The 285,229-nt window shown below is 37.5% G+C and overlaps 4 protein-coding genes and 2 long non-coding RNA genes across 21 annotated transcripts in view; 2 read left to right on the forward strand and 4 right to left on the reverse strand.

The window, feature by feature from the left end:
• Positions 1-1,226: 1,226 nt before the first annotated feature.
• Positions 1,227-60,654, reverse strand: EPB41L5 (erythrocyte membrane protein band 4.1 like 5). Of its 4 annotated transcripts, none has more exons than XM_026708118.2 (26): positions 60,317-60,439; positions 55,730-55,914; positions 51,080-51,184; positions 43,086-43,128; positions 41,844-41,922; positions 38,770-38,814; positions 37,793-37,845; positions 34,975-35,095; positions 34,152-34,239; positions 32,998-33,086; positions 31,965-32,034; positions 30,077-30,246; positions 29,243-29,349; positions 27,950-27,977; positions 27,387-27,429; positions 26,366-26,472; positions 14,458-14,612; positions 12,660-12,754; positions 9,061-9,189; positions 7,809-7,870; positions 6,476-6,589; positions 5,615-5,708; positions 4,532-4,609; positions 4,310-4,348; positions 3,244-3,374; positions 1,227-2,214 (listed from the first exon to the last, which is right to left on the reverse strand). In XM_026708118.2, exons 2-26 carry the CDS (start codon positions 55,907-55,909, stop codon positions 2,160-2,162), a joined length of 2,280 nt encoding a protein of 759 aa, XP_026563903.1. In that variant the 5' UTR covers positions 55,910-55,914; positions 60,317-60,439; the 3' UTR covers positions 1,227-2,159. The 4 variants fall into 4 exon arrangements, with proteins under 4 accessions (XP_026563903.1, XP_087776584.1, XP_087776585.1 ...); XM_087920458.1 differs by lacking the exon at positions 60,317-60,439 and adding an exon at positions 59,290-59,368; XM_087920459.1 differs by lacking the exons at positions 1,227-2,214; positions 3,244-3,374; positions 4,310-4,348; ... (5 more) ...; positions 12,660-12,754; positions 14,458-14,612 and adding an exon at positions 19,053-20,038 and having other exon boundaries at positions 60,317-60,654.
• Positions 60,655-63,430: 2,776 nt separating this feature from the next.
• PTPN4 (protein tyrosine phosphatase non-receptor type 4) lies at positions 63,431-166,479 on the reverse strand. Of its 6 annotated transcripts, none has more exons than XM_026707998.2 (27): positions 165,578-166,479; positions 129,447-129,601; positions 123,877-123,984; positions 118,854-118,896; positions 118,666-118,744; positions 115,956-116,000; positions 114,560-114,612; positions 108,980-109,100; positions 108,352-108,439; positions 106,388-106,476; positions 103,187-103,250; positions 102,205-102,377; positions 101,118-101,186; positions 97,729-97,863; positions 95,868-96,026; positions 92,822-92,987; positions 91,891-91,974; positions 91,745-91,801; positions 85,910-86,066; positions 82,160-82,326; positions 80,104-80,194; positions 79,963-80,024; positions 79,546-79,692; positions 77,614-77,742; positions 75,466-75,614; positions 73,956-74,091; positions 63,431-71,338 (listed from the first exon to the last, which is right to left on the reverse strand). In XM_026707998.2, exons 2-27 carry the CDS (start codon positions 129,582-129,584, stop codon positions 71,252-71,254), a joined length of 2,796 nt encoding a protein of 931 aa, XP_026563783.1. In that variant the 5' UTR covers positions 129,585-129,601; positions 165,578-166,479; the 3' UTR covers positions 63,431-71,251. The 6 variants fall into 6 exon arrangements, with proteins under 6 accessions (XP_026563783.1, XP_026563782.1, XP_087776582.1 ...); XM_026707997.2 differs by having other exon boundaries at positions 114,548-114,612; positions 165,578-166,334; XM_087920456.1 differs by lacking the exon at positions 97,729-97,863 and having other exon boundaries at positions 165,578-166,334.
• Positions 166,480-166,529: 50 nt separating this feature from the next.
• Positions 166,530-167,197, forward strand: LOC148128019 (uncharacterized). The gene is made up of 2 exons (XR_015740815.1): positions 166,530-166,650; positions 167,036-167,197. It is a non-coding gene; the product is annotated as an uncharacterized LOC148128019 (long non-coding RNA).
• A 37,785-nt stretch (positions 167,198-204,982) lies between these two features.
• On the forward strand, positions 204,983-210,321 carry LOC148128020 (uncharacterized). The gene is made up of 4 exons (XR_015740817.1): positions 204,983-205,181; positions 206,035-206,156; positions 206,665-206,732; positions 209,341-210,321. It is a non-coding gene; the product is annotated as an uncharacterized LOC148128020 (long non-coding RNA).
• A 2,290-nt stretch (positions 210,322-212,611) lies between these two features.
• On the reverse strand, positions 212,612-216,248 carry TMEM177 (transmembrane protein 177). Of its 2 annotated transcripts, none has more exons than XM_026708095.2 (2): positions 216,036-216,248; positions 212,612-213,817 (listed from the first exon to the last, which is right to left on the reverse strand). In XM_026708095.2, the coding sequence occupies exon 2, from the start codon at positions 213,775-213,777 to the stop codon at positions 212,833-212,835; it is 945 nt and encodes a 314-aa protein (XP_026563880.1). In that variant the 5' UTR covers positions 213,778-213,817; positions 216,036-216,248; the 3' UTR covers positions 212,612-212,832. The 2 variants fall into 2 exon arrangements, with proteins under 2 accessions (XP_026563880.1, XP_026563882.1); XM_026708097.2 differs by having other exon boundaries at positions 215,134-216,063.
• Positions 216,249-241,953: 25,705 nt separating this feature from the next.
• MRAS (muscle RAS oncogene homolog) overlaps positions 241,954-285,229 on the reverse strand; it is a 62,778-nt gene continuing 19,502 nt past the window's right edge. For 3 of the 7 annotated variants that reach the window (XM_087920469.1, XM_087920473.1, XM_087920472.1), the window contains exons 2-6: positions 261,926-262,137; positions 250,594-250,747; positions 250,251-250,350; positions 247,822-247,901; positions 241,954-243,029 (exon numbers count right to left, since the gene is read on the reverse strand). In XM_087920469.1, coding sequence (XP_087776595.1) covers positions 242,933-243,029; positions 247,822-247,901; positions 250,251-250,350; positions 250,594-250,747; positions 261,926-262,137 — 643 coding nt within the window. In that variant the 3' untranslated portion in view covers positions 241,954-242,932. Of the gene's footprint in view, positions 243,030-247,821; positions 247,902-250,250; positions 250,351-250,593; positions 250,748-261,925; positions 262,138-263,348; positions 263,416-281,857; positions 282,003-285,229 lie in introns of those variants that run through there. The other 4 variants (XM_087920470.1, XM_087920471.1, XM_026708004.2 and 1 more) reach the window with 4 other exon arrangements.

The following is a 285,229-nucleotide window of genomic DNA, read 5'->3' on the forward strand; positions in this document are numbered from 1 at the left end:
CGACCTCTCCTCATTCTTACATCGAGAATTAAGATAGTGTCACCCTAAATATTTTCATCCTTTGTAAAAATGCAGGTAAGGTTCATAAAAACATTGGCTCAGGGAAACGTCTGAAAAATCAATAACCAATTAAATGTTACCTCAGCTATTTCAAAGTCATTCCTCCTGAGGTCTGGTTATTGATGCTATTTGCCTCAGTGCCCCTCCCTCTCCCCCCACCCACCCCCGTTCCCATTATACTATTTTATGAAGCAATTGCTTAAAACAAGTATCGCAGATCAAAGGAAAGTAGCTCGTGTTATTTCACAAGCAGCAACAATAGGGACATTTGCATTTTTAACATCACTTCCACTATGAAAGAAGCTTTTGACGGGGCCGGTTTGCTTTTCCCTTCAGTGTTCATCCAGAAATTCATGGCACTCAGGTTTACTTGCTTTCTTGCCTAAATGCTTATAGGTCTTCCATCAGAAACAGATGGAGAAGTAATAAATCGTGTTTTTAAATGACTTAAGACTTTAGATTAGTATTTCAATCATGCACAGCAAGCAGAGCCGTTTCGGAAGAATCAGAATTAAGGCGTTGTACAATTTCCTTGCTTATTTTAAAAAGGGACAGAAGATGCAGGATGAGTTGGATCCCCCTGACCCACAGGAATAAATCTTAACTGCACAAGCCCAAGGGTATTTTTTGTTTTCAAAAATTCTAAGCATAAATTAAACTTGGGGTTTGCTTAGTTCCCCCCCCGCCCGAGTCTGTAACAGAATATAGGTTTAGTTCAAACTAGTTCAATCAGCAGTTTAATGCACAAAGGAAGGAATCCAATATATAAATAGTTACTCATCTAATATAGGAAAGTTGGCATAACCTTGGTATAGTTTTAATTTTCCAGTCATGAACGAAATACATATTCCAACTACAAGATTACTAAGTAGACTTGAAGAAAGGTACAGAATGGAGCACACAAAAAGGACAGTAAATTCTCACTGTATGCATTTGAAGCGATCTTAAAAGTCTCAGATTATTTCTGCACAAACCTTAGAACTTTCTAAAAAGTAGCTAGTGGAAAGCCCAAAGCAGACTAGCACTTCAACCTAATCTAGCAGAAACTGGGTTCACTGATACAGGAGAGTATCTATAGCTCATGGCTGAACTTGGTTGTTTTCTTGCAGACTTTTTTTTACCAAACTAGATAGCATCATCAGTGCTAAAGAGAGTGGACTTTATAGTTTGTGTTTTTATACATGTTAGTGTCTTATCCTATCTAAAGACAATCAAACAACCAAAAAAGAAACAAAAAGACCAAAACAGTTCATCACCAGCAATCAATACGAAGATGAGCAGAGATTAACACTAGACCAAGAATCAAGAAGTAAAGAAAACCCCAATCAAGGAACTACCAACTCAGACAAATAAGCTAATAGTAAACAACCGAATCAAGAAACCACAAAGACCTTTCCAACTAATACTGACAGGCCAAGAGAACAAGTATGTTTTCTGCAAGAAAGCAACTAAGCTCAGAAAGCACCAAGGACCCCATACCAGATGCACTGTCTACCTAGCAATATTTTAGCGTCTTAATGGAACAAATCGTGAAAGTCATCCATGCACACATGTAGTAGCTTTGACATGTTTATGAGAGTATCTGCCAGCAGAATAAATTGCAATCAAGGTGCTGCATTTTCACTTCCACAGATGATTAGCGAAAGTGTGGAGTCTAGAAACGAGATTAAAATCAAGAACATTTGCTGGGTAACAATACAAAAGGAGATAAAAATGGCCACAAAAAAAGGACTGTAAAAATGTCACTGCTATTTTCTTTTACAGTCACCGCCAGCCTTCCCGTAACTGTGTTTAAGCCAGGGGGAAAAAAAGCTTATCCCTGCGAGCATTTTCATTTGCACCTATAAACCAGGAAGGAATTCTCTAGCAAAAGCATTTTAATGGATGAAAACCCTGAGGATTTCATGTCATCTCAGGATTTGTTCCCATCTATTTTGCAAGAGATACTCAGGTTTCCCAGCAGCTCTGTGTCCTAAAATCATACTCTTAGTTCCAGTTGAAGGATTTACTGTAAAGCAACCATTCTTTGTTAACCATGGCATAAGCATGGCTTAGTGTCAGGTAAGTCTTTTACACTAGGAAATTAGATTTGTTGAAGCTCAGAGTTCAGTGGTGAGTAAACATTTCTGTCGAGTAGTATCTTCAGTAACAGGACTGTGAAGAAAAAGAAATATACATAAACTTGGGTGGATGATAAACAGAAAGCCTATCCTGGAATCATACCTGGCTGATGTTAACTTAAAGGTCAAGTGAAAAGCAAACAATTCCACGCATGTTGGGATGTCACGTAGCATTCCCAAAGTAGAGATATATTCCCTGTCTGGAAAAGTTTTAAGCAGGATCTCCCTGAGGGGTGCTAATCTCAGCCTACAACCAAAGGAAATATCCACAACCCCCTCCTTCTCCAGGTGTTTTTTTTTTTTGGGGGGGGGGGATGTAATTAGTTTTGTGGCAGGAGGGGAAACAATCAAGAAAGCTACATTCCAGCATAGATGGGTTGGAAAAGAGAGCAACAGTTCTCCTCCAACCTCTTGATCAGAAGGCGACTAAGGCAAGAGGCAAGGGCTGGGGGTGTGGTCTTGGAGTAAGGATTGGGTATCTCCAACCTTTTATCCTTCAGGCCCTGCAGCTGCACAAGGTCATCGAATATCCACATTATCTTTCAGAAACACTGTAATTTAAAGTATCTGATACACAGAGCAAATATAGTTTAAAAAGTATTTATGAACAGAGAAATGTTTGTATCATATACCCAATGACACCCCACTTTTAAAAGCATCTTAATGAACTTACTCACTGTAAATGGAACGTCAGATATAATGTTCTTACTTTCTTACGTTGCTAAAGTTGAGTCACAAAGAGGACCAGAAAATTACTAGTGAAACTTGGTAGACCTAACAGACTGCTTGGGAATTGCAACATATTACAGTGTTCACAACACCTAACAGAAGAATTGGATTAGTAAGAATCCAGCAAGTATTGTCATGTAAGACATGCACTATACATTATATACAATAATCTGAAACTTGTACAATTCCTTCAGCATACCATTGTTCCTCAAAGTGGTGTGCTGTTAATGTTGTAGACTTAACTTCCCATGATGACTAGCTGGCTAGAACATGTGGAAGATAACAGACAGGGAAAGGGAGGACTGTTTTACTTTCATGAAAAGCAAGTCCTTACCTGGGTGTGATTTCAGAGGGGTACAATGGAGGTGATAAGTCAGTAGCCAATAGGGCTTCAGTGTTTATTTTAGTTGTCTTAAGAGATAAAGTAACATCATTTCCCAGAGGCCCATTAGAAGTCAGTCCACTCTATAAAGGAAACCAAAGGAAAGTCAGAAAAGTGATTGAGGTACGGTTGTTTTGATACATGTCAGCAAAGGTACATGTCTATCAAATGCAAATGCCATATCAGATAAGGATTAATATGTGAAATAAATGCTCAATTAATCCCTTGTCCTAGAATGTTTTCTTTCAGGCTATCTTTTCTCCTTCATAGCTTTTCCTTCCAATTTGTGAGATACAATGGTTGGGATAATGACCAATTTGGATTGGGATAATGGTCAAGATAAAATTTATAAAAACCATTAACTAGCAGGACTTATCAGAAGGAGGTTTTCTGGGGGTAAAATATGCACCCCAGCATCAAATGTTTTAGCATCATCGTCAGTTTTGAGCGATGGTTAGGGGAGAAGCAAAATGAGTTCTTGAACCTCAAAAAAAAAAAAAAAAACTTACCACACCCATTGACAACCTCCCAAATCTCCCTCCTCCCAAATTGGGGTGACACCTGGTTATGTTTTTGGGATGCAGCCTTGGAAGTGCAGTGCAAAGCCTGATATAGCCCTTGAATTGGTCACCTTCAATCACTCTTCAAGGGAGAAGGTAGCCTGGAGACAGATCAGAATATACAGATCCTCCAAATACAGTAGTTCCGAATTAGTAAGGGGAATAATTTTCAATCATAGCCACAAGGAAGGAACCTGACTGAAGAATGGACTGGGAAGTCCTGCCTTTATTCAGAAGAATTAAGGGCCACTTCCAGGTGGCCAATGGTTTCTTTTGATAAAGCTGGAAATGTTTATCATCCATCATGCAATAGAAATGGCAGACTTTTAGACACTATCTTAATCAATACTGATTTGTACCACTTCTTAACAACAGTTGAATGACTTACTAATAATAAGACACGGACGTACAAAAGAATGCAAAAATTAATTGTTTATAAGGATTATTCAATAACTTACTGGCACTAACCACCTGGGCATAATTATTGGTGAAGGCACCTAAAAGTAAAAGAAACATAAAAAAACTCATAATATTGTAACATAGCCAAGTGTCATATCAACTAAACTAATCATGAAACACCAGCTCAAAGAAGCTTTACTGAAAATAAAAAAGAGTAGAGGCAATTATATTTTTCAAATTACACAATGAAACAACATCTACGTTTTAATTATTACTCTTACCTGAGGTGTGGCTTCTGTAAAGTCAATTAAATTCTTTGTCTGTGATGTCAACAAAATCTCCATGCTCTCGGAGGAACTCTGCAAAATGGAATAGTTAAGTTACGCTCAATTAGAGAAAAGTTCCAGAGTGTTTTGTAAAGATTCATTCACTTTTGAAAAAGCTACAAGGTTATGACCGATCTTATGAGTGCTGCCCAACATCACCGTTTCCCTTTGTCAAACACATTTTAGGCTCTAACATACATGGATTTAAATTTCAGCAACAATGTGAATTGAAGCAATGCACTCAGTAACTTATTTATTAGATTTATAACCCACTTTTAATCTGTACTGTTTAAGGCTATAAATGAGTGGCTTCCTCTTTCTATTGGCCCTATGACAACCACCCTGTGAGGTGGGTTGGGCTGAGAAAAGAATGACTTGACTCTGGGCTTAAGGGAGGGTTAGAACTCATGGTGCCTTACTCTCCACTCCTTTATTGCTACACCGAACTGGCTCTTGAGTCTTGTAAGATAGCATACACAAACCAGTGGACTTAAATTAGATGTAAAAAAATTTCTATATCCCCCCACAATTTTATAAAATATCTAGCACTTCAATCTTTGAAAAATGCCTTTAAAAACAGGATTTGCTTGCAATATAAATTCATATGAATGGCTTCCTCCTTTTGTGCTTCCCACGATTCAAAGCTGATGTAAATTTCCACAATTTTAATTAATATTTTAATATATCATCAGATTTTTATATTTCCAATTCCAACCATTCTTCCCCCCAATTCAAAGGTTCTATACATAACACCAAATTATGGTTTAATGAATAGCATTTCTATTTGGGGATAATCTATATATTGGAAAGAGTAGACTGGTGACATGGAGGACTTTTCTTCACTTCCTTACCCTTTTTCCTTCTCTTGATAGTGAAAATCCTTGCATGAAAAAGATCTCATTTGCCAAGATCTTATTTTCCATTTTCATGCAAAATTACAGAAATTGCACAACTCATTTTAACACAAGCAATTTGCCTGGGACTTCTCATCTTGCGCTTCTAAAGACCCACACTGCTCGCCACAAAGAAGCAACATACCTTTACAAGAACATCCTCTTCTCTAGGAACCAGATCAGTAGGATTTGCACAATCTTTGGACTCAGGGGCACTAATATTCCCGTTGAATTCATTCCTGGAAGGTGTAAAGATGTCATGATACAGAGCATGTGTGAGGGAACTGCTGTCACTTGCAATTCCTGCAAATCAGTGCCATATGAACTGTTGACCACAGGAGCTGCTGCCCAAATAATTTGCCTTCCTGCTAAGTCCTGAGGCACAGTATGATAGTGGGGGAACTTGCTTAGTTTAGGGCTCAACTGGCGTACTCTTGCCAGAATCTGTGGTCCTGCTGTTCTCCATGCTTTCAGTGATGAAGTAGAAGGAATAAAAAATATCCAACTCTCTATCACAGAGTGACAGGAAAGTGCTTCTGCCACAAAGAAGTCTAACAGTTTAACTACCAGTCTACAACATCAAAAATAAAGAGCAGATTCATATAAATTGATTAACCAATAAATGTTTTTTTAAATTATTCTGGAATTACATCATTTCATTCCTGTATTAGAGCATATCTTGATGCTTCTCCTGCTAACTATGAAAATTCACTTAATCATTTCAGTAATTGGAAAACTAAGGTTCAGGAAGGGGTCTTTCTTTTGCCAATTCAACAAGAAGCAATATTCAGTAGAGGGGCACATATCCTCTATTCAACATTGATGGCTGTTTGTTTTTCCCACAGAAAAGCAGAACCCTAACATGACTGAACATTACCAGAATTAACTGAGTGAGCCTGTCAAGTGGTCCATAAAATGATCTTTGATTATTTTGTCCCAGATTTTCATGCATTCCCATTTTCCAGTGGGAATAACCCTCACCCCACACACCCACAAGAAGACTTACAGAATGAAGGCATTGGTGACTGGGATCACTTTTAGTCCCTCCAGTGGATCCTGGCAGACAGGGCTGAGGGTTCTCAGGGGGCTGTTTTTCTCATTTCCTGATGGAAAAACGCTTCTAAACAATGCAGAGCCAAAAATGAAACAATTGAGTTCTTTTCCATTGTTGCCAAGAACATTCTTTCAGCATTAAAAAAAAAAAAAGCAGCTTGGATCTCTCTTAATGCAAACCGTTTCCTGGAAATATTTTGTCATTGTGGATATCGGTATTGAGGCAAGAAAAAGGGACATGAATAACCTAGAAAAACTGCAACTGGATAAGCACATTTACCTCATGTTTTGTGTTTCTGCCAGACTATCAATACAAGGAGAAGGTGTGTGATGCGATACATCTCTATAAGCAGTGCTTCGGAGTACAGAATTATGACTGGAGAGATTTAGATTTACATTGTTTAGTGCTCTCTCTCTCTCTCATAAACACACATCAACTTTAACCACACCTTTATTAAAATGAAAAAGGATGCAGGGATTTATTTGGGTAGTCCTTGGCTTATAAGGGCAATTGGGACTAGAATTTGTAATGCTTGGCAAAGTAATCCCGGCTGTTGCAGTTGTAACAACAGGACCACATAGCTTGTTAAGCAAGAAGTAGCGGAAGCCCCAAGCAGGTTTCTGGGTGACAGCTAGGGTGGGTACTATGGACAGATACTAGGGAACGTAGGCCAGAGGGGTGAGTGCCCAAGCAGGTGCTAGAAGCATAGGTAAATGCAGTGGTGGGGGCAGCAGATTGCTGATTATAAATGTGGAGTGGCCTGAACTTCAAGGACTAGTCATAGGTCCATTGTTTCAGCACCACTGTAACTTTGAACAGTCACTGAATGAATGGATGTAACCCAAGGACTACCAGTATGTCATATCTCTACGTTCTGACACTCCCCCCCCTCCCCAACAATTTTTGACAGAAAGATACCCAAGACAGGGGTGCAAGGCACAGGAGTTTATCATCAATGCTACCTTCTTAAGCAACAGAATAATCTGTCCCAATGAATTTATTCTCTGGGCTAGATAAGGATATTCAATTTTCTAGAATTTCAGTCGAATAAGACACAGGGCCTCCTTTTTAAGGACTAAGCAGAAACAAGACTAAACCACAGTAATGCAAGTTGGGTTAATAATATTCCCCCCAAAATGTTATTCTGTAGGCATTTAAAAACCACTAACATCAGTTTTACAATAACTTTGTTACAAGTGGCTTCATCCATTATTAAGTGGGTACAGGAACCTGCTCACACCACAGAGCAGAAATCTTCAGCACATGTCAAGCTCCATATTGATACCTTCCAGCTGTATCTTGAATATTGGTGTTCTTGTTGCCAGATATGCTTCCCTCCCTCACCACCTAAAAGAAACACAATTACAACTCAGAAAAATTAATTTTATTGCTGATATAATCTAAAACCGTTTTTTCCCTGAAAGGTCAAAGGGCAATGCAGCCTAACATTACACAAGTGCTTTTCTCTGCCACTTCTTATGTGTTCCTAAAAATGCATTATACCACTGCGGGATATGACATGCAACCAAGTTTTCTGCTCCCATTGTGCCTGGTTGGAGAATGTTCTGGATGATAGAAGATTGATTATGATGCCTCCACTTAACAAAGTTAGGTGGTAGATGTTGGGATAAGAAACAGCAACCCTCTTCCTTTACAGATATTCTCAACGTAGCACTAAGTGAATCCAGAGAAATTGGCTGAGCCCAGCCATTTCTTGCTTTTTTCACTATGGAATGGGACAACTCACTGGGACTAGCTTGCCTCAGCCAACTCGCTGCAGGACAACTCGCAGTGGGATAACTCAAGGTGAGATATTATTAAAGAAACGTTGAAAAGAATGGTGGAATAGAATCATTAAAGAAATGATTTTGTCAAGGAGGGACAAAATGAAATGTGAATGACAAAAATTGAGATAATGTCAAAGAAATAGTGGCAGATAACAGTAGAGTTATCTCTCTTTGATGTCGAATCATCCTGCATCAAATTGGCTGCATCGAGTTATTCTGGGCAAGTTGTCTGACACTGAGTTTCCCAGGGTGGGTTAGCTGGGTGAGCTGGCTGTGGCAAGTTATCTTAAGACACTTTTCAGTAAGCTTTGGAATGTTTCGAAGACCAGGCTGAATATACTAGTGGCAATTTCTCTCTAGCACAGGCTCCTTCCTTAGATTTGGATGATAAGAAGCCTTTTTCTATTTTCTGTTTCTGAGGATTCAGCATAAAAATGGCTATGACTTCACCCAAGCGTTCTCTTCAGCAGGATTCTCAGATTTGCCTAAGCCTCCAGCAGTGTAACACATCCCACTCCCATCTACTGAGAAAACACTTATTCATGTAGAACAGATGGAGGGAGTGGGCTTCTATCAACACATCTGTAGGTGACAGAAGATTATGAACAGGTTCTGCACAGATGCTTACATTATCTTAAGTAAATTAGAGACTAAGGATAAACAAAGTATCAATATTGATTCAAAGTATTACAGAAAATTAAAGTTAGTTTTTTATATTAAAAAAGATAACTACAGAAGCAAAATTCTTACTTTGTGCCCCGCCTCCACCTGGGCCTTCAAAATATTACTTTTAATATCCGGAGGCAAGCGCATAGAAGTGTTCACAGGGCTCTCAATTACATTGTTCAGGCATTTATCTGTCAATTTCACAACTTCCTCCTAGAAATAAACAAAACTACACTTATAAACAGCATTCCTCATTAGGCGAACAGTCAGCAAGAACACCACATACAAGGAATGAATACAGCTTCCACAGCCAGCACATAATATATATGCTTTGGAGCAGGACTCTGCCTTATTATGTGTTTCCATTTGAAATATAGGATTAATCAGCACTAAAACTATTCCAGAACAGAAACTATACTAAGGAGATAAGACCAAGCCATTGTGTGCATTAGTAGACTAAGTTATTTATATATGGCTCTTTTCCTCAGTAACTAAATAATTTTGGTATCTAATCTTATAGGTAATATTCCAGTTTTAATGAAGATAAAAGCTTCCTATAAAATAAGGAACATTTTTCTTTCTATTCTTATCTAGCAGAAAAATGCTGAAAACCTGGAAAGCAAATAATATTTCTTCACTGTTGAATTGTACAGTACATATATAAACCGTGGACAATTGCTATGGCTCAGAAACTTACACACACATGGAACATCCTCAAAAGGCTTACAAAACAGAGCTAATTTATAAGTGCACTTACCTGCTATGCAGTTCTACAAAGAAAATACTTGGATTTTCTGAATTTTTGCGTATATTTCAAAGCCTATGTAATCAGAACCTCATTTTACTTATTTACTCAATTTGTGTAGCCTTTCACTAAGGCCTTAGTGAAAAAGACAGCCTGAGTGAATAAACATCTGAATTGAGTGTTTATTTATGTTTATAAAGTCATTCAACCTGTGATGTGCCATTGTGAACAACCCTTAATATTTAGTAATTGGTTGAACTGCCTTAGCTGCAAATAACCTCAACTAAATCTGTTCTGTAAATTACTAATCACTGCCTTACCTCGGGAATGATGGTCAATTATTGCATGGCCGTAATACCTGAAGTGATTCATGGCCTCACCTCAGGAATTATGGCCCATTATTGCACGGTCAACAATTTCTACTTAGTAACATTTGAGGATTTTATAGCATTGATTGCTCATTAGGAACCTTTTACAGTATTTCTATGGGGTTTAGTCTGGACTTTGAGTTGGCTAATCCACACCATTAAATGTATTCGGCATCCATTCTCTTACAGATTTTTGGTATGCTTGGGAGCACATTCTTGGTGTATGGCCAGTTTAAGTTTCAGTTTCAACACAAAATAGCTTGATATTTTCCTGAAAAATTCCAATTCAAAGCATAATTTATTTCCTTTCTAATGTAGTAAAATGTTTCCCAAATATGACATTACCATTTCCACGTCCAAGCACTGGTATAACATTCTTTATTGTAAAATGTGTGTTTGGGTCCTACCAGGCACAGTAACATCTATATCAGATCAGAAGTTCCACTGTCCATAGAATGTTCCCCCTGGAATGCAGAAGGTCACCCAGGTGTGTTTTTGACAAACTTAGGAGGAGCATCAGTTTTCTTCTTCTTAATGAGTAATGGCTTCCATCTTGCTACTTTCTCAGGGACAGATTTTTATCTAGTACCTTAGTTACATTGAGAGAGATTTGCAGACTGTTCTAATTTTTTTTTTTTGTGATTTCCTGAATTATTTTTACAACATTTTGATGGATGAAGTACTCCTTGGATGTTTCACTATGATAAACCTTATCACTGCAAGATTAGAATTTTGCTTGTGGACTATTAGAGTTTCTTAGCTTTAGAAATTGTTTTTTTGTAACTTTTTCTAATTGATATTAATGATTTTTAATGGAGGTCTCCATAATTTTATTTGGAAAGGGGGATGACATGCCATAAAACCGTGTGGTAAGAATAACACTGTGATGACGAGAGCCAGCATTTGTGAAATTTATGTTGAACAGGGTTGGTCTACATCAGCTCTAATTATTTAATGAAATGTTTATAGAACTGGCCCTAGTTATCACTTTGATTGAACAGACTGAACTAGGGAGAGGCAACTATTTTTTTTTTTCATATTGGCTAATAGATATATTATATATATATATCTAATAGATTTATATCATATTGGCCTTCTAATAGATAACTCAAATGAAGCACTAAATCCGAAGAACCCACATGAACGTCTGATAATACCCAGTCAAAACAACATGCAAAATTTTTGAAAATTCAAAAGAGGCAAATACTGATTTACAGAACTTTGCGTCAGGCGGGATCAATTAAATCAACTTTCAACATATTGATGTATACCACAGAAAGATATTTCCCAAGCTTTTCATTCAGCATTCACATGTAAAATATATTTTTTTCTATATTATATGGCTAAAATTAATTTCTATATAAATTTCCTTTGCCCCCCCCCAAAAAAATAACAGAATTAAGATTTTCCATTATTCTCTATCTGTACCCTCCTCAACAACACTGATTTAAGGTTTTCACTCCAAATCAGGTTTCATCACTACTTAAGCAAAATTGGGTAGAAAGGAGAAAAGTAAAAGTTACTTATTTTTTCTGTTTAGTTTTCAAAATTTATCCTCCTGTTTTTTAATCAAACGAATGAATATGTGGATTCCTGATTCAGTGCTTGGAACACATATTTAATGTCTTATGAGACCTTTTCCTTCAGATATTGCCATAATTTAATAGAGCTAACTCAGCAAGGTAAACTATCTCATCTCACAATAAATATTTACTTGTCTCAAATGACAGGAAGCAGTATTTTTCTTAGGGTAATTATTTTTTCTAAGGAGAAAAGCACCTGTCAGGTCAGATTGCCCTCCTGAAAACTGCCTAGTGTTTATTTTAGCCAAGGGCATTAATCCTACTTTAGCTGACTGTGTCACAGTGCTTAAGCACAGGTCCAAGGATGACTTGAAATGCATCCAGAGAAAGTGTATCATGCAGTTGCCTGGCCTCACCCTCAGAATTTTCATTATTATACGTAAAAACAGGATGATTGAGGAGATAAGCTCAGATTCTTTAACTTAATTATTGTATATAGAACATTGTGTTTTAGGAATACATTGATAAGTAGAATTTTAATCTTTTTTGTTGAAAGCTTTTAGAAATGAACTAAGCTTCTGACATGAAAGAAAAACTGTTGCGGTGGTCCCGAAATACTTTTTGGATGTGCTTCTCCAACATTCTGCCATGTCAATATAGCTTAAGCTTGTTCTTTCAAACACATTTTTCCACCTACTGCTCATTACAGAATGTCCTTTAGAAGAGATGCAGGTATAGATACAGAGTATTACTCTTCCTAAACACATAGAAAATATACTGAAGTTAAGCATTTATCATTCCCTGCATTCCAGAAGCAAAAGAGATTGGAATGCCTATCTAATTAAAAACTAATTGCTCCCTTCTGTGCCAGCATGCCCTTCATGAGCTTGGCACTGTCAATCTGGCAGACTTTCAAATTACCAAACATGGTCGCTAAGATGCAAAACATAGCAGTTTTTATCTTGCATGAACAAAAACATTATGGGAAACAGCAGTTATAGCAAAAACCCTGACCCCATGTTTCTGGGAAGAGAAAGTATGCAATACCTGCTTGCTGACATTTATGTTTATACTGGACTGGGAAACCAATACGGGAGTGAACTCAGTTTCCAGGTGCTTCAGTTTCAGGGGTGGTTCATCAACTAGAGGAAGAGAGGAAGAAAGAAACTGGATATACAGAACCCAAGATTGATATAAAGCTCTATAAATTTTTGGCATTTCATCCCTTGACATAACTGTTATTTACTCTTAGACTTTCTATACCAGGGGTGTCCAACCTTGGCAACTTTAAGACTTGTGGACTTCAACTCCCAGAATTCCTCAGCCAGCAAAGCTGGCTGAGGAATTCTGGGAGTTGAAGTCCACAAGTCTTAAAGTTGCCAAGGTTGGACACCCCTGCTCTATACAGTCACAGTTAAGAGGTACTTTGTAGCTACATCATCTGAAAATCTTTGCAAAATTTAATAATTTTACATATCTAGTAGGTTGGAAGAGATAATTCCAAGGAAAGCTTGAGGGTTTTGGAATTTTTCAGTCATTACAGGGACAACATATTGCTACTTACAAGAAGAAGAATAACTCATGACAAAATAAGTTTTAGGCAAATAAGTTGCTTGGCTAATCCCTGCACTTCCCTGAACATAGGACTGTGCAAGTTGGTAACTGCAGAGCACTTATCCCAAAGGTGCTTTTTTTCAAAAGGCAACTGGACTTTCTTGTTTTTCTTTTTTTTCCTTTGAAGACATTTCACTTCTCATCCAAGAAGCTTTTTCAGCTCTGACTGGATGGTAGGGAATGGAAGCTTTATACTCCTTTCAGACAGCTGGACATTTGCATTCTTTTAGCAGGTTGTTAAGGTCACCTGGAGGTTTATCTGTGTTATCAGAGTCATCTGAATGGTGCACACTGGTGTGAAGCCTTCTTGGAATTCTTGAAAGGACTGTGTTGTAAATTGAAGATAGATGATGTTGTAACTTTCCCCCTCTGTTGAGAGAGGGCTGTTCAGTTTTGACATAGATGACCTCTTAACCCCTCTTTCAAACCAGATGGTCCTCTGTCCAAAACGTGGACTTTGTTGTCTTCAAAGGAGTGGCCTTGGTCTTTTAAATGCAGATGGACTGCTGAATCTAGTCTGATGTGTTTGTTCTCCCATGTTGTGCCGTGCATTGTTATGAAGTGGTTGTTTCATTTCCCCAATGTACAGATCTGCAGATGGTTCACTGCATTGCACTGCATATACCAGTGCTCTGTTTTTGTCTGGGTGTTTTATCCTTGGGGTGGACAAGCTTCTGCCTTAGTGTATTTCAGATAAATCTCCAGGTGACCTTAATGACCTGCTAAAAGAATGCAAATGACCAGCTATCTGCAAGGAGTATAAATCCTTCCATTCCCCATCATCCAGTCAGAGCTGAAGAAGCTTCCTGAATGAGAAGCGAAACGCCTTCAAAAAAAACCTAGAAAGTCCAACTGCTTCTTGAAAAAAGCACCTCTGGGACAACCATGACCTGGATGACTGAGAATCTCCATAGCTATGCAAAGCACTTATGGAATTTACTACTAAATGCTGCTAAAACAAAATAATCCCATGCATGGGGTGGGGGGGGGGGAGAGGAGAGAATAAGAAATTGTAGCAATTGCTATTTGAACTAAGAAATTATTAGGGAAAGGAGAGAGATTGCTTGCCACTGCATTTTTTTGAATATATGGAATCAATAATGGTCAATAGAAACCATTAGATGTTAAAAATGCTTATTTCATAGTATAAGAACACATCAGAGACACAGTTGTAAGCCACTCAGCCTACCAATAAAGTGATCTAAGTGTCTCACTACTGACGGTGCCTTACCAACAAGATTTATATTCTCAGAGGGGGGTTCCTTTGTACCATCTCCCCCTTCCAACGTTTCACCTAATCCCTCGGCAGGAGGAAAACCAGCAGCACTGTCACTACAAGTGTCCAACATGTCTTTGCTATCAAGCAAATCAGCAGTCAGAGGCATGCTGCATAGTTAGGAAAAGGAAATAAAGACTTTTAGAAATTCAAATAGGTCTGTACATTATACACCTTTAAATTGATGTTACTCATACAAATGTTTTTTTTAAATGATGACTCTATATAAATATTAGCATTTAAACAATGTTTCCTTCCCCCCCCCCCAATTAAGTAACCGTACAGCGGAAGGCATTCATATTTTTAACTATTTCTAATTGTATTTAATTTGCTTATAACTAATACATAAGTAAGTAACATACAAAAAAAATTCAAATTTGAGATGGCTCAAATTTGAACAGTTGTTCCAAAGCTACTCTACCTAATCCTTCCAGGAGGGTCCCAGTGTTGTTCATTTGGAAAAGTTCTGAGCAAAAATAGTCCATTTTTAGCTGAAGGCAACATTTTGAGCTCAAACATTTACAGGATGGATGTTCAGAATTATCTCAAAACATTTCCACTAAAGGCAAGCTTGAAACATTCTGAATTCAAAACATATTGCATACCTCTATTATAGATAAATGTGGGGATTTAAATGAATATGAAGACAAAACAAAATCAGAAGTATTTTCATAAATCCATTGCTACCTTGTACAACAGCAAGGACAATTTTGTGTACAATTGCTCACACAACACTGAGTGCCCCAACAGATAGTTGCTTCTGCAATAAAACGTGAACGACAGACACACATTTTTGTGTATTGGATATATTTGTAGCCCAAACACAAGCAATGGGAATTTAATTGTTTTTCATACTTCACATATGTAATCAGAACAGAAAGCAAAATAAGATAAATCATGTCACCACCAGAGGTTAAAATCTCATTAGACCAGTGTTTTTCAACCCTGATAACTCTAAGATGTTTGGACTTCAATCCCAGAATTCTCCAACCAGCATATTCCAAAGGTTGAAAATCACTGAACTATGCTATCATTTTTGTTGTTGTAGTAAAATTTGCTTGATCTAGTTCTAATAACATGCAGCAGTCATTATCTTGCGTTGCTGAGCAATCCAAGAAGGGCAAGAAACCTGTAAGGTGCTTCCATCTTATATGAGGCTGCCTCTCTTTTTATAATAGAATAGAATAAAGTTATGTTTTAGTTTGCAGGTGAAGGGCTATAGAAATCCTTCTAAAATCACAATGGCTTCATTGCTCCAGTGTTTTTTCAAACACAATAAAGGGTTACTACAGATTGGGATCACATCCCGGTTAAACAAAAAGTACCCAGGATTAGTGTCAGGGTCAATTAATTTCACCCAGTATTGCCATACAATTTTAGGAGATAGGATTAATATAAATTTAACTTTCTCTTTTGCCTGCTTGCATACAAGAACTCCCACAGAACTGGATGGCTGTTGCTGCTTCACCTCGTTGGATTTTTTTGTCCAGTCAGCACATATGTAGACAGGGGGGCTGAAATGGGTAGAAAGACAGTGAGGAAAATGAAGCCTTCTAGCTGGTCCTTGATGGTACCAGCCCTGATAAGGTCATTATGATTTTTAAATTATTTTTTTCAACCTTTATCAATCCCCTCTATCCAGATGATTTGCAGCCAGTTGATAAGGAGTCCACTGGAGAGCTACAAAAGTATATGGCACTTTTGATCTCTTCTAAAGCCTCAAATAGAAATATGGTGTTTGTGGAGGATTAAAAAGATCTTCTCTTATCAATCTTCAGGATTTTGAACAGGTGCCAATAATTCTAAAATCAGAGAAATAGTATTGTATTTATCCAAATCTCTTCGTAGTGTAGAAGCAGAACACAAGGCCACTAATTACTAACAAAAAATAACTTGAGCTGGCCTGATAGAAAAAAATCCCAGATAGCTGTGGTTTGTATAAGATGTTTAATTCCTTTGGGTGATTAATACAAATGATACCATTTCACTCCTTTTACCACTCAAGAATTTTAACCATGGTCTAAGGTGAGACCATGAACTGGAAAAACAAAGTTTCAGATTCTGATGAGTGTTAATTGTAATGGTAGCTACTCTGTACTCAATTGCAATATTCAGCTTAGACAATAATTAAGATACATGTTATTTGTGTAAAATGCCTTGTGCCTAGTTGAATTAGCACCTTGTATGGTTCAGCATGCTTATATTAGACAGTAATATTAGAGCCAAAATGAGCAAACTTTTTGTGCTGCCCAGATTAATGAAGCTGGAAATTAAGCAAAGAAAGTGTAAGGAAGAAGCTGCAAGAAATACATACATACATACATACATACATACATACATATTTTCTTAAGTTTTCATGGGTACTTACATGTATGGTATTCAGATTTGTTCGGGTATTTTCCCACGTCATTATAGTTGTGCGAACACAATACAGAAACCTGATGATGGCAGATGAGATTCTGCCAAAACATTGCTACAACTTTAAAAGCACAACTATAATGACGTGGGAAAATACCCGAACAAAGCTGAATACTGTATATATATATAGCAGTAATCTGGTCTGATTTTGGCTTTTAGCAGCAAAGTAGCTAGGTTCATACTAAGCCATAACAGAGTTTGGTTAAAATATGGCATAGCTTACATATTTAGTTTTTCCACCACCACCATCCACACATACCTTTACTGCTTTCTTGCCATCTCATCTGGATACTTGAAAAGATCTGTGTGAGAAAAAAAGTGGCTCCCACAACCTTGAAACATTTTGTTTGCCGACTAACGATGATTAGAAAATGTTTTTTAGCATTTTCTTCAAGGCTCTCAATTGGGAAAAATGAAAAATGATCCTTATGTCTATGTTAATTTTTTAAAGGATATTTACAGCACTTAGCCATATACGCCAAATTACTGAATGTCACATATAGTTCAGCAGTTTTTAAAACTATGCTTTTGTTTAAGCACCTCTCTCACCCACAGAAGCTACTGTTATATATATCAGTCGATCAGGATTTTGATATTAGCCTGGACTGGGAGCCATTTGTCCCAAGAAACGCCTTCCTCAGAACTGCAGTTAGGAAGATTTGTTAAGATTATTCAAGCAACAAATACAAGAATTCCAGCAAATTCTTTCAAATGAGAAGTTATATAGCAGAAAATTAGGGAAGGAAGGTTCTAGGGTTGTTGTTTTTGCTCCTTTGATATAAAGAAGGGTAGGACTGTAGCTATTGATTATTTTGGAAATGGTTATTTATGTAAGAACCAGCTCTCACCTGATCAGTTCTTGCAACTTATCAGGCACAGCCAACCCTATTACAGTAAATGGAGTAGGATCTGATTTGGCAAAGCCTTGCTAAGTTAGTGTAAAGAGGGGTGTCAAAACTCAGTGTCATCACAGTGTCATCACGTGACGTATCGTGACGTTTTCCCCCTTCGCTAAACCAGGCATGGCCAGCATGTGATGCATCCGGCCTGCAGACCGCAATTTTGACAACCCTTGTTGCAAAGGAATGTAGATATGGTTTTAGGAAATGTAGGAGAGCTGTTAAGGGTTAGGGGGAAAGCAAAAAGCTAGAGCTGCTAAAGGGGACTTGCAGAAAAGATCACAGAGTTTTGAGTTAGAGAGGAAGGGGAACGAAACTCAAAATAATTCCACTTTGATTTCTTTTAAGATGGGCAGAGGGGAATGTGAACAGGCTGTCAAAAAAAAAACACACCTTGTTAATTTTAGTACATAATATCATATGTATTCCTGGAATCCTGACCATCCTTGTTTCTTAAAGGGGTCTTCTTTGAGGAGCTGTCATCAATCTAGAAGGCTTATCCAAGTTTCTCTGTTTTACCTTGGATAAGCTTTCTAGACTGATGTCAGCTCCTCAAAGAAAACCCTTTTAAAAAGCAAGGATGGTAGGGATTCTTTTCTCTGTTTTACCTTAACAAAATAAAGTTGGGGTTATTTTGAAATTCTTCTCACATTTCCTTCCATCTCCCTCTGCGTAATTTCTCCCCCCCGCAAGCCCCCCATCTCCTTTAATAGATCTATTATAACTTTTTTCAAGGCTACTTCATTTACAATTACCTCCAGCAAAGCAAGAGACATGTCACTCTGCTTCCTCCACCCCCATGCAAAGTGTAGTCTGTCATTGTGGTTTCCATCCTATTGTCAATACTCTCTCATTCAAAGGTGTGACTAGAGCAAATAAGGCCTTTGATCATGTGAAATTTCTCTGGGAGCCAGAAACAGTTCCAGAAAACCTCCATTTTTTGGTCTGAGATCTCTTGATGAAGCGCCTTTCTCAGTGACAAGGTGACAAGGATCTAATCTCTCCAGGCAACAGGCAGACATCTTTTCAATCTCTGGAACATCTCCAGGGTACATGAGATTGCAATGAAAGCACTTTAATACAGCAAAATGAGGCCACTTCTGCAAAACAGTGTGTAGTACCCCACATATACAGTATTTTGGACAGAAGTCTTCAAATTTCCAACTATCAAGGGAACTGCAGTTAAATAATTTGGTGGTGAATATAAAAAGAAAACAATGCATTTCACTCTGATCAGAATGGAAGCACCTTTTTTAATGATGCAATTTTACTTCACAAAACAATGAAAAAAATGAAAGAGTAGCATTGCCTAAGTATAAGCAAGCACTGGTTTTGTAGTTGATATTGTCTTATCAGGTATGCTTGAGCATAAAAGAATTGATCCCACAGGGATAGCATGACAGCATTACACCAATAGGAATATAGTAGAGGCAACTTTGTAGTTATTTGGATAAACCTTTTGCCATTTAATAGATTTCTGCATTAAAACAAAGAATCTCAGAACAGAAAGCAACCTTCAAACGCCTTGTTTTGCATTCCTTCACATTTCTTTGAAAGTACTTTAATATAAAAAGCATAATTTTATAACGTTATTAATAGGCACATTATCAAAAGTGCAGGAGAACCAAACAGAACATTTTTTAACCTGCTCTATTATATCTGCAGTAGACCTCTTTGCTCTCTTCCAAAACCCAGAAAACAATTATATGAAAAGAATCAATAAATCATTGTTGGTATCTTTCCACCTGGCGAGCAAAATATTGGTTTCTATAGATTGAACAAGCAGCTTTGTCATAAACAAGGAATCCATTTCATCTTTACCCACCTCCTCCCCATTAAGAAAAGCATGCACAGATCCTTTCCGCCCCCCAATGTAAAACCACCAGTGGGAAAACATCTCCTTTTTAAAAGAAACATCTATGCTGTTCATTCATGTTCGGATATATTGGCATATGGGATTATCTCTTAAAGATCAAGCCCTTCAAAGCATTCATGATTCCAGAGGACAGTCAAGATTTCCTTAAGATCAAAAGTCCTACAGGTCAGCCACAGTAGTCTGGAAACCAGAACCATAAGCCTGTCTGTACATTCCTGCATTCTTCACATTGTGTTCACGGACAAAGTCATTGCAGTGTCTATCCACTGTGTGGGCCGAGGGCGTGGACCACATGTTCCATGCATTTCCACCACGTTGAGAGCAGTCACGAGCATCACGGGGCCTAGATTGGTTTGGGAATGGGATGGGGCACAGTTAGTATCTAGGTATAAATAAAGGGAGAGAATGGAAAGTGGAAGATGCAGTTGAGGAAGTCAGGCTAGCAAGCGCAAACTTCTTGAAGAGCAAGCACAGGTTTAGGAAATGGACTTACAATTTAAACCCTTCATGCTGCTATCAGGATGCACTGGCTTTGAAGTAATCTATACGAGAATTAACTTTGAATACTTCTCTATTTTCATCTAGCGCTTTCTCTAACCAACAAATAAAGTAATAAATTAATATATAACATCTCCCATGGATTATCACATTCTACACTTAAAGCCTATGAAGTCAGTGTCTACAATATTTCCTTTGTGTATAAACACAGCAATATATCTGTGAACTAAATCAGGGATAGGCAGAAAATACTCCTCAGCTGTCAATAAACTATATTCTCAGCATTGAACAAACTGGTTAGAGCTTCTAGAAGTTCACCTTCAGCTTCAATGCTCATGAACAAAAGCGAGTGCATTATACATACATAGCAGCAATGAAGCATTTAAATCATATGATAAAATGTTCAGGATTTACAGACTAGTATTAACACAATAACTATGTACGATTTTAAAAAATCATTTTGAACCTAAAGCAAGGACACAAAATGAAGCAGTTCAACGTAAAGATTGTGGTTATATTTGGTGAAGGATTAGAAAAAGTACTTCATGCACAACATGCTACTTAGAATGCACCGGTATAGATTTTGCTTGTCGAACATGGCTCCTTTTATTTTACTGTGCTTAAAGTCCATTTCAGGAACATGCAAAATTAAATTTCCAGAGCTGAATCAACCAGAAAAACAAGATGGTATGTATACTTTACCTATGGTATTTCTCGCTCCAAGGTAATACAATAAGCTTTGTTGCCTGGTAGAAGTAACTTTAATGTACTTTAAAGCACACAGCTATTGAAGATGTGCCAGTTTTTACTGATTAATAGATTTGGAGGGTATTATTAGCTACACTAATGACATTCAGATAAAAAAGAAGCAGAGCTGGGAGCTTTTCTTCAGCTTCCAATTTACTCTTCCCTTTTGTAACCTGATATTTGCATGAGAAACTTAATTGGAGTAACTCTGCCAAGCTATATTAAGCAGTCTGTATGTTTAGAATGAGGACTTCTCTAGAAACAAGGTGATTATCCAGTGCTTGGGTCCTTAAGGAACCTTTAGTATTATCACATGACCAAATGAAATTTGCAGTTTTATTATATGTATGTATGTATAATATTATGTTTTTATTTGAAGTCATGCAATTTTCTAAATTAGAAAATCGCATTTTAAAGCTAAACATATTAACTCATGTATTGATCTGAGATTTTATGAGTCCTAATCACTAACATTTTATAACAGGAACTGAATGAATGTTTAAATTTGAGGTGCCTATTATGGTACACAACTAAGAGAGATCTATCATCCACCAGACTCTTTGAAATTACTGATTTTTTCAATTACAATTTAATTAGCAAATGAGGGTATACATTTTTAAATCAAAAAGGAAGTTCAAACTTCACGTGTACTCTTGAAAATAGATGGTTGTGCATCCTGTAGAACAGGATCTCCAACCCCGGGCCATGGACTGGCACCAGGAAACAGCCCGTCAGGAACCAGGCATGCAAATGAGCAAAGCCCCATCTGTGCATGTGTAGGACCCAGAACATGCAAAACCAGTTGTCCCCACCCCCTGGTCTGTGGAAGAAACTCCCTCCATGGAACCAGTCCCTGGTACCCAAAACATTGGGGGCCATTGCTGTAGAATGTATGATCCAGTTGATATGTATATCTGCTTGTGGGGGTTTAACCGTCTGATTTGTTTTAGATATGTGCAGTGTGAGTTCCTATCACCAAGACTGCAAAACACAGGAAAGCTGAAGTAAGATCACAACATTGTTGTGATTTCATTTAGTGTTTCCTTTGCATAATAACCTAGTTGCTGGTCCCAATAGTGGTTGCTAAACAAGGGCTACCTGTACATTTTGGTATTTAATCCCTACCTATGTTTTGAGAAAATTATGTTATTATTTTTATTTTCATTTACTTAGTCTGATAAAAGGATGTTTTGACACTAAAAATACAAAATATGTTAACTCTTACTATTCTAGTAATGTTGGGAAAGGTACATAACACTCCCCAAATCCCAGTGTTCTAAAATGTTCACAAATGTTGACCATTGGTTAAGGGTATTCAAGGATAAGTAGAAAAAATAATTAGGGTTGTAAAGAAATGATATACTTTTTTATATTTAAGCCTCATACAGTCTGCTAAGCCACAGATGATTTGTTTGTTTCATTATAATATATAAAGTTAAACTTTTATAAAAACATCTGTAGACTAAGTTTATGGCTAATTATTTTGTGTAAACCAGGCAAAATTTGTAATTCCTAAATTACAACTGTTGGGTTTGTATTAGATTATTCACAGTTATATAGTGGTCACCTACAATTTTAGTTCTGTTATGGATTGGGGAAATATTTCAAATAATTTTTCTATGGTGAAAGAAAGAGGTTCAAATGTAAGTACGCTAGATATGCCAGCATGCCACTGATGCTGTTTTTCATAAAAATGAGGGATTTAATTAAAGCCAAGTATTAGTAAGGTTAAATTCAGAACATCAAAGTTATACCACAAGGGTGGTATACAAACTAGAATATGGCAATAAAAGTAATGTAGATTAAAAAGCATGCAGAATGTTAAGGCATCTAGTAGTCTTCTTTAGAAACAATTTTAATCAAGATCACACTTGTTTTATTTATGTTAAGGATTTGGTTCTTTATCATATTAATTCATATTTCACCGAGAGAACGTTTATTTTATGATAAGTTGATGTTCATGACTGTTAATAAAACATCAACCGTGTTTTGAAATGATACAATTGCTGATCACCTGTTCAAGGTTTTCTTAAAGGTTTGAGGGTTAAGAGATATTCAAAATAGTCTATGTATCAATTTTCCTTAGGCTCCAGATAAATATCATTCTGGATTTCTTTCAGAATAAATGGCATAGGCAGAAGAACAGGTAACTCTTTTGCTAACCTATCTTGTCTGTTCCTATATAGATCCAATGGTTTTTTTTAATCATCAAAAAAGCACTATATACCACATTTAAATGTGGAATTTGGAAGACAAAGACTTGGATAGGTTTCAGCTGTTTCTTGGGAAAACAAACTAACCTCAAAAAGTTGGTAGCATGAAATATAGGTCAATGTTACAGCTTATGTACTTTGCTAAGAATAGGAAAAATGTTCATGGGAACTATCTGAATGGTAATGCAATACACATTCTTGATAGGTCTGCAGCATTTTAGTTCAAATACTGGTGGTGTGGAGCATAATTTCAAGATTCTAGCAATATAAAGAACCATTCCTTTAGTAAATTGATATTTATCCAATTAAAATGGTTTAAATTATTATAGTCTTTGGAGTACTGGGTTTGGAAAATGTTCTCTAAAGAAGACTGTTCATAAAGGAACGGCAGGAAGAAACCGAAAGCCCAATCATGGTCACGGCCCAATTAAAAGAGACAGGAAAGAAGCCGATGTAAGAAAGCCCTTGTAAACAGCATCAAGACATTCAGGTCATTCTCCACTAAGCAGGCATCCATTCCACGTCAACACATTCTGCTTAACCTCATTCCAAACTTTGCAGCTCAGCACACCCAACTGACTCTACAGCTCCAAACATATCTTTACTGCTTTCCCTTCCTCCACTGAACACAACAACTCAGCCTGTTAGAAGGATCACATCTACAATATAGATTTATTAAAATGTAGGCCTACTAATCCGTTCCCTCTGTTAATAAAAAGAATGGCATGCTTTCCTATCAGCTTTGGTGGCAAAATCAACTATCTGTCGGCGGGAGAAATAGAATCGGGAGAGCTTTATAGCTCCCGCTGCCTTAAGAAAGTTCAAAACATTCTCAAAGATCCATCTCATCCTGGGAACCCTTTTTTTTTGAACTATTACCATCCGGCAGACAGTACAGGATAATAAAAACAAGGACAAATAGGCTGAAAAATAGCTTCTATCCCAGGGCAGTAACCCCATTGAATTCTACTGTATAGTGCAATATTAATGCAATATCAGGGGTTTTCAATTCAATGTACAGAATGTGAAGGATGTGTGTTTGTGTTTATTTTCACAGTCATAATGTACACTGAAGATGGTATTTAATTTTGTTGTATGAGGTGCAATGACAATAAAGTAAACTAAAAACTAAACTAATCGCCAGTCTGTTCAGCACACCAGTTTGGGGGAGGGGCCGCTTTTCTATCAAGGTCATAAAAGATTGCTTTGCACTTTATACACTGGCCTCCTACAGCAGCAATACCTTTTGAACACAGATCTCATCTATACTTTAGAAGAAAACTCAAGGCTCAACAAGGTTAGGAAAACACAGGCAACGCTTTAGGTGCTGTGTATAGACCTGCTATACCTTAGGTTGTAAAGCTCATTTGCAAACTTGCAAAGCTCATTTTCTTGCAACTTGCAAAGCTCATTTTCAAAACCTAGGCTTTCTATGGGGTGGGTAAGTAATCATCTGCAAGCAATATGCATACCACATACTGGTAACTGGTAATCCTCGACTTACAACAGTCCATTTAGTGACCCTTCAAAGTTATGACGACACTGAAAAAAGGGACTTAAGTCCTTTGCAGCACCCCCCCCCTCCAATGGTCACATGATCACAACTCAAGATGCTTGGCAAGTGGTTCATATTTATGATGGTTGCAGTGTCTTGGGGTCATGTGGTCAGCTTTGGCAAACTTCTGACAAACAAAGCCAATGGGAAAGCCAGATTCATTCAACTACTATGTTACTAACTTAACAACGGCAATGATTCACTTAACAACTGTGGTAAGAAAAGTCATAAAATGGGTTTAACTTAAGAAATGCTTCACTTAGCAACATAAATTTTCGGCTCAACTGTGGTTGTAACTCGAGGACTACCTGTATACCCTTTTCCAGCTATTCAGAGTGGGAAATCACACTCAATTGTGATTTGTTGACATGTTTAAGGAAAGAAACACTTAATAAGTATATTCATATTGTAGTCATATAGAGAATGTATATGGGATGTATGTATGTGTATGCATGTACTTTTGTGTGTATATAGATGTGCATATATACACACATGAATACATGTATGTGGGGAAGAGAGAGACGGAAGCAAAACAAACTTTACTGAAAATCCCAATTTGTAGCACATATCTAAGTATGCAGGTTTTCTAAATCACACTCTTACTTTTCTCAGAAATGACATGAGCTTGAGACTGCACGAAATTGTAAAAGCACAGCTAGAATTGTTTGGAGCTGGAGTCTTAAAAAGACAGGCAAGGATCAATAACCATGAGCACAGCAATTATATTGAGCTTATACAAGACAGGTTACCATACCAGTAAGACAAATGAGAATAAAAATAAATAAATACCACCACCTTACACCACCACCATGAGAAGGAAGAAACTGATTGATCAAGATCTTAGAGAAAAACCTTCAATTTCAGACACTGGATAAATCAAGGGCAAAAAGAAGAGAGAAAGCATCTTATTGATTTCAGCTTTGGATTGCAGCTGCAAAAAAACAGCTTCAGATATAAAATTAAGGTCCTGACCTTGTTGAATTCAACAGATAGAATCGATGGATTTGCATTAGACAATTTTCTGTGCTTTAGTATTTGGTATCACGTGTTATTTAAATTTGTATTTTCAACATACCTCCAAGTGGTTTAAAACAAGACTAAGTCAAATTGTAATCATAAATAAAACGGAACCTCTTAAGATAACTTCAAGTCAAGGTATCTGCAATGCTACAATATGCTTTTGAAGTCAAAAGGAAGTTTGTTTTCTTGAACGTAATGGATAGCTCAGGACTGAACCAAGAAATATCAATTTAAGCCAAACTCAGGCTCTTATTTGTAGTTGTTACTGCATGCAAACTCTTCTTCATGCAGAATTTGGAACCTGCATGGGGAACCTATGCTACTGATCAGTTAGCTAGTTTTATAGTATTTTACAATGAAAAGAAGATAGGATGACATTCTACAAACATTACTTGATCACTCACTGCTGTGAATATTCCCCGGATGATACTGTGCAAATGCTTTTATTCAATCTTCTCTGCAGCAAGAACATTTGTCATGAGTGCTGGCCCGCTGCCAAACTTAAAACTCAATTTTTATTTTTTGATGACACAGTATAAACAGTGTCCAAAATCAATCATGCAAAAGATATCTGAAGTGACCAGCAATAACCATTCTTTCCCAATGTAGAACAAGATGAGAGATCAGAGTAACATACCATTTCTTATCCTGTTGGCTTGTTCCAGAATTCCGGGAAAGATTTTCTATTTCAACTAAGACTGGCCCAGAAGGAACTGGTGCTACAGAGGGAAATGCGCTCCGGTTCTGGAAAAACAAAAGAGAAAAATGTTTTAGTTAGCAGGCTTTACAACAAATCCTTGATTTAATGGACCATTCAGGATGAGGGAGATGTCTATCTTTTCTGAAATGTACACATTCTTGCTAAGGGTGTAATCTGCATCACTTTCATAATAATATCAAAAAGAACATTCTCATGAATAAAATGAATTTAGCAAGGTTTTTCCTGTTAAATCTTCTGCTACAGGTTTTTTTTTTGTTTCTTTTTTTGATGCCATAGATGTGTGTCCTAATTTGGGAGTGTGATCTCCGTATAGTTTGCCCATAGAATCCAGTAAATGGGCTTTAATAAATTGAAGTTTCACCTGCTTTAAAAAGTACACTCTTTATACAGACTGAAGGAATGAAGTGAAATTTCCAAGAATGAATATTGAATCCCAGAGCATTCAATACTCGAGGGACACAACATTTGCCCTACTTCAGTAAAATTTAAAGATATTAGCAGTAGCAATAGCACTTTAGACTTATATAGTGCTTTACAATTCTCTCTAAGCAGCTTACAGATATTACTTATATCGCCCCCAACAATGTCTGGGTCCTCATTTTACCAACCTCAGAAGGATGGAAGGCTGTGTCAACTTTGAGCCGGTCAGAATCGAACTCCTGGCAGTGGAATGGAGAGTTAGCCTGCAATACTGCATTCTAACCACTGCGCCACCATGGCTCTTAGCAGTAGTTTTCCCTTTATCATTTAGAGAAAAAGCTCTCTTTCTGGTCCAAGAAAATGGGTGAAGAAAAAGCTATTTCAGTCTACAAGTGTTTGTTTTAACTTAAACTTCTAAAGGCATGTTATCAAATATTTCCACATGACAGTAGCATTCAAAAACCATTTCTTAATTTTGGGGCTTAATAAGTTAAGTTCAATTCTCAGACAGACTTACTTGCTGTGGTCCATTGTTTTGAGCGAAAACATTGCCTGAATGGCTGAAAGAAAAAAAAACAGTTTAATTTCCCAAAGACTGAACTGTTATATGAAGACGTATTTGCTCTCATATTCAAGAAGATGGAGGTTAAGTTTAGCAGTTTTCAAGGAGATGGTGCAAATACTTCAACTGAATTTCTGCACTGAATAAATGATTGAATGGCTCCTTTCAACCCATTCCAAGGCACTTTAAGGAGCATTTTGTGAGAAAACATAACACAGGCAGTTCTACTTCTAATTTCTTCCCTCTGTAAATCCCAACATGTTCATTTTTAATACATGAACATTCAAAATCCCATGAGTTTAAAATGCTTAGTTTGCTTTTTCCATTAAAATTCTGACAAAGTTTTCTAAGATCTTTTGAGATGGCAGATTTAAAAAAGTCCATCAGCATTAGGAATATTAAAAAAATAATAATAGAGGCTGAGATTTTCCATTATATATGAAGGATTCCCATAGGAAAAATTCATAGGATAAAATTAACTATAGGAGAAGCCTAACATGTATAATTGATTATCTTACCTAATTCCTTCAGATGCATGAGGATTAGCTATAATAAAATATAAAACAAAAATGTTATTGAGTTTGTACAATTGATCAAATAGAACATTTTTTTTAAAAAATAAACTTTTTCAAAATATTATGAGTGAAAAATATTTTAAAAGCAAATGCTGGGGAAAACTGATAATACAGTTTGCTGGATAGCAGCAGAGGTGGTATTCAACAGGTTCTGACCAGTTCTGGAGAACCAGTAGCAGAAATTTTGAATAGTTTGGAGAACTGGTGGTAGCCTTCCCCCAGGGGTGGGGAGGGAAGAGAGATTTTACAGGATCCTTCCCCTGCCACGCCACCAAGCCACACCCACCAAGCCATGCCACGCCCACCAAGCTACACCCACAGAACTGGTAGTAAATTTTTTTGAATCCCACCACTGGATAGCACTACAGGTAGTTGTGAACTTACGATTGGTCACTTAACTGTTCACTGTCAGAATGGCCTTGGAACACGTGCTTTATTGTTCTAAAGCACTTTTGATCATTGTAAAAACTGGTATGGTGGGTAGCCAGATGGCCCTCTCCCTGCCCCACCATGCCTGGGAAGCCCAAACTCCCTCCCTCTCTCCTTCCTTCCTTCCTTTCTTTGTTTGTTTCTTTCCATCCATCTTATCATAGGGTTACCCTACGTGGCTTATATTATTATCAAGATAAACTATATCAATAACATACTGCAAAAATGTAATACTCTTGGCTCAAAATGTTGCTATTCTCTAATATTTTAGCCAGATTTGAGGCTTGTTCCTCCAGGGCATGGGAGGATTTCCCCTCCCTGCATAGACATAAGCTGAAATCCTTTACTGTACAGGACCTCTCAAGTCTTCCATCTGCTTGCAACCTGCACAGTCACTTAACAACCCTAATTGGGAGAAATGGGATTGCAGTTCTTGAGAGAACCATGGCGTCTTGCTTAATGATCATGTCCCTCAACAACTAAGATGCCGAGCCCAATTTTGGTTGTAAGTGGAGGACTACCTATGTGTAATCTATTATTTTACCCAGATATTACCAATAACTAAGGAAGTACTATTTGAAATAAATACTGAGGAAAATATATCTTCACAGTCATTAGTATGATTCAAAAATGATGATAACAGTTCAGTAATCCAAAGAAGGATATGTCTTGTTTCTTCCATGTCAACCACCGAGCAAACTGTTTCAAAACTGTCATGGAGATCAGAAGTTGAAAGAAAATGTAATTATTTCTACCGAGGTAACTTGAGCAAAGAAAGATGTGCCTTAAAAATAAAAGTCTGGTTACCTCTCATTTGTAGTGTCCTCCTTGAATATCGTTTACTAGGTCTTCTCTCAAAAGATGCTGATCTTCTGGCTTTATTAGTCTTTGTAGTCTGATACTCTGTTTTCCCACTACATGAAGGATACAATGAACAAGAAGATAAAAGATTTATATAGCTAAGTTGCTCCAACAGACAACACATAACTGTTTTGCATGAATATTTAAGCCAGCCATGAATAGTTACAAGGTTCCATAAGTATATGAAATAGTAGAACTTTAAAAATTATCTAGGAGAAGTATTTTGGACTTGTCACCAAGCATACAACTCCCATCCTATGCATTAAAGTAGAAACAATTTTTTTCAAGTCTATATGCCAGCTGGAAAAAAAAATTGCCACCATGCCAGTGAGGTCAAAAATAATGTACATTTTGTAGCAAAATTAAAAACAATTGCATATAGCTGGGCCTTGCATAGAATCACAGTGTTTCAAGGGATTGGTTAAATAATCTTAATTAGTTTAAATGTAATTTAACTAATTAATTCCTAGTAAAGTCAGGAAAACACCTTATAGCATCCCTCAGAAATGTTTATACAGGTTTTGCATCTCTTGGAAATGTTTATACAGGTTTTGCTTGAAAACATCTAGAAAAAGCAAAACCACTGCCTCCCAAGTTCATTGCTTTTGCTGTTAATCCATTTCTGTAGTTCACATTTTTAAATGATACGTTCATTTAAAGAAGTTGAAGTTGGTTGGGATTAGACCTCCTACTTTCAAGGTTCAATTCCAGAAAGGCAATGGGGCACATTTATTTGCTTTCTATTATTTGAGAAACAAGCAAAAGGGAGATATGGTTAACCTGTATCTGAATCGGGACCCCAGCCGAATGAAGCTTGATCGACTGGAGCCTTTTTGAACAGGTCCACGGAGGCGGAAGAAAGCATGATGCTCAACAGCACACTTCCACAAATGTTTGCAGGCCTTTGGATGCTCCAGCCTAAAGACAAAAGTATGTTCCTGCTCTTTACCCTTAAAGAAAGATAAACATCAGAGAAACGTTGTAGAACAGAAGGCACATAAACATTGGCTTCACTGCTTAGGACAAATATAATACCATTCACTGAAATAAAAGATGGTTTGTTCCAAACACATATCCTGAGTAATTAAAGTGATGTTTACCACCATTATAAAAGACTGAAGTGAATATTTACTGATTTAAGAACAACACTGCCTTTGATATTTTATAAGACTGACAGTGCAACGGTTTCGTTTTGCTGTTTTGACACAAATAAACTGACAAGATAATGGATTCCCTTTTTGTTGTGCAGCAGGACCAAAAAATAATTGCAACTGTTACACTGTTGCTTAAAATGAATAATCACCCATATCATTTTAAAAATTCCATGCTTCCACAGAATGTAATAAAGTGCTTTTGTATTTTACCGACAGATTTAAACAACCTAATTAATACATGCTGATTTAAACACTGGTGTATCAGTGTTTTAATAGCTTTGTTACCCATGGGCAATTATTGACTTTCATTACTATATCAGAACATTGTTTTGTACACATCTGCAACAATTGGTATTTGCCCACTCACTGGCATTTTATAATATAGATAACAATATAATATATAGATATGATATAGATTATATAGTTATAATATAATGATCCCTCATACACTTTTATTATAGGGAGCATGTTCTCTGGTGTACATACAGTTACACATATTTTATAAAGGGGTAATGCAAAGCAATTTTAAATACTTCCAAATCTATCACCATCACCTGTTCATGAGCTGTCCCTAGTTAAGCTTAGCAATAAGATTCTAGTTCTGCCCACAATGCAGAAGACAATTGTAATAAAATAAGAAAGGAAAAGAAAAAAGAATCATTTCTGGACTCTTCTGAAGAAAAAGCCAGAGAGTGCCTGCATCAATACATTTGTTTTTAACATCCTGCTTTTTCTCTTGAGAGCTCACAGTAGCACCCATGGGATTCCACCAGCAATGAGATAGTCTGGGTTGAGACCAACTGACTGGTCAAATGTAATACAGCAAACACTACTTGAGTGAGAACTTTTTTTCTGCTTATCCCCAATCCAGGTCCAAAAACTTAACCACTACGCTATACAGGCTTTCTGCCAGCGCTTACGGCTTAATGGAATACATAAATACAGACACATTATTAAGTCCTTTATGAAATAAGCTTCCTAAGCACTGTGCAGGATCACTTAAACAATAAAATACAATAGACTTGCACATTAGAAATAGATTAACATGCTGATCTAATTCATATAAAGTAAAGCAAATATGAAATTAAAACATCAACAGGCATAACAATTAAATACCGTGCTAGAGGAAACAAAATAAATCATAAATTACTTTTAAAATCTGAAAGGTTTAAAATAAGTAGAGGTGTATGTATGACACACATGCCCCCTTGAAAATATCCAAGAACAAGGGGGCAACACCAAAAATATCTTTCTTATCATCCAATCCTTAGAATGAGGCAATATTTAAAAAAGGTTCCCATAGATTAGTCTTAGATACAGAAAAATATGAGAACTTTCAACTCTCCATTCAGAAGAGAGAGCTAACCTATGGTGTTGACTTAACTGATTCAGTGACCACAAGGTACATACATCTGGCATAACATTAATACAATGAAAATAAGTTTAAAATAAGTTTAATTTCAGAGACATTACTTTCCATAGAAGATCAGGGGAGGAAGATTTTTTTCTTTTACCTGTTCATCATCTTCAACCACCACTAGTGTTAATTTATTCTTTTTGAAGTCCAATCTAGTAATCTTTGGCCTGCAATAGGGAAAATAGTGTATCTATTTTTACTACAATTTATTCATAGAGTAAAAAGAAAATAAATTGGGAAGTATTTGTAATAGAAAGAACATTTCCTTGAGATAATGTAAGAGTTAAAAAAAATCTTACACTTAAAATTAAAAGATGCTTTAAATCTAAATACCAGTGTTAACCAATGTTAAAGGTTAACTATTAGATGTATTTATTCATTTTATTCATTCACTTGAATAGTTGTAAACCATTTCATGCAAATAATGCCACAATTACCATATATATCCCAGTTTTCCATGAAGATAAACCCAAATAATATCTATCCTAATGTGCCCTAGTTTTCCCCCCCAACATTTATATCAATTCTGCACAATCCAAATGAGGTGCAGTTATGTCAAATAAATTATTTAAACGCACACATCAATACTTATTTCTCAAATCTGCTATTTGATATATTCCTTTGTAAAAGTCATCCTGATTATGCCATACAGGATACCAATATAAAATGTTTTAGTTGCTATAAACTTCACCAAAAGCCTTACTCAGAGTTAAGACTATATAAACTCTAAAGTAATGTATGCAAGTTGATTCCATCAAATTGATTTCAACTTAGATATGGATATTATGCACTTTAAGGCTGAAAAAATGCCCCCTTTATCCTGTAGTTTTTACTACTAACTGTCCCCCATATCGTTCTCCCCTCTATGCTTATTAACTCTTATTTCTGTTGATTTACAGATCAGAGCATTCTGTGGTTGATAGGCCTATTTACTGTTCATATATTTAGGCTAAGTGTAGTATTTTAGTAAGGATTGTGTTGTCTCCCACTGACTTCCCCCATGATAGATATATCTTGAAGTCACTTTCCAAGGTTTCCCCAAAGGTTTCATGATCCTGGCACTGTGACTTTGGGACTGCTCAAGTTTTCCTTGGCAGTCTAGCCATAGATATATAGGTTATCCAACTTACCAAAAGAACAATCCAATCTTGGTATCTCCTTCAAAAACAAGGACACCTGTTGGTGTTAATCCAAGGCTATAATCGTTGCCATCTCTTGCCTAATAATAATTAAAATTAGGTTGAAATATTCCTTCAGGTATGATTTTAACAGATTATCTTAATATAATAATTCTTCTATTTATTGCTGTGATTTTGCAGCAAAATGAGTCACACACACTGTATCTAAATTAAAACATGACCTAGTGAGTGAACAATCTGTTCCACTAAATTCCCTGCTTCCCAACAGAACATTTAGGGATGATCTGTACTTTTCATAATATTTTATCTTTGCATTTTAAATTATTTATTACAATGGTATTACCACTGAAATCTTTCCGTAACTATGTTGGAGAGAATGGAATGGGGAAGAAAACAATGTAAATAGCAATAGCACTTAGACTTCTATAACACTTCACAGTTCTTTATAGCCCTCTCTTAAGCGATTTACTGAGTCAGCACATTTCCCTCAACAATATGGGTCCTCATTTTACTGACCTTGGAAGAATGGAGGGCTGAGTCAAGCTTGAGCTAGTCAGAATTGAACTCCTGGCAGTCGGCAGAATTAGTCTGCAATACTGCATTCTAAGCACCATGCCACCATGGCGCCATATTACTTATGTGGAGAGATTCTAGCTAGCTTTGTGATTTGCCCTTCCTTTAAAATGGTTACCAGTTAGATATTATTTCTTAAAAGAAAACCCCTATGGATTCCATCATATTTTCCATCAAACCTTTACAACATTAAGTGTTGGTTTATACTAATACATTCATTATGTGTGCTTTCAGAGTCAGAAACAAATAAACAGCTTTTAGGCACAGATGATTGTATTAAATGTACTGTTATAACCAACAGTACAATAGTACATTCTATTGGGATACATTAGAAAGAGCCTTAACTGGTAGTTACATGGCTTTTTTCCTTTGTGCAACATCCCACCAAATCTATTCTGGAGAGCCTCCTAACATTCAGAGATTTGTGATGTCTTGTGAGACAGATAATCTGATATAGCAATAATATCATGATGGAACAAACCCCCCACCCCAATTTTCTTACACCTGAATTGTGTTTTTTCAATATTAACAATACAACCCATTTCTCAAAAGATTTGTTACCACAATTTTACCTTTACTATATGCATGTCTACTCCATACATTTCGAGCCATTTTGCTTTGTTCAAATAGTTTGTTTCTGCCTGAGCTGGTGACTGACCCCTGAAATAATATATGTTAACATAAAAATTACAGCAAAACTATAAAATCCTTACAGAGAAAACTGACGACACATAATTTCAAAAGTGCCCAGGAGGACAAACTAAAGAATACCTTCTAATTCAAATGTTAATCATATTCCAGGGCTGTAGATGCTTAGAAATGTAAGGACTGGGAAAGTATTACATTGCATAATTAATCTGTGGAAACCTGTCCAGTTGTTCTGATAAATTCAAGTATGTTAAATTTGTGGACTGGTATTTAAAAAATACCAGATGGTTTTAAGATTGTTGGTATTTGCTCCATAGAGAAATGTAAATGGCATAAGATCGAAAAACAGCTTCTTCTTTATCTGGCTTTTAAGTACAGACCCTAACTACTCTGTATTTTGGGGCCATTCAGATTCTTGATTCCTATCAGGGGAAACTCTGGTGAAAACTGAAAAGAAATTAAAGATAAAGCTAGTAAACATACTACTGTGACATAAATATTATCACAAAAAGACATTATATTCTATGTAATTGTCTAAATGATATGTGAAATAATTATTAACTCATTAAGGTCTGTCTTGTAGGGATCAATTACAGATCTGCAAATTTTGACGAAATCCCAGTTTAACCTAAATATTAAAATAAATCTCAATAGCAGGCCACAATGGATAGAAAATAATACATACAAGTACAAAGATTATGCAGGAGGGCCAATTTGTGGATATTTGTAGTCCAGGACTTAAGTTACCTGTATTCCTTCCACTTCTCAAAAATGGCCAGTTCCATCTCCTCAGTTTGGTTGGGCACAAATCTGAATTCTGACACTATCTCCGGGATGTGCTCAATGGGATCATAATCCCCAAGTTCAGCTGCAAAATAGCATGGTATCTCAGTCAGTCACTCAATAAAAATAGTCTCCCTCTCTGTTAGATTGGTTGGAACTGTTAATATCCAAAATGCTCAGTTAATGGAATCTTCCACTCTCTAGAGGGTTACAACTGTTAACTTGCTGTGTTTGGGCTATCATGAAATGAGAGAACATTAAGTGTTGATAAACATGTTTATCTCCTACACTGGTCTCTTCCAATGTCATGCAAATGGAATTTTGCTTGTCCAATAGGGATGCTCCATATTCTTATTTTTCCTGTACTGTCCCACACACATGCTCTAAATCTGCTGAAGAGAAGAAAATCTGTTTAATTAGAAATGCCTCTTTCTCTTGAGGAGAGCCAGTGCAGCCACTGTCTCAAAGGAGTATCACCAGTTTTTTGTGTCTTGCTATTGTTATTTGTGTAAAGGTACCTTGTAATAAGGGATACACTTCTATAAACCTAATTTACAGAATTAGGCTGGAATATGGGATACATTTCTCCCCAATTAAGGCAATTTTATTTAAATTCTAATAGATATTTTCAAAAATGAAAAGTTTTACATTGGTATGTGTGAAACAGAATATACATCTATGTAATTAATTTTTTCAATGTTTTCTGGTGTAAGTTGGCATCCTAAAGACCATCCTTGCACATTAGCAGTGATTCAGAAACTCTGGAACCACCACTTCTTCATAACTTTTCTGAAATACCGAGGATGATCTTGGCTACGTAAACATAATTTTTATTGCCTTCCCCTTCTTGCACGTGGGCTCATTCTCCTCTCAGCTTAATGTACATGCCATGCAGTTAAATATGGCTTGGTTACATGTAATTCTAATAAAAAGAGCTCTGCAGTTTGCATAAAGAACAAAAAAAATAAAATAACATATAGGGAGGTTTATTCAAACTAATAGCAAATAACGGAAACAACAGCACTTATGTAACTTAAAAAGGAATGTAGTACATTTTAATATCATATATGATGAATTATGCAAGCAAAAAAATCAACTTTTGCATTTATAAGCAGCTTAACTTATTTATAACTTAATTGATTTATAAGGTTTTGTGCAGGTAAAAATCTTTGCCCTTTGCAGTTTTGATTTTATACATGGGGAAAAAAATTACACACATACAAGCAATTCCTGAACTCTCTTTAATCCTAGACAAAAATTCAATTATAAATCAGTTATCTACACTGAGAACTATCTAAATCCAAAAAGCACTTTACTAGCACTAAAGCCTCCAAAACTGCTGTCCTATAAACATTCCACTGACTTTTGTAGAAATTATTTCTGCATAAATTTTAAAGACTTAAAACAGGAACAAGATTAGGTGAATTATATATATAAATATTAAGTAAATATTATGTGAATGATAAAGATGAGGCAAAATGATTTAAGGACACCATATGACAAAAATCACACATAAAATTGTACACATTTCTTAAAATTCAAGAAGCTAATTAAAGCTAAATCAAGAAAATGACTTTTATATTTATGAGAAACAATAAAAAATAAATAAAATTCTGGCAGTTTCAAAAGAGGGCTTGGGGAACATGGCAAAAACCTTGCCATACTCAGTACAGGACTCCAACTGTCAGCCAGGTTTGTAGTTGGCTTTGTTAGAGCAATCAAAGTTGCATTTTGTGATTCACTTGAGTTTTTCAGAACAAAATTCAAATAACAAAAATAAATAACCAGACACTGGGTTCATATTACCATATGCGGTGGACTTGCACAAAGGCAAAAAAAAAAAAATCAACATTAAATATAAAGAAGAAGACACAGAACATTTTTATCTTGGGATTTGTTTTACCAATGGTTAGATAATAAATATAGAAATTAGAAGTTGGAAGAGTATTATTATATACAAGTAAAGACTATTATTACTATTATTATATATTATTATATATATGTAAAATCACCCAGACAATACACTATTAAATACCTATGTATGTTAAAGAAAAATATGTGTGTGTGTGTGTGTGTGTGTGTGTGTGTGTGTGTATGTATTCTTAAGTTTGCATGTATATATGTATGTATGTATGTATGTATATATATATATATATATATATATATATATATATATTCTTAAGTTTTCGCTGGTATTTATATGCATGGTATTCAGCTTTGTATTTTCCCACGTCATTATAGTTGTGCTTTTAAAGTTGTAGCAACGTTTTGGCACAATCTCATCTGCCATCATCAGGCTTCAGATGAACACAATACAGAAGCCTGATGATGGCAGATGAGATTCTGCCGAAACATTGCTACAACTTTAAAAGCACAACTATAATGATATGGGAAAACACCCGAACAAAGCTGAATACCATACATACATACATACATACATACATACATACATACATACCTGAAGAAAGCTTTCTATTCCTGTATAATTCCCCACCTAAGATAAAGATCACAGCTCTGCGAGCCTCAGAATTCCATTCATACTTAATCATGATGGGTTGCAAAACAGTTGTCCAAAGCTGGGATCTTGGTGGTTAACATTAGTTGACATTGCCTTATCATCTTTATAATCCTGCAGTTGGACTGAACATGAAATAGATCCTTCACATATAAAAGTGACCAAGTATGTAGATGCGGTTTGCTACTGGCAAAAGAAACCTGTTTGGCTTGAAGAAGTCCTTGGTCTTAAACAGCACACCCACATAAAGTTCTCCAGTCAACTTACCCTGTAATATGTAAGCTGCTAATTGCACCGCTGTTTCAAAGGGACATTCCAACCTATAACAAGAAAAAAAAATGTATCAGGCAAATTGTTCTAATATTCTCTTTCTTTTGGGCATTTATCAGTAACCTTAATCCCAAAGGATGGGGCTGTAGACTGTGTAGAAATATAATTAGATTTTAAAGGAAGGGAGAAGGGAGGAAGGGAATAATTAGTTCCAATAAATTGGCTAAGCAAGTTTACATATGGTGATCAGAAACCAAACTAAAACAAACTTAGTACAATGAGAAGAAAGGATGGTAGGTTGTGTAAATTCAGAAAAGCATTCAAAAAGTCATGATTAAATGCAATACCATATCTTTCTTTGTGGTCTGTCTTGATAGCAAGGTAATGTACTATAACGGAGGTTTTTGCATGACTCAGGAAAGTAGAAAGTACTGTCTTCCAAAGCATGCATTCAATGGCTATTCTTGCTTGAATATTCAAATTGTAATGTACGACCAATGTAGATGGCCAAGACAACACAGACTGTCTACCCAGGTCTAGCGGGCTACAGATATACAAGAGCTCAAGGGAAATGATCAAGGAGCTGAACTACCTGATAACAATGTGTCACTGCAGAATAGCATTTGGTTCACAAAGGAAAATTCTTCCTAAGGCCTTGACTGTAAACAGAAGCTCTTTGGGTTCCACAAAAGACAGCAGTCCCAGCTAAGAGTCTACTACTAACATCTACAAATTTTAACAATGGACAGCTGGGATAGTGAGTTAGCTTTAGAAATAAAACCTGGAATAAAAGGATGTCCCTGACTCCCAGAGATCTGGGTGCCTCCTACTACTCTGATGACAGTCAGGAAGCTATTAAAGTTGTGACTAAACAATTTACATATAGATCAGGTATGTACACTGCAGTAAGTCCAACTCAAGATTCAGCAAGCTGTGTGAACTAAATAGTCAGTATAATTATGAATCGTACTTACTTGCCACTCAGAATGTCCTGCTTTAGCTGAAGAACAAATAAATATCTGTTTTAAAAGGGAAAAGCAAGAAAAATATTACTGAGAAAGCAAGGATTGTTTGAATATAAATATTTAAGGCTTTGAACAGTTTAGGACTTTAATGCTTCTTAAAAATGTTTTAGGAATAAATGTTCTTAAGAGGTACCGAAAAGGATTAATTTATATATTCTAAGAATGAAACTGTATAATGCAATGGAGCAGTACTAATATTCCAAAAAGAACAACATTATTTAGCTTTATCACAACCAACACAGAATCTATTAGAATTAATGCATATCAACTGAACATCATTGTTTTGATTATATTCACCCCAGCTAGAAATGCAACATGATACAACACTGGAAAAATTCTATGCCAAACTGCAAATATATGTCAAAAGCAATATTGGGGGAATAAATGAATCTGAAATTGCAAAAAATCCAAGTGGCATTCAGAACAAGATATTGTAATAACCAGAGAAAACAAGAGGATGAAAGTTTTCATCAGTAAGGAAGGTCTGGAATGATGGAACACAACTTCCAATGAAGCAAGAATGGAAAAAGAAAGATATATTTATCCCAAATAGTAATAACTAAAAGGAAATAATAACAAAAAGAACAAGATATTTTTAAGAAGACTTCTTCTAGTGAAGAAAAGGCTGGATTTGGAATGTACCACTAAGCTGAGTGAGAATGGAAAGAATGTTGTATCTGAAATTCGTGTGAGTAGATTTTAAGGTAACAGCAGAACCAGAAACAAGCGGTTACAATGGTAAGTGCAGGGGAAATTGTGATGACTTTAACCTGCTTCCATAGAGATGCATAGAGATTGGAAAAGAAGATGCTAGAAAATGTGAAACTTCTATCAATTCTTCCTGCGAACAAAATTTTATTTAAGACCTTACATAATGATAAAACTATGCATGAAGAGTAAAACATCATACAAACAGGAAGACTTCACAAAGGCAAAGGATTATCAATCAGATAGCAAACATAAAACAGATAATAGAGAGAGCGAGGACTTTTTAAAAGGAATTTTATTTTTATCTCTGCTTTACTGACTATAGCAAGGCTTTTGATTGCATAGATAGTGGCCGAATATATTGGGCTAATGGGTGAACCAGAACAACTAATTATTCCTCAAAAGAACAAGAAGCTACTGTCAGAACTGAGCGTGAAGACGCAGAGTGGTTCAGAATAGGGAAGGGAATGAGACAAGGATGCATATTGTCCCTCCATCTGTTGAAATTACACAGGGAACATATTATGTCAATGGCAAAGTTGGAAGAGATGGCAACTGGAATCAAAACTGAAGGTTGAAGCTCTAACAATCTGTGATATGCAGACAATACCACATTGTTAGTTAAAACAAAATAAAATAAGCTGACACAAAGACAAAATGGAGAGCTCATTATGAAAATAAAAATGGAAGCTGAAAAGTCTGGGTTAATGCCAATCAGTATGTTCAACACACTTGCTGTTTATGGCAAAGTAATAGCAGTACATTAGATAGCCCATGACCCAATGGGTCACTGTATCAGGGATATCTCCTTACTTAAGCAGCGAAAATTATAATGGGTGGACAAAAGAGCGGGGGTGGGGGCAGTGTGCAATATCTGACTTCCTTATTGACTTTCCTGGTGGGAAGCTGTTAGGGACCTTGGAAATAATAGTCATGTGATTGTGGCAACATGGTAACACTGAAGCAGCCACAAAACTGCCAAAATTTAATCCTATGATGGTAACGGGTCCAAAATTTTAGACACATTCTTTAATTTAGTCCATTTGAAGGATGTTGATTCAAAAAACTTTCCCTAAGATTTCACCCAAATGACGTTATAAAGAATCACAGGAGTTTTAGTAGTATATACATAAGTTACACGTTCTTAATTTCAAGAGACAGACAGTATGCTGTAGATAGGTATGAAGATAATGATCTTATCTGATCATGATAGATTATTGTCATATCTCTATGACAATACAGATTAGAATAGTTAATGCAAGAGTTTACCAGCGTTGAAGTATGGTTGTGACAAGTGATCACTGAAAAAGAGTGACAGAAAGAAGACAGATGCAGCGTATGGATCTGGAGATGATTACTAGCAACTGCAAGAAGAGACAATCAATTATTTCTGGATGAAAAAGACTGGCAGATTGCTTGAGGTCAGCAAGCAGAAATTAACATCTTGGGAGAAGCACACACACACACACACACACAAACGGAACTAGTTTAGCAAGGTTGAGATATTTAAAAAAGCGGGGTGGAAGAATGAAGGTTGATAAAGGAGGTCACCACCATGACCTTGAAAAAGCTAGGAATTGTTGCCACGGTCAGGTCAAGACAGCCAAAATTTATCCATAATGATACCAGGTGTCATGACCAAGTTGATCTAACTAGTTTTCTGCAAATTCTCTGGATACTAGATAGACTATAAATATTTTAAAACGAATCAGGAAAATAAACAAACTAATGCTACACATATAACATTTATAAAGATCAGATAAAGCAGGAAGGATTCTCAGTGAAATCACAGAAACAAGGAACAGACTAATTCTGTTTTATCACAGAATAAAATTCTGACTGAGGAATACTCATTTTCTAATTTCAGTTTCCTATTTTCCTGGGATGTAATACTGAAATGGGAGAATAGGAAGAAGTGATTATTTTTAATTCCCCTCCCCCTACTTTTTCATCATTCAAAGCAATCCTAAAGCAGAGTTCTTGGAAAAGTTCCAAAATCTTTTATAAAATACTCATTCGGTAGAACTTCATTTCATACATTTTTCTCAATAGAATGGGAATGCTATGAGGACTGGATACAAAACTGAATACATTTCACTGATATTTAATGTATGTATTTGTTCCTACCTTTTCACTGTATTCTAGTCCCTGGTCTGGGGGCATAATATGAGTATCCAACTTTTATTTAACTATTCAAAAACTAGGAGCCTTGCAACATTCATATTCAGATTAGAATGTTATATATTGAGCTACAAATACAGATTATCAAAGTTTTTCTATATGATTTATAATTTTCCTCCTTGCATACAACATACCTTGTGAGCTCTTCACGTAAGTTGTTTGGTTCAGAAGAGTAAAATTTTACACGAAGATGAAGACAGTACGGTGGACCAACTACAGAAAGGAATATATATTGCTGATAGCAAGTACAATATTTTGCAAAGTTATTCACAGAGGCACACACACCAGTTACAAATTGTTCTCAAAATGAAATTAATTTAAAAAATCTAAATTTAAAATATACCAGCAATAAAGGGTTAAAAAAAGCCAAAGATAATTTTATATTAGGTATTAGAAGCCATCTAATGCATTATATTAACTTGATTTGGCTTGCCAAGAACAGACAAATCTAGGTTAATCCCAGTATTACCAAGCTCTGTTCTATGAAGTGAGAAATCCATAGATTTTGGCTGTGGGAGCCTGTATCAGCACACATTCTACAGATTTAAAGCTGAAACAAGAAGCATTTTTGGAGTGTAGAAGCATTGCAAAGCTATCTAGATAAGTTTATCTGGTATTTGCAAAGCACAAATGAAAGAGGCATACTGTTACGGTACTTTCCTAGGAAAAAAATTTTTTGCTCCCTATCTAGGTCTTCTAATCCTGGAACCTCTCTGAACTTTTAATTTACACTCTTCCAAAACTTTTATTACTTCTCAGTTTTGCATCTCACATACACCTGGGTTTATTGAAAGCTTTGATCGAATGTTCTTTTGGTAGCAAAAAATGCAACCATTTTGCAGTAGATTGTATACATTTTGCCATTTACATTTTACCCATATTACTACTTAATTTTTGTTATGATAACTTCTGTTCTGTTTGTTCCATTTGTCATTATCTTTCAATAAGATAAATTCTAGACCAGGTAGTCTCCGATGGTACTAATGCATCATTACAAATGTTCATTCAGAGTACTTGTTATACTATAATTTCAAGCTTTCTGGCCTATTCTCGATTTTACTACCAAGAGTATAATTTGAAAGAGTGAGAAATATAAACAATACACCAAAGATACAAAGTTTCCTAGAAAATATCACCCTCAATCTGTCTTTCAGTGAAAATTGAAAGGAGATTTTTTAAAATAATTATATGCAGTTTGACAACAATCCAATTTTCCATGCAGTGTAATTAATCAAATAAGTTGAGTCAAAAGGAAATATAATGCCTGATTTTCTGTTCTGTTATTTCATTTCGTCAAAACATATCCTAGTGGAACAGTATCCCGAAATATGTACCCAACCCTTCAATGAAAAATATATAAAAACTCAACCACTTACTTTTCACTTGCTTTTTTATACTCTTTGTGTTGTCCAACCAATGCTGAAAAAAGAAGAAGAATCGGATGAAAACGAAAAAAGATCGATGTAAGGAAAAATTATAAAAGGCATAAAAATGGGAAGATGCTAACTTATAAAGAAAATTATCACAGGGAGACACAAGCAAAATCATTTTTATTAGAATGGTTACCTTTAGACATTGCTGAGACTAATAAATGCTGTCAACATATCTGAAGGGTATCAGTGGGACACACTTATCTGGTTAATAGCGTACTAGTTGATATGTGAGACAGGAGAGGTTTCAGCTTTCATAATAGTGAAAATTGACAGTACCCTGATTGCCACTGTCTGATTTGTCTGACTTAAAGTGACACATACAGTTCTCTGATACATATAGGCTCATTCTCATCTCTAAAACTATGCATACAAGTCACATAATGATAGCTTGTACGTAGACTGGTTATAGTTTCTTCTACAATACATAGGCTATTACATCAATTACTAAGCATATACTGAACATAGGAGGTTCCTGTAATGTAAATTATCCAAATGAACTGCTTCCAGTAGGGATGTGAAGAGCATTTTGAATTCGAAGCGTTCTTATCAAGTTCAGAATAACCAATCTATTCAAAGTGGGAAACTTCAAGTGTTTTGAACCTGTTTCAGGGTAAAAATGATTGAAGCAACCAGTTCTGTTTAGGAAACATTTACACCTGAAATAAGGCATTTCAGATTTGACAAGCTGAATCAGAAACGTTCTGTATACCATTGGTTTTGAGAGTGCATCTGCTCAAATGCAGATTGAAAAATGTCTTCCAAATCTCATTTAGGTTTCTCACCCTAGCCTACCTCACAGGAGTGCTGTGAATATAAACTGAGATAAAAATGTGTGTGTGTGTGTGTGTGTGTATGTATGTATGTATGTATGTATGTATGGTATTCAGCTTTGTTCGGGTATTTTCCCACGACATTGTAGTTGTAGTCAGGATGAGGAAAAAATCATTCTGGCACAGCAGTAGGCTAGCACCAAATTTAAAACTGAAACGGCTGTGAAAGCCTGACTCACAGACAAACACAATACACAAGCCTGATGATGGCAGATGACATTCTGCCGAAATGTCGCTACAACTTTAAAAGCACAACTATAATGACGTGGGAAAATACCCGAACAAAGCTGAATACCATACATATAAATACCCGTGAAAACTTAAGAAAACAAATATATGTACATACATATACAGGGAAAGAGAGAGGGGGATAGAGAGAGAGTGATAGTCTAATGACCATTCAATAGCAATTGGTCAAAGCATTGTCATGGTGCTGAACAGAACAGTATTTAAGCTTAGTTCTTCAAGTTACAGCCATTGCAATGCAATGACACCTCCCCCTTGCCCGGTCGATTTTCAGTTCTGAGGCACTTGATAGACCACTCACATTTATGAACACAGCATGTGCTTCAGCGCACTTCCCCCCCAACTACCTCCCCCACTATACCTTTTAGCCACCCTGCACTGTGCTGCCCATTGCCTTGCCTCTGCTGCCCCTAACTAACCTTTGCCACCTTCACACTCTTGCTGTTGACAAGACAAGACACCCAGCCTGGCTCTTCCTGAGGCAGTTGCTGCTCCGTGAGACCGTGGTGTCATGTGTGGCCTTCTCAAGGTCTAATACAAGGCCTTCTGAAATCTCCCGAGGGAGCCACCTGCAGCCAGTCGCTGGCTTGCAAAAGGCCAGGCCGAGTATTCCTTGTCAACAATGGGAGTTAGAAGATGGTAAAATAGTTCTCAGGGGTGGTGAAATCCAGTGTAGCTTTTGTGCCCCCCTGCCATCAGCAGCATCCACATCCAGCCCAGCACATTTGCATACCCTTCCACTCCTGTTTTGCAGGTGTTTCTTGTTGTTTCCCATAGTTCCAAATCTCCATTTCTAAGAATTGAAAAACGAAGCCAAAAGAACCCCTCCCTTCTCGTGCATCTTCTTTATACTTTTTAAGTTCCATTTTCAATTCATCCAGAAGTCATGCCATTGTATAAATTTTTAAACAACCACCCGATTAATTTTAGTCATTCAAATGCAATAACCAAGAATCCAAAGATCGCCAAGTAATCCAAATACACGCAAGCTGTTTCTTTTTGCTCTTTTTTTTTCACTTTCTCTTCCTGCGGTTCTACTGTTTAGTTACAAAGTTTCAGTTAAAATGTATCTTTTAGAAGTCTTGTTGAAGTTTTACTGTAGATTCTTTTTAATTCCAGGCAGTCTCCTCCCTCTTTCCAGATCCTGCCCTTTTATTCTTTTTCTCTCCCTTCCTGTTTATGAAAAAAATGTTTAGTGTCCAGAAATCTTTATTATCCCTTAGAATTTTGTTTTATTTTCAGCTTAATTGCCTGTTGATGTCAAAGCAGATTTTTCCGATTTCTTATTTAACCCTCTTAGTTGTCAATATAGGGAAAGGGAGAGAAGAAAAAAAAAAACCCAAACCTTTCCCTTTTCACTTTCCTTTGCTGCTTCCGACTCTTCTTTGGGAGCGACGTTATTTTTTTGTAAGTTTAAATTCCAGGGTACCTTAGTTATTGCTTTTGCAATTTAACCCGGTTAGCCAAAACTTTCACTTCTTATCTTCCTCCTGCACATTCTTTTCCGGTCGAGTTCTTCTTTGAGGTGGCCATTTCTGACCACCGCTGCAACTGCCTTTGGGAAAGGAAGTAATGGCCAGCTGAGGAGGAGAGATGCGGCTCTCCTCAACCCTGCTGGCAGTCTCCCCCCTCTTCACCACCTCTACGGGGTGGCTTAGCCCCGAAACCAGTCGGCTCGGGGTGCTCCAGAGGCAAGCCCAGGCCGAAACTGCGCATGATCGTGGATTTCTGTCTGTCGTCGAAGGAACTCCCATACTCTTCCACTCCTGTGGTCCAACTGTGCTTGTGCCTTGCCACAGCAGCCAATTACCTGCCCACCACTCAACCTGCAAGCTATGCAGGACTTCCTGCTGGCTCCCTCACTGACTTACTTTGTTGGAAGCCAGCAGAAAATCACAAGGATTTCCTCATTTAACATTTCGCCATCTTCATTTAATGACAGCAGTAGGACCACCATCTCTAAGGGATACAGTCACATGACATTGTACTTTACAACCGCATTGCTTAGTGATGGAAATTCTGGTCCCAATTACTGCTGTCAGACTGTACTGCCTTGAGTTAATAGGAGGAAAGGTGGAATACAAGGTAAGAAAACTAGGCAATCAGAAAAAGTTCTTTTACTTTTCCCGATATTAATTTAAACTTCTGTGAGTGAGTGGGAAGCAATCAGACATGCTGCCTCCTCCCTCTTTCAGCCTGGTGGCCTAAATAGCACATCGTTTTTGTTAGCCTTCAGGCCTGACTATACGTTGCCATTCAAATAATGGCAACGAGAAAACAGTGCAGAGTGAAAGTGCTTGCAATTCATTTTAATGATTATCATTGTAAATTATTTTTTCTAACAACAGCGAAAGATGAAGGCAAAGAAAACCAAGACGTGCAGTTCCAGTTTTCAAAACCATGATTTTAATGTATGCAACTAATGCAAGAAACAGATCAAATTCCACATACACAGGAATCTTAGTGACTGAATCATATGGGGAATTAAAGCAACCTGTTCTAGAATTGTTGGAATCTAACTGTTGTCCACCGAATCAGACAGTCAGATTTGTTCTCGCTGTACACTGGTTGCCTCAGCAACGAGCAACAATCACAGGTAATCAGTTACCCTTCATTTATAGTCTCTCCAGCTTTAAACCCTAGCAATCTGTTTCCAATTAATTTTTGATTCACGTGTCCTTTTATGAACTGAGCAAGGGATCATATTTACAATGTTTTTTTTCCTTTCCATTACATCCCTAAGCAAATACTTCGCCATTTCTGAAAAAGATTGAGTGATGTCATAGGAAAAAATGTTAGGGATTAGTGTATTTTATACTTATACAATCCCATGGTACCTTAAACTCTAATCAAACATTCATTCTTGCCAAAGAAATCAGTACCACATCAACAGCTGTATTAACGAACTGAGAAATTTACACACAGAATTATACCAGAATTAAACAATGGTTTAAAGCTGGAGAGCACTTTAAGTAGTTAAAAGAGACTGGCTTTATTATCCATGAAGGCAGCTGGTTCTTGGTGCAGAAGGAAGTGGATTATGTAATTTTCCTAGACACCCAGGCAATAAATCAGCAATAGGAAATTACATCATGGACATTTTGGGGGATAGTGATCCATCAGCAGCTGGTGTCCTCCAATTTAAACTTGCTTTGCTGAGAACAATTCAGCAGACCTGAGCACTGCAGGTGCTATGAAAGCACAAGCTAGGATGAACGAGAGAGGCAGGATATTCCCACACTTCAGGGGAGAGAATATGTTTGCTTCAGCTCTAGCCTATTTTCTTTCACCTCCTCCACATTCCAAAAGGGGGCCATTAACAGATCCGAGACAGGCACCAACAACACTTAGTTCAACTCAGCTCCTAACACCACCACTACCACCAAGAATTCAGCTTGAGTGGCACACACAGGAGGGGGAGGTAATGGGACACACACTGCAAAGGGTGAGACACATAAGCCTGTTGGACCAGCACACTTTTCTCGCCAAGGTTAGCAGCCAAGCCAGCTCATGATAATGCACGAAATACGCCACTTTCCCTATTCCAATTTATTTAACATAAATTAGACTCTGGCAAATTTAATTCAGCAGAACCGAGCAAAAGAACATCAACACAAATTGATATATATAAATTAAAATAAAACAACTTCAAATTGTTGAAGGCATACAGCAATTTGGGCCCAAATAGCCCACTGTTCTGTTAACTGACACCCACTCTGATAATCCCTGAACATTGACTAAGAATTCAAATTCATATATGCAACAATTATCAAAGTAATTTTCTTCCAGTATGACAATGCTGGAAACATTAAAGGAAACATTATTTGATGGTTTTCCAAGTCCAAAAATGTTGTTCTATGATTCTTGCATTTATATCTGTAGCCAATCCCAAGAGTATGACATATTTACTTCCATCAAGAACTATCTTTCCTAAAAACACAACCTGGGGGGGCGGGTGTGTGTGTGCAAAAATAAATAAAAATCAGCCGCATTCTGGAAAGAGGATGCAATATTTCAAATTCAAAAATTAAAATGACAATAAACACAATTACACAGAATAAAGGCCAAGGAATAATTTACTGTAACCCTGACATTTAATACCATTATAATACTCTTCTGTTAACACAGAATTTCCTGTAGATAAGAAAGCAGGTTGGCCAAAGAGGGAAAGCTTGTTTTTCCACAAGTCCACAACACTGCTTTAGCTAGAGAAAATAAAATTCTCCCATAGCCAGACTCAGAAAGACCATGCCAATGGTAGAGTGATAGTATGATCACTATTTCCTCTATAAGCATGGGCAGTAATGTTTTAATTCTTATTTTTTTAAAAAAACAGGTAGGCAATCAACAGTCTGTCAGTAGCCACTGGCTTCCATTAAGTCACTATTAGCAAAGTGGCCAATTTTTCAGAATAATTTTTAGCAACGTTCTTAATAAAACGTAAGTCAAAGTGCATGTATTCATCTCACCCCTAAAATTTGTCGATTGTTCAGATTGACCAACTTTTGACACCACAACACACAAACTTTGTGGTCCCTAATAGCCAAATTAACTGTTTAAAAATGCATCTCTATGACAGTGGATCGCAAAATGTGGTCGATCTGAAAAAAATAATTAATTCATTTTCAGAATTTTTTTTTTTAAAGGATTTTGACCTCTAACACTTGCACAGTTTTATTTATTTACTTGGCATCCTAGCTCTCTTGTACTAGGAAAGTATACAATGGCAAGATTCAATAAATCCTTAAAGTGCTATATTAAACAATGGGACAAACAAACATTTTTTAAAAAAACACAAGAACTCATATATATATTGGAAACTAGTAAAAATCATTACAGGAGACAAAATAGAACTCTGGTGGATTGCCCTAATCCAGAAGTAGTGATCACCTTGTGACTGAAAAACTATTTAAAATGCCATCATCAAGGTCACAAGGTTAGTGCTGTGATGACAATAATGGAATGAATTGGGTGATTTTTTTTTAGTAATAGGAGGGATTAAGAGGCAAAACTGGTGCCTTAAATCCACTCTTGCCATAAATCAGTGGCAAAGACATTGAACAAGATGCATTTTCTTACATTGATTGAAGGTCCCCTGGTAATATTGTAGTTTCAGACCCAAATCAGCAAGGTTCAGAAACATTCAACAACTGCAGGGAAGTTCAACAGAACTAACAGGAATGCATACCCCTATCTAACATCAATCATCCATACTGTATGACTAATCAGGGATGCTTCTGAACCAAAACCAGCTGTAAAACAAGCTTCAATTCAATTCAAATAAACTGTATTATTCAATTAATTAGAGAGGAGGAATCTGTTTTCCCACCTGGATTTTAGCCTCTCTGGGGCTGAGGTACATTCGATATCTATTCTATGACATTGATTGATTGAAACACTTTCCTTCTGGTGCTTCCTTCATTTCTGATCACTACATTTAATCACAGAAACAAGAAATATTCCATGCTGAACTTTCAGTAGATCAAGAGCAATGAAATGTGATTAGCAATATTTGGGGGCACACAGCTTTCCTACTCCCAAGTTAGGAAGTTCAGCAAAACTGAACCAATATATTCATCGAACCATGAATAATATAGAAGCAGATCAGAACCAAATTCAACTACATCTTTTCGTCTACTACAAAAATAACAAATCCAAGAGCTATTCAAATGGAACCAGAATTCATCACTAGAAATCCAAATATGCCCCAATTGTAACTTTCAAAGTCTTTTCAATCACTGGAATCTTAGGACAGACAGATGGATGCATGGATAGAGGGATAGGGATAGAGAAAAACCTTAAAATATTCAGGGGAATTCTGACATCACTCTGACTGTAAACCTATCCAATTGTTAAGCTTATTTTAATATTACTGTATTATTCATTTTACTTTTATAGTGTACTTTTCCTTAAATTTGAGTGTTTACAGAGAAGAAAGCAGGGCTACAAACCAAGTTCATATTTCCTAACTTAGCTAATAAAGAAGAGAAATGTTAGATATTGGGATGAACAGTAAAGAGCACAAAATTTTTAACATAGGCATCGCTCACAGAACAAAGTAAGCATTTTTTCTCCCTTGGATACTATATATCCCATGATGATTTGCATAAAACAAACTTCAGATTAAAACAAGCTTTCCAACATTTTTTCAAAGGATAGATAAAAATTACCTACCAACACATAAGAATCATAAATGTCTTCAGACTACAAATAAGGGGAAATGACTGAACACAAATTGATTTGTTACCTTAGATAAGTATGATACCCAGTACTGACAATAATCTGAGGATATATGGGCAAACTTTATAAGAAAATAAGCCATAAGCAGCAAGTTTTTTAATGTGGGCTGGCAGAAGCACATGAAAGAACAGCAAATGAAAGATGTCAGCCCTTTAGGAGAACCACATTACCTATGATGGCAAAAAATAAAAAGGTATCTGAAAGTGTATGCTTTTTAATAAAATTTGTTAGTGAGAAAAATATTACCAGACTCTTCCAAAAGATGTTAAATGAATATTTACCAAATTTGAGTACTCTACATATATGTTGAACAATTCCAGCTGGTATGAGTAAGAGCAGCCTCTGAAGTAACAGTACTGATATATTGTTTTATCATGAAAATATGTTTATAACACACTATATAATACATAAATCTCAAATTCCACTTAATCTGGTTTAATTTGCTAGAACAGGGGTGTCAAACTCACATCGTTGTGGTGGCGTCACGTGATGTATTGGGACCTTTTCCTTCTCCACTAAGCCGGGAGGGGCGGGGCCAACACATGACACATCCAGTCCACAGGTCGCGAGTTTGACACCCCTGTACTAGAAGATCACATCGAAAAATACTATGATACTCACAGCCACTTGTGCTGAATCCATGAATCGTAGACCAAAGTAATCATTTTCAATAAGGTCCAGATGGTACATTATCTGCTCAAACAGATGTTGTCCTTTGGCTTTTTTCTGAAATTGCAAGAGGAATCGAGTTAGGAAGATATAGCTTAAGAATAACTCTACTTCTGAGGCCAGAAGCTGCCAATAAGTATTCCAGGTCTCTTGACATTTCAGGTACAAACTCTGGCTGTAAAACTATTCCAGAGACCAAACAAAGAATAGCAGTGAACATATTGACCCCGATAATTGAACTGATAATGATTCATTGAGGTGTTTATTCCACCTTTCCTGCAGGAGTACAAGATGGCATGTGTAACACGTCTTCTTCCAGTTTTTCCCTGGCATCAATAATCCTGCGAGGTGCATTGGGCTGAGAAAGCACGATCCAGTGTGGGCAAGAAACTGTCATGGCAGGAATTCCAAAAACGTTCTTTATTGCAGAGTAACAGAATCTTGAAAAACCCCTCAGGGTTTCACTCTGCCCCATTTGGGGTTATTCTGATTTTCTTCCCCCATATGTTCCTCTTTCTCAAGACTGACCAATCTTTTCTGAAAAGTTCCCCTTAAGGGTTCACTCATTCCTTCTCAGCTCCTAAATCCAAGCCTATATTTACAGCCAGTGAGTTTTTGTATGGCTTTTTCAACTGTGAGGAAAGTTAAATATTCAAATATAAGAGGTAAAAGCAGGGACAAGAAGATGTGCATATTTGTAAGCTTTCCTATCCCAAAGGAGGAGACAAAAATGTTCACCTTCCAAAATTATAAATTAGAACAAGTCTAATGGAAAACGACAAAAATAATCTGAAAAATTGAGGACCTCTCTTATGAGAACAGGCTGAACAATGGGGTGAAATTTAGTCTTTGGTAAAGAAGACTGAGGAGACACATATATCAACATTCAGGTATCTAAAAGTATTCCAGAATACCTGAAAAGGAAGATGATCAGGAACAAGTTTCCATTCCATATAAAAGTAGGACCAAAACAACAGATACAAGTTGCACTTATCTAGATTTCCTTTAGGTATATGGATAAACTTTCCGATGATAAGATCTTTCTAACAGAAGGAAAAATTTATGGAGATCATGCGTTCTCTGTCTCCAGGATTAAAAAAAATAATGTAACTGATTTTCCTATAAATATTAAAGGTTTGATAAAATATTGTTCCTTCCAACTCCACTATTTCATAATTTTATAAATAACTACCTGGTTTTTTTGGCTTCCAATTATAATAGTCATTTTTTTAACTAAATAAACCAGAAACTTTTAGTAGTTCTGGAACTCAAACTTCTGATTGTATTATGATAGTAGATCCTATTATTTTATCTCCAATTATCTATGCAGTTCCCAAAAGAACTTTGAATTGGTTACCGAAGCCAAAACTATTAAGAAATTCAGACTTATTGTTAATAGAAATTTTCCAGAAACATTTCAAAAGTCTTTAGGATAATATATCATTTGGTAATCCAAGATATGTTTTCTAGGGGGAGGGGGGCAGATTCTTTCTTGTCATGAAATTGTGCATTTTATTCCTAACCATAACAAGAACTTCAGTGCCAAACATGTACTCAAGAACCTTCATTCCAATTCAGAATGCATATACGCTAGGTAAAACAATTAGGAATTAAAAAATTGTCTAAAAGTGATTATCCAAACTATTTTTATGTTAGGTTCCAATAATAATTACACTATCTACTATTTAGGTAGTAATCAAATATTTCCTTACAGAAAGATCAACAATCACATCTCAAATGTAGCTCACATTTTACAATATACAATTAAGTGAAAGTGTTTACTATATATAGTTATTCCTAAAGCATTTGTTACTAATCATTTCTATTCCAGGAATCCTGCATCCCTAAAGTATCTGGTATTAAAAAGAATTCAGCTTCTTTTCTTATTATATTAGAAAATCCAGAACAAGCCTTTTTGTCCATATGATGATTTTTTTTACTTATTAAATGCAAAATTCAATTTCAAAAGTTGCAAAAAACTAAAACGTTTCCATTGTTTCAATTTATGAATGGTATGCATTTTGAATAATTTTAAAAAATAAATACCACTTATGTACTTTTTATAAAATCTAACAAGTGACTGGGAAGTATAATTACTATCATTCTCTTAAAGGAAGAAATATGCCATATAGTAAATCTTAATGCCATCTCAGCTAATCATAAATATGCGAACTATTATTCAATACAAAACAAGTGGACAATGTCCAAGGGTTTGGGGATAGTAATTCAATCTCATGACATTCCTGATTGTGAATAGGAGAAACGCTGCTAAAAGAAAAATCCAACCATTTTTAGCCTACTGAAAAGAAATGACAACAACAACTAACTTTTGAAATTTCTTATGTGCCTAGTTCTACACAGAGAAAATCAGAACAAACCTCTTTTATGGAAAATCATGAATGCCCCTAAGCAGTTACCATAAATTGTCAACCTAAATTCCTGCTTGATTTTCTCCCATACCCAACATTCATAAAAGGTTAAAGTGTTCAAAAAGCACACAATACTGAAGCTTGAAATAATATCTACTAACAGAATTTTGAGGCAACTCATACTGAGAAAAAGCTGCTTGTTTTTAAAAATAAAAAAAGTAAGGAGTAATTCATAAGTCTGCATTTGTTGCAAGACTGAATAAAGCCATTTCATTGTAAAAGCCATTTTTTTTCAATCAATCTTGCTGATCCCATAAGATATTCTTTTTTTCCCCTTCCTATCAAGCAATACCTCTTCTGTAAATGAAAAAGATATAGGCTTTTGCAGAGATTCATGTGATGTGCCAATTAGGATCTTCCCAGAATCTGGAGGGTTCTTCAGATTATGATCTTTATGCAGTTACCCCACATAAAGACTACTGCAGTGCATTCTATATATATGGCTGCCCCTGAAGAACACTCAGAAGCTAGAGCTGATCCAAAACGCAACAGCACGAATCGTTATGAGTTTACCTGATTTGCCTATGTAACACTACTACATAAGCTGCTTTGACTAAAATTCAAAGTAAATCCTTCATGGTTTAGGTCCTAAATACCTATGGGACCAGTTGTTTCTGCCCATCCTGTAAGATCTAGAAGGCTCAGCTTGCTCCATCAATAGAGCAGTGAAATCTGTAGGTCCTTAGAGATTAATCTTCTTTGAGATCACTCCTGCCTTCTGGACCAGAATTCCTCCTGAAATCTGCATGGCCCCAAACCCTTTTATGTTTACATAAGGCCCTTAAACTTGGCTTTTTCAGCAAATCTTCAGCACAATGGTTTGTGATCCCACCGACAGATGTATGTTTTAATATGTTGTGCTGTTTTCCCAATGTAATGTTAGTAACATTACTATTATTTGTTATGAATGGTTTTCCTGTTACTTGTTTTAACTCTTAAATATGCACATTTTGTATGTTGTCGGGTTACTGTTGTGATTGAGGCAATACATTGATGAAATATTTTTTTCAATTAAATGCAGCATATTCCATGAAATACTAAAAAGCAAGAATACTTTAATTTCTAAAAAGTTGTATCTTAATAACTAGATGGTAACAGAACTCTTAAAATAGAAAGACATTGTCTCAATCTACTGACTTTTGACCTAATTAGTTACGTAATTTATATGTTCAACTTCATTTAATTTTTTGGAAGGCTGAGACAATCTTAAGCTGGTGAGAATTGAACTGCCAAACTACTACCAGGTGGCAGTCAGCAGAATTAACCTGCAACACTGTAATCTAACCACTGAGCTACCACGGTATGTTAACATGGTTTATCTCTCCTGGCTTTTAGTATTTGATCTACAGTAAAGAATAAAGTAAATGTAATTATTTACAAATACAGTGAGTGGAATAACAACCCATCCATTTATAGATTAATATACAGTATTTAGGTTTCAAAATTTTATCCTTTTCCAATTATGAGTATTGCTCAAAAAGAAGTAAAGGACAAAACTTTATATTCTTTTCATCTTTAACTGAACTATAAATCAGCCAGAAACAGCGACCAGAGCATCTGACTAAAAAAGGTCAGCTCTAGTTAATTGGGCTAAACAACATAGGAATGCTAGAGTGTTGGCTAGACAGAAAAGTTGAAAAAAAAAACTATCCTAAAATCATACAAATTGTTGCCAAGAGAAGTTCACAGATTCATTCATGAAGACTCTAAGAGTCATATTTAACTCATACAAGTCTTTTTCTTTTACAAAGTATTCCTGAGCTTCTGGGAAAAAAAACACAGAAAACCAAAGCCTTGTCAAAGCAGCTTTCTTTAACTGCTCTTTAATCTGAAACACACTGGGAGAAAAATATTCTCACACAACCCAAATCGGCTTTGAAGAGTTCCCCAACTCTCTCTAGAAAATTTGGATAGCATGCAAGGGGCTACAGAAAAAAAAAAGTCCATTACCTCAGTAGTTTTTGTTCCTAATACTTCTAAAATCCTTGTTGGAAGATGTATGACCAACATCTTTAAATAACCTTTTAACATATCACCACTCATTAATAATTTTTGCATTCTTGACCAAATCACACGAACACAATGTATTCCATTCAACTGAGAGATAAAGGAGGACACATTTTCTTAAATGTTTGCCAAGATTCTTGATAAAATAAATTAAAATGTATCATACCGGTAAGTCCACACTGACATCCGTTCCATCCAGCAAAGAGACCCTGCAGGTAATTATAGATTTCTCATCTCCAGCTGCAGGGATGTGAGTTGCAGCTCGTTGAGCTTCTCTTAGCCGCTCTTTCTCAGCATGTTTATGCATAGACTTACGTCCAAGTGTTCGGCGAAAGAAACTTATCATTGTTCCTAAATAAGACCAGAAAAAGAAGATGTGAATGTTTCAAGAGAAATCAAGACTGCACTGTTTCTCGCTAAAGCAGATACATGTTTACATTTCACAAAGTTTCTAAATGTGCCTGTGCTATGGGAATTTTTTTGCAAAACAGATATACATATAATAATGTTACACCCCTGTTATCAGTACCAGGAGCTATCAGAAGGACTAACTGTAGAAACCAAGCAGAACCGACATATCACAATTCAGGAAGTAGCTTCCAGATGCTAATATCCTTCTCAATCTGGAAGTGTTCCAGACAGTTTGCTGATATTAAACATATAAAATAATAAATAATACAGTTTCCTTAAAACATTAGCCTAACATAGGCACCAAAGCTACACAGCTAACACCTGAAGGTAAAAACCATGAAAGTGGAGACCATTCTTGCCTAGGAAACAAACTGTTCCAAAGGAGAGAGCTCCCATAGAGAATGCCTATTGTTAGGTCTTTGTCTGCCACACCTCCCTACAAGCCTTGCCTAATCGAATGGGATGGGCAAAATCTATCTGGGGAAGGAAGGCTAGAACCCTGTCCTTGAGACATATAGGACTGTAAAGCATCTTGAATTGGAAATACACCAGTAATCAGTGAAGCACTGATAGCAACAATGCAACATGGTAGAGCAGGGGTGTCCAACCTTGGCAACTTTAAGACTTGTGGCCTTCAACTCCCAGAATTCCTCAGCCAGCTTTGCTAACTTTGCTAAATTCTGGGAGTTGAAGTCCACAAGTCTTAAAGTTGCCAAGGTTGGACACCCCTGTGGTAGAGCAATGGCCAAGTAAGCACATATACTGAGACATCCTGGATCAGGTGAAGTTTCTGGCTGGTCTACAGGGGCAGACCCATCTGTAACGACTTCTAGTTATCTAAGCAAGAGATGATAAGAGCACACATGACCATCTTCGGAGCGCCCTGTTCCAGGGTAAGGCTGCAACTAAAATACTAGCCATAGCTTTTACCCGTTCTTCAAGCAGGAACTGCAAGTCCGTGGGGACTACCCACTTAGGAGATAGCTCTTCCTGGAAAAAGTGCAATCTCCTTGAGAATTGAAAATGGTCAGTTGGCTTTTAAATGAACACCCACTCCATTTTGTTGGGATTGAGTCCGAGTCTCTTTTTTTCCCTATGATCAGAATTTCAATTGCATCTTCAAATGAGCCATAGGTGGAAATGTACAACTATCACCCCAAAATGATGAGTGACTTCTCCCGAAACTTTTATGTAGGTATTAAAAAAGATAGGGGAAAAGCATAAAGGCTTGGGACACCCTTTTCTCCCTTAGCCACAACTGGGTCAATAAAACAATATTCAAAAATCCCAACTTCTGTAGACAGACACAACATGGTGTGGACAGCTTTGAAAACCACTGGAATATCTAGGACAGGATTGGTTGTGCTCTCCATTCAAGTCACAGGGTCACCCATGAGAGGAACTAATGTCTCTCCTGTCCCTGGGCCTTCTATCTTCCATGCCTGAAGATGCCCATGAATTCAGATAATCCATACTGCCTCCTCCAACCCCCCAGGTTTCTGTAAGTACAAATCAATCACTTTTTCAGCAACTTCTCAACCACCTAAATAGTTCATGATCGCAGTGTTTATGTTCATATCTAAAGTAGAAACACTATAGTTATTCTTGTAATCTCCATTCCTTGGACAGGCAAGCATGGCATGACATGACAGTGTCTCCCAAAAAGACACAGCTGCACTATATAGAATAAAAACAATATCTTATTTGTATGCTGATGGTGCAATTATTGAACTATACTACTTCAATAATTATTTAAAAGTACTCTGGGGTTCATACATTATTAGATCCAGGTACCAGGAGACAAAAGAAGCCTTTCAACTAACTTTCCTATGATAAGAAGAGATTATCATAAATCCTGGTATTATGCAAAATTATGATTTTGACTACAGATAGAGACTTTTTTAAGCTAGAGTAGGAGAAGCCAGCCTACTCACACAAAATACACACTAGGAGCATTCCTGGAGTTTCTACCCTGTATGACTAATAGATGAACCCAAATGATGGCAGAAGTTTTATCTTCCACCAGTACTAGAGAGAATAAACTGGCATAAATACCTTCTACTTTGTTTGCCTGGACTTGCCTTCACATGTTGTCCTTGTAAAAGCCTGACATTCTTCAAAGGTCAAGTTAGCACAACTAGGAGATTTAAATTTTAATCTTCAACTATACTTTTTATAATTAAAACCTTAAACATGTAAATATAATCCAATTGTTTCTGCTCTCATTAAGAATGGTTAATTCAAAGCTGGTTTGTTTTTTAACTTTAAAAAATTGAGTATGAAATTTAAATGTGTTGCACTTTTTGGATATATATATATCTAAAGCTGCTTTGGCAGGTTGGTTTAGCTATATAATATTGGTTCCTTTAACTATGATTCTGTGAGATACAGAATAAATCTGTACAAATCTTTTATTCCAATTTTTTTTTAACATGATATGGAATTGAACCTGGTTGTATACAACCCAGCTACCATTGGTAGTTCCACACAAGATAACAGATATAAGTATCAGATCTGTTTTCTAAAAGGATATTTCTTAATGCCAATATAGCACAGCTGCATAAATTATTATTGGGCTGGGAACCTGGAAAGGAGGTGTTGTGAATTTTGTCTCTTTGTTTAATTAAATTCAGATAATAAAAGTCTTTATTGATTAGCCCATAGGCCATATCAAAGTGCAAAGTTCCAGCAACAATTTTTAAATAGTATTTTACCAAATTTCATTTTGAATTGCTTTTATTAATTGCAGTTGGTATGCCTTCTCCAAATAATCATTTACAGATCTATGAAAGGACTAATTTCATAGTCTGAGAACTAAGTAGGAACAAGTAGAAATATTGGCTATGGTAAAGGGAAAATACTCATAGGAAAAAGGGTGGGTAGTTTCACGATGAGAATATATTGCACACACTCTCACACACATTAAGAAATAAGGCAGAGAGGGGTGTGTAGCAGGTGTATATGCATATGGCAGCATTCATTTGTTTGGTAAAGAATATAAAAATGCTCATTAAGTACATAGACAGTAGACAAAACCAAAAAAGAGTATTTGTCCATTCTGCCTTAAATTGCCACAGGAATATGGAATTTATAGTGATTTTTCTAACCACATAAACATCTTGTTCTAATATGGTACCTCTATCACAGCAATTCCTATCAATGCAGTAGCTCAAATTCTCTGCTAGCATGCAAGAACTGATGTACATAGCACATTGCTGCATATACATGTATAATCTCATAGAGCACTCATGATAGGATTACAAACATATTTAGAAAAATAAAACAGGAGAAACATTATATACAGAATGCACCTACCCCATTCCACCAAGATAAAACTGGGAATTGCATTAAAATCCAATTTTAGAACAGGTTAACAAGATAATATCTGGGCCAAAGACTTACAATATCCTCATCATAATTTAATAAGTAGATCAAGTTTGTCCGTACATATGGAGGATCAAGGCCTCCCAGCAAAATCTGGGAAAACGAAGGTTTAGCTAACCTTCTCTACCGTTAAAAGAAGCGATTAAAAAAATAAATAAAACAAAACACAGATGCCATGGAAATATGGAAACAGGTGGGGAGGGACCAATGATTCAAGTACTTCCCCTTTTCCATATTGGCCGGATTTCGGAAGAAATGGGAAATTTACAAGGACTGTCTGAGGAGAGACTATTTCAGAAACACCATAAAATTGAGTCTGACTGCAGGGCAGCGGGAGACGACTTCTTACTCTCGTGGGTGAAAAGATCAAGGCCGTTCGAGGCAGAAAGCCACGGCCTTAATCCTCTATTTTAAAAATCACTTTTTGTGTGTGGTTATTCCTGCCCCGACGCACTTTGGACTCACTCCGCTCCCACCTCAAGCGCGCTTTTGTCACAGGGAGCGCGACACCTTTTGGGGCCGCCCGACAGGAGCAACCGGATAGCTCCGGGGAGTAGGGTGGGGAGTAAAAGGTTTACACGGCCATCTGAACAAGGCGTGACGCGCGTGTCTCTCTGTATGTGTGTGTGTGTGGGAGGGGGGGAGCGGTGGCGAAGGGAGGTGGCCACCCCGGAGGCATCCAAAAAAGGCTGAAGAGGCTCCGACTCCCCTCCACTCGCCCGCGTCCAGCGATCGACAGGATCTACCCAACCTCGCTGGCCACGGAGAAGAAGGAAGAGAGACGAAACTTAGATCTCTGGCGAGTTTCGAAACCCTCCCCAAGGGCGACAAAGGGAAAAGGACGGAGGAAGCAAAGGAAAGAAGCAACAGCCTGCTCGCGGTTCTTCGCTGAAACTTCACCTTGCTTTTACAACTACCACCACCACCACCACCACCACCTACCTCCTCCCCAACTTACCGGCCCAGCAGCCTTCGCTTCCAAAGGGCGCTCCTCCGCGACCCGGCCGCCGGCGCTAAAAAGCAGCTCTGGCGGGATCGGATCCCGGTGGCGACGAGGGGCGGAGGCAAATGGCCGCCGAGTGAGACTAGGGAGCCGCCTCTCTCCTCCTCCTCCTTTTCCCTCACCCGCTAGGGCCTCCCCTGCGAGAGCTGGTCGCGCGTTTCGAGGCGAAACAGGTCGCCAAAAGGAAACGCGCGCGTGTTTTTCTGCGTGCGTGTGTTTTGGCGAGATGTGTGGGAAGGAAGGTGCCCGGGTTTTCGGAGGTTCCCACGCCACGTTTCAAACTCGTTTCGGATAAAAAAAAGGTTGCTACCCCTTTAAAAGCAACACTTGCGATTCCTTAAAACCCTATACGAATCGTTTTAGTAGTTTACCGACTGGGTCTTTAAAGGCTTTTCAAGTCAACCCTGTTTTTGAACGTTATTCTCAAAACACCGCTTTCAGTTTATGAAAAAATACGACGGCTTCTATATCCGGGCTACCCAAATCCGGACCATCATATGCGGACTCTAAAACCGCTTAGAGAGGACTGTAAAGCAGCGTGAAGCGGTATATAAGTCTTAAGTGCTATTGCTACCATGATAGGAGCCAAGTGTTAAAAAGAGTTTTCTGTCCTTGAACTGGCAATTCGCGGTCCTGCGGATATTATTTTTTTTTTAAATAAATAAAGCCAAAATATGGCAAACGTTATCATAGGCAATCTTTAAAAACCATCTAATCCTAGAGTAGTTATTAGGAAAGTATAACCAAACAGGCATGCGTTCAGCTATTTACCAAACAGATGTTTCAACAAGTGTTCCAAGAGATCGAAATCCTATTTCGGGAGAGGAGTAACATGCTGTTACGATCTCTACTGGTATAGGAAGCCTTTCATATATTTTGGATTAATTCCACTGGTGGGATTCAAATTTTTTTACTACCGGTTCTGTGGGCAAGGCCTGGTGGGTGTGGCATGGCCAGGTGGGCATGGCAGGGAAAGGATACTGCAAAATCTCCATTTCTACCTCACTCCAGAGGAAGGCTACTGCAAAATCTCATTCCCTCCCCGCCACCCCAACCTGCTTTCCAGCTCCTTCTCTTGTGCAAGGCAACAAAAGAAGACCCAGCCGATGAGATGAACTGGGACTCGGGAGGCAGAAAATTTCTGCTACCGGTTTTCCAAACTACTCAAAATTTCCACTACAGATTCTCCAGAACTGGTCAGAACCTGCTGAATACCATCTCTGATTAATTCATCCTAAAATCCTCAGGTTCAGCTGGTATTTAAATCTGGAGAATCACAAACTCTGATCCCGCTCCCCATTCTAAACTTTGGTTAGCCATCAAAAATCTGCTAAGCAAATTTGGACCAAAATTTTTGCAAATAATGGGTCTTTTCATTTTACATCAGACCAAATGTAACCAGGTGGGAGTCTAGAGTTGCAATTCATCAATGATGGTGAATTGGACTATTATGATGTCCTCCAACTTTATGGTGAATACAAATCCTGATAAAAAATACAGTCAGTTGTAGTGGTGTTTTGAACTTTGAAGCCGTATCCTTATCGACTTGCAGTCAGTTGAACTTTGAAGCCATATCCTTATCGACTTGTAGAAAATAAATGAACTTGTGGTTTATGGTTTTGGTGATTAGATGGGATAAATTTTAGAAAGAAAAGGAATGTAACTTTAGGGAGAGAGGTTAAAATGTATTTGTACCTTTAGTGCTGTGAATATTGGAAGTCACTTATCCCCCCACCATTTTTCCTCAACCTTTCTTTTGTTGCTTTTTCTTTGGTTTTGTTTTCTCTTCCACCTTTTCTGGTGACAGGATCCATTATCAACAACTTATTCTATGCAATGTTAAAATAACCTACCGCATAGAATAAAACAGCAAGTAATCAACATATTGAACCAACTTGGCATTGTTTTCATTTTGAGATTTTAGGGGTTGCTCTTCTATATCACTTGTATATTGACAATATCATTAGAAAAGTTAGGGATTGAAACTGGTCTTTCTCACAGCAAAAGAAACAATGTATGTCTGTTTTGAACAAAAAAATATTTCAAATGCAAGGTTAGAGGGCTTCAGGAAACTTGTCTCCACCTGCTGCTTCACAGATTCAAATAAGTATCTGCTTATGTAACAAATATGTAAATATACATCACACATGCACACACACACAGATCACTATTGGAAAATGGGAATTTGAATGGGTGTGACACTAAGATTTATATTATCCAAGTTATTACGGTTAGACAATAGCCCTATCCAAAAGATAAGGCAGTAAATATTGTGAATAGTCTTATATAAATGTCAGCAATTATGGAACTTTCCTTCTTCCCAAGTAGGACTTAGGGCTTTTTCCTTTGAGAAAGTATGAAACTTTGGGGGTTGTTCAGAATTTGGAATTCCTAAGAAAATGATCTCAATCTTATACTTTATTTTTCTGTTGACAGACAAAACAGTTGCCTGGCCTTTGATATGTCAATGTACTACTACTGTATTTTGGCAGGTAAAGTTATATGTAGTTCTGTATTTAATCAATTTATTAGCTGCTTCAAATTGTTGAAACTACTCAAAGCAATGCTACATAAGGGATTAAAAACAGAAATGCAGTAATAAGCAGTGGAAGTTAGAAGTGTAGTATAATTGGGCTAATTTCACCATTTGTTTCTAAATATGTATTAATTACACTGTTTATATTTTCTGGTTTCTTAGCTGGCTCAAGCATCATCTATTGGTCTAAAATGGGATGAAAACAAATAAATACACCTGAAAACATAAGTTAAACACCTATTACAAGACTCTCTTCATTATTTTCATCTCAAAGTCTAATTGGCTTCTGAATAAGTTGTTGGGAAATATAATCCAAAAAACAATGGGTGGGTCCAGAATAAAACATCTCATTTGTAATTGTTAATATAAGTAGGATTAAACAGTTTCAGTGCTGGTTGGGGGCAAGTATATGCAAACTTACAGAGTATGAATTCCTATTTGTAAGTAATAAATACCTAGGATTTCCAAAAAAGTATACAAATGCTAGGGAGTAATATAGCATAATTAAGGCAGTTTTTCATAATAAAAAATCCTTTTTTTTTTACTAAAGCACATCTTTATTTTGCAATTAAACAATTAAGATTCACAAGTAAACTATATATTTTTCAAGTTTGTACCTAGACAACTATTTGTCAATCGAAATTAAATATATCCACAAAATATGTATAACAGCATATGTTTCACATAATTGAAGGAATTTGCTCTTAAGACTAAAACAAGGTTTGTTAAATGTTAAATATTTATTTTCTTCTGGGAGCTGCTGGTATTGTATATCATTAGTGTACCTTATTAATGATGAAGACTTTCCTTATACCCCAATGCAGGCAAAATATATAAGGCCTTTTTAACACATACAGTAGCTGCAGTGATGAATGAATTCTTTCCACATTGTCCAGTGTTAAACAAATCCAAGTGCATGTTAAACAGAGCACATTTCCTGCTATTTAATATACAGGCTCTTAGTTGAATAATCTTGGTTTCTAAAAAATGAAAACACGCAAGTTCAAAGACAATCTCTGAGGACAAACTTGCACAATGAACAAAAGATGGACAGTTATCTTGGCTTTATATATAAATGAGATGGTCAAAACCCATTCACTGAGCAGTGTAAATCCAGGTAGACTGGACAACGCAAAATCACAAAAAACATGCAAATTCATTCCAGCAAAAAATAAATATGGCCACCCATAGAACAGTGGATATGATCCAGACACTAGATTTTATATTCTTTATTATTTACATACAGAATAGCACCTGTGCCAGAAAAAAAGGAAATAAAGAAATCCTACATTTAAATACAAAATTGTTTTAGAATTTGCTAGGAGAATCGCATCATTAGTTAGTATCCATATTAACATTACACTTTAAACCAGCCTCTAATGTGTGGAAATAATCATACTGATTAGTTTATTAAACAATAGAATACAATATAACTTAGTGCTAATTGTTTTAGAACCTCCAATTCTATCATAGAATTTACCTACATAAATTGCAACTTTCCCCTCTTAAAATTATTTTTGTTCACTACCTACTCTTTATAAAGTTATGCAAACAACTCTTGGTGATTTATAGATTTTAAAACAAATGTAAAAATGCTAAACAGGAATCGAAGCATTCTGTGGGCATGCAAATCCTTCCCACATTTATATTAAAGTTTCAATAATTTTTATTTCCGTAATTAAGCTGCATTTGAGGTTTTCCTCCAAGGTCTCCCCAAGTCTGAAAATGTCTAAACTAGACATCGAATTGTACACTACTGGATCCAAGGCCATTGTAAATTTTTCATTTATGGCAAATATCAGATACTGAGAAAATTAAATATAAAAAGAACTGATAACTATTTGTGGGAATATTTTAATCTCACTGCTGATTATTACAATTTTGAAACTAAATTTGAAAAAAGGTGTTGCGATTCAGAACTGCATTGTTTTATCATGAAATACACTGTCTTATCACTATAATGGATACAAAAGCATTAACATTAAGCATTCATCTGGAAGATGGCAGGATTAAGAATTTGGAATTAATCAATTTTAACATGGATGGAAGGAAACTGGAAAGGTAAGCTTTAAAGCATTCACATTAGGAATCACCCCAATAAACTCTCATTAAGTTAAACATCTCTCTAATCATATAATTTGTTTTATCTAAAAAGTTTTTCAGTAGTAAAGCATTACATAAAGTGCTACTATTTTGAACTTTTAAGAAATTTAGATAAAAATGAAATACACTTAAAATGATGTTAAGTAAATAATAAGTAAGCAAATATTGTCAAACTCTTACTTTCCAAAGTATCCACTAGTGTTTCCCAGGAGAATAATTTCCAAATAATTAGTATAGTGGTCTTCAAAGTTTTGTGTAGGAATTATCATGCAATAGTAACATTTTACTTAAGGCAATATTTTACCATATATCCAGTGAAATTATTTGCTTAAATATTCTAATGACCCAGATTGCAGCTGATATGAAGGAATATTTAAAATTAGGGAATCAAACCTTTAAAGCTCCAGACAGGCAATAATCCAAACCAAGATGATTTTTTTCCCTATTGGTTAGCATGCCACTCAGAAGATTGAGAAAGAAATATTTTAGCTTTGGTTTGCATTTCTAGCTTAGCCATTATAGCTAAATTAAATTAAAACAAATATATTAGTTTGTCCCTTCTAGCAATTCCTGTGTTTTAAATGTCTCTCCATTTTTAAAATAAGTTATTTAAATGTTACAGTGAACTAGATGATTTAGGTCTGTACCCAGTGTTCCTTATTTTGCAGCATGTGACAATGGCACTAACTGAAAAAGTTAATTTTCCATGTTTATGAAAACATGGCAGCTACATATTAAAATTAACCAGTCCACACACAATCACTACAAACAGATTTGTAACAAATGCGGAGCATATCAGAAAAACGAAATTATCATCTCCCCAAAATATAAAACACAGACGTCTTAGCTAATAGACTGAGTAAAAAAACCTGCACTTTTACACCTCTTTCTGAATTTAAATTCCATTCTGAATAGTAGGAACCAATGGCATGTGTTGTGGCACAGATCTGTAATAACAGTAAACAGAAATTGTTAGGTAGCCTTTCCCAATCTGGGAATCCGTTGGCTGTATGGATTTTAGCTTCCAAAATTTCATATTAATTTGGAAGATATCCAGATCGGGGAAGGCCATTGCAGGAATCCCCTTCTGTAATCCAGAAACCTCTCACAAATACAAGAGTATCTTTAGATCCAAGTCACTGTATCTGCAGTTAAGGCATCTCTCTCAAAAGGTATTTCTCAACTCATTTGCTTGGAAGCAAATCCAACTTGCAAAATGTTTTATGTTCAGTTGGATATACTATAAATCACTACCATGGCTATTTTAATTCATCTGAGGATCTGCTTCTATGCCCACAATATTCAGGTATAAGCAAATGGTGAATGGCTACATACAGAGGGGGAAATATTTTTGCTGGAACTTTTCTTCAGTGAAAAGCCTTATTGTAAAATTCATAGGGATTCTGGAAGAAGAAAAATAAATCTTCTGGTCCTCTACTCTTTTATAACAGCTAGAAATTTATTAATAACTAGGGCAAGATGAGTTCTTTCCTGCCACTTTATACACTATCATATGGGTGAAATGCACATGCAGACAATATTCTGGTCAATATGCTTTACATCACGTGGAGATGTATGGATACATCTAGAAACATGTAGAAATCAAAATAATTTGAGATTGTTGTCAACTATACATTAATTTAAGATTACTACTACCAGATGTCTCCATTCCTTGTAGACAGCTTAGTCACAGTGAAGAGGGACACTTGAATGGAACATATATGGCTTAATATAATGTCTGGGGCAGACATGCTATAAGACTCTCGGGGACCTGGGAATCATCCATTGCCAACTGAAGGCCTGCATAGTTGTAATCTTTGTCCATCAAGCAGAACCCTTCTAAAAATATAAGGGAATTCTGCCTCCACGAGATGTAAAAATTTCTGATATCCCACTTTCTCTCTACTACTTATCCTCCCTACACAGCTGCAACTGAAGCAAATCATTGCACCTCCCATATATGTTACCTTGTAATCTGTACTTTGCTTCCAACAAAGTGCCATCTATACTAGTTCTATCAAAAAACCCTCACTCCAGCTCTCTTCACTTGCATTTTGGGCCTTCTGATTAAAGGAGAGCAGCATTTCTAAATCATTAATTGCAGGATACTACTATTACAACACTTGAAGATATTAGAATTAATGTGTATTTTACAAGTAGAAAAGATTTGTGAAATCTTTATATAAAGCTGTTGATGAAAGCTGCAGCATGATTTTAGGGGGAGGGGAATTAAAATAGTAAAATATTTTGGCCTGCAGAGTACATGGTGGACTTTATTGTTTCTATAATAGCAGATAATGCTGTAATTTAACATAGTCCAATTTTTATCCTAAAGTTACTTGTCCAAATGTTTCCATCAACTATACCAAGAACAATTTTCTTCATGTACTACTACTACTACTACTACTACTAATAAAAATATAGGGGCATGGTTATTTTAATGCATCTGGAGAGATCTGCTTCTATGCCCACAATATTCAGCAATAAGCAAATGGTGAATGGCTGTTACTAGGGATATTCCACTTCATACTATTGCATATTCCACTCAGATTTGGAGAGATTTCTCTAATTGGTGCAATTGTATTCCTCAGAAAATGGCTATGGATATTTTATATTTAACTTGGTATAACCCCCATCACCCCGAAACCACACAACTTAAATAGCAAAATAAAACAAAAACCTTTTTAACAAGTCTTAGAGTCCTAGATTTCTGCATGAAACAAATCTTCAAAAGTACCTTAAATAGTTATAATTTTCAACATTTAAAAAAAAAATACATTGGCACAAAACTATTACCCTATTGCTCTTATTTACAATGAAAGCAATTTGAATTAGAAAACAGGAAATGTTACAATTTTTCTCCCCAGTTTTTTTAGCAAATAGTAAGAAAATATTTCTCCATAAAATCCGACATCCATAACACTTATCATTTTATATGATATTATGCCTGAAACACATTTTCATGTTTTATACAGAATGAAACACATACAAAAATATTTTTCTTTTCAGCTTGATGCAGATCCTCATAACCCAATGCAAAGCAATTAGCAGTATTAATTTTTAGGTCATATAAAATATTAGTAAAATATTAATATCATACTGGGCAGATGTACTTTGAATATTCATTTCAAAGACATAAAGATACTTTTATTATTCCATTTATCTAATTTAGACATTTAAATTTCTTTAGTTTGTGACCCTACCAAGGAAATATAATTTCAAAATGTATTTGTTGGCATGGATTAGTAAGTCTTAAATCAGCTTGGAGGTAAGACATCAAGATGGTTAAAATTTCTGTCTCTATGTTGCATAAACATACCAAATACCAAAACTTTGCTCCAACAATACTGTATCTTGCTGTAGCAATGTTTCTTGTAGATTTAAATTATCTTGGCAACCAACAAATCTGAGTGTATGTACAATATTAATAATACACATTGCTGAGCCATCCGATTTTTCCCTTCAACAATCTTACAAAGAGACAATTTATATATTTAATGATCTTACTATTGCACATATATTTTACTATTTGCAATAGTAAAATCATTAAGTGGCTTAATTAATGGTATAATAGGTATAATAATTTAATATATTTTAACTTGTTCCAAATGCAAACCAATCTTGCAAATAACCAGCATGATGGTATAGCAATTAAAAATAGTATCTAAGTCAACACCCACTTTCCAGTTACAAAGCTTCTTTTTAAGCAAACATGACTAGATGTACGTTTATTATTTGCATTTACCAAAAACTAGCAGTAGTAAGAACGACAACTGCAGACATTCCATTAAAAGGTTTCCAGTGCTTACACCAATGTGTAAGACAAGTTTAGATGACTGCAGACTTCGATGCCTGTTCCCACATTGCACTTTATTGTATGAAACTCCTCTTCAATCTCTTATTTCTACAGATAATAACAGTCCATCAAAAGCCTGTGGATCTTTCCGTTATTTCATCTACAATAATCTTGATTCCATCACTCCCTTCACTTTCACTGCTGTCAGAAATAGAAGTGCATTTCGCATTTGCTTCAGTTTGTGAAGATACAACTACATTTCTACAGATTGGAAAAAGCTCTTTTAAGAATGTGGTAGTTTTACAAGATTCAATCTTGCTTGAACCACAAGATGGGTAAAAAAAGAACAGCTGATCAATTCCTTGATGGTAGTACTGTGGTGTGCATGTGCATGTATGTGTGTAGGCAATAAAGAACTATTAAAGAAATATGCTAGATTTGGTTTGTGAAGAAACAGTACTGCTTAGCTTACAAACCTATTTAAAACAAATGTAAAATATTTTGTGAACTCCTTCATTTCACATCATGGCATAGGGTTATATAATAACATTTAAACTAACTGGGAATTTCCTCAATGCATCATAGTTGGATCGAGGCATCATGTACCTACAGTACAGAAGTTTCTCCTATCCATGGAAGACTCTTAATCTAAGGTGAGGGATTCCTCTGTGGAAGCAGTTATGAGAAATAGATACCTCTATTTCCAGCCCTCTACAAGTTCTAAGAAAGTACAACTGACAGCAGGAAAAGGGGATTTGGAGAAAGTGCCTCCTGATCTATTGACATATCTGTAAGTTTCTCCCACTACAATATAAGAGTGTGTGTGTGTGTGCATATCTATACATATACACATACATGCTCATTCACTCTCTTTCTATACGTGCACACATACACACAAATGCATTTTATAAACTTCATATTCTCATTCCATATTCTGCATATCTCACTTTAAAAAAAAAACCTGGCAGCAAATCAAAATATTTAACTACAGACAGATTTAAGTTCATAAAGAATTAAATTGTCAATGTAAATAGGGAAGGATTATTCATTGCCTAGTGGGTTTTAACTGCCTAGAAACATTTCTGAATGTAACAAAAAACAAACCTATATGCAATCTGTTCAGCTACTGATAATTCCAATGATATATGCCAATTCCTGAATAAATTATCACAGAAAGACCTAAAGAGCTTATCGGAAAGCTCTAGGGGACAATGATAAAACTTCAATGAAACATTTTTCTTTAAAAAAAAATATAAACATCACTTAAGAAACAACAAACATGAACTTAGAGAAAAATAACTACGATAGGGAAATCTCACCGTAGATCTTCACATTTCAAGCAGAAGATCAATACAATTAAAATGTTATATCCTAGTCAAGTTACTACTTTTCAATGCGAGGGTAAAACAGAAGAACAAATTCTAAATCAATACATTGACTTTCAATTATAAATTGCTAGCAGTTTACCAGTTGAAAGGAATGTGTCAGAATTTCCATTTCAATTCATAGCAGTAAACAAAGGTTATATACTTAATAGGCTAGAGTGCTTTTGCTACCCACAGTAAATGTACCCATAGGTACTTATAGAGACAAAAGGAACAGCATTTAGGAACAATATTTTTGTGACCCCTTACTGTACCATATTCTAAGCACCAAGGATCATATTTCAAAATGAATCTAATTATGATAGCTTCCCCTTGAGGGCCACAAGTCCCTTGCCATTAAGACATACACTGTAAGTCTCAAGGCACTTAAGGGGTTAAGACAAAATACACACATTCATTCCCATGGGTAACGCCATCAATGTTTCAGAACAAACTGGTGCTATAATCTGCTGAGAAACAGAAACAGAACGTAGTAGTACAAAGAAGGTTCATATACCAACTAAACAAAATGTTGGTTCAGCGGGCCACTATGCAGCTATTATTGGGTTAGACCATACTGCAGCCTTCCATTAGTAATCAGGTTAGGTTCTAGAAGGGCACAAGGAAAAATGTGCTGTTTCAGTAGGCAGTGTTAATAATAAAAGAATATTGCTAATATTTCACCAAAATAAAAGGTAGCAAATAACATGACAACTTTTGCATTGGAAGAAATAGCTTTGCATGTATTGTTGTAAAGAATGAAAAGCTTCTTTTTTTTTCCTTTTTCTTTTTTGTAGCATTTCGAACAAAAGGGCTATATGGCACTGCAACCAAGTCTGGAAAATTATCCAGAACTCATGGAGTTCATTAATTCTGTGGCTTGTTTGAAGCAAAGCATGAATGGAGTCTTTCAACACAGAAAAATCATAGTGTTTTAGAGACTGATTTTCAGTTTTAACTTAAAGTGCAATAGTGCTGAAGTCCTTTTCAGTTCTTCATTATTTTCAGACATCATTTATTTCAAGAAACATTATAGCACAAGTACAGTTTGCGTCTTATGTAGAATCTTCTCTGAAATCTTCTTTTGCTTCCTATTTGTTCAGTGATGTCTTTAAAGGTCTAACAAGTTCTTCTTTGTATACTTTCAAAATAGCCTCACAAACAAATCTGTATTGACTCTGGGGAGGAAAAAAAGTGCAATTATTTATATGGCAAAATGAAACATTTTAAAGATTAACAATAAACTTTCAAAATACCAATTGTTCAAAATATTTAAGTATCTAAAACTCTTAACACTAATGAGAAATGTAGTATTCAGAATCTAAATCCCATTTTCCTTTTAAGAAGCAAATCTGAACTCTTCCACCTTTGAATGATATTCTTTGTATATTTTATGCTTAATACCTTATTAATTACTCTTTCTGATTAATAGAATTAAGAACTCTAGTTTCTTTAATATATAAAAACTCTACTTATCCTGCTATTTGCTATACAAACTACTTTCCAAATTAAAAAAATAGGCTAATTACAAACAAAATTCAGGGTGTTTGTACTATATTTTTTGATATTTGCAAGAATATAATTTTCCTCTGTGCACAAAAATCAACTTTAATTATGCCAGCATAAAGCATTAGCTCATCATGATTTCATTAGCTAAGTGTTGCTTGATTAACTAGACTAGTTTTTCTTTAACATTAATATAAAAAGCCACTTCCTGTTCCCTTTGCCATCTATCCTGAAGGTCATTACATTGCAACATTCTATAGCTTTAATGAATAGCACTTTATTCTAAGACCTAACTTTTCAGATTTTAATTTGCATATATTAATTACTGATACACTAATGGTATGTCTAAAGTCATTTCATTATCAGTTAGGCAGCAAATAACTTCATTAAACAAACAAATTAAACAAACAAGCAAATCAAGTAAAATATGTGATTGTGACAGGGTGCTATTTTTAATAGCACAGGGGAATCTAGAAATCTGATTCAAATACTGTACTGATTTTAAAATAAGAACAATGAAAAATAAGATAATGCCATCTTGTGGATATTGTGTGAAAATGTGCACATTTGCAAAGGAAAAGTAAACTTAATTCTGATTCTAATTTTATTAGTACCATATAACTGAAACAACAGTGTACTAACTTATTCATATGTATTTACTTATAAGATATAAATGGTATAGTACTGATTTTGTATTTGTTATGTGTGTCTTTTTCTCTTAAAACTACTAGTTAGTCAATAGTATCTAGTAAACTCTTTAAATTAAAGCCTATACTTCTATGATGACATGATATCCTTAGCCAAATACTATAACCATAAAGGAACACACACCATAAGAAAACTGTGAGTAATAAAAACAGCCAAATAGGATTAACATATTTTTTCAATTGTGTGCAGAAAATTAGGTTGTACATTAGCCAACATTTTTGCTTTTAGGAAATTATAGGTGAGCTGCAATATGAGATACATGGTTTTTTTAAGATTAAATTCACCAGAGTATAAGAATCTGGCAGGCCTTCAAATGTGAAATCTTGCTTAATATGCAAAACAGAGTTGCATGTCCATGGTATGAATCCATACAAACAAAAGTAATAGCCCATATTTGCAGCTGGACTTCATATGTCTTTTTAAAATCTGTTCAACTGTTAAAACTGTGATGGCACATGTGAAGGAGCACACAGAGCCCTCTCTCTGGCCACGCAAGCCGTTGCCCCACCTCAACTCTGCTGCACCTGTGCTTGCGTGCCTCCTGCCAGCCAGCTGGTCTTTGGGTCTCTGCTGTGCATGCATGGGGACGGGGCACACACGGGAGTCACAGGCATGCACGTGTGTGGGGGCTTGCATGTGCATATGCAGGGGGTGTGGGGAGGTCGCAGGTTGCATTTTGGGGATGCATACGCATGCGCTTTGAGCACTTTGGCCGAAAAGGTTAGCCATCACTGTGTTGGAAGAATGTGGTATGAAGCAAAGAAGCTGCAGCAAGAGAAAGAACTGGCAAAAATTCAAATGGATCATCTTGGGTAAAGAAATTTTTTGTTCACTTACATCTGTTGTCTTAAGACAGTATCTTTTTACCATATGGGATTGCATAATTAGGAAAAGGCTTTGGACTATTTAATACAAGTCTGATTGTGCAACTGGTTTTAACATGATTTAAAATCATTATTTCAGATGGTCTTTTCTGGAAGAGTTAACTCTGTATATAAAACTCAACTGTCCTGCAATGCAGTATAAAACAACTATCCATAACTTATAACAGTTGGTATTATGAAGATTTGCACAATCAGCTGGATGTTTAGACTGCATTGAACACTTTTATCTACCTATCAAGACTTTCTCAAGGACCTGGGAAAGGCAGATATTGTTTGATGGTATTAAGGATATTGTCACAGCTATAGGCTGTTCCAGGTAAAGCTGCCCTGTGCAATTTTCAATGACAATGGTGTTCAGATGGTGCTCCAGTTGTTTTTGAATTGCATCCAAAGCACCTATTACTACTATCTTTGCTTTCTTTTGCCATCATCTTTTTGAAAATCTTTGTATTTTGTGATTTTCTCCCCCAGCTATTTTAATAACTATTGTGATTCACTTAAGAAAAACATTGCAAAATCAGGTGCGATCATGTGATCCTTCACTTAAAAACTTCAATGCTCAACAATAAATTTTCTAGTCACTGTTATGGTCAAAAGATGAGGACTACCTGTAGACTGGACTATAGCATTCCCTTCCAACAAAAAATATGGTTCCTGGTATGTTATCGGTAATAGTTTATTCTGTTTAGCAACTTACAGGTGTTTGGATCATCATTGCCCTTTGATCTCTCATTGTTCTTACAATATCCAAGGGATAAACAGGTTGATTACATTCAATAAGACACATTGCTGTTTCCATCGTAATAAGAACTCCAGTTCGTCCAATCCCTGCACTGCAAAGGAGAGAAAGGTTATTATTTTCAAATCTCATACTTTTAAAATGTTTAAAATAGTTTTATAATATATATAAAGGATCTATATACATACATACATACATACGGTCATAATTGCAAAGAAAAACAAGAAAGCCAAGATGCCTTTTGAAAAAGCATCTTTGGGGCATAAATTACCACTAAAAATAATTTGTCACACATTATAGTAGATTACTTTGGGAAATTTGTAACTCTGAAAACTAAACACTTTTAAAAAGTACAATTGTGTTGAGGGTTCCATTGTTTTAATAATGACTTAATTTCATAGCAGCTAAAATAATCAACCATAGTAACATTCCTATACATGGCTCCTTGTGCACACACACACACACCCCTTGGCTTTTCCATTAGATCAAACCTCTTCCAGTCTTTCCCATTGCCTGGCATTCTTATTTGACCACCCTGATGTGAATTTTTTTTTTTATTCTGAGGATGGGCTTTTTGTTTTGCTCCAAAGAAACCAAACCCTCTTCAGCGTCTTTCTTCCCAATCAGAGGTGGGGGAGGGGAGATAGAGGGACACGGAGCTTGGGCTCCTGTTTGGTTTGCCTCATTTGTTTGAGTCTTCCTTTAGTGGGAGGTATTTTTTAAGGTGAGGGAAAGCAATTGCTTGCAGACTAACAATAGGATGTGTGTGGGGGTGGGTGGGTTTGTTGCTGCTTTTTTTATTCAGGAAAAATCTAACAAAGGGTGGAAAGAGGTCCAAGGAGAAACAAGGATGAGCAGAATGGCACATCTTACTTGGGCTCACTTTGGTTGGAACCTTTCCATTCAATTCCTGGAAAGTTTTACTTCTGCAGATGTAGCGGAGATGCATTTTGGCACGTCCTCACTCTGGAGCTGCTTGCCATCCTATAAGGCAGGCAGGCTGCAGGGCCGCTAAAAAGGCAGAGACGGGAGATAGGCAGATAAAGGGAATTGGAGACAGTCCCCTGCCTTACTGAGGTTCAGGGCTGGGAGGAACAATACCTAGTATGACTTGGATTGGGATGGGTGCTTGTTTAATGATTCAGGATTCTTGGTTAACAGTAGCAACAGGGAGTAGCACATTGCCATCCATATCACATGATATCTCACTTTATGATCACATTGCTTAGTGACAGAAAGTCTGGTCTCAATTGTGGTCAAAGACTGAGGACTACTGTATCTAGTGCAACACAGGATACTCAAAAGTAACCAAGGAACGTATTATTGACTAATTACCTTATTTAATTGCTTATCTCAATGTCATCCTAACTTTTGTGTGTCTCACATCATTAGTCAGAACATTGCACAATGAACTAACATTATCAGCACTGGAAAAGAGGCCACAGGAATTTCCATAATGACAGAATACCTGCAATGAACAATAACAGGTTCTTCTTTCCCAGCCCTTCTTTCCCGGACAAGACATACAAAATCTAAGAAATCACTGGAATCATCAGGAACTCCATGATCAGGCCATGCTACGTACTGGATCTGAGTGAGTGGACGATCCTCATTTTTCTATTGAGACACAATATTTTCTCTAAAATAAATAAGCATTCAATATTCTCCTAAAACATACTTAACTTTTGAAGTAAATTCTGCACCAGTGCTTTAAGTTATTAGTGTCATGTGGCATATAATGACATGACATGAAATGAAACGCAAAATCATGGAAAGGATAAGGCAGAGATTATAACAATTGTAAATTATAGAATTGTAAAACCAACGATATTGTTGAGCTGATTTTAGATAAGAATTTATAAAGCTCCCTTCAGAGATAAAACTGAAAAATTAGGCCTTGGTATTCATAGGGATTCCATACCAACATTCACACATGAATAACAAAATCACAGTTAAAAACTTATTCAGTCTATGGGAACAGAGATAATCAAGTTCTGGAGCACTTCAGTGTTTCTAGAGTTATCAACATCTTGAAAATATAGTAACTAGTATATGATTTGGAAAGTAATCAGCTGAAGGTCCATTGGCTGGATCAAGGAGGCAATGCTAGATAGGAAGTAAGCCATTTTCAGGTCTGGATGGGCAACCAGGATTGCCAAAGGTACCCTCAAAGGCTCTGAAGGCAAAATATCTCTGTGCTCAAACAGAAAGGTATGCATGCACCTTTTTACAGATTACTCTGCTGAGCGGCATTTCCTCTGTCCACAGGTCGAAAGCCTTTTCCATTTGTTTCAGATGGGAAGTGGACCAACAGAACAGGGCCTTATGGATAATGGCTTTCCTCTTTTTTTATGAAACAGAGAACAGAGTCAGTGATTTTGTAATGCTCCAAAGCAGATGCTGTGCTCTTACATCTACATCTACTTTTCAGCAGAGCACTTCCAAAAAAACCTATCATTCAATTATTGCAGGAAGTACAAGACCATATGAAGTATGTTGCACCTTAAAACTTTCATATATGAAAACTGAAAAAACTGTAATAAATGAAAAAAAAATCAAATTTTGAAAGCCCCCCTCAGATTACAGGTAGTCCTCAACTTATAACCACAATTAGGACCCAAATTTCAGTTGCTAAGTGACACAGTTAACAGAGTCATCACTTAACTAAAACTGACTTTACATCCATTTTTACTGTGGTTGTAAAGTGAATCACCTTAATCACTAAGCAATTCACTCTGGTTGTTAAAGCAAATCTGGGTTCACCAATTTATTTTTGATTGTCTAGAGCCAGCTGGGAAGGTTGCAAATTATGAACACATGAGCACAAGATGTGGCAAACCATTGTAAATGTGAGCTGTTTGCCAAATATTTAAATTTCCATTTTTTTCAGGGCTATCATAACTCTGAACTGTGATTAAATGAACAGTCATAAGTCAAAGACTACCTTTCTCTATGAGGTCCTGGTTATAGTTTCTTTAGCTTATGTCTAAATCTAACTCTTGTACTGCTAATATGAATATGCTTTTCTTGTTACTGCTACCATACTATTAGTAGATGTGTTTAAACATCATTTCTTATTCTTTAAAAATTAGTTTTGGAATAAATAGCAAAATAATTAAAATCTAATAATAATAATGATAATATTGACAATACAATAATAATAATGTACTATTATTCCTTTGTTTGAAATAAAATATTAGCAATAATATGCAAATGTTTTAGAATTCTCTCCATTGTGACAGGGAAAAAAAAGTTAAAATGATATGGAGGAAATGAAGTTATAAGGCGAGTTGACTTCCAAGAGTAACATTGACTAACAATGGAGAAGTAAACAATACCCCAATCAAGGAATCACCAACTCAGACAAACAAACTGTCAGTAAACAACAGGCTAATAAGGAACCATCGAGACCATCCCACCAACACTGACAGTGCAAACCACTACAACAACTCAATTCCTCTCTTAGTTTGATAATGAAATGTCTACAAGAAAACAATCAAATTCAGAGAATACCAAGGACCCCACAGTTCAACCAGGACCTACAAATATTCTTTTCCTCAGTTGCGTTCAATTAATGGATTTCACAAAATTGGATCAATTAAACTGAATGTCTCACCTCCAAGTTAAATAATGTCATCTCTCTGAAGACATAGGCAGGATTTCCTTCTTCTGAATGACAGGTGACTTGGAAATTCCCATATAAAGAGCTTCCGCCAGGCTCTGGCCAGTATTGATGACATTTTACCTAAAGTCAACAGATGATTATTATTGCTATTATGGTTCATCACATAATCAGCTACGTTCAGACTGGATTTGGTATTTTTATCCACCTATCGAATCCTTCCCAGAGACCTGGGATAGGTAGTTTATTGGTGTTAAAAATACCAGGATGTAAGCAGTTCCAAGTAAAGCTGCTTTTTGCAATGGACTAATGTAATGGTTGCAATGGACATGGTGGTGATTTTGTTGTTATTGTTATTACTACTACTACTACATACAAGTAGTCCTCAATATAGAACATAACTGAATTTATGTTGATGATGCAGGTCACTTTTAGAAACTAGTAGTATAAAGTAAAAATAAAAAAATATATAGTAATGCAATTTTATATTCCTCAGATGATCAATCCTAGTGATAGCCATGTTAGATTTGGTTTAACTAGATAAGATTCTTTCATATTTTATAAGTACATTTAATATAGGAACACATGCTTTTCAACCTGTTGGAAACTGATTGACATTATTATTAAGTATCCTCATAATACTGATTATTTCTTTTTCTTAGCATTGCTTGCAAGTATAGGGTGGTTGTTGTTTTTTTGAGAGAGGGAATCAACTAAGTATTGATCTATTGATTGCAATAAGATTTCACCAATCGGCTTGTCACCCAAGCCTGAGCATCTCATGGGCTGAGTGGGACTGGTCCAAAGTCACTCAGACTGCTTTCATGCCTAAGGTGCGGCTAGAACTCACAATCTCCTGGTTTCCAGTCTGTTGCCTTCACCACTACACTAAACTGGTGCTCCATTACAATATAAATGAATTTGATATCACTAATTTGTTCACTCTGCAACATGTTGCTCAAAGCAATTACTAATAAATGGAAGACTCAGCATAAAATATTATGAAATGCAGGATGTATAATCATTCATATTCTTGAAAAGGTTCAAAAAAATAGACAACTAGTACTGGTCTTGGCCCCCTCCAAGATCTACTAAAAATACAATAGCATTTATTGTCTTTGTCCAAGAACTAACTCAATACACTACGAGTAGGTTAAAGAAAAAAAAGGCATTATCTTGTCACTTGTAAAAATGATCTTTGATAGGCCAGAACAAAATCTTCTCTGAACATACAAGTTGCAGTAATATATTAGAATTCTCACAGATAGAAATCCTTATTTTTTGTTTGATTCCAGAGGAACAACCAGAATATTCAATCAAGACATAAAGCTGTAACTAATGCAATGTCTTAAGATTCCTTTTTGAACTAAACGGCTTGGCTAAATCTTTTAGCCATGTCCATATATTTTAAACCTGAACATTCAGAAAAGAAGCTTCAAACTAACTCATAACTTGTTATTTTAAACTTATTCTTAAACCAAGAATTAGTTTTCCATTTTTAAGACTTATTTCATTTATACTTAATTACTTTATTTATAATTTATTTTGACAACCTTCCTGGAAATGTATGGCATGAGTCCTCTTTTTCTAGTAATGAATGTTTCTTAAGAGTGAATAGTACATAGTTCTAAACAGTATATTACAGCAATTTGTCTTAACATGGGATCATGGAAAGATAACATTTCATTTTTCCCCCATTTTAATGTAAAGCTATGGCATATCATCATAGCACTATTATAAAATGTGATCTGTGTTGCACAATTTTACCTAATTCAATTTGAGAAAATTATTAAAAATGACCGACACCAATATTTAATCAAGTAATAGTTCAATCTCAAATATTGACAGTTTAGAAAGAAAACATTTTCAAATAAAAGCCAGCCTTTTGGCATCTAGTAGTTGTAAAAGTTACAATTGAGGACTTACTCTGCCCCTTTCCACTTGAGTGGTTAACATAACAACCATCGAAGAGTTTTGTTCCCAGATCATCTGCCAAAAATCTGGGCAAGTGTTGGGCAAAGGACCTTGACAGGCAATGTATTTATTGATTATACTAGAAGAAGGAATTTCCATCTAAAAATAAAGACATTTGCAAAAACCATTTAGAAATGTCAAAATTTTACATGCTCTTAATTAGATCAAACTTCATTTCAAGAGAAGGCTAGAAAATATATTAAAATATGTACAAGAGTTTCTGCATCTATAGTGAATGTAGGAGCTTTGACCACTGTGTAACTTATTGAAGTAAATTAAATAACTATTTCTATAGTTTTACATTTGAAACGTTGAGCTACTTTACCTTGGAAACAAAAAATAAAAGAAAAAATATAAATGCCAACTCACATTTATATAATTTGCATTGATGTAATCTTCGTTACTGTTTAAAATGACCCGTGTAGCATCATCTGAAATAAAGATAAACATTTAATTTTCCAAATAACAACTACAGGCAATTTGTTTACTTACACATAAAATAGTACTTACAAGGCGAAATGTCTCTGTATCTATTTTTGGAAATATTTTGAGGTAATTTGGCACATAACATTGTCATCCCAGGCTTCTTCCTATAAAGTTGCTAAATAGCAACAGATGATTAGATAACAAAAACAGAATTTCAGTAATGAGACAGCATGTACAAGTAACATAACAATTCACAATGATATGTTCCTGCCTACCTATATATTATAAAGTAGATTTATTTATTTGTGTTTATTTATTTTGCATTTAAATTGCATTGTAAGTTAAAGGTAAAAGTCCCCTCGCACATAAGTGCTAGTTGTTTCCGGCTCTAGGAGGCGGTGCTCATCTCCATTACAAAGCCGAAGAGCCAGCGCTGTCCGAAGACTTCTCTGTGGTGATGTGGCCGGCATGACTAAACACCGAAGGTGCATGGAACGCTGTTACCTTCTCGCCAAAGTGGTCCCTATTTTTCTACTTGCATTTATACATGCTTTCCAACTGCTAGGTTGGCAGAAGCTGGGACAAGTAATGGGAGTTCACTCCGTTACGCAGTGCTAGGGATTCAAACCGCTGAACTGCCGACCTTTCTGATCGACAAGCTCAGCATCTTAGCCACTGAGCCACTGTGTCCCTGCACTGTAAGTTAAAGACACTTAATTGTATGAAATAAAAACACCAATGGTACAGATTTTTAAAAATACAAAAACAAAAAATGCCATTGGTCCCTGAACACTTTAGAACAGTGGTGGTGAACCTTTTCGGCACCGAATGCTGAAATGGGAGCATGCGTGCGCACCGGAAAATGGAAGAGCAGCTTCCTGGTGCACACATGTGCGGCGGCCACATGGTATTCTGGTTTGCACATGCAAAGACAAGCTGGCTGGCCCGTGCATGCGCGCCAGGGAGCTGCTCTTCTGGTTTCTGGTGCTCCCACATACGTGAAAACCACCTGGCCAGTGTGCATGTGCACGCTGGAACCAAGAAAAGCAACAGGTGATGGCTGGCATGCCTGGAGAGAAGGATCTGCGTGCCACTTCCAGCACATGTGCCATAGGTTCGCCATCAAGGCTATAGGAATACCTATTTTAAGTTGTTTGTAGATGCCAATTAGGGATGAGGCCAACCTAATTTCAGCCAGGAGATCTTTCCAAAGGCCAGCACTCTCACTGAGAACTCACCTCCTGACCTCTATCTCTTTCACTTCCTAAAAGTGGGGACCCACTAGCTACTTTTTTTGAAATTATCATATAGCTTGGGTTGATTCTAGTTGGGAAAGGTGGTCCTAAACGTAACCTGATGTTAAAGGCTTTTAAGGTTTTACAAATTAAAACTAACATTTTAAGTTTCACTCAGAAGTTTACTGATCCACAGAACAGCCTTGTGTTAGTGAATTCATGGACTGCTATGTTCTGGACTATTTGCGGCTTCTGAATGGTTTTTAAAGACAGCTCCAAGTACAATATGTTACAATAGTCCAGATGGATGGCGATACCAGCATGAAACACTGTAAGGTCCTCTCACACAAGATAGGCCACTATTGTAGCATTTCTCTCTGTTCCCTCCCATTCATCTGAACAGATGTGGCCTTTTTGCAATGTCAGATATTAAGAACAAATGAACAAAACTGAAAGTGCAGTCCTGCAAAAATAAACTATCCACCTCTGCCTTAAAGCATACAGTTTAGATTAGACCAAGGTAATATCTAATCTACATTTGCAGATCTATATTTCCATATATTTTGCAATGGATACAGATATTTATATAGCTTTGTAGTAACTCCGTACTCAATAATATTATTATTTTTTTTTCAATTGGGAATGTATAAAATATTAGCTAGGGAATGTTCAGAGAAAGCTACATTTATTAAAAAGTTTGTCTTCAATGTGGGGACTTAGATTAATTGGATAATTATGCTATCCTAAAAATTTAAAAAAATCTAAGAAAATAATTTCAATGAAGCAATGCAAATTGTTTGCCAGGTATTCCTTAACCTAAATTGAACCTGTGGCTTTTTAAAAATCCAAAATTCTCAGGTAGAAAGTGCACAAACAAACATAAACTCTAGAAATACATTACTTACATCAAACTGAGCCAAGACTGTTCCAGTGATAAGCCCTTCTGCTTGCTGAAACATTGATTCTCTCAGAGCATTGTCATCCTGGTGAATTCCATCAAGTGGGGACTTGTCAGGTATGTACTGGAAATCTGGCTCACTTTCTAGCTTTTCTTCTACTACTTCGTAAACAGCTATAATAAACCAAAAGTAGCAGAATTACTAAGACAAGGAGTCAAATTGTATTGTTTGGAAACAAATATATTTAGGTACTGCTTTTATTGAAAACATGACATTACAGCATGGTATAAAAGATCTAAGTATTGTGAATAAAATTAGGCCTGAGGACACCGATTAATTTTTGTTAGGATTTAAGCGGTCCCTTTTTGCAGACAACTATTAGCATATATCGGTACAGGAACTTAGAAACATGAGCTTCAAAATAACCAACTGCCTTTGGATTTTTCCAACTGATAGCCAGCTGGCAGAATACTGCTGAACTTTTTGTCTAAACTGGTCAGATAAGAACTGGTGCTTGAGCTCTTTTTCCACCTTTCTTCCCCATTTCCCTTTCTTTGGACATTCCATTTTAGACTGGAAACTGGGAGACAGTGACTGATAAGCACTAAGCTAGAAAGCAGGAGTCTGTGAGTTCAAGTTCCATCTTAGCCATGGAAGCCAGCTGGGTGACTTTGGGCCAGTCACTGTCTCTCAGCCCAACTCATCTCACAGGGTTGCTGTTGTGGGGAAACTAGAGGAAGGTGTGTTGGATATTGTTCCCCGCTTTATTTATAAAAATGATAAAGGTGGGATGTCAACAAACACATTTGTATATTGTTCTTGAAATATTTACTATTCCTGGAACTTGAAAAATGCTCCAAATAGGGTCAGCATCTACATCTCAGATCCTGACCTTTCTACAGGTGGGCCTTGATTTTGATCTGTAATCAAGTATCCTGATACTAAGGAACACAGGACCTTTCTCCGGCCTTCCTCACATCAAGAGATTCCATATTAGGGTTTTACTCATGAGTCACCACTAACTATCAGGGAGCCTTCAGTTACTTCTTCAAACTTCCCTGCAAAGCAATAATAAAGCTTACAAGATATAAACTTTTGACTGACAAAATGATTTACATTATTTAGCCAGATGCCATTACTCTAGATCTATATTTATATATAGACTCAGTCTTTATCCTCAGCTAAAAAAATACTGGAACAAATGAGACATCACTCAGATTATCGGGACCTATGGGACTCCAGAGTCTTTGAGAGGCTCCTTGCAGCCTTTCCAACTATGAAATCCAAATGACTCGGGCTTGCTCAGACTAACTTGTGAAATTCAGAGTAAATCATCCCAGAAGGAATTATGGTCTAGGTCCAGTAGAACTTCAAATATTTCAGGTAATTATTTTCTCTATATCCTTATAGTCTTGAAATCTCTTCAGAGGATTCCTTTAAACCTTTATAGTAGATCTAGGAATCACACAGTAGAGAAGCATCACCTACCCAAGATTTGAGCAGGCAAAAAGAAAGATGTCATTTTACTAGATTTCATGGTATTATCATTTAATAATTATGCTCCATATGTTTCCTGTCTGAAACAGCATGCATTTGACACTTATGTGCCAGACAGTATTTGTGGAAAACAAGCATATTTTATTAGTACTGGTTAGAACAAAAACAAAACTGGAAAAAAAATGTGGAGGAGGAAATTATGGTTTTTGCTTTTTAATTTGAAATTCTTTCATTTAAACTAATGCTGCTTTTAGCAGTTTGACAAGTTAAAATAGAATACATAATCAAGTTTCTTTGTAATGGCCACAATACAGAAAATTGAATTCAAAACACATACACAAATAATGAATTAAAATTATACTCTCTTGCTTGTTGACCAAGTGCAGCAATTTCAACCTGCTTAGCTCGTTTTATTTCTGGTTATATTTTTCTACTAAATATTCCTATATTGTCACTGAGCAATAAACCAGAATTAAGTATTTCATACTCAGCCAACAAGATGCCACAATGGGTTACACAGAAGCTCATTAAGAAAATGTTATATTCATCTGGCTTAGAGAAAAAGTTAAAAATGAGATACTTAAATGTAAAATGCACTGGTTCAGACTATAAGTCACATTAGGTTCAATGAGGCTTGCTTCCAAAGAAATGAATATAAGATAGCATTCTTAATTTTGGAACACTAACTGCCCAGAGCTAAAGCAGCTATAAAAAGTAAAGGAAGATTTCTTTTTAAAAAGTGGAAATTTTGCCAAAACGATGAAAGCACAAAGGTCTGTAACTTTCATTAAGATGAGCAACCATTTATTGGTATAAATAATAGAAGAAACAATTATGAAATGATCAGAAGCAGGAAATAGACAAGATAGGCATTTCTGTAAGGATAATAAAATTTGAATAAAATAGAAATAACTATTAGAAAAAAATCTATGGTTTGATGCATTCAAAATATTTATCATTTCTAGTAATCTATTTCAATTAATATCACCAGAAGAGAATTAAAAAACGTTGCAAAATGCTCCAGGAAAGTAAAATTTCTTCTTTAGGAAAAAGTAACTTATGAAAAGATACATCAGACATATGCATAAAATTATTAATGAATAAGCAGGAAAAGTTCTCTCTACAGACATAAAATTGATAGCTTTAGATTTGGGCTGAGGAAGAAGAAAACTTATTCATGTATCAATTCAAGGAATACAAAGCAGCAAACCATGATGATAACTATGGATGCCCATGGTTCTTTAAACAAATTAACAGTAAATACCTAAAAGAAAATCTTGTTTATAAATAAGCGATATGGGATGATGAAATAAATGTGTGTAACTTCAGAGAGGGTGAAGTTACTAAATTTGTTTACACTTCTTGTGACAAAGGTTCAAAATCATTTCTTTATATATTTTCTCCTTATTCTCTTTTTCTTTCCTTTATCTTGAACTTCAGTTTCTCTGTACTCTAAATTTAGTTCATATATGATTTTACTATTATAAACAAAATTATTTTAAAAATATATGCACTATGTAGAACTATTACAATTCTGAGTAGTGTTTTTAAACTAAACAATTATTCCAAAGTAATAAGGCATAAAATAAGGAGTCCATGTGGATTTTATTCCCCTTGTTATTGCCGACTATAGGGGATGGTGCTCATCCCTGTTTCAAGGCCATTGAGCCAGTGGTCTCCAAAGACATTTCCGTGGTCATGTGGTTACCATGACATCATGGACACTGTTACCTTCTCAATGAAGTGGTACCTATTTATCTACATTTGAACACGAAATGGTATCTATATATCTACTTGCATTTGTATGCTTTCAAACTGCTAGGTTGGCAAAAGCTGGGCCAAGGACAGACGCTCACCCTGTCACATGGCACTCAGGTCTTGAATCTAGCTGCTGGTTTTTCACCCAACAAGTCTAAGCCACCCTAATAAAGCATAAAGACGAAAGTAAATTATTTCTTATATTGTGTATGCTGAATTAATTTGTCATATCTAGAATGTTCAACAATCTCAACATTTGAACTAGAAGATTAGGACAATTATATAATGTTCACAGAATTATTTAACCATTGTGTACCCTATTAGAGGTCAAACACTGACTTGGCTTTTTTTTCTTAATACAGAAAACACGTTGATAATTTAAATTACATTAAAACTATGGATATATAAGGACAACAGCAGTATAAATCTCACAAATATTCTAATAAAAGCATAGTATAACAGGAAAAAACAAGCATGTTTTATACAGGTAAAATTACTCACCATTGGGTCGAACTAGGAGCACAAGTTCCCCTGAGTGCCGCTCACAGCTAGCTTTAATAAACATAACAACTTGATCGTGGGTGTGTTCTGATATATCCCTGCCATTAATCAATACAACCTGGTCTCCTTCATTCAAACGAGGGACACAAACATCTGCCTGCAACATGAAACAAAGTTTTATTCTAGCAGATATGAGAGGTGCCTTTTCTTTTTAAATTAACAGCTGAAAAACACAAAATGGAGATACTGAAAAATGAGATATAATGCAAAATTGCAGTCCAGTGTACAAATGTGCATACTTGGTTCAATACACTTTCCCCACTGGAGTAGTTTTAGGAAACATTTTGGAAGCTTTCACTTTTTTTAAATCAATTGCAGATTTGTAGCAGCATGTGAAAAGCCAGCATCATATAATATTTTACATGAAATGGACTTGTTTTCACTAACCATTACTTATCAAAAACAGATTGAACTATACTTATGCAATAACAGAAGCTTTTAATATTTCCCTCAAGGCTGTGTTTGGAGAGGAAAAGCAAAAGAGTACACTCAGTATCATATTATGTTATGTACTTCAGAGTTACACATCTAAATACAACTGTTAAATAATCCAGTTTATGTCATATCAAAATAACAGACACAAAAATATTGCTTACTTGTTCATTATTACTTTTTATATTTATATGTTGCCTTTTCAGAAAAAAAAGTTTCTGACATTTCTTGAGATTATCCTAATAAGTTCTAAAATATTTTGTTCTGTTTAAGAATAAAATTGGATACTAAAATAAGGAAAGCTAGGTAGATAAGATGGATAAATAGATAGGTCCAAGCTACCCGATGAACTGTCTTGTCCTATTAGGACAATCCCATCCTACTCATGCCAGCAGAGAGGACCTACTTTGAGTCCTATTGATCAAAGAACTCCAACTATTGGGATCCAGAAGAGCCTTCTCTGCCGTAGAGCCTGCACTTTGGAACATCCTATCCTGTAAAGTAACATCTGCTCTCACCCTCCTATCCTTCCACAAGAGCCTGAAAACCTGGCCCTGCTGGTTGACCTAGGGGCCCAAAGGAGGAGAACAACACTGGAGGTGGTAGCTACTAGATCAGTCAAACTCGATTTCATTGAGGGTTTGATCAGTCAAACTCAATTTCACATCTGGGTTGAGTTTGACCTCGGAGGGCTGGGGGTGGGGGTGGTCGTGGGTGTGTGTGTCTATGGTGGGTGTAACATGGGACTCTTGTCAGAAGCACCTGTGGTGGTCAAGCTCTAAGGTAGGACTTCCCGGTGACCCCCCCCCTTACTCTCATTATAATCCTTCCTTCCTCCCTCCCTACTTTTTCCTTACCTCTTCATTCTCCTTTCTTCTTCCTTCCCCTCTTTCCTTATTTCTCCTTCCTTGCTCTCTTCCCATCTTTCTTTGGCCTTCCTATTTTCCTTTCTCCTTTTCTGTCTCTTCTTGCATGCTCAAATGCAAAAGGAGAAATATTTCTCCTTTTGTTTTTAGTTTACTTTGATAGCCCTCTGCCAGCGAAAACGGAGCTGGCCTCCCCGCATGTGGCCCCCAGTGCCCCATTTTCGGCCTGGATGGCCTCCTGCAGCCCTCTGCCAGTGAAAACAAAGCCCAAGGGGCCGCATATGCCCCCCAAACTCCATTTTCACTGGCAGAGGGCTGCAAGAGGCCATCTAGGCCAAAAATGGGGCACGCGGGGGGCGGGTGTATGCACACCCTCTCAAGCTCCATTTTCACTAGCAGATTGTCCTTTGCTGTTTCCAGGCCGGCCTCACAGTCCAGATCTAAGCACCCTGCAGGTCAGATCCAGTCCGTGGGCCTTGAATTTGATACCCCTGTACTAGATTGATAGCAAACCCCACTTACCCCCTTACCCCTGTTTCCCTACCCACCCATCTTTTGGGTTATCATATTGATGTATTCTAGTTGTATTGCTTTTTCATTATTTATTTTATGGTTCTATTATTTTATTTCTGTTCTGTTTACACTTTCATTTTCTTTCTTTTTTTTATAGTAAACCACTTACAGTAGCCCCACGACAAGATAGGTAATAAATACATTTAACAATAAAACAATAAAAAAGATAAAATTGTACAATAACTTTTCAGAGTTCCCTAATGTAATCGTTTTAACATATTATTCACATATCACAAACAGAAATTTTGATATTCACTAGCAAAGCACAGAATAATCTATTTAATACAATTAGGATTTTAACTGAACTACAATAAAAATAATCCTTTAACAATCCTTACCCCTGATCTTTAAGGCAAATGTTAAAGTTAGCAGCCCCTAACTATCCTGGCTTCCACCAATTTGTGTAATGTCATTTTAAAAGAATCTAAATAATTGGGATCGTTACATCTAAAAACATGAAAAGTGCTTATTTTTTTATCAGTTTAAAGTTTCCTGCATTTAGTTTTGTTGGAAGACCCCCAAATATTGTATTTGAGGGAGAAAACATTTTCTCTACATTTTCCATACCATTTTTAATGTTGCATCCTTAGACAATGTTCACTTTACCCACTGTGTTTCCAACACTTTAAGCATTACACAGAATCTTATAGAGCTGGGATATTGGAGCAAGGTGAATATGAACTTAAATTTCTACAAATGTGGTCCTTGACTTACAAACGCAATTGGGATTGGATTTCTGGTAGTTAAAGTTATTATGGTAGTAAATCAAAGCAACATGAGCAGACCAGAGTTTATATTTTTTTACTGCTATCATTATGTGACTCATCACGATCTGTGGTCATTAAGCAAACACCATATTAGTAAATGAGAACTCTTCTAAAAGGGTATTTTTTTGCCAGAAACTGGAAAAACCTTTGCAAATCACAACGATGTGATCATGGGATGCTACAACCTGATCCTAACACTGTGCTGATGCCAAATGCTCGAAATACGCTCTTGTGAATGTGGGAAGGGTGTGTGTGGAATAATAGCTTATGACATCCAGAAATGCTTTTTAGCCATAAAGCACCTGTTCTGGTACTATTGTAATTTCAAGCAGTTATTAAACAATTGATTATAAGTCAAGGGACCATCATGACTTATATTGCAAATTGATGAAGTATACAGAAGGGGAAAATTATAAACCAAATACAGGTAGTCCTCAACTTATGACAACTGAGCCCCAAATTTTTGTTAAGTGAAAAATTTGTTAAATGAGTTTTGCCTCATTTTACAACTTTTTTGCCACACTTATTAAGTGAATAGCTGAAGTTGTTAAATTAGTAACATGGTTGTTAAGTGAATCTGGTTTTCCCATTGTCTTTGTTTGTCAGAAGGTCGCAAAAGATGACATGACCCCAGGACACTGCAGCCATCATAAATATGAACCAGTTGTCAAGCATCCGAAAGTAAATCACGTGACCACGGGGATGCTGCAATGGTCGCAGGTGTGAAAAATGGTCATAAGTCACTTTTTTCAGTGCCACTGTAACTTCAACCGGTCACTAAACAAACTGTTGTTATAAGTTGAGGACCACCTATACCCTATTTACTTTTATGAGCAACTTTTACTTTTACATTCCATTTTACGTCTCTTTTTTATATGCATAATCCTCAAGAAACAATACAGCAAAGTATTAAGCATTAAGCTTAACACAGAAAACTTATTTAATGTGCTTTGGAGGTGTTAATGCTATACTCGATTCTAGAGGTACAATTTAAGTAATCTTATGTTCAATAACATTATCATTTCAGAAACCATAATTAATAGTGATATAATTAATATAAGATTTTTAATCTTTAAAGGTTTGTTTCCTAACTCATCATAGTAGAATTAGAATTATTAGAATTAGAAGAACTTTATTGTCATTGTACAAGTACAATGAAACTGTGGATGCACCCCAGCAACTGTTCGCAATACAATAAAACCAAAGCACTTAAAAATGAAGATAAGAAAGATAGAGTACCCACGTCTCCATTTGGAATTTGAGAATACAATATCTACAAATATACACAAAATATACATCCAACACTGACTGTAATGCTTAGCCGAGTATAATACACAAGAGATGGATTGTACTGTAATATGTAATTATACATCTGAATAGGTACTGAGATTTCACAACTTTTCACATCTTAATGAGGTAGTGACTTCATGTTTATTTGCGGTTCGGGTGGCCCAAGGAAAGAAACTATTTGTTAGTCTAGCGGTGTGGGATTTTATTGACCTAAAATGCTGTCCAGACAGCAGCAGGTCAAAAAGATAACTGCCAGGGGTCTTCTATAATGGCCTTGATTCTGTTTTGGCAGCGGGACCTGGCTAAGTCTTCCAGGGAGGGCAGAAGGCAACCAATGATCTTTTGAGCTGTGTTTATCACCCTCTGTACAGTTTTCTTGTCCTCAACTGTGGAGCCTGTATACCACACACCCAGACAATATGTCAGAGTGTTCTCCACAGAGGCTTTATAGAAAGCCAGCAACAGCTTCTTATCCAGATTGTTCTTCCTGAGAATCCGCAGGAAGTCCAGCCGCTGCTGAGCCTTCTTCACTATGGCCTTGGTGTTAGGGGACCAGAAGATATCAGCTGAAATATGGATGCCAAGGAATCTGATCGTAGGGACAGTTTCCACTTGTTCTCCATTGATGATGAGTGGGTCGTGGTCCTGTCCATGTTTCCTGAAGTCCATAATCAGTTCTTTGGTTTTATGGACATTCAGTGACAGATTATTCTGTGAACACCAGATAGACAGGTTCTCTACTTCTGCCCTATATGCCGTCTCATCCTCTCCAGAGATGAGACCAATCATGGTCGTGTCGTTCACAAAATTTATGATGGTGTTTGTTGCATGGCTTGGTGAGCAGTCAAAGGTGTACAAGGCATATAGCAGGGGGCTCAAAATACAACCCTGGGGGGAACCAGTACTGAGCGTAATAGTGGAAGAAAGGTGGGGGCCAAGTCTAACAGACTGTGGTCTGTTTGTCAAAAAGTTCTTAATCCAGGAGCACGTGGGGGTGGGGACCTGCAGATTATACAGTTTGGCTACTAGTGTATCTGGGATGATAGTGTTAAACGCAGAGCTGTAGTCCAGAGAGCATCTTCACATAGCTCTGATTGTTCTCCAGATGACTCAGCAGTCTATGAAGTGTGATGGCCACAGCATCCTCTGTAGATCGGTTTGTTCTATAAGCAAACTGATGTTGATCAAAGGAGTAGTAATAATCTTTGGTTAATATATAAAGTAGTCCTTGTTTCATAACTGCCCTGGTAAGTGACTGTTCAAAATCATGATGGTTCTGAAAAAGTAACTCTATGACTGGTCCATACACTTACTACTCTCAGTATCTCTGCAGTCACAAGATCTGAGATTCTGGTACTTCAAAACCAGTGGACTGTCACAGCATCCCATGGTCACCTGACTGCCATTTTAATACTTTACAGCTAGCTTCTGATAAGCAGTCAATAGAGACACCAGCAGTAAAATCACAAGTCACGGTCTCACTTAACAATTGTGGGTAATTTGCTTAACAACAATGGCAGCAGTGAGATCATAAGTCTCAATCAGTTAAGCAAGTACCATATTTATTACATAAATACCACTGTATCTAAATTATATAATGTATTACTTCCATCTTATAATACAATAAAATACTTAAAAAAAAATCCTAAGAACTAAGAAGTTTTAAAAAATCTCCTTTGATTAGGTATATAAAGTAAATTCTTACATCCCAAGTTTCCATTTCCAATGTGAAAATGATGCATCAGAATTTGCTGTTATGAAAACAGTTTTAAAGAAATAAAAAATTAAATAAAAGTACTACATGTTAAGCATATATATCATTGCAAACTTTCTCTAATCAGACTTACAGGTGTTCCTGGGGCCACCCTAGACACTATGACAGGCATCTTCTGGTCATATCCACCCTTTGAGAGAAATATAAATAATGAAACAAATGTAAATAAAGAAACTCAAAGTATTAAAGTAGCCAAAGATATAATAAAATTTTTAATACCTTTACATTGAAACCAAATCTGCCATTTTCATCAGGTCTTATTCTGATCAGAACAAGATTGTCATGAGGAATCCCACCATTTGGCTGCAAATGAAAACAAAGTAATTTGGGTAATGAAATGCCTGTAAGAAAACAAGCAAGCTCAGAGAGCACCAAGAACCCCTCAAACGAAGTATTGTTTACTCTAATGTCAACTTCAATTAAAGAGCCACAGCTGAATTTAAAAAAGATGTATAATTTCTTATTACTAAACTAATTTTTAATAATTGGAGCTCAATTGTTTTTCCTGGAGTTATGATCATGTAAGCAGAAAATTATACAGGGAAGATAGATAGAATATGTAAACATATTCTAACATACTAGGCTACACTGGAAAACAATCCAGAAAACATAGGTTGAGCCCTTCTGCTTCTCAGAGTCTTTCAGCTTTCTGAAATAGACTTTAGATATGTAGAGAGGAAGGAGAATCTTTTCCTGATAGACAGACATGGCTGAATGCTCAAAAACAGGGATTCAGTATTTGGAGTTTTAGATAAGTACCTACAGATTGCAGTTCACCATGATATACCATTGCTACGGAAGAACTGTGTGCAAAATAAACAGAAACATAAACCTTTTTTTCCTTCTAGGCAAATCTCTTTAGTTTTTGGTAAGGTTTTTGCCATTGCCTCTTTCCTAGCTCTGAGAGATAGTGGCTGGCCCAAGGTCATCCAGTTAGCTTTGTGCCTAAGGCAGGACTAAAACTCTTCTGGTTTCTAGCCTGATGCCTTAACCACTACATCAAACTGTCTCTCCAATATGTAGCTAATACAAATTAACATACAAGTAGCATTTAACAGATTTATAAACTACAATAATTGAAATCAATGTACATAAGCCCTATAGTTATTAATATATTCAAATCAAACAAGCGTGGAAAAAAAAATCTTACAGTAGATTTTTCGGGAGACGAGGAAGAATCATCATCATAGGTTTCATTTATATGGTTATCCAATTCTATCTGTGAATGTGAATAATGAATTTGGTTCCAACTATTCTTTTTAGACTGTTTAGGTGGCAGTGCAGGTGGTTGGCCATCTATGGGGGTCTCTTGACACCTACATGAGAAAATAAAAACATGAGAAATAATAACATGAGAAAATAAAAAAGACATTGTGAAAGTTTATTTACATGTTAAAAAGAATGCATTTCTAAGACAGCTTCAGAATATGGGTGTGAGAATTCTACTACCTCAGCAATTGACATAAATAACTAATAGAACAGAAGATGGTACCTAAATGTAACATGATTAGAAGCTGGTCGGGGAAAAAAGGTTTCCTATTTGCTTCTGCCCACTACAGCCTGCTATATCTTTGAGAAGAATTTCTTAGAAAAAGGCCACAGACCCAAGAAGGACTTATGTAGGCCATAAGGCACAGATGTCAAAGTCGCAGCATCACTTTGCCATCATGTGACATATTGCAACATTTTTTTTCCTTCATGGAACTGGGGTGGGCGTGGCTTGCCTGTGATGTATCCGGCCCACGGGCCACCAGTTTGACACCCCTGCCATAAGGCATTGCAGTGGGAAGAAATCAGGTAGATAGCTTATACAAAAGCTGTAATTTCTGCATATAATTTATCGAAATCTAGACCAGTCTTTCAATGAAAACATTAATTTTTGCATATTGTTTATATTCATGATTCCAATTGCAAATTAGGAAAAAATGGAACTTGCAATCAAATATTATTTTGTGCTCATATTGTTTCATACTGTTTTATTTCCCTTCACCTCAGTACCCAAATCTGGTCAGTTTTCCAATCTTACTTAATATGTATATTTTTTCTTAAATGATAAATTTGTCCCTGTGTGTTTTTCTTTGTTTATGTGCACGTATATATGTCTATACTTCTGAGCTTCCCAGAACATAGTAATACAATTCTCTTGCAAAGGATTACTTTTGTTAAGTGTCAACAGACATATTCATAGAGGTGGAGTTCATTATTACATATAGGATAGCTTCATAATACACTTACTTATAGGAAGTCCCCCCCTTAAAAAACAGTATTTTCACTAATACTCCTAAATTAAAAATGTAAAATTAAAAACAGGGTCAACAGAAATAGTTCTCTTTTTAAACAGAATTGTTCTATATATATTAGACAAGAAATTTTGTTCCAGAAAGTTAATTCTGCTACTTTCTATTAAGCCACATATATACTTTATATTCTACTTCAGGGTTTCCAATGATATTTTAAGTAAAAACCCAGTTTATCATGTGCTTGCATGACAAAGAATGGTTGATTTCATTTCATTAAGAAAAATATCTGGGTTTCCCCTTTGGCATTTTCCAAAGGGGTGGGGGCATGTATGCAGTTTGTGGCAATCTAAGATTAAATGACAGATCAGTGTTTCCAGATATGCTCAGGAGGAATGGGGAAGGAAAACCACAAACGTTTACACCATAAACCAGGAATGATAGCTTATCCAACCACACCTACATCCAACGTTACTGAAATCCAAATGCACAGTAGAAATCTTTATGCAGTGTCTTGTAAAAAACAATTGGCCTGATAATATACTATTATTTTGCAATTTAACAAATCTGTACAATATTTCATCTGTAGTTTACATGTTGCTAGAAATTCTTTTATCTAAAGTCTTAATGACAATTCATTTATTCACACTGCAAAACTGACAATTTCAATACAATTCCCACAACAGCATATTCAAGTACAAATAACCAAGGTTGTCACTGACTTGTTTTGAGACTCATTTAAATTAGCAGGCTTGTGAATTCACTTTCATATAGAAATGCAAAGTACAAATGATTTAACATATTGCTACTGATTTACAAACCAGCATGCAATTTTTCTTCCCAATTTTCATTGTAATCTGATTAAATCCTGAGAATACATTTCCTTTACAGTACCCAGGATATTATCGTGTTTAAATTCTTTTTCAAATTGATACGGTAAACAACATTTACAACGTATACACAAAACTGGACTAATATACTATGGTTCCAAATGTAATACATTGTAATATATTACCATAATAAAGTGTGAGTATTAAAAATAAACTAAAAATAAACTTCCTAATTTTATTTTTGCCCAGTTAGCTATTAATTTCCTTTGAATGTTTAAAACAATGGATGTTTAAGTGGAATATTTTGAGTGAAAGTACCTTTCTGTATTGTTTCTTTCAACAATGTGCATAATCAAATAAACAAATGAAAACTTCCTATTCAGCTAAGTGCTATGTCACACAAATCTATACCTGATACTGTACCTTCCAATGTTACTATATCTCTTAAGCACAAGTAATTATTAGTACAATATATATATATATGGATTCTAATAATTTTTCCAGCAACTACTTTAAAAGAAATTCAATATGTGGTATTCTAACAAACTAATATTGAGTCATGATCCATTTTATCCAAACAAAAAATGAGAAATAATTTCTAATTGTTTAATGCATATTTCATATTCATATGGCTATTTGAGTGTGAGATTTTCCACTGTTTAAAAATATTTACAGAACTATATAGTAGATAAGTATTATATCCTACTGAACGTGTGTGTGTGTGTGTGTGAGAGAGAGAGAGAGAGAGATGGTTATTATATTGCTTATATGAGACCTTATAGATTTATGAGATTTTCTATTAGTATGCTATATATTTATATTCTATATGAAATTAGATCCCTTATGTTACTTTTGTTCTTACTTACAAAGTATAATTAAATATAAAAATGAGATCTGCCAACCTTACAGCTATATGGAGGAAATATGGAAGTGCCTACTATCCCTGTCCTATTGTTTCTTTTATTTTTCTTATATGTATCCATTTCATGTATTCATAACTATGTTTATACTTATACCTATTATCTTGTAAGCGATTGACAAATCAAATAAATCAAATAAAAAAAAATATGGAAAGACTATGTCATAGCAGTACAAAATGTATTTGCAGGATTACAAAAATCAAACTTACGGTGATGATTCTAGAATTATACTATTGGCCTGTGTAGAAGAAGGCGACCGATGATTTGCAAATACCTCACTGGGTGAAGTATGGACTACATGGTCTACTAAATGTCCAACTGAAGATGGCCGTAAACGGTTTCCCTCTTGAGTAAATGTGGAGTTGCGACTGAGCATGGAAAGAATAGTTATTCATTAACCTATTAGTAAAGATTTGTAAGTTCTGTGCTTTTAAATAGTTTTACCACATTTTTAAAAGAATAATCAAATCATTTTCTATAAATAATACTGCTTGCACTCCTAAATGCATGCTCTCCCACTGGTGTGAAAAGCAGTCAATTAGTAGTAGTAAATCAAAATTTGTAAGAAATATATTAGAAATCAGTAAGACATTTGTCACCACAGTACTGAAGGCTATCTGTAACACTGACTGACATCTATGTAAATGATATATGTGTGGCATACATCAATAGATAAGGAACCAACATGAATCCTAAACAGTGTCCTAATATTACAGCCTTTACTCCTATACAAATACTATTTTCCTCCTGAAGGATTTTTGCAAGATCTTTATTTAAATAAAATAAAATGAAAAAAAACCTGGTCTCCTTCCTTTTCATGTAGTTTGTTAGAAAAAGAGGAAACTGAAAAATAGCCACACAAAGAGGACCTCCCTGATTGTGGTTTAGCTTGTACAGGAAGTAAAATTCATTACCTTTATAGACAGATAATAGTATTTGTGCAGAGTTCTGAGTTCAGAAATACAGTCTTCTGCACTGTTTGATTCTGTGAGACTATTTATGTAGCTAAATTATTGGAAGTTCCATTTGAACAGAAAGAGAAACCTGGATAGATATGTTAAACTCTAGTTCAATTATATAAATGCCCTGGATAAACTATAGGCTTATATAACTGAAAAAATGTGAAAGCATCTACTTCCTGATTTAAATCAAACATAGTTTGCCATCATATTTAAATCCTAGTTAGCTTAATCTATTGTTTATTTCGACACATCTCACTTTCCTGTTTCAAATTTTCTGCTCCTCAAAGCAGGTTAGATGGGATAAGCCTATGTAACCTAAAGTAAGCCCAGATTAGCCACATTGTGCTAAATTATGCTATAATTTTTAAGGAAAGCCACAATGTAACCAAGAAATGAAACGGACAAACTATGGGTTATTCAAGACAAAAAACAGTAGTTTTAAACTGATTTCATCAAAATAAGTAATATGACTTGAATGATGCAAAATACAATCAAATGTTATGTCTAGAAGCACTCTCTTAAATACAGTGAAATCTAGATACAAGAGATATTATACAACTATAGAAAATTTGTTCAAAAATGGTTTAGATATAGTTAAAATTAGGTCTATTACACATAATATTAAAGGCAATTTTATCCTCATCCTTAATGATGCTTTATATTTACTTCCTGCCCAAATAAAATCTGTCAACTATATGTGAAAAATATTCTTAAATTATTTATAAATAAATCAAGATTCTTTTTTTTTCAACCATGATATACTGTAAAATCTCAAAGGGACAAAGATCAGGTATATCTGATTTAATTATAATTCTGAATATTATTCTATTAAATTTAACATACTGTTTACATCTCACAGTAAAGGGTACTGAATAATATTATTATCAGTGGGAAGTTTTCTTTTCACAGAATGAAAGTGGGAAATGCAAGCACTTTTTAAAAAATGTAATATATTGAGCTATTAGCTAAATCCTGCCTCAGTTACATGTGTGTGCTTCACTGTGACATTATTTTAGCACACCAGGGAAGAATGTTACAACGATTTACTTTTATTAATCAAAGGAGAAACAGGTAACCTGTTGCAAAGGGATTATTCAATTTTACTTACTGATTAGGGGTTCCAGGTGGAGAGCGGGATGGTAAACTTTGAGTTTCTAACCTGTCATCAGACAATGAATTTCTGCTGACAACCTCCCAGTCCATCCCACTTATCAATTTGCGAGCCAAAGGTTTACTTGGGGATCTAAAACAAATTTATACAAAATTATGTAGAATGATGTATCTGAAACTATTGGAAATTGAAATAAAACAATAAAACTAGCCTTCCTCTTTATAAGTACTGATATGCAGTGCATGTTATTTAACCATTTCTTCCAAAGATAGACAGATTCTCATGGGACTATTCACAAGAGGAAAAAAAAGCCAAATGCAATGAGACCTAAAGACAGAACAAATTTATTGCTAAGGGCTGAGAACCATCATGAGTGCCACATATTGGGGGGGGGGGGGCGGGATGGTGGTGGAGGGGAGGAAAGCTGTTTGTGAAAAAAACAGCTTCTTTCTTTTCTTTCTTAACTCTAAATTAGTCTTTCATTGCAATTACTTGCATAATTTACAGCTACATTCAAACCAAACCACTTGCAAAGGAGAAGTCGAACCAACTTTACTAATATTATTAATAGCATGGACACAAAAATCCAGACTTTTAGAAGAATTCTATTTCAAAGTTACAAGCAGTGCTGAAATTTGTGGGTTTCAAATGCAGTGAACACATGCAACATAAAAAACAAAGACATGTGACACATTTGTGCCTTAAAAAATTCCAACTCTGAATAAAATTTAAGAATTTTTACTGACTTAGTTGAACTATAGCTGAATATGACAATTAATTTTTAAAAATCTAGCCATAATGTAGCTGTGAAAGATACAAGTGATTACACATTTTTCAACTCATAGAAATTGATTTAAATGTGTGATACACAGATTTATCTAACAATCATTATAACATCAAGTATATTTATTTACGCGAATGTTCATTCTTAGTATCCATATGTTACTAGCTCAAATGTTATTGTTTTCTAAAAAAATGTTGTTTCAAAAGTTTTTTAAAAAACAATAAAACTACCATACTGCTATGCGTTAAACCATTCTAAACTGCTTTTAAGGACAACAGGGATAAGCACTGTTTTCTACAAAACTGGATCTGTTCATCCAAATTATAAAGAAAAAAAAAATAAGGCAGCCTGGATAAAAATGTTACTAACTTTTTACAAATTAAATGATCATGTATTTTCTTTCTTGGAATGATGCAACTCTTCAAAAAACTCACCTTAATGATCAAACAGAAAATTGCTTCTGTAACTTGATAAGCCAGGCAAAAAACACTGAACTGTCAAACTACATTTAGAGCATTATTAAATGTTTGAAACTCACAGTCCCACCCACTCATGTCTGTTACCAAAACTTCCTGTTCTTTGTGGAAATTTCAAAGAAACATTTGCCACATTACAACAGTATGTCTCTACTACCACAGCTTTATATAGTTTCCTCTTCTAATATCGATGTCCTTAATGTCCATTTAATAACTAATCAAAGACAACAGCAACATGACTGACAAGACAACGATGATAATGCTCACTTTGTAAAGGTTAAGGTTTGGACGCAAAGAAAGGCTCCACTCTTCTTTAGTGTAATCAAGACAACATTACTGAGCCCTTAATAATTTTTGTGATCTTCCATAAAATAGATACAGTAATCTACTCTTCTGGCTTTTAGATCTTCTTTTCATAAAGTTTGTCTTTGGCATCTGCAACACATCTTTTCCTTTGGAAAATCCATTTAAAAATCAATTTCTTTCTTTTTATTCTACAATAGCCTTTTCTGACTTTCTAGGATAAGTATATAGGGTAATCCTTGACTTACAACCATTCATTTAGTGACTGTTTGAAATTATGACAATATTGAAAAAAGTGACTTCTAGCCAGTCCTTGTACTCATGACTGCTGCGGTCACATGATAAAACTTTGGGTGCTTTGCAACTAGCTTGTATGGTTGCAATATCTTGAGATCACAGGATTGTCATTTGCATCATTTCTAGATAGTTTCCAACAAAGTCAATAGGAGAAGCTGGATTTGCTTAACGACCACAGAGTTCTTGCAATGACTACCGTGCTTTACTTAACAACAGCGGCAAAAAGTTGTAAAATTGAATGTGCCTCACTTAATGACCACCTTATTTAGCAACAGAAGTTCTGGTCCCAATTGTGGCTCTTTCTAGGGATTATGATTACCAAATAGCTTTTAGAAGCCTTGAGCTGGTTCTGGTTCTTTCTCTCTTCATCTGCTCTGCATGGTCTAGGAACACTCCTCTCTGACCCTGGGAATCCACTTGCCATTTGATTCTTCCTTCATGTTGAGAGAGTCAAAGCTTTTCACTCAGTTCCTTCAAAGTGATTTTCTCCTTCTATCTCTCTGTTGCTTTCCCCCCTTTGCTCACTTTCTTCTATGGTAATCTTCATTAACTTGACTAGAATTTTATTTTTTATTGCCTTTCACCTGAAATTGCTTTTCTGTTTTTCCTACTGGTAACCGTGGAGGGATATTTAACAAAATAGTTAATAGTGTACAACTGTTAGTGTCCAGAGACTGCAAGTTTGAGAAACTGAGGCCCATAATAAGCAAGTCCGTATCAGTCCATTCCATTTTTCTTGTGATTGAAGAGATGGGATTTTTGACCTTTTAAATTCAGATTTCAGTTATTGTTTCTATTGGTAGAAATTATTCAGAAATTATATTGCTAATTTTTGGCAATGAGTTATTTTTAAAGATTTTTTAAAAATACAGCCTTTCTTTATTTTTATAAATAACTCAAGGCAACGAACAGACTCAGTATACTTCCCCACTCCTTATACAGCAACAACCCTGTGAGATCGGTTGAGCTGAAAGAGAGTGATTGGCTTAAGGTCACCCAACCTGCTTTTTATGCCTAAGGTGGGACTAGAACTCACTGTCGCCTGGTTTCCAGATTGTTACCTGAACACTAAACCAATCGGATCTAGATAAACAATGAAAAAATGCTCCACAATATCACTTTTGAACTATATTTTTGGACAAGTCTGTGGCCCAACGAGAATAGTACCAGGAGATGGAGATATTCTAGAGGGAGTTAACTGAGCAAACAAAGAAAATAGGTTCACTATGTGTAAAGGATAAATGGAATTCTGATTTTTTTTCAGATCAGGAATTCCATTGGATCTTACTCAACAATGCTGAAAGCCATTGGAGTCTTGGCTGGCATCAGTTGGCATGTCTCAATGGGAAGTATGGCAACAAACCCAGTCCTGCTCCTTCTTTCATGGGTCTAAATTTTTACGTGTCAAGAGAACTTCTATCCAGGGTTATCATACCCAATCAATTTTAAGAGTATGGAGAAATCTAAGTAAGAGGCTATATGAATATGTTTATCATACTGCATGCAAATCACTGTAAATTGCTTACCTGGCAAACACCCTGTCCTTGTTTGCCCTTTCTTTGCCATATTGTACAGACTGGACCTCTGTTCTCCCACTGAAAGGAAAGTGTAATATTGAGATTGTAAAGAAAAATGTAAGAAGTACTTTACTTATCTAAAAAAAGAAAATAAAAGAATTCCAAAATGAAGAGTAAAATTTATAATTGTATTGCCAGCAATAAACAAAGAGACCATCTTCCTGTAACCCTACAAATATTTTTAATGTATAATTCATATCTGTATGATTACTTTAACTGTATTGCATTTAGGGATATCTGTCTGTCCTGAATTTATCTAAGTTTTTAAAAGTGTCGGAGAACATCATCGCTACAAATATGACTTCTGCTCAGGTATTTCTAACTGGGAGATTCTGAGACCTGAACACTGCCTTAATTATATGCTATAATGATAATTATAGCAAGTCTTAGTACTACCTATTTCCTTCCTTGGTGTGACCACACAAAGTAATCAATAAATTTTCCACCTCATTTTAAACTGCAGCCAAACTGAGAGGGGGAAAAAGTCACCAATGTTTGTAGGCTAACATAGTTCAGACTAAACTAGTCCTTTGTCAGGAGTGTGATATCTATGTAGCAACCTCAGCTTTAAAAAAAATTCATTAGACAGAAATATGCTTGGATGCAGTGTGGGTGACTAATCTGTGCATTCAGGACTGAATGCTCCTGAAGTATCCTTTTTGTAACCTAGTAGTCATGTGTATGGTAAAACCTGCTGAAAGAGCAGTTTCCTTTTATATTATAGAAATATGAATACTGCAGGGTAACCTAAAGTATACAAATTGGTTTAAAAAGCAAAAATAAAAATAAAGAAAACTTCTAAATCTTCTTCTTGCACCCAAACTCATCTATGGATATAATATATGCTCCCAAAAATGTTGTGATACTTGGCAACTAAAAGATATTGCACTTCTTTGGGCTACCGAATTAAGAACATATGCTATTTCAACAGCATATTTTTTATTTTATTATATTTATATATTTTATGGTAAGTTTTCAACTGTAACATTTATTTCATTTTTCTTATATCATCACATGAAATATAGACGCAACTTACCAGTACCGAAACTTTGACCCTAAAGTAAAATAATGTGCAAAAAAGTTCTTCTGAGGTGGCAGTGGTCTGTCCAACCGGAAAAAAGTATGATGTTCTACACAAGCTTTCCATAAATTCTTACATGCCCGGTAATTCACCATATTGAATCCCAATAAAGTTTCTCTAGATTCATGCTAGAAAGAAAGGATTAACATTTGTTAGTCAGTTCCAAAGGACTCTTATTTAAGTACTACAATGTATGTAAGATGGACATATCACACGTATTACATAAATAATATTGCTTCACAACCCCTTCCCCCAATACATATACCTTTTAATTGGTAAAGTTTGGTACAGGATTCGTTAGAGTGAACCAACATGACGGTTTTGGACTTATGAGCACCAAAAAAGGTAAATAAAATCCACATTTTTTTCCATCCCTGTCAATCTGTATAATTTCTCTGCCATGGGTGATATATTAGCTGCCAGCAGTTAATGCTCAGAAGCAATTATCAGCTTCCTATCAGCCTAAGCCAGAGCTTCTGCTTTCCTAAGAGCTAGGAACCAGCTAGCAATAACAGAAACATTGTTAGATTAAAAGTGACAACATTAAATAGACAGGGACCAAAGGTGCTGGAAGATGAAAGGCCAATCTGTCCAGAGGAAAGCTTTGTGACTATAGTCACAGATTGATGATAGCAGATAGTAGCATTTTTTAAATCTTCCTCCCCCCAAAAGGAGGTTATCAACAATTTCAGAGAGCTTCTTATCATCAGGCTGCTATAAATTAGACATGTTTGGCCATTTTTAAACTTCCCCTGACTCTGCACAAAGAATAATTTCAGCCAGATTTACTATATTAATAATAATCTTGCCTACCATTGACAATTACAAAATTAATATACTTTCATATTTTAATCAGGTATGAAGCTCTGCAAAGAACATTTTCAAAATAAAATGTAATCTAGTAGAAAATATATTAATTAGAAGTATCAATACTCACCAATTCTTTTCTAAGTTGAATGAAAAACTGCTTGCACTTAAAAGAAATTTTTATGATTTTCAACCTAAATGAAATAAAAATTACAATAAGCTAATAATTTCTTTAGATGTATTAATTGGACAAGGATGATAACTGAATTCAACATTCACAAAACAAATATACATCATTTCATTTACCTAAATCTTTTCCAACCTAAATTTTATTACTGTAGCACTATACCTCAAAGAAGACTATTAACTACCAGCAAAACTGCCTTTTCTTGTATTTATTTATTTATTCAATTTATATGTGCTGACCATCTCTTGATTATATTTATCAAGTATAAATTATTTCTACATACAAAAGCTATGAATGCAGAAAATAGTTCAGATATGTATATTGAATTTATATTTGTGCTGTTAGTACTTTCACTCATTCATTCACTGTCATATTGATTACATAAATTTTGTAAGAAGGAGAGTTTAGACATTATTCTCTGTAATTTGGTTTAATTTGGTTTAAGCCAAGATTGGCAGGCCTGCTCTGCCTCCCACAACCTTCTCTGCCCCTCCTGTGGTTATTGAAAGAAAGTGAATTTTCTTGCATTGTACTAAGAATGTTATTGGTCATCAAAGAATGGAAAATGCCGGAGGGAAGATGGTATATTTGCTCTACTGTAGCTCATTAGTATCATTGGAAAATACCATACTGTTGCATGAAAAACAGGGGGACAAAAATCATTTAAACTCAACTTAATCATGAGCAAGGAAATATTTTTTTAAAGTTACATAATCTCGAATACGGTACTATAGGTCTTTATTGGCTCAATAACTGGAGTAGATAATGAAGTGAACAAATGGAGCAGATATGAGGATGGTATAGTTATCCTAGCCCTGCTTGAACTCTTAATACCATCAATCATGGTATCTTTCCAAACCAGCTGACAGAGTTGGGAATGGGAGGCACTGTTCATCAGTGGTTTTCCTTCCTCCAAGGTCAATTCTAATTGGTGTTGGAGGGGGGATGGTGAAGGGAGAAGTCCAGTTTTAGGCCCTTGTCTGTTAAGTGCAGCAGGGCTCAACTCTCTCCCTGTTTCTATTTAACATTTACATGAAACTGCTGGGTGAGGTCATTTGTCAGCACAGAGTTAAGTATCGTTATATCTCTGCCTTGGGCCACCCAAGTGATGCTATCAAGATGCCTTCCCAATGCCTGGAGGCTGTACTGGCTTGGATGGGAAAGAATTAGTTTCAGCTCAACCCTAATGATTCCAACTGGCTGTGGGTTTTAGGATCCCTCATGTATGATGATCAGGCATCTTTAACTTTGATTGAGGCACTGAGGTAACATTCCCCCAGTCAGAGATAGTGTGCAGTCTGGGAGTTCTCCAGAAATCTTGGCTCCTGCTGAAAGAGAAAAAACAGATCTTGTGCCGCCATCTGCACCCTATCAGCTTTCCCAGGAAAACTGGACAGAAAATATGGGCAGATGAACCAGTTCTACCTTATTGTAAGATTACATTAATAGAATCTTGCAAGTCTGAAAGTAAAAATCTGTTCTTTTCCTTTACAGCATGAGAAGCTAGGGAGAGTGACTTCTGAGCCTCGTTCCAAGCCCATTATACAGCTACTGACTATACCCTGTTTCTGGGCAGCTTCTGACTATATCTGTTTCTGGGCAGCTTTTCTTCCTCCTGTCTCTCAAAGTTTTTCCTCATATACCATTACTGGTCCTTTTCTAGATCAAAGGACACTGCTCACAACCACTCATACCTTAGTTATTGCAATGAGTTTATCCTTAAAGAACATTTTGAAACTGCAATTGGACAGGAAGGCATTGAATGATTAAAGAGTTGATTAAAGAGGTGTCCAACATGTTTTATCCCCTCAAAATTTAACTTATAAACTCTGCAGCATATAGTATAAAAATATACTATATATTACCATTCTGAGGCATTTTTTTTACAATTCTTAGTACACAAAAAGATGACCAACTTAGATCTTATGTATACTTGAAAATATGTGGACAAAGGGTTTAAAATTTACATTAAATTATAATCTAAAAGAACATTTTATAAGATGATGTATTGCTGGTATTTAACACCAGATAAGTTATATAAGATGTATAAAGGCACGTCAAGTGAATGTTAGAAGTGTAAAAGTAAAAAGGGACCTTTTTATAATCTATGGTGGACATGTAATAAAGTAAAAAAGGAGTATGATTCATATTTTAATACGAAAATAATTTTGAAAATGAAGATAAAGAAACCAGAAATTTTCCTTTTGGGCCTAAATGGAAAAAGACCTGGAGAAAAAAAATGGAACTTTATTACTATATATGTTGATAGCAGCAAGACTATTGTATGCACAAAAATGAAAGGACACTTTGTTTCCTACCATGGACAAATGGTTGCAGAAGCTGATGGAGTTGGCTGAAATGGCAAAATTGACTATTTTGATTAAAGAAAAGAATATAAATACTATTGTTTCCACATGAAGACCCCTTCTGAACTTTGTGCTTGAAGTAGAAAAGAATGAAACTTTGATTTTGGGTTTTACCGATTAGACTGACAGATCCTTATAGAAATGGCTGGTTTATATTATCATGAAAAAACAAAAAGTTGTGATTTAATGTTAACACCCTATTTTACAGCAACAGAGAGAGTTGGAAGTTAATGCTTCTTTCTTTCCTTTTTTCTAATCCGTCCTCATTTTTTTTCTAATCTTCCTCCCTTCTCCCAATTATTTTCCTATTTTCTTTCATATTTTGTATCTTATTTTATCTTATAACTCAATAAAAATGTTAATGAGAAGATCTTATGTATACTTAAAAATGAAAGCTATCTCTCAAAGGTCCCAGGCCTGACCTGAGAAAGGACCACAGCAACATAACCAATATATGGTCCTTGTTTAACAACTAATTATCCAGTGACTGTTTAAATGCCAACTACACCAATCAGTCTTAGTTATGATCAGTCCTCACAGTTACAACCACTTCAATACCCTGCAGTCATGTTATTGCAACCTGTAACTTTTCCTGCTGGCTTCTGACAAATGAAGTCAAGAGGGAAACTGTCAGGGTGTTGCAAGTTGAGGTCACATGAAGTCTTTGCTTAACTTACTTATGACCATGTCCCCCAATGATTTCCAGTCCTATTTAGTGTCATTCAGTGAGGAATAGCTGTACATAGGAAATAATAATGCTTTTAAAACATATCCTTACCATGTAAAGGTGTTAATTCGTACCCTGTTCTTATAAATGAATATGCCTCCTGACATTACTCCAATCATAATTTCATTATTACTTTGATCCTATAAAAAGAACAGGAAAATTATGAATACTTATTAATATCTTGTGTGAGATATTACAACTTTTATTCATTTGTAAAGAAGCAATAAATCTTCCTTGATAAGTTTCTAATGTCATCAAGGAAAACATTTTTTTCTCTTAATATCACATTCTGGCTTTTCTGCTTTCCCCATACTCTCACTATCAGTCAATGTCCTAAGGTTCTCCTGTATTTTTCCCCAATAAAGAACTATTCTATATATATTTAAACACAATTGATCTTAAGGAACTACCTCATGGAAGAAAATTAGAATCATCACAAACTTTGAAATAATATAGTAACCTGCTATGTTATGAAAATACCTGTGTAAGAGGCCCTAGCGTTGCCAATGACATGCTGCTGGGCTGGGGTTGCTGAGAGTGGCTCGGGGTGGCTGTGGCTTTGCACTCTACTGCAGCACCCTCACAACTCACAGGCCTCCCAGTGCCTCCACCCTCAAAAACACTCTGGACTTGGGACTCTCCCCATTTAATGACCATGAGTTTGTTCAATGACTGCAATTGGGAATGCTGGGATTGCGTCATTGAGCAAGAAAGTCAGGTGATATCTTGTTTAACAACCATTTCACTCAGTGACCAAGATTCTGTTCCCAATTGTGGTCATAAGTCGAGAACTACTGGTAATATTATAACTGAACATTCTGATTAAGCATGGCCATTTTTAAATATCCTGAAACAGATATCATCACAACATTATGCTATGTATAATAGGGAATGGTTGCTAGCTTTCTTCCAAAACTTGTTCTTTTTCTGGGCTTAAGAAAAAAATCAATATTTAACTGATTAACCAGAAAATATATTAAATTAATTCTTATAAGTAAGTTTATTACATGATGCAATCATCCATTTCTGATTAAAAATCATGTGAAACACTGAACAAGCATACTCTGAACTATAAGATCACATGCATTTCCTGATTCTCTAAGCTCTTTATTACTATAGGTAAGAACTGCCTCTATGAAAGAGGGCAAAGTTTATGATACCATGATCTTAAAGGCAGTCATTTATTGTTTGTGATAAGACTTCAGAAGCTGATACTCGCTTCTTATATTACATGACATTGTATTTATACACTTAAGTGGAATTGGGGGGGAGAGGTGGCAATGGGAAAGGGGAGGAGAACAAATAGTGTCTTGGTGAAAAATTGTTAATTGCTATAGTTGGGATTGTGAAGTGGGGGGTTACTTTGCATAAACATCTATTCAAGCAAAGGCTCAGCATATGCCTGATTTCGTCTCTTTTATTGGGCTAAAATGTATATGTTAGCAATGGATTGTATGCTTAGCTGAGCACTACTATTAAGAAAATTAATATGATTCTTCCATCTTCTCATCAAGTGCAGAGAAGAGGAACAGAGAAAACAACTCAAAACTCAGCACTCAATAGCTACTTCCAGCTACCTACTTGCTACTACAAACTTTCCTTTTTTAATTTTAATGAGTTATGAATTTAAATTGTTATAAGGTGCCTTACTGAAAATTAAAAATTGTAATCAATACAATTTTTAAGCACAGAACGTGAAAACAACACCTTTGATTGCAATTTAGAAGCATATTACATATTTACTCATATGTAAAGGTGGACAAAATTGCAGCCTTTTAAAATACTAACTACTTTACGAGCCAGGTTTGTGGTTAAGAATTTTTATTCAAAGTTTTTAAGTGCACGGGGTATGTAAAACAAAACATAGGTGGATTAAATTTTGAATATATGACTTTATACGCTTTAATTCATGCTCATTTACCCTGAATACTTAAATGTATTTAAAATTGATAATTCGTACAAAACAAGTTTACAGATGCTATCCATTAAAACAGTAGCAATTAATTCAAACCTACCCTTGCATAGTGCCGTTCAACTCCATAGAGTTCTAAGGTTCGGGCAGTACTGAGATAACTGAACTCTGCTTCAGCTGGAGACAAACCTCTATATGGAGGCAAAAATAAGCAAGCTTTAAATTCTTTTACAATGCTTGTAAAATCCAAGCCCTTGCCTAAAAACAAAAGTTTCTGCATGAAATATGGAATTGCACAAAGGGAAAACAAGGTTAATATTACATATACTTTTTTATTTAATAAATTATTTTTTGATTAAGTAGTTTCATATTGGAAGCTCTGTAGATGCCAGAAGAATGCACTTTCAGTATTATACAGAAACTGTTGATTGCAAAAGTATATTTTTGCATACCTTATTTAATAGACACTATTAGCAGGAACTCAACATAGCTATAGTATTAAAAATGGATAAGGGTGTGCTCTTTCACAAGATCTCCTTTTTATGGGTCTGCAATTATATGTTTGCTTTAAATGCTTTAGTTCTTCATAAGAAGTGAATAGCACACCATGGAAAAAGCTAGCTTATAATTCAGACAGCTACTGTTGATCTGCACACACCTAATAATTTTGAGGGCATAGAATCAGTCGTGTCATTTTTAAAATTATAACTTTATATTTTTGTCATGCTTACATATGTTGCTGATGTAGTTTGGATATTTCTTTTTCAAAGTCTTGAGGCTGGCCAGGGATGAAAGAGTAATCTGAGAGGTAGCCTGGGAAGTTATCTGTAAGGTTGTAGTCTCCCAGTTCAGCTGAAAGTTAAAATAAGCTATTTATATAACAGCAACCCTGTTTCAACAACTTGCAGAACCAACAGAAGATATGGAAATAAAAACAGTTTATCTCTTTAGATCTTTCCACAAATGAATCAACTTGAATGTAATCCTATAAAGACAAATATACATGAATCATCTCTTGAATATTAGTGCCAGAAAGACCAACCATCTGGTGCAAGTTTGCTTGAAAACAAGTCCTATGAATTCCATATGAATAACCCTCAAAATATTTTTCATTGAATCACAGATATAATTCAATTGAATCATTTGATATACTAGTACCAATATAATATTAAATATCGGATGATAGTACAGGTAATTCTTGACTTAAAACAATTTGTTTAGTGACTGAAGTTACATCATCACTGAAAAGGTGACTTATGACCGTTTTTTACACTTGCAACATGCCCATGGCCTGTGATCAAAGTTCAGATGCTTGATTCACATTTATGACACTCATAAGTATCTCATGTGAGGGGGTCACATGATCACCTTTTCCCACCTTCTGACAAGCAAAAACAAGCAGATTTACTTAATGACCTTGTTACCATCTTAAGAACTGAAGTGATTCACTGAACAACTGTGGCATGGAAGGTTGTAAAATGGGACAAAATCCACTTAACAACTATCTTGCTTAGCAAATGAAATTTTGGGCTGAATTATGGTCGTAAATCAAGAACTATCTGTATTTCTATCAGCAACACTGAACAGTATTAAATATTTTTGGGAAAATGTTTATTTATTTATTTATGTGCATTGTCTACCACAGTAGTATAGACAAAATTGCATAGGCAGGTGCCCCGGAACCTTTTCTTTGAACAACACCCAATTTCAAAGAGATAAACTATAGTTCAATTTATAAAGCTACGTGCCTCCCTGGGAGTGGCAGTTACTGCAAATAAAACTTCAAAGAAATGCTGAGCTGCATACAATGTTCCTAGACGTATTTTTAAATAACTTCTTTCAGACTGTTATAAAAAATAATGTATGTTTCTGTTGTACTAGTGCAATGATGGTAAACCTTTTGGGCTTGGCATGTCAAAAATTCAAAATAAATGCTCATCTTGTCTATGCTAACATATAAACACTCCTTCCGCAAACAAATGAGAAACAATTCTCTATATTCCACCCTCCATCTAAGCCACCCTGAACAGTATTCTCGATGTGTTAGAGCTGAGCTGGGCCTTAAATAAAGGCCCAGACTTTGATGTCAGTCCTAAAGTCACTGCTGCCACTCAAAAAGGCTGCTTCATACGATTCCTCCAGACGCAACTGAGGATCTGCCACTTACCTTCAAGCAATGTTCTCTTTCTGTTTGCAGACTCCTGTGGCCTACCCAGGGCTGCTCTGAGTTGCACAAGACCTTTCCTCTTGATGCAGCTTCAGAGAAAGCTCTTCCACAGCTTCTGCAGCCTCCAAAAACTGTGTGAAAGCACACCCTGTTCTAGTGCAAATTCCAGAGGCTATGCGAGAACACATGCCATTCTCTGCTGCCACCAAAACTCACACAAGTATGGGGCATGCTTTACAGATTAATTGTTGTCAGGTGTTGAAAGCTGGCGTGTCATCTAAAATGTCATGTTGTATCACCTTTAGCATACATGTCAGTTCACCATCACTGAACTAGTGCAAACTTTTTTTTCCAGAAAACCCTGTGCTCGCTAGAAATATATTGGTCCAATAACATTCTAATATTCCAGATTTTTAAACTGTGTTTTCTTCTATGTTGAAAGTTTTTATGTAAGTCTAAATAAGTGAATATAGACGGTTAGATAAGATTAGACTCATACCACAAACCTCAAAAAAATCATATGTGCCACTATCTAAAGTTGAAGTATGCATTGTTCACCTTTAAACTTTTTTTTAATATTAAACAGAACACGGTATCCAAAAGCCCTATGACAGAAATAAGAAACTTGTGACATATATCGGCGGCTGTCAATGGATCTGTACTACATTTGTGTGTGGCAAAAGTATGTGAACCTTTGCTTTTTGTAAATGGAGTGTCCTCCTTGGGCAGCAATAACTGCAACTAAATGTTATCTAATAACTCTTGATCAGTCCTGCACATTGGCTTGGAGGAATTTTAGCCCATTTTTCCTTATAGAACAGCTTCAACTCAGGGATGCTGGAAAGCTTCCACACAGAAGCTATCCTCCTTCCACAACTTTTCTATAGGATCAAGATCAGGGCCTTGCCTTGGCCGTTCCAAAACATTAACTTAATTTTAATTAATCATCCTTGGCTGTACTACTTTGTATTTTAGGTCATTGTATTGCTGCATGACCTACTTTCTCTTGAGCTTCAGTTCATGGATGTCCAGTTCATAGGTCCATCAATGATGGAAAGTCATCCTAGTCCACAGGAAACAAGCAAGTCCAAGCCAAATTTCACAGAGGGGATAAGGTTCTTATACTAAAATCTAGTATTTGCCTTTTCAATCAAGCAAAAGAGTTCGATTTTGGCCTTATCCATCCATTGAACATTTTTCCAATAGCCTTATGGTATTTCACAAACTGTAAACAGGCAGCAATGTTATTTTTGGAGAGTAGTGATTTTCTCCTTGCAATATTGTCATGCACACCATTACTGTTCAATGTTCTTTTAATGGTGGTCTTATGAACACTATCATTTGCCAATGCAAGGCAGGTCTTTAAGATATTGCCCTAGGGGTTTTTGAGACCTCCCAGAGTATTACATGCCTTTCTCTTGGTGTGATCTTGACAAGTTGACCACTCCTGGGGAAGGTAACAAAGGTGTTGAATTGCTACTATTTGTGATAGTGGATTGGTGGAGTCCAAATCTTTGGACGTAGTTTTATAATATTTTCTAGCCAGCTGAACATCAACAACTGTTTTTCAGAAGTCCACAGAAATCGTTTTTGTTCGAGCCATGATATACTTTCACATACTTGTGAAGATGAGATTTTAATAGTGAATATTCAGAATTGTATCCTTTAAAGAATGCAGGACTTTCCACGTTCATATCTGATAATCATTACAATGACTGATATATATATATGACTCTAATTTCCCCTTTAAATTAACTGATAATTCTAAAAATTCACTAACTTTTGCCACACGCAAATAGTAGCTTTGGATCATTTTCCTCAAAGAATAAATGAGCAAGTATAATATTTATAGTTCATTTATTTAACTGGATTCTCTTTATCTAATTTTAAGACTTGCACAAACAGATCATGTTTCAGGCCATTTTTATGCAGAAATATTAAGGGCTCAAAAGAGTTTACAAACTTTAAAGCAACACTTTATGTACACATTATTTCCCAGGTGAAGTAGATAGAAATCAGACTGACTATATTATTGGCAGAAGGAGGTAGAAGAGCTCAATTATTAACAACAAAGACATGGGCAGGACCAACTGTAGAGCAGATTAGATATTGCTCATATGCAATTACCCAATTAAGGTAAAGTGGAAGAAAAAAGCCAAGCAGTTTCCATAATGTGACTTTGAGCCCATACCCACCATTTTTAAGGAGAACACTAGGAGTCACTTTGAAGCTTTGAACCTCATTGATAAGGGTTTAGAGGCACTAAGGAATAAACTTAAAGAATTTGTTAAGAATGAATGTGTAAACAGATTGCCAAAGATCAAGAAACAGAATAAAGCAAATTGTATGTCAGACCAAAGAGTGAAAATTGCAGAAAGAAAAGAGATAAAGCATCGCTGTCCCCCGTCCCCCCAAATAATCATCGGAACAAACAATGAAGAATTTCAAATAGCTATTAGAAGAGACAAAACTGTAAATGAAAATGGAAATGGACATGCAAAAATGCGTAAGTCTTCCAAAAAGTCCCCAAAATGAGAAATAAGTTCCAACTTCAAAACGGTACACTAAAGGACGCCAATAGACAGTTCTTTAACAAGAAGAACAATGTTTAGTCGATGATGGCAAAGAATCAGGAGACTTCGTAGGACTTTTTCTAACTAAAAATTTTATTACAAGTTACAAGCTTTTGTGAACTACAGCTCAATTCACCCGAGGAACAGATAGTAATTGTTCCAAAGAAGATCAAAAAAGATGGAAAGAATAAACTGCAACTATGCACAATAGAAATTTCAACATCGCAGATGCCACAGAAAATACTCCTACTTACAAGAACATCTAGTACTAGAAGATGAAGTTAGATCAGCACTCTAGCCAGAACCAGTCAGAAGGTTACATTGATGGAATATCTACAAAAATACATGAAACAACAGAAGAAAACTAAATAATGGTTCTAACTAACCTGTGATCGCAGATCTGGAAAAACCCAGTATCTAACAAACTGGAAGATATCAATCTATATACCAATAGCAAAGAAAAGGATTTAGCAGAACCTGCAAACCACAGTATACTATCCTTAGTTTCACGTGCTAACAAAATAATGCTTAGGATCGTCCAATGCAGATTAGAGTCCTGGTATATTCCAGGAAAAGGAATAGGCCAGATGTTCAAGCTGGATTTAGAAAAGGCTGAGGAACATGAGAAATTATTTTTGATGCACACAGGACATTTGAGAAAGCCAAAGAATACCAAAATACATCCGTGTGCACTTAATTGATTTTTAAAAAGTCCTTTAATCGTATTCGTCATGTCATGCTGTGGAAAAAAATTAGAAAATTGAGAATTCTAGACCACCTCCTGGAGGAAACATAAATAACCTGTCATGCTAAAAAAGAAAGGAGTAAGATTAAATGTAAATATAAATTAATGCAAACTGTAATTTTCTCTGTGGCACTCTATGTAATTGAAAATTTTACTTTGAAGAAGCAGGATAGAAAAGGACTAATGCTTTTGAACTTTGATATTGAAAAAGACTCTTGAGAATATTGTGGATAGTCAAGAAAATGAACAAATGGTTCACCAAAGAAATCAACCAGAATACATTCAAGGCACAATGTTACTAATAATATTATGACAGCAACCATATTCTTACCTTTTGGGGAATAAATCAAACAGAGATTTTTTTAAAAAATTGTAAGATTGCAATACAAGCCATTTCAAGAAATACACTTAATAAAATGAAATATATTTTTAAAATAAAATCTGTGTTAGATAAACATTGAAAACTAGCATAATTAGGGAACCTAAATATAACATTTAAAAAAATCTTAAAGCATATTTAAACTAAAGAACCTGCTACTATTAAAATATGGTGATGGCCCCCACTTTAGCTAGTTTCAAAAGCCAAATGGACAAATGAAGGGTTGTACTAGTATGCTTACTAGTCTGGTACTGATTAGCACTTTGAGTACAAGCAGCATGTCTAAAATGTCACCTGCTAGGAAGCAATATTGGAGAAAAGTTATCACTTTTTTATTACATAGATCTGTAAGTATTATGAATTTGTAGGAAAGGGGCACAGTGTAACATAGAAATGTCAGACAAGACCAGTATTTTCTCAATTTTAAACACTTACATATGTACTTACACTGAACAGCATAGGAAGCCAAGAGTACAGCAGTATTATAAGGACAGGGCAATCTGTAAAAAGTAAAAAACAAAACCTAAAAATCTCAACCATGAACTACAATATTTAAATCCAAACTATTTTAACAATTTATTTAAATTAGGTGAACCTGCTGAACTGTGTGGATATATTTCCTTACAAAAATTTTGTACATGAGCTGAATCATGATATACTTTCCTATTTAAAAAAATAAAAATATGCCTATCAATTGATATTTAAATGATAAAAAGTATACGTTTAACTATTTTGGATATGAATAAACTGGTATGTGCAGGTTCTCCTCACTTAATAACCACAATGGGGACTGGCAGCCCTTTTGTTAAGCCGTGAAACCACTCTGTGAAATATCACATGACCACATAGAATTTACAAAATCAGTTCCAGTGTGGTTGTTAAGTGAATCACCTGTGGTCATTAAGCGAGTCGTCATGGATTTTACTGCTGGTTTCTCCATTGACTTTGCTTGTGGTGAAGCTCACAAATGGCAATTATGTAACTGCGGGAAACTGTGATGGTTGTAAATCAGGCTACGTTGATGCACTGATTGCAAAGTGGCCGAATGGTAATCATGTGGGGACACTGCAATGTGACATAAGTTCAAGGACCAGCCATAAGGTTACTTTTTCAGTGCTGTTGTAACTTTAAATGGGCACTAAACAGGGTAGTCATTAATGGAGGACTATCAGTATAGACATATCAAAATGCTAAGGCAGGATTCTAAATAATATTGGTTTGCTATGTTTAAGCTGAATACTGATGCAGCCTTTCACTGATTCTGTGTTTCTCTTATTACAACCATAAACAAAGGAAATTTGCTTATTAATATCAATAGCCTGACACCCAGAAAAGCTAGGATTTATAAATTAAAAACCATGGTTTTTATATCCTAGACTGATAAAGACTGGCAAGATCTCCAAGTCTATTAACATATGAAATCAGAGTTTGTGTTTTGTAGTTGGCAACTCAGGGAGAGGCAAATATAAATGAGCAGTTTCTCAGAATCCTAACATGTCATTCAAAACAAACATGGTCACTATATGTTTTAATAGAACATACTGTCTACCTGGAAGGAATAGAAATTCTACATCCTCTTGAGAATTGGAAGTGCAAGAACATTAACAGACAGGTAAGAAAATTTTAGCATTTAAACAATATTTAGTATAATTCTGAATTCATTATAAGATGTGATGTCCCATCAGTACATATCCACTTAAGATATTCTAGCACACATTTCAAATTTTTCACATAATGCATGCAATCACTTGATTATAGTATTATGTCATGCTGTTTAATGAATGCTGCCCATCCCTGCCCTGAATCACAAGACACTCAAGTTTGTAAAACAAACAAATCTTACCTGCCAGTAAGAATATCTTGTTTAATTTGCAAAAAATACTGGTACCTTAAAGAAAAAGTAAACAAGAACAACAGGTTGACAAACTTAGTATTATTTTTTTATCTAACAAAATTAAAGTATCATTTGACTATGGCATCTGCATTTTATGAAATGCCCTTATTTTGTCTAGTAATAATCTCACATTATTTCAATCCTGAGCCACAAATATTCTCCTTCATTGATATTAGAAAGTTATGAATGGATTAAGACTCCAGATAATTGAGATAAGTCTTTGAAATTAAATATAAGTAATTTTTTCCACTGAATTTTTTTTAAAAGACACAGTAAGATAAAGACTTTAAAAATTGGACAGTAGAGAGACTAGAGGGAACTTAAGATTTCAATTAAAGGAGATGTACACTCATATTCAATTTAAAGTCACAGAATGAGTAACAAAATTAACATTGGACATATTGAAGTATATTTTTCAGTAATGGATCCAGAGGTTAATTTTAATAGTGTCTGCCTCTAAAGACAGACTGTGTTTAAAATATATTATGGATGAGGAACAAGTTCTACCTGACAAAACTGAGTTAAGAATGACATGATAAAAGATGTTACATTGGTCATTCAAAAGAAACCGGATGATGTCTTGACCTGGATGATTTTCTTATGATGGATTTACAAAAAAAAGCTCCTTAAAGTTTTGAAGAATTTTGTGAGAAAGACAAAGAAAAATTGAAAGACAAAATCAGGTTCTAAGTTCCTTATTTAAAGGAACCGAATATCAAGATTTTTAGATGTAAAAGGAAGGAATATCAACTTGACTTATTTTATCAAGGTTAAGGTAGATACCGCATGTTATCTCTGGTAGGTCTTAGTGGACTTTTGCTGATATCAGAACTGAAATATGAGCTTTATGTATTTGTTTACAGACTAGAGATGGGATATGGGAAAAAGAGATCATTTGCTGTATTTAAGAGAAAGTGATGTTACTAAAATTCTTCATACTTGTAATGAAAGTGTGAAGTCACATCTTTATGTATTTCCTTTCTTTATTATATTCTTTCTTTTCAATTTCTATTTTCCCCTATTTTTCTTTCTTCTTTCTTTCCTGCACTTTCCAGTTTTCTTTTGTTTTATTCATTGAGTTTGTATTATTTACTGTTACATTTATATACCTTAATAAAATTACTATTAAAGGGACATTGCATTTGAAACAGTATAACTTCTATATGCATTTGTTATTTTATACTACGTGTTTGTCAGAAAAATGGTGGTATCCTGGAAGGCTTTCAGGTATTAAGGGACAATAAAAGCAGATTAAATAAATGCAGTGCTGCAGTTATGCAAATCCTCAATGAAATTAAATTCAGTTGTCTGTTTTTTTCCTTATAATATACATTGTAAACAATTTCTGTGCTGGAACTCAACTAGGATTAAAGATACTTTGCAAAAACTAATTGCAGCAATAAATGCTTTCAAAAACTTTTCTTTAAAAAATGTTCTTATAGATATCTATCCACATTAAACATACAACTGATTTTTTTTAAGTTACCAAATGTGTATGAATTTAGAAAGCATGAATCTGTCCATCTTGTTTACATCAATACATTTAAAACATCATATAATTTGAATATATGTTCATGAATAATTTGAATAAATGTTTATGAATAAGCTGTTCAGGATATTTACTATATACTTATATATTTACACAAGGAATTATGTACTTTTCTACCTTCTAGTACTCAAGAAGATTCAGCATCTCATTGGACTCCCACAGTCCTCTCTTTATATCAGTGGGAAAACACAGCACAGTGTACTTCAATATACTCCCCACTCAGCACAAATGGGGTAGCCTGATTTTTGCCAAGAAAGAAGGAACTGTAAATACTCAGGAATCAAGTCATGTAGAATTTAAAGGTAAAAGCTAGCACTTGTTCTAATGCAGCAGCTGTAGCCTCAGTGGCACATTGATAAATGTCCTATTTCTACTCAGCAGACAGGTGGTTATATTTCTGAGCAATAATGTAAGGCAGGGCCCACATGGAATGCATTGCTTTAGTCCAACTAAGAGTGAAGAATGCTTGGCTGACTGTTGAAAATGCCTCCTTGTCTCAAAGACCTGCAACTGGGCCAATCAGTGAAACCTTGGAAAGGCCCTTGTGTCCATAGTTCAACCTTCTGTTCCAGCAGAAACCTGAATTCAAAGAAACCTCAACTCACAGACCAGTTTCTTTAGGGCCAGTGGAACCCTATCTAAAGTAAATAGTGGAACTGAAGTCAAGCCAGATCTGACAAACAGGACTGACAGTTTCTAGAAGCTGAGTCTGAACTTTGATAGCACCCAGGTTTAACTTGAGATGAATACATATTATTCATTTTCATCATTACACCAATTATAAGTCCCTCTGAACTGACACACAACCTACCCAAGGGTTTCATGTAGGTACTAAAAAGCATGGGGGAAAAGAATTATGGATTTCACATTGAACCAAATTGGAACAACTATGGATGCAAAGGGGGAGGGAAAAATAGAACTGACCACTCAAGAATGACTGCAAAAGATCCAGAAAACTGGATTCTTCTAGGACACTCTGAAGCTGAAGCTCCACTATCTTACATAATGCCTTCTATAAAATCAAATATATGTAAAGTTAACACCAACAGCATTATGTTTTACATAATAAAACAAAGAGGTAACTGATTTAAAATAAAAAAAGACAGATACCTTGTATATTCTTCTTGAAGCTTACTAGGATCGCTTACAAAAAATTTGACTCTGAAGTTCAAATTGTGGGGTGATCCTCCTAAAATGAACCAAAACATCTGATTAGAATTTGATGTTTTAGCTTACTTGGGGTTTTATCTAAATTTACTGATGATTTTTATTCAAAGTAGATAAAATATTTTGCTTACTTTTCAACTGTTTCCTAATTGGCTTGTTTGGATCCAGCCACCTCTGAGTGAGAAAAAAGATTTGGCTTATTATATTTTTTCCAAAACAAAATACATTTTTGCCACATTTCAATATAAGGAAATATTAAAGACACAGTTTTTGTTTGCAATGATACTGAAATGAGCACAGAGTTCATAAAATGCATGGCATATTCATCCTGGACAGCCAGCTGCAGGTAAACTCTTGCACCTGTTCTGGAAACCCTGAACCAGGACTCACAGATTATATTATATGTAGTCAGTGTGGCTAACAATGCAGGATAAAGATACCTTGTTTAAAGCTTACTATCCTTTGCGGGATGGTATGCCAAAAATGTAAATGTCCCCTAATCTATCATCAAAACATTTTAAACCCAAAATTAGTCTATAAAACAACAGTTGAAATCAATGTCAGGCAAGGGGACATGGAAAAATCCAGAGAACAAGATTATTTCAGTTTCTGTTTAAGTATATCATTTTTAATAAAGAATCCCATTTAACCCCAAAGGAAATTATTTTCCTTATTAGTTTTAATTTCCAGATTAGTGAAATATATTTTAATTTTTTTATTTATTGCATTCATCTGGAAACACCTGTAATGAACATGTCATGTTGGCTTTCCTCTCCACCCCGCAATTTGACAAGAAACCAATTTGAGACAAATTGAATTTAGATGTGCACCCTGGTGATTAGAAAGAACAAAAGGCCACATGCATCCTGTTTAAAATAGTTCTATTTTCTTTAGGAAATTACGCTTGTCTAATTTTGCTTCTCAGTACTATGAGCCAGTGGGTGTGTTACTAATTTATGTATGCAATATTTTGTGAATGCTTTTCTAGTCAAATGATTTCTAGAACTCATTCACTGCAGACTCAATCATCAAAGATGGATTAGACATTCATGGAATGTACAATCACTATGATTTGATTTTTATAAAAATCAACAAAAAAAAACTGCCATCCTTTGCCAAGTAACTTTATGGTATAACACACACACACACACACACACACACACACACACAAATGTACTAATTTACCATATGATTCTTGGAAGAATTTGAAAAAATTACAAATATTACATTAACAAAAATGAGCAAACATGATGGAGAAAGTTACAGGAGGAAAGTTATTTAAATTAAAATAAATTGTGATGAAAATACAGCAGTGTATATCAATATATAAGAAGAATATTAAGAATACCAAGAATAATTAGTGGAGAAATTTTTATTTTAAAATCAAGCTGGTTAATTAACTTTGTTAAAGCTGTTTGGTAATACAGCAAATCCTTGATTTAATGAATTTCAGTTTAGCAAACTTTGGAGGAAACAGACATCATCTGTCTTTATACTTTTGTGCACTCATAAACTCTCATTTTACATACAACAGGCATGTATGCAATTCCATTCATTTATAATAGATGATCAGCTAAATTGAATATATTTTCCTAAGTCTAGTCTTTATTTAAAAAATCAAATAACTAAGTCTAGTTATTTAAAAAAACTCTGTTAGATTTTGGTGTTGTTGTTATGCACATACCTTTGGGGGATGGGATTTTTTTTTGTTACAAATTACTCTGTTTCCTTCCTAACAATAAATTAAATCAAGTTAGAAAACTGTCAAGACAGAGACAAGAGCAAAATTTAATTATATATGTGTGAAAAGGGAAAGGAAGGGCCCACTTTGAGAGTAGCATGTTATAATTAACCTTGATACTTTTCTTACATATCCTATCTAATGAATTTGCCATGTTATTCATGTTATTAATGTGATTTCTCTCATAAGATCATTAACTACTTTGCAAGAGATTAAAATATTTACAATATTCTTATCCAAGTGTTTTCATTATTATAAAAAGCTGGAGTATGAGCATGCCTCTGGAAGTGCCCATAATGATCTCCATATAACAGCAATGTATGAACCATCTGTAAGAATTATCTTAGGCTACAAAACTAGCCAACCAAGTTAATTAATGATATATTTATTTTAATAAACTCAAAAAGAATAAATATTCCTGATGATCTACAGTAATTAACAGCAAACTATAGTTCTGATTTCAGAATAAATGATGGTGTCCTGTTCTCAGGACACTAGGACATATAGTTTGAGAAGTGCTATGGGTGCCATGAAAAAAAATAGTGAGACATTAAGGTCTGAGAAGGTTTAGGGATATCTGGTACAATATAAGATACAAATGGTAATTTGTGAAAATATTTAAGATTATAAAAATAATTACCTTGAATCTCTTCATTTTTTGCTTTTTCTGATTACATTCTTTCTGTTTATGTGAGGACTTTGTGTATGATTTTATCATGATTTAGAAAACTCTTTTCATGGTTATTTGCATTTTGGACTAATTTCTATTATCTCAAATATTCATCTACTTTTAATAGCAGGATATTAGTCTATTATTGTGAATTTGTTTATGGATTTACTTATAGGTTCTGATTAGACCTTTATTAATAGATATCTGTTCACTGCCTTATTTCTTATTCTGTTCTTGGATGAAATTAAAAGCAATGATACATGATTTTAGTGCAGAAAAAAGTCTGAATGAACTAAAGATTGCACATTGTTTTCCTGTTGCAGTCTGCCATATGTACACACAAAGGGATTTTATGTTTAATAAATGTATTACACAGACCTAAGGAGCAAAAATAAAAGTAAAAGGAAGAATTTATGTAATCTGTGTTAAACTCTCAAATTAGAATATAAAACCTTTGTATATTGAATTGTACAGGTGAAACTTGAAAAATTAGAATATCGTGAAAAAGTTCATTTATTTCAGTAATGCAACTTAAAAGGTGAAACTAATATATGAGATAGACTCATTACATGCAAAGCAAGATAGTTCAAGCTGTGATGTGGCATAATTGTGATGATTATGGCTTACAGCTCATGAAAACCCCAAATCCACAATCTCAGAAAATTGGAATATTGTGAAAAGGTTCAATATTCTAGGCTCAAAGTGCCCCACTCTAAACAGCTAATTAAGCCATAACACCCACAAAGGGTTCCTGAGCCTTTAAATGGTCTCTCAGTCTGGTTCAGTAGGAATCACAATCATGAGAAAGACTGCTGACCTGACAGATGTGCAGAAAACCATCATTGACACCCTCCATAAGGAGGGAAAGCCTCAAAAGGTAATTGCAAAAGAAGTTGGATGTTCCCAAAGTACTGTATCAAAGCACATTAATAGTAAGTTATGTGGAAGGGAAAAGTGTGGAAGAAAAAGGTGCACAAGCAGCAGGGATGACCACAGCCTGGAGAGGATTGTCAGGAAAAGGCCATTCAAAAGTGTTGGGGACTTTCACAAGGAGTGGACTGAGGCTGGAGTCAGTGCATCAAGAGCCACCACACAGATGGATCCTGGACATGGGCTTCAAATGTCATATTCCTCTTGTCAAGCCGCTCCTGAACAACAAACAACGTCAGAAGCGTCTTACCTGGGCTAAAGAAAAACAACTGGTCTCTTGCTCAGTGATCCAAAGTCCTCTTTTCTGATGAGAGCAACTTTTGCATCTCATTTGGAAACCAAGGACCCAGAGTCTGGAGGAAGAATGGAGAGGCACACACTGCAAGATGCTTGAAGTCCAGTGTGAAGTTTCCACAGTCTGTGTTGATTTGGGGAGCCATGTCATCTGCTGCTGTTGGTCCACTGTCCTTCACTAAGTCCAGGGTCAACACAGCCATCTACCAGGAGGTTTTGGAGCACTTCATGCTTCCTTCCGCAGATGAGCTTTATGGGGATGCTGATTTCATTTTCCAGCAGGACTTGGCACCTGCCCACACTGCCAAAAGCACCAAAACCTGGTTCAATAACCGTGGGATTACTGAGCTTGATTGGCCAGCAAACTCGCCTGACCTGAACCCCATAGAGAATCTATGGGGCATTGCCAAGAGAAAGATGAGAGACATGAGATCGAACAATGCAGAAGAGCTGAAGGCCACTATTGAAGCATCCTGGTTTTCCATAATACCTCAGAAGTGCCACAGGCTGATAGCTTCCATGCCATGCTACATTGAGGCAGTAATTGCTGCAAAAGGGGCCCAAACCAAGTACTGAGTACATATGCATGCTTATACTTTTCAGAGATCTGATATTGGTCTATGTACAATCCTTGTTTTATTGATTGCATGTAATATTCTAATTTTATGAGATTGTGGATTTGGGGTTTTCATGAGCTGTAAGCCATCATCATCTCAATTATGACAAATCACAGCTTGAACTATCTTGCTTTGCATGTAATGAGTCTATCTCATATATTAGTTTCACCTTTTAAGCTGCATTACTGAAATAAATGAACTTTTGCACGATATTCTAATTTTTTGAATTTCACCTGTATATTCAACCTTGATTTTTCTCTGTCATTGAAATATCTATTGTTCTACCTTGGTCTATCCTGGAGTGTTACCAAATGTCAGAGACAAACTGGTTAGATAGATTAAACATGTGAAAAAAATATGAAGAGATATGTGGTCCATTGTCTCTAAAGAACTGTTGAACGATCAATGTTTGGATCCTACAAATTTTGATAATTAGTAACCAGCCTCCAATACTTTTCTAAAGTCCCTAGAATAAACAGTAGCAGAAAACACTAGGCATTCTTTGATAGAGCTAATTGAGATTTCTTTCTAATATCAATTCACATCTGTCTTAAGATCTGAAATATTTCTGATAACTGTGTAGCCTACGCCAAGAACTAGACAAGATAAGAATTTTCTTTATTTTCATTTGCCTCTCAGTGGCACCTGTTACCATTTAATTGGGCCAAAGAACTCAGGAATTTACAGAGAGAATAAACTGAAGATATTTATATTATACCAGAAAACAAATGTCCAAATTTATTTTATTTTAAGGTGGAAAAGAAGTGAAACATGACCAATAAATTGCTCATAATAATTTTTCTACAGAAAGTATACGTGCACACACACACAGTGTTATGATCAATAAAACAAAATCTCAAATGCCAAGAGAAGAGAAAAGGGGAAAATATAGTATAGCTTACAGGGTTATCAGTAGAATCATCAGCCACTTGTAAACCAAAATAGTCTCTCTCAGTCAGATCAAGATGTTTGAAAACTACATCCAACAGAACTTGTCCCTGATCATGTTTCTGTAGAAAGAAAAATAACAAAAATAGTTTACAGATAAAACTAAAGTTTCAACCAAAACTTAACATTCTGCCAGTAATAATTTGCATTAGCCCCAAATAATATAGAAATTCAGGAAGAGATATTTTCAAACATTTAGCAAACCAAACATATACCCAAACAGAATACACATTCTTTCAACTCTTTTGCTTGTAAATATTTTGCAATGGAATTTCCACAAAAAATCAAGAAAAATTCTTTTGTATATATTTTCATTTATGTATTAAAAAACTAAAGGGGACAAAGATACAAAGGGCATCCTTTAAAAAAAGATTAAATTCTTGTCATCCCAGTGACAAGAGGATTTTTATTGCATTTTTCATTGATTCTTCATATTTTCCTAGTCTATTGAAACAATTGTTAAACATTTAATAAGAAATTAATACTGGTTGAACTAAACGTCAAATGTTTTAAAAATTGCTTCTCTTGTAAAGTACAATTGAATATAATTGCACATGTCAAAATGATTATATGTCAATGTCCATTTCAGAGTTAAATGACCTCCACTTCTACTAAATTTCATTGTAGACTTAGAACTTGTAGAACATTTTCAACAGTCTGCCCTGCCCATGAGAATATAAACTTGTCTCTTCCTCTTATATCTGACAGGTATGCTGTTTAACCACACCTTTATTTCCTTTGTTCCTTTTCGACTCTGTACTTGTACCTTATTTCATTACATCTTTAACACTTTGACCTGCTGGCCAATTTATGCATAATTTCCTTTCTGTGCATATTAAAATTAAATATCCACCAACTCAGTGGCTCTTGAACTTTTTTGATCCACTTATCCCATTTCTCAGTCTCAAATGATATTATTACAAAAAAGCAGACTCTTGTTTTATAAAGCATCTCAGGAGCAGCAATTCCAAACTGGATCATCGACTCACAAACAAGCTATTACAAAGTGCTCCATTACTCCCAAATATGCCTAAATTACCCCTACCGGGAGTAATTACCCCCAGTTTAAGAACACTGCACTAAATGATAAGGCTTTTCACATGAAAGTACAAGTACACACAGTTTTCTATTCCCACATTTTTAGTTTTGTGCAATATTTCTACATGACTCGGGGAGAAAATAGATTTCCCTTTATGAACTTCAGTCATAGAACCTGCTTATGATCAGCAGCAAAGTACTTAACAAATGAGAGAAATAGGTAAACATTCCTGCTTGTTATAACTGGCTTATTTATAACATTTAAATTTAATTGCAAAACACACTGGGAATATATTGGAAAATAATACTAACAAAATTAGAATGTCAGATTTTGATTTAAAAAAAACCAACAGTTTTGCACTATGTTAATGTTGAATCTTGTTATAATATTTTATTTTATAGTAAATTCAAGTTCATTAGTTTACCACTGAAGAACATACGATTGTGAGTAAATATTATGTTGTGTTATAATCTGCTTTTTGGGGAAACAAAGATATACCTATTTTAATTGTACAAAAATATTAAAATATTAAAATATTAATATTAAAATATGTATATTTTTATTTTAACTTCATTTTATTTGGGAGGAATATTGAGACATGTAATTCAGCAACGTTCCATTTTCAAATATAGCAGGAGAATTCTGTCAACTTTTGGAGAAAATGGCTATATGACTGATGTGCTGCAAAGGTTATAAAAAAGATCATGGGGAAATCACTTTAGGTTGCAAGGACAGTTCTCCATATGAATTCACACACCCTGCCAATTTCAACCCACAAAAATGCAAAACTCGTAGACAGGAATGGGAGGAACAGAAGGACCTAGGTAATATTAGCATCACTTCCACCCAAACAGGAAGGCCCTTGTTGTTTTAATCCAACAAATGCCACAGACAACTCACATCTTCATACTGTATATTCCATAAATACTTCCCAGAGTCTCAAAGGCCACACCTTCTCTTTGCGTGCCTCTAAGAAGATGAGCCATGTGTCAGTGTATATGTGCAAGTTCTCAGAACACAGGTGTAATATTCCTTCTGTGCATATTATCAAAAAAGGAAAAAAAACAGCATAATATAACCAAGTAAGTAAAAGAGGGAAAAGACAGAAAACAAGGAAGAAGACATATTGACTACTAATAGCCCAAGAGATATCTTTTTTAAAAAACAACCTAGAATTAGATCATGGTCAGTATTTTAAACAAGATCAATAAGAATTTGCAAATTGGCAACCTGCAAAGATTCCACTGAAAAAGGTAATCAACATTCACTAATGAAAAATCAGAAAAACGAATTATGAAACATTACCCTGAAGGAGGGAGAGAGGGAGAGAGAGCGGGAGAGGGAGAGGGAGAGAAAGAGAGGGAGAGGGAGAGGGAGAGAGAGAGAGATCCAGCTTTTCTATACCTTTGTCAATTTAAAGATGCAACTCTAACGAAAAGCTCTTTTGGTGATTTCCCCTTCGCCCATTAAATATATGCATGTAGCACACTTATATATGAATGTGCATAAAATCATAGGTATGGTGTGTGTGTGTGTATGTCCAGAAATCATATTCTCTCCCCCCCACCAAAAAAAGGTAGAGCCAAGAGTAAAAAAATATATAGGTAGTTAGTTTTTTTGTGTCCTAGCACATATTCTGCCAACTGCAGGGTACACTTTATTTTTCCAGATCAACCTAATACCGATTCATTGGTTGCAATTGGAATTGACCAACTGGCTTATCACTTGAGTTTGATTTTGTGGGCTGAAAGACAGTGAATTCTCAAAGTCACCCAACCGGCTTTCATGCTTTCCTGAGAGAACAGAAGACTCCTGGTTTCTAGCTTGGTTCCTCAACCACTAGACCAAATTGACTCTCTTGGAAAATAAGATATCATATTATTTTGTTTTTGATAAAATAAGTATTCTACTTATAAAAATGTCCCCACCATATATTAATCGTCCTCTTGCATACAAGTAAAGCAGTGTTAGATACATACATCTTCCTTTCATCAAAAGCAAGAAAAAAGAAACTTTGTTGAAATAGACTAAGAGAAGATTATGTTAAAATATAAGAAAGGCCAAATGAAACTGAATGGAAATGTGAAAAAGAGAAGAGATAACTAGTTTGGACAGGCAAGAAAAAGGATAGAAATCCTACTTGTGTGTTTCAGAAAGGATTAAAATGCATGAGCAGCAGAGATAAGCTCCACACCTCCCACGTTGCTTGGGAAGCTGATCTTCAAGGTCATCCTCAGCAGGGACATCTTCAGCCATCTGTACCTCCTGCTCATTCATGTTTTCAACAGCTTTTTCTATTCTCAGTGAATGTCCATCACATATTATATGTGAAGGAAAAAATACATAAATAAGATAAATACTGTATGCCTTCTTACAAGTCTGCTCTCTTCCTTGAACTCAGTTTTCTTACTTCTAATTCTCATTTTGAAATTACCACAGTACCAACAAATTAATATATATTAATACAAATCAATTCAAATAGATTTTTTATTTATATATGACAGAAAGAACAAAAGAAGCCCTTGGTTCCCCAATAATTAATCATATATTATCCATGGAACAAAAAACAATCCATTATCCAGGGGTGGGATTCTACCAGTTCGCACCTATTCGGTAGGACCGGTTGTTAACATTCTAAGCAGTTCGGAGAACCGGTTGTTAGAAGAAATTACTGGCCTAATCCTGTAAGGAAGGCAGGAAGGAAACATTCTGGTGTTGCTTACAGAAACTGCCTCTCTGTTAACCCTTATTACAGTCTTGGCAGGACCAAACTTCCTGTCTCAGGAACGTCTCTGGAGTTTTTTCCCCCTCCTTTGCTGGTACTTTGTTTGTGTGGAGTGACCATTCAAAGTTACAGTGACACTGAAAAAAGTGACTTATGACCATTTTTCACACTTTCGACTGTTGCAGCATCCCCACAGTCATGAGAGGCCAGGCGAGGAGATGCATGACTTGATGTGAGTGATATTGAGTTGGCCATGCCCAGCCAATAATATGACCACCAAGCCATGTCCACCCAGTCACATGATCACCAAGCCATGCCCACCAACTAAGCCACGCCCACAGAACCGGTTGTTAAAAAATTTGAATCCCACTCCTGCCATTATCACTGTTATATGCCTGAGAAAAAGAAATAGCTGTTTGCCTATGTCACTTTTGCTAATCTATTGTTGAACAGATTATAGATTTTATGAATTAGAAACTTCAGTACTGGTTTTTCTTGCATTATTAATCCATTTCATGAAACTACTGTTAAAAGACTAAAATCAAACTATGTTGGTTTTCATTTTGGTTCTTAAACCATCATTCTTTTTCTTCCTAAACAGGATCAGGACAGAAACATCTGATGTTAATTTACAAAAATATTCCAGAAAATCCCAATAAAAGAGGCAAGGACAAAGGCAAAACAACTGTTATACCATATTACTGTTTTTGCCATTTTTAGCGGTAGATTATCAGAACAGGAATATGTACCACCAATCTTATATGCTAGCAAGAAGGCCCAAAAAAAGTTTTTATTAGTCAAAGCAGTTTCCAAATCATGGAAATGTAGTATTTCACTGTATTCTGTACTGCTGATACCACTGTGTTATGTTTCTGGTACAACAGCAATAACAATAGCGCTTAGACTTATATACCGCATCAGTGCTTTATAGTCCTCTCTAAGTGGTTTATAGAGTCAGCATATTCCCCTCAACAATCTGGGTACTCATTTTACCGACCTCGGAAGGATGGAAGGCTGAGTCAACCCTGACCTGGTTAGAATCGAACTCTTGGCAGTAGAATGCAGAGTTAGCCTGTAATACTGCATTCTAACCATTGGGCCACTATCTCTCTTAGCAATAGTGTCAGTACTGAACTCCTGGCAGTGAGCAGAGACAGCATGCAAAACTCCATTGTAACAACAGTGCTACTGCACCACCATGGTTTAATACTTTAAGAGGAATCTTTATATTGTTAAAACTTAACAAATGCAAAATACATTAAACAAAAATGATGGGAAGACTAGAAACAAAGCCTCGAAAGGAGAAGAGGCTAAAGAAAATAGGCAAGTTTAGCCCTAAAAATGTCAAAATGGGTGAGGAATTTAAGAACATGTTTCAGGTTCTTAAAAGAAAGTCATGTTTTTAGGAAAACACAGTGGCTACATTCTATCATCCTAGTGAGTAGAACACAAAATAATGGCATTAAATACAGGGAGGCAAATTTTCTTGACTGTCAGGAAAAATTCCAAATGGTAAAGACATTTGGAGTGAAAGTAATTACTGTGAAAGCTCTCCTTTACTGGATATATTTAAACAGAGATTTGATAGCAAGTAGTCAAGGATGCTTTGATTTGGTTTCTTGTACCAAAGCTGAGGTCGAATTTGATGACATAAATGCCCCTCCCAATTCTATTATTCTATTTTGTATTAAATGTTATAAAATTGTTAAAAATGAAATTAATATTGTATTATAGAAATGCTTCTTAAACACTGAACTTACGTTAAGCCTGAATGCTTGTACAGTATTATCTAGAAGAAGAATATTGCAGACCACCTCTGTATGCTGTCTATCTCGTGCCAGCTCAGATGCTCGTACATTGTAGGTTCTGCCAGCAGGCAATCGGAAACGTCCAGTCATTACTGTCCACACAGCGTCTTTAAAAGGAAAAAATAAAGACTTATTATTTCTAACCTTCTCAGATCAGAAGCACAAGCATGATTAAGCAAGCAGAAATACACCTTTTTTTAGTGTTCAAAGCTTTAGATCTACTGCAAATAAGCTGGAAACAATGGTTCAGATTAGCTATCCATGCCTCTATAATTCTGGGTGTTGTGCAACATATAAATTTAATAATTATTAATATGTATAAGATCAATTCTTTCATCTTAAGTTGAAATTTTGTGGCAAATGGTACTATTTGCTTTGTAGTAAACAGCAACAAAATCCTAGAAGTTGCACTGATTTTAAATGCAAACTCTTTTGAAACAAAATGGCACATGAAGTACAACGTTGATTAGTGTTTATGGACAAATCAGTGGAATTCTTTTTAACTTATTTATCCATGAAAATAATATCATAAAATATAAGTTATAATTAAATAAGATATTTATATATTAAATGTATTCACTACAAAAATTAATAAATGCCAAAATTCCAAATGTTAAAAACAAAGTAAAGATTTCAAAAAGAAGTTTATAATACTCAGGCAGCAATGTAAGATTTATCACAGAAGAAAAAAGTGCCTCATATTTTACTTATATCATAAATTTGTCACTTCACACATTATGATCTTCATAAACCTCAGAATTATCACTCTTCTACAGTATAGGATTTAATAGTTAACATATTTTAACCTGTCATAAATATAGTCCAACCATGTCTAAAATTCTCTTTTAGAGAATTTATACAGAGCTTGGTTTATGGTAATAAATCCCTTTATTATACCACATTAACTTACTGGCATGAAAAAATTATAACTTTATCTGCAAAAAGAATGTCTATTATTACAAATGTAATAATTCTTTTAAATAATTATAATTATTAAATAATTATTTAATTATGTTTCTATACAAACCACAAGTCCCCAAAATTTATATTTCAGATATAAAACTACAAAAATATTTACATAATTGAAGTTGGGTTTTAGTTTTCACTAATTCCAATTTAAGGCTGAACAACAGACTACTCCTTAATATTGCTATTTAAATATGCATTTCAGATTACCGAAGTTATATTGTTCACTCTGTAGCATCCATTCTTATATTATAATGAAAGCTGAAATTTGTTTGTGATGTGTCATTCAGGTTTGTAGGTGAAAGAAAAATTGTCTGTCATGCCCTTGGAGTCTGATTCTGAGGGGGAGATTGAGCAAATAACAGGGAGTGGGAGTGTGGCTCTGGTAGAAACGGGGGTCCAGCTGGGCATTCAGAGGAAGACCCAGGGCCATCCCCTCTTCATCCTAGGGCATGCAGGGAGGAATGGAGAAGGGAGCAACATGGCTTATGAGAGAGAAGGCCCTGATCCCTTTCATTAGTTGAAGCTGGGAGAACAGGATATAAGTGGGGCATTTGCACACGGCTCCTGGCTGGAAGCAAAGCATGCATTATCTTGATCGAGCCTTATCTGGATTTTGGCGTCCTCCCAACTGTGGATGCTGTGTTATCCTTTGAAAGTGTGCAATTTATCATCCTGGCCTGCTGTGCTAATTACTTCAGTGTGGTTGGTGTTGGTTTTTTTATTTCTAATTATCTTTACTTTGGGTTTGGACTGCATTTCTGCCCTTCGTAGACTGTTTTTTGAAGAGTTTGTTATCTAAGGACTTCCAGTCGGCAGCCTTAAACACTCAAAGAGCCACAAAGACCCTAACCAGAAGCTCCCTGTTCAATTCTGGAGCCAACTGGAAGTCCTGTTTGTCCACCATAGAATTTCCTCCTAGCGCAGCATTCTTTTTTTTTTCTCTCTGCTGACCAGAAGTCTAGTTCCCCCATCATAGTTTCCTCCTAGCATGGCATCCTTTTTCTCTGCCGACCAGAAGTCTGGTTTCCCCACTATAGTGTTTCCTCCTAGTGTGGCATCCTTTTTCCTCTACCTGTCCTAACCGAAAGCACTATCAATTGTGGAGCCAACTGGTGACAGGGAGCCGCATCAGAGGGATGAAAGAGCCACATGAGGCTCCAGAGCCATGGGTTGCTGACCCCTGACCTAAGGATATCAAAACATACAAGCTTCCTTAAAGCTATCAACTCCATATTCTTTTATTAATGTAATACGTGTCAAATGTTAACACAGTTACAAAATAAGTTTTGGTGTTTTGAATTCTGCTGTAAATTACCTACATTTTGCTGTATTTCTGAAGATAAGTGAAGCTTAAGATTTAAGGGTAACATTCAATATTGCACAAATGTAGTTCTGTTTACATAGGAATATTTTCCCTTCATTTTCTCTCCTGTATAGCTTCTTTATATGCTCGATATTCAGCTATTGGGGGCCCCTCAACACTCTAGTTTGGAGAACAAGGTGGAGGTGTATCAACTTGTTCTTATTCCATGAATAAATGCCTTCTCAGCATCTGCAAAATATTAAGCTAATACATTTATCCTAATTCTTGCAAGAGTTGATAGGGAATACACATCTGAATACCTAAAAATTACCATTCTAATATAGCTTAAGACAAGTTTCAATTCCTTTGTTTTTTCAAACTGAATTCCAGCTTTGTTTCAGCTGCAGACACAGGTTTTCTGACAATTAGAAAGAAAGAACAGATGTATAGTAGGAAGGTTGTAAGCCACTGCTATGCTTTCCAGGGATGTTAGGGAAAAAAAGTATACTATATTAAAATCTGTCTTTGTTGGAATTATGCCTATGAATATTAGAATTATGCCTATGAATATTAGAATGGCTGTCTAGAAAAAAAAGTTAGTGCCAGAAATTCTAAGAGTGCTGTTTAATGATTGTTCAGCCTGCTAAGTGGAAAAATGTGATAAATACTGAAATTATAATTAAGATTACATTCCGTAAATGCAGAACATAATCCTTAAATAGCTGTTTCAAATGTTATTTTCTACTATATTTTAGATTTTGAGAAGTTTAAGAATTAATCTGTGATTGTGCATTATATCTCCTCTCTTATTTTGCATTATGCATTTAGTTATCTATTGAATTGTGTTTCTCCATGTACCAGTGGAGTGGACAATGCTGGGGAGATTGGGTTCTTTCCCCATATAGATCCATATATATTATCCTAAGCCAAGAACAAAGTACATAATGACTTGGCAGAAGGAATTAACAAGAGTGTGAAACCAGTTGTATCTAGTGACTTTATAGCATTTAGTCAACATGTTTTGGGGATGCTCGAAAGGCTTACAGCATAGCTGACAAGGGAAAAATGACTGTAAAGGTCTGGTAACATGAAAAGGATGTAACCACTAGAAGGTAAATATTAAGACACAGATATCACCGATTTGAAGAATTTTCTAGAAAAGAGAACACTGATATTTACAGGAATCTAAGATCTGCAGCACTAGCATAACAAGACAGAGAGCTAACGCAATTTGTTTGCCATCAATCCTCAAAAATATTATATATACTGCTGATACTCTGAATTGTGCTGTGAGCAACTTACAGAATATAACTGTTCCTTATCTAGTTGCTCACACTATACATAGTAAAAGTATGCATGCCAAATAGAGGTTCACTAGTTGCACCACATCCCTTTTTTGCCTTCAAATTTCCTCTAGTTTATTAATTCAAGAAGTTCCATTTTTCTAAGCCTTTTCAAGAAACTATAGGATTTCTTTTTACTTGCAATGGTCAAATATTACAAATTTATTTTACTTTTCATTTTAATGCAAGTAAACCTCAAAATATAGTAAATATTTTTTGGTATACATAGAAAATGAAATTTCAGTTTTGATTGAAATACAAAGAAGAATGTGTTTTGATTTTATATGGCTGTCAAATGATTTATTATCTGAACTAAGGATGGGTTTGTTTTTTAAGAATAGAATGGGTAAAAAGAAATGAAGCCAATATTTTGAGAAACATGTAGGAAAAAGCAATACAGAAGAAAAACAGCACAGCCAAAAAGACTGTTGTATAATCCTTGGATGCACCAAGCCATCAATTTTAATATTCATGAAGATTTTGAAAATTCATAATCACAAGCATTATGTACAAAATGTAAAAATTATATTCTTGTGCAATGTTAATTTGCTGCTTTCCTATTGAAATTAAATAGAATACTGTAAGATGATACTATAGAAGTACTTAGCATTCACAAAAAAAGGAAGAGTTATTTTGCGAAATGTAATAAAAAGAATTATATGATAAAAGCCACAAGCTGATAGTTTCATCAAATAACTATTTTGAAAACTGAAATATTTCTCAATTGTTACAAAAAGAACCTTGCTAAGGATAACTCTATTATGTTTATAATTCTTCCTATGTTTTTGTTTCTGAAATGTGCTACCAACATTCAAAGATTAATTAAAATAAATTATACAGTTTTTAAAAACCAAGCTAAGATATAAATATATTTCATAACAGAAGTTGAATGCAAGTTATAGGCAGATTACTGTGAACCAGGGGATATGTGATATTTATTTAAAATGGATATATAAAATGATGTGTTCTTCTTTCACGTGACCTCAGTATTAAGTACGACATAACGACAAAACACAAAGTACCTGATATTAACTGTGGTCACTATTAATAAGTTTAAAGGACTATAATTTTCTGAGTAGTTTCAAAATTCACCTATAAGATGGGAACGTGACTTTTTATTTTATTGAAAAATCAGCATATTTTAATCAAGATACATACAGCATTTAACTAGCTCTATTGTGTGGCAAACTATTGAAGTAATCTGGAAAGCTTTAAGATTTTTTTTCTTGAGGAAAGGAACAAGTACTGCTGATCAGAGTTACCATGCATGCTATCAAGAGTCAGGCACTATTATTAAACTTCATGTCTCCACAGCTATTTATATTTCTGTTTTGAATATGCCTTAGGAAATATTAATTTGTATTAATAGTAACTTGTAAATCTCATCAAGCAGAGAATTCTGAAAGTTAATGGAGACTCAAAAGCATAAATATGGGATTTAACACTTTTTTAATGGACTTTCCAATTTCTCTCTTGCTCCACTTAAGGCTAAAATAAATTTTGTATAGAATTTTCCATAATCAGAAACAAGTATTTCTGTGATAAGCTGATGAAACACTCACCCCTCTCTTAGAAGAGTGAAACATTTTAGGTAATATTTAAAAATATCTTTCTTGCGTCTTTAGTTATCTACCACCTTGAAATAATAAGTGTCATTTACCCTACTGCTACCTGAAACTGCAACATAAAATTAGAATAATCTATCGAATGCTTATAGACTTCTACACTTCCTTGAATGATAGCTTTCCTTCCACCTCTGCAGTCCTGAAGAAAAGGATAACTTAGCATTTCAATAATCAGGTACAACAGTAGAAAATGAGAAAACATAAAAGTGATAATTAAATTTAAATTAAATTATCAGTGATAATTAAAATTAAACCTTCTATCATTCAAGCTCTATTGTGCAATTCAGTTGCACCTTCAGATATGTTCAACTAAAAGCTACTGTGGAAAGTTGGCCCTCACCCCTCTCTTAGAAGAGTGAAACATTTTAGGTAATATTTTAAAAAGGCAGAATATTATATGTCCCTGGATGAGAAATTGAGAAACATGCTCTTGGAGATAGAAACTCAGAGCCTCAACTCCCTGACCCCCCCCTCCCCCCAAGCAGGGACTGAGCTGGGGCAACTTGAGAAATGTATATTTGGTAATCCATTACTGCCTGAAGCAAGGTCTGGCTATGAACAAAGGCAGAGCAAAGCCATTCAGCCACAATAGGAATTGTCCAACAAGCTCCTTCACTGCATCACCCAGCAAGCTTCAACCCAGTCTGGGACTCAGTTAGCTGTGACCCCTACAACAACCAATAGAATACCTATTCTTAGAATAAATATGTCTCTCTCAACTCCATGTGATCAGCTGAACCAGAACCATGTGCTTGATGGTTCTCCATTAAGCCTCCATGTTTCCAGTGTCTTTCTTCCCACTTTGAACTGAACCAGATGGATATTTCTCCACTGAGTATGCAGGGCAAGAAGTCTAGGAGTGTATGGTTTAAAAAAAAATAGTTGAGACCTTCTAACTTGATGAGATTTTTTTTCCATGGGAAGTTGGAAGGTCTGAACTACTGTATGTTTTTTTTTTTTACAGACATCTTGCCCTGCATGCACAGCGGAGAATGGAGCTGGAAAGCAGGTTAGTGAAGGAATGTGGCTGCCTTGGAGAGGATGGGTGTGTGTGAGGGACCTCTGTGTAACGTATGTGTTTATGTGTGTGAGATGGGGGAGGGAGAGAGAGACAGGTATCCTGCGATCCCAAATAAAGAAAGATCAGTTGGTAGAAAAATGGGGGTGGGTGGGATTTTCCAGCAACTTTTTTTGGATTTTCCCAGGGTCTCTGCTGCTTCTGCTTTTGGCTGCAGACAAGGAAAGCAACAGAAGTCTTTCTTTCTCTCCCCCAAACTCCGCCATAAATGAGTCTTGGTGAGACTCGTCGTGTCACTGCAGCCTCTTGGAGCAGGATGTCTTGAAGGGTCCCAAAGACTCATTTCTGGCAGAGTTTGGGGGAAAGAAAGACAGACTTCTGCTGCTTTTCTTATGTACAGCCAAAAGCAGAAGAAGCAGCCCGGTGGCCAGGCGAGGTGCATGGGGCAAATTCCCTCATCCACCCTTTAACCCCTCCCCTCACTACCTCGAATTGTCCACAATGCAAGCGACGTGAGAAACCGGTGTGCATGCACTTAAACAGGGCCAAATTTGGGGGTCAGGGCTTAATTTTAAAGCATGCGCACAAAACAGTGCTTGGTCTTTTAGGGGTGGGTCATGTTTTATGAGAAACACGGTATATATAGCAACATGGCAGAATCTCATCTGCCATCATCAGGCTTCCGTATTGTGTCCATCTGAACACAAGACACAAGATGAACACAATTTAGGAATGCCCTTCAGGTAGCCTAGGCTAGAATACCCCGATAGCCAATAGAAGCTCCCCGGAGGCAGAGTCCCCAGCCGCTTCAGGCGTGGCGTGACTGCCCATGTCCCCTCGCCTTTAGGCAGTCTCTTTTGGGCAATGGAAGCTCCCCAAGTGGAGTCAACAGCCACTTTGATCGGCCGGTAGAAGCAGCCTTGGGGTGAGCACGCACACACACTCCCCTCGCTGCGAGGCCGCTTCAATCAGCAGACGAAAGCTCCCTTGAAGGCAGAGTCCCCAGCTGCTTCAGGGCGAGGTAGGGCTGCCCGCGTCCCCTTGCCTTTAGGCAGTCTCTTTTGGACGATGGAAGCTCCCCAAATGCAGTCACCAGCCACTTCAATCAGCTGGTAGAAGGGGCCTCGGGGCGAGCGCACACACACACTCCCCTCGCCGCAAGGCCACTTCTACCGGCCGATCGAAGTGGCTGGTGACTGCATTTGGGGAGCTTCCATCGCCTGAAAGAGACTGCCTAAAGGCGAGGGGACACGGCAGCCACGCCACGCCCTGAAGCAGCTGGGGATTCTGCCTTCGGGAAGCTTTCGTCGGCTGATAGAAGCGGCCTCACAGCAAGGTACGTGCGTATGGGCTGCTCTAGGTGGGGGAGGAAATTAAGTCACCCCCGAAAAGACAGCCTAGCCATTTTTTCAGGGGTCAACAAAAAATAAGGCCCGGCCTTATTCTGTGAGAAACATGGTAGGTGTGTGTGTGTGTGTGTGTGTGTGTGTATGTATGTATGGTATTCAGCTTTGTTCGGGTATTTTCCCACGTCATTATAGTTGTGCTTTTAAAGTAGTAGCAACGTTTCAGCAGAATCTCACCTGCTATCATCAGGCTTCTGTACTGAGTTCGTCTGGACGAACTCAATACAGAAGCACTCAATACAGACAAAGCACAACTATAATGACATGGGAAAATACCCGAACAAAGCTGAATACAATACATGTAAGTACCCGCGAAAACTTAAGAAAATGATATATATGTATATGTATATGTATATGTATATGTATATGTATGTATGTATGTATGTATGTATGTATGTATGTATATATATATATATATATATATATATATATATATATATATATATATATATATATATATATATCTCAAGGCAACATTATTCACTACACAATATTTTGAGGACAACAGACTTGTTTCTTTGTTTAATATCCCTAATTAGATCTTTGATAATAGATGTATCAACAAACGAACAAACAATTCTTAACGGACTCAAAACTTAATAGTTGAAAAGAAACTTGGTGTAGTTGATAAGAAGCTAGGCAAAGAAATGGGAAACCATGAGTTCTAGTCCCCATTAGACAACCAGATAAATGATTACGCCATTAGCTTCTCTCAGTCCAAACCATTGCACTGCACTGTAATTGTAGGGAAAATAGGGAGCAGGAACATTACATCTGAGTTACACCTGACCATGTATGTAATTAATGCTCATAGCCTAGGTCAGTGGTGGCTAACCTTTTTGGGCTTCTGTGCCAAAAATTGTGTGCGCGCTTGCACGCTCACACTCACGTGCCAGCACTCAGAAGGCAATGCGTGCTCCCCCCACACCCCATATGCATGCGCATGTAATCCCCACCCACCCACCCATGCCACCCCCTTACCTGCACTGCACCTCACAGCTGATTTTCAGCTGGTTTGAGGCCTTTTTTGGCCTCCCAAAGGCTTGAAGAAGGCTTCTGCAGGCTTTGCAAGCCAAAAACTAACCCCGTTTTGTCACTTCCAGTATTTTTGGAAAAACAGGAAGTGACAAAACAGGGCTAGTTTTCGGCCTGCAAAGCCTGCAGAAGCCTTCCTGCCCGGTGGCGGAGCTCTCACCAAGGCAGAGAGCGCCTCCCCACCGGGCCCTCCGCTCATCCCACCAGGGCCGCGCCAGAACCGGGTGGCTGGGCAGAGCCGGGAAAGCAAGCCACAGGTACGCGCCTGCCTGCCAAGCGAAAGAGCCAGGCCGACCCAAGCTTGGCTTCCTTCCCAAGTCCCCCCAGCCTGACCCCGAAGGGGCCACCGAGAGAGGCCTCCCGAGGCAGTGATAGTGCCCACCCATCCATGGACAGGGAGTCAAGGCAACGGCCCGTGCTGCGTCCTCCTCTGAGCTGAGTCCCGCCGAGTGAGCACCCATGCCCGTGCCGCTGCAGCATTTGGAGCTGCCGGCACATTTGGAGATGCGTGGGGACGGGGATGGGATGGGCGAGGGGTGGAAAGGATGGGTGGCTTCGGGCTCTCTCTGCCAGACCCGCCGGCCAGGAAAGCAGCGCTGCTGTCGCCTCACCTCCCTGTCTGCAGACGGGTGGGTACTATCCCTGCTTCGGGCAGCCTCTCCCAATGGCCACTTCGGGTTCGGGCTGGAGGCACTTAGGAAGCCAAACTCGGGTCGGCCTGGCTCTTTCACTTGGCAGGTGGGCGCGCACCTGTGGCTCGCTTTCCCGGCTCTGCCCAGCCCACCGGGCCCTCCGGCGTGGCCCTGGTGGGATGAGCGGAGGGCCTGGCAGGGAGGCGCTTGCTGCCTTGGAGAGAGCTCTGCCGCCAGGCAGGAGGGCCTGCCTGTCAGCTGTGCTGGGCGTCCCAGGTGAAGCTCTTCGCACTCTGCCCGGAGCCAGGCAGGGATGGCAGCTGGGTTCTTCTCCCGGGGTGGGCTGATCCTGCGCTGTGGGCCCGGAAGATTTGCCTCCCCACGTGGGGTTGGGCTGCCCTCTCGGGCAGGGGAGACTTTGTCGTAGTAGGGCGTTGTTTTTAAAAGAATGGGCTTTGCCTTCGAACGATGCCCGGGAAGGCGGCAACAGGAGCGCTGAAGCTGAGTGTCTCTGCTGGGCTCCAGTTGCATGGAGGAGCCCTGGCTGGCTGCACATGACTGCACCAAACACCACGTGGCTGCACCAAATGCCACAGCATTGCTCTAAATGGCGCGGCAGCTCAGGGAGAAGAGAAAGCAACAGTGGCAGAAGGTCTCCCGATACAAAGTGCCCCACCAACACCGAGGTCAATGCAGGCAGCACCATATCCAGGTATGCAACAAAAGTACTTCCTAATGGCAAGCCTCCCCCCCGCCACCCCCCCATTTCGCATTTTTAATATAGGCCTTAATTTGGGGGGAGGGGCTTAATTTCATTTTATGCCTATAAAACATGCTGGGACTTCCTATTGGGGGAGGCCATATTGTTGGAGAAACACGATATTCAGGAATAATAAAGACAGAGAGGTAAACCATCCATTTGCTCAAACACCAGTGTTTGCACCACGGGATGGTCTTGCAATGAGTTGCTCAAGCATTTCTAATTTCCATTCTACTAACTGGACTCCATACCCTCTCTACTGATACTAGCACCATATACTACAAAGATTTTTTTATTGTACCTATATACTGACTTTCTTCATACCAGAGAAAAGACAATAGTTTGTTTTCTCTTATCCCACCAGAATCATCAGATAGTTTAACTTGTTACCTTTGCTATTTCTGTATCATGTAAATATTAACTCTCCATGCCACTAACTAGAACTACAACAGGGAAATATATGGCTTTTTCTTTCAAAGAAATATCTTAAGCCTCATTTATTCTTGATGTCTAAATGAATGTTGAAACCTGTCTTTTTGATTTATTTGTAGAATTGAGTAAGTTAAATGCTTCAATTCAAAATCATGAATAACCAAGAATTGTGCTAATAAAGAAGTTGCCAGCTTCTTTATTAAAGGAGAAAGTTTAAAGGAACACTGAAATTATGAAAGCAAGATAATTCTTTCTCAAAATAAAATTGCTCTGGAAGAAAACAATCTGGCATTATCTTAACATACATTATCGTCAAATGTTTAGACAAACTACCGTAAATCTTAAGTTTGACTGCTACATTCCGGAGAATATGATTCAGTTCAGCTGGCCAAGCATCCTAAGCAAAACAGATGTTGAAAATTGAGTTGATAACGTTTCAAACATTGTTGGCCTCTTTTATTGAGATCCAAAATGATAAAACACTGCACTACAATTAAAAAAAGGGAGAGAGAAATGAGTTTATTCTGGATCAAAAGGAAAATCAATTCTGAAAAAAATTACTGGTGTTTTCTACAATGTATCCAGTGGTGGGATTCAAATTTTTTTTACTACGGGTTCTGTGGGCGTGGCTTGGCGCGCATGGCATGGCTTGGTGGATGCGGCAGGGGAAGGATACTGTAAAATCTCAATTCACTCCCCACCCCATTAACTTGCTTTCCAGCTCCATTCTCTTGTGCAGGGTAACAAAAGACCCAGCCGATGGGACTTGGGAGGCAGAGAATAGATGGGGCCAGGGCCAGTCAGAGGTAGTATTTGCCAGTTCTCCGAACTAATCAAAACTTCTGCTACCAGTTCTCCAGAACTGATCAGAATCTGCTGAATACCACCTCTGAATGTATCTGTATGAAATACCTTTTCACATATGCAATTCTAAAATCAACATTAAAAACTGACCATCATCAGAGCATGACTTAAGACACATCCTTTCAAATAAATAGCCACAATTTGAAAAGCTTTGAAAATTTATACTGTATCAAAAATTCTTTTAATATACTAATTATAAAGTCAACAATCTCATTTATATAATATTGCCTTATTATACAATAACAAACAATACTGCATTGAATGGCTGTTTTAATTTTGTGCTGTTCTTCAAATATTTGTTCTTTATAAAATGACTATTTACTTCCAATAAAATTACTTAATGTTTTTCATTATGCTGTACTATTGCCTAACTTCCTTATCATTTGTTGTAGTTTGGTAATAACATAGCTTATTTTATAAGAAATGGTAAAGTAGTCAATAGGAAAACCATTATTAAATCAAAACTCTACAGTGGATCATAAAATAACCCTCCCTCCAATATATTAGGATCCCAGTCAAAAAAGGTTAAAAGAACCCTCGAAATCAATCAGAAATATCTATTTCAAATAAATTTTGCTATTTGAGATAATACAGTTTTGCCATTTTGGTATTAGTTCAGATGAAGTAGCATTATAGTGATAAGGAACATGCCATATGGTGGGGATTAAGGAGTTTTAGTTTTGTTAGAATGGTTTAATACAAGTCTATGATGATTTTCATTTGATAGTCACTATTATTATAATGATTTCTTTAGATAATTTGGTGACTGAGACAAAAGCATTAACATAGTATTTTATAACCACTGTACATAATCAATTATTTGCATTACATCATATGGCTTACTTTTCATGCAATTAATTTAGCCCATATTCAATGTTTCAAATTAAAGACTACACTTTAGAGGTCTTGGTTTACAGAAAGCAGAGTATACTGAAGAATATAGTGCATTAGCAAGCTTTAAAGACTATCCTTAAAACAGATGTGCATATTCACACACAAAACATAAAAACCAACCATCCCTAGGACACATTCAAAAGTGTTAAATTAACCGTACTTCATTTTAAAACACATAACTCACTTCCTACAGGGCAGCATATACAAATATTGGTGCATAATGTACCAAACAGCAAATAAAAATGCAGCTGCCTCTAAGAGGATTAAGAGCATTAAAAATGAATTAATTCACACCAAGACAAAGAATGCAATGAGATCTCAAATCAGCAACTCATAAGATTCAGAGCAGCATTCACATGAACATAAATAATGTAAATATAATAGAAACATGCATTGATTAAAAAATACTGGCCAGAAAAAGTATAAATCTCTTACATAATATTAACTGTTCATAAAACAACATTTTCATTGGAAGTTTGAAAAGATTAATGAGAGCATATGTAGGAACATTCACAGCTACAAATTTGAAGCTCGTTTGGTGCCATTAAAGAGAAATCTGTTGATAAAATGAGATGCACACTATATACAATTTATGTAGTTTAATTGCACAGTCAAAATTAAGATTTATTTTCCTGTTATTAGGAACACACATTTATTATTTATTATGAACACATAGAGCCATTTTGGCCTAGGGGTTAAAGGACTAGGTTAGAAAGCAGATTGTGAGTTCATGTCATGCCTTAGCCATGATATTATTTTCAATAATATAAATTTGAGTCAGAACATTAGTTTTAAAATCTATTCATTTTGAAAAAAGTATGAGTTCTTTCGTTTCAGAATTTTGTTTATTAGCAATATCTAATCATTAAGCTAATTAACATTTCTCTGTAGAAGAAATCATACAATATTCCTTTTAACTGAGACCTCTTCAAAAAAAATGTTACTCCGAACAGTCTTGTTTATAAACAAACACTTACACTTATATGTTACCTAAAACATTTTTTAGATTAACTAATGTTATTAATGGTTATTTAAGGCAGCCAGTTTACAAATTTGGGCTATTCATCTTAATTTGCTTCAAATATAGCAGCCAATATGCCACCTCCATGAAGCTTTATTCTGATCAAGTCCATTCTCCACCTGCCATCTAATTTCAACAGCAAAATATTTGGGAAATTTGTCAAGAATCAATGAAGAATAAGTATATATTCCTTATTTACATTTTGTTTCTTGTCTGATACTCCATGGGACTCCCAAATGGGCAGCATCTAGATATTATGGATTACTGTACCATCTGAAGATTTCTTGGACTAATTAAATCAACAAGTGTTTAATTTCTAGTCTTATAAACTTAGAATCCCATATGTTGTGTTTTATTATAGAAAAGTCACTAGTCTAAACAATGTAAGTGGATAGCACCCAAAACATCTGATGGCCAGCTCTTCCACTGGTTAATTGTTCTCACTGTTAGGAAGTTTCTCCTCAATCCCAAGTTGCTTCTCTTAATTAGTTTCCATCCATTGTTTCTTGTCCTGTCCTCTAGTGCTTTGGAAAATAGATTGACCCCCCTCCTCTCTATTGCAGCCTCTCAAATACTGGAATACTATCATCATGTCCCCGCTTGTCCTTCTTTTCTTCTAAATTAGTCAAACCGAAACCCAAATCCTGCAAGCATTCTTCATGTTTTAGTCTCCAGTCCTTTAATCATGCTCTTCTCTGCACTTTTTCTAAAGTCCCCACATCTTTTGAAGCTTCATCATTTCTGACTGGATGGAGGTGGTGGTGGGAATGGATAAAGCTGAAGAAGCTTCTTGGATGAGAAGTGAAATGTCTTCAAAGAAAAACCAGAAAGTCCAATTGCCTCTTGAAAAAGCACCTTTGGGACAAGCATGACCTGAGACTGAGAATCTCCATAGACATTTGAAAGGTTATTTCCCAACTTCATTAGTAGATTTCTAGAAAAGTACTATAATTACACATTTCAAATTCTTTCTCTGGTCCCATTCCAAAAGATCTCAAGGCTAGGCAAACAGTTATAGAAAAATTGCCTTTTCCACCATGTTGTCAGTTCTATTGCTTGCCTACGCTCATCACCATCACGCTCATCAACCTTTTCTGAATATTTAAAAGCCCACCTCACTATTCACACTTCCCATCTTATATGCTTTAAGAGGCCATAAGAGAAAAGGGTCATTGGTCCTACCTGATATGCCTCTTCTCAGGGAGTCAAAGGGAGAATCCAGGCTCAAGCCTCGTAGCTCTACAGACCAAGTTGAAAAACTGAGGACACCACCCCCTTGTAACAGTCCCCAGTTCTGAATGAAGTCAAAGCAAATTCCGCTATCCATCATCCTCTGAAAGATAGTCCTCCTGATGAAAATCCCTCTTCTGACTCTGACCAGACAGATTTTAGGGTGGGATTGGATTCTCCCTTCGACTCCCTGAGAAGAGGCGTATCAGGTAGGACCAACGCCCCTTCTCCACGGAGCCAAAAGGAGAATCCAGCTGGGACAAACCAAAGCTGGCTGTTGGCTGTCCTACGGGTGGGAATTGGTCTGGTCTGAGGTCCCCACCTCTACATGTACACCCTGTAGGACTTGCCTGCCAAAGGCTGCCTCGGCCAAGACAAAAGAGTCAATCCAATAATGTCTGATGAATGGGGTCACAGATGACTACATTGCAGCTCAACAAATGTCTAGAACTGATGTCTGTGTTGCCCAGGCCAAAGTAGTTGCATGGTGGTAGAGTGCATGGTGATTCTCCTGGGCACAGGAAGAGCCTGCAACTCATAGGCTTTTGCAATACAGGCTCTGAGCCAGTGACCCAAGGTAGAAAGTATCACCCTGCAGCCCAAAGTTGATGGCTGAAAGGAGATTAACAAGGACTCCGTCTTCCTGAAAGCTTGATGTAAATGCGGAGGATCCTCCTGACGTCCATGGTATGCCATTTCCTCTCCAGAGCATGTTTAGGCTCTGGGCAAAAGTCAGGCAAAATCAACTCCTGTGAACAATGGAATAAGGAGTTCACCTTGGGCAGAAAGGTGGGGTCCAACTGCAGAACCACTCTGTCCACATGAAAAACACAAAGGTCCTTTCAAACAGATAAGGCCCCCAAGTCTGAGATACGCCTGACCAATGTAATGGCCACCAGGAATGACACTTTGCATGTGAGTATACGCAGGGTGGTTTCATGCAAAGGTTCAAATGGAGAAGTCAGCGCCTACAAGACCTTCGGTAAGTCCCAGGTGGGGTAACTGAACCACCAGCGGCTTCAAGTTTATGGCTCCTTGAAGGAAGGCTCTCACCCTGTGGTGTTGGACAAGAGTGTTTGAGTCCTTGAATGAAAGCACTGAGGCCAAAGCGGCCACCTGTCTCTTTAAGGTATTGGGGGAAAGACCTCTGTCCAAACAGTCTTGCAGAAACTCCAATACATCTGCCACCAACAACGAAGTGGGCTCCAATTGGTGGCTGCCACACCAACCACAGAAAATCTTCCACGTGGCATCATATATTCTGGTTGTGGAAGGTCAGATTTAAGTGTCTCGGAACTGTCACCATACTCTGGTGACTGGGAATGGGGGGTCTGAATCTAATATCCAGGTGATTAAACCCCCCCAAATAGGACAATGCTAGAGAAGACTGCAGGAATTGTCCCAAAGGGATTGGAAACAGCCGCCTATGCAAACGGCAGTCTGAAGCACCACACGGCTGCCGTGGCTATCAGAATCAAAGGCAAACAGCTTTGGAGACAGACCAAATGAAGGGACTAACTCCAACCCCAGCCCTGCCCACACAGGGCATTCTCAGGGGCATTCTCCATCCTCAATCCAACCAATGAACAAAAAAAAAATCAGTCCACCAGCAAAATCAAAGCCAATTTTAAAATAAAAAAAATAAAAGGCACGAAAGGAAAAAAGGCGCAAAAAAGCAAAAACAAAAAGAACGGCTAAACCAGCAAAGCTGGATAGCTGTCAAACCTTTCCCTTAATGCCAATAAAAAGCTTAGAATCCCGGGAGTAGAAATATTCTTCAACAATTCAGAGCCCCGCAAGGGTGGTCTGAACGAATTGAGACAGAGAACTAGGGACCACTACTAGGATGGGGGTGGTGGTGTTTGCCCTCAGTTTTTCAACTCATAGAGCTATGAGGCTTGAGACAACCCAGCCTGGATTCCCCCTTCAGCTCAGTGGAGAAATATTAGTTTCAATTTCAATTTATTATGATCAAAGATCAGTCAACATTACAATTTCACACAATATCTGAAAGAAATGGGTAGGTTATCCTATGTAATCTGTATGTCCAGTAACAATTACAATTTGACCCAGAAAACAACTATTTGTTATGGAAAAAAACCCTAAACTTAGACCATTTTTCACTGTGATACCAAAAAAATAAAGTCTCTCTTAAATTAAAGTCAAGTCTAAGTAACTACACAATCAGTGAGAGAGGTGCAGCGCAGATAGGGGGCAATGTGAGGGGCACATGGGTGGCTGGCACGATGCAAGAGCAGAAGGGCTGGAGGAGTGTGCACGGTTGGGGGAACTTACCCAACCACTTGCTGGGACAACCCATGTAATTGCTGCTAAGTACATACTCCAATCTACTTCAAAAGTTTCTGTGTTAATTCAAATTTGATAAGGCAGATAATAAAATCCTATTTAAACTAACACTATGGCATGCATCACAAATGTACAGATTGTTTTATATGTATTGATTTATTCAATCACACTCTGCTGAATTATGAGTGTGGTTATAAGAGCTGTTACGTTCCATTTATCATTGCTTTTAAAATAACCACCACCACCACCACCACCAAGATAATAGCCATTTATTTTTTCTGTAACATCTTTACGCAATAATCTGGCTTTCCTGAATGTCTATCTGTATCTATTGAGGAAAGCAGTATACTGAATAACTAAAACTTGAATTTGGTAGATCAGAGATGTCACGATTACAAAGAGGTTGTAGAGTTGCCTTGTTTTTAATGTATCATAATCTCAAAAATATCACATACACAGTTGGGAGTCACATACACAGTTGGGAGATGCTTCTGAACAATTCTTCCTTTTTATTATCTTTTAGATGATATGATTCCTTTGATGAAATGAGTTAAATCTGGAATGCACGTGTTAGTGGTTTCCAGATTGACAACTGAAACACATCTATGTGAGCTGTCAGTGTGCCTAATCCAAAACTTCAACTCTATAGAACTCAGCAACCAAGTTGGATTCTAGAACAACTCATTGAAAACCCATTGCATTTTGTTTCCAGCTGAAATACAAAAGGCTGTTCACAAGATAGATGGGCTGGATTCCATGCTACTTCTCACAATGCCTCTTTCTAGATGACTACCCTTTGTTTGTGGAGATCGCCTCAGAAAGGTTTCCCGACACTTGCCACAAGTTCATCAATGGGAATTCCAGTTCTTTGTGTTGCATGAGTTAAAGATCTTTTAATACAAAAGCTGTTAAAAATAAGCTTTTTAAATGAGGCTTTTAATTATTTTAATTTTATGTCCAATTATTAACTACAAGATCTTAGTGTCTAATGCTAATATGAGAAGCTGATTATAATTAACCAGTTAAATGACTTATATATCTCATACAGTTAGCATTAATATAAATCTACTTAGAAAATATTCCCCTAATAATTAGTTGTTACCATTTTAAGTTTGAGCTTAACAAGATACAGGAAAACTCACAATGCTTGTATTTCTGGAAGAAGGAGATTTTAGTTGTACAAACATGGCTCCGCTAGGTAGATGAGACTAAAAAATAAACTCCACAGGAAGATTGCAGCTACTTTAACCGAGACTGGTTATAATATCAGAATCTTGAAAATCTGGTTGTGTTGTATTTGGTACTCCTTATACCTGCATAATCTGCTTCTGAAAGTTATTCAGACATTCTAGGTTTAGAAAATGTCTTACCCTTTATTGCCTTGGCAACAGAGCTTGCAGAAATGCTTTACTAAACTACATATTAAGATAAAGTAGGATTACATACATTATTAAGCCACAATGTAGGTTGTTTATTTTTGTTTAGTACAGTGTATAAACCCAACTTTATTCATTATGCTTTATGCTTCAACACTATGAACAAACCACTTCACTGGGTTTTTTTCATTAATCTATATTTTAAGCAAGTGTGATTTAATAAAATGTTTTAATCCAGCTATGATTCACCACTGTGCTCAAACTGAGACAATGAAGAAAACCATCATTTCCTACATAAATATCTCAAGATCTTCAAGTGGACATTTTTATTAATGATCAAAAATAGAAGATCAGACAATCCTGGCAATGACATTGTTTCAGACACAGTTGAAGCATCTGGTTCTATTGTATTTATTTTCAAAGCATATGGTAGTAATATTCAAGCTGTTTTATTGCAGTGATTAAAAACAAGCAATGAAAAAAATAATCAAATTTAGAGAAACTTTTCTATTAGCAAATATTGATAAAAGAATTTCAGAGCAGAGCACATTTTAGGTAATTTGTAAAACCCAAATCTGTATTGAGCAAAGTGACTTATCAAATAGGTGAAAGAATCACAATTATGGAAAAGCATCCTTCTTGTGGAAACTGGTACACAAAGAAAAAAAAACCTCCCAGTCTAACCATCTTCTGGAGACTGTTAATGTTGATTAGCTAGGCTATGAGCTTGTTTTGTTTATAATCTGGAACAAACAGGATTACCTAACGTATCTGTGCAATTGTTTTGAAGGTGGAGAATGAATGAAAATTTTATCTTGGAACTTCTCCAATGCTAATTAAAAAGTCAGGTATTTAGATCACCCAGAACTATATTCTAGCTGAGGGGTAAGAAATCTGGTATTCTGATTATAATTCTCATATTCAGTGACATATAATAGAAATTGTTCCAGAAATAAATCAGCAAGACTAGATTGTTACCTGTTTCCTAGTCTATTGTCCTTGCCTGTTTCTTTTTAAATTTTACTCTAGAATCTTATTTAATTTTATTTATATTTCAGATTTCTTAACCAACCATCTCCCTTGGAGAGGCACTCTGGGCAATGTAATAGCTATCTTCTTGAAAATAAGCAGTTGCCTTACAAAGGGCCAGGCTAGGCGCACCTTGTCAGGAGGAAAAAGACAGCTATGATCAGCTGGGGGCAGTGAAATTCAGGGAAGTCAAAAGGGAGAGATGGGAGGGGAGAGATGGGGTGGGAGATAGGCCTGTGGCGGGAGTTTGAAGTGAACACAACAAGACAGGAGAAGCATTGTGCAGCTTCTTTCTAAATCTCTGCACTTTGACTTCCCCTGTAGTGAGAGCTACCTTAGGTTGCCCGATTAATTTCTGGAGTTCTCAAAGACTTCTCTCAGTCTCCTGTGTTCTGCTGTCAGACTGGGATTATCTGGCCTGGGCAAATTGGTGGGTGTTTGAAATCTTCCCTGCTTGTAGATTGTTTTTAGAAGGTGATGTCCGATTGTCTGCAGATCTTTTAAAATCTTTTCCAGATTTAGAGGTATGCACCGTAATATGTTGCCTTCTTTCTGAAGGTCCCAGAGAGTTCTTTTGATCTAGACATTGTGATACTACACATTATACACTTCAGCAAGAAAAAGCAAATCAAACTAAATTCCTAAGGTTTAAGTAAGACAAATTCCTTCCAGATCTTCTCTAATAATGTTCTAATCAGATTGTACCAAATCAGGTGAACCTGATTTTAATTTTAGGTATTTGAGACAGTGATAAATGGAGGGGTACTGATTTCTCACAAAAGAATATAATGATAAGAAGGAATAACCTTGAGGAACAGGAGTAGGAACTGCAACCATGACAACAGGTAAAAGAACTTCCTAGTTCACACAAAATAAAGGGATGAAAGTGGGGAAGCACATACAGACTGGCAAGATTTGGTTACTTTAATCTTATAATAAAAGTAATATTAGTATACATGATTTTTATAACCCTATATATGTTCAGGTGACTGTATTGGTATTAAATATGAACGCAATTGTCAAATCCAGTCTATGATACAGAATTACTGGCATTCAAAGTATAAGATAAGGTTACTTATCTGTACAACTGAATTCAAATTTGAATTATATTCATTCTACAATTACATATTTCTAACAGAGCTGCATATTACATAGTGAACTACAACTATTGAGCAATATAGAAATAATTATTTGGTTTATTGCATTTAGAAATGCTATATGATCACCCTTTAAATAAGTAATTCAAAGTTCCTTACCCATTTACAAAAAAAAAATGAAACAAGAAGAATCCCATAATAAAACAAAACTAAAGAAAGAAAAAACTGAGCCATCATACAACAATTTTATACAACTAACTCATGTATATGAGGATATCATCCCAATCCTAATATCTGAGGATAAAGCCAGATCTTAAACGGCCTCCCAGAAGGCCAAGCATATTAGAACCCTCTGAATTTCAGAGGGTTCCATAAGTTTGGCACTGCTCATTCTTGCAGAATGATACTGTTTAATAGAGGAGAGCAGATAGGTTGAATGGGCAGAACCCTCAAAGACAGGAAATTCTTTAGGTAACGTGGTCATGTGCCATGTAGGGCTTTAAAGGTGACAAACGCCACCTTGAAGACGGACTGGAAGCCAATGTCACTTAGGCATCTTACACAGGGGAATTCTGAAGCACCTAAAATTGGACATGCTGGACCAGTTAAAGCTTCCAAATGTTATTCAATGTAAGCCCCATGTAAAGCACATTGCAGTAATCTAGTAAGAATATGAGTAAGAAATGAGAGACAGAAAGCAGAGCTTTCTATTCCAGGAATGAGTGCAACCGGTGCATAAGATGAATCTGTGCAAAGGCTCCTCTGGCCATAGCGGCTGTGTCCAACTATGTCCATAGGTGTGCAACTCCACGTCCTAAAGTTGCAACTCCTTCACCCGGGCTCATTTTTCATCTTTACATTCATACATGAATAAAAATAACACAGATTATATTGTCACCTTTATTTCTATAAAACAGATATGTGTCTGATAACAGGTTGGTTGAGTTCTCTATATGGGTGGCTATATTAAGTGACTCACACAAATATTTTAGCGCAATACAAGAAAAGCTGACATACCTGAAGGGCTAGGTATATGCGTGAATAATAAGAGATAAAACTACCTTTTACAGAACAGACTTAATCCATGTATATGAGCATTTTTAAACGATCAAGTAACCATTACCAATGCCACAGAAAGCTTTAAAGTAATTCTGAATTGAATTTGAATCCAATAAAATATATGGAGTGAAAAATTTCTAACCAAATCTATAAATATTTATCAAGGTACACATTCCATAGCCAACTTTTAAAGTACAAACAGCTTTTTACAACAAATTTCCTATGTCCCACCAAATTTCCTATGTCACAAGTGCCACCACCTGTGTACAGCAGACAGAAAGATCAGCTGCACTAGCAAAATGTCACTTAGTCTAAAACAGTTGCATTATTAGTACTACCGGTATTAATATTTAATATCATAGCAATTTATCCTGGTATTTATTTTAATTGGCATTATACAGAATCAACATAGTCAATGAATAAAACTAATTACAGTGTTATTATATAGTGTAGGTAGTAGTAAGTATGAATTGGGAAAATCAATGATATAGACAGATAGGTGTGTATGTATACAAACCCACATAATATTTGAAAATAAGGCAGCATTTTATTTTATATTAAATGCAAATACATAAATATTATAAAATGCTATATGTATTTACAAGTATTGTTCTCCCATTATAAGCTTTCTCTCAATTAATTAAGCAATTTTATTCAAGCCAATTAAAAAGTGTAACTAGGATTAAATTGTCAATTTGTGATGACAACAAGCTGCTATCATTCTTCTTCTTCATTCATATATCATAATGAGTAGAAAGCTTCTAGTAAAAAAAGAAACAGTGTAACTAAAATCATATTTAATTCAAAACAGCCAAAAATGTAACAATGGCACAAAGATTAGTAGTATTTATATTGCATTGCCCCTCTTGGCAAGTAAGAAAAAGTTGTTCCAAAGGTTAATTACAAATATTTACATTCCATAAATATGTACTCAGAAGAATGTCTTATTTAGTGTTGTTTATTTGAAGGTAAACTTTAAGCCATGCAATTAAAATGATTAGCAGAATTGTACCTTAAGTATATGGTATTTGAGGTTAGTACAGGGGTTTTCAAACTTGACAGCTTTAAGACTTGTGGACTTCAACTCCCAGAATTCCTCCTCCAGTCATGTTAGCTCAGGAATTCTGGGAGTTGAAGTCCACAGTCTTAAACTTGCCAAGTTTGAAGACCCTTGGTCTAGTAGAATATACTTCTGTGAGAAACTCTTTAGAATCTACTGATTATTTACTGAGGAACTGAACTAAATCATTAAATTTTGGATTTATTACTACAAATAAATTTCATGGTGACAGAAAAGTTCACAGAAAGCCAAGGTCCTAGAAAATGCAATGCTTTCTCACCTAATTAAGAATTGATTTAGCTTCCTAATGATACCTTCCTAATGATACTAGTATGTAGCTGGTAATAATTTTATAAAAGAGAAGTGTGTGAACATTATAAAACTGACTTACGTTATAAAATGTGCTTTATTCTTTTATTTTAAAGACAAAGGAGATTAAAAGAAGAATGAATAACATGCTGAAAAGCTTTTGAAGAGCTAAATGCAGGTAAAATCCCTTTCCAGGAACATGGGATTATGCCAAGAATCCGTAAAACTTGCAAAAGTTGAATACTGTAGTCACATCTATATGTTTCAGGAAAAACAAAATAAGGATCTTCTGGTACAAACACACATTATTAAGTTATAAAAGATATTAAGAGCTACTGATAACACTTGCATTGATTTTATTAAAACAATGATATCCAGTTTCCTTTATTATACAATGTCTGAACATCTTCCCCCCATTTAATTATGCAGTGTGCAAGGAGACATGCCACCATGTATTTACATGACAGGATTTATGTTCTGATATCTATGGGTAGTAGGTTGAGCCAACAGTTTCAGACTGGAGTTGGCAGTTATGTAAATACTCAGTAACTTCTTCAATAACTTCTTATTTCAAGCCACCAAGTACAGCACAATGTTAATTTGTGAGAAAGGAAGAAAAGGCTGCAATGGGTTTAAGAAACACATCTCACACTAGCAAAATCTAATAAATTGTTTCGTTTCACTTCTTTCATGAATGCAATAAAGTTTCTTAACTATCTACACTATGTCTATGACTATTATGTTAAGCACTAGCACAGAAACACATTTCACTGTGTAAAGCCAGAAGATACATGATTTACTGCTTAGTTGAGCCAAGGAGAAGCCCACTCCTTCCAAAGAAAAAAGAAAAAAAGAGTTCTTTACCATATCTAGCTTTCCCATTTTTTAATACACTGAATTATAAATCTAACAATCCTTTGCAAAAACTAATTATGGGTTTCAGTAATTTTGTAAGCCAACTTTCCTTATTTAAAATGGGAAGGATATCAGATGAAGGATGTCTATCTTCTAATTAAAAGAAAGAAATTAATCAGAAGTCTTGCGAAATCAGTGCTTTAGGGGACATATTTTAAAAATCTATTATTTTTTACTTTTTGTATACACCTCTCCACTCTCATATTATGTTACGTGAATTTGCCTTTGCTCCCTAATTGTATCCTTTTCTCACCAATCTTTATTCTAGCTTTCCATTCTTTTAAATTCTATCTTCCCCATTTCAATTAATTAATTTACTATCCAAGTCTCACCATAAACATAACTGAGCTATATGTCAGTGGTGGGATTCAAGTTGTTTTACTACCGGTTCTGTGGGCGTGGCTTGGTGGGCGTGGCAGGAGAAGGATACTGTAAAATCTCCAGTCAGAGGTGGTATTTGCTGGTTCTCTGAACTACTCAAAATTTCCGCTACCGGTTCTCCAAAACTGGTCAGAACCTGCTGAATACCACCTCTGCTAATATGCAGCCTACTAAATTATTGAACTGATAGCCAACAAATTTTTCTGGGCCTATTGCCTAGGCCAAAAATACTACACTTAGTTGTTTAAAATTTCAGTTCTGTTGGTGCAATCACACCTTCAAAAGTAATAGTGTCTCAAAGCACAGTATCTAGACACTTTTTAAAAATCTCAAAATTTAAAGAGCACAGTTCCAAAATTCCTGTACCTCTTCTGTGAATCTAAGGAGATTTTAGCCCCTCAAAGAGATTATGGGTAGTCTTTGACTTACAACCGTTTGTTTAGTGACCACTCAAATTACAATGGCACTAAAGAAAGTAACTTATGACCAGTCCAGTGTAGGCAATCTCCATAACTGAACATAACAATCAAACCAACTGCAGCTTTAAGAAATACTATACAATTTTCGATACCTAAAAACTGAATTGTAAACAGATTATATGAAGGGTAAACATTTGCAAAACTTAAATATTGGTTTCTGTCACTTTAAACAATTGATAATTTTCACCCAAGAATTTGCTACTGTTTCCCTGAAAATAAGACCTACTCCCAAAATAACCCCTAGCATGTTTTCTATTCATGCACCCACAAAATAAGTCCTACTTAAGCATCTGTACAGCTGGCCAGCTGCCCATTCCGTCAGGTTGCTCACGGTGCCACCAACACGACATAAGGTGAGGTGAGGTGAGGTGGAGCTACCCCACACCAGCTTACCTCATAGTCCCCGTAGCCAGGCTATCCATGCCCTGACAATTGCCTCACGCACCAGCAGCCATGGGCAGGAGTCTAGCCACTTCTTCCAGCACTGGAGAGACACCGGAGCAAGAGGCCAAGCGATGCACTGGTGCCACAGTTGAGGCGAGGGGATGGAGCTGCTTCATACACCCCACATCAGCTTATCTCAGGGCCCTTGCAGCCAGGCAATCCATGTCCCAACAAGTGCTTTGCCTCACAGCTGCAGCACCAGCACATTGCTCAGCCTCCTGCTCCAGTGCCGTGCCGGAAGAAGTGGGGGGCAATTTCATCCCCTGCCTCATGGCAGTGGCACTCAAAATAAAGCATCCCTTGAAAATAAGCCATAGTGCTTATTTCAGAGCCCAAAAGAAAATAAACCGGGTCTTATTTTTGGGAAAACATGATACTATGCAATTTGCACCAGTTAATTTAAACCAAAAAGTTTGGAAACATGCCAAGATTTCTTCCCATTAAAACCACTCAAATATTTTTGTGCCAAAACCTCTCTGTCTTTACTCATACATTTATCATCGTGCTGCATGGTTATTCTAGTTGTGCATCCTGTCTCCAACTTCTAAACCTGCAATAGTTGGTACTTTTATTATGGGTTTAAACAGACCATCGATATCTTGTCCAAAACAAAAAGGATCTGTCTAACTTCAGAAACAAAGTTAGTTGTATTACATTGTGTTGAAGCTAAATGGCTTCTTCAGTCCTAAAATGAGCTTTTAACTTGGGCAAAATTACTGTGCACAATATAACAAATGTTAATTCTTATGCTTTGATGCATTCTGACCCTTTCATCTGCCAGATATCCATGAGCATGTAAAAATACCAGCAAAATGGATACAATTCTTTCACTGTACACACAAGCAAAGACAAGAAAGCAAACATGGTTCAGTAACATAGTGCTTAATAATAAATATATGAGAATATTTACATTTGGGTTATAAAATTTTATACCATGCTCTGCAACCCTTTTTCCACTGGTTTAACATCTTGCTAGGGAAATTGGTAATTCATGTATAAATGGAAAGGCACTCACGAAAGATTTAAAATCATCAGCAAGCATATTAGTAAAACTTTCACAAGAAACAAAGCTATTACATTGCACATACTTGTACCTGCAGAATATGCCACCATTCATCAACACTTGTCCATTCTTTACTCGATGCATCTTATTACTATATGTTATATTCCATGAAAGAAACAGCCTTAGTAAACTATTAGGTATTTGGGGTGATACTATCAGAAAGAATGGTCAAAAATGCTTTAGTTCTTTTTTTGTTTTTGGTAGGCAGGAGAGTTATGGATGAAAATGGCAACAGGTAGACTTTGGAAGTCATTACTGCATTCCCACATTTAACCCTCCCCTTCCCAAACTGTTTGAAATCATTTTTTTTTTCTTTTGGGACATTTCTGACTTTTAGAGGGGTGGGATTGTTTTAAATGTAAGAACAGGAGCATTTACCTTTCAGCAGAACTTGCATTCACTTCTCCACCCTTAAAGGCCTACCAAAAGCAAGGGCTATTGAGAAATTAACATGGGAATGGGAGGAGACTTTCCACTTTTTCCAGATCAGATTCTGAAGAAAGACTGTGTCATAATTTTGAGGTGTGCCTTATATAGTGGTTTCTTGAATGGCTTTGATGTTAAAATATAGATTAGGAATCTGAGGATTGTTCTTTATTGGGGAGGGGGCAACTGAGCCCTTGTACAGTCCTATGATTAGCATTTGAGCAGATGTGCATGTTAGATATTTTAGCTAATGTTTGTTCCAGCTGAGGATGACAAAAACGTTGTAGTCCTGTTCAATGTATATAATGAAAAAGGTCCAAGTATAAATCCCCACATCTCCAGATGGCAAGAGATTCCATGAGAGTGAAACAAAATAAAATGAAATTAAGCAAAAGCTTGAAATGAAATAAGGTAAAAAAAAAAGGGGGGGGGTTCATAATACATTTAGCCTGCAGCAACATTTACTTATGTTATTTTGTAGAAATCTCCAACTTTCCAGAGCAATTTTTCAGAACTTTTGACCTAAAATTGTTTTTCCCTCTTTGGCTTAAAGTATCTACTGGGAAAAAAAAATCACCCATAAGTAACCTGGACTGAATCCAATGACTGGCCTCTTAAAAGCTATTATTTATTGCAAAATTGCTTGTCAAATAAAATACAATTGGTTGGACTTGCATCATATGATAAGCCACATTATGGTTTAATATGATGTGTGAACTAGTCAATGGGTTGGAGCATCTTACAAATGAAGAACTGCTGGCTGAGCCGCTCTTAGATTGAAATTCAGCAGCTATTAAATACTGTACTGCAGGGCTGTCAAACTCCCGGCTTGTGGGCCAGCCGCATCACATGCTGGCCACACCCACGCCCAGTTTAGCAAAGGGGAAAAAAATTCCAATACGTCATGTGATGCTGAGTTTATTATTACCTTTATTGTCAGAGTACAACATATGTACAATGAGATCGGCTGAGCCTCCCTTCATGCACCCCTCCCCCAGCACAACTCACAGTGACGACAGAAGTCCCTAACCCAGTCCCAATCTTATTACACTATATGACTTTGTTGCACAATGCACCGGCCCTGCAAGTCTACCATACTATGTTGACATGAAGTTATTTTCCATTCAGTTTGACACCCTGCTATACTATATCTTCCCCATTCCTGAGTTTACAAAAACAGGAATCACATAATGACACTGAATGTCAACAGAAAAATTTCTTCACCCAAAGCATTATTAACTATTATCATTAAATGAGATGCAATGAGGAACACTTAGAACGTCACAAGAAGTCCTTGATTTATGACCCCATTGAGTCCAAAGTTTCCATTGCTAAGCAAGACAGTGGTTGAGTTTTACCCCATTTTACAATCTTTTTGCCACAGTTGTTAAGTGAATCATGCAAATCTGGTTTCCCCCATTGACTTTACTTGTTGGAAGCCAGTTGGGAAGGTAACAAATGGTGATCACATGACTCCAAGATGGTGCAGCTATCATAAATACATGCCAGTTATCAAGTGTCTGAATTTTGATCACGTGATCATGGGGATGCTGAAATGGCCATAAGTGGGAAAACCTGTCATATTTTTTTCAGTGCCTTTGTAACTTCAAGCAGTCACAAAACGAATGGCTCTAAATCGACAATAACCTGCATTGTTTTACAACAGTGGTAGTCAACCTGGTGCCTACTGCCCACTAGTGGCGTTCCAGCTTTCATGGTGGGTGGTAGAGGTTTTGTCCCCTACTTTATAAATCACCATTACTGTGGAACTGGTGGGCGGTTAGAGAAAATTTTACTACTAACCGAGATACAAAAGTGGGCGGTAGGTATAAAAAGGTTGACTACCCCTGCTTTACAATAAGCTATTAGGTACCTCTTTAACTCAAAACATTAGGGATGCAGTGGCTCAATGGCTAAGACGCTGAGCTTGTCAATCAGAAAGGTCGGCAGTTCAGGAGTTTGAATCCCTAGCACCGTGTAACTTAGTGAGCTCCCGTTGCTTGTCCCAGCTTCTGCCAACCTAGCAGTTTGAAAGCATGTAAAAAATGCAAGCAGGAAAATAGGCACCACTTTGGCGGGAAGGTAACAGCGTTCTGTGTGCCTTTGGCATTTAGTCATGCCAGCCACATGACCATGGAGATGTCTTCGGACAGCACTGGCTCTTCAGCTTTGTAACAGAGATGAGCACCGCCCCCTAGAGCCAGAAACGACTAGCACGTATGCACAAGGGGAAACTTTACCTCTACTCAAAACAAGGATTTTTCTATAACTGAGTCCAGAAAAGTGTGTGTTTTTTGGGGGGGAGGGAGAACCACAGCAGGTGGGTCAACATCAAATCAACATCAAGTACCTTTCCTCGCTCTGGAGCCAAACACTGCATACTTCTAAACGCTGACACTCAGTTCTGTTGTATATTTAATTTTTGAAATCATTTTTTCACATTTTAATATTTAATTCAGCAATAATTGTTAACCAATCAGACAATCTATATACTACTTCTTTAAAGCTGTTAAAAGTTACTGAGACGTAGTCTTGGCACATTAAATTTGCTATTCACATTGACCACTGGAATCAATGAGACACGATTAGTTATTTCAGAAGACACTACTACAGCTATGATGTCATTAAATTTAGTCAAGAGACAGGCAATAGTTGAATTATGAACCAAAAGTTTTATTATTTATTCTTTAAATTTATATAGCTGTCCATCTCATCAAACAACTGATTAGTTATCATTTCTTACCCTTACCATTCCCTGTTATACCTTGGTTTCCATTTGTCTACTTACAACATTATTCTTCTATACATAATTATGTTATAGCAGTTTGGTTAAAAGCAGTATGATTGGTGGCTTTCTATTACTTTACAAGCAGTGATGGTACCAGAATGCACATGGCACAAAAGAAAGAACAGTTGTTAGACTCCAAAGAAAGATTTGCTTGTTCACTAATGTTTATAGTGTGAATAATAGGTGGCACAGTCAGTCATACTGAAAGCTTATAATTAGTCAATTTGAAAATAAAAGGACCCAAGATTTAAAAAAGGAACCCAAATCAATATAATATTTAGGAAGATATTTGATGCCTTCTTTAACAAATCATCCATAATTTATGTATTGTACTAATCAGCTCAATATGTTTTCTAGACATGCGACTTTTCAATATCACAGTAGTATCTTGCTAATGCCAGATACAACCATTTTTCTTAACCATTTATCATAGCACTCCTAACACTGCAGTAATTCAACTCAGTAATTGAAAACCAAATTTCTCTAAAACCTCCTCCCTATTATAAAGGAAAATTGCCTTCTTTTCAACCTTTGATACAGATTAATTTTAATACCATTGCCTTTTCAATAGCACACTATTAGTGATAGTTGTGACATTAAAACAGTTTCTCTGGATTCTCCTGTAAGCAAAAGGATGGTCAAGCCAAAGGATTTATGCAATCCATAAAGAACTTTTGTGCTGTATCTTTTGTGTTAGTTGTAATCCCAATACAGCAGCAAAAGAATAAAATAAAATGGGATCATTAGAAGAAAGATTTAATTATCCAACAGCATCAACACAACAGACATTACTGAAGATGACTGAATCCTCCATGTTTCTCTTTATACCATTCCCATTAACTGTATTATTCCCCAACCAGCATATAAAACAGCAGCTTAATAGAAAAAAGGGGAACATAATTTCTCTGGGCTAGAAGAAGGAATAGGTGATTAAATGTTTTTGTAGATGTGATCCTATATATACTTTAATGTTAATTGCACATGCAGTAGAATTGTAAATCAAACAATCAATAAGTTACCTGTTGAAAAAAGACCTGGATGCATTGCTACCAAGGAAAAATCCAATAAAGAAATAAATTGTGTGTGTTTGTTAAATGTAATATACTAGTTAGTCTTCTGGTTATAACTATTCGTTTAGTGACCGTCCAAAGTTACGGCATTGAAAAAAGTTGAGATATGACTTCATCACACTTATGACTACTGCAGCATCTCCATGATTATATAATCAAAATTCAGGTGGTTGGCAAGTGGTTATGAGGGTTGCAGTGTCTTGGGTCATGTGATCACCTTTTGCGACTTTCTAACAAGCAAAGTCAACAGGGGATGACAGATTCATTTAACATCCTGTTGCTAACTTAACAACTGCAGTGATTCACTTACCAACTGTTGCAAGAAAGGTCATAAAGTGGGGCAAATCTCAATAATTGTCTTGCTTAGCAGAAATTTTGGGCTCAGTTGTGATCGTAAGTTGAGGTCTACCTGCACAGTATGCATCAGAATCATTCTGTAGTATACACTAAATATCACAAGATTAAATTTAAAATTAGATACATTAAAGTTGAAATTAGAAATAAAATAATCAACAACTACAGTGTATTTAGAACAATGTCTTATGTGGGCCTTCTAGAAAGCTACAAAAATCCCCTCAATACAACGCAGAATGATTTCCAGAAATTCAGAGTGACTACAGAGAAATCTTGACCCCAAGTTACCAGAAAACAAGCCCATAGCATTTCTAGGAAAAACCTAATGGTATGAGGAGGAGCATTATTATTGGATTCAATGTATATAAAATAAAAAAAGAAATCCAGCACTTTATAATTAGTTTTAATTGAATTTAGGTGTGGCAATTCCATTTACTGGCTTGCCATTAGAATAGGAAATTGCAGCAAGTTCTGGCTTCCTTGTACATACAAGATATATTTATGGTGATTACATATTTATAGCAGAAGCAGACTGCCAGTTTTCTCCTGAGGAGAGGATTCATACCAAATCTAGCTGGAGTAGTATTTTCCAAATGCTATTTGTTTTAATGGTTGAACAAAGAGAAGATTCCCCCCCTTTTTTTCTTCAAACAGCAAAAAGAAAGAAATCATGTCATATGTATTCAGAATCTATATACCCAAATGCTACAACAATGCCCAATGAATACATATTACAAAAAGCAAATTTATTTGTGGTTTGAAGTATTTAAATCTATATCAGTCAATGAGATGCAGATTTAGATGTCAAACATATTAAACACATTCATTTACTCCAAATTTCAATCCAATCCAAAATAACGATACCAACATAACTCAACCATATAATGCAATATTATATACACAATATTTTTTTTACATTTTCTTCTATGCTTTTCTCTTGAGCTAAATGAGCAAGTAACAAGCAACATAGGAAGACACAAAGATATGTCATTTTCTGAAAAAGTAGCCTATAGTTCTAGTTGTGTGATACAGTTCTTTTCTAGTCCAGTTTTAATGTAATGCAGGCAACATATCTCCTACTCACAATCAGACTAGCTTAACAATTATACAATAATCAGGGAGGATAGAATGCAACCCAAATAAACCCTGAATAATTTTTGCAATATTTAATCCTTCCAGTATCTTTTTTAAATATATCCACGTCAACATACCAAATAAAAAGATTGTCATATTTAGATTCTTAAAACTAGTAAACTATGAATTGAATCGCACACACTCACACACAAAGTGATGATTCAACTTCTAAGCCTGAATCTCCAAAATTTTCTGGATCTACAGAAATGGGGACTAGAAAAGGGAAAACAGGCTTTTGTTATTCTGTCATAATAATATAATATATAATATTATATTCCACATAATATTTTGCATCATCACATAATTTGGGTACTGTAGTCCCAAAAGCATAGATGTAAAAAGAGGCATATACAAAATATAAATGCATCCTTTGCCTTTTGAAAAAAAATATTTGCAGAATAACTCTAAAGAAATGTTTTTTCTCCCAAAACTAAAGGTTAAAAAAGATTGAATACCAATTAAATTGCAAATAAAAGTGCTTGTAATTAACAGTATCTAAAAGGTCTTCAATTTGGCTTTAAACCCATAGCATTCATTAAACAAATATTTGTCATCATTTAATCTTATAGTGAGGGTAGCCTAAATCCACAAGGTAAAAGCAGTTCATTCCCATGCTTTTTTATTGACTTATCATATCAGTGAAGTTCTCTTCTCTTTGCCTTCCTCTCAGCTTAATTCATATAAACAAGTAATCTGATACTGACACCTCCCATTTCATCCAATCCAATGGTTTTTCCTGTTACTTTTTCCAGCTCTAGTACAGGAGAAAAAACTGAGCAGACTTACAGAATAACAACCACTACAACCACTTAATTAAGCAGATGTGATAACCCATACTATATAACAGAACCTTGCAAACCTGTTTGCACATGTGAATCACTTTTAATTGAACTGAATACATCCCTGATTCTTAGTAAAATATCAAAAGGTCTAATTTCTGTATGTTTATAGCATCTCTTCAATAAAAGCAGAACATGACATTACATTCGTACAACAAATCTTTCCCAAATATTAATTGCCTGACACACCAAAAAAGCAAAAATGAAATCAAGAGTTAAAACAAGTAGAATACATTATCAAGTCAAGTTCCACCCCTATAACCATATCCATGCAATTTTCTTGGCAACTTTATGGAAGTAATCTACTATTTCTTCTTTTAAGAATTTTTCTAAAATTGTCAATCTTGCCATCAGCTGTGAAATTCTCAGACAGCACCCATCCACACATTAAGAGTCAACTCTGCCTAGCTTTCAAGACCATCCAAGGACAGCTAGATTGTTGCCACTCACTGAGATAATTCAAAAAGCATCATTTAACTAAGTGACTTCCTCCAAAACATACAACTTGTAATGTAGTTTCCAATGAAACATCCTAAATTTGTTTCATCATTAAAATGATTGGTACAATGTATATTTTGAATTTATTCTGTAAAATGTATTGAGGAAAAAATCATAAATATAAAATTAAAAAGAATGAATACAAGTATAAGAATTGTGCAGTTATCCGAATTCAAAAGGAAAAATGCAATTCAGGATATCCATTAATTCGCATGTAGCAGAAACATTTTAAACCAATGTCTTTTTTTTTTGGGGGGGGGGGGGTTTCTCTGCAGCTGAAAAAAGCAATTGCATGAGCCCAGGAAAAGACATAGTTGTTTAAGGTGTTCCCAATAGCTGATTCTTGCATGCCCATTGTGTGCATTGAGACACTTTACACATTTTGAATCTAGATCGATGCAGAGCTCAGCAAAAATTATGATAGAGTTAATATATAGCAGTTTGATATAGTGCTTAAGGTGCTGGCCTAGAAACAAAGAGACTGAATTCTAATCCTGCCTTAGGCATGAAACTGGGTGACCTTGGCCCAATCATTTATTCTAATCCCAACACATCTCAAAGGATTGTTGTTGCTGAGGAAAATAAGAGGAGGAAAGAGTATTATGCATGTTTACCACCTTGAGTTTCTTATAAAGTAATAAAGGTAGGATAAAAATCAAACATAAATGTATCTTTATACTGTATAATGTGCTTATTATACTAATAAAGCTATATTATACATCAAGGCTAATTTATATTATAAAAGATGGTACACAACTAAATTGCAGTAACTTCATGTGCTTTCTATTTGAGAGGAATACAACCTCCATCAACAACATCCAAATATGGCCAAAGAGTTTGAGAACTGTAGTCCAAAGCATCTGATGGGTATCATTTATTGACTTCCTGGTATAATACACTGAAGATTTTGCAAATGTCTCAAAATACAAATACATTGCTTTCTTAGTTAATACAAAATAAAAAAGATTATAACCTAAAAATATTAAGGTAAAATACATATAATTATTTTACTTGGTTTTCAGTTAATACATGCAAACTATAGTTTTGGATTTTCAAAAATCAGAAAGCTGATATTGAAGTTACACTGTTTTACTATTTTAAGTTTCTAAAATTCTAATTATACTACTACTTTTACAAATGACTTTCATACAAGTATATCATTTTCACATGAGTATATCACTTTGATATTAGCAATATCTAAATTTAAAATTATAGCCCATATATATTCATTTTTTTCTTTCTAAGTGACAACACAGCATGAAGTAGTACATTCAGCAAGTATGTAAGCTAGGCAGAGATAGAATCCAGATAGATTGGAATTTTGATAAGCAAGAAACAATTTTCTATACCAGGGGTGTCAAACTCCTGGCCCATGGGCCGGATGCATCATGTGCTGGCCACGCCCACTTTAGTGTAGGGGGGGAAATCCTGATACATCACGTGATACCGCCATGACCACAAGTTTGACACCCCATTCTACACTACTAATACATAACCATAAATAAGTTAATGTATCAGTAGAGTGCTCTAGTTTAATCTTAATATTTAAAACTCTTTTCATACTTTAAAGTTTCACATTGGAATCCCTACATAACATGTACAATCACTATTTCTGGCTTAATACATTTTTTTTTCCAATGAGAAAAGGGAAAAAGGCAGTTTTACATAAGGTATTCAGGTAGAGCATCATATTTTCCTCTTCCCAAAGGTTTACTTCAGAATTGTAAAACAAAATTGCAAAGGGTCTTCCTAAAACATTTTGATGATTTTACTATGTTATTTTACTATGCTTTACCTATGTTGTTGCAGAAGTAGTTGCTCTGAGATTGTGATATTGCCCCATCAAATCCTTACAGATGTAACTCAATATTTAGATAAGCATCTCTTGAACAGGTAAAGTAATATAACTAGTTTCATTTTTAGCTCTCAGAGTAGCTATAGAAAACATCCTTTAAGGTAAAAGACTTGAGGGCCTTTTCAATTTTTTTTAAACATAACATTTCATCTATTTTAATTTCCCTCTGGAAAAATGCATTCCGTTTTTATATTATAAATCATTTCCAAGCCTTTGCTACTTATTTTCCAAATATCTTTTTACCTCTGCAACTAAGTAATTCAATTGGGGGACCCCAGCATGCCTTCAGTCAACCTATTTTTTTTTTGTCGTTTTTTCACTCCCTCTAAAGAATAACGTAATCCTTGCTGCTGCTGCTGCTGCTGCTTGCTGCTGCCTCTCCGGCTAATATAATCGGACGCAACGCAACACGCTTCAGGACAGCCATGGATTTTCGAAACGCACATAATTTTTGAGTATGTCAGTCACTCTGCCATTGCTGTGGCACACCTTCACAACATAAGAAAGAAAAATAACAATAAGAAGAAATCATGGGGGGTATTTTCGCCGTCTTTTGCCAAGCAGACAGACACCAGCTTGTTAACTCTAACCGCCTTTCTTTCTCCCACTTTTTCTTGAGCAATTCGGATAATTGGATAAGGGGTTTCTTTGAAGGGACGTTGTGTTCTTCCGGGTGTGTGTGTGTGTGTGTGTCAGGAAATTCAAAATCGTCGGACCCCAAGGCGAGAGAGAGAGTAACATCGGATCCGACGACTTTCCAAACACATCGACCAAGCAACCCCAGGCACCTTCCCCGTTGTTGTCCCACACAGTTGCCTATATGTTAGGGTCAGCTCACAATTCACACTCAAGACCCGAGCAATCCGCAGAGAGCGCTTTGGCGGCTTCCTCTCTTTTAACCTTTTACTTGTATAGAGAGAACGACGTAATACTATTCGGAGCGGTAGGAACGGAGGGGTGGCGGCAGGGACTTTCTCCCACGTTAACCTGACAAGTTTCTTTTATATATATATATAAAATGTAGATATATATATATATATATACAGAGAGAGAGAGAAATTTCCTTACCTTCATATATAACAAGCCTCGTCCTTCCAGAGAACGGCAACGAAGCAACAAACCAACTCGAAAGCCGAAAGGTAAAAAAAAAAAAAAGTGGAAAGCAGGAGAGGAGGGGGGTATCCCCCCCCCACAAAAATAGGGCGAGTTCAAGCCCTCCGCTCAGTTCAGTTTAGTTCTTGTGCCCCCACGCAACAGCAGGCCGAAAGGAAGGGGGGTCTCCCGCAGCCGTTGCCCCCAGCGCCCCACTCTCAACTCAAGGCCCCCCCACATTCCTCCTGCAAGCAGAAAAGGCGAGGATGGAGGGAGAGAGAGGAGAGGCAGGCGGAAGGCGATCGAGTCTTCCCGCCTCCCCAGCCACGAGCGAAGAAGGGGAGGAGGAGGAGGGTTCGGTCGTCGCCTCCTCCTCCGTCTTCCTCCCCTCCCCAGAGGAGAAAGCACTGTCCCGTCTTACCCCACCCACCCCCAAGGAGGATTTCTTTCCTCTTCTCTCGCTTCCTTCGCCCGGAGCCGGAGGGTGAGGAAAGGCGGGGGGGGGGGAGAGAAGAGGCGGTAGCTATCCAGCAGAGCAATGCCTGTCTGCGCTGAGGAAAGAAGATGGGGGGGAGGATTGGCAGCAATCGCTGGTGCTCCCGTCGCCTCCTCCTCTGTCTTCCTCCCTCCCCAGAGCCAGCCTCCCCCTTCCTTTTTTTTTCTCCTGCCTGCCCTCAGACAGGCAGCAGCATAGCAACCAACATGGCAGCTGCGCAGTCACCCAGTCGCGAGCGGGCGGCGGGGGGCGGGGGGGGGGCTGAACGGACGGGACAGCTCTCGCGAGAGCTCCCGACTTTCTACCTCCTTTTTTTTTTTTTCCCCTTCTCTTTTCCCTTTCCCCGCAGGACGCGCCTTCTTCGCCAGGCCTGGTTGCTTCTGACTCTGCGTCTGCCGCGGAGATTGGATGTCGCTTATCCGAAGTCCCGCCTTTTCCTTTTCATTGGTTGGCCAGGACGTCTGTTATTGTCTTAAGCAAAAACCTTTCCATCGTCGAGGCCTGGATTATGTTTCGGGCCGCTCAGGATGCTTTTGTGGGGTTGTAGCATTTGGTGAGAACGTTGCAAATAATACTAATACTAATAATAATAATAAGGAAAAGAGAGATTGAAGGCGCTTGTATTACAGAGCAGAAGTGACGTCTGCTGGTATGTCTGAAGAGGGGGCGACTGTTCGAAAATGTATATTTGTATAGTACATCCATGTGTGTACATGTCTATCATATTTTCCTGTTTGTTTCATTCTTCGATGGTGGTTGGTTTTTCAAATAGAAGTCTAAAAATTAGGAAAAGCAATTTAAATCTATCTATTAATTCTAAAAAATAAAGCTCCGGCTTCAGTTGAGCGTTGGTCTTTCATGTCCTCTGTATTAAAAGTATGTATTTGAATTCAATTTTTTAAAAGCTGTTTTATACACCCATGATCATTTCCTTTCAGGATTAATGGATAAACAATTTAAAACAGCCATGGAAGATTATTTCAATATACGATTACCACAGCGAGATTATTACAGGCATAGTAATGGAAAGATCCGACTCTACCCGCTGGTGGGTGAAGTCTGCAAGATTTTTTTTTAAATGAATAAATTCTTCAAAGATACCATCTGCGTTTATTGATGACTTGAAACCTCTTACAGACTTTTTGCATGAAAATGAAAAAAAATGAACTTGTGATGTATGGTTTTGATGATTAGACAGTTTAGAAGATTACAGAAATAAAAAATATACAATATAAGTGAAGAGAGAGAAGCTGAAACACAATTGAGTCCATAATTTATGTTGCAAAGTGGGACATTTATTAAATGAGTTTTGCCCCATTTTATAACCTTTCTTACCGAATTAGTAACATGGTTAAGTAGATCTGGCTTCCATATTGACTTTGTTTGTCAGAAGTTTGCAAAAGTTGATCACATTACCCCAGAACATGGCAACTTTCATAAATATGAACCAATTGTCAAGCATCCAAATTTTGATCCTATACCATGGAGATGATGCAGTGGTCATAATTGTGAAAAATAGTCATAAGTCACTTTTTTCAGTGCTGTTATAACTTTGAAAGGTCACTAAAAACCTTATATTAGTCAAATACTACCTATATATTTGTATAATCTATGAAGATTATAAGAAGCCACTTATTCACATTTGGCTTTTCTGTTTCTTCAACTTTTTCTACTGTTTATTATGTGTTTTCTTTCTTTTTCTCTTTGGTTCCTTTGTTTTATCTCATATATATATATATATATATATATATATATATATATATATATATATATATATATATATATATATATATATGTGTGTGTGTGTGTGTGTGTGTGTGTGTGCGCATGCGTGCACATTAACAGTAGAGTAGTAAACACCTCATGATGCAGTCCTAGTCCTTAAATTGTTTAGAATTCTGAAGCTTTTTATGTATTAAAACCTGTGTCTTGTTTGAATAGGATTAGCCCCAGGACACATAAATTAAGTCTTCATTTTTATGTATGCAAAATGAGGGTACCCGCCCAGTACATGCAGCCTTGTCTTGCTTGCACATATACAGATAATTTCATTCTACTCTTTTCTTACATAGATGAGAGCAAAGGTTCCTTTTGCAGACATAAATACAGTGTCCTTTTCCATAAAGGGACAACCTTTCTTTTCCTTAATACCATAATAAACATACCCTTCTTCATACACCTAATAATATACGTACATATGCACCTCAGTGGGAAAGGCAAAAATAAACTGACTTCACGGTAGCCATTGCTTCAAGGAACTTGTGGTGTCTTGGGATGATGCCACCCACCTTCACTAATGAATTTTTGTCTACTGCTTTACAATTCCTCAGATGGAAGATTTGTAGCTCTGAATCAAAAGATAATATGCAGCATATCTGTTTTTCTCTTTTTAAAGGATTTTCTGTTGTGAGGAAAAAGAAGAGGCGGTGAAAGGCTATGATACTGTTAAAAATGGAAGATGAAAATGTTTGGAGCCCTCTCCCTGCCCTATAAAAGTCCTTAGGGTACTAAAGACAATTGCCAATAGAATTCACATCCCAAAGAACCCATGATGCTTGAGGGAGGGTAGTTTCCCCCTGCTAATTACTTCAATGATAGGTAGAGGCAGCTGGACAAAAAAAAAACCTGTCCAGTATGCAGAAAGGGTAGATCGAAGAGGGAAAATTGGGCATAAAAACTGTGTGTAATGAAGAATTGCAGGCATAGATGGTGCAGATTGCAATGGTTTAAGGGGAAAAGACAGGGAGACAGAATGCTGCTAGACAACTTTGATAGAAAAAAAAAAAACCCGTTCTTTATTTTGTTGGGTTTAAAAGATGACCAGTAGCAGATGGAGCTCTTGAAAAAGTGAAGCTATGAACAGGAATTCATAGGAATTTTTTTTAAAAAATAACAAACGCTTGGCAGCTGTGTCCTATACCAATTGAAGACCCCAAACCATTTTCAGAATTATTATTTCTAATGCATTATTTAAAACCCCCACCAGTTTTACAGGGTATTTATAGGGAATTAGCTAGAGAATTATTGATGCATCTTGTGTTAATATCACATTCAAACTGTGGAGTGTGATACATGAGTCATTTAAAAGGTTATGAGTTGTTTAAAAGGTTCTTGGAGGTTGCAAGATATATATATCTTTTGGTAATTGAAAAATCCCTGACATTTTCTTCATACAAATTTTAAATTTGGAAAATAGAGCAGTCAATCATAGGAAGCTCTGGTGATAATATATGATTTTTCCCAGCACCACAGTTTTATGTTTGTTGAAAACCTATTTATTTACTTACATCATTTCTATACTGCTGACTCTCCAAGGTCTCTTGACAGTTTACAGAAATTACTCATGAAACATAAAAATATTTTTAAAAAATCCTATCCCTAGCAACATCCAGCATCCAGTAATAACTCCCTTCTTTCTCATCATTAAAAGTTCTGCAAGAGTGTTAGGGAAGGCCAGATCCTTGGAGATATATATGTTCCAAAATACTAGAGCATATCTAGAAAAAAACCCAAATTCTAGCCCTTTTTTCTGATTTCACTGGCAAGTATGCTCAGTCAGCATCCTCATTCTGGTTGAATAAACCAAACGAGTAAGCTTTAGCAAAAGCAAGCAGTTCTGTGCATACTGAAGCACCAAGGTGTAAAATTTAAAACAAGCATTTCAAGTTGTACCCTGAAACCTATTTCCAGCCAATGCACTGCTCACAAAACCAGGGTTCTATGGTGCCAATGGTACTCAAACTTATACAAATGAGCCACTGCATTTTGTACCCAGTACAGCATTTGCAGCAAGTTGCAGGAATTGATGCTGTAGGAAGGGATGTAGTTGTTATCTCTGGGCACAAACAATTCTGCATGTATTGATTCATTTAGTACACTTACTAAAAATGAAAGAGAACAGCCTTAATCTAATAATTATATACACAAGTACAGTGTTTAAGGTACAGAGTTAAATGTGTTTTTAGGTTAAATTTGGCCTTGTTCAATTTCACTCCGTAATCTTCAAAACAAAAAATATGTGAAACTGTGTTAGGTTTTGCAAATGTATATTCACCAGCATTCTACCTGTTTAAATGAAACAGCATTATTTGCCACTGAAAAAGAATAGCTGTCCTGCATAAATAAATTTTAAGTAAGACTGTTAGTGCCCTAGCTGCACCTCCTCTTTGGAAGAGGTGCTTCAGAACACACAGGTGCAAATGCAACTCATTAAAGCAGTTGTATCTATTTCAGGATTAGGGTACTGTGGAGGAAACCTCCCTGCAAATGGTCCTGAGGGTGTGTGTGTGATTGCATTAAGGAATTGCAGTATTGCATTCTGAAGGGTTCCAAAACATTTTACCAGCATAACCTTCTCTCAGATACTGTACTACCATTCCATGCACTAGAAGATGGAATAAGCCAGGTCTCTATAAAAAGATATTCTCCACAGAACAGGCAATCTGCACAAGCAGTTTAAAAATAAGGCAGCTAATGATGAAAGCTACTTTTTAATGAATTACAATTATGTTTGCTGGTAATAACTTAGTTTAGTGCATTCTCTGTTGATGATCTTGTTTAACCTTACCATGAGTCATCCTTTCGGGCTAGTAGCTGGTATTTCATAAGCTAAAAGATACTATCAATTTTGCCCAACCTTTGCATAATGCATTAATAATATGTAGGCTGTTTGGAAGTGTTCACTCCACAATGCCATGAGTTTTAGTTTTCAAGCTAAACTACAAAAATGTAATTATAAGTAAGTGTATTAAACTCAAGTGGATCTTTCTGTATGGAAAGCTGTATGCAAAACAGGAGCAAGGCTGAAAAAAGTGATTCAGAAATAGCAGGCATTACCTTAGTGGTATTGTTGCATGTAAATGATTAAAAACTTAATAATGGCTACAACTTAGTAAAAGCCCCTACAATGGCTTTTATTAGCTAAGAAATATTTCTGTAGTGTGTTTTTTCCCCTTCTAGTACTACGACATCTAGTACATGTGCATGACTGCACATTGCAAATATCTCCTGGATGACAAGATTCTGGCAATTTTGATCAGAGATCTTACTTTTCACAGAATATCCTGTGAGGTTTGTGGCATGGGTACAACTAAGGCTGGTAACTAGTCTGCATCTCTCTGTATAACTGCAAAACCAAAGGGAATGTGGAATGTGGAAAAGAATGGTGTGCAGCTGTTTGATAGATTGTCATTTATTGGATGTAGCATATCTATGAAATTTGTCAGACTTGGGGCGTTTGTTTAATATCTTGAAACTGGATTTTTTGGAAAACATTTGTTTTAAGCATTTTAGACGGTTTAATCTATTTTTCTATTGACATAATAGATAATTAAAATTCAATTATTTATGGTAAGAATAAATATTGAATAAATATTATATCTCTAGTAATAGTCTAAGGAGGATCCTTACATTAATTCTTCTGTCAGTATATATTTTAACAGATTGTTTAAACATTACAAAGATAGTCTTTAAGGTAGACACCTGAGTTGTTGTTTTTTTAATTCTAGACTGCAAACTTCTCTGTGTAAATGGAAATGTTCTTTTACTGGAATCCAAGTGATTTTGGACACAACTACACACATAAACATTCCTCTCTTGAGGGGAACTTAGTTCTCCTTTCAACTTTTTTTTCTGGAATTAAAGATTTCAAGAGCTATATAAAGCACTTAGGGACAGAAGTTTAAATTCGACCTCTCTTCTCAATTGACACTTTGAGATGATCTGAATTAATCAGTTATAGACAGATGTTGTATTGTGCTATGCCATGCACTTTCCTTTTCCTTCCTCCCTATTTTGGCAAAAATGACTTTAATACTGTGGACCAGGTTATTTTCAATAACTTCTTCAACATTTGATGTAGTGCAAGAAGAATTTAGATTGCCGTAAACCTTCTAAATGGCAATATTCAATTAAAATACTTTTGATATGCTAATAACTTCTGAAACTCCTAAATTACTCATTTTTCTAGGTTTTAAACGTCTAAACATACTATTTTTATAGGCAGCTTAAAAATATAATTAAGATGGATATTGGTATGAACTAGGAGATATAGATTTGGAATATCCTATTTTAACAAAACAATAGTCTTTGTGTTTTAAAGACTGTAAAATATATTTGCCATGACCTTGAGATGCGATTTCAGTAATGAATAAAAAGCAGGAGAACCTGTAGCAGAACAAGGAGATGAAAAAGAAAGGCATTTGGTTGACAAGTACTTTATTACAAAACCTCAAACCTGACATTTCAAGTTGAAATGTAATTTTCAGAGAATTGCTGAACTAGGAAAAGCACTCAAAACAGACTGTAACTGAATTGGAATTTATGTCGTGAAAAGACTGATCAATAAGATTTAGATTTGGCAAGAATGCATTTAGTTAAAAACCAAGTCAGTATGAGGTGTATATGATGGAAGTAAAAAATGGATAAGATTTAATGGAATGCTTAGCAAATGGTTCCAGGTGGACCATGGAATAAGGTAAGGATGTGTGGCATTCTGACTTGTTGAGCTGATTTGGGGCAAAGATACCAAGAATGCTTTTGGTGACATTAGATGAGTATTGCTTGGAGATGTAAACATAAGTACTGTAAACTTTAGTATGAAGACAATGCCATATTGTTGACTAAGACTTCAAATGACTTGCAGTAAACTTTAGATGGCATAGTGCCATGAAGAATATCTGAAAATTAATATGTCAAAGATCAAACAGAAAGGGTGTGGTAATATTTAGTTTTTTGCACAGAATGACATTTGTGTCATGGTTGCACTGCTTGGCAGAAATTGTGTGTGTGTGTGATTAGTACAATGAATGCTTGGGTGTCATCAAACTAATTTGTTCTGTAGGCCACCGCAATTGAATTAGAAGCTGGGAGTGAACTTTTTGGATGAAATAGCATTACCCCAGTCCACAATGATGGTGCCATAGCAGTCATGAGAATGAAGCTTTCTACATCCAGTGGAATGCCAAAGTGACAAATGGACAAGATCAGAGATGCTATTAAAGGCAAAAAATCATCCTTCAAGAGGAATTAGTGAGCAATTCTCACCTTGGCACAAGTGAGAGTGTAGCAGGGATCAGTGCAGAGGTGTTCGGCAGGTTATGACCAGTTCTGGAGAACCGGTAGCAGAAATTTTGAATAGTTCAAACAACTGGCAAATACTACCTCTGACTGGAGATTTTACAGTATCCTTCCTCTGCCACACCCACTAAGCCATGCCCACAGAACTGGTAGTAAAAAAAATTAAATCCCACCACTGGATCAGTGCTTTATAACTTTGTAGCTGGTATATTTCACAACAGAGTAGTGATATAAACTGGGAGAGTGGTTTTATCTGTTGGTGATATTAAGTTTACAATAAACAATTGAAAAAGAAAGATTGTAAAGTCCTGCAAAAGAGGCTATTTGGATGAAATGAGTTATTTCAAAATGGCAAATATCATTCAATGCAGACAAGCGTAAAATATTTATGCTGACATAAAATTACTTCGCCTGTATGTTACTGGGTTTTAACCTTGCAGTAGGAAGGAAGAGGAAACTTGGAGTTATGGTCAACCATGTGATGAAAAGGTCAACTGCTGTTAGAAGAGAAAAGACATGCAAATTCATGCTTAGAATCTTTAGAAAGAAAATGAACATTGCAATGATAAATGGGTCTATGAAGAGATATGTATCATTTTGGTCACTCTTTAAAAATATAGATTTAGAAGACAGGACAACCACAATGTTCAGAGTTGGCGTAAATCTACTATAAGGAAAACCTACAGCAATTGGGTTTCATTAGCGTGAAATAAAGATGAGCAAGGGGTGGTATATAAGATCACATATAGCATTAATAACACAGAAATTTTTCGTCCATCTCTGACAGTGTTGGAGCTTGACATATCCATTAGACAAGTTTAAAAGAGTATAGGTAGGATCAACGGTGGCTAAGCCATCAATGGCTAATAATACTTATTATTGTTTAGTATGCCTGAAAAATTAGCAGGCTGTAATAATTGGCTGATGGAAGGAAAAATTAAAGTCCAGATTTGTGAGCTTCCCAATCACACCCAGGTGGTTACTGAACTAATTGGACCTATGGCTTGAACCAGGATGGTTCTTCTGTCCTTACGTGTGTGGAACAATTCTTTTCACAAAGAGATGGGACATTTAATATTCAGGACTTGTCCTCTTCATGAAACTCTCAGGTATCTAAATTTAGCTGGAATTTTGGAAGATAACATTAGACTTATTGGCAGGAATGATTTTGATACCATCTGTTATATTGTCAGATTTGATAAATATGCTATTCTTAGAAGTATTGATATGCAATATTTACAAAAAATGTTAATTTGATAGACCCTGAATATTGTATCTTTCACTGAATAAAATTAAAGTTTTAAAATATTATTTAGGGTAAAATTCAAGGTGATATAAATGAAGGTTTATTTGCACAGCAGAAATTTGCTGCCTGCTTGCCTGTGTTTCCTAAATAAGCTCTGGAACCAGAGGTGGGTGGTATTCAGCAGGTTCTGACCAGTTCTGGAGAATCAGTAGCGGGCATTTTGAGTAGTTTGGAGAACCAGCAAATACCACCTCTGGCTGGAGATTTTACAGTATCCTTCCCCTGCCACGCTCACCAAGCCACACCCACAGAAACGGTAGTAAAAATTTTTGAATCCCACCACTATTTGGAACCTTTTCTGTTACTTCGGAAAATACTTGGATATGCAGAGAGACATGGAATGAAAGATTTCCCCTCTCCATGTTCCATAGACATAGTTCTGGAAAAAAAAAAACCAAAGGGTTTTATTACTGGATAGCGTTGTTATTGATTTCATAATAGTAATAGCAGTTTGTGATGACTTAATTTAGAAAAAGGTAATCTGAACTGAAACTTCTCCCATGAGCTGTTCAGAGCATCCAGAAGTGGGAGGTGCTTCAGTCTCTTCTGGAAAGGCTGGGCTTAAAACTCCGGGACACTCCTCCTCCTCTACGGGACACCTCCCCAGCATCCCCCAGTTTTAGCTCAGCCTTTGTGGTAAGAGGTTGTGCACTCCCTGACTGGAACGGTTTTCTGATTCAGGTTTGCTCTTGGGTTATTTCGGCTTGTAAAAGTCTTTCCCATTTAATTTGGCTTTTTTCAGGCTTGTGCCTCTGTTAGGTTGCCTCAATCAGTTTAAAAACAGTTTCTTTGTAACTAGCAGAGCCTGCCACTCCGCGGGCATCCTGAGGCGACTGCCTCAGGCAATTACCTTATCTAACTTTCCGATCGTCTTCTCTGCGATCGTAGCGGAGCACTTGCAGCCGAGCGCTCACTTCGCATTGCCGTTTTGTCTGACAGGAGCATTTAACTCGCAAGTTAGAGCCTCAGCAGCAGTGGCTCGTTAGACTTCTCAGACATTAGCAGTGGAGATTCTGGCTTCCCGCCTTTTTCAACGGCTGGTTCAAGTTCACGCCTAAATATCACAGGCGCCATTCCCCGCTGGTTTCCCTTTTTGGGGACCGGGGCAGTACCTTCCCACTTCGTTCTCCCTCAGGTTAGTTCTCCCTTGTCTGGCTGACGTTGGATAAGCAGGCTAGTCATTAAACAGGAATTTCCTTGCAATTGCCTTTGGATCATTTCTTTGGAGTGAAGCCACAAGTGCCATTTTAAACAGCGGGACATTTCGTTTTGACAGGAAAGAATCCACCTCAGATCCTCTATAGCTGGTTTCCCTTGTTGAGGACCAGGGATCCAGAAAGTTCTCGCTTGGAGCGCTTGGGGGTTTCCCTTGTTGGGGACCCTTAGATACTCTTTTCCATATGCACAGTTTTACATATAGATATAGGCATATGTATATGGGCGTGTATATATATATATAGATAAATATATATAGATTTACTCTCCTGAAGGAGCGTTCTACTTTCAACCACAGGGGAAGGCATCACCCCAAAGTACAAATATTAATAACAATAATAATAATTTTAAAAAAATTAATTAAAAATTAAATTTAGAGGCAAGAGAATCAGTCATCCACAATGGAAGGTGACAACGCTTTCCGCTCCAAGACAAATAAGTCCTGAGATAAGCCAGTGGGCCCCAAAAAGGCCTCTAAGGCGGCAGATAAGGATGCCCATAGATGGCACCTAGCTTTGGAAAGGCAATTGCAGAAACGAGCCAGGGAGGCAGACAAGATGGCTATGATACAACAATCTGATCAGGACCCAAGTCCATTGTTGGGGCCCTTGGACTTATCTACCCAGCCCAGACAGGCTGTTTCTAAACAACCCCCCATAGGCACATCTCCTCCAATGAGCACTGCCCGGCTAATCCCAGAGGCAACCTTCACCCCTACGGTCACCGGCCTAAGACAGGAGGAGGGATTACCTGAGACTATCCCCATCGAAATGAGGCAATGGATGGAGATGGCAATTCAAAGGGGCATTGTGGCTAGAGTTCAGCAATCCATCAGGACCAGACACTTCACGGCCGCTTCGGATGCGGGATCCCTGTCCACTCGATCCTTTGCGCATATGGGACAACATCAAACTCAGGTATTCCCCAATATTCCTAACATACCAGCCCAGGGTCTTCAGGAGGAGGTGGAATTTGAGGATCAGGATGTTCCCATGGAGGTGAGGTCAATCCATCAGATGGACTTGGAGTTGTCAGAGGCTGACCCACTAGAACGGGGAATGTCAGACAACGAAGGCCTCATTCTGGACCAACCTACCTTTTCTGGTCTTTTTCGCCCGCACCTCTTTAAATTCTTACTGTTCAAGGCAAAGAACACCGCTAAACTAGGCACATCAAACCCTCATCCATTGTCAACAGGGTCTCAGGACGAATCCGAGGATCTAATATTCTCACAACCGGCTAATGAGGAGGAAATTATTCCTGTCCCTCGTATGTTTGCTGAATTAGTACAAAATCAATGGGCATCAGCAGCATCATACCAGCCCCAACAGGGTACAATAAACAATATTATAATTTGGCACCAGAGTTTTCAAATTTTCTCAAAACGCCACAGGTGGATGAGCCCATTGTGGCACTGGCCTCTTCTTCAACCTTTCCCAACGAGGCCGAGGAAGCCCTGAGACCGGAAGAAAAGAGAGCAGAGTTGGCACTCCATAGGGCGCACGTTTCTGTCACCTGGGCCATTAGGGCAGCTACAGCGGCGTCCTTTTTTACATGGTCCTCCCTACGATGGCTCTTCCACTTGAGGGATATATTGCCGGCATCAAATGTCAGAGCCCACCAGGACATAGCTAAAATTATTGCAGCAGCAGAATTCTCTGCCGACGCCACATTTAATGCAGTCAAATTCTCATCTAGGGCCATAGCATCTCACGTATCAGCACGGAGATTGCTATGGCTCAGGCACTGACAGGCATCCGCCAATGCATAAATGCAAGTTGGCATCAGCCCCAATATCGGGAGATAAATTATTTGGCAGTGTCTTGGAGCCCCTCCTTATAGAGAACAGAAACAAGAAAAAAGTGCTTCCCCCTCTTTTTTGAAGGTCTGAAAACAACGCCCCAGTCATTTCAAAGGGGTTCCTTTTGGCCCTACTATCAAGGCCCATACGTTACAAGATCTCAGAGAACATAAGGCTACAGGCCCAGTTTTAGACAGGATAGGTCTGAATCTTCTGATAGAGGTCAGCGGGGAGGCCAAAACAGAAGAAACCCCAGAGGCACTGGAGGCCATTTTTTTCGTCGCCCCAAGTGAGTCCTTGACAGCAGTTCCCATTGGAGGGCGGCTAAAATTGTTTGCTGATCAATGGGACAGCTCCACCTCTGATGCGTGGGTCAAGGACACTATTAGGTTTGGTTTGGCGCTAGAGTTTCAATCCTCCCCCCCCCCGAACTTTTTCATTAGGAGCCCTAGGTCCATGGACCCCATTAAGAGGGCGTTGATGCAGGAGGCTATCAATCATCTTCTACATATTCAGGCCGTTAGAGAGGTCCCATCTGAACAGCGGGGTCAAGGCTGCTACTCTCTATTGTTTGTGGTCCCAAAGAGTTCGGGGGCCTGGAGGGCAATTCTGGACCTCAAACGTCTGAACAGATCATTGGTTTATCGAAAATTCAAGATGACTACTCTCCAGTCCATTCTGCTCAGCATCAGAGAGAACGATGTCCTGACCTCTATAGATCTCACAGAGGTTTATCTACATATACCAATTAGACCTGCTCACTACAAATATCTTAGATTTTGCTATTGTGATCGGCACTACGAATATATCGCCCTACCATTCAGTCTGGCTTCGGCCCCCAGGACTTTTACCAAGGTCCTCGCAGCTTTGGCTGCCTCACTCAGGATCAAATCTATTCGCTTACAATGTTATCTGGATGATATTTTAATTTTGTCATCTTCCAGACATCAAGCAAAATTGGATACCAAGATTACTCTGGAGACCTTTCAGGGTCATGGCTTTTCCATAAATTGGGATAAAAGCCATTTGATCCCCTCAACTAGGTTAGTTCATTTAGGGGCAGTGATAGATACCATGGAGGGCAAGGTCTTTCGCTCTCAGAACAGGTTAAACAGTATCAAGTCTTTGGCTGGAGCCTTAAAGAGGGCTTCCCTGGCAGTGCTGTCTCAACTGTTACAGAAACTGATTTCCATTGTGCCTTGGGCTTGATTCCATTCTAGAGAGCTGCAATGGTTCCTGCTACCTTTCCAGCGATCTGGAAGATCCACTTCCAATGTCCGGATAAAGGTTCCGCACAATGTTCTCCGATCGCTCCGCTGGTGGTTGGAAAAAACAATAAACAAGGGGTGTCCTTTCAAGGAACCTTACAGGGCAATGATCACAACTGATGCCAGCCTGGTAGGATGGGGAGCTCACTTCCAACCCCACACTGTGCAGGAAATTTGGACTATTTCTGGACAATCACAAAGCATCAACCTGTTGGAGCTGCAAGCAATTCACCTGGCCTTATGCAGTTTTCTACCCTTTTCCAATCACGCCACGTTCTGGTCTTGACAGACAATATCACAATCAAGGACCATGTAAACAGACAGGGGGGGTACCCATTCCACACTTCTGATGCCGGAGACGGCCAAGTTGTTTAAGTGGGCCGAGGCCAATTTGTTTTCGCTCAAGGCAGAACACATAGCAGGGTCCTTAAACACACAAGCGGACTGGCTCAGCAGGGACACGATAGATCAGGCAGAGTGGTGCCTACACCCGTCTGTCTTCCAGGAAGCAGTGCGGAGGTTTGGGTAACCGGTGATCGATCTATTTGCCTCTCAACGCCCAATTGTCCCGGTATATTTCAAGGTACCCGACTCAGGGGGCGGACGCCGTCAACGCTCTACAATGTCAGTGGCCTCCCAGACTTCTATATGCATTTCCTCCACTCCCAGTAATACCCAGGTTGATCCAGAAGTTATTGGAGGAATGAGCGGAATTGATTTTGGTCGCCCCTTACTGGCCCAGGTGAACGTGGTTCGCAGACTTACAGGACCTGTCGAGAGAACAACCTTGGAAAATTCCACTGTCGAAGGTTTCCCTCTCCCAAGGGCCGATACTTCACCCGAACCCACAATCGCTCAGTCTAGCTGTATGGAGGTTGAGCGGAACTGTTTAAGGACCCAACAGATTTCAGAGGATGCTATTGCCACCATTCAAGCATCCAGATGGTCCTCAACAAATCATATATACGAGGCCACGTGGCCCGCTTTCTGTCACTGGTGCCAGGCTCTAAGATCGACCCAACTGCCCCATCAATAGGACAATCTTTGGACTTTTTACAGGAGGGGTTGACCAAGGGCCTATCTCCAAATACTTTGCGCAGACAGATGGCAGCTTTAGCCTCGGTGATAGCCTGGGGTGACCTCTGTTCCATAGCGCACCATCCACATGTCCGCAGCTTTCTTAAGGGTGCTGCAAACTTACAACCTCCTGTAATTCACCACTATCCCACCTGGGACCTCAACAAGGTGTTAACTGCACTTACAACTGGCCCGTTTGAGCCTTTAAGAACCACTAGTCTTAAATTCCTGACATATAAGGTGGCCTTCCTAATTGCAATCACATCAGCAAGGAGGATTTCCAAATTGGCGGCATTGTCAATGAGAAAGGACCCGTGCGTGTTTCATGCAGACAGAGTGATTCTCCGATTGGATCCATCATTCACTCCTAAAGTAAATTCAGCCTTCCACAGAGCGCAGGTGTTGGTGCTTCCAAATTTTTGTCCGAAACCATCTCATAGACTGGAGCATCAATGGCATCGACTTGACATTCGAAGGGCCTTAAGCATCTATCTAGACCGTACGGTGGCATTTCGAATATCTGAGACTCTATTCCTATCCTTCAACCCATCCACTTTAGGACAAACAGTGTCGTCGACGACCATCGGTAGATGGTTGAGAGCCACCATAGCTAAAAGTTACGAATGCCAGTCCATTTCAGTTCCTAAGGGCATTACAGCCCACTCAACAAGGAGTGCGGTAACATCAGCAGCATGGGCCGCACGGGCTTCCATAAGACGAAATTTGCAGAGCGGCAACTTGGGCTTCACCATCTCCCTTTGTCAGAAATTATAAAATTGATGTCTATGCCTCAGCGGAAGAGAAGAGTCCTGCAGAGGGTCCACAGAGTTTAGGAGTGGATTTCGATCCAGATGGAGTCCCTCCCTAAGGACAGGCCAAGCTTTGGTATGTCCCACTTCTGGATGCTCTGAACAGCTCATGGGAGAAAGGGCGTTGGAACTTACCTGATATGCCCGTTCTCTGTGAGCTGTGAAGAGCATCCAGCCCCACCCATTTCTTTCCATCTGGGGGGTTCCGTTCCAGTCAGGGATCCAGATTAGGTGATGAGTTCCGGACTTTGACACTCAGTCTTCGCAAAACTGGGGGACGATGGGGAGGTGTCCCGTGGAGGAGGAGGAGCGTCCCGGAATTTTAAGCCCAGCCTTTCCAGAAGAGACTGAAGCACCTCCCACTTCTGGATGCTCTTCACAGCTCACAGAGAACGGGCGTATCAGGTAAGTACCAACGCCCTTTCTAAAACAGACAGGAGTAAAAATAATTAGTCAAGATAGTAGTCTATAAGGTTTCTGATTTTAAACCAAGAGGTACGTTAAACCTTTGATTTAATAGACTCCATTTAGCAGGCTTTGCATTTAATGTTTCGTGAATTTTGTCCAAATTTCAGACAATAACAGTTTTTTTTCCTAGCAGTGTTTGCTGCTTCCCCACAAAAGTGTTTTTACTGTTATCAAATAAAGGAAGATTGCTCATGTACAAGAGTGTTTTTTGGCTCACAAAGTCCCATTTTCCATTTAATGGGCATTCAGTCTTAATGGACAATATTAGACAATCCATGACCAAGATATTCTCTTACTTAAGCAGAGAAACGGCAGCCAAAAAATGCGGTGGGAACAAGAGTGACTTCTGACTTCCTGCTGACTTCTCTATTGATGTTGTTTGTATTGAAAATACCTCCTCCTTGACTGTCCCATGGAACTGCCTGCCACCTTGCTGGGAGGGAGGTGGAACAAAGTGAGCCAAGGATCATGAAGAAAACTGCATTCGCATTCCCCACCCTGGTGTGTCCTCAAGTACCCCCTCCAAGAGAGGAAGAGCACTTACCTTTCAATCACCAGTGTCCCTCAGCCAGCCCTACCACATCAGCAGGCAAACCACTCCTTTGTCTTTCCCTTGCTGCTCATGGCTGTTAAGAGAATTCAAATGTCAGCTTGATTAGAAAGCAACCAGTTATTGGCTCCCTGTCGGTGTTGCCACCATCAGATTGGGATACACCCTTACATCTTCCCTTGAACCAACATAATCTGCAGATTTCTGGGAAGCATAATCGGAAAGCATGGTAGCATTGAGGCAGCCACAACTCTGCCAAATTTCAATTCCACAGAAGTGATCCCAGTCTCATATTTTGGATGCATTCTGTAAGTTAGCCCATTTGAGGAACCTTGGTTCGAAAACTGTTACCCTTTGAGGCTTTGTTTCACACTGTTGAAAGGTAGAAACAGACACAAGAGTTTTCATAGTATATAGATGCTTCTCCTCTATCAGCCTGTTAAATGGAGGGTTTATTATATTTAAATGAAGACTGATAATGTATCCATAACAATTTTCTAAAAATGCAAGTCCGGTTTCCATCCCATGTAAGGAACACCCCGCTGTTCCTTCTAAACAAATTTCAAGAATATTTACAGAGTTCCAGGTGAGCAGTCTGTATTTAAAAACATACACAGCTACTTCTGAGTTACTTTCTATAAAACACTCCCAGTTTGTGATTTTGTAGCAATTCCTTTCAAAAGGCTATAATGAGATAGGAGTTACCATCTTTTGTTCCAGCGCTGAGAGAACAGAAGTTTTCTTGAGGACAAAAATGCCCCCCAGAGGCTCCCCTGAGGCCAGGAAGCCCCCCCCCCAAATGGGGTGGGGTGGGGGTGGTGCTGCCCCCCAAAACCCATGCCCACCCAATCACATGGCCACACTCACCTAGCCACGCCCACAGAACCAGTAGTAAAACAAATTGAATCCCACCACTGGAATGTGGGATGGTATAATTCAGTTCAATTTATTCAATTTAGGTACCACCCAACTTTAAACCTACTCTGGATTGCTCACAATAAAAGGACTTTCAAATACCATAATAATAAACAGGATAGTGAACCTAATCCAGAGTACCCACATGTACAACAGCTTCCTTCCAGCCTGCCACCACAGCCCAAGGCTTGGGACTAGACAGGTCTTCGAGGCCTTCCAGAATGCCAACAGGTTAGAAGCTGCACAGAAATTCATTCCAGACAGCAGGAATCACAACCAAGAAGACATGTTTCCTGGGTTCCCCTGGATCTCAAAAGGCCGTTTTCAATGCCAACTCCTGAAGGCTTCTCTAAGGGGAAATTTCCTAAAGGCCTCATTCAGTGCAGTCGCTTGGAGAATTACTTTTTCTCCATTAACGGAAGAGATGCTGTGAAAATTAACTGCACATTCGCATGCATTAACATTTGAGGTAATTTCAGTGGAGATGAATGCGGTGCTGGCCTCCCGCCTGGTGCCATTCAAGCACATCCTGTGATGTGTGTTTCATTGTATATCTCATGCAGGATTCAGTGAAAGCACCACTGACATCAATAGGAAACTACAGAAAACATGAAAGAAAATGTGTCCTTTTTTGTTTTGTTTTTTAGGGGGACTTTTGCTTTTCTGCTACAGTTGAGTACCAATAAAAAAACTGGCTGTGAGGTAATATGGCAATACTATTAGAATTTTGCTAAAGGATATTGGGGGGGCGGGGAGAGAATGAGTTTAGTCTAACTATCCTTAGTTCTTCAGCTAAATATATATGCAATATAATATTCAACCCTACCACACCTGTAATCAGGATTCTGAAGATTTTTGCCAATATAATTCAGATTGCAAAGCATGCCTAGACCATTTTTACTCCCAATAACATGAGCTCATTTTACATGATTTATTACAAGGTAGGACAAATTAGCCACTTTATCATTCAGGTATTGGAAGTGATAGTTGACTGGAAATGTGGACTGAGGCGCCAGGCAATTTCCCCATTTGCTCACGGGATCTCTGATATCAAAGGTGGAAGATAGTTCAGTATTTACTGTTAAAAATATAAATTTAAGTACATGAATAACACGGGCAATATACTTACCAGGAAACACTGCACACTTTACTGCTGTCTCTTTGTACATGTTTATATGTCAGATAATGTTAATATAAACTTAAAATTCTCTGGGTTGTTTTAGGATTATAGCCAAATAAAAGCAGTACATAGACAAAGGGCAGGTAATAAGGCATGAACTCCAAGTGGTACTGAAAACACTTTCACACGAACATTGGAAATCTGGAGATGGAGAACCCTGAAAACAGGATGGGGATTGAGATATGTTTGGATGGGAAATGTATCTGCATCTTATAAACCACAGCATTTTTTTTAAAGTCATGATGTAGAGATTCTTACTCACAAACTGTAACTGCCACTACTGAATCTTGTTTTAGGAACCTCTCGAGTCTTTGGGTGTTCCAGTAGAACTGGTTCCCAGATGAGTGTCAGTCAAATCATCTGCTGCACACCAAAGCCCTTGATTCAGTTCTGCATATCTTGGCAGTGCACAAAACTAGACGTGCCTGTTAAGCAAGGCTATTTGAGACTTACAGCTCAGCAGCAGAGCATGTGACTTAGACTTTGTCTACTTGACAGAGCATAAGGTCCAAGGTTCATCATTTCTACTGATTAGAAGGCTTTTATAGCAAGACCAGGAGAAAAAAAAAGAGGCATACCTGTGCTTTGAAAAATTAAAAAAGACTGGATTCTCAAACCATACCAACTTGGAGTGTAGTTTGGGCTTGGCATAATGTGGAACTAATCATGGTAAACTGCAAGCCATGATTTGTGGCTCAGTGAAATGTATGAATCCTTTTTGTAGCTTAGCAAAACTAAAGTTGCGCAAAACCCTGTTTAGGTTATCTAAATCAGGTTGCAAACACGTACAAGGAATAGTCATGACCTATATGTACCAATTTATACAGTGCAGCGAACCAGTTTGAAGCAAAGAGGTAATTTGCAAATGCCATTATACCAGGAATTACTCAAATGGAAGTTTATTGTAGGTGAATCAGATATGTTGAATTAATAAACCATGACCCATTTCTCTCTATTTGTAGCTGAAAAGGAATGTTATACTTCTCAGTTCAAAGGATTACTCACTCAGCCCTTCCTACAGTTCATACCGGAGAGCAAGCTAGGTATCATTAAATGAAGGTGTTGCACATTCGCTGAAATCTCAAACATTAGCAACAAATGAATACAATCAAAGACAATTATGCTCTCAGTTGTTGCATAATCTTGACTATACTCCAACCTGGGGAATGTTTCAGGGTGTGGCACCTATTGGAGGTTTTCAGGCAATTTTTGTGTTTTAGAAGAACAGGTCAGTCTTGACAATCTCAGATACTTGTTTATTTGCCGTTGGAATATTTTTAATGCTTGCCAATTTTATCCACTGCTTCTGAACGGCACTCACTAGGGAGGGGAGGAGCCCTGCCATTCCTTAGGGGTTGCCAGATTTGCATATTAAACTATTCTGTGTATAATATCTCCCAATTATGGCACACTTTCTTTTTAAAATAAAAACCAGTTGGAGTTAATCACTACTTAGCAATTTTCTCTGCATTTAATAACCACACAGAAATCTTGTATCACATTTAGTTGGCTGAGAAGGCTGATAATTTGGAACATCACATTTTAACAGCAAAAATCTAATGAATGTTCTTCCACCTTAAAATTGGAATATCATTTGATTTTGGCAGTCACTGTGAAAGATCATTTTGTTTCTTTCTTTTTGCCTGGAAGTCATAAATCCGTTTTGTCTTGCACAAAGAGGAGACTACTTCAGACTTTGGAGGTGAAATATAAAAGTTTTCCTTCCCAACTGATTTTGAAGAACCAACCTAAGTCAGTACTAACTACAAAACCTTTGGCATGCTTGGAGACTTGAGAGAATGATATGTAGTAGGAGAACAGAATCAAATTACATATGTACCTTCTAACTAGTCAAATATTTTGGCAGGGAGGTAACGATAATCTAATGTTAACTCCTTCTGGAGAAGACATACAAATATAAAATATATTCCTGTGCAAGAAATGAAACATTATTCATAACCATGTAATTGGACTCGGTCATTCATGTCATATGATTACTGGTTTTTATACATCGTCTATACTGTAATAAGTGGAAGATAACAAGGATTATTATTATTTAAATGAAAAAATCCTTCCTTCCCTCTCTCCCTTCCGCCACAGTGAATTCTGTAGCCAAATAGGTGGAGGAAGGAAAGGATTTTTATTAAACTACATAAACACATTTCTGTTCTTATGCGTAATATTGCCACTAATTTTTTAATTAGTGCCTGTTTGCTTGGTTGAGGTTTAGTATGATGTGTTAACATAATCATTGTGGTTTTTAAATTATGTTTTATAGCATATTGAAACCATCCAGTATGACTCACTTAACAACTCATGGCTAGAACAATCATAACTTAATGCAATGTGTGAATAATTTCCTTGTCAGTTAACATATTTGAATATATATATGTATATGTATGTATGTATATGTGTGTATGTATGTATATACATATACATATACATACATACATACATACATACATATATATATGATTTTATTTATTTTTACCTATAACTCTAACAATGTAAACTTCTTACATTGAAATACAGTTGCAATCTGTTTGGGATTCTTTATAATCTCTTAGATTCTAAAATATTGGTAATGTTTGGTAATTTAAAATTTAAATTTAATTTAGCTTTTAATTTAAATTTAAATAGATAATAAATAAATAATAAATAGAAAATTAAATAAAATGTAAACACTGCTTGGTAATTTATGTATTAATTTGCTTCGGAAAAAAGATTACATTAATATATTCTTGACACTTTTTTTAATTATAACTTTAGATTGGCCATTCTTTGGTACAGAAGCTAGACTGAGAAAAAGTTACCTATTTTCATTGGAAGATCAGCAGGATCTGTATCTGCCTCGCACCTGCCACAGTGAAGAGACAAAGAAAATGTTCAGTTTACTTCAGGTTTACCACTAAATGATAATCATTCAATGATCAGCCAGCCCTTGATAAACAGTTAGCTGTACTCATAAGCTTTGCATAATTCAGAGATTTCATCTAGACCTGAGGCCTAAAAATATGCTAAACTACTGAAGCTCTCCTCAGAACATCCATGATGGGTAGATAGCTTCCTTCACTTGAAATAACACAATTAGCTATCCAATCAACTTTTGTTCTCAACCTAGCCAAAATTCAGCCAAATTCAAAAACTTGTCTGGAAACTTCTTCCCGAGAAGAAAAGCATAACATTTCAGTTGACATCAGGATGTAATATATTATATTTAAACATTATTCAGTCACAAAATCCAGATCGATTGGGATGAATTAATATGCAAATTATTTCCTGTTGTTTTAATCTTACAATTTATCTATTTATTTATTTAAAATATTTATATAGTTTCCCATCTTTCACCCAACTCTGGTGACTCCCAGTCAGAGTTGGATTGATACGCATTGCATTGATATGATCAACATTAGACATTTGTGGCATGGAATAGCATATCTTTTTCTCCTCTTAACTCATGAAGTATAACTTCAGCCATTCCAAACAAGTTCAACAGTGAAACTGTGGAATTAACTGTGTCATAATCTGCATCCATGCTTTATGGCCAGGATTAGGTTTATAGGCAGGCTGGAACATGAAAGCACAAAATAATTAATTATGGATCTCATCAAGTGCATGTTAAGATGGGTAGGAACTCTTTTGATGTAAATATTTTATAATTAATTTATTAAACAATACAATTAAAAATATAAGAATTAATACAAATTAAACATTAAAAGAATAAAAATAAAAAAAAATAGAAGGGGCAGATGTCCATAGGATGCTACAACATCACACATAATTGTGGGCAGATGCCAAGCACCCAAATTGCAATCACTTGTTTATAGGGGCCATGTGATGGCCACAACTATGAGGACTGTTGTAAGTTACCTTCATTCAGCATCATTGTAACTTCAAATGGTCACCGAATGAGGACATTAAACAAGGACTACCTGGACAGCTTAGCTGGTTGCATAAACCTAGAAATAATGCCTAAACTTTGACCTGCAATGAACTCCGAATAGACAGTCATTACATGATCTTATTCATGAATTTCTGACATCAGAATAGAGCCAATCTCACTACTAAAGAATGCACCAATGCAAGTCCATTAAGGGCACATTGGTTATGTTTCTTGTAAAGCAATTTTACAATCAATAGTAGTTGCAGAACAATGGATATTATAAAAGTTGTATCTTCTATTTAAAAAGACATGTTTAGTAACATCAGATATGCTGCCAATTGCAAGGCTTGGGATGGGGTGGGGTCGCAGCCAAAATGTTTTCCTTTTCCTGTATAGCTTCATCTTTTCCTGGACACCATTGTCACTACTCATTTTTTCCCTTTCTGGATCTAGTAGGTGTTATAGTGATAAAGAAAAGGCAAGATACAGTATATTAGAGCTAACTGCTCATTGTCTTTTATTGTTCACTCACTCTCATGTTAAAGAGCTGGAGGACGAAGATCAGGAAGCCTCATGAATTGGCAATAGTCCTGAGAAACTTTTGAGGAAAACTAGAAAATTAGAAGTTGAAACTAGAGTTAACTGAATTCAGCAGTTCTGTTAATTCAAAATCCAGTTCCAAGCATCCCAGCAGACTTTCTTAAATCTGCATTTTCTCAGCTAAAGCAACAGATTCCACAGTCATAATGATCTGTATAGCTAGGTGTTTTGTGAAATTGCACAACAAAGCTTACTTATAGTAGTAAGCAAAATAATAAGATAGATGCTTATTTCAGCATCACCAGTTTGACTATTCACACAGCTAGTAGGCCATATATACTATGTTAAAGTCCAATAAGACTTAAATATCAGTACCTTGCTTGAGTTTTAAGATTAGCAGTTCTAATCAAAGTTCATATCCCAAGATCTGTATCAGAAGTGCAGTTAATTTTGTTATAGTGGCAAAATTAACAAAGAAGCAGGGACAGTGATCGAGGAGAAAATATTAAAAGAACAAGGTTTGGTATACCTGTTTTCACGTAAGTTTGCACATAGTGACATCAGATTAAATATGATTATGATTTATGATTAAATGATAACATAGAAAGGGAGAAAATAAAGAAGCTAGGAAAAGTCTTGTAAAAATGTTTCTCAAGTCTTGTAAAAGCATCACAAATATATTCATGTATTAACTGCAGCTAGAATTGTATTTGCTCAGAATTGAAAAAGCAAAAAAATTCCAGCAGAAGGAAACGTGATTGAGAAAATATTGGAATGTGCAGAGATGAATAGATTAACACTGGCAATCAAAGAAAAAGAAGAAACTGAATATTATATGGCATGGGATTCATTTTATCAATGGTTGGAAAATAAAATAAAATAAGTTAAAACTGAGTAGATGAATACATGGAGAAATAAGCTAAGTGTTATAAAAATAATAGATGTAAGAAATAATAGCTTATAAAGAAAATGTGATTATTGTTGTATTGGCAAGAAAAGTATTAATTATAATTGTTAGCACAAAATATATGTACCCAGTTGACACACTGTTTGAATTAAGGATGGATTTATTGTAATGTAAAATAAAAAACTAAAAAACCAACAAATATGTTCATGTCATATTATACAATTAAATTATTCACATTTCAAAATTGAGTAAGTGAACATGCATGACTACCTGTATTCCAAATTTCTAAATATTCTTTCATTTGAACTTCCCTATAATAAAAACTTTGCCCAAATATAGAAAGAGAAAAAGTCCTCACAGGATTCATCTTTTGATGCATGAGCAGACCTGAGCACTTATATAAAGAATTGCTGAGTGCCGGCTTCCAGTTTGGGTCTCTTCAGCGACAGAACGAAATCTGCGATCGTGCACGGTTTTGATTTGTGCTTGCCGCTGGAGCGCCCCGATCCTTTGGATTCGGGGCTGAAGCCACCCCGTAGAGGTAGTGAAGAGGGGGGAGATTGCTAGCCAAGTGGAGGGGAGCCGCATCTCTCCTCCTTGGCTGGTCTAAACTCCCTTTCCCGAAAGCGGTTGCAGCGGTGGTCAGAAATGGCCACCTCAAAGAAGAACCCGACTAGATAAGATTGTGCAGGAGGAAGACAGAGAGGAAAGCAGGACAGACCAGGCTAAACAGAGAACCTCTAAGCAAGGTACCCTGAATCTAAAAGTACCTAGAGGGATACTTCTGAAAGAAGAACTTTAAGCGGCGAAGGAGAGAGAAAAGGAGGTTAAAAACCCTTTTTTTACCTTTATATTGACAATTACAAATGGTATGGAAAGAAATTTATATTAATCTATTTTGACACTAATAGGCAACCTTAAGCTGAAATCTAAATGTCAAAAGGAGAATAAAGATTTTTTTCTTGGTCATTTTAAAGCCCTAAAAAGGAGAAGAGTGGAGGCAAAAGGGTGGGACTTGGAATAATGGAAAAATGGAGTGCCACCTGGAAAAATAAAGAGGATTAACAGTGAAACTTTGAAAAGACTCCCAAGGATACATTGTAACTGAAATCTTATTAAAAGATACAGTAACCCACAGAAAGGAAAAGGAAAGGAAAGAAACAAGAAGGAACAGTCTGGGATCATTTGGTGATTTTAAAAAAAAGTTTTTGGCATTGTTTTTTTCTTTTTCTGTTTTTACTTAAAGTCAATTGGGTGGTTGTTCAAAAGTTTAAAATGCCATCACTCCTGGAGGAATTGAAGATGAGTCTTAAAAAACAGAAAGAAGATGCAGAAAGGGGAGGAAGATCCTTTGGCTTTGTATTTGAATTTTTTGAAATGGAGATCCTGAACTATGAAAAGCAAAAGGAAAAGCTTCAAGAGCAAGAAGAAGGGTGGGACAAAGAAGAAGCCATTTTCAATTATCAAATAATGCAAAGTGTATAGGGGGAAAAGGGGGGAAAGAGTTAAAAGTTTGAGATCAAAGGGAACAGCCAAAAAGAAAAATAGTCTGAAAAAGAAGTATAATAGCAAGGAGAAGCAGAAAACAAAACTACAGAAAGGAAAATTAGAGAGAGAAGGGTATAAAAAAAAGGGGGGGGGAGATAGGGAAAGAACTTATGAGGGACAAAAACAGGAAATAAAAAAGGGGAAATGTACTAGGATTAAAGGTATTTGCTCAGCTAGAAAACACAGAGACGATGGTTAAATTAAGTTAAAAGTGAGGATTCTGCAAAGGGACAAAAGAGTGTTGTGACAGTAGAATACTGTAATGAGTTAGAAATGAAATAAGTAAATAATCTATGAGATAAAACTGTACTGTTATGTAATGGTATGTTTATTTATAATTAATGCAATAATAAAGAAGAGAGGGAAACATTGCAATTGTTTCTAAAGATTGATAACATATTGAAAAGAAATGTGAAAGATTTATAAGGAAATTTATACCAGTTATTAGAATGAATTTGAATAATTATTTTGCTTATTAATAGTAAATAATTTATAAGATAAAACTGTATGACTATCCAATGGTATGTTAAATAATAATGAAGAAGGGAGGGGAACATTTCAATTGTTCTCAAAGATTGATAGATATTGAAAAGAAACGTGAAAGATTTACAAGGTTCATACCAGTACTAGAATGATTTTGAATAACTATTTTGTTTACTAATATTTATATATATATATATATATATATATATTTGTTTTCTGAGGTTCTCATGGGTATTTATATGTGGATCTTTGGTTGTTCGGGTTTTCTCTCACGTAAGATTCGAAATATCTAGGAAGCGTTTCGATGAAGTCTCATTCATCATCTTCAGGCTTCTGTCTCCGGCTCTGTGCTTTTCAGAGTAATGTGAGATTGCAGCTGCTTCCTCCTTTTAACTGCCAGTGGGGTGGGCCAGAGACAGAAGCCTGAAGATGATGAATGAGACTTCATCGAAACGTTGCCTAGATACTTCGAATCTTACGCGGGAGAAAACCCGAACAACCAAAGATCCATATATATATATATATATATATATATATATATATATATATATATATATATATATATATATATGTTTTTGCTATGTTTTTAGAATTTTTCTTTTTACATTTTCAAGGGGAAGTACCAAGCAGAGTGTGAATGATGAGATCTACATGATATAAAATAGATATTAGAAATTTGAATGTTATAATTTTAGAATGCATAAATTCAATGTTTAATGAGATTTCATATGATAATAACAATAAGATTTAAAGGTGTTGCACTTCGATTGGCAATCATAGGGGGAATTTTGCTTCTTAAGAATGTTGGAAGAGAACATATGAAATTGTAAACAAGACAGACGAAAGTATAAGTACAATGAATAAAAAGATATAGAAATTTAGGTAAAAGAAATACAATTGAATAAGAAGAAAATGAGATAACCATAAAAGAAAATTAAGAGAAGTAAAGGGAGAAATAGTGAGAAGTTGGAAAAACAGAAATAAGATATGAAGTTGAATACATAAGATGAATATGCATATGAAATTATGTCTGTATGGAAATGTGATAACCTGGAACGATGCTGTATTCAAATAAGATGTTTTATTTGTTTTGTTAAAACTCAATAAAACTTTATTAAAAAAAAAAAAGAATTGCTGAGTGCAAAAAGCCCCACCCATTTAGAGGAAGTAATTCTTCCAAAAGTTATTGGAATCCTAACAATATAATCATGATCATAAAGAGAGCCCTAGTGGCACAGTGGTTAAAATGCAGTATCACAGGCAAACTCTGCCAACAGCCTGGAGTTTAATCCTGATGGTGCTCAGGATTGCCTCAGCCTTCCATCTTTCCGAGGTTGGTAAATGAGGACCCAGATTATTGAGGATAATAGGCAAATAATCTACATTGTAAACCTCCCAGAGAGTGCTATAAAGTCCTGTGGAATGGCATATAAACCTAAATGCTATAAGCCAATCATCTGTTTCCCAGTTGAAAACACAAAAGGGTAGCTTCTCCATTCTAAGGAGGAGACACGTAGCTCTCTCGCCACTATTTCTCAACCTTGGGAACTTTAAAATGTGTGGACTTCAGTTCTCAGAATGGTCATGCTAGCGGGGAACTCTGCAAATTGAAAGCCACACATTTCAAAGTTCCCAAGGTTGAGAATTGCAGAAGGAGCAGAGGATGCAGCTGCTTGCTACGTAAGCATTTTGATGGAAGTCCTTTCCCCCAATATCTCTAACAATGGTTGTAGGTTGTTGCAGGAAGAGGGGGAGCCAAATCCTAAATTGTGCAGACAGGTTTTGAGGAACTTCAGTTTTGAAAGCCTCAAGGGCTGACCCAGTTTTGAGTTAAGGGTAAATTACTGCAGCTCCTCTACATACTCAGGAGTCCAGGAGAAAGAGAAAGGAGGAAACGGACAAGAGGTTTGTTTCTCCTTGTCTTCTGCAAGGAGCCAGCCAGAGTACATGATGCCACGTTATTTGTCCTGGTCTGATTTATTGCATCTTAGAAGCTGGGAAGTAAAAGCAGGAGTTTGTACTAGGAACTGTGTTCAGAGAAGATCAGTGTGATCCAGTTTTAAATAAATTGACAAGAAAGCCACTTCAACTCTCAGAATGAATGAACCAATGTCATCCGATCAGAGCTGGTTTGAAAAAGATGTAAATGGCTTGAGTGATGGTGCCCTACTTTTGCTTTGTTTTTAGTTAATTATTAAATTTGCTGCCCATCCCACCACAAGGTTTTAGTATTATTTCAGCTATATACTACAGTATAGTATTTAGTATATTTCAGCTATGCCCCTTTAATCTGGGACTCTTAACATAATGAGATTTCAAAGATACTGCTTTTGGATTGGAACAGATTCTTCACCTGACTCTAGCTGATACGTTATTTAGTGCTAGATTGTTGAACCCGCAAACAACACAAATTAAATTAGGAAGTGAAGTTAAGAGGTACAAATTACCAAAGGCGGAACTTCACATTTTGTTCAGCTCTGTAATTTTCCAGTTTGAGAAGGCACAAAAGCTAATGAGGGAGTTTCTTGTGAAAAGAGGATGTTTAATCTTTTCCATACCCAACAACAGTTACCTCTTGAGATTACTTTCTTTCTCCCCCTCCACAGGGCCAAGGAGTATTAAAAATGAGGCATAGAAGGGGAAGATTCAGTATTCTTTTCTCATTTGCTGCTGCTTAGTTGGAAATGCCAGTTTTATTTTATTTTATTTTATGCAGAGCTCATATCTTGTTCCTTTAATTTTTTTGGTTACGAGGAACTGCCTCCACAGCTTGATCAGGATGAGTTGTTTCTCACTCAGAGTAGATACTACAACAGCCGGACCAAATGGGTACTGATGTTGGTTTTGTTGCAGCTGTTGTCCTTTGTCTTCTCTCTTCTATCATGTCATCAGCAAGGATGCCAGCTGGCAGGGGTTCCCTGGGAAAGTACACAAGTTCCTACGAAAACACAATGGCCTAGTCGTCCAACACTGGAGATTATGCCAACATGACTTTACCTCTCAGTTTAAAGAAAAAATAGACCAGAAGGTAGAAAATGAAAAGTGAGGCTTAGCAGTCTTGGATTTGATCCTCACCGTTGGGGGGAAAAAAGTCTTTCAGGAGGAGAAAGTGGTATAGGCTACATCAGCATGTAGTAACTGGAATGTGTATCATAGGACACTAACAGAGACTTGTGGCTTGAATCTCAGAGCTTCTATCACTGCTGAAACTCCTTGGAGAAAGAGTGAAATTAAGCGATTGGAGCCAAAAGGCGATTAATGCACCAGCTGCAGCCAGTCCTGATTTAGCTGGACTAGTTCTTAGAGATCATTTCCAGTTCTGTAATCCTACATCTCTTTGTCTACTCCCGTATCTAACACAAATATCTCATCCCAACTTTTAGAACCCACCATGGCCTTTTTTTTAAAAAAAGTCCCTTATTGTCTAGTTCAAATGTTTTCTGCCACCTAAAGATGTTTTGCTTTTTCACTTCTCCATGCTATCTCTTATAAAATGGCTTTCTACCATGCCTCCATGATGCCACCTATTTTTCCAGATAGTTTTCGAAGCTCAGCACAATTCAACCTAACTGAGAGTGGATACCAGTTATCAAGCATGTGGGCTCAGCTTTGTATGTATGTATGTTCGCACACATGCATATGTGGGAGGAAGGAACCCAAATCCTGGGCTAGATACACAAAACATGCAGTTGATGCTAAAGAATTTAGAAATCTGTTAGAAATCAAGAGGAGAAATACTTTGAAACCTCCCTGGCAGTCTTCCCTCCCACCCCGCAACACCAAGGCTTCCCCAGTTAGATAGTAAGTATCATCAGTCAGATTGAATTTCCTAATACCTCCCTAGTTTGTCAAGTTAGGGAATTTTTGGCCCATCAGCTCAGATTTTTTTTCTACCTTCAGCTCAGTTCTAGGAAGCTTTCTATTTCCTAGAAAGGAAGGTGATTGGCTATTCCTACCCAAAATCCAGAAGTGCCATTCCTGAAACACAAACGGTAATTATATAACCATGTAGTCTTGCAGGTGGAAAAGAGACAAATGGGAAATTCCCTTCTAAAACTAGGGAAGCTTAATAGTTAGATATAAAAATAAATATTCTGGCTAAAGAGTTGGCCTCAACAATGTTAGTCTTCTGTAAAGCTTTAGAGATCTGTCTATGCTTCTGAAATTGGGAGGACAGGTGTCTTGCTTTGTATATTCTCAAATTAGAGCATGTTTGTTAGTGTTTTAATGGTTTTTATTGTACTAAAATGTTTTTAATTGTAATATATGTTTGTGAATTGTGAGTTACTCAGACTCATTTGCTGAGATGGGTGGGTATAGAAATCAATCAATCAATCAAATAAATGGAAAACAAGGGAAGCAACTATAATGCATACATAGAATTCCAATTAAAATCAGCCACGGTAAACTACTTACACGTTATTACTTTTGAGCTCCTTGAATAAGATTTCATTAAGGACACACATTAGCACAGAGAGGATGCTGGAAAAAGAACATTTTGGCTTGTATTTATTTTATTTTATTTATTTATTTGATTTGTCAATCGCTTACAAGATAATAGGTATAATTATAAACATGAGTAAGAATACAGGAAATAGGTACAAATAAATGGGGTCAATAGGACAGGGACGGGAGGCACGATGGTGCACTTATGCATGCCCCTTATTTGGAAGTTTAAAGACAGGAATTCATTTTTTCTCCTTGATTTTATTTCTGCTAATCCTTAATAAGTAGGAGCAAGCCTTTTGGGGTGGGGGGAGACTGGTTTTTGCTTTGTCCAGTCAGGGGCAGCACTTTATCAATGATGTCCTAGAAAATAAGAATTCTCTAAAGAATAAACCCACCTTCCTAATTATCATTGATGGAATTATAGAGAAAAAAATCTAGGTTTCACTGTTTCCCTTTCTATAATGGCATTACATGGGAAAGTCTGGGGAAAAAGAAATGCAGTTCTATCTATTCAGGCCATCTAGTCTGAAAATTGGTTCCTTTATCAACTGCTTTAATGAGCACTATGATACCATGCCAGCTTATTATTTAGTGTATTTAGTGAGTTAATACAAAGTAGTTGATTTTGCTGTTGACAATTGCTAGTCTGTTCAGTTCATGCTTGTGTGCTATCCAGAATGCAACATGGTGGGTAGAGTAGCTCCACACTCAAAAGGCTTGATGATGTTCCCAGTGTTATCCAAAGTTTTCCCCACTAATTGCATTCGTATTGTCACTGGAAGTGCCATCTTTTTCCCACGGAAATGGTACCTATTTATCTACTTGCATTTGCATGCTTTCAAAACACTTGGTTGGCAGATGCTGAAGAAAGTGACAAGAGCTCACTCCGTTACACGCTACTAGAACTTGAACCACCGTAGACAGACCTTCTCCAGTGTCATTAAGACACTGAACTACTATGCTTCACAGAAAAGGAATATATCAGTAGACAATCTAGGGCTTCATTGTACTTCTAGCAAATTAAGACATATCTCATTTTGTGGGTCACAGAGCATCATAGTGCAGCACAGTTATGGGCTAGGCAAATAATACTTCTACATTGTAAACCTCCCAGAGAGTGCTATAAATTCCTGTGGGAGGGTATATAAGCCTAAATGCTATAAGCCAATCATCTGTTTGCCAGTTGAAAACACAAAGGGTAGCTTCTCCATTCTAAGGAGGAAACAAATAACCCTCTAACCAATATTTCTCAACCTTGGGAACTTTAAAATGTGTGGACTTCAGTTCTCAGAATGGTCATGCTAGCGGGGGAACTCTGCAAGTTGAAAGCCACACCTTTCAAAGTTCCCAAGGTTGAGAATTGCAGAAGGAGCAGAGGATGCAGCTTCTTGCTACATAAGTAGTTTGATGGAAGCCATTTCCCCCAACATACTTGCATTTGCATGCTTTCAAATCGCTTGGTTGGCAGATGCTGAAGAAAGTGACAGGAGCTCACTCCATTACACGGTACTAGAACTTGAACCACTGTAGACAGACCTTCTCCAGTGTCATTAAGACATTGAACCACTGCACTTCACATGCAATGAATATACCAGTAGGCAATCTAGGACTTCATTGTACTCCTAGCAAATGAAGACACATAGGATCTTTTCCCATTTTGTGGGTCTCAGAGCATCATAGTACAGCACAGTTATGGGCTAGCAATGTCTTCTTTCTGCCTTGTCCTTATGATGTGGCTTGGCTTCTTCTTGTCTCGAGCCCATGAGTGAAAAGGGCTTAAATTGTCCTTAGCAGTACAGTCCCAAAGTAGTATTTTCTCACCTATAGTATCTAAGGCAGTATTATAACAGGTAAACTCTAATTTTTCACATCCATTACCTTAAACAGAAATAGATTTCAGTGAATTAAGTCAAAGCCAGCTGAGGGATTGGAAACAGGCATGCCAACATTGTTAATTCTACCCTTGCAAAAATCTTACCACTGAAGAAATCTGTTTGGAAGGTTTGTTTGCTGATGATTTCACAAAACAAGTACCAACGCTTTCCCTTTCAGCTGAAGAAAGAGCTAATTTCTAGGCACACATTACTTCCCGTTTTTAGATGCTTTACTTCCTTAAATATAACAGCACTTAGCAGTAACACTTAGATTTATATATAACTTTATAGTGCTTCATAGCCCTGACATGAAGTGGCATCCTGCTTCTAAGTGGCAAAGCAGAATGGGCAGCCATACAGACATGGAGATTAAAATCCAGCCATAAAGATAAAATGAGGAACTTCACCATTTCAGAAATATAGGTGCAGAGGCCAATATACAGATCCTATGGACATACAGAAGCCAGGGTTGCTAGGATTTGTTTGGCTTGATGGGTCATAACTTGTGCTGGTTTTTCTTGGTCCAAAAATATTAATTCCAGGTTACCTTTAACTTGTGATAGGCCTCTGTAGGAACCTTTGCCAAATAGAATTCTTTGCTAAGCATTAAGTAGGCTGAGGGCAAATAATTTTCTGTCGCAATCTCTATTCCTACAAACCTTCTGTGTCTACACACACGCACACACACGGATGGATTGAAGGTGATCAATTTGTAACTTTTGTCCATTAGGATAATCTATGAGCAGATTGCTCAGCAGCAATTACCTTTATGATGTTTTATTTTAGCAATAAACAACATTCTTTGCAGCACAGCTAATTCAGAAGAATGGACAGAAGAGGGGTATAAGTGATTTCCCCGAAGCTATAAAGTCTGGCTTTCTTGCAGGAACTTTTGATGCTTCCCAGGCTACTTGACCTTTAATTTCCCAAGGGAACAAAAGGGCAGTAAACCTGTGCACTGAATATTTTAAATACCAATGTGCAACATCTGAACCTATATTAAGTTTACTTTTTTAAATTTAACAGTAGGAGATTGTTTTCCTAATTTCCCTTATGCAATGGCACATCATGGTAATCCATTTCTGGCAGTTTTTTAAAAAAGTGAATAATCAATGCATGATGGGAAAGTAAGAACTCTGGCCCTTCTTGTTCTGTTATAAAGAAGCAATGACACAAGAAGTAAACTAATTGTAGATCCGCTTAGTTCCAAGTCTGACTTGAACCACAAAGGAACTAAACTTAGCACAAGGAACATACGCAGGAGCTTCTGCAAAAGAGGTTCAACTTTTGCTCATTCCTGGTTTTCTAAATAAAGTAACTTATTTGTGAAACTTTCAATACCCTTCAGTTACGCTAGCTGAATTCTTGATCACATCTATTCTGTGTTGTTTCTAATAATATGTATGATGACTTTGTTTCCTTTAATAGAATGATAAATAATGAAAAAAGAATGTTTTAATGTAATTTAGGGCCTTGTTGTATGTTAAAAATGAAGCCAAACAGTGTCTTTTGTAATATCCCAGATTTGTGACACAGGCAAGCAAGTGGGATTTGTGATACTGTCAGGCAACAAGATTTTGAGATTAAATGTATCATTCCCATGCTCCTCTGAATCTCACTCAGGCAGGCAAGGTTAGGCTGGTCTGATCATTTTTGCTACTATTTCTCCCAGATGCTGAATTTCCTGAACTTAAAAAAAAAAAAAGCTCCCCCCCTCCAGATTTAATATTTGAGGACTACACTTTTTCTACTACCACTGACTGCACTTTTCTCCTGTGACTCCCTATACAAATAGGACAATTGTGTATATAATTCGTAGAATGTTTGGACCCAGGCAAATTAATAAGGCTTCCATCCATCTATCTTATAAACTATATCTCTTAAGTGGACCATTCAGTTATTACTTTAGCATGCTGAATAATCCCTTGTTTCTGTTCCATCATCCAATTATGCTTTAGTTTTAATGTTATTTTCAATTCTCTACTGGTAGATCTCTCATAGCATGTGCCATTCTTTATGTACTGTATTAAAGAGCTGTGGCAGTGCAGTGGTTAGAATGCAGTACTGCAGGCTCCCTGCTCCTAGAAGTTTGGCAGTTCGATCCTGACCAGCTCAAGGTTGACCCAGCCTTCCATCCTTCTGAGTTCGGTAAAATGAGGACCCAGATTGTTGGGGAAAATATGCTGACTCTGTAAACTGCTTTGAGAGGGCTGTAAAGTCTGCTATTGCTATTAAAAGTAATGTTATGACATATTGGGAAACACCAAATTCCATGAAAAAAAAAACTCCTTTATGTGATTAACCACAGAGATGTTTCTTTTTCAGTGAATATATTATACTGACTGAGAGCACTATTTGTAACTTTTCAGATATTTCTAGTCCTAGGATGGTTCTTCATACATTTGATACTACCAATGCTTTTTCTATCATACTGATTTTCACTTTCAAAATAGGTTCACAGTCACCCAGTGTGGCTATTGAACTTTCAATACCTATCTTTAGATCTATGGCTATTGAGGAAAAGTCTGGCTTAGCCTTTAATCAGTTGCAGTTACTTTCAACTCTTAGACCGAATTGCATGCTAGTGTCAATCTTATATTCAGTGGGGATTCTGCTAGCAAGAATTGTTTGAAGCCAATATCCTTTCTCATGCCTGGAAATTTTATTTTTTTTAATGATTTTGCACATTTCATCCATGTGGTTATTCTTTCCACACTTGCAACATTGCTGCTCATATGTTGGACACATTATTTCTAGCCATGCATCCTACCTTATAATGTTTGCATTTGCTATGCCCTATTTCCAAGCTTTTTTTTGCCTGAGAGTAGGTTTCTGTTTTCTTTTGCTTTTAAGTTGTGTTTCTGACTGAAGTCTTTCACTTGGATGATGGGCAATATTGGAGCATTATCCTTGCTATATCCCAACATTTTCAATGTTGAGTGAGTTCCATTGCTTGATATATATATCAGAAGTGTTTTCTAGCTACATGTTTGGCACACTAAGTAAATCTTTTTGCACTATTTCACTCCTTATGTACAAAGCAATATGATCTTTGATCAAAGATTCAGTCTATGCACCAGCATCACAAGATTTGCTCCTTAGTTAGTTTTTCATATTATAAATTCTTTGACTATCTCAAGCTCCTTTTGTAAGCATGACTGGAAGATAAATCTTTCATATGTTAAATTCTTTCACTTTTTTGCCACAGGGCTTTTTTTCTTCCTCCATGAACATAAGGGTGCAGTGCAATTCAAGCGCATCTGCTCCAGACACTGTCATCAGGAATGCTATTTTCTATTTATCCTCTTCTTCATGGAAGCCTGTTGCTCTCAGGTACAACAGAAATCTTAAATGAAGGCCTCTCTGCTGATTTACCACATTGCATGTAAAACTTTGATTCTGCTGAACAGCCTCAGAGCGTCCATTTAAAAATAAATAAACAGAAACCATCACTATTCAGCTTACCCCAAAGAGGGTGCTATTTTTAAATAAACTCTATGTATTGCTGCAATTTGCCTTCTAGGCATCTGCTGACTCTATGGTTTGATTGGGCATCATACTCATTTTTAAAAAACCGAACTTTTTTTCTTGGCTAAACCAGGGTTTCCATCACTGCTAGAGGAATTCAGCTTGACTTCTGATCCCATAGGTTGCTTCTTTATGGTGCAGTGACACATGAGATGAATCGAGTGTCTATTAAGATCACCTTGGATTAAACTCTGATGGAGTTTAACATGTTACAAAGGTTCCAAAAGGAACAGTCATTATGTCCTAGCTTTGACATTAGCCTTGTGCTGTTGTTGCTGAATGGCGTTGTCCTGATTTCTGACTACTACTTGTAATAAGTGAAGTGATTAGCTTTCTCATTTGGCTTTGCTACCTTTCAGCATCTCACCAACCAGCATCAAAAACATGTACATGTTAGCACACAAGTTAGCCTGTCTTCACAAGGATCATTTATTTGCTCGTCCTCTTATTGCCTGCTTGGGCATCTCCTGGCTTAAATGGGAATATATAACAGCACAAATGACCCCAGGGAGAAGGGGCTCCCAATCATGCACCTAGCTGGGCCTATAGAGCTGGAGAATTGTCACTGAGTAGATAATACAGACACCCAGGTTTTTACACCAAGGCAGAAGAAAAGGATTTTGACTGAGAAATATAGTGTAGGGTAAATGACAAATAAGCCACACATGCCAAGTTCAGCATCTCTTTTTTTTTTGAACATTGCGATGAAGAGAAATGAGGCTGCTACAACTAAATATAAGGCTACATTTCAAATCTGCGTTAACATGAAATGGTGAAAAATATTCCTTCTTTCCCAGATAAAGCAGTGGAGTTTTTCTTTGTTTTCCATCTTGTTGGAAGGCCAGAGATTTACTATCAAAGAAAAGGTGGATTGCAGTTGATGGATATGAAAGGAACACAAGAAGCAAGTGTAACGGAGATGTCAAATGATGGATGGGAGAGAAATGGCTGCAGATTGGGCTGGCTAGCAACTGGATGAGAGGAAGGGGGCTTTCCCACCCCTAACACTTTTCAAATACCTCCAACCATACTTACAATCGGTCAGCTGAATTCTCCACAGTAATGGAAGGCAAAACAGAATGGCTTTTATACAATTTGAGGTTGCAGTGATTTGAGTTAGTTCTTACACAGTCAGCAGAAAACAACCTGCCTGTTGCCAGAACAGGAGATGGATGGAAATTGGTCCTCCCATCTAGCAGAGACCCATTGCATAGCTTGAGCAGGCAAAAGAGGAGCAAACATTTGAATATTATCTCCTTAATACCAGCATTGTTAAAACTCCTCTGGAATGGTTTTTTCACCTTTGTATAATACATTCTACATATCAGGAATTATTGGACGTTGGTATGTCTGTTTGACTTGTTCCGAGATAACAACGTCTGAATAAAGAGGAACTGCACAACAGTGTTGGGGTTCAGGGATTAATGAACATGGTCTAGAAAACAGATTTATTATGATTAGTTGGCATTTTTCAGAGGCAAAGTAGCCAGCTATTGCTGACCTGAGGCAACTTAGCAGAGACTGACTGGGGCTCCTTTCTTTATTGCCTGACTTCTGATTGGCCTTTATCTGGGGTGATTTCTGATTGGTGCAGGTTGGCGAGAGCTGGTCTGTCACCAGTGGCCAACAAAATATCAGGAAATCTGTTCTCTGACAGTCACTAATTCCTGAAGCCCAATACTGTCTAAGAGATACCTTCTGTGAAAACCAACACCAGCATAAGAGGGGAACTGTTCCTTTTATATCAACACAGCTAATGGTTATTTAAAATTCTCATAATGGGCTGGGAACAAAATAAGTGCAAGGTCATGGCAGCAAGAGTGGAAATTAATGTTCATAGAAAAGTACAAAAGTAGTCTTGAAAAAAGTATGCAACAGTCATTACAAAAACAACAGCTTTGTCCAGGAAGACAAGAGGGGTGAAGAAGAAACTCAAGATTGTCTTTCTTGGATATAGAAAGAGAAAAGAAGAAACTCTGACAGGCTTTCAAGATTCCATTATTGTAGCCTACATTAGTATTTCTCAACCTTGGCAATTTTAAGAGATGTGGACATCCACTCCCAAAATTCCCCAGCCAGCAGGAAGTTGAAATCCATACATTTTAAAGGTGCAAAGGTGGGAAAACACTGGCTTATATCAGTAAAGTCCTAAAATTTCTTACAGTATCTATTTCCTGAACTGGCCTATTCCAAATTTTGTCTTCAATTGTACTGTGATTAAAGGCAAATGGAGCAAAGCTGGAGTCTATGTTTAGTTTAAAAATTAGTAGATGCATTGTCTTCCTAATAATAGCCTTTTCTCCCTTTTCTTTATTATCTCTTCTATAAGCAAAAATTTAAAATGTAAACTGCCTGGACCAGCCTTTCATTTTTCCAATCCTTCTTTATCTAATTTAAAATGTATCTGTGTTAGCAGACTATATTCTGATTTATCCAGGGAACAGGGTGTGATGAACTTGGGTGTATCTTGTGGGATAATAGGCAAGATTATTATACAAAAAATGCCCAGTGCAATCAGGGAAAACTCACCCTCTCAAACATGTAAAACAAAATGGAATTAATGAACACAGGCTTCTCAAGTGAAAACTGAAGAAAAAGCATCACTGATTGACAAATACAGTACCACAAAGGATTATTTCTTACTAGCTTGATACCCATGCTTTGCTATGTGGTCAGACTTAGTTTTGGGGGAGGAAAATAAGGGGGAAAAAATTCTGCTTCTGCCTACTGGCATCCATCGGTATGCATCTGGCTAGCATCCTGTCAATGTGTAAGAGAGTTAAGGTCTGTTTAGAAACTGAAACAGTATTTTCTGTGTGAGCAAGAAGACAGCAAGGAGCCTGGGCATGGCTTAGCTCAACTGTTCTGTACTAAAGCTGCTTGGTGCTGTGAAACTAAAACTGAAACTCCTCTCCTCTGCTTGTGTTTTGCATTTGGAACAGATTTCTTTTCAGGTGGGGAGGGGGAGTAGAATTCCTTAGCATCAGAGCGTGTTAATAGTAATATACGAAATACTAATGCCCTGATGGTCATTTTGAAAAATCCTTTCTTGGTGAGCACCTAGAAGCCAAGAGGAACATATGTACCAAATTTCAAGTTTGTAGGCTTTACGGTTCTGGAGATTTTGTGGTGATGCGGGAGTGGTATTTCGCTTTTATATAGAGAGATTCATACACTTGATACCTCAGAGCCAAATTCAATAGTAGACTCGAAGATTAGAAATATGCTGTCTGCTCCCATGTAATATGAATCACCTATATCACCTTTTAATCTTCCAATTAAAAAAAAACTCATTCATTTGAAAAACTTACAAAAATCCTTCAAACTGTATACTAAGATGGGTACTCCTCCCTCCTCCCTAAACAAAGCCTACGTTTGCCTTCTTCAGCTGGGCAAAATGCTCAGTCACAGTATAATTAGTGGGCTGGCATCGTATAATGTTTTCTTTTTAGCTGGGTAGCATAGCTGTTAATGTCACTAGGTGAGAGTTGGCACTTTGCTTTTACATACGGTCTGACTGCGAAATTGGAGTGAAATCTAACCTGTCCCTAAAACCAGTGCATGGGCAAACACTGAAACCACAAAACTCATATGTCATTAATAGCAGAGCCAGCATTACATTCTTGGTACAGGAAAGTGGTAAACAGACACACCTTTCTTTGTGGCAATACTGTAGCGGAATCCCTGCATAAACTTAGGAATGCCTCTAGGAAGCAGTATAGTCAGATAAATCTTGGCACAAAGGGGAGGAAAAAAAAATGCCTTCACCTTTTATTCTACAATAGGATCTTGACAGATTACTTAACTTCTGAGGCCAATCAAATGAGGGGAAAGAACAAGCATGAATTTAGCAAATAAATAAATAAAAAGGGAGACCTGTCTCCCCATTTCTACTTCTTTTCCTCCTCCTAGTCCAGGTTAGCCCACACTCACAGAGGTATAGACATAGAATACAAACAAGGAGACATAGACATAGAAAACGCACAGACAGAAAACAAACAAGGAGGCTGTGAAAGTTAGCAGAGAAGGCATGGACTGTGAAGGAAAGTTCTGTCATGATCTGGCAAACTTGTGCAATGTTTGCACAACCTGAAGTGCCAGATCATAACTAAAGCTACGCCTGCTAAATATGCAACTGGGGTCTTTATTGGAAGCAAAAGTGAAGGAGCTTCAGGAGAGTTTCTTCTCTACAGTACATCAGGAGAGGTGAGAAATTCACAAACGGGCAGCTGAAACTTTCAGGAAAGACGGTAAAGCCAAGAAAACACCCCAGAACAGGAAAAGCTCTTTTTGGCTGAGGTAAAAATGTGGGAGCGTGATCCAAAGAAGCAAGAGAATCAGGAGACACTCAGCAGAGTTCACCATCTGTTATTAGGTTTTCAACTGAGGATGATGTGCTCAGTGATTTTTGACTGTTGCCAGATCAGTTTATAATAAAGCTCCCTTCATCTCTGATTTGATATTGGATGAGAGGACTTTTTACTGGAATATATAACTAAGAAGTGCCTGGGCACAGAGAAGGGAATTCCCATCTTGCAGATGTGCCCACCTGATTTTGAGGGCAGTACTAGCCATGATCCCAAGGCAGAGGCTATGGAGTAGCTAATTATTTCAGAGAACCTAGTGGCTTTCAGAGACACTGCAGCTGAGATACCTGATTTTGACTCCTTTTGAGACTAGGTGCTAGGAATAGGTGGCACTGCTGCTATTGGCTTTCTTGTTGTGCATAGCAGCTTTCCTATCAGGATTACTTGAGGCCGAGTCTAGATTGGCTGTGGACTTTCCCAAACTGAAGTCCTAGGAGACCAATTTGCCTTCTGTGAGCATGACTTTGGAGGTGGTCCATGGCGACTATAGATCTGATCCAAGCGTGTATGGAGCCAATGCACAGTAGTGATCAGATTTTAATCTGGTTTGTATCTCAGGGCAGTGGTGGCATGATCTGAAATTGGAAGTTATCACCATTCATTCCCTACTATGCTTGAATCACCCCCGGGATAGTTCTAGAATTCTTTTCAGGTTCTAGTTCATCAACATCTGATGAACCTTGCTGTTTCAGAGGAAGCTTGCAGTGATTCCTGAGGTTTTGATGCATGGCTTGACTGAAGCTACAACTGCTATCTGGAATGAAAACGCATCCATAGATAGTTGCTGTGGCCTTTCTCTTTGTCATTTCCACAGGTAAGCCTAAAACTACTTTTTAAAGTTTGGCTATAACAACAGAATCTTGCAAATTTGATTGTGCTATACCTCCTCCTCATTATATTCCTTTGAATTGGGAAGGCGGGGCAGAATCTATCTAGCAGTAGCAATAGCACTTTGACTTATATACCACTTTACAGTGCTTTACAATCCTCTCTAAACGGTTTACAAAGTCAGCATATTTCCCCCAATAATCTGGGTCCTCATTTTACCCACCTCGGAAGCATGGAAGGCTGAGTCAACCTTCAGCCTGGTGATATTTGAACTGTCAAATTGCAGGTAGCTGGCAGTCAGCAGAATTAACCTGCAGTACTGCACTCTAACCACTGCGCCACCGCAGCTCTAAGCTCTTTCCTAATATTTTCTCTTTCCTCTGAACTTAAAAAAAAAAGTGTTTGCCCCCCTTTTCCTAGGTAACAGTTCTTGCATACTAGTACCGTCATGTTTATCTTCCTTATTCTCTACACTCTATCCTTGATTCCTTCAGGAGCTCCAGAAGATGAAACAGCTGGACTCTGTTGAAGGACAACAAGGAATGAATCTGATTAAACACAGGTAAAACACCTTTCTTAAGGATTACCACATGGTGAAAAGAGTGACAAAACATAAATATTTTTGTTTTATTACATCTGCAGGCAGCCATCCAACAGCTTTGCTCAGAGGAAAATCACCTCTCTTGGGAAAGAACAGACTAGAAAACAATTGTAGGGCAATTGCAAAGATTATTCTAGACATCTGTTGGTTAAAATCACTTGGCTTCACTCTGAGTTACACTTCAGTTTTGCAGCACAGTCTAGCATAGTTACTTAGGAAGAGTTAGAACTTATTGAACTTGAAAAAACAGACCTCCTTGAGAATGGCTGCCTACATATTACACAGTAGATAAGATATTATGAAACAAGAGATAACATGAAATGCTTCCTTGAAGGAGGAAGTAGTACCGCAGCAGTGGTGTGTTTCAAAAAAAGCTTACCACCGGTTCAGTGGGCATGGCTTGGTGGGCGTGCAGAGACTTTCCGACTCACCACCTGCAATCCCGCACTCTCCCTGTCACTTCAGCAGCTGATGTGTAGCAATCTGCTTTGCCGCGCAAAGCAGCTGCGCTTCAAAAGCAGGGAATAAAGGTCAGTATGGGAGCCCAGGCATGCAGGTGGGCCCAACAGCAACTCCAGCAGCTCCTCAGAGAGAACCAGTTTGTGGTGTCCGCTGCTCTTTGGTGCTATTGGTACGCCAGAACCGGGCCGAACCGGTAGAATACCACCACTGTACCACAACATTTAACAAGATTATGGTTTACTTCCTTCTCAAGAAATCTTTCTTGGATCCAACAATGCTGGGTAATTTCTTGCAATGTATTTATGTAAGACGTGATGCTTTTATTGTGAAAATTTTCATATTGACAGCAATGCAAAAATGCCTGCAGGCAAATTACCACATTTTCAAAGTAGATAGGTAAAGAGAATGGTTATACTTTGAGGCAAGGGAATTGTTCAGGAAATGCTGAGGATGGTCTCATCATTGTGAGTCAATCTTGGATCCATGACAACAGGAAGTTTCCCAAAATCATGACTGCACACTAGAAAATGGTGATAGCTGGTGGTAAGATAACCATTAGTTAGCCTTTCCTTAACCAATTCCAACAATCTATTGGAAAGGCTTGTATACACAAAGTGCAAATTAGCAGCCATCATGATTAGACCAAATGGAAAAAATTGCAGCGTATCTTCTGGACATTAATGGTTTAATTGCTTTAGAGATCAGATTTACTGATCAGATTTGAAAAGCAAGTGGCAATGTGTCATTGGCCTGTAGATAAATCCCACTGAAAAGAAATTACACAATTACTTTCTGAAAAGAAATTACACAAGACTACAGCTGTGTTGTTTTTAAACAATGCTCACACATGAGTGTCAATTAGAATCAGGGGTGGGATTTTAAGGATTGGGAAAAATTGGAATAAATTTCAGGAAAGGCAACAAGGATAATTGGGGACTAGAATTCAGAAAGCTCTCTGAAGCAGGGGTGGGATTCAAATGTTTTAATAACCGGTTCTGTGGGCGTGGCTTAGTTGGTGGGTGTGGCTTGGTGGTCATGTTATTGGCTGGGTGTAGCCAGCTCAATATCACTCACATCAAGGCATGCATCTCCTCTCCTGGCCTTTCATGACTGTGGGGATGCTGCAAGTCGTAAGTGTGAAAAATGGTCATAAGTCATTTTTCAACGCTACTTTAACTTTGAATGGTCACTCCATACAAGCAAAGTACCAGCAAAGGAGGGGAAAAAAAACTCCAGAGATGTTCCTGAGACAGGAAGTCTAGTCCTGCCAAGAACGTAATAAGGGTTAACAGAGAGGCAGTTTCTGTAAGCAACACCAGAATGTTTCCTTCCTGCCTTCCTTACAGGATTAGGCCAGTAATTTCTTCTAACAACCGGTTCTCCAAACTGCTTAGAATGTTAACAACCGGTGCTAGCGAATAGGTGCAAACTGGTAGAATCCCACCCCTACTTTGAAGATATACTATATGGCTGTGATGGTGAACCTATGGCATGTTTGCTAGAAGTGGCACATGAGAGGTCACCCGGAAGAGCCTCACTGCGCATGTGTGCATGCTGCCACCCAACAGCTGATTGTCAGCTATCTGGCATGCATGCGCAGGGGGCAGGAGTGCGCAGGAGACGCATGCACATTCGCATTGATGTGCAGCATGCACGTGGTTGCGTGCGCATGCGCAGGGGGTGTGGAAGGGCCAGCACGTGTTGCCTTCTGGGTGCTGACACACGAGCATGCATGCATGAGCACACACGTAATTTTCGGCAGGGGGGCCAAAAAAGGTTAGTTACCACTAACTTTGGGTGAATGTTTAAGTCTCAATATTAGAGAGGAAAAGACTGAGAAGGGAGCATATAATTCATTTTGAATACTTGAAGGAATATCATCCAGAAAAAGGCCAAACCTGTCTTGTTTTGACTTTGACTTGAATTGTCTTGTCCTACCTTACATTTTACTTTATCCTTATTATTCTAAAATATGTGGGTTCAACTGGAAGCTAGACAGCTATCTCTCTGAAAAGTTTTGCACTGAATTCTTGTATGGAATAGCAAGAATCCCTGTCTGAAACTTATGATTCAAACATAATTGTCACCCATTATTATAAATATTCAGATGTAGCCTACATGGAGACAGAGCTCCAAGAATCCAAATGATGACATCAACTGATTCTACTTTAAACATCTCCACTTCCATGGAAATACTTTACAATTCTTTCTGAGGACAAACTCAGCTCCAAGGTTGCCCAGATGAGAAGAAATCCTTCTGTTGTAATGTTGAGACAGTATTCTTATCCATCACATTTATCTAGGGTTTTAAAATGTCAGTACAGAAGTTGTCAATCATTGAATGACCTCCCCTAATATTTGGAACATATTGTGACATAAAACAACAGAGCAATTTACTTAAAAAAAAATCTTGCATTACTCTTCTGCGGAACCCATGTAGATTAATCTGATTTTTAAAAAGGTTATAGAAAGGGAAATTGCCAGAAAGGGTCATATTAAAACAAAGGATAAGAATTACTATAGGAAATAATGGGAGCTCTGTGAACAGCCTTAAGAAATAATAGGAGTTGAGAAAAGATTATTGCCCTGAATAGGCTCCATTGAAATTAGTGGAAGTTCTACAGGGAATAAACCATGGAATGGATTCTGAAAGGAAGCAGAAGGGGGCCAAAATATTGAAATGAGTTTGTGTTACCCTTGCTGCCTGATGATTTTAAATTTCCATCCTATTAAAATATTCTTTCACAAATATCAATGCATCTTCTGTTCTGTTTCTCCTCTTCATAAAAACCGGCCCAAGAAGCAGTTTGGTATAGTGATCAAGGCACCAGTCTAGAAACCAGAAGACCAAGTGTTCTAGTCCTGCCTAAGGCACAAAGCCAGTTGGGTACCTTGGGCCAGCCACTTCCTCTCAGCCCTAGGAAGGAGGCAATGGCAAACTACTTCTGAAAAATGAAAACTGCAGGGACTACTTCGGGCGGTCACCTAGCATCAGACATGACTGAATGGAAGAAAAAAATAAACGAGACACCTTGGAAAATGGGGACAAAGAACAAGGCGAGGTTAAATTAAATGACCCCTGAAATTGGAAGGATGGGCTCTGGAATAATCTCCCTCTGACACTGAATGGAATGGAACTGATAGTAGCTGGAAAAAGAATGAGAGGTTAACGGGAAATGTAATCATTCAAAGAAGTGTAATAATTCAAGATCCTGAACTAACAACTTTCCTTCCTGTTCCATATTACCATTCATTCTCAGAAGGTCCGTCTTCCAATCCTTAGTCCATTTTCCCATGCCCAGGTATATTATTCCAATGACCTACCTGTCATATCCTATCTTGGTTTCCTAAAAGCATTTAGAGTAGCTCCACTGATCACTGCAGCATAACAATTCATATCAAGTAAGTAAAAATCTATATATAGGCTTTCTTGTTCCTAGAAGATAGCTACTGTAAGTCTGGACAAAACTGTTCCCCCCCCTCTGTGTGTGTGTGTATAACCTACTGAATATATGCATATTTTGTACATATACACACACACTGTCTCTCCCTCTCTCTCTCTCTCACACACACAGAGGATATATTTATGATTTTCTAATACTTTAGCTTTCTGTGTATTGAATCCAGAATTCTGTCAACCCCAAGACAGATCACAGCAGGAAATCATCTCCAAAATAAAGAGAAAAACCACTATTATTATTCAGATTGGCTAAAGTAAAGAATCTTCCAAGTCTGATATATTTACTACCATTTTACCAAACTGTCATCATCTATTTTTAACTGTGATAGATTTTACCATTCTAAACATTATTTTCTAAATAAGCAATCTCCACCTCTTCTCTAAGAAAATCACTATAAATCATAGAAAATCACTACCTTAAATATTAGCTGAGGTAAAGACCTCATGCATTATGAATGAATTTGGGCCAACATCCCACATTTGTGTCAGAAATCTAGCCATATAAAAGCATTAAAATGCAGGTCACCCATATTTAAGGATTCTAAAATATCAGAAAATGTAAAAAACAAAAACAAATTAAAGGATGGGTATTTTATACATTCTATAACTATTCATCAAGAGTAACACAATCACTTTGTATTCATATAACTGTAAATGTCTCCTATTGCTTTGCCAGATTAATTGTTCCAAATGAATGGCTCAATTGCCACTTATATTTAATGCTTCTTGACCTCCTTTTTTTAATTAATGCCCATTCAGCAGAACAGAAGGCATCTGCAGAGCTAAAAAAAAAAAAAAAAGCAAATTCAAACAGGGATTTTTCTTGACTGTTTCTTCAGTTAAGAGCTTCAGACCGTTTTACCTAGGCAATGCTTCCTGCATATCTCTGTCAAGGTGATTTTCTTTACTCTTTACATAAGTCAAGATTATTTTTTTTCTTCCTAGATTTCAATAGGGGCTGTATTCAGCCAACACAGAGAGATAACCTATTGATAGGGATGGGTGGTAATTTTGAAGCCAAAGTTCAGAAATTGCTTTTTAAAACCCCTGCTGCTGAATTTTCCTTCCCTGGCTTCTCTTTTCAACCACACTTAACTCCCACTGTGGCCAAGAGAAAGCAACAAACTGCATCCCCTGTTGTGCTGACAGATCAGATGATGGAGGTTCTTTACCTTGCATGGATTTTCAATTACTTGTTAGGGTATTTTTCTCTTTTTATTAAAGTAGCAGCACCTGCTAGACCAGAGGTGTCAAACTCAAGGCCTGCGGGCCTGATGCAGTCGCAGAGCGCTTAAAAAAGATAAAGGTAAAGATTCCCCTTGCACATACATCCTAGTCGTTCCCGGCTCTAGGGGGCGGTGCTCATCTCAGTTACAAAGAGCCAGCATTGTCCGAAGACATCTTCATGGTCATGTGGCCGGCATGACTAAACGCCAGGACGCTGTTATCTTCCCACCAAGGTGGTCCCTACTTTTCTACTTGCATTTTTACATGCATTCGAATTGCTAGGTTGGCAGAATCTGGGACAAGTAACAGGATTTCACTCAGTTTCATGGTACTAGGGATTTGAACAGCTGAACTGACCGACCTTTCTGATCAACAAGCTTAGCATCTTAGCAACTGAGCCACTGCACCCCCCACCTCTCTACATACATACATACATAACTTTCTGAAGGCTGCTAAGTGATCAACATTAAACTATTTTTTCAGTCTGAGGTAATAAATTTGCTTTCCCCCCAAATACCATTACATAACACTTACACAGCAGCTTACATATTATCACCATTTAATATTAAAATGGTTACCACAACCTACGCATATTATTTTTTCTTCTTCTTCACAATATTTACAAAATAAAGATAAAATATTTTCTTTCAAAAATATACGTTAAAAGAAACGCCATTGTTTACCTCATGACTTGGTAGGCAATACTTGGATTTTAATATGGATATAAGAGACTTTTACAACCTTTGATGTGAGATTTATATTTTTTTAAAATTTAATCCATGGAAAACCTGTAACCAGATAACACCACCACCAATCTTCCCCCCCACTATATATTAACAGTAATGACATTTTAAGAAAAGTTGCCAGACTGCAACTTTAAAAAAAACAACCCATAATTTATTATCTTAAATTTCAACCATGTTTTTCCTGTGCCTGGTGTGCGTTTAAAATATTACTAATGAAGTTTCTTCTGGAAGTATATGATGGATGCTTTAATCTGAACTTTGGGAGAATATTACCATTTGAAGCATATATTTGCTCTCCTTCATTACCCAAGATAGTCCGAAAAGCCTTATTCTGTGACAGAACTTTATTGTAGAATTCCACCCCACCTCTAGCAAAACTGGGAGAAATGGAAGCTGTCTTTCTGTCTGTCCTATAATCAAATGCCTGGCTTATAGTGTCATATAACAGACAATAGCCCATCAGCCCGAGTGCCACAACTGCCATGTTGTAAATGCTTCGCAGTAATACTGGAGCATAATATAAACCCAAGACCTGCTTTACAGTTACTCCAGAAATATAGGACCCAGCCAGACAAATAGGACCAACAGTTGCACATATTAAAGGCCTATTTTGTTGCAAGTCAATGATCTCTCTTGCAATGGCAAACTTCTGAGCCTCTGAAGAAAGTGTCAAGGCATCCTTCAAAGCCAGGCCCTCTGGGCTTGTCCAGTTCACTTTCTTGCCTCTAAGCTGAACGTCTATCTTGGCAATCTGCTGTTCGCCACTCAATCTATCACTGAAATGATATGGGATGCCCACCACACAACCTTTGGCTCTCCATGGTAGACCAGCGCTTATGGGGTGCAGCGTGCAAGTCTTAATGGCATCGTAACGATCTGCTGACTTCACTCTGACATCATGGAGGATGTTATGGAACAGGTTCTGCAAATCTTCTGAAAGCCCCAATGGTTTTCCATGGTCCCAGGCCTGATATATTGATTTGAACAACTCCTTTGAGAAGACGTGAAAAGTCAAGTTGGCACCAAACAATCCAGCACATGAAATGGACAAAAAAGCAGTTCTGTGTTTTTCCATCATGGCAACTGCTTTCCAGAAAGAATGAAATGCCATGTTCAACTTCCAGCCAGATTCTGTTCAAGAAAGAATATATCTGCAGAAAAAGAAAAATCTCAATGAATAGGTGGAATTACTTTAAACTGATAAAGAAGTAACACGTATTCAATAACCAGAATGCAACTGCAGGAATACAGTAATGAAGCACACTTTTTCATGCTGTTACAGCAGCCGCATCTTTTCAACAGCAAAGAGGAATGCATAAGGAAACAGCCTAAAACAGTTTTGGGAATAGAACTTGGAAAAAGACATGGCTAGAAAAAGGCATGGTCTAAAAGAGGTGCTTTATAATTGCCTAGAAGTACAGCCTTAATCTCCTATTTATACTATAATCTTGTACAGGTAGTCTTCAACTTATGACCACAGTTGGGTCCAGAATTTCTGATGCTAAGCCAGGTGGTTATTAAATGAAGTGTGTTCAACTTTACAATATTTTTGGCCACAATTCTTAAGCAAATCACTGCAATTCTTAAGTGAATCACTTGGTCAATAAGCAAATCCAATTTCCCCCATTGATTTTGCTTGTCAGAAGCCAATGGGGAGGTCACAAATGGTCATCACATAACCTCAGGATGCTTCAACCATCAAATACACACAGTTTGCCAAGCATCCAAATTCTGATCCCATGACCATAGGGATGCTCAGTGGTTATAGTCATAAGTCAATTTTTTTCAATGCTGTTGTAACTTCGAACAGTTGCTAAATGAATGATTGTAAATCAAGGACTACTTGTATAATGATGATTTAAGACAGCTGTACAAATCAGGCACGAGTGGGTAATCTTTTGCCTGCATTCACAGCTGAAATGCATGCAATTTACGAGAGGCAAATTCCCATTCCATGATGAGTAGCAAGCAGTATCTGTTTGTGCCTATGTGTGCCTGTGTGTGCGAAGGCAAATGCTGATTGATTGCAATGAAAACAGAGTTGAAACACTTTGTGTACAAGCTGTTCTCTAGGAACAGCAATAGAAGGCAAGCCAATTGCCAAAAAATAAGTCTAGTTTGTGCTTACAAAAACAAATTACAATTGCAGAAAGCCAAGGGAAGTACTTCCTTTTCTAGATGCATAGTCTATATACTGTATAGATGTGATTATTGTTAAAGGAATTTAATATAACTGGAATAAGCGGAATAGTGAGGAAAAGAATTGGATTCAGATTCCACTTGCCAGTCAGCATTAAGCTTCCTTAATGTTCCTTAAAGTATGTTGGGTTAATTTCTTATTTTTCAATTTACGCCTCACATGGTTGTGTTCATAAGCAATGCCCTGAATTGTCAAGTGTCTCTCTCTCTCTCCCCCCACCTCTCTTGTGTATATGCAAATAATTACAATATATTATTTCATTTTTACCTTTTTGTTAGAGAAGCTTATCTGTCAGCCATTATTCTATTGCATTTGTTGAGTTCTTTCTATGTCAGGCTTACTATTCTTTTCAACCCTGTGATTCTGGCTAATTTAATTTTTTAAATTAAACTGATCATTATGAGAAAAAGCAATGTACATAGGGCAACTGCACTAGAGATGAGTCTTTCTGAATGTAGTAAAGTAAATCAATCACAGGATCAATTAGTCAAAGGTCAGAAGACATACAATTCTTTGGGGGTATTGCCACCACAGCAAGGAAGCTTAATAGCCTTAAAGCACTTAAGCATATATATATCTTTTACAATGCTGCAATGGTGCATAAAGTACGTTAGCCTCAACGCCCCCCTTTTTTTTTGGGGGGGGGGCTAGTACAACAATTACATCACAACTCTGGTATGTTCCAGATTGCATAACTAGTCTCTAGTTCTTAAGACTGATTCAAGGATCTCCTTATTTAAATAATCTTTGCATTGAATTGTCGTGGACTTTATTCACATTTCACCTTCTTTGGCTTTGCAAGTCACTATGGAACTCCTCACTGGGAATCCAAGAGGGAGCATCAATTATAAAGCTTCATTACACATCAAGCTCAACTCAGTATAAAACACTGTACCATCATTAAGAACCCCCTTCAGAGCTATTTCCAGTCCATTCGCCCTTCATTACACATCAAGCTCTTCCCTCTCTAAATATCCGACTTTATATGCAAAACACAGAAAAAGCCTTTTCACTTTGGGCTTATCCTGTCGCCACCCAATTGGGTTATTTATCGTTTAATTTGAAAATCAAGACGCCTATGAATAATATACCTATTATACTACTAATACTAGGTTTCTACACCAGCACGCAATTGAACAGACAGGAACTGCCCAGAAACCCGCATTTACCGTATCCCTTTCAATAGATCTGGTGCCAGGCAGCATAGGGGGAGGAGGAGGGGGGGAAACACGTGGTAACCATAAAGCAGGTGAGCTGCCGCAAAAGTCGAGTGCCGCGACGCGGAGAGAGAACGACGTGATCGGATGAGGTTGGAGTTTGCTATGGCGACGAGGAAGTCTTCGGATTGTTTTAGTTCTTGCCCCGAGGCTTAGTTCAGGAGCGGGGAAACGATAGGCCTTTTATGACTTCCTGTAGACTTCAACTCGTAGAATTCCTGAGCCAGCAGGAATTCTGGGAGTTGGAGTCCACAAATCCTAAAGGAGCTATGGTTCCCCAGCTCTGCTCTAGCCGGACCTTTGGGTTGCTTTTTTTTTTTTTCGTTTTCTTTCCCCACTCGGAGTTCCCTTCGGAAACTTAAGTGAGGAGTCAGAGAGCTATAATTTGTGCTTTGAATCTGTTTCCTATCCTGGGATTATCTTTAGTTTATACCATCTGTAATCATCTGCAAACATACTGTATGTCATATTTAATATAACTTGTGCCTTAGAGGTGAGGGAAGCTAAAAGCAGCTGTTAAGTTGGTAGGGAATGTGGCTTGGGGGAAAAATGGCCCGGCTTTGCCTACTGTGGACAGCTGTGGAAATGGCCAGATGTCTTGGAGGAGTAAAGGGCTCCTTAGCACAGAGAGGCTATCTCCCTGGGGGTGTCCTGAGAGGAAGTTCCCCCCCAAGAGAGCTTGGTAGGCTCATCTATTTTGTATCCTCACTAGCTATGAGATTAGTGTTTTAAATCAGGAATGGGAATGATCCAGGGTCCTTGCAGCATTACAGCTAGATCCATGTCATCAAACTTGAGTGTCCATGTATATGTATGTTTCTGCATGCTACTCATCTGGGATATAGCTGTGGATTCAGTTACCCACGCTTGCTGTTAAAAAACAAGTTCTGCTGCTGTGTTTTAAATATTTTAAAATATTTAAAAGCAAACAGTAAGTTTTAATCAAGGCAAAAGAAGCAAGATAAATGTATCCTTTCTCCTCACTTCCTATCCCTTTTAAAGTATTGTTTTCAAATATATATCAACATGCTTTAGCATACGTACATACACATAACTACACTGCCCAAGTTTATTCTCTTTGGCTGTGCCAAACAATTGTTTTGCCTTAGTGTGTTATATATGGACTAAGCTTTTGTGGTTTGCAAACTATGTTTTTTTTATACCCATTTCATAATTAACACTAATCCTAGAGCACTATAGAAATATACAGTATATCTAACCAATATCACATTGTTCATACCAATCCAAGAGTCAAGTGGTGCTCCCTTGTGATGGTTGATATTTTGCTTTGTTTATAAACATCTATTGGCATTGTTGCATAGTATTCTAATGTGAGAGAGGCTCACTTACCAAACAGAAAAATGAATATGATTTAATTTACAAATCAATGCATGTATTTATATTAGATCAGGGCAAATGGGTTGCTGTTTTGGGCCCTGTTGTATTTATAGTTTGAGACTTAAATGGCAGGGGTTTACTTGAGAAGGATTTGGCCCCTTCCTTAACATTCATTTCTCCCCCTTCCCAAGTCTCTGGTATCATATGCAGCATTTTAACATTGTCAAGGATCATCTCCTTCCCCTTACTGATCTGACCATTGCTTTCTGAAGCTAGCCATTGGGGATTATTAAGAATGGCAGCCAATCACCACTCCATCTGGTAGATCTGGTAGATCGGCTCACATTGAGAGGCGAGACTCGAAAGTGTACATTCAGCTCTTTATTGCATGTACAGGAGGGAACAGTTTAAGACTTGCGAGCCGCTTGGCTTTATACAGCCGGCCGGTGGCTCGGCGGCCAATGGCAGCGCTTTGAATCTCCCGCGATCGGCTCGGCCAATCGTGGTAGATTCTTAGCGCACCAATCACAGGAGTTCAGTCAGCCAATCACGTCGCGGTCCGTGTGGACCAATCAGAATGCGAGTTTACAAGAATGTTAATATAGAACACCATCCTCTTTCTTATTCTGACTTTTCCACAATTTGTTTTCAAAGGGTGGGTGGGTGGGTAAACAAACATTAAAACTTCCACTGCCTACTGGGCAGATGGAGCAGCAATGCCATCCCAGAAGAAAAGGCGGAAATGGGAGGAGGAGGAAGAAAATCCTAGAATAAATCAGAAGGTAGGATGAGGTAAGAGTTCCTGCCAATGAGAAACTGGCTCCGCCATAGCTCCAGAGGAAATTCTGCAAAACTGCCTTCGTGGTGTTTTTTCTGAGACTGAAAGCCAGTTAATAATGAATCAACTCAGCTTTCCAAACCCCATGGAAATCACATTTTTGGAACTGGTGCTGCCCATAGATTTGAATGGAGAAGAATGGAAAAATTGGTAGCTTAGATGAATTATTTCATTACTTAACAAAATGCAGCATTTAAAACTAAATTCTGTTGTAATATAAGCATACAATGGTTTGTTTGCCTAGGTTTTGGTAGCTTAACTATTTGGACAAACTGTTGTTTTTACAACATACTTTTGCTGTTTTGCACAAGAAGTAAGTGGAATTAACATGTAGGACTGTTTTTCCCCCCACAGAGGCAGCTGTGGAGAAAAAACAGACCTGGATTTTAATTTCAAATATTTCTGTGCAAGAGGATAATCGAATCCTCACCATTTATTTTCCTTCACATGTGGCCCCAAGTTCTGAACATGTAGGTATTGTGTAGCCATTAAATTTACAAATAAATAGAACAAATTTCTTGTAAAAGTTGTCTCAGCTAGTAGCAGTGACAGCTTCTGGCTGCAAAAAGCTTTACAGTTTGGGAATGAGTACCTAAAAGTATCATTACAATTTACTTTTCAATTAGCCTGCTAGGTGGTGCTGTAGGACATATTCTAAGTAAATTCCAAGCTAGCAGTTTATTGTGGTACCTACATTGGAAGCAAACTAAAAGTAGAATTTATAATGATTTTAATTTGTTTTGGTTCTAGGTTTTTTTTAACACAGTACTTTGTTTCCTGTCATATTAAAATGATGAAATGGGAAAAGATGCTTGTGTAAAAGTTTTTTTTCAACAGTGCCATTTGTTTAAAATAATGCTTAATTCATCTCTCTGTATATTTTAACATTTGTTTTCACAGTAGTGATGGGATAAGAAAATTGAATACAGAAGGCTTTCATTTTTTCCCCATTCTTCCCCTTTCCTAAAGAATGAAAATTAGAACATCTGTTTGGTCTAATGATTAAGGCACCTGACTAGATACCAGAAGACCATGAGTTCCAGCCTTATCTTTGGCATGAAAACTGGTTGGGTGACTTTGAGCCCAGTCATTCTCTCTCACCCAACTGGTCTCATGGGGATTTATTTGTTTGTTTGTTTATTTAACATGCTGTCCATCTCACTATTCTGAGGGGATTAAATATAATAAAAATAGAGATATAAAAACAATTTAAAATTGCAAAAGGTTAAATACAGACTAAACACTAAAGGGTCAGAGTGGAGCGGAGATGGCACATTCTCTGTCACTGCACCAACTGCCTCCTGCTTGCCACTTCTTTATCAAGGCCCCACACCAACTTCCTGGAAACTAAAACATATGAAGAACGGTTGCAGGAATTGGGTATGGCTAGTCTAGAGAAAAGAAGGACTAGGGGGGACATGATAGCAGTATTCCAGTATTTGAGGGGATGCCACAAACTAGAGAGTCAACCTATTTTCCAAGGCACCAGAGGGCAAGAAAAGAAATAATGGATGGAAACTAATCAAGGAGATCAGCAACCAGGAATTAAGGACAAACTTCCTAACAGTGAGGACAATTAACCAGTGAACAGCTTGCCTTCAGAAATTGTGGATGCTTCAGCACTGGAAGTTTTTATGAAGAGACGGTCAGTGGACAGACAGCCGCTTGTCTGAAATGGTATTGGGTCTCCTGTTTGAGCAGTGGGTTGGACTAGAAGACCTCCAAGGCCCTTTCCAGCTCTATTCTATTCAAAAAACAACTTAGACCAGTGGTAATGAATCGATGGCACGTGTGCCAAAGGTGGCACGCCGTCGCCCCAGCTCAGCTCTACCACATTTCTCTGTGGCATTTCTCTCTGTCGTTTGCAGGGAAACAGAAGTTTCCCTGCAAACGACGAAACAGAAACTCACGAAGGGAAAATACCTCACCTCTTGCAGAGCTGCTGGTGTTAGGATGCCCCACCTCCTACTGGCCAGCTGTTTTTTTGGGTGTCTACCGCACATGCACATGTGTCTCCTGCTGGCCAGCTGGTCTTCGGGTCTCTTCCACATATGTGCCCACAAACCGTGCAGTTTGGGGGCATGTTGGGGGTGCCTATGGCAGTCTGAGCACTCTGCCAGCGAAAATGGGCTTTCGAGCTCCATTTTCAGCTGCTATGGCCTCTTGTAAGCCTCTGCCAGCAAAAATGGAGCTCAGGAGGGCCACCTGCGGCTCTCACAAGCTCTGTTTTTGCAGGCAGAGGCACTGCAGGCCAGTCTTTCACTGTTTCCAGGGCGGTCCCATAGGCCAGATCTAAGCACTCCAAGGGCTGGATCTGGCCCTTGGGCCTTGAGTTTGACACCCCTGCCCTAGAGTATTTCCTGCGATTTATATGTTTAAACAAGTGCATCCTAGTTCCTAATGCTGAAAGGTCATGTCAGTCTATACCTAGGGTTTAGTTTCTTTGGCAGAAAATCACTGGAGACTGATGCCATTTCTGCAATGTAACCTCCGCTTAGGCAAACTAACGATCACAAAATTAACAGTGAAATGGATTTCTTTCCTGTAAGATAACATTAGTGTCCTAGGATGTCTTGTCAAGTAAGCTATCTCCTCTTTCAAGCCTTCAGTTTCTATGCATCCTTTACATGCAGTTCAATTCATCCCTTCCACCTTTCTCTCTATTGAAACACAATTACATTTTTCGGTTGCCCCTTTATCACGTCTTAAAGGGCATTGCTGTATAATTCCAATAGTGATATTACATCTCCTACTCTGTCACACACACATAAAGGAACATTTGGAGAGAGTTAAAAAGGGCCCACAGTGGTTGACAATAGCAATATAATGTCTTACATGACTTTCTTAAATGGCACATCTACAATAAATCTGTTGTTCTTTGTATTGCAAAGTTTAGATGGAAGATTGCTCTGAGCTAAGCTAGGGAGCTGTTTTTCCCCTATTTCTCAATCCAGAAAGTTTCTGGAGCATGAAGTAATGTCCATAGAAATAAAGTGAAAATAGTAACAAAACAAAAGTTTACATTAAATAGAGATAATACAGTTTTAAAAAGCCTAAATGTATGCTAGTGAATAAATCAACTGAATATAACAAAAACAAAGGCAATTAAACTAAAAGAAAATGCTGCAAAGACTGATTATTAAATTTTTACCTACTTTAATATAGCTAAGCCAAAAAGTCATATTTTTCCTGCTTGTCCCATCAGAGCAGGAAGAAAAATGTCTGACAGGATCAGACAGGATTGGGTTTATGGTGTTGGAAGAAATATCCTTCTAGGTTCAGTTCCAAGTGGGGAAAAAGACACTGAAAATACGGAGGCTATTTGGAAAGATGGTTTAATGGTAGACAGGACCACATGGCTCAAAGCTCCAAAGAAGGATATTCACATGCTCCAAGGTGAAGGAAAAGAGAAAAAAGGGGCCGGCTAAGATGCTGAGACGCTTATATACCCTCTGTTGGGCCCTATCTTAGTGTTTCCTGTTCCTGTGCAAGAAATGTATCCCATTGGCTGTCAAACTCCCAGGGATGGGGGAGGGGGGGGTCTTGGCTAACTTTGTAGGCTTTCCTGAGTTCCAGGCTTGGTTGAGCCTTGCTGGATGATGTTGCACTGAAAGGGCTCTTGGGCAATTGTTATACCTTTACCTGGAGATCTTTGTTATGTAAAGTATTCTGGTCCAGGCCTTAATGGCCCATCCATTAACAAAGGGGGTGGTGGTGAGTTTCTGCCTCTCTGAGTTTCTACTTTACTCTTTTTAGGGGAAATATTCTGCCTTTTTAATATTTCCCAGGATATTTCATTTTTCTAGGAGAGGGGTGGGTGCTAACTTCCTACAATGGCTTTCCAGAATTTTTTCCCAGTATAAGAAGAGAGGGAAAAATGTTAAATTTTAGGCTTAGTTGCTCTAATAATATTGCAAATGCTGGGATTTATACACCTAATAAAAACGTTACATCATTCGATTCTTTTTAAATTGAACTTGAAGTATATAATTATGACCAATAAATGAAAATTTGTCTGGTCACAAAACTTGTAATATTTCAACCCAGATCCAAGGAGAAGTATGTTTACTGAATTTAGAAAAACACCTGATGCTTCTTAACTAATGTATTTTTAGTATTTTTAGTTATCTATTGTATCAAGGATATCAAGAAGAACAGAGAAAAAGCTAAATACAGGTAATCCTCGACTTACAACCACAGTTGAGCCCAACATTTCTGCTGAAGCATTTGTTAAGTGAGTTTTGCCCCATTCTATGACCTTGCTTGCCGCAGTTGTTAAGTTACATTTTTCAGTGCTGTTGTAACTTTGAACGGTTACTAAACAAGGACTTGTAACAGAAAAGAAAATTCTAAACAGTCATAGACTCAATATCTATATTCAAGAGGAATATTGAAGCATTTCTGTTTTTGCCTTGAGTTCTCTGACCATAGAGAACCAAATTTCACAACCTTTTATTATAAAGAAGAAATATCATCAAATTTAAAGGAAATTCTATATGTGAAGTATATTTTTCCCATCAGGCTTTACATTTCTTAAATCAGGATTTAATTTAAACGTTACTTTAACTTCTACTAAATTGAATTATTTAGAGCAAAGTCCTGAATTTGTGATATCAATCAAATGAAATAGGTTGATCTTATCTGAAATGTTAGGACATCATAAAACATCATAAAGCATAAGAGCTCATGCTTCATTCGCATTGGTGTGACCTGTTGTGTTTTAAAATCTCTGTTGAAATAACACAGCCGATATGTGTGAGATAAATGTTGATCCTAGGTGTTGTTATGTGGTTTTCTTGTGTTCTATTCCTCGTCTAATTTTTACCATATATTTTGTGTGGTTTTAATGTTGTTAGCCGTCCAGAATTGTTTGGTGAAATAGGCATCATATAAATTGAGTGAATGAATGAATGAATCTTGTAAACTGGAAGACGAAATAATCTATTACTGATAATACCTTGGCTTATGACTGCAATATTTTCTAGTCCACAATTCCTAAAAATTTGAGATGTGCAACTTTGAGCCAAGGGCTATATACTTCAAAAAAAAAAATACTGTAGGAACACTTGAACAAAACTATGATGGGACCAGGACAAAATTGAATTGAAATCAATAGAGTTATAGTATGACACTCTATGGATATGAAAGCTGAACTTGGAACAAATAGGATAGAAAAAGAACTTTAGTGCTGGAGAAGACTTTTAAGGATACCACTGACAGCCAGGAATACAAACAAGATGGATCATAGAACAAATCAAGGCAGAGCCCTTACTCAAAGCACTAATGACCAGACTGAACACAGTACCTGCAGATCCAGTTCCCTCGCTAAAACCACAATACTTGAAAACCTGAAAGAAAAAGGACAGCACATCCAGCACTAAAATGAACAATTGATTACAATCACAATGACTGTGCTGCCAAAATATTTAAAAGGTAAAAATTGAAGATACAGATCATTGTGGAGACAAGCTATCAGTGTATTACTAACAGGTGATGCTGAATTTCTGGCACTTAATTAATTTTACAATCCTGTACTATCGGGAAAGGACTCTACAGTTCAACCTTGAGGAACATATATTCACTTCTATTGGATTCTGCAACTGTGGGGTTGGACATCCTCGCTCTAGATATTCTAGTTATCTGCTGATGAAATGCCTGTTTATGCAACTGTGTCCTTGTGTGTTTGCTACTGACCTCTAGTAATTGAATAGATTTCCCGAGGAAAGGGAAAGAACTACTATATCAAATTTGTTTTCATTTTGTTTTGCCTATAGCTGGGTCCTAGCCTTTTTATAATACTACACTAGACATTTGCTGTAAATACAGGCAGATATGGTCAAAGGTAAAACTGGCACTTTTCTAGTCAGGTTACACAATAGCTGTGATTTTTTTAAAAAAAGTATTAATCTTAAAAATGCATTCTTACTGACTTGAATCCTAACACAGAGGAATGTTCCATGGCCAGTGGTGCAAGTCAAAGAATTCCAGAAGGAAATTAACTTCTAGGTCATGCAGAACAGGATGGATGGGAATAGGGAAGAGAGAACTGGAGCCAAACATTATGCTTTTTATCTTCCTAGCACTAGAGAACAGTAATAGTAAAATGAATGTAGGGCTTTCTGATGCGTTCCGCATGCTGATAAGATTGAGCTTCTCTGCACCTTCATTCCTAATGCAGGTGCAAGAATTATACATGTCTCTAAATGGATTTTGCCAGAACTTAATTTGAATCAGAGTTCAGGTTCAGCACATTCAATGCAGTTTGAGTTTAATGCAATCAAAGATCATAAACAGTAAACAAACTAAAATGAAATAGAGTGACAATTGAATGCCAACGATATAAATCTAAAATATTATACAAAATATTGATATTGTGCTTATGGAGGTTGCTGCTGCCATGTAACTCTTGTCAACATTGTGTATGATTGAGCTTAGCTTATTTGAGAGGAGAAAGTTGACATAAAAAGAATGATCCAGACTGTGTAGTAAGAAGAGAGAAGCAAGGGTTCCCCACACCCCACCACTCACCTGTTATTGTAAAAGGGACAGCTGAGAACTCAAAAAGAAATTCAATAGGCCCTGAGACAAATAGGCCATAAGGATGCATTTACATTTTTTTTATATGGAATTGCTGAAGGTACAGTACTGAACTTGGCTTTAACAAAGGATCTTTGATGGGATAGCAAAATAAGTCAACTGATATCATTGTCAAGTCGTTCTCAAAACGTTCTCAAAAGATGGATAACATATAAATTTATAAACAAATAAATAATCAGTTTCCACCTGGCATGTTCTGTTCATATAGTAAAGGGCTCTGAGATTAGGCTAGTCTCAATTCAATGTCTGATACCTAGTAATCTTTTTTCTGATTCTGAGTAAATTCTAAAATACTGCACATATGAAATCTAACAAAGATGCATGATAAAAGATTTTCCATACTGCCTGGGACCATGAAGACTGAAATTGGTCAAAGAGAACAAGAGGAGTGAGTCCCAAGGGAACTAATGGCATCTCAAGCAGTAATTGATTAACAACCACACTTGTAACATGATTTTCAGCAATATGATCTCTATAGTGGTCTGAAAACTGGTTTGGATGGCCAATTAAATGGTTGAAGCAGCAATATTATGAATTTAGATTGCACTATTTCCAGCCACTTGTAGTTTGAGTAGAGCAGAGGTTTCCAAACTTGGCAACATCAAGACTTGTAGACTTCAACGCTCAGAATTCTTCAGCCAGCAAAGCTGGTTGAGGAATTCTGGGAGTTGAAGTCCACAAGTCTTAAAGTTGCCAAGTTTGGGGACCCCTGGAGTAGAGGCTGGTCTGACAACTATAGAGCAGTTGAACTGACAAATCATTTCAAGGCTACAGGAATGCATTTCCTGCCTTTTGTGTAGAACAATTTTAATTTCCCTTAACATTTTTTTTGACATATGAACCTATTAAATCTGTGCCTGCTTCCAGTAACTCTACATGGCATGGAACATAACTCCCAGACATTTGAAAACTTCTTTTTTTAAAAAAAAGTTTATTAAATTTCATTATAAAACATCTTCATCCTGTTTGTTCTATAGGCTACATCCAAGTCTCCGACTGATTTTATAAAATCCAAAATAGCTCTGAAATATTGAAAGGTGGAGAAATGATAGACTTCCAGTGGAGAAAGCAGAAGGAGAGAAAAAGATTGTTTTCCTATGCTTTTCCTTTGTTAGAAGCCTGGAACAAACATTCTGAAATATCCAGTGTATAGAAAGGAGGGTGAATAAAATTTGAGCTCTGGTTTCTTGAGAAAACATGTCCAGGATCCCTGACTAGGCTATGATTTTTTTCCCCTTCCACTTTCAGTCTTTGCATGATATGCTTGCCTGGGTATGAAACTGAATGAACACGAGTCTGTTCTTTGTTAATAAAGCAGATGTTTGCTTTACTGTAATAATGAAGTTGAAAGTATGTCTTAATGCCAACAATGTATGTGTAAGCAGCTGCATAGGAAGGGCAAAGACAGAGCTATAAAAAAAAAAACCACCAGCTACTTCTTGCTGGTTGCAATGCATTTTGAATTCTTATAACGGAAACCTGCTGGGCCCTCTAATGCTGTACAAAGATTGCAATTTCCACCTCAAATTTGGCATCATGGGAAATTTGAGACTTCACATTCTCCCAGACAGGTCTAAAGAGTTGGAAGTGAAGGCTTGGGCATTATTTATCATGTTGATTGCTTTTGTACATTCTTGTTAATTTATTTGCAATTTGGCAAAGTTAAATTTCATGTTGGAGCTGGGCTAAAAGAGGAAGTGTGATTGCTACTTCGCCAATTTGCAGATAGCTGATAAAGGGTTCTGTGTGTTTGTGTCATAAAGAAACTACTTTAATTCACATAACCCAGGCACAAAACAAGGTTTGAAAAGTAATAGGAGTAAAATGCTAAGTGAAAGAAACTTGGCGGTAAGTTCTGTATTGGGAGCAAACAGCAGCATCTTTAGCGGAGGGCAAAAGGACAATATGGCAGTTACAGACTCATGTACAAAAGGGTCCCTGTCACAATGCCATAACTGCCATCTTGCTGCTTTTAAGTCCCCATGTATGCTACTGGTGGCAGAATTGCAGTGCAGAGTTTAGTAATGCTCGCTTTGAGGAGATAATTTGACTGAAAGTCTCTATTCACTATATCATTTGGATGACACATTTGTAATATATATCACAAGCCCTTTAAGAGAATAATTCTGTGAAGAAACATACTATATTGTCTTGCCAAAAAAACAGAGATGGGAAGTACAGCTCTTAAAAGACTGCTGGACTACAACACTCAATCTGGCCATGTTGATGGGGGCTGTTGGTAATTATAGTTGAACCATCTTTCCACGACTGATGTAAAGTGAAACTTGGAGAAATCTGCTTTTTTTTTTTTTTTGCAATGAACACTTACATTGAATGTGTTTAATTTTATCTTTGGCCTGTATAGATTTTCAGCTGTTTTCTTAATACTATAAAATAATATTATAGGAACCCTCAAATTGAGAGCCGGTTCGATCTAGTGATTAAGGCATCAGGTTAAAAACTGGGAGATAATGAGTTCTAGTCCCTCATTGGGCATGACGCCAGTTGGGTGACCTTGGATTAGTCACTCTCTTTAAGCACTAGGTAGGAATTAATGGCAAACTACTTCTGAAAATCTTACGGAGACGTATTGAGGCAATCTCTGAAAATTGGGACATGACTGAACAGAAGAAAAAACAAACCTAACTCTTTGGGCCAATTAACACATTTCCAATTTTGGGAGCAGGCAATGGTTCTCCCACAAAATTCTGCAATTGTACACCTTGATTTTTTGCCTTGATTCGTTGGGTTACCATTTCTGGACTGCAGAAAAGCAAATGATCACTAAATGGCAGCCAAGATCTAGCATTATCTTCAACTCTTTTCTGTCATCTAGTGGCCATCTGAACTTTTCAGTCTAGATATACAGTAATACAATTTAAGAAGTTACTTGTAGCCCTCAATTAATAACCCGTAATTAACTGTTCAAAGATACAACAGACTTGGAAAGGGTGTGACTCATAAAGCACTTTCAGCCATCATAATTTTGTCTCCTCTCCAAAACATGACTGTATTTTGAGTACTTGGCAATGGGCTTGCATTTATGACTGGTTGCAGTGTCCCATAATTAAACAACCACAATTTACGATGTTTTGTGCCAGTTTCAGGCAAAACGTACAACCTTGCGATTCACTGAACAGCCACTATAAAAGCAGTCATCTCATCATATAGCTGCCTCAGCTTACAACCACCACAACTTAATGACTGAAATTCCCAATTGTGGTCAAAAGTCTAGGAGATACCTGCAACTTTTCTGAAAGCAATGTGTAACACTGGTTCAGTAGCTCGGATCTCTGGTGATCCTGATTCTTCAGCACCTCCTCATCTCCTGATCACAAGGGCAATGAGGTGTACTTAGATCAGAGGTGTCAAACTCGTGGCCTGCAGGCTGTATTCATCACACGCTGGCCACGCCCACCTTTGGTTTAGCGAAGGGAAAAAAAAGTCGTGATACGTCACGTGACAATAATGTGACATTGCTGGTTTGACACCCCTGACTTACACAAATCAGGATTCCCTCTGTGTCTTTTCTTTCCCTCTCTTGGCTTGTGTTCTATATAAGAGATTGCTCATGTTAGGCCTCTTCCTCCTGCCTTTGTTCCTAGAAACACTTATCTCGGCCAAATGCTCCCTGAATCTCCTGGTAAGACATAGCTAACGAGGTGTTAGGCTTTGCTTATACAGGTAGTCTTGGACTTACAACAGTTCACTTAGTGACTGTTCAGAATTACAACACTGAAAAAAGGGACATTTTCACACTTACGACCATTGCAGCACCCCCATGGTCACATGATTTATAATCAGATGCTTAACAACTGGCTCACATTTATGACAGTTGCAGTGTCCTGGGATCATGGGGTCATCTTTTTGTAACTTACTGACAAGCTAAATCAATGGGGAAACCTGATTCACTTAACAACCATGTTACTAATTTAACAACTGCAGTGAGTCACTTAATAAATGTGGCAAGAAGAATGGTAAAATGGGGCAAAACTCACTTAACGAATTTCTCACTTAGCAACATAAATTTTAAGTCAATGTTGTGGTTCACCGGCAGGAGGTGCGGACGGCTGAGGTCTCGGAGAGTGAGGACTCAGATGAGGGGCCTGCATTTGATGCAGGGATGGGGCCAGGATTATCAGAGAGTGGAGTGCTGCCTTTGGAGCTTGTGGAGGCTGGCAGAAGTGATGCAGAGGAACCTGAGAAGCCTGTGCCCAGTGCGCGTGCGCGCAGGGCTGCTCAAAGCAAAGAGCAGCTGCAGCAGCATGGGCAACTTGGGAGTAAGGCTGCAAGGTGATGGCCCCTCCCATAAGGGATAAAAGCCAGCCCTCAGGGATTGGGTTCTTTGCAGGAAGCAAAGAAGTTCTTTCAACTCCAAGTTCTTGTGGAAGTCTAGTCTATTCTGGTTTGTTTCTGAGATTTTTGGTTTTGAATATTTCCTTGCAATTTAATCTAGTGTTCTTGGCAGCCATGCACAACCTTGGCAAGGCTTGTTCTTATCTGGGACAATTAGTTTTTAATAGTGTTTTACTGTGAATGAATGGAACTCACAGAGAAGTATTAACAAGTTTTTGCTTTTATCTCTGGTGTTTGCTTTGAATGAGGCTTGGGTCAGAACAGTCAAGGACTACCTATAATATATTTATTTTATATTAAATTATATTTATATAGTTATAGTTATATTAAATTTATATTAAATTAATAATAAGTATTATATTTCATTTATATTTATTATATTTACCTTAATATATTAAAAAAAATATCATTTGGGTTTAGTAATAAAACTTATTACTACAATAATTGGTCAGGGCAGATTCTTATTTTGAGCCAAGCTTTCTCTTATACACATGTGCAAACAACACTTAAAATGACTATTGAAGAGGATCGCTAAATAAGAAACAGGCTCAAAATTCATTAAGCACAATTAAAATCCATTCTCATGAAGGCAAAGTCAACAATAATTATTCATAGATTAATGATGGTCTGGAGGGCTATCAGATTGCCAAATGCAGATTGCCAAATGAGCAGTTTTGATAAGACTGTAGGTCCTTGACACATAAATAAAGCAATTGAAAGCATAGGATTGTGTTTTTCATAAAGAAAAATCCAATAATGTAGTAATGAAATTCCCATCATAATGACCACAGGCATCAAAGTGTCTGTAGGATTTTCCTTGGCATTTACCAACTCTGTGCTCCACGGGATTTTTGTTTGTTAAAGATGATTTTAATTAAAAACAAAATACCATCCTTTATTAAGAACAACACTTCCAAAAAAAACGGCACGCAGGACTTTGTTTAAAAGTGAAAAGACTTGTAGTAAACTGGAGGACATAGAGAGAATTGATGGGGAAGGCTGAAAGGGGAATGAGGAACAACCTCATCAGGTTGCTTTGTCATATTTATTTATTTATTAAATTTATATAGTTGCTCATCTTGCTTGCATGAAACTCTGCAGCAGCATATACACAATCAAAACAAAATAAAACAACCAGTATAAAGCACCCATTAAAACAATTAGGAACTATTAAAAACTATGCATATTGTATTAGGCAGGGAAGGATGCACTCAAACTGATACCAGCCATTTAATGTAGCCTATGCTTCCACAGGCTCCCCAGACCCATTGGCAAAATCATGTTTTGAGAGCCTTCTAGGAGACTTTCAGTGTTGGGGCCATCCTCATCTTTTTGGGAATGATGTTCCAAAGGGTGGGTGCCATGGCAGAAAAGGCTGTCCTCCTGGATCCCCCACCAGCCTCCTTGGCTGATGGGTCCTAACATGTTCCTCCTGCTGGACTTGGTGGGAAGGTTGGATATAATTGGGTCAAGGTGACCCCTAAAATAACTTGGCCGCCATGCCCTGTAGGGTTTTAAAGATCATTGTTAGCACTTTGAATTGGACCAAGAAGCAAAGTTTTTCCACTGTTCCATCCATTTGGTTTTCCATTTCTGTCCATTTTGTCAGAGGCCTCACAGAAGATGGGAAAAGGGACTCAGAACTTTTTGTCACCCTCCTAGTTCCATAGCAGAGTGGGGAACCCACCTTATTTTAAATGTCGTTATGATTCATGATTAACAGAGGACCCTTTGGTGCCATTGAGGTAGCAAAGAGACTAAAGGTAATCTTCGACTTACAACGGTTCATTTAGTGGCCATTTGAAATTACAACAGCACTGAAAACAGTGACCTATGACCATTTTTCACACTTATGACTGTTGCAGCAACCCCGTAGTCATGTGATCAAAATTCAGAGGCTTGGCAATTGACTCATACTTACGATGGTTGCCGTGTCCCTGGGTCACGTAATCCACCTTTGGGACCTTATGACAAGCAAAATAATGGGGAAACCAGATCCACTTAACAACCATGTCACTAATTTAAGAACTGCAGTGATTCACTGAACAAAAGGGGGCAAAACTTGCTTAACGAATGTCTCGTTTAGCAACAGAAATTTTGGGTCAATTATTTGGGTTGCAAGTCAAGGACTACCTGGCATTATTTAGCATATGATGAAAACATGACAGAACAGAAGTAAATATATACACATAACCTACAGAATTTTATATAAAACTTCAACGGGGTACGGCAGTGGTCTCAATGTCCAATGCAAGTGATCACCTCTGGCGATTTGCTTCATGCAGATTTTCTAGGGAAACCAGAAAATGCACATCATGGGCACATCTTGCACAGTAAGTTTAATAGTTTGCATACCAGGACCACAATCACAAGAAGGGGAATCTTTTCCTCCCCACTGATACAGGGCAGAGGCCCTTCTTCCAGTATCACATGTAATTCTGTTCAATTTCAACCAGACGGAGCAAGGCAGGTTAAAACCAGATGGTTTCACTAATGGTCAGGCCAGAAGAAGGTACCTTGGACTATTCCTCTCTTCAGGCATTCTCAGGGTTAAATTGAATAGAGGTTAAGTGAAGAGCTGTTTTCCATGTTGGCCTATGGAATTTCAATCTTGTGATGGGCTGTGTGCTATCCTAGTGAATAGGGAAGGCCTTGTTGTTCAGCATCCTTGATTATAGCTGGACAAGAGCTACCTGTATTAGTGCCCATAGTTAATGACAAAACAACAATAACAAAGAATCTAGAAGGAAAAGTTAGCATCACTGCACAAAATCATGTTCTATGGATAGTGCTAGGAGCAAACAACAGTTTCCAAATGAATCCATGCATGCATTGTCATATCTGTATGCTCATCATTAGAAATCATCAGTTTCAAGCAAATAGTTATAGTGTTGCTGTATTGTTGTTTGCAATTTCATCCTTTGAAGATTGGATTTGATGTTTCCTTAACAATTTTAGATCCAGCAGTGCCCTGGGCAGCTCTCATTATATCCTGTTACTAAGCAGTAAATATACTCAAGACCAAAGAAGAGCAATTTCCATGCATATTTGGTATGAATAAATTTAAGGAGTAGTGTAACTTGGATAGTATTACCGATATCTCATTAAGGCACAGGAAAATCCCCACAAATATATGGTTACTAAGCATTAATGTCAATGGTTTCGATCCTCTTGTTTGGTGTAGATAATTAAGCAGAGCCAACCTAACACCACCTGAGTTACTGAGGGACTGTACATTGTCCAACTAGCAGTGCTGTACTTATTTTAAGTCTTCCTGCCTTCATAAGGAGCCTTGCCTCACTCTGATATTCTGCAGATAGATTTTTTAGACTACAGCTCATCACTCATTTCTGTAAATATACGTCACTGCCCAGAGCTCATTTATAGAGGTGGATTTATGGCTCTGCTCCTAAAATCTGCACATCTGTTTTATCTTGAGTAAATGTTTTAATTGCTGGATAACATCCAAGAGAATTACCTGCTGCTATCCAGGGACCCCATTTTCTTCAGCCCTTTGGGAACCAAGGGAATCACTTAATCTCAAGAAGATATATGATACTTGTAATGGCCTCTTTGATTTACATGTCAATTCCTGCTTTTTATTTTGAACCCTTTAGTATTATTAGCTTGTGGCAGCAAGAACAGACTTGTGAAAGGGGAAGGTATTCTGCTGAATTTGCTCCACAGGTTGATGAATTATGCATGGCTTTTGTCTGGCTTTGGAAAGTAAGGAATGGCGAATCTACAGCATTGATCAGGAAGTCTGATACTGTAGCAAAATTAATAGGCCAGATGTAGACCTGTAATGCCCTGGTTACAGTTGAAGGCAATGTGAAAGGAGGAATTACTTGACAGGTGATTTCTGGACAAAGGCTTATAATTACCCTTGAATAATGGGTTTTTTAAATTTGATAATAACTCATAGAAATTGCCAAGATTATTGCCTTCTTTTGATGAGTCTACTATGCCATCATGACATCCTTGTATATATGTATGCATTTCTCTTTATTTTTACTTATATTAAACTTGGTTCATCTGCAGGGTTCAAAATACATGATAGAAACCAAAACACATGATTGTTCCAAAACATCCTGTTGTTTCCTTCTTTGGATATATCATAGAATCATAGGGCTGGAAGGGGCCTTGGAGGTCTTCTAATCCAACTTCCTGCCCAAGACAGGAAGTCCTTACACTACCCCAGACAAATGGATATCCAATCTTTTCTTGAAAACCTCCAATGTTGGAGCACCCACAACTCTGGGAAGCAAGCTGTATCATTGGTTAATTGTTCTTACTGTCAGGAAATTTCTCCTTAATTCAACCCATCAAACCTATAAATGGCTCATGCTTGACTATACTTGGTGGCTCCCAGGGTTCTATTAAAACCCAATTTGTAAATCCTAACACTGAATTAATGGTATATATTGATTCATTCAATTTAATCAATCAATCAATCAATCAAGTTCTACTAAGTTATTTACTTCAGACATAAATGGTACTATTGTATCATTCTTTCTATAGAATCACTCATTTGTGCTTATCATTAGCCTATTATGAATAGATGGAAATCCTATTTGCTTCCACGTTTGATGACACAGGAAACAGAACTCTTAATTTAAAAAAGACTCTTCTGTCTAACTAAAATTCCATGATGACAGATTCTCTATAACTTTATGAAAAAAGATTTTCAAAATGCGCTGCACAAAACTTCATGCATAAATTCAATCCTAAATAATGAAGATGTCTCACTTGAGTCTTTATTATAATAATGTTCCACAAACATTGTGAATTAATATCATTTTTTCCACAAAACATTCTTATCTGATAGTTAGCCAAGTACGGTGTATACAGGAATTTTGTCAGGAATTCATATGGCATTGTTTCCTATTTGTAAACCACCTCTATTTTCTTTTATTTCCATTTTTAACACACTCCTCTGTTGCCAGAGTCACATTATGAATTTTGATTGGCAGTCCTATGCTAAGAATCGAAAGGTGTTAATCAAAAAACACCTTTTAATAAAAATATCCTTTAAAAAAACCTATTAAATTGTGACCAGTTCTTAAAGACTGCCTGAATAAGTCTCTGCAGTTTTCCTGGCAATGTTTTTCAGAAGTGGTTTGCCATTTTTATTTCCTAGGACTGAAACAGAATGATTTCTACATGTCTAAGGAGGAACAAGAACTCCCGGCCTCCCAGTTTCCTAACCTGATGCTCTAATCCCTACATTCAAAAATTATTACCTTTTTTCTTTTTCCCAGAGCAAGCTCCAAATACGTATCACCAAGAATAATTGTGCATCAGGACTGTGGTGAGAATTTTGATTTTTGTGGGAAAGAACTAACAGGCAGCTGTTAGAAATGCTACAAGAGGAAAAAGAATGGTTGAAACAATTGAAAATCTCTTCCAATTGTTATTAGTACCTACTGACACTGTGAGGCAATGCAAAGTGCCTGATGGAAGCAAACAGGGCCACTTCTTGATCTTGATGAAGAGTGTCTAGTATTCATGTCATAAACTGTTGCTTTCTGCCACACCTGGTGAAGTAAGCTTCAATATATACCTGCAGCCACTTGTCAGATGTGGACTGACTTTCCTTATTCTTGATGGCCAATGGATTGTTTTGGACAGGAAGAGAGTTGCAACTGATGTCTTGCTCCAGTAACCCTTCCCTGATGTCTGGCAGATCTTACTCTTTGATCCTAACTATGAGGCTGCCTTCTGTTTTCATTCTGACTTCAACTTAACCTTCTGCTTGTCTCTGATCCCAACTGCTTCTCAGTCATGATGTCAAGTTTGTCTATAATTTAGCCATGAGGTTCCTATGTTCTTCCTCATCTTCCTCCTCCTTTTGAATCAAGTGAATGTTAAAAACTCCACATAAAGGTACTTAACTGCATGCAAATATCTGACTCAGCCACCTAAAATGTGTACTTTGAATTGGCAGAACAAAATGATCTCTCAAATGAAGTGAGTGGGTTCCTGTCAATTTTAGTGCCAAAAATAAAAATAAAAATCACCTACCTAGTTTTACCAGAATTCAGCTGCAAATATCTGGACAACTAGGAGACGACAGCATGGACTTACAGAAAATACTATGGTAGTCTGGATTTTTGCTGCCCAGATCTAGAGCTCCTGCCCTGCCACCTCTTTATGTTTTGGATTTGAGGCGGATGTCTTCACTTCCATATAGTAGCATATATATTCATTAGAAAGACATGTTTTCAATACATCCTCTTCAAGTTCGTTACATAAAACCTAATTCTCATGCTGACTGAGAATTTGCTATATCACAACATTCTATCTGTGAAGTTGCTGCTAGGGAGAAAGATGTGGAAGATTCTGGAAAGTGATGGAATAGTATCCAATGTCAAGCAGTGCTAGTTCTGCTTGACATTGCTTGTATCTTTACAATTTATATTGATTTGTTTCCTAGTATGATTTGATTGCTTATTAGTAACATATGATTATCACTAAGTATTGTATCTTATGATTCTTGATGAATGTATTTCATTTTTTCATTATGTACACTGAGAGCATATGCACTAAAGACAAATTCCTTGTGTATCCAATCACATTTGACCTAAGAATTCTATTCTATTCTATTCCTATTCCCTATTCCCTATTCCCTATTCCCTATTCCCTATTCTATTCTATTCTATTCTATTCTATTCTATTCTATTCTATTCTTTCTATTCTGTTCTATTCTGAAACAGGTTGTTGACCAGGTCATGTCATCTGGGTCAAGTGTGCTCCATACATCACATTTGCTATTTTTTCCTTTCTGTAAAGAATTATGATCCTCACTAATCATACTTGTATTATAATATCACGTGTATGCATGAGGCTGAAGTGAAACCATGATGATCTTGATTCTGTTTATATACAACATCTTATGAGTACTGATAGAGAATATTTGCAGATCAGGGTTGAAATGAGGAGTCCGTGGTACTCTCTGAGCTTAGTTGGTTTCTTGCAGATGTTTTATTACCCAATTAGGTAACATCATCATTACTAGTAGAGAGTGGGGTTTACTTTCATTTTATATTATAATAGCATGCCCTGTCAGTATTGGTAATTAATTTCACAAAACATGGACAGACTTAATGTCTGCAAGAAAACAACCAAACTCAGAAAGCACCAAGAGACATGAGCATGTTCTTTCATATTGGTTTGGGGGCTTATCGCAGGACAGGATGTGCTTTAAAAGTTGAGCTTGAATTTGTTAAAGGAATAAAAAAAAAAGAAGAAATGCACATCTCTTCTTGCCCTTTGGCTGGATAAAACATCTCCTCCCAATAGACAGGCTTTTAATGGCAGGCAGCTACCACACCTGACCTTTTTAATACCATTGTAATCATTATTTCCAGGAGAAAGACAATTATGTGGTCACAATGTCCTCCTTCCCATGAGTCGAGAGCATGTCAGATTGCACTTCAGTTTGATGTATAGAAAAAACATAATTATTTGGCAAATGCAAATGAGAAGATTTTTGAAACCATGTTCATACATTCCTGTCCTAAATTTACAAAACCTCTTCCTTTCTTTTCCAATCTTGACTTAAAAATCAAGCTAATACGCATGCCTAACATTTCATGCATTTGGTGAGCTTGCCAGGTTATGCATTTATTGCCAGTAACTAATCCTCTAAGATCCAAATGAATGCATTTTTAGCAGCAAGGGGAAGATATGACTGTGCATATAGTGGATTTATTATGGCATGAGGTCAAGCTAATAATCTGTGTCCCTGGTGGTTTTATGGCATAGCTCTCTTGTGCTTTACGTGGCTGCAGATTTCCCTCCAGAAAAACCTGGAAGGAAAACATTAAATAGTGGAGGTTGGTAACAAAATGGAAGTTAAAGTAAACAACAAAGCAAAACAAAACATCCTGTTCCAATTCAGCTTTAGCAGAGTCTCCATGCATACTAATGCAGTCTTCACAACATTTCTATATGGTAGCTATCTGTTACTGAAGCCCTGAAACATAACTTGGAATAAGCACCACATATTATCTAGATCTTGTGTAACTGGGATACTTGTCATGAGTGCTGATGGGAGACAACCCTACTTATATGTTCCCCCCATTTAGCCCACAAAGTTCACAGATCCAGCTTATTTAGACCCTAAGGTTGATGATTCCATAAGAATGTTTTTCTACCCCAAATATATTAAATAGTTAAAAAATGGCTGCTTATTTATGGCTCCCCAAATCAGCTGCTTCTCTATGGCTACTGATGGGGTGAACTGTGACACACATATATTTCATTTGGTGAGTTGAAATGTTACAAAGAAGAGGAAGGCAACCTTTTCCATTTCAAAATTGTGGACAAATCCAAAAAGGTAAAGAGATGCCAGAAGATAATCAAGAATGTCAAGGACGTAGCACCTATAATATTCTTGCAGAGGAGATGATTCCGAAGACTGATGCTTGGATATAGTAACTGTGAGCAGGATGTCATTAGCAATACTTTTATCTCTGGGTTAGTTTAAAAAGTAATAATTCACTTTAAAATTTAATGTATATTAATGCCTCCACAATCATGTTCAGAGGGGTGTGGGATATATGACTGCCAAATATTTTGATGTTTGATCCAAGCAGCCCAAAAACTTTCCTCTATTCATTCTTCCCCATCTTTTTTGTTTTTGGACTTCTAGCTCAACTGAAACAGAAAGCAAAATAGCTAGAGGGCCCCCCGAATCTTGCTCAAACACATTTTTCATTCAAATGGATTTGAAACACTAACACAGGTCTGGATCATGCTTTTGATCTTGATGCTTTGGAACACATGTCAGAAACTTATAATAAACCCAAGTACTGAGATTACATATGCCATAGAGGTAAAATATGCATCACTAATTCAACAGAAGTATAGATAATATACCCCCTATTATAGCAATTCAAAAGCATGTAAATGAGAGAAGATAAATAGATACCACTTCGGTGGAAAGGTAACAGTGCTCTGTGATGTCTAGTTTCTTCCTTCAATATAACAAACGTGCACACACTCTTACTCAGATACATTCAAATACCAGTGGGTGTATTCCTATTGTTATGTAATCTCTTTGCAGCGAGAGTTGTATTGACTTATCGATTTGTTTCTGAATGCCATTCAAGATGCTGGCTCTTACCTATAAAATCCAATATGGCTCAAGGGCTGCAAATCTAAAAGACTGCCTCTCCCATTCACCCAATCTAAGTAAATAGAGAAGGTCTATGACAACTCGCCATGGCCAAGTCACCACCGCCATATATATATATATATATATATTAAATTGAATTGTTAAATTGTCCCACAGCAAGTTGTCCTGCGGCTGTGGCAAGTTGGCTGCAGCAAGTTGGTCAAGGTAAGTTGGCTGTGGTGAATTAGGTGTGGTGTGTTGGTTATGGCGAGTTGGCTGCAGAGAGTTGGCTGCAACGGGTTGTCTCATTCTGAAACAGAGCATATCTGCCATTTCCATGTATTTATTTTGCATTGGGTTGTTTTTGTTTTCATACTGCTTTTAAGAATAAGGTGGTTAAAGCATTTTAGAAAGGAATAAAATTAATGGAGCATATATAAAAACATCCATCCATGAACCATATGAAACTAAAAACAGCCTTGATAATATCTCGTGGCTTCTCTTAATATGTATTGAGGGACAAAGAAAGCACAAAAACATGCTAATTTGTGAATGACAGCTAATAAACTTGAGTGAGAAGCAACAGTGCTTCCTTCCGATGGCTTCACAAGTTCCATTTCTGGGAACCCAAGGAAGATGTAGCCTATCCATTCTCTCTGGACCACCATCTACTCTGAATTCTGCTTATAATTAGGTTGATTTTCTTGGCTTTATAAGGGGATTTCTCATGAAACCTTCTCCACATGCAAGATTTTTTTTAAAGGAACAACACAAGGTTTCCTAAGTCCTGAGCACTGCGTCAGCAGGAAAATATATTTTATCCTAAATGGATGGTCCACCTTTCCTCCAGAAGTTTAAGTTAGCATACATACCACTTCCTTTTCCATTTTTTAAACAATTTTTTTCTTATACTGTACGTTATTTCCTCACACATGGTTTATATTTAATCAAAGGAATAGTCAGACATAGAAAAGAGAAGGAATATTTCCTTTCCTTCACACCCCCTCCCCCATCATTATGAGAAGAGGGGAGCAAAGAAAAACCACCCTATACTTCTTCAACATGTCAAAATGATGGGAATTCAGCTCAGTCCAAGTGACCAAGAACAGGAAGGTCAAAAAAAGAAAGAAAGGAACTGCTGGTTCTCCAAATCACATCATTGAGTTTTGTTTCTTCTCCACAATGGCGTGAGGAGGGTTGGGGTATCAGTCCTCCTCCTGAATTTCCTGCAGTTGTTTCGGTGCTTTGCATTTGTATTTTACACACATGCCCCACACCCACACCAGCTTTCATTGGGAAAAACTGGGCATACAAGAGTCTGTTTGTACCAGAAGTGTGTGCCAGACTTCCTGGCTGGTTTCCACCACTCAGCTCCTGGGGCCGGGACCAACAGCAGAGGTGCTTCCGTTATTGAGATGCAAAGGGGGTCTGTTTGCCTGCCTGCTCTCTTTCCACATCAGCCCTTGTCCTCATTGCCAGAGAGGCTATTCCCATGAACTGCTGCATATTCATTGCTCTCGTCTGGCAGAACAGTTGTCTTAAAGGAGGAAAAGACAGCATGGAATGGGTGAACCCCTCTCACATGTACACTGAAAGCTCTCTTCATAATATGGCTTCAGCTAAGCCCAGAGCTTCAGTTCATAGTAACAATTGTTCTCTCTGGATCATCAGCTCTCTTCTGAATTCTGCTTATATTTGTATCCTCTCACTGAGTGGATTTGGAGTTTTCCCTCCGCTAGTACACACTTTACTCAAAGTCTATATATGTATGGGTGTAAATCACACAACATTAATTAGAGCAGCAGCTCGCTCCCCAGAGCTATATCGTGCAAGCAGTTTTAAAGTAGCCTCCACAATGCATCTATGCATTATCACAAGACAAGGGTGATGGCCAATAATTTGGATGGCTTTAAAAGCAAATTTTTTTAAAAAAATCATGGACAGTTCTCTGCAAGGCTATTGATTTTTGAAGACTCGTTATTACCTCTGGGTAATAATTACCTCCCAAATAATTGTTGTAAAGTATGTGAAAGAGAGGTATGTTTCCACCTCTTTTGCGTGTAGCTCAGAAATGTCTGGTAAGCCATCGTGAAGCACCAAATGCTGGATTAAGATGGGCTTCAGCCTGACCCAACAAGGTATGCTAAATTTTTGTGTCTAAAGCCAGGGTTGCAGAATCATTCCCACTAGCAAAGGCTAGGGGTATGGCAGACATAATTCAACTGATAACTGGAGGGCATGAAGCAGGCTGAGTTTGAAACAGAACATACATGCCAATAATTCCCATTGCTTTTAGTAGGGATATGGAGTAGGCAGAAAGGCTGTCTGGCCCAAGTTTATGCAGTCAAGGTTATGTTCAACGGGTGACCTGAATTTGAACCTTTCCAACTTCAGCTTGACATCTTAATTGTGGTACGCTGCTTAAAGTATCCTACTGTGCTCTAATTTGCACCCCAATTCCTTATGATGCATTCTGGTAAAGGAGTAAATTGTGGAGCAGTTCAGTCTCCTGGCTAAAACTAAATCTCTGAAACACCCGATACAATGATTGCCAATCCTTGGAAGCTGTTTCCTAGTTCCTTTGCTTTCAAACACATTTGTGGTTCTTCTGCTCTCTCTCTCTCATTTTTGAACACAAAGATATGTGCATCACGTTTGAACACTTGATCGTGTTCAGTCAGTTTGATGTAGTGGTTACTAGGCTGGAAACTAGGAGGAGGCCATGAGCTCTAGTCTTGTGTTAGACATGAGGCCAGTTGGGTGACCCTGGGGCCGGGTGGGCTGCTGGGGGTTCACACGGTTTGGGAGAGATCCTAGCTAAGATTCTGTGCAGTTTGGAGAACGCCCAAATCCCACTCCTGGCTGGCCCCACTCACCCCTCCCCTCCCCTCCCCGGAGTCTCCATGCAGCCCGTTTTGGATGCAGGTAAATGCAAGGTGCACACGGAGGCTCAGGGAGGGTGAAAAACGGGCCTCCTGGAAGTTCAGGAAGGCCAGAAATGGGCCTGTTTCCAGGCTTCCAGAGAACCTCCAGAGCCTGAGGAGGCTGTTTTCGCCCTCCCTGAGGCTCGAGGAAAGCCTGGAGAGGGCAAAAATGCCCCCCCTCCCTGCCGTGGTGCAGGAGGCCAACTAGGCCATGCCCACCATGACCGCGCCCACCCAGCAACCAGACAGAGAACCCTTGGCTAAACTTTTTGAGGCCCACCCCTGCCACTCTCTCCCAGCCCTGGGAAGCAGGCAAAGGCAAACCACTTCCCAAAACTCTTGCCAAGAAAACTGCAGGGATTTCTTCAGACAGTCATCAGAAGTCAACAGAGATTTGAAGGCTCAAATAAAAATCATGTCTGCTCAAAGCTATTTGCCTTTTGATGTGGATCGACATACATAATTGCATTATCCTCCATGTATACTTGCTACCTGACAGTATGCTTATGAATTATCTTCCGGAATATAGAATAACATGGAATCCTTTCCATTTTAAAAAGATTATGACTCAGATGGAACCTACATGAAAAATACATGCAGTTGTATTGCACATACATAGAACTCTGAGCATTAAATACAATAATCCTTGAGTTTTAGAAGTAGAGGCAAGAACTTCTGAATATAGGAATGCATTAATGGCATGAGAACAGTAACTGTTTTACTGAAGAAGACATTTTCTGTTTCCAAATAGAAATCCAAGCTATCTAGAAAATACTATAATGGGAAAACTGGTGTTACAATATGGGGCTTAGACAAAAAAAGCCAAAAGTATCAACCAGCACAGAATCAGCACATTTTCTGATATATACTCATATGAGTTCAGTTAATATTTACATCAACATTTATCCATGTTTCTTTTCTTCAAAATAACAAAAGCAAACGAAAAGTACTATTTATCATTTGTAAATAACCATTTAATTTAAATATTTCTCAGACTAGCAAAATGGCTGCCCTCCCACTCTTTCAGAGTAGCCTTTTACGGACAAAACACAACCTGGCACATAGGATGAATAACCCAGATAGGACTGACAACCCACCCCTCACGTTCCTTCATCCTTTTTGCTGGCACTGCCTTATAAAGATCTGGTTACACACCAGTTTCTTTTGCGCACGCACGCACGCACACGCACGCACACACACACACACACAAATTGCATCTCTGAAGACATATTGGGGAATCCAGTGCAAAAGGAAATTCTGCCAAGAAAGGAAATATTGACCTTGATTGACAACACGCTCAGTACTAAGTAAAGCCATTAATGACTGTTTAGAAGTAAGGTCCCCTTGGGAACGCTTGTAGATAAAACATTTTTAGTCACCCAAGTAATTTTAAAATAAAAACTATTGAAATGGCCGACAGTCATAAAAATTGGATATTTTTTTTGCCCCTGCTTTGGAGTAACTTGTTTCTTTTTCTTTCATTCTTTTTTTTTAAGTAAACCAATTCTGCATCATTTGCCAAATAATCATGTGGCTGAATCTCAAGAACGCCCAGAATATTTCCCTTTGAGTTCTTTTGGGCAGGAACTGTTTTCTTGAAAAGTCAAGTTGCAGTTAGGTTGTACAATTGGTTCAAGTTGGAATGGGGAAAAATGAGAAACACAGGAAGAGACAGTCACAAAATCACACAATGCAGTTTGTGGGAACCAGTTGCTCTGTCTCCTCGCCATTTGGTCTTTTTCTTCTTCTGGTTCTTTTCTGGAACCTGTTGCCTGTTAGGGAACATAGAAGAAATATCAGTACTGCTTTTAAGGACTAGTAAGAACTAGAACTCTAGTTCTAGAACCAGAACTCTAATTCTAGAACCAGAACTAGACAACTTATTATATATAGCAATGGCACTTAGACTTATACACCGCTTCACAGTGCTCTACAGCTCTCTCTAAATTGTTTATAGAGTCAGTATATTGACCCCAACAATCTGGGTCCTCATTTTACCAACCTCAGAAGGATAGAAAGCTGAGTCAACCTTGAGCCAGTCAGAATCGAACTCTTGGCAGTGAGCAGTGGAGTTACCTTGCAATATTGCATTCTAACCACTGTGCCACCATGGCTCCTATACATTATAATGTGTCTCTCAATTGTGATCATAACTTGAGGATTACCTGTTATCTGGTTATAGTAACATATATGTTATGTAACACACACACACACACATTTCTCTCTCTCTCTCTTTCTCTCTCTCTCCATTAGTATTTTGTATATTACTATTAACATGCTCTGATGCTAAGGAGTTCTACTCCCTCTCCCCACCTGAAAAGAAATTTGCTCCAAATGCAAAACACAAGCAGAGGAGAGAAATTTCAGTTTTAGTTTCACAGCACCAAGCAGCTTTAGTACAGAATAGTTGAGCTAAGCCATGCCCAGGCTCCTTGCTGTCTCCTTCTTGCTTACACAGCAAATACTGTTTCAGTTTCCAAACAGCCCTCAACTCTCTCACACACTGACAAGATGCTAGCCAGATGTATACCAATGGATGCTGGTAGGCAGAGGCAGAATTCCCCTCCCTCCTATTTTCCTCCCCCAAAACTAAGCCCGATCACATAGTTTCATAGCGAAGCATGGGTATGGAGCTAGTAATATTATATATACTAAAATATATAATATATTATACATTATTATATTATAGAGTAGAATTAGACACCTGCCCAGGATATCTTAGTTCTTGGTTCTAGCTATAGTTAGAATTAGAATCAGGAGCTAAGAAGTCCTGGGCACAGAACTCACACAATAGTTTTGAGGATGGGCAATTTCCATTACAAAAGTGGAGAGTGAATCAAACAGACTCTCTCCCTCCTTAAAGGAGCCTTTTTCCTTCAAAGAAAAAGTTTTAATCACATCCTGCTTGTCTGATGATTTAGACTGATTTTGCATGCGGAGGCAAAATGTGCTTTCTTTGCTTTTGTCTTAACAATGGTGTGTCAACTAATGTTTAAAGGACAGCAGGGTGTGTGAACTTTCCAACTGTAGCTTATTCAACAAACTATACTCAAAGTACAGCAGTGGGTGCGTGTGATAAGGGAACCCAGCACAGTTGAGGCTAAAATATGATGCCTCATTTTAATGGTACTAAACAATTCTACTAAGCTACAAATATAGACATTAGCCACACTGAGAATTGCAAAGCCAGACTATTAGGTTCTTGGGCTTTTCGTGTTTCTGAGCTTGCTCTCTTCTTGCAGACTTTTCATTTCCAGGCTAGTAATGAAATATCTTCAGGAAGAGAAGCAAGGAACACAAACACAGACACACATACACACACAAACCCCAACAACTCAACCCTCAGCAACATATATTCCCCACTATGAAGCCCAACCATCTACCTCAGGCCTGTCAACTCCTTATCACCCATCCCTTCCCACTTGACTGTTTCCTAGTATGATTTGATTGTTGATTGTACCCTATGACTATCATTAAGTGTTGTACATTATGATTCTTGATTCTCAACAAATGTACCTTTTCTTTATGTATACTGAGTGTATTTACACCAAGACAAATTCCTTGTGTGTCCAATCACACTTGGCCAATAAAGTATTCTATTCTATTCTATTCTATTCTATTCTATTCTATTCTATTCTATTCTATTCTATTCTATTCTATTCTATTCTATTCTATTCTATTCTATTCTATTCTATGTTGATGAAACCAACTGTAGCCCGTAGGAGGTACTGTACTTTCCAGTTTCAGGCAGATGGTTTTCATTGCCAGCTTGATTACCCACAGCCTCAAACCAAAGAAACTACAGTAAAGTTGTCCTGTTCTCATCCATACACTAACCCCTGTCCTCCACCCTGAATCTCTGCTAACTTCAGTGGGCAAGCCCTGTTTGAAATTAGTGAGCATAAGAAGCAAGAAAGCACCTCAAAGCTTTTTAAGAGGCATGTAGGGACTTTACTGTATATTATTTTTCTTGAAACAAAAACAAAACTGTACCGCAATAAAATGCAACTGCAATACTGATATTTTTTTTAACCACAATTAAGCGTCAGGCTAAACTGAGCAGCATTTATTAAGCTTTCTTGACCTCTAAATCTCTCTCCCTTCCTTGCATTCCTTCACTGCCAACTAGGAACAGACGGAAGAATGTGCAATGACTGAACAACTTGCATTCTGCAGAAATCAAGGCTACACTATCTTATTTTGTGTAGCTAATGTGGCAGTCAGAGAGCCTCTATTCTAGGAAAGCTTCATGAGAACACAACTGTAAGGCAAGGGTGTGTAACTTTCCTGGCTCAAACAATTAGCATGTTCCCCCCCCCCCGCCCATTTTTCAAAAAATAAGAATGAATACATGCAAAGCATCTAGTGCCAGATGTCCCATTACAGCTAAAAGCCTTTGATTAATAAAGTTTGGAAAGCAGCACAGTGATTCTTTGGGAAAAGGTAACTAGTTTCTAATCCTACGTAGCTTTTTCTCTGGTAATATCACACTACTAACTAGAGCATACAAAACATTTGCTAGACCAATACACGAATACTGCTCATCAGTCTGGAACCTACATTACATATCTGATATTAGCACAGTTGAGAAAGTCCAGAAATATTTCACAAGAAGAGTTCTGCACTCCTCTACTCGTTGTAGAATATCTTATGCCACCAGACTTGAAATTCTAGACCTAGAAAACCTTGAATTACGTCGTCTTCGGTCTGATCTAAGTATGGTATATAAAATCATACTTTGCAATGTCCTACCTGTCAATGAATTCTTCAGCTTCAACTATAACAACACAAGAGCACACAATAGATACAAACTCAAGGTTAACCGCACCAAACTTGATTGCAGGAAATACGACTTCAGCAACAGAGTGGTCAATGTCTGGAATAATACTGTGGTTTCTTCCCCAAACCCCCAAAACTTTAACCTTAGACTGTCTACTATTAACCTCACCCCTTTCCTAAGTGGTCTGTAGGGGGCGTGCATAAGTGCACCAACGTGCCTACCGTCCCTGTCCTATTGTTTCTTTTATTTTTCTTATATGTACCCATTTCATGTATTCATAACTATGTATATACTTACACTTATTATCTTGTAAGCAATTGACAAATCAAATAAATAAATAAATAAATAAAAAATGTCTAATAAGAGCAATGGGCCAGGACATGATTGCTGGGGCATCCTGTCCCATTGGTATTCCAGGGTAGAGATTGCTGCAAAACTGCTTAGCGCAATGAAGGGTTATGTTTGCCAGAAGATACCTGATCTTTGCTAGCTGATCATCAGAGGTGGCTTGAGGTCTAGCAAATGAAATTGCTAACTGTCACGACGAGAGAAGCAATTTTGCCTTTACTGCTAAGGTCAGCCACGAACAGGTTTTAAAAAGCTTGGTGAAAAGACTTCTCATGGGGGAAGGGCTTACATTCAACTCTCCTTTTTTAAAAGTTTTTTTCCAGCTAGTCTCACTTCATAATCTGGCTGGGTTTCCTATGGTTGCTTTCCTCATTTTTCAAAATGTTTGCTTGCTTCTCAGAGCTTCTGCTTGCTTCTTAGAAATATCAAATATTTTGAAAATAAATACAGATTCTCCCAGGCTTGGTTTATACCACATTTGTCTGTAATATTATTTCTTCCTGTTTAGGGTGGGGTGTACGTTGGGTTTAGTGTGGCCAGAAATGTGAACCTGAAGTTCTCATATCCAGTCCAGATGAAAGAAACAGAAGAATTCATATCCTAAAAGTCATGGCTTCAAAATCCTGGCTGAGCCCTAAGCCTCAAAACAGTGGTAGATTGATCAGTTTTCCCATATTTTATTTTTCTTTTTTACATACACAAAAAGGGACAAGTTTTATTTGGTTTTCAGTGGAAGAGCTTCTTTTAATGTCTGGAAGGACATCAAACCTGTGACGTTTCTCTGTTGATTCAACCTATTCAGATATGGACAAAGAGATTTTTGCAGGATCCAATCTGGATTGGTCACTGGAAGTTTTGTCTTCCAAACTTTCAGGCTTTGGTGGGAGCCCATCTTCAAGGAACTTCTCTCTGCTAGAGAGATTCCCTGAGGATGGGTTCTAGTTTTAGAGTCCAAATGCTTGGAAGACAAAACCTCTGGTCCCAGTGACCAATCCAGATTAGATCCTGCAACATTATCTTGGGACACGTTTATTTACCTTCATTCAAAAGAGGTTTCTGTTCAGAAAAAAAAGTTTATGAATTATTTAGTTCAACCCTCTTAAACTATTAAGATTTATATATATATATTACGAACTATTCTAAAAATATGAGTACATACATACATACATACATACTGACAACTATGTTTTGATGTCATTCTTTGAAAGTTGTATTTGTTCAAGATAAATATGGATTAAAAATGATGAGTACAGGTTTCCTGGTAAGCCAAAAATATATGGACAAATATTTAAATAACTAGGATCTATGGCTGAGACTGAAAACTAATGCTTAGTGAATGATTCATAAACTTTTTTTTTCTAAAGTAAGCTTGATTCATGATATGTGAGAGGAAGCCAAATCAGTTGCAGACTTGATTTAATAGTGGGATGGCTCACCTGATTACTCGAACAAGATCATGGAAGGCTTTGTCAACATTCAATGGAGGATCCTTAGCACTAGTTTCTATATATGGAATCTGGAAAACAAAGTCTCAGTGATATTTACATATATACTATATAGACATTTAGAGTATAAGAAATATGGGAAAGCAAAATGCAAATGCCATTAAAACAGGATGAGAGATCGTTTCATATGCTAAGTTAGGGTATTGTTTGATTTCTCCCCTAGAATTTTTGGGCTGTAGAAAAGTAACATTATTCAGAGAGGTCATCTATATAAAAGTGAATAAAGAAAGAGCTATGGACAATTGTTCAAAAGGGTTTTTTAAAATAGTCCTGTAGGTGCTCTTATGGAGCAGAAGTGGTTTTTAATGGCACAGTTGCATTGCAAGCTTTCATAGTGGTCCCACTTTCATGGGTTTCTCTCCAAAATTACAATATAAGAATAGCTGTTGAATGAAAACAGTTGATCTATCTACCCATTGCCTTTATATAGCCAGATTTGAGAACTGGAGTAAACTAAATAAATAAATAAATAATCAATAAATCAATCACAGTAAGAAAAGCAGTTTGCTCAGGGGAAGAACAGTAGTGATTAAAATATATTTTTATTGGAATCTGAATTGTAGAATTCTACATATCAATTCCAGATGTCAAAAAAGTATAAGAACCATTAGGTCATTGAAAAAGACTTGTATCCTATAGCAAACTTTCTTGGAAAGATACAAAATGGAACTTTTTAATGTTAAAACTAAGCTTTTGATACTTTAAGCTTGGATGTATGGGTTTATTTAATATTGCAAACTTATGGTATATTTGTGTATGAGCGGGTTGGTGCATTTACAAACACAAACTTAGAAAAGCATATATTTCCAGTAAAACAAAACCCACAGAAAGAAAAGCAACTAGCCATTACTTTCCTGGAACAGAAAAAGGGAAGGTATAGCTGCAGTAGAATTGACCAATGAGTGCCCATTGCTAGCTTCCAGTCCAGACTGAATTTCTTGACCTTGACCTCTGACCTACATAGGCAGGATTTTCTTGAACTGGTTTACAGTTAAGCCTGTATCCTCACAAAAAGGTACCAGTTTAAGGATGCTGTGTGCATATGCTCTCAATCATCTTTTTCCAAGTTAAAAAGCCTCATTTTAAACACGATTCTTTCGGTTGGCCATTTATAAGGATACTTTTGTGTACTGTATACCAGTTCTGCTCCATTTTTTTCTTCTTCTCATTGGTGGAGGGGATGAAGAAGGGACAGGCGTAACTATATATGGTAAACTAAATGAGGTTTTATGACCCCGCGTATTGGCACTAAGATAGCAAATGCTAAGAGACGGTGCTGTTAAAATGGAGCCTTTCTGTCTGATTGAAACGTCGCCCACCTTCCCCTCCCTTCAAACAGTTCTTTAGAGCCTAATAAATCTCAGGCTTTCTTTACAATATCTGCACGCTGAAAACTTGCAGCGTTGTCAAGCTAGGCTTCAAACGTGAACGGGAAGTACTTCAATCGCCCAACATCTAGATAGTGGGTTCACGTTTTGCTTTTTAACTAATGAACTCAGTATACAAATGTCTGAAGGAGTTTTCGTAAATGAGTGCAGTATCTCCAGAGTGCTGCTGTGCTTTTCTAATAGACCTGACATACTCAAAATGTCATTTAAACGATGACATTGGATGCATTATTGATTAGTGTTTTTTAAAAAATATTGCAACTTAATTGGAAAAATGGACAGGATTGTGGGTAAGAACAACGATTCTAGACCCGCAATGGAATTTAGCATCGTCCCAGGAATCAGAGGATTGATGGATATAGGAAAGGAGCCAAGTAAGAGATTTGATATTAGAAAGAGAATCCAACATCAAATCATACTCCTCCACTGGTCTCTTTATGGGGTTGACAGATATGACATCAAACAATCCTCCTACAGAGCATGGAACTGAGGATTGTCTGGATTCTAAACCCACCTCAGGCTAAAGGGAATAGTGGGAAAGGGGTGTCAAAGGGGATTATGTTCCTACTACAGATCTACTCCATGGCATGCAGCCCCTGAGGAATTTACAATTTTGAAAAGGAAAGAGACACTCTGTCTGCCTTAACTTGGCCACCATCAACATGCTTATCCAAAATCCACTTCATAATTTGTTTTCTAATTCCACTGATGACATCCCTCAACTGAGCAGTTCTGAGAACAATTTTATTCTAAAAAGGTATCCTGGGGATAGTCTGAGCCAGGGATCACATCAGGGATATATGCAGGGTATTCCAAAAAAAAGTCAAGATGGCAGCTGTGACATGTGATTTAAGTGATTTGCCAATCCGGTGGTTGCCATCGTGACTATTTTTATTCCACCTTGTGAACACCCTTGGACCATTTCCAGGCCACAGTCACAGAACAGGATGGGAAGAAACCAAGAGGACGTACATTGTGCTTGGCTGCCATTTCCTTCCCTTGGTCCTGGGTGATTTTTCTCAAATGCATTAGATCAACTTTGTTGGCCACTAAAATCATTGGAAAAGATTCTCTGAAAGACAAAAAGAAGAATGAGAAATATCAATACAATCTATCTTTGTGGCGAGTACAGGAATTATACATTTTAAATCCTTCCATAAAACAATAACCGATGTTCACTCAATATCACCCAGTGTAGGAAGTAATACATTTCAACAATATTTCATATCTCTACTTTTCTATAGATGACTTCTAGTTGAATCCATGGACTGGCCACACCGAAAAACTTTTTATCTAGAGGCTGGAGGGCACCTACCTATCTTTAACTCGGAGAATGAGTTGATGGAACCTATCCACATGTTCAAAGCTGGCTTTATCTGTGACCGAATAGACTATAAGAAAGCCATCTCCCGTCCTCATGTACTGCTCTCTCATTGCACTGAATTCTTCTTGACCAGCAGTGTCCAGGACTAGTGAGAAGAGAGAGGGAAAAAAAGAAAATGATTGAAAGAAATCACTTGCTTGCCCACTTAAGTCGCTTCTCCAAACCACATCAGACCTGTTATATCCAAAGATGTGCCACTATTTAGATAGTAAATACGTAAAAGGAGATGGGCCTTTTTCTAGCTCTGTCCTTGTTGTTCACATTTGGTGGAAGATACATGCAAAGGGCAGCCTAAATACAGTGGTAGATAGGCTAGGGTTTTTTAGTCTCAGCAAATGATAATCAGCTGGATAAGCCCACCGAGACGTGGTGGCGCAGTGGTTAGAATGCAGTACTGCAGGCTACTTCTGCTGACTGCCCGCTGACTGCAATTTGGCAGTTCAGATCTTACCAGGCTCAAGATTGACTCAGCCTTCCATCCTTCTGAGGTGGATAAAATAAGGACCCAAATTGTTGACAGCAATATGCTGACTCTGTAAACCACTTGGAAAGCCCTTTAAAGTGGTATATAGGTCTAAGTGCTATTGCTATATGGTCCCATAACAAAGCAAATAAAAAATGAAGTAATAATCCCATAATAAGGCAAGAGCAAATCATTTCCATTCTGCTGCCTAGTAAATGGCATAGACAGGGCCCCGCAGCCAGGAGCCAAGCTCAACATCAAAGAGGTTTTACATGAGATGAGTAAAATAGTAGTAAACTTTCCAAAAGAGTGTCTTGGAAGCAGGACTCCTCCTTGATTCAGGTATAGGTATGTATTAAGGGGATTGATGCAAAGCCCTTGAATTATTCATTCAGTGTTTTCTCCCATCCCTCCTTTGAATGCTCATCAGAAGAATGAGCATTTCAGATGTGAGCACATATAATTTGGTGATTCAGGCTGCAAGTGGTTTGGGCTTGGTGACTCCTGATGCATTTGGGTTGCTTGTTCAAAAATCCCTACCCAGCAATCTGTTCAGGAGGCTGTTCTTATCCTTAATTTGTTTTGTAGTTTCCATGTGGTCAGATAAAAGCCTGCTGTGTAATAATGGGCTTTTTAAGGTTTGTACTTTTCTTCACGTAAAAGGGCCTTTCTCTTGTATTATAAGGGAAATTATTTTTCACTACCTAATGGGGGAAACTCAACATCACAGCCATTGTTAAATAATTATTTTAAGGCCATTAAGAAAAGAAAGATCTCTGAAAAGGAGACATAATGTACTGTGTTCTAGTAGCAGAGATATTGGTGGTAGGGTTACTTTTCTTTTCTTTTAGTATAGGTTGGGTATCAGACAGAAGTGGTATTCAGCAGGTTCTGACCAGTTCTGGAGAACCGGAAGCGGAAATTTTGAGTAGTTTGGAGAACGGGCAAATACCACCTCTGACTGGAGATTTTACAGTTTCCTTCCCCTGCCACCCCCACCAAGCCACCCCCACAGAACCAATAGTAAAAAAAAAAAAATTGAATCCCACCACTGGTATCAGCAACCTGCAGCTCTGGAGCTGCATGTGGCTCTTTGGGCCCTCTGATGTGGTTCCCTGCTGGGTGATCCTACTACTGGCTGGCCCCATCCTTTACCAGGAGTGGGATGCTACTGGTTCTGCCCAGCTCTATAGAACCGGTAGCTCTGAAGAACAGCAGACGCCAAACCGGTTCTGTGTTTGCTACTGTTTGGCCCACCTTCCCACCTAGGCTCTTACCTGTCCTTTATTTCCTGCTTTTTCAACCACAGCTGCTTTGCGCGGCACAGCTGAGGTTGAAAAAGCAGGGGAAAAAAAGGCTTTCTAAATGCTGCGTACCTGCGCGCAGTGCTTTTCAGCTGTCCGGGCAGCACAGCTTAAGGTTTTTTTTACAGACGCAAAATATAGTCACTGAACCGGTAGTAACACCGGTTGAATCCCACCCTCCCCTTCCAGTCACTCCTCGCCTGGCCTGAGAAGGTAAAAGACAAAAAACAGAAATGAGAGGGAAGGAGGAGGACACACACACACACACACACACACATACACACAGACCCATTTCCCACAGAAAACATCAGGAACCACAAAACCTGGGTAGGCATGGCGGGGTGCGTGTTCATGTGACTGGATGGGAGTGGCGTTGAGTTGGCTACGCCCACCCAGGTTCTATGGCTCCCGATGTTTTCTTTTCTGTGGGAAACGGGTCCAAATGGCTCTTTGAGTGTTTAAGGTTGCAGACCCCTGGTATAGGTTGTCCTTGACTTATGACCACAAATGAGCCCAAAATTTATGTTGCTAGGTTAAGACAATTGTTAAATTAGTTTTGCCCCATTTTACAACCTTTCTTGCCAGAGTTGTTAAGTGAGTTGCTGCAGTTGTTAGGTTAACTGACTATGGCTTCTCCACTGACTTTGCTTGTCAGAAGGTTGAAAAAGGTGATCACATAACCCCGGGACACTGCAACCATCATAAATATATGCCAGTTGCCAAATGTCCAAAATTTGATCATGGCAATGCTGCAGTGGTTGTATGTGTGAACAACAGTCATAAGTCACTTTTTTCAGTGCCGTTGTAACTTTGGTCACTAAATGAATGGTTGTTAAGTCAAAGACTACCTATGTAAAGACCTCCTGGGGGGGGGGGGTTAAGCCTTGAGAGCCACTTTGGACCGTGAGTTCTAGTCCTGCCTTAGGCACAAAGCCTGCTGGTTGACCCTGGGCTAGTCTTAGCCCTAGGAAGAAGGCGGCCGTGGCAAATTACTTCTGAAAATCTTACCAGGAAAGCTGCAGAGACATGTCCAGGTTATCTCTGAGAATTGGACACAATTGAATGGAAGGGGAATAAATAAAGCTACAAGATCCCATGGAACATTGACCGTTCTGGATAGTGTCTCACATCAAAGCATGACTATATTAGGATGACTGCTTAGAAAGGGCTAGTATAGAGGTCTCCAAACTTAGCAACGTGTTAAGACTTGTGGACTTCAGCTTATGCTGGCTGGAAAATTCTGGGAGTTGAAGTCCACAAGTCTTAAAGTTGCCAAGTTTAGAGACCCTTGGGCTAGTCCAAATCTTCTCTCATCACCGAAATGTATGATTTGTTTTTTATGATTTCAAATGAATGACTCACCACTTGGAGTCTAAGAAAGGACAGACTGAGGGAAGTTTTTAATCTGAATGAAGGCTAGCCCCCCCCACCTAACCCTGAGTTTTGTCTGCAAGAGTAGAACTTGGTTTAAGGATGTGACAAATAAAGACAGGAATGTCTCAAAGCATTTACAGAGAAAAAATTTTCCTTCTCCACTGGATATCCACAACCAGCCTGATCAAAAACTGTGGGAAGGACACACCTCTGGGTTTGAAAGTTAATGACTATTCTCTCTTCTGCCAGCGTTTCTTTATACTGTACCTCGAACCACTGAATATCCTCTTCCTGGGAATAGTGGGAAGAAATGAAAACCAGAGTGGTAGTGTGGCTACCACAAAAAGCTGCAATTACTCTCTTCTGACATCACTCAACTACATAGCAGTGTGTAACCATTACAGGGCTCCTGGGAATCAGATGTTATGGCTGCTTGAAGATTGCTCCTGATGACAAAAGCAACAGAAGGCATTCCTACATCTAGAAAGCAACAATTCAGTCGCACAACAGTGTCAGAAAACGGAAAAAATGCAGCAGTGGCAACACCCGTAACCATCACGTATTTAATGTCACTTGTACACTCACAGATGGCAACTGTAGGTAGAAAGCATCAATCACTAAGGGTAGGTACCCCAGAATTACGTGACTCATAACACTGGGCCCATACTTTTCTTTACATCCAGAAAGAACAATATCAGAATAAAAGTTTTCCTGCTTCTCATGTGCTTTGCTTAGCAAACAAGTAGCATGCTCCTAATACAGTACTGTACAATGATGGGGATGATTATGTCATTCCACCCATATCATCTATTGATTCAAGGCTCCTTTTAAGGCTCCCTTCATCTATTTTCCCCCCCACAACAACAAACATCTCCATCTCTTTGAGTTGGGTTGGAAAGAGAAGGATGGGACCAGAGTCACCCTGCTGGCTTCATGCCAAGGCAGGTCTAGAGCTCACAATCTCCCACTTTCTAGCTCAGCTTCTTAACCACCCCACCAAGCCAGCTCTTGATGTATAGGTAGTCCTCAGCTTATGTCAATTCATTTAGTGGCCATTCAAAGTTACAACAGCACTGAAAAAGTGACTGATGACTGTCTTTCACAGTACGACCCATTACAAGCATCCCCATGGTGATTTACATTCGGATGTTTGATAATTGGTTCAAATTTATGATGGTTGCAGTGTCCAGGGGTCATATGATTCCCTTTTGTGACCTTCTGAGAAGCAAAGTCAGCTGGGGGAAGCCAGATTCACTCAACAACCATGTTACTAACTTAACAGCTGCAGTGGTTCACTTAGAAACTGTGGCAAGAAAGGTCATAAAATGGGGAAAAGCTCATTCAACAAATGTTTTACTTACCAATGTATATTTTGGGCTCAATTATGATCATAACTTGAGGACTACCTATTATCTGGATATAGGAAAATATATGTTATGTAACACCCACTCACACGTTTCTCTCTCTCTCTCCCTTTCTCTTTCTCTTTCTGTCTCTCCCTCTCTCTTTCCCTCTCTCTTTCTCTCCCTCTTTCTTTCTCTTTCTTTCTCTTTCTCTCTCTGTCTCTCCCTCTCCCTCCCTCTCTTTCTCTCCCTCTTTCTTTCTTTCTTTCTTTCTTTCTCTTTCTCTCTTTCTGTTTCTCTCTCCCCCTCTCTTTCTCTCTCTCTCTCCCCCCTCTCTTTCTCTCCATCTCTCTTTCTCTGTCTCTTTCTCTCTCTGTCACTCCTCCTCTCTCTCTTTCTCTCTCTCCCCCCTCTTTCTCTCCTTCTCTCTCTCTCTCTCTTTCTCTCTCTGTCTCTCCTCCTCTCTCTTTCTTTCTCTCTCTTCCTCTCTTTCTCTTCCTCTCTTTCTCTTTCTCTCCCTCCCCCTCTCTCTCTCCTCTCTTTCTCCCCCTTTCTCCCTCTCTCTCTTCTCTCTCCCTCTCTCTCTCATCTCTCTCTTTCCCTCTCTCTCTCATCTCTCTCCCCTCTCTTTCCCTTTCTCTCTCATCTCTCATCTATATTAATATGCTGTGTTATATATTATAGAATACTCCAGCATGACATTTGCTTGTGTAAATAATCTTTCCTTCATAGGAAACAAAGGGGGTTAAGAAGTCCTGAATGAGAAGCTTGGAGCTTTAAAGGATGATTTGGGAAAGAAACACAAAGAGAGAAGCCACCCTCTGTTTTGAAGGGTGGAAAGAGTGTGGAAAGAACATCTGTCCTTCTACCAAAGTAAAAGTCGGGATTCAAAACAGTCCCTCTTGTTCTATGAGGAGAGAGAAGAACTTAAAGACTGGCTCAAGATCAGCATCAGCCAATCCGAAAGGCAACGGGGTTAAGAAGACTCCTATTGCTGGGATATTCTCCTGCCAAAGGCTTTTGAAGTGAGCAGCATAGCTCATGTCAGTGAAATTCAAACTATAAAACCAGAGTGAGTTCTCTGGCATCTTGCAGGGACAGGGGTTTTCTTCAGTATCGGTTATGCTTATTCTAACCCCTGGGGTACAAATTCAAATTCACTGCACACCATATTGCTTCATGAATATTAGGCCTGAGGTAACACTGCCATTTTCTGTCGTAGGCTTATAGGTATCCCACTTTAATCTTGGTTTGATATTCATTCCATTCCCTTTTCTTCTTTTTTTTTTTTAAAGGATAGTAACTTTTTACAACCATCCGGTGATAATCTTTAAAATGTCCTGTAACATAATGGTAACTGGAAATAATGCTTACTAAAAAAAAACCCTTATTATTTAAAGGAAACAATAAGCGCCTTAACCAACCACACAAGATTGAATACAGGCAGTTTTCTAGTCAGAACAATTTGTTTAGTGACCGTTCAAAGCTACAACGGCATTGAAAAAAGTGACTTATGACCATTTTTTATACTCCCGACCAGAGATGATATTCTGGAGAACCAGCAGCGGACATTTTGAGTATTTGGGAGAACCGGTAAATACCACCTCTGACTGGCCCCACCCCCATCTATTCTCTGCCTCCTGAGTCCCAGCTAATCGGCTGGGTCTTCTTTTGTTGCCCTGCAGAGGAGAACGGAGCTGGAAAGCAGGTTAGTGGGGTGGGGAGGGAATGGGGATTTTGCAGTACCCTTCCTCTGCCATGCCCACTAAGCCATGTCCACAGAACCGGTAGTAAAAAATTTTTGAATCCCACCGCTGCTCCTGACCATTGGAGGATCGCCATGGTCACGTGATCAAAATTCAGATACTTGGCAACTGGTTCATATTGATGAGGGTTGCAGTGTTCTGAGGTCCCGTGATCAACTTTTGAGACCTTCTGTCAAGCAAAGTCAACGGGGAAGGCAGATCTGTTTAACAACTGTGTTATTACCTTAACTGCAATGATTCACTTAACTGCGGCAAGGAAGTTTGTGAAATGGGATAAAACTCACTTAACCAATGCCTCACTTAGCAACCGAAACATTGGGCTCAATTGTGGTCATAAGTTGAGGACTATCCTGTACTTTTCAAAATCACCACGGACACTTGCATCTGATCAATTCACTCTCAAGCTGCTTTGGCTCTTTATGCAAAAGCAGACAGCTGAAAAAATATGGTTTTTCAAAAAAATAAAGTAATAAAGTAAAATAGCAGTGGCCCAAACAAAACATTGTGAGCAATGGCTAATAAAGCTTATGGGAAGATTTTAAACTAAAACTTGAAATACAATTCCTGGCCACTGAAGAAAATGGATGTTGCTTCTGAACAAACAGGAATACAAGTATCTCAATTCCTCTCTCCTGTGGCTAGCATCGAACATGCTGGATTGAAGGACACAACGCAAGTAGTCCTTGCTTAGTGACCCTTCATTTAGCAACCATATGAGGGGGACTTACAACCAGCCCTTGAAGTGGTGGCCAAAATAGCATCTCTATGATCACGCAATCACAATTTGGGCATTTTGCAACTAGCTTGTAATTATGATGGTTACAGTGTCCCTCAATCCTTTATGGGAATCATTTGCGATCTTCATTGCCAACTTCCCACAGGTGAAGTCAGTGGGAAAGCTGGCAGGAAGTCACAAGTCACTCCTGCTGCTTTTCCTCCCAAAGAGCCTCCGGGTGATGTAGGGAATTTGTACTCCACCTTTGGGTTGGAGCCTTCTGTGTGGGGGGCTGTTCCCACCACAGGAGTTGCCTACTAGACGCTGCGAGTTGTTCTTGGGTAAGCTGTTCCCAGGTAAACTGTTCCCATAGTGTCTGCTTTCAGTGCTGTCTCCATTGTGCAGTTGATGTCCAGCTTGGTGTACAGCATGCTCACCCAGGCTGTGTACCAAAAGACCTGCAGGCTCTCTAATGCCACCAGAAAAAGCAGCATCAGCATCACGTGGTGTGATGGACCTATTGCTTCTGAAGCCATGAAACAAACAACAAATATAAGATCAAATATATTGCACCTGCAATGGCAGATGTCTTGCCTGCTTGGTTGCCTGATACATGGTTTCTGTGGTGCAAGCAAGGGCTTCTGGATTTATCCCTCTTCCCAAAGAGTAATCCAGTGCTTCGAGAAGGAGATGGTGACTAAACTTGCTCAGGTTGTCCCTTTCCTATTTCTCCTCCTCAGCACCAGAAGGTTTCCAAGCATTCCAGGCAGTGATGGGATTCAGCCAGTTCTCACCACTTTGGGAGAACCGGTTGTTAACTTTCTGAGCAGTTAGGCAAACTGGTTGTTGGAAGAAATAATTAGGGCAGAGAACCTGTTGTTAAATTATTTGAATCTCACCACTGATTTCAGGCCACTGAGCATGGGATGAAGCTTGGGAAATATGCTTTTTTCCTGACCTAATTGGATTCCATGAGGTTACATTTCAATGCAAGAAAGGGACCTGAACAAAGCATGCTTGCCTAAAAAAGAAAGCTTGCCATGAGCATGACTTGTGACTTCCTGCCAGCTTCCCCAATGACTTTGCTTGTTGGAATTGGGCAGTAAATTGCAAGTTGTGGTCATAATGTTACAGTGACTAACTGCACATTGCAGGCTTAATGACTGCAACTGAGAGCACCAAAATTTCCATCGTAAGTTGGCATAGTCATATAATTTTTCGTTTTACACCTGGGTTACTTAATGGAGTTTCAGTCCAATTACTCTTGTTAACTGAGGACTACTTGAACATATCTTTCATAAATGTGGTTTCTTAAAGTGGCACCTAGTCTTAAACCATTGTTTTTGTTGGAGTATTAGATGTACACCTGCAACATCCAAGCTATAAAAATGTCCAATGGATAATGAATATATATTCTATAGTTAAGCTTTAGCATTTATTGCAAAAAAAAGGTAAAAAAAAAATTATTAACCCTTTCCAGGGTTAATAAATCTTCTCAGTTGAAAAAGCTGTTTTATTTTTAAACTCTGTTTGTATTAAAGCCATTCACTTTGCCCCCAGGGCTCGAAACGATTCCATATTTTCTTCCTTCACAGCTATCTGTTAATAATTTTTGGAAAATTAAAGGTTTTGGGGGACAGTATTTGATGCTGAAATGAAACTAATTGGTCAAGCAACTGCCATTCTTAGATTGCTGCAGTATATGCAAAGCCACTAAATATGCATATACAGTATATTAAGCCACCAGCAACTGGACAAGCTGATTCCAAGGGAGAAAAAAAATGAAAATAACTCCTGGAGGCAAAATGCCTGTAATTGTCAGAAAGCATCCCATTGCATTGTTTGTACATTTTCATAGCTCTTTACACTTTTTTTTTCTTTTTCAGGTGGACTTGTTCTTAGAAAAAAAATGTGCAAAAAATTCAGAATGACAGCCCATAGCTGAGTTGAGTTTAGAGATGTCTTATATTTATTTAATCACTGTTACAACAACTTTGGATGGAAGAGAAATACATTCATTTGCAATGAAAAATCTTGAAGAAAGCCTAGGTCTCAATACCTGCTTGGCTATAATAGTCGTGAGATCATTTAGAAGATTTCATACTCTCTATCTCACCAGTTCGAATGAAAAGGAAACCGTTATCTGCCATTCATCCTTGGATATTGGCTAGAACTGATGCGCTGTCATAAAATAAATAATATTGCAAGTAACAGAACTTTCTTCTTCTCTCTGTGTCATCTTGTATCCCCAGAACCAGTAAAAGAGCATTTCTTAATATTATTGTGGGTAGGCTAAAGCTTCCAGGAACATCACAAGGAAAAAGTTTCTGCATTATTCTATTTCTGTTAGAAATAGCCCAGAATTGGTTGAAAGATGGTGGCTACATAAATATAATAAACAAACAAACCAAGCAACCCAAGATTATTTTTTTCTATACCCTATTATCAGTTTTGGCCATTGAAGTTGTGTAGTTGCTGGCCAGAATGTTCAAAAAATGTTAAGAACCTACCTTATGCCCCCAATCCATTAAGTTTATTATGTAAGAAACAGTGCACAGGATCACTGGTAGTTGGGGGGGGAGAAGAACACCTTGAACTCCTTTCTGACTCAACTTAGCACAGTAGTCCTCAATTTACAACCATAATTGAGCCCAAAATTTCTGCTGCGAGGCAAGACAGTTGTTAAATGACTTCTACTCATTTTATGATCTTTCTTGCCACAACTGTTAAATGCACCACTACAGTCATTAAGTTAGTAACGTGGTTGTGAAGTCTTACTAAGTGTTAAGTGAATCTAGCTCCCCACTGATTTTGCTAATCGGATCACATGATCCCCGAAACACTGCAACTGTCATAAATGTGAATCAGTGGTCAAGCGACTGAAGTTTGATCACCCGGGGGTGCTGCAATTGTTGTGAAAAGCAGTCATAAGTCACTTATACTGCATGAGTCAAAAAGAGGGCTGTGAAACTATTTACAGACCCCTCATATCCTGGACATAAACTGTTTCAACTCCTTCCCTCAAAATGACGCTATAGAGCACTGCACATCAGAACAAGTAGACACAAGGACAGTTTTTCCCCAAACACCATCACTCTGCTAAACAAATAATTCCCTCAACACTGTCCAACTATTACAAAGTCTGCATGACTGTTACTATTAATCTTCTCATCACTCCTTATCACCCACCCCCTCCCACTTGTGACTGTATGACACTAACTTTGTTGCTTGTATCCTTACGATTTATATTGACTGTTTCCTAGTATGATTTGATTTCTTATTGTACCCTATGATTATTATTAAGTGTTGTACCCAGGTGTGGGATTCAACCGGTGTTACTACCAGTTCAGTTACTACGTTCGGTGACTACATGCGCGTGTTAAAAAACCTTAAGCTGTGCTGCCGGGACAGCTGAAAAGCACTGCGCGCAGGTGCGCAGCAATTGAAAAACCTCTTTTCCCCTGCTTTTTCAACCTTGACTGTGCCGTGCAAAGCAGCTGAGATTGAAAAAGCAGGAAATAAAGGACAGGTAAGACCCAGGTGGGTGGGTGGGCCAAACATCAGCAAACACAGAACCGGTTCGGTGTCTGCTGCTCTTCAGAGCTACCGGTTCTATAGAACCGGGCAGAACTGGTAGCATTCCCACCCCTGGTTGTACCTTATGATTCTCGATGAATGTATCTTTTCTTTTATGCACACTGAAAGCATTTGCACCAAGACAAAATCCTTGTGTGTCCAGTCACAATTGGCCAATAAAGTATTGTATTGTATTGTATTGTATTGTATTGTATTGTATTGTATTGTATTGTATTGTATTGTATTGTATTGTATTGTATTGTATTCTATCCTACCCTACCCTACCCTACCCTACCCTACCCTACCTTACCTTACCCTACCCTACCCTACCCTACCCTACCCTACCCTACCCTACTCTACTCTACTCTACTCTATTCTATTCAGTACTGTTGTATCTTTGGTCACTAAGCGAATTATTGCAAGTTGAGGACTACCTGTATAAGTGAATTGTGAGAAGAGGAAGAGTCTGTCCTGCTCTGCCCCTGGCACCATCAAAATGCACCATCCTTCCTGAACTAGCCACAGTTATACTAGTATTTGCTGGTAAATTATTTGCGGACTTACTTAAACGATTGGTTTAAATAAAATAAGAATAATCTCAACTGAGCTAGTTAAGTTCTGTTAGCTTCCTTGATATCAAGCATATAGTAGCACAAATGTAAGTCTGAAAACACTGGGGACTTTCATTGAAAAGCCATTCAAATCTGGAAAAGGAAACTTACCATCCAGAATTGCCCATTGCCCATCTATCTCTGTGTGCTTCAGATAGGAATCTTCGATCGTTGGGTCATAGTCTGGCACGAAGATTTTCTGGAAAAACTGAATGGTGAGGGCACTTTTCCCGACACCCCCATCTCCAACCACCACTAATTTGTAAGTGGGCAAGTTCTCACTTGGCACAGCACTGGTAGCCATGGTGTCCAAAGGGCCAAATCTAGAACAGAAACAGCATGTTTTGAAACAGTGTAGAGTGGCAACAGCATGTCGACTGCTGTTATAAGATGCATAACACATCATCAGTTCAAATGCAATTGAAACAAAATATCAAAGCAAACTTAAAAAAAAACCCCCCGCATAGATGCATTATTTAAAAAAATACTTCAAAAGTCCAGCTTAAAGTGGAAAGAACAGGGATTATACAATGTGAATTTTGTCTCTTGGGAGTAAAACAGAAGAAGCTCTCTTCCTGTCTCCTGGAGCACATTATATTTCAGCTTAGACTTCTGCAATCAAGGCTTGAACTACTGTTGCATGCTCTGCTACCAGCTCATTAATGGTTGTGGTTGGCAGACCAAGTTGTGCAAATGTGCTTCTTGTTCCCACTGGAGACTCAAGTATGATCCACACCTACCGTTTCAGGAAGACACAGCCCTTCCTGAACAGACTTAACACTACACCTCAAAGTTCAATTTCCTTCTGACCAAAAGCATCATGATCTTCTCTGGGTATCATTTCATTTTGCTTATCATTTTCTAGCTCATGTATCTAGGAGAAGTCAAAAGAAGTAACAAGGAGCTCTCCAAAGCAATCAGTCAGGCAGAAAGAAGAGTTAAAAATATCTCCATCTATTATCTATTCTGTTATTGGGAGATTTGTTCTACTGTCTTCTTTGTATGTGTTGTGTTAAGAAAAATATATAGTAAAGGTAGAAATGATTTGGTCAGGAAATAATAAATATATTGTATGTCACTTTGCCAAGCCCTGCAGATTTGTGAGTGCGGTCTTTTCACAAGATCTGCAAAAGCCCGAAGGACAGGAAGATGTGGTTTGGATTCCCACCACAGATGCAAACAAAAATGTTTCCTCAGCTGAAGTTGAAGCCGATCATTTAAATATAACTTTCAAAGCTTGGGTTAAAATTAATTATTGCCCCCATTATACGGGCCTTCCTAAACTCAGACAAGATCTTCAAGAATAGTGCTTTGAACAGAGGCATTCACTCAGACCACTCACTAAAAGTATTAGTTATAATTTCTGTGAGCATTAAATTTCCTAAATGCGGCCATTAATACTCTAGTTCTTTCTGGCTGGACTTCTAAAAACTAAATTAATTCAAGAGGAAGGAAGGAAGGAAGGAAGGAAGGAAGGAAGGAAGGAAAAGGTGTATGATTTTGCTTCCCATTCTGAGCAGTAATTAATCCTCACAGTTTGAAAGGGATTATGATGTTCAGAATCCAGCCGTGGAAAAAAACAGAGAAAGTTCTATGGAAATAAGGAGACTTTTTGGAGAGAAACTTCCTGACTCAGAAGCTGTGCATGATAATGATTTACTGTAGCCATGGTAACATGTGTGACGTTCAAATGGCTTAATCCTGTTATGAAACCTTCAGAAAAAAAACACAACTCATACACAACAACAGATGCTGGGTTGTCTTAGTATATCTGTGGTAGCCCTCTTTTGTCTCCTAATCTGCTTAAAAACAATCAGTAAGACCCTCATGCAGAATATATATATATATACATATACATATACATATACATGTATGGTATCCAGCTTTGTTCGGGTATTTTCCCACGTCATTATAGTTGTGCTTTTAAAGTTGTAGTGACGTTTCGGCAGAATCTCATCTGCCATCATCAGGCTTCTGTACTGAGTTCGTCTGGATGAACTCAATACAGAAGCACTCAATACAGATGAACTCAGTACAGAAGCCTGATGATGGCAGATGAGATTCTGCCGAAACGTTGCTACAACTTTAAAAGCACAACTATAATGACGTGGGAAAATACCTGAACAAAGCTGAATGCCATACATGTAAGTACCCGCGAAAGCTTAAGAAAATATATATGTGTGTGTATAGATAGATAGATATAGATATATAGATATAGATATAGATATAGATATAGATATACAGATATACAGATATACAGATATAGATATAGATATATAGATATAATATTTTATATATAAAATATATAATACTGGGTCTGCATCCATCCCATTCATTGATGGCTTAGAAAGAGCCTTAACAGAAGAAACTTAAGTACACTTACACAAAATACCCCCGTACTAAATTTTATAATAAGCCAACCTTGTAGAGTATTCAGAACTGTAGCTGTCAACCTTTCTAGGTAACCCAGATAGGAAAGGCAACAAGATGAGCAAAACTTACTTTATTGTAAGAATACATTAAAAGAATCTTGCAAGCATGAAGGAACAAATCTCCCGTAGCCACTTTTAACTGCCTGGTCAATTAGGGCAGGTCCTTCCTAAATTTTTTCCTTTGACTATTAAGCCCCTCTCTTGTCTGATTGTTTCCTAGGCATTATCTCCTCCTCTCATCCTTCGAAGTGATTTCCACATACCATTATAGCAATTAAATTTTCATATGATATACTGATTCCTGCATTGGCTATGCCTTCTCTGTTTATGGCTTTTCTGATGACCTATATACTGGACACATCCAGAGAACCTATTTATAAGGTAGTTTACTTTAGTCTGTGAGGCAATGGAAGTATGTCAGCCAACATTTTCCAGTGTCTGCTTTACATGACTGTATGTCAAGGCAAGCGGTATGGTCTACAGCAGGGGTGGCAACGGGCGGCCCGCAGGCCCCATGCGTCACATGCAGGCCACGTCCCTCCCAGCTCCGCAAAACGAAAAACGTTATGAAACATCATGTGATGGAAACGTGACATGAATTTGACACCTGTGGTCTACAGCAAATGTTTCTCAACCTCAGCAACTTTAAGATGGGGGAACTGGCTGGGGAATTTTGGGAATTGAACTCCCCACATCTTAAAATGATTGGGAAATATTGGTGAACAAAATTAAGGTCAAATTAGGGTGTAGAAAATAGTGAATTTTCCATTCAATGAACATGGGCTGGAGGAAAAAAGCAAACATTAATTGCTAGAATGGCAGGTTCAGCCAATTGTTAGACATTTTACTGTTTACTTTACAGCAATTTGTTGATGACTTTTCTACTGGCTGAGAAATCCACCAATTACTGCACCTAAACCAGTGGAGCAGGGGTGTTAAACTCAAGGCCAGTGGGCCAAATCTGGCCTGTGGGGTGCTTGTATCTGGCCCATGGGGCCGCCCTGGAAACAGTGAAGGACCAGCCCATGGTGCCTCTGGTGGCAAAAACGGAGCTCGGGAGGGCTGCACATGGCCCTTCCAAGCTCCATTTTCAGCTGTAACGGTCTTCTGCAGCCCTCTGCCAGTAAAAACTGCCATGCCCGCTGGCCCCCCCAGCCCCCCCCAGAGGATTTAGATATAATGAGATGCCAACCTATGGCAAATTGTAGAGAGTCTACTTGACAAACACTAACAGAGAATAAGATTGTGTAACAACTGAATTTGGCAACAATGCCACCAGAAAAACCTAAGAAACCCATGATAGGATTCAGAAGGTACCATTTTAAATGCATGGAAGTAGAAATAAAGCCTACCTTTATCTAGCAATGAGGGTCAGATGAGCTATTGAGGAGTGCTTAATTTTATGGAGATTTTCATGTACAAAATAATAAAACTATCTAATTTTAAATAAAAATCTAAAATTTTGGGAGGCCCCTTCGGATCACGAAGCTTACACTGAATGAAGTCTGGCCTTGCCATTAATTTGCCCCACAGAAAACCCATGGGATAGCAATACAGGTGGCCCCTGCCTTACAACCGTTTATTTAGTGACTGTTCAAAGTTACAATGGCACTGAAAAAAGTGACTCATGACCATTTTTCATCCTTGTGACCGCCACATGGTCATGTGATCAAAATTCAGATACTTGGCAATTGACTCATATTTACGTCCGTTGCCATGTCCTGGGATCATGTTGAACCCCTTTTTCAACCTTCTGACAAGCAAAACCAATGGGAAAGACAGATTCACTTAAGAATTGTGTTACTAACATAACACCTGCAGTGATTCACTTAACAACAGTGGCAAGAAAGGTTGTAAAATGGGGCAAAATCCACTTAACCCATGTCTTGCTTAGCAACACAAATGTCGAGCTCAGTTGTAGTGATACCTGTTGGACCATCAAAGTTCTTGTCTCAACAACGGCCATGCTGGCTACAATCTTTTGTAAAACAACAAGAACTGGGGAAGACTATGTAGGGCCTGCATTTTTTCCAAGTGAAATCTCAGATCTGTCCCTCAATATGAACCCCCTCTATCTACAAGTCCCAGTACGAAACCGGCAGCAATCACGACCGCTTTCTAGAAGTGTTTCTGTAAGCAACAGGAAGCTTTTCAGAGAACTTTCCTATAATTCTGAGCTTCCTTTGATGCTCGCCAGGTATTTTCACCTCAAGGGAAGACAGCGAAACTACAAACCCGGCTCTTCTCAATCTCTGCTGAAAGGGAAACCAGATGATTCACATTATATACTCAAAGCACTTGAATTGCACAAAAAGGCAGCCAGAGGCATTTCTTCTTGATGAACACTGAGCTGTAATGTCAGGAGTCTCAAAATTATATACCTCAGCAAATAAAACTCACATCCCTGTCAATTAGGCAGAAGCAGAATGTTGCTGAGCTGCCATCTTTCAGCAATCCTGAAGCTAAAGGGATGAGCAGAGAGTAGTCTTTCTCCTCTCACTCATGATCTGAAGTTCATTGGAAAGATGAACACCGGCAGTACATTTCAGGATCCATAGCAAGAAGACAGAATAGATATATAAGTGATCCTTGGGAAGGGAAGAACTACAGAAACAAGAGCAAAAAGGAAAAAAAACACATCCCTCTAAGGCAGTGGTCACCAACCAGTGGGCTGGGGACCACTGGTGGTCCACGAGAAAATTTTGGTGGTCTGCAGAGAAATGTCACCCCCAAAGCACTCCCCCAAAGCACTTAATCCAGGCTGCGTGGGAACACAAGGCTGCACTGCCCATATGGCCCGCGGGAACACAAGGCTTGCATTGCTTGCATTGTGAACAACACACAGTAGTGAGGAGAGGGGGGAAAGGGCAGAGGGGGGCAAAGTTGCCCTACTCACCCCACCTGCCTGGCCTGGCCACTGGGCTGCTTCATTCTGCTTCTTTCTTCTTACATTTTTGGCTGCATGCAAGGAAAACAGCAAAAGTCTTTCTTTCTCTCCCCCAAACTTCACCAGAAATGAGTCTTTGGGATCCTGCAAGGCATCTGACTCCAAGAGACTACACCGGCATGACAAGTCTCACAAAGACTCATTTCTGGTGGAGTTTGGGGGAGAGAAGAAAGACTTCTACTGCTTCTGCTGCTTTCCTTGCATGAAGCCAAAAATCTCTCCCTCCGCACCGAGAACGGAGCTGGAGATGGTATCCTGTGATCCCAGATAAAGAATGATCGATTGGTAAGAAAACGGGATGGAATTTTCCCAGGGTCTCTGGTTCGTGGAATTTAAAATTATGAGTTTGGTGGTCCTTGAGGTTTAAAAGGTTGGCGACCCCTGCTCTAAGGGTCCAATATCTTTACACTGATAGTTGGCTCTGCAGAAGTATATAGGTAGTCCTTGACTTACAACCTTGACTTACAGTTGAGCCCAACATTTCTGTTGCTAAGCGAAATTCATTGTTGAATGAATTTACCCCATTTTACAACCTTTCTTTCCATGGTTGTTAAATGAATCTGGCTTCCCCATGGACTTTGCTTGTCAGAAGGTCACAAAAAATGATTGTATGACTCCCCAGGGCACTGCAACCATCACAAATATGAGTCTGTTATGCTGAGCATCTAAATTTTGATCACGTTACTCCGGGGATGCTGCAATGGTTGTCAGAAATGGTCTTAAGTCACTTTTTTCGGTGCTGTTGTAACTTTGAATGGTCACTAAATTCAAACTGTTGTAAGTCGAGGACTACCTGTACACAGAAACACTTAAACACTGCCTTTATCCTTCAGCTCCACTGATATTTAAATGTAATGGTGTGGGGTAAGACAACAGGTTTAATACCTTTCTCTGAGATGCATGTTGGAATGGAAGTGATTAGCACCAAATATTAATTGCATATCATCACATGCAAATAGCCAACTGGGAGAAACACAACTCTTCTTTCCACTGGTGGAATTGTTTAGCTTGGTGCAACAATGTTGAACAAATTAATGTTAACTGGGTTGCTTCTGCTACTGCTCTATCACTTTTATTTCACTTAGGGACTTCCTATTTTATTCTTATAAAATATCTGTGAGGTTGGTTATGCTGATAAAACAACAACTTCTTTAATTCCACCTGATGGCTCTCTAGTGCCTGTTGAACGGTATGGCTGAAGAGTACAAATTCTGCAGCCTTCAAAGTCTTTGGTGCAGCCTCCAGATACTTTCTAAAAAATTAGCCAACTGTTGCATCCGGTGAAGAAATTTGCTACTGATAAAAAGCCTCTGTCCCAATAAAGTTGGTTAATCTTGAAGGTGTCACAGATGAACATGGTGTTTCTTCCAGGGTGGGGTCCCTGGTGCTTTCTGAGCTTGGTTCTTTTCTTGCAGATGTTTCATTGCGCAAATTAGTTAACATCATCAGTGCTAATCAACTCTGAACTACAAACATTCTCCTTTACTGCTATTTCCAATCTCCAAATATTGCATCTATCTGTAATGTTTAATGAATTTAAATTTGAATTTGCTTCCAATTAAATGTGTAATATGCCACTCAAATGCCCAATATAGCCACCCACCTATAAAAAAATTGTGCATCTGTCTTCTAGTTATTACACAATACTGATTCCCTAATTAAGCCCCTTTAAATTTCATAAAAAGTATATTTAGATTGCCATTTCTCCAGCTGCAATAATTTATATACAAATTGCTCACCATTAGTTGAGAACCCTCATTTTAAATAGAAGATACTATTCCTTGATGATTTCCTTCAAGAATTATATTTTTAAAGAAGCTATGATCATTGCTTTATTTTTTTTAATGTTCAAGAGAAGAATGCATTCCTTATTTCTTAGCACCATAGAAACAATGGATCTGAATTAACTATTCAGCAGAAAGAAACCAGATATTCCATAAGTCCCGATGCCTGCCCATGTAGATATAATAGAAAAAGGACTCTCATCCCACTGAAGAGGAAATGATTTGGAATTCTCAAAATGTGTCCCTTCCGATTAACACAATCCCTGGAAATGGGCAAGCCTCTCGTAGAAATCACAGCCCTCTGCAGCCCTAATTAATAATGCCTTCAGATTATTAATCAGGTTTCCACAGATCAAACTTCTCAAGGCATTGCAAATCAAAGGGGAAATTCTTTATTTCCTTTGATTGGTGTTATAACTCTCCTTCTATATTTATTTTGGATGAGAAAGAGATAAAGATCACGTCTGCTGTGGAATCCAAGGGAGTTTACAGCACAGTCTTTAGTCACGAGGATGACCTTGACCTCACAACTTAAGTGCCATATGTGTAAATCATCAGACCAACCATCAGTCCATGGATCAGTCCCTCTCCCTCACATCACAGAGTTGATATTGTAGGGAAAATAGCAGGAGGAAGAAGTATGTTATATATGTGTCTGCTGCCTTGAGTTATTTATCTGCTAAACAAATAATTCCCTCAACACTGTCCAACTATTTACAAAGTCTGCATTATTGTTACGTGTGGTACCTGATGATTCTTCATTCTTGATGAATGTATCTTTTCTTCTATGTACACTGAGAGCATTTGCACCAAGACAAATTCCTTCTGTGTCCAATTACACTTGGCCAATAAAGAATTCTATTCTATTCTATTCTTTATATACCATTTGGCCCAGTGGTTAAGACACCACGGTAGAAAGTGGGAGACAACGAGTTCTAGTCACACCTTAGCCAGCTGGCTGGTTTTAGGCCAGTCACTCTCTTTCACAGCCCAACTTATCTCACCAGATTGTTGTTGCAGGGAATATAGGAGGAGGAAGGTGTGCTGGATATGTTCGCCACAGTGGTGTGATTCAATTTTTTTTTACTACCGGTTCTATGACAGTGGCTTGGTGGGGGTGGCATGGCATGGGGTGTGTGTCTTGGTGGGTGTGGCAGGGGAAGCATACTACAAAATCCCCATTTCCTCCACACCCCACTAACCTGCTTTCCGGCTCCGTTCTCCTGTGCAGAGCAACAAAAGAAGACCCAGCCTATCAGCTGGGACTCAGGAGGCAGAGAATAGATGTGGGTGGGGCCAGTCAGAGGTGGTATTTACCGGTTCTCCAAACTATTCAAAATTTCCACTACCAGTTCTCCAGAACTGGTCAGAACCTGCTGAATACCACCTCTGGTTTGGCCGCCTTGAGTTATTTGTAAAAATAAAAAAGGCGGGATACAGAGAACAATTTTTTCTTTAAAAAAAAGTTGTCTTGACAATTATCCTTCTGTTCAGCCAGATGAGTCTTTAAATGCCTGAAAGTGTCATGAAACTGCTGTACAAATAAGGGATAGGCATTGTGTGGAAGTCCCAAATAAAAATAACATCAAGGACTGTAAAATCCTCTTTCTTGGAGGGGGTTGGGGATGGGCAGAAATCCTGCTTTGAAATTCTACAGGCCATGTTTTCTAACAAAAATGCAAATTGGCTATAATTTTTTTAAAAAGCCACGTTAGGATGATGAATATGAGTTAACAATTGGTCTCAAGCTTATGTTAGTGCTGTTTGTATTGTAATAATTAATTTTTGGTTCTCCATTATTAATACCACAGTTTTTTAAAAATTTTATAGGATGATTTATGTTTATATTGTCAAAATATTTCATTAAAGGTTGAACATTTACATCCCTTTTTAGGTTTAGATACAATTTTTTTTATTCTAAAATTTAATTCTAATAGTGTGCACTGTTGTATCATTTATTAACATCCTCCTCTCCTCAAGCAATTCCCATATCAGCCAAGCTTTCTAAGTTTCCAGAAGGCAGCAAAGTTTTGCCACCAGAGATTTGTTTGTCTATAAAGGATGTAGACAGTATTATTAATTTCATAATTCAGCTTGACCAACAATCCAAGCAGATTGCTCATATTCTTCACAAGTTTGTGGATAGAAAACTCTCTCTGCTGCAAATAAGCCTGCTTTGTTTTTTGAAACAACTTAGTTAAACAATAGACATGAAATTAAATTGGGGGAATGTTGAGAGAGGATTGCTTGGTGTATCCCAGCCAAATCCCATTGAAGCACAGTTGAGTTTACATTTTTGGACTAAACTGCTGTGCTTCAAGCATTCACTGACAAAATTCAATACACAGTCTATGTATGAAATCATTTGCTTCTAGTTCAATGCCACTATATCCTGGGAGTAAAATAAACATTCTCCCTCTCTCACACACTCTAATGTCAAGATGGATCTCACTCCCTGGAAGGAGTGTGCCTTTGTAAAATTTACAGAGACAACAGCGCAAACAAAGAAGGGATTCCCAGAAATGAACCACAACATATCTGAAATCACGCTGGGGGTAATTGATTTTTTAAGCTAAATTATGGTATGTCAACCTTAATCCATATATGGATTTATAGGAGGAGGAGGAAGAAGAAAAACATCAGATAAAGTATCCAAGGATAAAAGCTGTGAATGATCCATTGAAAAACATGGTGCCAACTCTCTTCGAAAGAAACAGAGAAAGTCCCATAGTGCAAAGCCACAGTGTATATTTCCAGTGTACCAACAACACTGAAAAATAAAAGAAATTATTCTTATGACTTTATGTAGAACCTACATACGCCTTTTTAGTGGATGCACAGAAATCCACTATATTTTCAACAAATTTGCACTGAAATGTCTCATTGCAGTAAATGTCAATTTCAACATACCTGAGACATTTTCATCCAGGGGAGGGTTTCCTTTTTCTAATACATGCTAAACTAATGTTTCATATCCCCTTCTCCTCAGTCAAAAGCAGTGAAAATCGCCTTTATTGGGATGAACGTCATGTATGAAATATTGAGATAAATCAATAAAACAAGCCATGCCAATTCTCAGTAAAGGAGGGTAAATACAAGACAGAACCTCATTTCTTTTCAGTGGCTGAAAGCCTCCACCCTCATCAAAAGCCTATGGTTATTCCCCAGCTTATTCCCTCTACTCTACAGCAGCTTTCCAGGATAGGTCTGTACCGACTCTCAAAACAACTAGAGACTTTAACATTTTTTAGACCTTTCATAAATATAGGTAAAGGTTTCCCCTGCTTGGTCATGCCTAACTCTAGAAGGTGGTGCTCATCTCCATTTCTTAGCCAAGGGAGCCAGCATTGTCCAAAGACATTTATGTTGCCATGTGGCCAGCATGAGTATACACTGAAGTCAGTGGTGAGATTCAACATTTTTTACTACTGGTTCTGTGGGCGTGGTGTGGTTTGGTGGGCATGGCTTGATGGGTGTGCTTGGTGGGCATGGTAGGAAAGGATACTGCAAAATCCCCATTCCCTCCCCACCCCTCTAACCTGCTTTCCAGCTCCATTCTCCTGTGCAGGGCAACAAAAGAAGACCCAGCCGATCAGCTGGGACTTGAGAGGCAGAAAATAGATGGGGGTGGGGCCAGTCAGAGGTGGTATTTGCCGGTTCTCTGAACTACTCAAAATTTACACTACTGGTTCTCCAGAACTGGTCAGAACTTGCTGAATACCACCTCCGATTGAAGTGCATAGAATGTGGTTATCTTCCTACCCAAGTGGTACCTGTTTATCTACTCACATTTGCATGCTTTTGAGCTGTTAGATGGGCAAGAGCTGGGACAAGGAACAGGAATTCGTCCTTTGTGCAGCACTTGGGTGTCGAACCTTTCCAGCTGACAAGCTCAGTATCTTTAACCGCTCAGCCATTGCACCCCCATACAATGATAGGAACTGCAAATAGCACAACACTTCAATTAAATTATCATCCTTGATATTCATCTATATATCTATATCTTCTCCAGAGATTGTTCTACAATAAGGGGAAAGTTAAAACTTTAACCAACCATGCTATGTAGAAAGGAAAGAAAAACCACAAAGAAAACTGGAGAATTCCATTAAAAACTTCCTTGCCCTAACAGTTGTCTTCCACATTAACAGTACAGGAAGCAGTAACATTGATGCAGTAATATAATTCTGTGAGACTTTGTCACAGAGATAATAAACCCCAAGCTCAACAAATCTAAATGAAGAATAATAATCAAACACAACTTACCAATAGTTAGAATGGCAAAAGTTTTCAGCAACCAGAACTTCACTGTGAGTTTTCCATGGAAAATGAGATAATTGGAGACGTCTGATTGGAGTCACTGTCCTATGCACTGTTTTAGTGGGAAGGATCTGGGAAGGATTTTGTGAGCTCCCTGTCCCATAACTGAAATGAATCCCCATTTCAATGGCGGTATTGATCCTCTTAAAAACAGGTCCGAACTGGTCTGCCAGGCACATTAGTAGGAGATCAGCAATGGACAGAAACTGTGCTGTAATTTTGGCATTCTAACCCCAAATGCTAAATTAGAAACAGTTTTGTAAAGTGGAGCAAAAAGAAAGAGTAAATAAATCACATTTTGCTTTACAGCTTCCACAGATTGGCAGCCAGATTTGGCTTCTCATCCTCTGCAATGTAGAACTTGACTGAGGGAAAATAAACACTCTCTATTTTGGGTGCAGAATAGGTTAGTCTACTCTACACTACTTAATCCTTATTCAGTATTCTTGTGGCACCCCTCTGTGCCTTTAATTTATATTTCAGTAAACAAGATAGTGAGGTATTTATAGTTCAAATGCCTCAGCTGACCTTCTTTCACAAAGGACTAATTCTGGATCGGTGATGATGAGGAACATCATTTGTCTCCGTTATTTCTACTTCATGTTTATTTTATGGCAAGTGTAGATCTCTGTGTAATTGCTAATTGATTATCTATATGTACTATGCATTCAAGTATCTTGGGAGAAAACATATGGAAACAGTAAGCATGGCTTAAGAATAGAAAACTGTCTTTAATAGAATAGATAGAATAGAATAGAATTCTTTACTGGCCAAGTGCGATTGGACACACAAGGAATTTGTCTTGGTGCAAATGCTCTCAGTGTACATAAAAGAAAAGATACATATGAGAAGATAATATGAAAAAGTGACATTTCTGAAATGGAGGGCAGATTGTACCCAATATGACTCATAGTCAGAAAGCCAATAAGTTGTTCATAGTCAGTGGAGTTAAAGATCTCTGAAATACATACTAAGAGATGTGCCAGAAGTACCACTGGCAAAAAAACAGGGAGTGAAGATGAGCTAGAGCCTCTGTTAGAGTCTACCTTGTGGCAGTAAGGGCAACAAAACATAATAATTTCTCCACCCTGATTGCATCCACCAATAGCTGCTCAGCAGCCCTGCTTTGTGTGACCCGGTCTCTCCTTGAAGGGAGTAATGCTGAGATTCACTTACTGTGACACCCTCTCCTCAAAGAATTATTGCTTGACCCAGTTAACTAGTTTGGACAATTTTAATCCAGTCTCCAAGCTTCCATTTTTGAGGGAAGAATGTGCACATGTGGCAGCTTTTAAGGACTCTGGGTGACATAGATTGATTATCTGGACCTCTTTTAATCAGGATTCAGGCTGGATTATGGGACTGGGATGGCAGTGATCACATTCTTGGATGACTTCTGGTAGGAGCAGGATGGGAGATGTATAATCCATGCTTTTTATGACCTCTAGGTGGCCTTTGATAGCATTGATCATACTATCCTTATGGACCAGCTTCAGGAATTGGGTGTGGGTGGCACTGTATTGTCCTGGTTCTCCTTCCTTTGGCTTGGTTCCAGTCAGTATTGATAGGGGGAAGATCTGGCCCATAACCCCTATTTTATAAGGTGTCCAGGACTCATTTCTCTTTCCTTTTCTATTTAACACCTACATGAAGCTGCTGGATGAGATGATCCAATGATTTTGAATGAGGTAGTATTGTCAATATGTTAGCGATGCTCATCTTTATGTCTCTATTCTGTGCCACTTGTAATGCCATGCCTGGGGGCTGAAGGAGCTTTGATGGGATGCAATGGGCTTTGTCTCAACCCGAGTAAGTATGAGTGGCTTTAAATGAGTGGCTTTAAATATTTGGGCCTTCCAGTGACCAGTGGCTTTAAATGAGTGGCTTTCAATATTTGGGCCTTCCAGTGACAAGGTCCTGGTTGGTGTGGCAGTGCCCAGGCAGACTTGGTGTGTAATTTGGGGGTACTCCTGGACTCACATCTCCTGCTAGAAGAGGAATCAACAAAGGACTAGATTCCCACTGAGAGCAAGCTCGGTCTGGGAGTTGAGATATACCCAGTTGGAAGTCTGGGTGGATGGAGTCTGGGTGGTCATTGGGGAAAAACATCTCCAATTAGGGGGAGGAAAAATGAGATCTTTCTAGAGAACACTCCACATTATTGACTGTCTGCACCATGGGGCTCTTTAGCTGAGGACACATGGTAAGCTAATTATTTTTTCACTGATTAAGCCACAGCAAAACTAATCAACTGATTTCAACAGAAGCAAAACACCCTGGAATCTCTGAGTAAAAAGCTATGCAATACCAAGGAACACGCTGTGCAACAAGGAACCTACCCTTTCTCACAAAGAAATCAACACTTTCCTCTGTTTTCTCAAAGAAGAAACATGAAGAATGAAATTCAGGCAATGTATACTGATCCTGTGCTTTTGGAGATAAAACTGACAATGTACATGAGAGCTGTGTAAAGCTCTGAAGGAACGTGTCACATCAATAAAAATTGAAACAAAGCACTTCCCTGAAGCTGTTTCATGAAATCTTGGAGGCCCCCTGCTTCTAAGACAAAAGTGAAATTATATGGTCTTGTTTTGAGCCCCTCTTACCTGCTCTCCAGAGGTGGTATCCAGCAGGTACTGCCCAGTTCTGGAGAACTGGTAGCGGACATTTTGACTAGTTTGGAGAATTGGCAAATACCATCTCTGACTGGCCCCGCTCCCATCTATTTTCTGCCTTGTCCCAGCTGATCAGCTGGGTCTTCTTTCGTTGCCCTGCAAAGGAGAACAGAGCTGGAAAGCAGGTTAGTCGGGTGGGAAGGGAATGGGATTTTGCAGTAACCTTCCCCCAGGAGTGGGGAGGGAATGGAGATTTTGCAGTATCCTTCCCCTGGAGAGGGTGAGAATGGAGATTTTGCAGAATCGCAATTGTGTTTTTCCTAATGGTTAGTCACACCAACTATTGTGTGGTGCAGAGAGAGAACCCCTTTTTCCAATCTTTGTTTTGGCAAATTTTGCTGAGAAGCAGGTGGAGGATAATCATAATTTATTAAATGTTTAAATTTATGTGCAGCCCGACTTCCTGTGACTCTGGGTTGGTGGTCATAGATTTTTGTCTCACTAAAATGTGACATTTGTGAACTACTTAGATATCTGAAAGAAGGAGTGGCTTGAGAGAAACTGAATTGTCCAGATTATTGCTTAGAGTCAATCTAGAAGTGACATCTCATGCAAGTTTTAGGAGGGGTTGCAGTATATATTACATATAATTGCTGAACAAAGAGAAAAAAGAGATTCAGGCCTTTAATTGTAATATGGAAGAAAAAGAGAAACAGCTGTGGGTTCTTTTTTTAAGATCTATTTTTTAAGAAGAATAAAACATTTTTCTAGTTCTTTTTTTAAAGAACGAAAACCAGCATGAACATGAACATATTTGGAAATGCATGTCCTCCCACATACAGCCATCTGTGCAAAATTTACAGCAAGCCCCGCTAGTTTCGTGAAGAAAAAAAATAGATATGACGTTGTATTGAATTTCACCTCAACTATTAGGAAAGAATTTTCAGAACCAACTTCTCAGACTTTCAGGAATGAAATTTGGTGGAGAAGTAAGGGTTTTATTATCTTAAGAGCAGTGTGGAAGAAAATAATTCCACAGCTGCTGAATACCTGAGGCAGGCAGAGAATTTAAACCATTGTAAAGATATAAATGGTGAACAGTTAAAATTGGGAGTATCAGTGCAGCCAGTCTCGAGAATAAATGGCTGCTAATTCCAGAATGAAGAATTATAGTTTTTTTGTATGTACCTAATTTAACCAAAAAAAGGAGAGGTGCATATACTAATTCTGTGGCATGTAGCTATTTTTCTGCTCCCATTGTAATGAAGTTGCTTTTATTTATGGGAAGGGAGCATGATGGCTTAGCATTTAAACACTCTGAACTTGTCAAGTGGAAAGCTAGTAACTTATGTTAGAGACCCGACAATGTGCGATGGGTGAACTCCCGTTACTTTCCCTAACTCCTGCCCATCTAGCAGAAATAGAAAGGTAACAACACTGGGAGGGTAAAAACATTCTGTGCACCCCAGCATATAGTCATGCTGGCCACATGACCATGGAAGTGTCTTTGGACAATGCTAGCTCCCTTGGCTAAGAAACGGAAATGAGCACTGCCTCCAAGAGTCAGACGCAATTGAACAGGGGAAATCTTTACCTTTACCTTTTTAAAAATTTATTGAGTGCCCAAGTACAGAGGCATTGGTGTTTGAATGAGGATAATCATTCTCATGAGCAGAAGGAGCTACTTAAACAGGTGGTCGCATGTCCTCTTGAAAATGCTGTGTGTAGGACTGAGTCCTAAAAGGTAGCTCCAACCAATCAATGCTCTCTGGTATTTTCATAGAAAGCAAGGGACTTTCTGGTCCTTCAAAGGACATGATAATCAACAGGAAAGATGATGAAGAGGAGTGAAAAATCAAGGAATGGAGAATCAAGGTCATCTAGGAGCTGGTTACTGTAATGATAAGAATGAAGATCTGAGGGAACAAGGTAGGATCGCTCTCCATTGTGGTCTACCTGTTTCAGTGACTGCAAAAGGTAAACCTGTACAATCTCTTCTGTAGCCATGAATTTTGAATCATCATACTTATTTTGTTAGCCTAATTTAATTCCTGCGACTGTTTTAAAGATAAAACAAATACTTCTAGAAGGGACCCATGGGCAAGCCAACAGAACAAGGCAGAGTTGAAGTCCACACATCTTAAAATTGCCACAGCTGAGAAATGCTGCCTTAAAGAGTAAACAATGCTGCTAGTTACAAAGTGTGCGTAATTTTATCACAACTATAATCCTAGACATGTTGCTTAAAGTAGATTCTAATCAGTGAATTTTTTTTTAAGCAGCAATGTGCGCGGCATACTAAATGCATTACTTGAAGCTCATCATTTTAAAGTCTTGTTAATATGAATTAGGGCCGTGGAGAGGAGTTTTTCATTGGGATCATAGCAGAAACTAACATAATTAAATCTCAAGCTTAATGAAAATTGCTTACTTTTCTAACTGTAGATATCAGCAACTGAAGAGAAGTCAGTGGAATCCAAGCGTTACATTTAGCATCACATTTAGTATTTTCTTTTTCCCTCAATCAATATGCTTCACCTTATCTACATCCCCATCTCTCTCTTTCACACATTGAGTTTTTCTAGAAATTCAAGACAAATTCATTAATAAAATATTGTATCTTAAAAGCATTATCCATTTTTTTCTCATAAAGAGATAGTCTTAAATAGATACCGTTTTGCCACATATTGTTCACATTAGGGCAGCACCAATCTTAATTCAATCACCTCCAGACCCATTATTTTCCTCAGAAAGAATGAGGAAAAAGAATGCTACCAATTTCTGAAATAAGAAAGGTATTTAGCTGCCATCTTCATCTAATGCAAATTAAATATCCACATCTGTTCTGTTTTAGCAAAGACCAGGCAAGTAACAGAAAAGAGCAAACAAGGAAAAGTAGGCTACTTGGAATGTAATTCAAACATTTGCAATGAATTATTGTATCCAAGATGATTTATATTAATATAAAAATAATTCAATATTATTTAATTATAAATATATAAATTTATAATTTGAGTGTATTCTCCACCCTCATTCACTATTTTAATAGGGCAACAGGCCAGAATTCATAATCAGAAAGCCAACTAGAAATTGAGGTAGGTAGATTATTATTATTATTAATTAAATAATATATGCCCTCTGATTCCCAATGAACTCTGGGAATAAACATAAAATAAAAATGTTAAACACAGGAATAAAATAGAGTGATGGGCAAAAAAGAAGAGTACATATGACAAGCTTAACAAATAAAAAATGGATAGGAATGAAATGGACCCACATAATCCAAAGAAGGTTTTGTTCTCCCCTCACAAAGGCCTGGGTGAAGATCTAGGTCTTCAAAGTCCTTTAAAACAGGGGTCGCCAACCTTTTGGACCTCAGGGACCACCAAACTCATAATTTTAAATCCCAGGGAACACTAATATGAATTTTGACTGATGTTGGTGGGAGAGAAAGAGAGAGATCTGATCTAACCGCCCCCCCACCCCCATACACACACACACACACACACACATAAACACAAAGGGGCAGGGATGGGATTCAAATTTCTTAACAACTGGTGCTTGGGCATGGCTTAATTTGTGGGTGTGCCTTGGTGGGCATGTGACTGGGTGGGCATGGCTTGTATGTAAATATAAATATTTATGTAAATATTGTTTTTATAAAAAAGAGCAACTTTTACCCAAAATCAGGCAAAGCAGACAGGCAGATTGAGTTGCTCACAGAATCACAGATTCACTTAGAGATCTGTGTTTCTGCCATCGGCTATCTGAGTCTGTCACATAAAATTTGCTTGCAAGAAAACTCTTAAAATTTGCTAGCAAACTCACAAAATTAACTCACAACACACCATGTATGTAAATATTGAAATTTTTTATTTAAAAAAAGAGCAATTTTTACCCAAAATCAGGCAAAGCAGGCAGGCAGATTGAGTTGCTCACAGAATCACAGATTCACTTAGAGATCTGTGTTTCTGCCATCGGCTATCTGAGTCTCCAACTGAATAATACAACCTTCAGTCCTGCAACTGAATAATAGAACCTTCAGTCCTTTGAAGACTCTACTTAAAAGCAGAGCCAAAGATCTAAAGATTAGCTAGAAAGCAAGAAATCCATCCATTTCCTACTTTCCAGCTAATCTAAATCTCCCAGCACAGCAGAAACAGCTGATGGCCAGAAAAAAAAAGGAAAAATAGTAACTTAGCAGGCAAGTTTGCCAAGTAAGGAGTAAGTGGGTGGGGAGGGTTTCTGCGGACCATGAGGGCAGCGAAGCCTTGTGTTCCCACGCAGCCTGGATTAATTGCTTTGGGGGGTGCTCTGGGGGTGACATTTCTCTGCGACCACCAAAATTTTCTCACGCACCACCAATGGGCTGCAACCCACCAGTTGGTGACCACTGCTTTAAAACACTAGGTTGAAGTCATTTGGATCTTGCAGGGCATCTCATTCCAGAGGATAGGTGGTGCAACTGAAAAGACATGCTTCCAGGGACCTGATAAATGGCATCATTAAACCGAAGGAACCGGATTGTACAAATCCTGCAGGATCAAATTGGCCAAACAGCTATTACAGGAGATAGGAGGTCCCACTAGGAACCAGGTTCTATGCGATATAGGATTTTGTAGATGACAGCTTGAATTGTACATGGAAACAAGCAGGCAACCAGCGCAGCTGGCAAAACAGAAGTGTTATATACCTATTGGTTCCTGTATCCCTGCATTCTGGTCCAGCTGAACCTTCTGGTGGTTTTCAAGGGCAGCCCCATTTAGAGCACATTGCAGTAGTCAAGCTATTAGGCAACCTGGGCATTAAGTGACTGACTTATTTAGGTGGATCTGATTCATCAGAGGAAAGACCAATGCTACTTTTTCCAATTCAGTCCTTTTTATTATATATATAAGGCGTAAAGTGTCAGTCTGTGTTCCATTCAAAATCCAAGAAATAAATACTCAGACTCCATAGATTAGAGCAAAGTTTTTCCTTTTACTGGAAATCAAAGTGGAAGCTACAGGTTGAATTCTGAATCTAAAGAATTTGGCGCGCAGATCACATATACAAAGGACTGGAATTGTTTCCCCCCTCCCCAAAGTCCAAAAGACTCTTCCAATTAAAAGTTCTGAATATGATCACGTGGGCATCTTCAGGTGGTGATGAGGCTTCTGTCCGTTGACCTTGACATATTTTGATAAAACTTCGCAGCTGCGCAAAGGATAGAAAAACTACGCAAGGAAATAGAAACTTAAGAACAGGAATTTATACTCCCCCTCCTCCTTCCCATTTACAGCATAGGAATGTAACACCTCCAGCTTTCTTCCCCTCCATCCCTCCCTCCCCCCGTTACTAATGACAGCTGAAAGATGGAGCAATAAGAAAGATGCAAAGCAGCACAAAAGATGTAGAAGAGATCATCTTGAAGGCTGACATAAAGTTTCCCCTCTCACATACGTGCTAGTTGTTTCCAGCTCTAGGGGGCAGTGCTCATCTCTGTTACAAAGTCAAAGAACCAGCATTGTCCAAAGACATCTCTGTGATCAAGTAACCAGCATGACTAAACGCCAAAGGCGCATGGAACGCTGTTACCTTCCCACCAAAGTGCTCTTTATTTTTCTACTTGCATTTTTCATGCTTTCGAACTGCTACGTTGGCAGAAACGGGAACGAGTAACGGGAGCTCACTCCATTACGTAGTGCTAGGGATTTGAACCACCAAACTGCCGACCTTTCCAATCGACAAGCTCAGTATCTTAGCCACTGAGCCACCATGTCCCATATATGTGTGTGTGTGTATGTTTGTGTGTATACACACACCCACACCCACATACATATAATGTGTGTGTATATGTGTATGTATATGTGTGGTGTATGTGTGTATTTCTGAGTTTTAATTGCAACCATCCACAAACACACATTACTCTGCCAGGAAAGCATTCTGAGCAACCTAAAAGTACTCACAAAGGGAAAGGGTCATTATAGAAGGGAGCTTCTGATACTCAGTAGAAAAGGAGACAATGCTTGTCTGATGATGTCTCCCAACAATTCATGAAAATCTAAATCCACAAAGCGCTTATTCATCATGATGATTTTTCTTCTTCCTTGACTTAAGAAAAAAGAAAAGATAATCAGACAAAAACTCTATCAAGGCTATCACCTTGGTGAATAATTAAACCCACTCATTGTGTGGGATATTGAAGCTTTATAAGATTTTGACTGTTTCCATATAATAGCTAACTCCAAAAAACGATCAGCTCACCACATACTAAAGACGTCAACAAACTGGCTTCAGCTCCTAACAAGTAAAGTAGTTCATGTGAGATCTAAAATACCACCCTCGGATGTTAACTTTAAATAAAATAAAATATTTCATTGTTCCAAGTTAGGGCTGATTCCACCAGACGGTCAATTATTTGGAAGCCTGCACTCACAAACAAAAAAATCTCCACACCACAAGCCAAGCAAACACCTGGGCACAAACAGATCCCCCCTGATACCTCCAGCTCAAACACACCCCAACCAGGCACCCAGATGAAACCTAGCTTCCTAACTAATGATAGCCATCCATTTACTCAGAGCCAAGCTGCACTAAAAGCCTCCAATACAGGAACACAATGTTGCTAGCCAACCAAGACAAAAAAAGCCACAAAACAGTCAGAAGATATTAGAAACACCAATCAAGCAGAACACAGCAAACTCCAAGACCAATAAACACATACCAAGACTCTCAACCAATCAGGAGGAAGAAAAAACCATTCTGGCACAGCAGTAGGCTAGCCCCAAATTTAAAACTGAAACCACTGTAAAAGTCTGACTCACAGACGAACACAATACAGAAGCCTGATGATGGCAGATGAGATTTTGCCGAAACGTTGCTACAACTTTAAAAGCACAACTACAATGACGTGGGAAAATACCTGAACAAAGCTGAACGCCATACATGTAAGTACCTGCGAAAACTTAAGAAAACAAATATATATATATATATATATATATATATATATATATATATATATATGTGTGTGTGTGTGTGTGTGTGTGTGTGTGTGTGTGTGTGTGTGTGTGTGAAAAATGCTGGTGTAGCATCCTCTGAGAGTAGGAGGAGATGGGAGGTAATTAACTTAGAGGTTTTTTTTTTAAAGGATCAACCACCCCTCCTTTAGTTTTCCTGTAGCAAATTGCCAACCTCGGCAAAATTTAATGATGTATGCATAATACAGCGTGATTTCTCTTTCAATGATATCTATTACATTTGTAATACTGGATGTATTCTGGAGCTGGGGAAGGCTACCAGATGGAAATGATCTCTTGCCCATAAAATAGGTGGACCTGATCATTCTCCTGAACATCATCTCCCACAAGGCTCAACTTTCCTATCATAATTGTGACTCAGGAATGGCACAATAAAAATCAATTTTATTTATAGGTTTTTATTTTGCCCTTTTTTGCCTTGAATTGTATCCCAAGCACCTTTAGCAGGGTCTTTAAAATAGAAGAAATAAAATGTCTAATGGTGCCTTTAAAAAAATTAGTGTTTTGCAGGCACAGGGGGAAAGCTAAACCATTGGGAGGAAGTGAAGTACCCAAATTTCACCTAAATCAGTCCAGGAAATTTCAGATCACATTGTCTTTTGATGGCAACAACCACATGCTTCAGCTGTATCTGCAACGTTACTAGTAATCGGTTTGCAGCTCACCAGAGTACTTATTTATTTATAGCAATTTGTGTGACTGCTCAACCCCTCAACCGTGAGAATGCTGTATCAAATAGAACCTGAGATCAGTGGTGGGATTCAACTTTTTTTACTACTGGTTCTGTGGGCGTGGCTTGGTGGGCATGGCAGGGGAAGGACAGTGTAAAATCTCTAGTCAAAGGTGGTATTTGCCGGTTTTCTGAACTACTCAAAATTTCCGCTACCGGTTCTCCAGAACTGGTCAGAACCTGCTGAATACCACCTCTGCCTGAGATCACTTCAGATTCCTGGACAACAGTAAGGCATTGTTGAAGCCAAAGCAATCCATATGCCATTTGCTCACCACACAAAACATTATCCCTGGGTATCTGATTGTGTGGGATCATTCTCATTGGAGCATGGATTTCTCAATCCCTAGATCCACTACCCCTCCCTCTCCCTCCTCTCCCTCTCTCTCCCTCTCTCCCCCCCTTTCTCTTTCTCTCTCACACACACAAACACACACAAACATACCTGAAACAATCTGTACAGTGAGCATTTGTTGCTTTTGGTTTGGTTAAATAATTGTCTACGGGAGAAATTGTCCCAAACCAATATTTCTCTATATCTGGTTGTACAATATGCCATATTCAGTGCAAGCTTTGGTAAGATATTATAGGAAGTTCTCAAATAACTGCAAAGCAGCACAACTAGATATTTTGCTAGCTCCCTTACTTAGAGCAAACATTAGCTGTATATTTTACTCTTAATCATCTGAAATATTTAGATTTCACCCCGTTATGTTTTGACATCATTCTGTGTATGAGGACAGTGTTAAGTGACTATTAATCTGAATAGTTCACTTTTAATTATGACAAAATACAGATTATAGATGTTGGGGAAAACCAGGAAAATAAAAGAGATGAAAATTACAAATGAGAATCCAGTTGTCAGTTTATATATCTAATGATTATCTCATTCATTTTGTGCTTTTTAAAACTAGATGAAAATGTTGGTCAAACATGAAATTGGTTTATTTCTATTTTGGCAAATAAAGTATGTTGATTCTGCCAGCACTTAATGATTTACAGGCAAAACCAACAGGAAAGTTACTCCTTGCAGTATAAGCATAACCCTAACTTGGAACAGTGAAATATTTTATTTTATTTAAAGTTAACATCCGAGGGTGGTATTTTAGATCTCACATGAACTACTTTCCTTGTTAGGAGCTGAAGCCAGTTTGTTGACGTCTTTAGTATGTGGTGAGCTGATCGTTTTTTGGAGTTAGCTATTATATGGAAACAGTCAAAATCTTACAAAGCTTCAATATCCCACACAATGAGTGGGTTTAATTATTCACCAAGGTGATAGCCTTGATAGAGTTTTTGTCTGATTATCTTTTCTTTTTTCTTAAGTCAAGGAAGAAGAAAAATCATCATGATGAATAAGCGCTTTGTGGATTTAGATTTTCATGAATTGTTGGGAGACATCATCAGACAAGCATTGTCTCCTTTTCTACTGAGTATCAGAAGCTCCCTTCTATAATGACCCTTTCCCTTTGTGAGTACTTTTAGGTTGCTCAGAATGCTTTCCTGGCAGAGTAATGTGTGTTTGTGGATGGTTGCAATTAAAACTCAGAAATACACACACATACACATAC

The sequence above is a fragment of the Pseudonaja textilis genome, chromosome 1 (assembly GCF_049901715.1).
Source record: "Pseudonaja textilis isolate UNSWEBS1 chromosome 1, rPseTex1.2, whole genome shotgun sequence".
Taxonomy (NCBI): domain Eukaryota; kingdom Metazoa; phylum Chordata; class Lepidosauria; order Squamata; family Elapidae; genus Pseudonaja; species Pseudonaja textilis.

What these genes read in the sequence shown, in the direction of transcription:
- TMEM177 (XM_026708095.2), bottom strand. Translation starts at nt 213,777, where the DNA reads ATGGCATTTCATTCTTTCTGGAAAGCAGTTGCCATGATGGAAAAACAC.
- EPB41L5 (XM_026708118.2), bottom strand. Translation starts at nt 55,909, where the DNA reads ATGATAAGTTTCTTTCGCCGAACACTTGGACGTAAGTCTATGCATAAA. An exon ending in TGAGAATATAAATCTTGTTG is followed by an intron (nt 12,755 to 14,457) that starts GTAAGGCACCGT and finishes CTCTTCCTCTAG; the next exon opens with TTGATGAACCACCCCTGAAA. An exon ending in TTACAGAAGCCACACCTCAG is followed by an intron (nt 4,349 to 4,531) that starts GTAAGAGTAATA and finishes TTTTACTTTTAG; the next exon opens with GTGCCTTCACCAATAATTAT.
- PTPN4 (XM_026707997.2), bottom strand. Translation starts at nt 129,584, where the DNA reads ATGACTGGACGTTTCCGATTGCCTGCTGGCAGAACCTACAATGTACGA. An exon ending in AATTAGGAAACAGTTGAAAA is followed by an intron (nt 118,745 to 118,853) that starts GTAAGCAAAATA and finishes GGTTCATTTTAG; the next exon opens with GAGGATCACCCCACAATTTG. An exon ending in TTCAACTTAGAAAAGAATTG is followed by an intron (nt 102,378 to 103,186) that starts GTGAGTATTGAT and finishes CTTTCTTTCTAG; the next exon opens with CATGAATCTAGAGAAACTTT.